The 253,444-nt window shown below is 32.6% G+C and overlaps 3 protein-coding genes, 2 long non-coding RNA genes and 1 pseudogene across 23 annotated transcripts; 4 read left to right on the forward strand and 2 right to left on the reverse strand.

Moving 5' to 3' along the window:
• Positions 1–1,437: 1,437 nt before the first annotated feature.
• LOC121121441 (uncharacterized) lies at positions 1,438–2,186 on the reverse strand (annotated as a pseudogene).
• A 122-nt stretch (positions 2,187–2,308) lies between these two features.
• LOC139905990 (uncharacterized) lies at positions 2,309–2,952 on the forward strand. The gene is made up of 2 exons (XR_011781179.1): positions 2,309–2,605; positions 2,666–2,952. It is a non-coding gene; the product is annotated as an uncharacterized lncRNA (long non-coding RNA).
• Positions 2,953–19,036: 16,084 nt separating this feature from the next.
• On the reverse strand, positions 19,037–22,420 carry LOC121121582 (solute carrier family 22 member 7). 5 transcript variants are annotated; one of them, XM_071889927.1, is made up of 4 exons: positions 22,313–22,420; positions 20,563–21,104; positions 20,080–20,506; positions 19,037–20,022 (listed from the first exon to the last, which is right to left on the reverse strand). In XM_071889927.1, the coding sequence occupies exons 2-4, from the start codon at positions 20,915–20,917 to the stop codon at positions 19,095–19,097; spliced, it is 1,710 nt and encodes a 569-aa protein (XP_071746028.1). In that variant the 5' UTR covers positions 20,918–21,104; positions 22,313–22,420; the 3' UTR covers positions 19,037–19,094. The 5 variants fall into 5 exon arrangements, with proteins under 5 accessions (XP_071746028.1, XP_040572480.1, XP_040572478.1 ...); XM_040716546.2 differs by having other exon boundaries at positions 20,563–22,105; positions 22,180–22,366; XM_040716544.2 differs by having other exon boundaries at positions 20,563–22,105; positions 22,157–22,365.
• Positions 22,421–38,547: 16,127 nt separating this feature from the next.
• On the forward strand, positions 38,548–212,063 carry LOC121121966 (tight junction protein ZO-3). 15 transcript variants are annotated; one of them, XM_040716962.2, is made up of 16 exons: positions 38,554–38,966; positions 85,183–85,290; positions 91,353–91,431; positions 120,795–121,032; positions 197,355–197,527; positions 198,067–198,743; positions 202,227–202,371; positions 202,686–203,110; positions 204,198–204,418; positions 204,497–204,667; positions 207,685–207,856; positions 207,917–208,127; positions 208,189–208,360; positions 209,143–209,817; positions 210,604–210,869; positions 211,120–212,063. In XM_040716962.2, the coding sequence occupies exons 1-16, from the start codon at positions 38,693–38,695 to the stop codon at positions 211,745–211,747; spliced, it is 4,635 nt and encodes a 1,544-aa protein (XP_040572896.1). In that variant the 5' UTR covers positions 38,554–38,692; the 3' UTR covers positions 211,748–212,063. The 15 variants fall into 15 exon arrangements, with proteins under 15 accessions (XP_071746227.1, XP_071746230.1, XP_071746241.1 ...); XM_071890127.1 differs by lacking the exon at positions 38,554–38,966 and adding an exon at positions 85,074–85,119; XM_071890126.1 differs by lacking the exon at positions 85,183–85,290 and having other exon boundaries at positions 38,548–38,966.
• Positions 212,064–213,912: 1,849 nt separating this feature from the next.
• On the forward strand, positions 213,913–216,188 carry LOC121121968 (DNA damage-binding protein 2). The gene is made up of 2 exons (XM_040716970.2): positions 213,913–214,300; positions 214,474–216,188. The coding sequence occupies exons 1-2, from the start codon at positions 214,111–214,113 to the stop codon at positions 215,745–215,747; spliced, it is 1,464 nt and encodes a 487-aa protein (XP_040572904.1). The 5' UTR covers positions 213,913–214,110; the 3' UTR covers positions 215,748–216,188.
• A 25,754-nt stretch (positions 216,189–241,942) lies between these two features.
• Positions 241,943–243,463, forward strand: LOC139905985 (uncharacterized). The gene is made up of 2 exons (XR_011781172.1): positions 241,943–242,374; positions 242,438–243,463. It is a non-coding gene; the product is annotated as an uncharacterized lncRNA (long non-coding RNA).
• The last annotated feature ends 9,981 nt before the right edge of the window (positions 243,464–253,444 follow it).

A 253,444-nucleotide genomic window follows, 5' to 3' on the forward strand; every position in this document is an offset into this window, starting at 1 on the left:
TCTTAAGTATGGTTTCATTCCGTTGGGTATTTTTTTGTTTTTCAAGGTATACATTTAAATCACAAATCAGTATCAAAGGGCGTGTGTATGTCTTCTGGCTAATAGTTATGGATTGAAAAAAGGAAAATACTTTTCATTAGGACCCTAGGTCTTTATAATTCCAAGTCGGCTGTGTATAACCTAATTTTATGCCAATCACTCTTATTGGAATATTGCTTATTGCTTTTAAAAGTTCCCAAAGACTTAGATACCATGATATTTTATTTTTATTTTCTCAAAAGAACCCTTCTTTATTCTTTTGTGCTTTTAAAGGAGTTTTCTTACTATCAGGGGACAACTCTGAATCAGGAGATGGTATTTTATAAGTAGAATCAGACCTTGTTCGAGTGGATGTGATGTAGTCAGTTATATTGACAATCTTCTTGGGGGTTCAGGGCTTCAAATTATTTACAGTTGGACATTCTCCTTGTTCTCAAATGCAATAATCTTTTCCTGAAATTTTTCACCCATTTGCTGGGTGTAAAACTTGGCTCTACTTTTGAACTGTTCCTTTCCTTCTCGCAACCGTTATCTTTACTATCTCGGGCAGTATTAACCAAAATATTACTTTCATTTTCATTTATTATATTTTTTAAAGTCTTTCCATTACATTCAGAAGCATATCTCTTAACAGATGCGTCAAAACTCTTAGTTTTGTCTTCAACTTTGATCGGCTCAATAGGTAAAGGTGTTGGGCTTTTTGACAAAACTTTTTTCTCTTTTTTCGATTAAAACATGGGTTCCCAAAACCAACCAGAGGAAAAAGGATAGTACTTATAATCCAGTGTCTCAGAATGTGTCACCAGAAGCTCTCTCTTATTGAGAAGTAGACTCAAAAGCTTTCTCCCATTAAAAGAAGGTTGGCAAGATTTAAAAAAAGATAGTGAAAGGTACTCATGAAACATGCGTAAAAAATATACAACATTAATACACTTGTAATCATCCTAAGAAACCTCTTCCACATCTTGGAGTAGCACCAGCTTCTATAGAAATTTGACAGAGTCTTCTAAAATTGGATCTACGACCGGTTCGCCTTGTATCTTGACAATTGTTGCCATGCTTTTAAAATACTTTAGACATAATTTTTTTTTGTAGGACATGACACATTTTTTTTTTAAAACAAATTTATATTGACAACAAAAAATATTGTTACTTTCAAATTTCGACAAAATAAACAAATACATTCACTTTTTGAACAAAAAAAAAAAAAAAAAAAAAAAGAAGTACGATGTTCCTTTTTAATGTTTGATTTTCAATTAGTAGATCTGGTCACCTTCACCATAAGTGGATCCTGTATTTGTGAATGCCTCTTATTATGAAGGATATTTCCCAAGCAGGATATAACCCTCTCCTATACACATTGGGAGATAATACAAGGTCAGAGTTAAAAAATTGATATCGTTTTCGGCAGTTTTTATTTCCTTTTTAACGGACATACCTATATACATATATATATATTTATATTAAGCTCAATCAAAACTAATAATGAGTAGAGAGTAGAAAAGTTTAAAAAACAACTTTGGAGTTTTGATTCCTTCTTGGTTTCAAGATGTTGGAAATACCGACACCACCACCATTGGGTCTTCTGAATCCGTTATTGCCAAATCCATTGTTGTTATTTCCAAATCCGTTGTTGTTTCCGAATCCATTATTGTTTCCGTTTGTTATTATTTCCAAATCCGTTGTTATTATTTCCGAATCCTCCTAAGAAACCTCCTCCACATCTTGGAGTAGCACAAGCTTCATAAGAAATTTGACGGAGTCTTCCAAAATTGTCTCTCCGGCCGGATCGTCTTGTATCTTGACAAGTGTGGCCTCGCTCAACATAACACCATTTTGCTCCGGTTCTATCCGCTCTGAATATTAAAAAAGGGTATTCTTAGATAAAAATCATCTTTCTAACCCAATCAAAGAAGATCAACTTACGAGTTGCAGTTTCCTTGTGTTATTCCATTACCATCTCTGAATATATAATTGGAGCATTGGCATCCACAATTAACTGCGAGGGAAGGTGCTTTGAGTGTAATGTCTTGAGCAGATCCAAAGACCACAAAAATGGAGAGAATTAAAATCTTGGAAATCATGTTTAGAGTATGAAGTGAGTTCGTCTGACTATGAATGCTTTCAAATGTGATTGATGCTTGAGTCTAAGAGTACTTTTCCTTTTATATCATCCATGCATTGAAACCAAAGAAATGGTTTGTCCCAGGTCATGAATAAACATGCGCGCGTTTGCATTAGATTTGGATTTTTTTCTTCTTCTTAGTAAGAAGGGAATCCCTTATAGATACAGTTGAGTATTATTTAGTATTCAAGTAGTTCTTAACTTAATAAAAGAACATTAACCACTTGTATAGCTATAGAAGAAAGAAAAATATTTGAAGCAGACTTTCAATTTCCAAGAAAATTCCACTTGAATAATAAAACAAATTTACAACATTTTTCTTTTCTCGATAAATCAAATGTTTTTCGAATTTTTGACAACCTATGTATTTATAAGTTATTGCATTTATAAATTATATTTATAATTATATATGGGACAGTTCTTCGTCAAATCTGTGTCAATGTGAGGAGATGCTTTATTCTTTTAAGAAACAAACTATTAATATTACTTCTTTTATCGTAGTTTTTCTTATGTTCTCTTCTGCTCATATTCTCCCGAAGATCCTGTGTCGGATGTGGATTAATGCGGAGATCATAATAATATTACCCTTTTTTTTGACTGGCACGTTTTTTCTCATAAATATCTGTTCAGTAGTGAGTTGTGAATAAAGTAAACATTACCAATTAGTTCATCCAAAATTATATTGGTATTTCAATTTGCGTCTTCCTCAGTGACTCTCTGATTTGTGATGTTATCCACTTGTTTGATTGTAACATTCATGTAATAAAAGCTGTTGAATACATGAAAAATTATTTGTCACTGTTTTTTTTTTTTCGTAATCATACTATTTAATGATCTTTCATAGAAAAAGTCAGAATTTTGTATGTATTCCAAATTTGACGAATAACTTTTTTTTCCAGGCTTATTCATTTCAATGTTAATAGAAATACAAGGTTAGACCATTATGTAATCGGACTTTCTACAATTTTCAATCTGATCTATTGTACCGACTGTTGGGTAAGACAGGCAGATTTTGACAAAACTACTATGACGTCAATATTAAAAGAGTGGTGGAAGTCAAACATCAGTCGTACACACGTTATGGTATAACCTCGTATTTCTATTAACCTTGCTTCCTTAAAGTTCTTGAGTATTTTTCTTCTTAAGCCCACTCTGCTTCGTCTCCTACTCTAAGAACTCTATTTCATTGATAAGTGTTCTTGATGCATATAACGCATAAATAAATCATCTCAATCACAAGAAGGATGTCAAATAACAAAAACTCTGCTTGTGTTCATGAAAAAAAAACTCGATAAATTATTAAACTATCTTCTTATCAATAAAATTTAACCTAATTTAAAATCCTTGTTTATTTTTAATATAGTTTTATTCTACAGAGACAACAAAACAAATCATCTTCATTTAAAATTACATATAAGGTTGATTGTTCTCATAAATAAATTATTTTTTAATATGAAAAAAAAATATATATGTATATATATCACCCCCCCCCCCCTGCAAAGTGAAAAAAAGCTTGAGTCTTCCATGAGTCTAGAATTCCGTCCTCCAACAAGGACTTACAATTATAACTCTGCAACAGGATTTGCACTCCGTCTTTTATGGGGACAAACGAATCAGTTTTTGAATATAATTGAATCTATTTAGTAAAGAATGGTGACAACTCAGAAGTTAAATATTAATAACAGCTGCTAAGGAAAAGAAAATTCATTCTTTAGATTACCAATTCTAAAAAATTAGGCCAGCTAACAAATTCCCCGGATTTACATCACTGGTAATGCGATCATGTTTACTTAAATACTTAATCAATGCATCTCCATATGACCTGATAAAACGTGTTGGCTGTGAACAGGGGTAAATTACCCAATTGGGGTAACTTAGAGAGAAATTGAGGTAATGGGAGTACACCTTCGTACTGTGTAATGAAATAAACAACAAGCCACTATAGGGGTGTCGCCAGGGGTAGGACTGGAGAGGCTGTTAAATAAAAGTTAAGAAATTTTGACTTTTTACTTCAAATTTTTTTGATCAAGAGAAAAAAATTAATATTTTGTCAATAGCTATGAAATATCTATAAATTTTTTGTCAAAAAATTTAGTATTTGAATTTTTATTTCCAAAAATTTAACTTTTTATCAAAAGCTGTGTATTTTTGATATTTTTTGCCAAATAAAATTCCAAAAACCAAGCCCTACCCTCTCAAAATTTAATCTTGCAGACGCCCTTGCATTAATTTTGGTAAATTAAAGAAATTGCCGGACCTTTTAAAAAGAACATTACAAAAGCATTTTGTAAAAATTTGGCAAAAAGGTCCAACACCTCTCTCCAAAGAAATATCTTTGCAACGTGCATGGATGCATCCTTTTAAAAAACACGCCTCCCTATTTATAAAAAGATTTGGAATCACTGCTCGAGATGTATTAGTTATTATAACATTTACCATACAAAAGAAATTAAGTTTTCAATTCCCTTCAAAAAAGAAAAAAATAACACATAATAAATTATATACATAAGTTTGTGTGATTTATGACATGATTTAAAGTGTTTTTTTAACAGAAAAATAAATGAAAATACAATCAGGGGGGAAATGTAATTTTAATATTAAATTCTCAGTGAATTTGTCAGAAAAGTTAATTTATATTTTATTTTTTTGTAAATTTCATACAAAATTACATTGTTCCCTTCATTTTAATATGGTATCCTCATTTTGGAAGGACCATTTTCGAAACATAGGACACTGTTAAATATATTTTTTTTGTCCCAAGCTTGAACCTGAGTTCTTCAAACGGATTCCCATATTGATCCAGACAATTTAACATTGTGTGAAGGAACTCTGAAATTGAATACAGATTCCAAATAAAAAACGATGGAGAAATAACAAATAGATTTAGACCTTCTGGTTCCTTAGACTATTTTGCCTTAAATCATTTCGTCATGATTTCATTTTCCCTCAAGGATATTTAGCTTTAATACATAAATAAATGATGTTTATAAGTCGTTATTGTTTATTGTTGGTTGAAATTCTTATTTCCTTGTAATTTTATAATCCAAATATGTAATATTTGGATTATAAAAATATTAAATGTATTGTTGGTTTGTTAATCTATGAGTCTTTTCTAGTACGTATGAATAATCCATAATTTCTAACGGAGAAATAAATGTTCAAATCGTTGTCCTGTTTCTCTATTTATTTATTTTTTCTTATTATACTAATTTTATTACTCACTTTGTCTCTGGTTCGAATTCATTACATAGTAGGATTTTGTTGGTCGTTGCATTGGAATTTTGGGTCATGATTAGCCATTTAATGGGTTTTATAGTTATACACATTACATAAAGAAACATCAATTTTAACCAAAAATAACAAAATTGACCTATAAATCTCATTTATTTATACATAAAGGTAAAATATCCTTGAGGAAAATGGCTTTTAGGCAATATGTATTTAAGCTAAACTACATAGTCCCTGTACAATATCGGCCCAAAAGATTAGAAACTAAAAAAGTAAAGGTGTATATATTGCTATATAATGCATTAAGTGTTGGTTTTCTGCAGGAATAAAGATATCATATTATGTTTTTTAGTCAAATCCATGAGTATTTTCTATTATGAACCTTCCATCATGTCTAATGATAATTCCAAACAGAGAAGGGATTAGCCATTCTTCTATTCGAATCGTTGCCGTGTGTCTTTATTTTAGTTTTTTTTATTATACTAATTATATTACGTATTGTATACATACTATCAAAATCTTAGTACATATTGTATTGTATGTAATGAGTTTAAACCAGAGACAAAATATGAAATACAATTAATTTTATATTAAAACCCTGGTGATAAGTAAGTGCGCGCTCCATGACTTGAGTATTCCTCTTACTCAAGTGATGACTCATCCCTTGATTTGTATAAAATATGTTGTGGTAATCCTGTCAATTTAAAAAAAAATGTTTGGGACCAGAGCTTATTTGTCATGACGTTTCATTAGATCGGCTGCGAGCAACTATGAGAGATAAGAAATAAACACAAATCCCACTCTGTATCTAGCATAGGGAGAAATATCTTTGTTGTCGATCCCCAATTCTACTCTGAGTCCAACGGGGACTTATACTCGTTATTACTCCCAAACAAATCCTCAGTGGCTCTCATTGGCATTCATAGAGTTGAATAGTTTGTAATGAAAAAAACTACCTTTAAAAGTTAGAAAAGAAAAAACGGTTGTTGCATGTTTGCTTTTTTCTTCTTTGTCTAATATTTAAACGGTCCTCGTGGTGTTCACTTCTTCCTCTGAAGTATGCATTATTGCCTATCTTTGATGTAAATTATTTAAAAATGCATAATAAAATTAATATATATGAACTCAAATATAATTAGAATATTTTCCCTCTACTGATGCTATATAAAACAACAGAAGGTTCTCCTCTTAATAGCAGTAGTTAGTGTTGGATTGGTCCGATACATTGGTCTTACAGTCTTACGGTCTTAGTTATATTTTTAACCTCCGTTCAACTTTGTTGAATGCAAATTAGGTTTTTCCCCCTATTTGTTTGTAATTTACCAGGATCACGGCCAAAGTTACTGATAGATTTTGATCAAACTTGGTATGAAGATTATATATGGTCACAGTAATAGGACATTGAACTTTGAGAGGTCAAGGTCAAAAGTCAAGCTAACACAAAATATAAAAAATTAATAGTCGACCATAAATATGAAACAAATTTAGATACATAACTAAATTTGATTTTAGTGGAAGTTTTGCACTCAACCAGAGTGGATGAAAGTTTGCATATTGTCCTAATTTATTTCTCTCCCCCCCTTCCCTACTAAAGAGACAATATGGCGTATCCAGAGGAGACTTAAAAGAATTTATTTAAATTACATATAAAAGGCTTCTTTAAGTCTCTTTACATAATATGTATACATCTGACAGAGTGCTTTTGATATGTATATCCTTCCTTGAAGTGAATTTGAATATAATTAATAGATTGAGGACAAACATCTGTTCACGTGTTTATAGTTGCGTTACCTTTTCCTCTATAAACATTAGACTGTCCCGTTTTCGGGCTAATATCCCCCCCCCACCTCCACATAGATCTTTATTTTTTCTGCTGGGGATGTTTCAAAAACTGATTTTGAACAATTTTAAGATCTCTCCAGTCCTCTTTGTGATAAAACAGGCAAATAGAAGAAATTTGACTTATCATTATCTTACTGGGTGGGCCATTGAAATCTGAACACTTACTAATTCAATAATTAATGAAGGTTGAATCATTAAAATTAATTTATATTTTGATATATTAAAGCATATCTAACTAATTACTAAACAAACCAAACCTAAGCTCCCTATCTTATATAAAAGTCAAGAAAATGACACTTGAAGGTGATTGACGAATTTTCATTCGTGCACTCCAAGCACTGGGACGTCTCAAGGACCTCTCCCTACAACTTCAGTAAGTCCAAAATGTTTGGAAGGGTCTGTCAAAAAGGCCAAACTGGACCTGTAGGAGTGAAAGAAAACAGCCCAGGTCAATCTCTCGAGTACATGAAGGCCCATGCAAGAGATCTCGGGGTTTCACACCAAAGTCTCCTGAGAGCTCTAAAAAAAAGTGGCTGAAAAGAGGCTTATGAGGGTGGATAATCTACTTTTGATACCAGCAATGAAATAAACCAATCTCCTTCGTTAGAACTCTTTTGAATGAGTCTTTTAAACTTTATTTGACACTTTTGGGCTCCCTACATCCCTAATGCCTACCGCGTTGACTGCACAAAAAATGTATTCTTGTGCAACCCCGCTTTCCGTCGTCATTTGAACTCCGTGAGTAAGTCTAATGACAGCCATATTGAGTAGAAAGTGTTCAAAAGTGGCCCCTACAGACAATTGTTGTTCAAATACCTCTGTTAGTTTTGAAAATAAATAAGTTATAGAGCTTTAAAGTTCTGTGTAAATACTTTGGCTCATCTCTGTAATTTCGAGTTATCCTGTTTTTTCAAAGATAATTAATTGTCCTTATTTTTGTTCAACAACTATCACTTCAATTGGAGTTAAAGTTTGTGGGTACATTATATAAAACTGCCCACAGGTCATACTTTCTATTTCCATCTCGAAATTGAAGATAACATCAGCTGATAGTTGAAAATCAATCCTTCCATGAGAGAAAGATAAAGTATGGCTGACCGGAAAACTTATACAATCAGAGGCGTTTGCAGATCTGTAGCCCCCCCCCTCAATCAAGGATTGTTACTTTTTACAAAAAAAATATCTGTCAGGAATGATAAAAAATTACGGGAAAATAGGAGATTTTTTTTTAGATGTCTTTTCTAAAAAAAAAAAAAAGAAAAAAATAACGAAGAAAATCCCAAAAATTCCAAAACCAATGCCCTGACAATGTACCGAATTGTGTTACTATACTTATCTCCTTAAGAAAATAGAAACACAGCCAATCTTGTAGCACTTTTTAGGCCTTTCATACGATTAAAAACAAGTTGCAGAAAATATTTATCTCATATTATCATATTTGAGATAGGAGAAGAGGCTTAAAAATTGCATTTCCTTAAAAAAAATATATTCCCTAGCAGAAAAGGTCTTTGTTCAGGGAAGCAAAAATATTAACCCAAAAAGAGAACATCCTAATATAATACACATTACTAATTAAAATCGAATTCTATTCATTGAAAGACTGAGATATGAATAATTTTAGAAACGAAAGACTATAGTGAATGGACCACAAAGAGCTAATTAATGATTATAATAGGTGCTGTGGATTCAAATTGGTATTTTTATATATCTTCCTTTATGTATAGAGTAGAAACAGATGTACAATGAACCACTGCCAAAATCATTTGATATAAATGTGAGAGAATTAATTAATTAATATCAAACATATTGATACATAATCTGTGGTCACTTGTACAACAAAGTGAGGAAAGACATCGTCATCTGTTGTTACTTTTGAATACGTTAGTCCCGGACAACCGGGGGAGGAGACATATTTCCTAGATATATGCAAAGAAAAAACTTTCTCCCGGTGCGTATGAAATAATACTAAATATTTCATTTGGTCATCCGTGTTACTTCTTCACTCAAGAGATTTGAATTATACGCACTGCCGATAGGTATATATATAAAAAAGCGGGGGGGAAACGTCACAACTATTTATGACGTCATTTTTTTGCTTAACAAGTGGGCGGCGCATATTTTCAATATTGCAGAATTACTCATAGCATGGAGTAATTTGTTTAATAAAATTATATCAATTGAGAGCAAAAGAGTCAACAATTCAAATGTCATAGGTTATAGTAAAAACAATATAACTCTGACTACTTTGCAACTGTCGAGTGTTAGAACTCTCATCAGTCTCCTTTACTAATTATTTTGTTGTCAGCTGTGGATTTTTCTACTTCTGTTTGCCTGGATCAGTTTGAATAATAAACAACTCTTGTTAAGGTGCTGTGAACAATTATATAATCTATAATAATTTTTAACGGTTACTTTTTGTGTCACCGAGGTAACCCTGTTGCTTGTCATTAAATATTTATTTTTGAAAGTTTAGTCTTTAAATAGATTCAAACAATATTAGACATATGAAGGCTTTTTGTTTTAAAATTTGGTGTGTCTGAGTCAATCCAACTCGAAGTAATTGAGCCCAAAACAAAAAGTGCTTCGTGAACAATTATTTTGCAGAGAGGAATGCCGATTACTATTTGGACGGGTTACAGAAATGAGGACATCGCTTGGAGGAGTGTGTAGAGTTATTAGGAGACCATATTGAAAAATACTATACAAAATTCAGAAAAAATGACAAGTAATTAGGTTGGAAACTTTTCAGACCAACCTTGTTCGTGTATTAGGGTCCATCAAACGCCCTAAGACTACTAAATTGTTAATGAATCTTCTTACTTATTCTCTCAAATATAGATGCAAACAATCAATGAAATTAGAGATGTTCCTGGGTGGCCACTGACCTCTTTTAACATATGGACTGAAAAATCCCGTACTTTACATATAAATTTTTCTTTAGCTCACCTCATTTTCAGTGTGTGCCAACCTTCGGAAGACAGTTGTCAAAATTTCCTGACAATCTGTTCTTCATTTCATGAGTTATTGTGCAAAGTGTAACTTTTGTTATTTCCAAAACAATAGACTTTAAAAAATCGTGTTTTAATTTTATACAGCTTCTTGATGGAACAAATACTGTTCAAGCTAAGTACACTCGCAAAAAGTGTCAAAAGGACATTGAAAACGCTTTACAGACGGGTATTATTGTTTTGATAATGCGTAAGGTACACGTTGAATAGTCCAAACTTATTTTTCAAACCAAGCACATCCCTATTTATTCTATTCTTATAGCAGCTATCACCCAAGCTTTCCTCTGCAAAGGAACAGGGGGAAAAGGCTCAAAATTAGTGTGTAATTATTCACCAATTTTTTCAACAATATACATAATGATAAATTAAACTGTCCAACAGTAAAAAGGATCCAAAAGCAGTATATGTCCAATTGAATAGAGTTTGATCCCCTGAATCCAAATATCACCTTATTTTTTGTGGAATGTTCATATCAACACGGTTCTGCAAGTCAGTTTTATCAGTCGTGGCCTTATCTCAAATTCACAACGATATAGAGTGTTTTTTTAAATTAAAGTTCATATTTTCAGCTATACAAAGAGATACTTTTCAACTTTTTGAATCTATTCGTCTTGAAGCTATGAGCCTCTGAATAAAAAGCACCTATTTCCCACTTTCAACAAGGATAACTAGAGTTAAAATTATGATGCAGACATTTTGAAAAAACTAAAACATATTAACATAATTTATCCCTATCTTCAACACCGAGGGCTTAAAACTGCATTGAACCTTAATAATAGCTAAAAATAACAAAATATGTATGGCCTTTTTCTGAAGGCTACGAGGCTATGAGAGAAAAAAATAAGGCCTTATTTGGAATCAAGGGATCAAATTGAACTAAGTTGAGCATATGATGTTCTTGTGATTTTGATGGAAAGTGTTAATATTCAATAATTTATGGGAATTATTAACAGCTTAAAATGAGTTAATTCTATCCCAAACAATCAATGTTGAAAAAACTTCCATAAAAGAGAAAAGAAGCAGAAACATCGAGAGCTGATAAAAAATACATTGTGTAGACTGATTATAAAGGCAGGGTATGGACCGATCCATAGAGTAATAAATATATAGAGGGGACATTTTGGGAAATATATAGATATCAATTTCAGTTGTTAGCAAACATGGATGTAAAAGTAGCAAACATACGGAGATGGAAAAGAGTTGGAAAAAAGAATAACTAGCAAATTAATCGGGGATGTTTTTCTTTCTTTTAGGATATTTTTTTGACCAATCATTTAATCAATTTAATTAGCTAAGCTGACGTAAATAACAATGAGTCGGGTACAGATTGAATAGTCCAAACCAAGTACATACATCCCTATTCAATCTTTTCTTAAAGCAGCTAAATTCTTCTACCCAAGCTTTATATTAGAGAAAAAAAATATCAAAAAGAAACAACATCTGTCCCACAATACCAAACTGCAATGAAAAATAACTTTTTATATCCATGACCCGATTCAACACTAAAGATGTGAACTGTGATCCCACTAAGTGGAATCTGTGCATTTAGTAATTCAATCTGCATCAACTATTGAGGAAGCTTCAGGCATCTCTGGAGGGGGAGGGGCTGGAGGAGTGGTAATAATTTTTAAAAAAATGAATTGAAAATAGGAAGATTTTTTTTTTTAAAGTCATTTTAACAAATGCTTTGGTGGAGCCAAAATTTCAAACTGATTGAAATGGTATAGTCCTGCACTTAGTTTAAATTTTAATAAATCCGGAATTTATTCGTCGATTGTCTTCCAACTTGGGGAAATATAAGTATTGTGGCTCAAGATTCCTAGTTTAAAGCTTTGAGTCAATTAAAAATAAAACAAACGAGAACGAGTGGAATGGATCAACAAAGGAGAGAAATTTTGAAACTACTGTCACCCAGCATTTTCCTCATGCCCAAATCCAAAGAGCTCGAGTGTAGCAGTACCACTGTTTATCCTGCGAGGGACTTATTTACCGCCCCTATTTTCTCAGGTGATGTAATCTAGACATCTAAAGTTTGCTCTCCCATTTTTGTGAAGAGAAAGGAGCAGTTTAATGCAGATGCTTATATTGAACTCCTGGATAATAAATTGCTACTTGGGATTAAAAAAATTTGAGGACAACTTTAATACCAAGGCCCGCCCGACATACAAGTTTCTGGACTTTTGTGACCTCAGCATGTGGCAGCCCACCTCTCCAAACACAAACCCCTTGGACTACTCTATCTAAGCACGCCTGGAGGAGAGGGTGTGTACTACTCCTCACAGGAGTGTCCAGCCTCTAGAGGCTTCCATCAAGAAGGAGTGGACCAAGCTCGAGTGTGACTATAAAGTCAAGGCCTCCAGGGGGTTTAGGCCTCTTATTGAGAGAATAATTAGAGCTGAGGACTCACATATTGTGCTGAACATTATTTTCAGATGATGTCGTAAAATAAATGTACTCGCACAACCTCTGGTTTAAATTTTACTCTTGAAAAACTGAAAATAAAAAAATATGTACTGCTAGATAAGATGAACCCTGTATATATAATCTTACAGGGGCCCCTGGCTTTTTAATCTTAAGGATCTTTCAAGAAATTGTCTCTAGAGAATATCATTTCTTTTTAAAGACTCCATGGCCATATATCCGACAATTATGTACAAACATAGCTTTAAATATTTGATATGCTTGAACACTAACTATATAACTATATAAGTATATATTTATATTGTATATACATTACATACTTCAAACATGACGTATTAGCGTGAGTACTAATCGGTGATTAATGTCCATATAAAATCGGCTCATTAACATACAATGAATGCCAAAAGCTATAAATCCAACATCAATTTTATCTACTACATAATTTATATACCTTTATAATATGTACTAAGGATGGCTTTCGGATGGTATTTATCAACTTTGGACTCGGATAGGACCGAGTATTTATCCGGGTAATTTAAATAGCCGTGAGTAATTTTGAGCTATATAGATAGGATTTAACTTGAGCATTTTTTATGGTACATGTAATTTTGTGTTGTTGGTAACTTGCATAGTGTTTTCTTTTCTTCTAAAACTGTTATCATTATTCTTTTATTCATGAAGAGAGGAAATCTAAGTAAAAAGTGTATTCATGAGAGTTTGTGCTCATGAATAACAGAGACTTAAAAAAAAAACCGAACATCAACATGTTAATACTGACAATTTGAAGAATGTTTTAATGTACATAGGTAGAACTGCTATTCTGTGATGATGTTTTATTATATCAGCTACAAGCAGAGCTGCTTATAACCAAAAAAGTAATTTTATCTTACCCCTAACTCAAGTAGGTTATTAAACCCCTTCACACAACTTCAAGTTACGCCTTCTTACATGCTACAAGAGCCTATACAACGTAAACTGAACTTTGGTTAACTATTTAAATTTACTTTCTCGCCGGACGTATTTTGGAGAAGGTTTAAAATTGAAGCCCAATGCCTACAATGCCATATTACTATTGTTAGATTATGCCTTATCTGGGGGGGATTAAATGTAGAAGACTAATATCTAATACTTAAAACCAATCTTTCCATTAATTTCATTATTAGCTCTTGGGAACTTTAAATCGAACAAAGCTTAGACGCTAATTAACCCTTGGGCACTTGATACTTCTGCCCCAATAACTAAATTGCACACTATTATTATTTAGCTCCCCCCCAAATAAAAAAAACAGGTGGTGACCAGGGGAAGATGGAGGGAACCAAGGATATAGGCAAGACTTATACCGATGTGGCTCTGCTATTTCACTCTGAGTACACCAATGAGCCCAAAATTTAAAATCCAACACAATTCCTCTGGATTACTCTTCATCTTTTATAAGCAGAAACAAATGTTCTATGAGATTTTGACTATAATTGAATGTAGTGGAAAAGGAAGTTCACTCCTCGGGGTTTAAATAATAATGACAAGAGCCTAGGAAAAGGAAATTCATTCTTCAGAGTACCAACTTTAAAAAAAAATGGTTGGGCTAAAACATACATAAAATTTACATCAGTAATAATGACTCTTGGACAGTTATTTATTTATTTTTTATCATTAGGTAAGTCATTGTTAGACTCTGATTAGATTTGAGGATCAGGATCTGTGTATTGCTACCACTTTCCTTGCTAGATATGGAGTGGGATTTGTGTTTATTCCCTTCCTCTCACGGCTCCTTGCAGCTGATATAATAAGACGTCATGACAGCTAAGCTGCTCTCCTCCTAAACACCATTTATATTTGTCAGAGTGATCACGTTCCTTTTCAGATTCTCTTTTTTTAAATATCATGGCAGTATTTGAATCTCTAATAATAATAATCCTTTCGAGTAACTATAAGGGTTTACTATATATAGTCTTAATTACAAAGATAATTCCAATATACAGAATAATGCATGAATGCGACTAAGTTATTACTGACTCATGCTGAGTCATTCATAGGCAATACAAAAGTGGAGGATATTTTTGAAGGACAATATCTAAAAAAAGTTGCGTGACTACGTTGGCATCAATATCATGGCATCATTTTCATAAAATAGCTCACCCAAACTTTTGGATTGGTTACAGAGACTCTGATGATGAATGAGAGTGTTGGAAGAAAGCGATTTATATTTACAGGGTGGGTTTAAAAGTTTGTACGACTTATGACACTACTGGCGCATCATGAGGTTAGTAGCATCTCTTGAAAGAACACACCCAGCAACTTTCAGTCGATCATTTGAATCGAGGAAGTGGAGAATAATTTTCAAAAAATGGACGAAAAATTATTTCTTGTGTTGATTAAACAGTTCTTTATGCAAGGCAAACCTCCTGAGGAGGCTAAAAAAAAAAGCTTGATAAACAAGCTTGATACTCCAGAAATCATTGATAAAATCCTTGATATCGGGTTGCATGAAAGAAGAGTGATGGGAGGTGATATTGGTAGTGCATTGGGCATCTCAAGTTGGAACCTATTTCCATTAATTTTGCAATCACAAATGTTGTGGTGTGAGCTAGTCCATTATCATGATGGAAAATGACTTTTGGTGAACCGATCGTGCGCATTTTTCTTACAGCTCGGTTTTCAAACTGTCCAATAACGAATAATACTATACACCTGTAATAGTTTGACCTTTTCCATATAGTCGATGAGGATTATTCCCTGCAAATCTAAAAGAAAGTTGCAATAATCTGTCCGGCTGGTTCCTCGATTTAACCGAATGATAAACAGAAATTAATAGACTGATTTGGCTGGATTAGGCGTGTGTTCTTCTAAGAGAAGCTGTTGACTAAACATAACATCGATACACGCCAGTAGTGTATATCTCGGACTTCTTAAACGACCCTCGCATATGTGACGTAATCAAAAGCATTCATTACTGAGTTGTTAAGACAGATGATGACGTCACAGAAAACACCCCAGAATAGTGATGGATATATGACAAATACCTGTGTAAAAATGGGAAACCAAGCATAGTTAAAGATCAGAATGTTTTTCTCAAAACTTTACCGTATGGTTATCACGCAGAGCCATTCTTATGATGTACTTATGTACAGTGATGATGGGGCATGGGGTCTATCCTCCCTATCGTTGAATATTTTATGAGGCAACAAATAAGAAACCCCTAGTTTAAAAAATGCAAGATACGGCATCTTAATAATAAAGGTCATTTAAGAATAATTGGAAATTTCCATTCTAGAAAAAGGTCCTTCAAGAAAAAAAAATGGAAACTTCTTTTAAAAGGTTATTTCAGAAAGAAATGGAAATTTATTTAGAAATAAAAATGGAAATTTCTTCAAACGAACAGGGCGTTATAAAAAATAATCGTAGGATGAGCCCTATTTTTTCTCCAAAACTTGCAAGGACCATTTGAAATATTTTAGTATGAGGTTTTGATAATAAGTTGGTTTTTGACATTTAAATAATAATATTGAATTATGTGGATGTAAGAAGACAACTTAGTCAATGTCATTTGGTCACATAAATCCCCAAATTACCCATATCTGACAGTTTTGCTCAACTCATTTTTCAAACTGATTTGAACTCTGCAAAATACATCTTTTGTTGATAGCCTTCTGAAAGTTTACGATTGAATCTTAGATATTTGTGTGCATTATCGATTTGTTTTGTTAACTGTTTGTTATCGTTCTGCGAATGACATTTGTTTTCAATCATTTATATAGTCATGGGACCTCATATACTTACATATGTAAAAAATATGATCAGCCGCGATGATAAAAAAAAAAAAAAATCAACTAAGTAACTCTGATAATTTGACAACTGTCTTGTAGGAGAGCAGCTTAGCTGTTATGATATTTCATTAGATTATCGGTGGGCATCTAGAAGATGAAAGAAATATATACCCACTTTGTATTTTACAAAGACATAGACAAGGTCGATTTCTTCATGATTGAGTTAGACCGACTTCTAGCACTTGTATTATTTCTGCTCGCTTCCTATTGTCACTAATATTACACTTGATTAAATATAAAATGGCTCCATGATGAATAGGCATTTTTTCCCCGGATATGTCTACCTCCGTAGGAAGATGGGAAAATCAGTGACGAAGATCTATACCGAATTCTCAAACACCAAGACAGAAGACTCCAGTACTCGACAGATTGCTTTAAACTGGACTAAAGCCATGTAGAATGGAAATATGACTATGGAGAAGAAGTTTCGTAACGGAGCCTCAACAATATAACCCGTGATCTGATGGACTCCAATCCTCGACTGAGTCGTCAACAAGCTGACACAGACGTTTATTGTTATGTATTTCATATTTCCTTTCATGTTTTTATCTTCTTGTATATTCGTTTATGTATTAAAGTACTATGCTTTACGTATTATAAATAGTCTCGTATTTTGTAAATATATTAGAGTATAGTTAAGAATGCACATGATCTTATAATAAGTGTAGTCTTATTCCTCCACGCCATTTCTTCTTCTCATTTGTCTCTCGGTCATCCTGGATCTCTCCTACTATAAATAAGATTGTGTCTCTCCCTCGTCAAGACACAACATTTATCTACTCCCAATAGTCTGGAATAGTTTGCCCGATTTTTAGTCGTATTCTAAATATGAATTTAAAAAATATATATATATGGAACGGCATAGCTCAAGGAACATACAAACGGGAGAATGTATTCTTTTGAACTCAATGTGCGTAGGTTCGCACCCAGGTCTTTCCTAAAGAAGAAAATATATATATTATGTATATGGACTTCAAAGAAGATTCCTATGTCAAATGGAGTAAATGTAATACTATAATGTTTGGCTATACTTAATCAGTGCAAATCCCTGACCAATTAAAGAAACATTTAAAAATATCATTCTACCTTTTTTTGTGTGTTGACGGGCAACATATATGGTGCGTCAACATTAAAAAAAATAATCAAAAAGACAAACCAGGAAATGAAGAAAATACAAAATTATTTGTTTATTTTATATATACAGCCCAATATTTCATATACTTATTTAAGAGAATTGTAAGATTTGTGTGATGAGCTAAAATACTCAAGAATTATACCTGTATTTTAGAATCTTAAATAAGGATCGACACAACACTAATTATGGTTAATTCAATTTCCATTTGTGGCATAACCAAAGGGCTAAGGAGAATAATTTGTTGGTAGAAATTGACGAATATTCGAAGAAGAGTACAAAAATAATCCACACTAAATTTCGAAAGTTTGCTTCCTTGTTGACGGTCCATATTTATCCATTTAATAAGAATATGCCTTTTTCTCACTGGAGGTCATCTTATGTACAGTACACAAGCACATACATGCGTTTGTTTAATGCTTGGACCATTGTTTAAGTGCAAATAGTACATAAATGATAATTTACATATATAATACATATTATATGAATACCCCCATTTGTTAGAGTAACGAAAATGAATATCACGTTAACCTTGGATCATTTTTATGTTAGCATCCCTGTAGGAAATCATTAGACTTTTCAATTATACGTGTGTATGTTCAGTTTTTTCAGTATTGTAAATAGAATACTTATTATATTATAATAAACGCTCAATATTCATTCATATGCGTATATGGTAGACTGCCCCCTTTTTGGGGAATATTTTTTCTTCGTTGAACAAAGACCTTTTCAGCTGGAGACAATCAATTTTTTTGGGTAGAATTAGAGGCCTCTTTGAGCATATTTAACGTGATACATGCCATTTTAATTTGATTAAAATTGATTTTTTGTTTCAAATTTGGGTATTTTAAAAAATAATTTATTTTTGAAAAAAAGTCACAAGGCTGTACTGTATATAGTGCTCTCAGATGTATATCATAAACATATTTTGATCTAAGAACATATTTTTGACAATAATATAAATTTGAGCGAACGATAGTTCAACTTGAATATTTTATATTCTCTCTAAAACTTATAATCTCCTTTAATGCAAGGGTGTGCAAGGATAAATACCAACATGGAATAATTATTTATTTTTTATTTTTTATGAAGCAGAACAGTTTTGAATTCATTTTAATTTCTTAACATCCCGGGAAACGCTGGGCAATTTTACTCTAGTATAGATTGAAATAGGATATATATTTGGGAAATTAAGCAAAATAAACACGTATGCTCCTTCTAAGAAAACAACCCATCATTCTCTATTTCTAATTTGAATTGAATCAATCGATCATCCTCCATACTTGAAGGCTTTTTTTTAGTTGATCAATCTATGTAGTAACGATCAGGAAAGAAAGAAAATAACGATTTACGCATGAAATTGACAGACTCCCCATGATTTTATCAGAATTAAATGAAAAAAAACCTCCTAAATAAATTATGATAATTAACTATATATTTATGTATGTAAATCGACTGCAATGCTTTAAGTCTGTTTATTTGACTTCTTTGGACCTCACTTTGGAGGTCAGTTCAAAGTGGGATGTCTGCTCCAGAGTTTCCGGAAGGGTTACTCCCTTTGTTTCAGGGATAAAAATGCAAGCAATGCTCGCAATAAAACAAAGTCCTCCCATAACAATATAAGGTGCGGATCCTCCCAAATAAACCACATGCGGCCCTGATAATCCCACAATAAGAGCAATGAGACATGTAAATCCAATCCCTGTAGTCCGCAAAGGTGTAGGAAATATCTCAGTGGATTGAACTTCGAAGACAATGTATCCTGCGCAAGAGTTGAGTTTTGCTAGAATACAAAGAACTGAGACGACGATACGTGGATCCTCCATTGTGTTTTGAACAGCAATGATCATAAGCATATTGATAACATTCACTGCTTGAAATCCTACATGGGTCCATCGTCTTCCAAAGAGCTCCAAGAATAATTGGCCCAGTAGATATCCAGGTCCTTCCACGATGGAGAGTGCAAAGAACATGAGGAATATATTCATTTGATTAAATTGAATGTTAATCATGATTTGGTAGTAGATATAGAAGTTTGCAATGGAGGCCAATGTGAGACAGAGTGTTTTAACGCGGAGTCCTGGAGTCAAAATAAGATTACAGTATTCCTTGATAAAATTATTGATTTGTTCTTTATTGTTCTCTGAAAATATTTTGAGTCTTTCTAGAAAAGCCTTTTCATCGAGAGGAGGAGAAATATTATTGCTACGTGCCATTTGAAGCATAATCCTTCCTGCTTCCTGATAGTCACCCTTCTTTGTAAGTAACCATCTTGGACTTTCTGGAATCCAATTCCAGAAACAATAAACCAAGACAAGAGGAAGAGGTGAGGTAATTGAGAGAATAAACCAATCGCCATTCAGGGTCCAGGCGTATAAGGGTAAAATACAAACTCCAAGAGTCCTAAATTTACAATTATTTAACATTTTTATAGTAATTTAAATATCTACATAATTTTACCAAGCTAGGGAAGTAGACGCGATGCCGTAGCTCCTAGTTTTAGGTGTTGAAATTTCCATAATTATGGCAAAAGGAAGCTGATACGCAGACGAATACGCTGCAGATGCAAGAGCTTTGAATGCCATGTAGACATATAAATGTTTTGCAGATAGAGTCTTGAGAACGGAGAATACGAGAACATTCGTCACAGAAATGAATGTCATTCTCTTTCTTCCAATGACATCCCCTAAATAATTATAGAGAGACGTTCCTACTATAGATCCAATGACTCCCGCAAGAAAAGCCAGAGGTATGTTTCCTTTCTTGGAACAAACCCAACCATATTCTGTTGGTATCGTTCTAACAAAGTCCGACTGATCATAACTCATTCCCAACTTACAGGGTTCGATTAAAAAACGCTCTGGACAAAGTCCATTTTCGAACCTTACTACAAAATGAGTAATGAGCAAGCATGCAGAAGGAAAAGTAAATCATTTGACTTACGTGAATGATTCCAAAATGTATCTACATCAAGAGTCAGTGGTACGGATATTTCACATGACTCAAATCCTCTACCGTCCTCTGTCTTTGTAAGGTAACACTCTTTCCAACGTAGTAGTTCAGAGGGACTCAGTCCCTCAGTGGAGGGATGTTTACACCAATGCTCAGGGGTGTTAAGGATGAAAATTTCATTCAGCCATGATAGTGGGAGCATCACGTAGTAAATGTTGAGTATGAAGAATAAAAATCTTTTTTGGTAGAATCCGAAGCCTCCAGTGTCTTGGAGGATGTCTTCAAAGGTCTCTTCTTTGGGAGAGGAGGACTCTTCCTCTTTTTTGGGAATGATGGAGTTGCTCATATTGAAGGATGACTCACAATAATAATTATGTTTAATGAGTGGAATAAATATACGCAGCAGAATATTCAACGACCAGAACGGAGGACTTTAGGCGTGATAATTGTCTCTTGAGCAAAATATACATTCATAATATGTCAAACTACATTTATAATATGTGCTTCCGTTCCTCACAAGAACAACTATCAAACTAGTTCAATAATAATTATTATTTAAATATCATATGCAGGATCGTATATCCTCTCTCTCTCTCTAAAAAATGAAGTGATCTACAACTGATTTGTTTCAGAGATAAAAATAACATCAAATTTGAATTATAATTGTAGGATATTGGTAGTTGCTTTTATTCTAACTTTATTTTGGACCAATGCGGTCTTTATATGCTAGGTAAAAATATCATTCCCTTCAAGTGACTTTGGCGTGCATTATTGTGTTTGGGAAAGACGGGTATAAGTTACATGAGATTGCTTAGATTAAGTGTCTTATAGGGGGTTACTAAATCAGTGTGATTTGAGACATTCTCTAATGTGTGACCTCATGGCAAACAATAATAATGAAAAATAAATAAATAATCCTCAAGTCCACAAAGTCACTTATCAACCTTTGCACAAGCAATAGGGTTTGTAAATTACATCCCCTTAGAGAGCGTGATACTTTTAGTAGCTGCAAGTTGCACAGGGCTTTTGGGGAAAGTTGGGAAGTTATAAATGTAAGTAGTTTTTTGTCAGTCCACATTTCTTCGGTCCTGTCCAGCCTTAGAACTGGTCCTATCAGTCGTTTGGACCGGTTCTTAAGACTGTCAGTCCTTTGGACTATCAGTACTAGAACTGATTAAAAAAAAAAGAAATGAAGGACATAACTTTATAAGTTTTAAGAGTGATATACAGGACTAAACGGGACAGAACCGAGACTGAACTGGACTAGAGTCTTCAGTCCTGAATAAGGGCTTACACAGCACAAAGTTGTAAGTCCATATTGTACTCGGAGTATAATTGAGGATCGACGTCGTAGTAATTACAGCCTTGAAAGACCTTGGACAATTTTCACATCCCTATAAGAGTATTCACATTTTGCTCTAACAGCACATACTTATTTAAAAATAATAAAAGCCTATTAAATGCAAAGATTAATGCTCTTAATAATTATTCGTCCTATTTAGAATAATTGTAACGTATCAGCCAGTAAGAAGCCCTATAGTAAAAAAAATCACTGGATTTACAATACTGATATATCTCTCTGTACCTCAAAGTTAGTATAGTTTTGACTTTTGGTCGTACCCTGTATTGTCTGGAGTTATTATGCGTCGAAGAACATACCAATTTTGCTTAAAAAATAAAGAGGACACTCCCCAACAAATATCTCCGTTTTCCCAGATCACAATCACACGTAGCTACTCACTCAATGAAAAAATAATTGTGTTGTGTGTAGTCTTGTAGTACTTAATACTAACTGAACTATACTCAATTATATACACGTGTACTACAAACTTTTGAGTCTCCGAGAAACATGTAATAACAGCATAAATAGACATATATAAATACATACATAACATATAATATATACGGAAGCTAATAAACAGCACATATTCCACAAGTTGATAAATTTTACCCTAACACGTGCTAGATTTTTGCCAACACATACAAGATGCGGGAACATAGCTTCCTTTTTTACAATGTGTCGCAATCAGACTTTAAAAGTAGTGGAGGGGCGATTAGGATTTCATTCTAGAGGCGAAATTCTGAAGTTTTCTTGAAAATACAATATGTTGGTATCATGTGTTGAAGTACTAAAGAATTTACATTTGTAATGCAAATTTTTAAATGCCAAAATAATTGTTTGACATAATATTTTATAAAATTACACTATTTGAAATTTAGTTTTGGGGTTGTTTTAGATGCGATTTATAAAAATCAGTTAATTGCTTCAATTTCAAATAACCAACAAATGGTTTTTCAATTCATTTTCATAATTTGGAAATTTGATAAAATTCGTTGGAAAATAATGTTTCATTTTCAAGTCCAATTTTTATTTATTACTGGTATTGAGCTATTTATTACTTTTCCATGTTATGAAAAAAAAAAACCTCCCCACCTCCCCCCACATTAAGAAATTATTGCATTTTACTACAAAATTTAACTTTTTGTCAATAACTATGTATTTTTGAAGATTTTATTGAATCATTTTATATTAGAAATTTAATTTAAAAAAATCAATTTTTTTTATTTTCTATGAAGAGCTATGGATTTTTGAAAAGCCTAGGGTTTTTGAATTATCTTTTCCAAAATATTTTACTTTTTGTGAATAACTGTGGATTATTCACATTTTTTGTAAATAGCTCTGGATTTTGAAGTTTTTAAAAAAAAAATTAAATATTTCTAATTTTTTGCGAACAACTGTGGATTTTTAAATTTTTTTTGTGAATAGCTTTGGATTTTTGAAAGTTTTCCAAAAAAAAAATATTTTTTTATAGCTAGTAATTGATTTTTCATTTTTTTTCACAAAAAAATTAAATTTTTTTTGAACAGCTGTAGATTTTTGAACTTTTTTCCAAGAAATTTAATATTTGACATTTAATTTTTGAAAATTTTTGTGAGTAGCTTTGCATTTTTGAAATTTTTCGAAAAAATTTCATTTTATAGGAATAGATGTAAATTTTTGATTTTTTTTTTCGAAAAATTTAATTTTTTGTTAACAGCTGTGGATTTTTGAAATTTTTTTCTACAAAATTTAATATTTGTCTTTTAGTTTTTAAATACTTCGTCCATAGTTATGGATTTGTAAAAAAACAATATATATATAATCCTGTAGAGGCCACTAAAATCCTTCTTTGCACTCTTAAAGATGAACAAATTTCATTAATGAAACATTTCACTTTTGTTGCATATAATATGTCATCCCTAATATGCCAATTATATTCGATTGATTAAAAGCATGAGTTTGTGACGTTTGTATCCAATAGAATATATATAAACGTCAATTATCTACAACATACATTAATTCATCACTTCCCTTCCATCGTCAAATAAACGTCCTACGTCAAGCCCAGAGATTTGTAACCAATTGTGTGTTTTCGTCATGAATGTTTAAATAGGGAATATATATAGAGTTTATATTAATGAATTGTTCAGTATACGTTACACAGGCGTGATATTTAAGTTTACACTTAAAGAAATGCTCACAACTTGAGATTTGATAAGATTTTGTACAAAAGCGAGGTTGGGTTATATTCTATATAGGTATATATAATAATTTAGGGATTTGTATTGAACAAATAATTTAGAAGTAAAGTCTACAACTTTTATTTCTAAATAAGATGTTACCTGATTAATTATTGTGTAAATTAATACCTTTAAAACTTATGTATAAGTTATACAGTATAACTCTGTGTCCCACGCATCATATTTAAGCTTATACTGAAGATTGTTTTTCAAACTTTATTAAAAACTAGTTTGTAAAGACTGTGAAAACAAAATTAAGTTATTTTTCAGCAAATTGCAACTATGTAAAATCGAAATTTTGTATTTATTATGTCTTCCCTTAACCTCGATGTTTGTGTATTATCTAATTTTGTTAAAGTACACCAAAATATATTTGAACCACACACTACTGAGTGATGTTTATATAATGATCATTAATGAATATAATTTATAAAAAAAAAGTTATTTTTATCGTAAAAGAACACTTATTAATTTACCTTATATGTATGACATAAATAGCATATGAACAATAACTATTTATGATTCTATCATTTTAAATTGAATTAGAATAAACAATCGTATACATCCTTTTTCTGCCAAATGTTTCATTTTGTTCCTTCAACAAAAATGTCGGTTGGCAAATTGTTCTTCGGTAAAATGTACATTCAGAGAATTGTCCTATAAACCATATTTTTAATATATAGTTGGTCCACAGAAAGTCCAATTAAATTCAATTTATAATTATATATAAGGTTGCAAGATATTATGTTTGAACTCTAGTTGAGTCGAAACTAGATAAAAAAAAAAAGTTTTGAATAAAATAACAGGTTTGGTAACCACAATGGAAGCCAAGAGAGAGGCTATAATCAAGGATCACCTGAAGGGAAAATCTCAGCCAGCCATCTGAGGAACCTGAAGAGCCTGGAGGTCAACCCCAAGCTCATCAAGAGAACCATTCAGAAGTACGAGGGGATTCAATTTATCAAGGACAGAGCCAGAAATCAGGGAGACCAAGGTAAGAATTGTCAAGGCAAGGATTGCAATAAATCCCTGGAGGAACCTCACCAAGATGGACAAGGATTTCAACATGGATGCAACAACAATGAGAGACCTTGGTATGTATCCTTAGAAATTGAAGAGGCAACAGCAGCTGTCAAGTAAGGTCAATGATAAAGACTTGAGAGAAGCAATGTCAAGGCTAAAAACTAAAGAGAGACAATGTCTTTCTTCAGAAGCTGTGGACTGGCATAGCTCCCAACAATGTGCTCGGCGATGAAAAGATTTTCATTAAGGAACAGGGGTTTAACCCCCAAAATGATAGGAATTCCGGCCAAAAAAGATGAGCTGGGTGATCATGGAGTCAACAGAGTGCATAAACCCCAATCTGTAATGGTTTGGGCAGCTGTGACTGAGAAAGGGAAGTTCCCTTTGGTGTTTGTGCTGGCTGGGATGAAGATCAGAACCAAGAAGTACATCAGCACCACCCTGGAGGAAGGTCTTGTTCTCTGGGTCCAACAGCACTTCCAGAATTAACCATAGCCCTTTCTACAGGATGGTGCCCCCTCCCACATATCTAGAGAGACACAGCGGGGGTGTGAGTACAATTTGAGTGGCTTCAAAGACAAGATACTCTGGCTCCCCTCCAGCCTCGACCTAAATTCCATGGTAAATGCCCATGTGGTCCATTCTTGAGAACAGAGCCTATGTGACTCCCAGCAAAAATTTGGACGACCTGAAGGCCAAAATGGTGGCTGTCTGGGACTCCATCCTCGTGGACATTGTGTGTGCTGCATCCAAGCCCTTTCCAGAGAAACTTCGGCCTGTAGTCTAGGTTAAGCGTGACCATTTCGAATGGAAGTTATGTCACATGTTTAATAATAACTGCTCTGAATTTTCGTTTTTAATTATGTTTGAGACTCTAAGTTATATTGAAATAACACATTCCATTCATTGGGTCTATTGTATCTGTGTTTGATGAATTGAAATTCAGCCCCTACAAGGAGCCAAACCGGTTAACAAAACAACGCATCAAAGTCATGTTTGGGACTAATTAAGTTTTAAGAAGGACATTAGTCTAGATCAGTGGGTGTCAAACATACATTAATTTAGGCCAGATATGGCCCACTTTGAGGTTTGGTACGGTTGAGAGATAAATATCCTACATAGCATTAATATAATCCCACTTGGAAAAACAATGATCAAACCTACAAAAACAGAGACAGATACAGACTTAAGACATAAAATAAAAGTTGTTTTGAATTACGTACGTAAGGCTCTGTTTCATTCTGATCAGACCAAATTCCTGAGCTATTGAGGGACTTTTTTTTTTTTTCAATAATACCTTGATTTTTTCATAAACAAGATCGATTTAACTTTTCTGAAAGTTTTTTTTAAAGGTATGGGTTGTCGATTTGAAAATGCACCAACAGAATTAAAAATCCAAAAACCGAATTATTGTTCTAGCAGAAAAAGTGAATTCGTATGTAATTACGAATTAAAGAAAGGGAATTAGGTAAATAAAGGAAGAAGAGAATTAGTGAGTTAATCTTAGTTTATATCTTTAATCTTCATTATGGTTGAAGAAGGAACATGGCAAGTTAGCAATGGCAACGGCAATAAATAAATCACAACTTGTATACAAGTAAGTTTTACAATAGAAATTTACCTATTATATACATATATATTATAGTTTATAATAAGTTGTTTTATTTTAGAATTTTAACATAAACAACCTAAATATTAAAACTAATCTTTTTAATTTATCATTAGCTATCTTTAAGAAAGTGTGTTCCCACTAGTTCCTTATTAAAATTAATAAATGAATTCATTGTAATTGTCTTTCAAATCTGTGATTTCGATATTGTCCGCTAGGGACTCGGTGTTTTAGTACTCGTAGACAACATGAAAGCAACCCTGTGGCGGAAGTAGTATTTGAGTCTTTTTAGCATCTGTTGGCAGCAATTGCATTATTAATTTTTTCTTTAGTCTTGCACCTTCATCATGGCAAAGACATCATTTACTAATAAAAAATGTCTTTGTCATCAGGCAAGTGTCTGTCAAAAAGACGGAAAGTGGGCTCAGAGTGTAGGATTTTTCTAGAAATAATGATATTTTCTATTACATATGTTTACATAGGTGAAAGGACAACCTGTGTGCTTGGTATGCAAGTAGCAAGTTTTGGTGTTTAAAGAATACAAATGAAAAAGATAACAGCATGCAGGGAGAACTGAGAAAAAAACCTTGCACTCAAAGCCATTCATTTTGTTTAAAGTGTTTTCCAGATGTTGAAAAAAAGTGTCTTGAAGTTCCAAATAGCTGCAATCAGATCTTCTGCAATATTGTTACTACCACTGGGATCAGTTATGCATAACGCACTTAAATAAAAATCAATATAATAATGATTATTAAAATTGATTTACTCTTTTTTGCACTCATTGATTATTAGTAGTATTAGTGAAAAAAGTAGACAATTATTATTAGTTTTATGTAATTTTGCAATTATTTTACTGGCCAACTTGAGATCAGATTAGGTTGTATTCGACCACCAAACCGAAATTAGTTTGACATTCCTGCTCTAGCGTGAGCAGACTTTTAAATGATTGAATGATGAAGAAATTTCTCAATCAATTATCATATTTAATATCCCCAGCCCACAGGTTGTACAGCTGAACAGAGTTCCTGTGCCAGAGGTTGATTAAATTTTTCATTTATTCTAATTCTTTCCTGAGCACCCAGAAACCCTTCTGTACATATATTCTGTATTTATATCCAATAATAAGCACCGGTCCTCATGTTATACTAGTGAAGTGCAGGACACCAAGGTAGTTTAAGCTCTACCTCCGTCTCGTTTCTAAGCACTAATGACCCCCTCTAATATGCTATGACACATCTCCAGCCCATGGGTTGTGAATCATCTACTTTGACGCAAGTACTTTGTTGTTGTTCGATTTTAAGGGATGGATTGTACACAACCGTATTTATTTTTTGGATATTAGAGGTGTTCTTTGATGCATCTGCTGAATAATTTAACTTACTTCGGGCCTAATTAGTTTGTCTGCACAACCTTTGGGCCAGGTGTATTATAGTATATTAAAAGGGGTCTATGGTGCTTAAAAATGCGGCAATGGTAGATTTTGAACGGTATCTTGTCCCAGAACTTCATGTAGAACCTGGGGGACGTGGTGTATTTTGCGACATTAGGAGGCTTCCTTGAGGCTCAAGGAAGCGCCAGTAGAAGAATTTAACCTCCTTCAGGGCACAGCAGCTCATCTACACAACCCGTGGATTAGGATGTATTATAGCATATTAGAAGGGGTCTTTAGTACTTAGAAACGCGTCGGTGGTAGATTTGAACTACATTTTTCAAATAATAGTAGTATATATTGTACATATACTACTGTCTTGTGTTTATAATATGATCATTAATGAATGTAAAAATATTTTACTGCAAAAGGACATTCATTACTTTACCTATAGGACATATATAGTATATCAACAATACCTATTAATCATACGATCCTTTCAAATTGAATTCATATCTGCAATCGTATATATTAATAAATATATTATCGTTTTTCGGCCAATTGTCCCAAATATACCTGTGGCGAAATGTCCGTTGGGCAAATTGTCCTTCGGCAAAAATGTTTTTGGCCAATTGCCCTTGAACCCTGCTGTAGATAGTGACAAAATTTAAATATAATTTTGATATTGATGGTTTCACCAGTTTTATCAACAGATGTGGGCTTGTCTATTCTGCAGACTTAATATATATAAAATAATACATGGAAATATTTAATGACGATTCGACATCATTGTCATTTATTTTCCTTTCATAAATCGTTAAATGTTTTCTCTCAACTTTTTATCTTTAGAACAAGTGAAGATCCAAACTGTTATTCAATCATTTTTGTGGAGAAAAATATTTTTTTCTAATTTTCTTTTAAAAATATCAACAGTAGTTTTAATATCACAATGGGAATTTTTATAAATAATAAAAATGATATGATTCGTTCTAGCCAAAAACGGTCAGGCAGTATCAACAGCATCTCAATTAATATAATTTCTAAACTGAGTTCTAATCCAAACAATTTATCGACCGTTTTGATTTTAAATTTAAATATTACAATATATTTTTATATTTTATACTTGTTATATTAATTAATAAAAATGATTTGTTGTAATTAATTTTGATTTATATTATATATATTCTTTTAAAATGGTTGAATATATATATAGTTGTTTTTTTAATGTTCCTTTAATACAAAGCACCGAGTAATTATAAGTAAACATATTAGTATTACAATTACTCCATCTAACCTAGAAATCTTTTGGTAAATCCATATACAGAAAGTATATTTCTTTCTCTAGGAATCACCGGGGCGCGTACGTACATATATTAAGTTCAAGAGAATAACTTCCGACCGTGCTGTCCATAGGCTATTGTGACTCCATCTAATTTTGGTTGAAACACATATTATATATATTCTTTTAAAATGGTTGGGTATATTTCCTCATTTTTACTATTTGTTAAACAATATACCAATGGAATAGTCTTATTGATACGAACAAGAGCATGGATTGTCAGGGACGTCCGCAGGGATTGGGCTGGAAGGGATGTTGCGCTCTCCATCCCCCCACCCAAAAAAAATGAAGGAATTTCTGTCTTGGACTAGGAAAATTTATCTCTCTGGAGGATTTTTTTTTTTTTTTTTGAGAAAACAGTGGAATTCCAAAAATACTCATATATATAATCCTGTAAACGCCTTTGATTGTATATAATTGTTTCCAGAAGGCGCAGAGCAAAAGTTCCATTGCAGAACCATATTTTATCTTCAATAGGGTAAATATTTCTTCTAGTAAATTTTTACACTTTAACCGTCAAATAGACTGAAAAATCATCACTACTAATTCATATTTTCTTCGGGTAAAATAGAATCACTAGCTCTTCCAACTGTTTTTGCTGAAGATTATTACCAGGGTAATTTAGCAGCCACGTTTATATGAAATTCATTGCTGCACTAGTTCAATAAAGTAGATGGCGCAAACAAAGAGTTGCTTGATATTGCCTTAATTGTCTTAGTGATTTTCTAAATTATCCGGAGGATGACAATGACTTTAGGTGAGGCTGATTGGATTGTTATTTGTACATGCTCCTTTTTTCTCAAATTTCCAAAAGATGGTATTCCAATTTTCTTTTTCAAGTAAATATGGATACCCATACTTCAAAAGTCATTTCCCGCCTTTTTGAGTCTTAATCATTTTCATGATGGTTTGAAGTAACAATACAATAAACATGGAACTATCAGTGGTATATCGTTCTCGAACGTAACGGTTCTATGAGCCAGCTCTTTGAAGTGAACGACAATTTGAAGCGAAAATAAGATCCGGCTCTTATTTTGGAGCCGAGTCGAAAGAGACGGTTCTCTAAAAAGAGCTGGAATTTCCATCACTAGAAACTATAGTTGTAATTGCAACTGAATCTATTAACAAACTAAAAATTTCATAAATTTTAATTCAAATATATGTATAGTTTAGCGAATAAGGGATTTTTTTGAGAGGTAAATATGTATACATTAATAGTTTGCAATTTCCTTATGCACTCAGATCTCTTTGTTTGTGCATTTCCTTTGTTCAATAACTTTTTGTTTGTTTCAAAATAACCACATAAAAATTGTCCATTCTACTTTTTGACCTTGTTCAATTTCTACATTCGACATTTTGTCAATTCTACGTTCTGGCTTTTATCAAGGCGTCTGCAGGATTTTTTTGTTGTTGTTGCGTTACCCACAAAAGAATTTTAGAATTTATTTGGAACAAAAAATTTCAATTACATTTTTTGGAAAAAAAATTAAAAATTATTATATTTTGTAAAAAAAATTCAAAAATCCATAGCTATTCTTTGTAAACGAAGAAGCAGGCTCACTCAGAGTAAAATCCAATTCAGCTGATATATTTCAATAAAAGTATTGTACCACATAACGATGACTAATTTTTCCTATTCCCACAAATTCAGCAACAACGTTCCCTATTGATGGTTGTCAAACAAATAATAGACAACGTTGCGGCCTTCAAACACAAAATATATGCTTTATAGAGCATGTACTTTCTAATACAGTTATTTTTTTTAAACGAAATACGCTATCTCTTATCTGAAAATTTGGACAAGAAAATTTCTGTGCAAGAATAGTGACGCCCAAAAACAGTGTCGTGGAGAATTTTCAATTGAGTGTAACATATGTTTTTATCCACATTTTTTTTTTGGGGGGGCTGCAGGCCCCCCTCGGCTGCAGCCCTTCCCTTACTCTCTTTTTCTTATCTTTTTTAATATGACGTGGTAGGGTACTGATGGGACCGGCCTCCTAGCTTCTCTGTAAATGAATATTAAAGAACTAATATATTAGGGGTACAGTTTTAAAATGGTGAAGAAGGGGGAATTGAAAGGTAATTTTTGTAAATCTTAGACAGCACAACACTCATCCAAATTTGGATTCGTTCCAGGCAACCATCATTAAAGCATCGTCAAGAGCTGTTATTCTGTTTACCGGCGTGTTGAAATCTTTTTTTCTTCTGATGGAGGACATATGGAATAATTAATACAGGTAATAAAGTATTTAAAACATTACAAATTGGTTTTGTGTCGTATTTTCTTGATTCTATAAAAACTACGTATTTCGTAATTTAGTCATTCGTCTGCAAGTTTTGGATCCCCACTCTAGAAGTAAGCAAGGATCATGTTTCTATTAAATAGGTATGCTACAAATTAAATTCAACATTTCACTTTTAAACCTGTTTTATTTAATAGATAATGGTACAAAAGACATTTTGATACTAAAATCATGTCTATAGCTTCAATATTGAGGAAGTTATGACCAATTTTAAATCCTTTTTATTCCCAATTCTTAATTTATAACCTATAACCAAAATCTGTAATCCAACGTGATATTTCAATAAAACAACATAGTGTTCATAAACATCAAGAGATTTGATTGAAATTTTGAGGAATTGCAGAGTACAGTATTGTGCAAAAGATGCTACTTTTAAATATCTGCAATTCAAGAAAAAAATCTTAATACTAAGACAAAATACTTTCATATTACGCAGAAACAAAAGTGGAAGGTCCTTATGTCGGGTTATGATTTATGTACTTCGCATAAACAGATTGTTTAAAAACTTTAAAAAATACTAGATAGACAAATGTGTTAACGTCCATTATACCTCAATTTGATCCATTTTACATTACTTTATGATTGTAAAGGCTATCTTAAGAATACTTATTTTCCGGCAAATGATGAGCCTAAACGATGCAAGATATCGTAAAAAAAAATAGACTGAATTAAACATTAAGAATTTTCTACATTAAATATAAATGAACATTATATTGATTTCTCCCATTTCAGTAATGAAAATCCAGCATTTCTATGGGGATCCCCAAAACCCTTCTAGACGTCTGCACACGCCTTCTGTAAGTTTTTTCGCAGCGTAAATCAGTATTTTGTAATATAACTACATTAAAGGAAAATAAATGTTACAAAATTGGTTATTTATGCGTCCAACATGCTCGACTTTCACTATGATGACGTCAGGGGCAAACACGCATAATATTCGATCACTTCTTGAGAGTCACATAATCTTTACTTCCTTTCAGTTCCCAGTTTCATACTTTGTAGATTGGTACGTAAAACATGTTTAAATAAAAAAAAAATTAATAGCTCCAGGAATAAACTGAACATTAAATATCGTTTTTTTTTTTTTTAATATTGTATAAAAAGGGTATTGGAAATGTCAAATAAAAATCTATTATATGTGTACATAACATGATATCCAATTAATATTTAAAAATACCTTTTTTCCCCTTTTTAATACGCAATTTCATTGGAAACTTCTTCTTATTTTTTTTCTTATTTTAATGTGAATATGTAATGTATGTTTTAAACATTTATAATGTCCATATTGGACGATGATTGTATTTGTAGGACGTTGAAGGTCACGTCTTCTTCTTGTTTTCATTCTCATTATTGTAAGGAAAAAAATATACCTTTTTTATTGAATAATAATTTGAAATATAAGCATGTGCTGTTGAACAGAGTGGTTCAGAATGAGAGTACCAGAGGAAATTAATTACTCACAAAATATGGTTAGGATGGGGTATGAGTAGAGTTGACATGTTTGTAATGAAAAAAGAGCGCGAGGAGAAGGTGGAAGCAAGGCATATGGTACTACTAAATTTAGACATCCTGCAGCCTGTTATATGATTTTGGGAGAGGCAATGGATTATTCCTATGAAGAGGAGAATCTTCTCAAGGTAAAATAGTATTAGTGCCTGAAAGATATTATAAGTACCCCCAGAACAAAGCTGTGTTTTTGACTCTATTTGTTTCTTAGTTTGTAAATGAATGACACATTAATCAATATTATAATTCTTACTTTAAATAACTTCTCTTTGATTTAAGAGACTTATATTAGCACTGATATGACCTTTTTTACCATTACATTAATAACATTAACATTCTTTTATTGTTATGGTCAATTTGAACTACTTCCAGTACACATTGCGACAGACCCAGAGGGTTAATAAGAATAATTTTTTGACAGAAATTGACAAATATTCGTGGAAGAATACTAATGTAATCCAAACTCAATTTTGAGAAAAATCATTTTAGGTGACTTTTGTATTGACGGGCCATATATATAATTTAATTAAACCTAAACTAGAATGGGCACTCGGTAGAGCGCACACCTCACCTTTTGGTAATTTTTCCTTAATGAAATATGATATCTTCTCTGAGTTAAAGTGAAAAAAGTGCGATACTGAGTTTAAGGCCTATTGCATTCATCCTACAATATGGATGATTACCTCTGCAACGAAGTTGGAGGATGTTATGTTCTTGCCTCTGTTTGTTTGTTTTATAGTCACCAGGATTACGGCAAAAGTTAAGAATCAATTTTGACCAAACTTGGTAGGAAGATTAAATATGGTCACAGTAAGAGGCCATAACATTTGGAAAGGTCCAGTTAACACCAAACGTAAAAATGTATACTCGACCATAACTTTGAAACAAATTGAAATACATACCTCAATTTTATTTTTGGCGGAAGTTTTGTGGTCTACCAAGTTCCAATTCTAGTTTGTTCGTTTGTTAATCTCCAGGATTATGCCGAAAGTTATAGATCGATTTTGATCAAACTGCTACGAGTAAGAGGCCATTTAATTTCGAGAGTTTAATATTACACAAAATTTACAAAAAGCGGAGTAGACCATCACTTTAGAAAAAATTTAGATGCATCACTCAATTTAATTTTAGGGAGAGGTTTTGCACTCTACCAAGTGTCCATTCAAGTTGTATTTAAACTCCTATTAATATATTTATTTTATTATGCATTTTTAAAACAATGTAAATAAAATAGAGGCAAGAATGTTTTCTTTCAACTCTAGATATAGTTAAAAAAATATGACACCCGCTATGATATTAAAAAACCTACCCAAAAATGAACATGGTAACCCTGACAATTTGAAGAATTTAGTTGTCATGGCGTTTTATTAGATCAGCTGTAATCTGCCCTTAGAGGAAGGCAATAAACACAAATCCCACACCGTATTTAGCAAGGGTATTTGCAGAAGATACGTCGTCAGATTCTTTTTAATAATTTTGATAAAATGTTTTTGGTTTTTAATAGATGCCAATTTTGACAAAGAGTTTGTTTTAGAAGAGACAAACAACTTTATGTTTAAATTTTGGAAGAATTTAAATTTTAAAGAATAGCCAATTTTTTTTTTTTTTTTTTTTGAATAAGTTTAAAGTTAAAATTGACGATTGATGTTGAAGCGTACGGATTTGCATTTTAAGGGTCCTGGGAATGGTCCTGTGTACATCACTTGTATAGGTAGAGAGCATGAATTGTACAGCTGCTCATCTCTGATCTTCCTCGTTAAACATTGTGTCACTTTTATGTATGATGGATGGCTCCTATCGCTCTTGGGAGTCGTACACATCTGGTTAACCAGTAAACGTTCTATTACAAAAAAAAACAGTTTACAATAAACATAATTGAAATTTTGTCATCTTTTCTGGTTCGACAATTTTATCTTTCTACCCCGTACAAAGTTTAGTTAATTTAGTTCCCCTATGTTCCGAAATGAAACACGTTAAAATTCCAGATTCAAAGTGTGTACTTTTCAATTACGCACCCTGTTAATTCAAGGTTATTAAGATAAGTTGAAGAGAGAGGCCAACAATGCTCTAAATCGTCGCATTCTTTTTCTGACTTGTGTAACGAAATCCCTATACACAATTATACTCTTAATTTAATGATATTAAACTTAATGGACCGCTAACTCTGGGGCACCCTGTAGATAACTTGAAAGCAGAGACTGCAGTTATGAATCCTCTTCATAGTAGTAAGTATGTATAGTGTATATACCTACTTAACATAATATATTATAAAGGATCTTCTTGAATTTATTGTAATTATATATAATTATCTTTTGTCAAATGTTGGTTGAAAAATATTTTCAAAAAAATATATACATACATAAATGTTCATGATCAATATCATTTGAAGAGTAACTTAACGGTTTTATGAATGGACCAAGGAAACGTGAGGATATATATTATGTATATTTTTTCTCATTTGTAATGGAACTCTAATACAGTAATACCTCGACATAGAAGGATAATTCGCTCGTAAAACGAGCACGTTTGTCAAATAACTCGCAAATCAACATTATTTATCCAAAAAAATAAGGTCGAAGCGGCTTTTGCATGTCATGGTTAACTCTCAAACAACTTGTATCTCAATTAATACTTGATGGTTGTAAATCGTAAGTATCTTTATTATAAATGAATATACACTTAAAATTAATATGGTCATCCTAGTAATTTGAAAACGTGTCATTTGATTAGCTGCGAGCAGTTCTACTTCGTATCTAAGACGGTGGAGGGGGAGGAAAAGAATTACTGCTTTAAAGAAGATATATCTACATTTAAATAAGCATTATTATCAGTGGCCTCCACAGGATTATAAATATTTTTTTTGGTGGAGAGGGTTGGTTAACAAAAATTTGAATTTTTTTTTGAAAAATTTGAATTTAAACATCCACATTTATTCATACATGATTCAATTTAAAAAAAATACATTTCATAAATATATAGTTATTGAGACAAAATTAATTTTTTTGGGAAATTTTTCTAAAAACTCAATAGTTATTCACAAAATTGAATTTTCTAGAATTTTTTTTCAAAAATCCACATTTATTCACAAATAATTAAATTTTTTTGAAAATAAATTTCAAAAACCCATAGTTATTCACACAAAATTAATTTTATTTGAAAAAATTTCCAAAAATCAATAGCTATTCTCAAATAATTACATTTTTAGAAAAAAAAATTGAAAAATTATATTAAATTTCAAATATTGAACTTTCTAGAAAAAAGTAGAAGTTCCTTAATGGGGGACTACAGCCCCTCCAGTCCACCTCCTGTGGACCCACCTCAAGAGTGCTGGGAAAATAGGATAATTATATATATTTATTTTATTATGGTTTTTTTAAGCAATTTACAGCAAAGTTGGGAAAGAAAGCTTAATTCAGAGGGAAAAGTTAAAACAACACGACAGCCTATTAAACAAAGAACAAAAAGAAGAAAGAGCACACTCAATGACTGTTTTTCCTTTTTGATCAATATAATTAGTTTTTTCTTTACACAAATCCCTTCTTTAGCAATGACATAGGCAGGAATTACTGCATTGTAAAGTCTCAGGTTTAAGTAATAAATCTACACATATTCCTTAGCACGTACACACAATTTTATACACTTTATTGCTAATATGTAGGGTTGTAAATCCTAAGCATTTTGACTAGTGTGTGAGTAAAAAATGCGTAGAATTTATAGTTCTAAAATTTGCTTGTAATTTTAGTCGTATAATAAAAAAACGTATATGGGGGGGGCAGAGGCACTTGTATCTCAAGACATTACTGTATTGGGATGGATTTAGATAGGGAGGTCCTGTGAATTTGAAAATCCTAAATGTAAAAACAGATTTCTAATTAGTAATTTTTAGTGTTAGATAGGTATAGTAGTATGCGTTCTGGCTATCATTGATTGATTTTTTCGTATTTAAATCCCTCAATCCTAGCTAGAAGTGTAGAAAATAAAAAGACAGTTATGGTCAATCATAATATTAACCTTGGGTACGACCACATATTGTACTAGTAGTAAAAAGGCCGCAAAAACTTCTCTAGATCAGAATATTTATTCTCTGACTGCCTAACTAAGTCAAGTGGCCAGGTAAAAATGATTGTCACCTCTACAGTTTTCCTTCTCTATTTTTTTATTTTTATTTTCTTCAATCCTAGCTAGGAATGAACAAAATAAAAAGGTAGCTAGGACCTTAGGACCAATTAATCGCTCCTTACAGGTTGTTATGTGTATTGTATCACGCAACCTTTCATTCAAAAAGAAACAGGGAAAAAGGCCCGAAATCATCTGGTAGTTAGCCAAATAAGCTAGTCATACCAATTGCTATTTACATCTTATATACTTGCAAATTATCCCTCTCATATTATTTCTTCTCCATTTTTAAAATAAATTGCATATAATTAAAATCTACAAAATATTTTATTTGATACTGTATTATAAATATTTATTTGTAATATTTTATTAAAAGAGTAGTTATGAAAAGTTATTATATTATTTCTATGAAGAAATAGCCAAAATTTATTCATAGAAATAATAAAATGGCCAATATATATATTATACGTATAAACGACGAGGGATCAACAATAAATTGTATTCCTGTTCTTTTGGAAATGGAGCATATTTATAGAATAACTTATATCTTTGTGTATATTTGAAAAATAATAAATTATGAAATAGCCATGACGTATCAAGGGAGAGAGGAATCGACAGGGATATTTTGTTGTCGGCGAGATAACGTCATGCTTAGAACGGATAATTATTGGTGAAAAATACCGGACTGAATTAGAAAAAAAAGACTGAAAGGGGAGAGGGAAACTGATTAGGGATGAAGTCATAGCCCATAGGACAGATCCAACAATACTCTTCAAGAATGAGATTATAATGATAAATAAGGCATTAGAAAAAAAAAAACACTCTCCAGATTACAAACTAGAAACAAAAGCTAGTACGGGTGTAGGTCAAATTTTATACAACTTTAATCCTTATTCATTGATTTTGAAAAGGTGGTTGCATATGACGTTATCCATGTCCTCCTTTAACATGTGACAATTGCATCAATATCATTCAAGGGGAGGAGGTAGAGGAGAAGTTTACTACTACTTACTACAACAACTATTTAATACCAATTCAATACTACTACTAGCTACTTACACAGGGTGGGAAGAAAAAGGAAGGAAGACAGAATGAAGGAAAGAAGAAGAATAAAAAGCAGACCCGCTCGAGTTAAGAAGTTTTTTCATTTATATTTCTTCTTGATTTGATTCGTTTAGTCGTATGCAGTGTTAAGATGTGTGTCGTTGTTGCAGTGATTCTCTTCTCGTCTCCTCAATCCTCCTTTTAACTGTTTTTATTTGTTGTGTTCGTATTTTTAATAAAGAATAGAAATCATGAGTTGGAGTGTATCGAATCTGCTGGAGCGTCATAAGGGCGCCCTCTCGCGGGATCCAAATTTCGTGATGGTTGTGAGTGAGTTGGTCTCCAAGGGGATAGTGAGCTACAGTGAAGAAGGACATATCCTCGCAGAACTGGATTTCGATCTCCGTGGAGAAATATTTACACGGATTTTTTCCCGTAAAGGATTCAATGCCTTTCGAGAACTTTGCTCCATCCTAGAGGAAAGGAGTCCTCACTTTTTAACGTCGCTTCTTCTGGACACCACAGGTCTGATTTTTATGTTCAATGTTAAGAAGTATTTATGATGTGGATATTCATTTAGGTATTTCCGTTGAAGAATGTTACTTTTATAAGTTCATTAAAACCGGGGTTGTAAACCCTAAGCATTTTTGGGGTGCAAGTGTTTTTGTTGTTAGCAACCTAAATAGTGTTTTATTTTTATTTTCTAAGGTTGTTCTTTCATTCTCGAGGAGAGAGCATCTAAGTATAAAGTGTAACCACGAGTGTATATGCTCATGAATGGTCCAGAGTAACACTGAGGAGTTAAGTGAAAGTCCAAGATGGACTCAGCGCCCTTGCTACAAGTCAATGAGTCCTTTTTAAATAGATTCATGATCCCAGTTCCGTGACCCTTTCCGTGTCCTTAAAAAAACTATTCCTTCTTTATTTTCAATTTGTTTCCTTGTTTCTTATTTTGTTCTAGCTAATCTAAAGAGCGTTTTAAACTGACTTTATAAATTGCATCATAATTGAAGAAGACGTAATTTTGAGGGCTCAAAGTTGATATTTTTATTCATTTATAAAATGCACGAATTTCCAAATAATCTTTATTATAATCCATCAAATGGTTTTATGTACAAAAAAATACTTAAGGACTGCATTGAATATTACTTTATACCGATAACAAACGCTGATATTTAAATTAAATCAAAGTAATATGTACTAATAATCCCTAAAAATGGCTAGATTTTTAACATCATTATTAGTTTTTTTGATTGATTAGGGACGAGAAAACTATCATTCTGATTACATTGTAATAATTAATTATTATCTACAATATGGAAACAAGATTGTATAACGATGTAATAACATAATTTTAGTACATTTTAGGGGTACATCTATAATAAAACTAGGCATTAGAGGGGATAAATTTTTATTAGAGGGTAATGGTTTAAGTTCTTTTATTTGTTGGTCCCATTTTGACAACCAATACTTCACTATTTTCCTTAATATTAATAAAAAATGTGATTAAACGGTGATAAAACTTAGTTGTTTAGGCCCCCGAAATGGCTCTCCTTGTAACTTATAACTACCCTATAGCTGAGATACAATATGATAAACTCAAAATTACTCGTCACGATATTATATCATCTGTGTTAGCTGATATATTTTCTCAATCAATCGCGCATTTTGTCGCCTCTAAGTCTATGTATTTATTTATCCATGGTTCTACTTTTCAATGATCTTATCATGATTTATCGTATGAAGAATTGCATTTATATTTTATGAACACATATTAAAATTTTATTTCATAATACAAAAGTTTCAATGAACTTGAAATGATCAATAAAGGACCTCATGCCGTTTCATCCTTGTTTTATGAGGAATCAAGTAGGCCAATGATCCTTAGTTCGGAACTCATTTATATATTTGATCATCAACTTGGCAAATTGAATGAGACGTCCCTGATTTGAAGAAAACATTCCAATATAAATATAGAAACTAATCTGTATTATTATATGTATAAGTCTTTACTCATTTTTCGAGTTGTATAAAATATGACATAAATCACGTGCCATAGTTTTTGTAGTTGCAGCCTGAGTATGATTGTTTATTTTCTAAATCTGTTATCATAATTACTTTGATTTTGAAGAGAGAACATATATATGTAATAAGTAATCACTAGTGAGTGAACGACAAATAGTAACACGGAGGCTTTGTTGAAGAGTTATAATTGTAAGTCTTTGTTGGACATGGGAGTAGATTTGAGGATCGACATCGAAATAGTTCCGCCTTTTATTCTTGTTGTTATATAAAGAGTGGGGTTATGTAGATTTTTACTTCCTATTACTGCTGCTCGCAGAGAATTTATTCAAACTTTGTGACAGTTCAGCTGATTTCCTCTAGAACATACTTCAAATTGTAAGGTTTACCACGTGCACTTACAGTTTTTTTATATTTTTACATACCAAAAATGCTTACGATTTACAGCTCTTAATAACGCAGCACTCTTGTTTTGCATTTAATAATCTCTCAAACCAAGACCCTTTCTCACCGTCTTTATAGTGCTCCTCTACTTATTACTATTTTGTTTTATGAGAGTCGAAAAACCACTGTCGATGCTGTTTTTTATTTTTTTAAATTAAAAGTTAATGATTTTCCGCAAACTAAAAAAGATTGCAGTAAAATGAAAAACATAAAAGACTCGTAATTATCTACAAAAATAACATTTCTATCTTAGAAAAAACGTATTATCACAAACCAAAGTCATTACTTTATAACCAGTGAGTGCATCTTCTATAATTTCTCAATTGAGAGTTTGTACTGACATCATAAATGAAGGAAACGCCATCTTGAGAGCTCATAATGATATTTTGAGCTACATAAGATAGACAAATTTACAATGAATCTTGATCAAACTCCATCAAATGGTTTAAAGAAGAAAAAACTAACCACTTGCATTTAATACTACTTAGTTGCAAGGATAAGAACTGATATTTGAATTAAATATGTACTCTAATTGACTAGATTTGTAAAATTAATTTTTTTAATCAATAAGGTACGGGAAGAGTAGGTTAATTAGATAAAAATATCAGAATTTTTTCGTTGTAAAAGTTGATTTATTGTCTACAATGCGGAAAAATTGTTGCATAACTATTTAATGGGCTATTTTTAACACATGTTATTAGGATCTGTTATATAATAAAACTAAGCATTCGAGGGATATATTTTTGATAGAGGATAAAGTTTTAAGTTATTTTATTTGTTGCTTCTATTTGGATATCCAATAGTTAACTATTTTCCTTAATATGAACGCAAAAAGGATTTTAATTCTTTTTAAACTTGGTTGTTTAAGCACCCAAAATGGCCACCATCAACAATACTGACGTTACATGAAAACGCTCTATAGCTTAAGAATGTATTTTTTGTTGTGAATGTTAAATGTTCATTCCATCACCTTCTGTGTAATGTAAAGGATCGTAAATACATATTTTTTTAGCTCCCTTAAGAATATCCGGTCAAAAAAATGTAAAGAAAATAAAAATATGTATACCTTCTAATGAAAAAAATACATTCATTCATATAATCAGTTTTTACGACCATTACCTGGAAGGAAAAATAGATTTTGTTAATCCGTTTGAAGAAAAAAAATAAAAATCATTTACTGCGTTTTTGGTTGAATGTCTTTCCTATAGTCTATACATACCGTATATTCCATAAAGAATCCTTAATATGATTTTCTCCCAAGCTGTTGTGTTTAAATATATCCTGGGCTTGAAGCTAAGATGACGTTACAAGTCAGTAATTCCTTGCCTAAAATGAGGTGTTAGGTTAATCTACAATTATAAAACGTTTTCGCTGACGTAATAAATTGTAACAGAATATAAGGCGACGCCATTTTAGCGACTCATAGCTGATATTTTTACTATAGGGTGGTAATTGAAGGCGTATAACGTTTGAAAGAGGATAAAGGTTTGAGTCCTTTTATTTTCTGTTCCTTTTTGACATCCAATGGTTCATTATTTCTCATTATATTAATTATAAAAGGGTCCTATAACACTTGGTTATTTAGGGCCACAAAATGGGCGTTCACTGTAGTGACGCTGGTTTTTCTCGATTTCTCTCCTAATTAGATCCATTTGTACATTATTTTTTGATTTGTTCCTAATATCATAGAGATATTATATCCATTTTCTGTTGTTGTTTATTCTTCTTTTGAAATGCTATCGCCTATCAACACCACGACTCGATTAAATGATTTGTTCAAATTGAAATAAACAAAGTTTCTTGTTGAGTCATTTATGTTGAACAAATATTGATTTGTATATTATGAACTAATACGTTCATACATATTCGTAAGGCAATAGAGCGTTGTCTTGTGATCACACACAATACATTAGAGTGGGTCGAAAATCAGAAATTGAGAAATCCATTATATCGAAATTTGTCATACAATAAAAGACATTTCCAAGCCAAATATGAGGACGATTGAACATATTTCTGGAAATTCAGTTGAATTTTATATGTATATTATTTGTGGATTTATTAAATATTTTTGTTCATTATCAATACCATCTATGATCAGAAATTTTATTCCTGGAGAAACGTAAGTGAATTTTTAACCTATTATAATAATCTACTGGTTCCAAGTTTCGTTTTTATTAAAACAAAAAAAAAATTATTTCCACAAATCTAATTTTGATATTTTCTGTCGAATATTGTGTTAATTATGTCTTAATGTAATGCATCAATCACAAATCACTTATATTTCAACTTTTTCTATTATTATTACTAATTATCATCAATACCTTAACAACAGTTACTCCTTATTCATCTTGTCATTACGATATAGTGAATGGTTAAGTTAATGATCCTCACAAAAGTAATTAATTAGCGGGGGGGTCCATTGAAATCTGAATGATTCAATAATTAATTCAGGTTGAAATTAATTCATATTCCGTTATATTAAACCATAAACAATTATTTACGGAATAAAACAAACTTGAACTCTCTAGCTTCCGTAAAAGTCGAGAAAATGACACTTGAACGTGATCGATGTATTTCCAATTTGTGCACTCCAAGTAGTTGGGTGTCTTCAGGGCCACCGTCTACGCAATTTGCATGTCAAAATCGTTGGAGAGGAGGAAGGGCTTTGTCATAAATGCCAAAATGGATCCGGAGGAGTTAAAGAAAACAGTCCATGATGCCTATGCAAGAGATCTCAGGGCTTCACAACAGATTGTCCAAAAAGCTATCCAAAATGTGGGTGGAAAGAGCATTGTGAGGGTGGAGAGACCACTTATGACACCAACAATTAAGGAAAAACTCCGTTACAAGACTCTTTTGAATGAGTCTTTTTATTTTTTTTAGACTTTTGGCCCCTTACAGCCCTGATGCCTACCCCGTCGACATGCACATTTTGTGTGCATGTCAAGGGGAATCACTCATCCAAACACCGAGTCCCTCAGTCATTGTAAACCAGCACTTGTACGGCATGATAGAGGACCCACTACGGGTGCCTTGACTTCCGCCATCATTGCTGTAAAGGGCGGCTACATTAATTATTAAGAGAGCTCAGACAGACATCCATTTATAGTATTTATTTTGTTGAAATCTGCTGTTAATTATTTATATCGTGTAGAAGTTTAAAGCTCTAAGTATTTAGATTTTAATGACCCACAAGGTAAAGATGGATTAAATTCCATGGAATGGTTTTATGATTATTAAAGATCTGAGACCTGCATTGAATATTACAAAAAGTTGATATAAATCCCTCATAACGACCCACCCTAATATACCTACATATAATAGGGGGTATTATCTACATAATATATATATATTTATATACATACATGTTTATTATTTAAATATCACACAGGTTGAAAACAATTAAAGGAAATACTAATGTAGGTACATATTGTTATTGGGGTTCGGTCTGAAAATCATGATTTTTAGTGGACCGATCCAACTCGGTCATTTAAAGAAGTTCAACGGGTCTTAAAGAAAAATTAGATCATACAAAAAAACAAAACAAAACCCAGTCTGGATAGGCCTCATTAACTCATTGAGCGTGAGGACTCACATAAATCATATTTGTACGACTCATAAATGAGGATAAGGAAGAAAATCGGTCTATAGATTGAGACCGAAAAAGTCGATCCACGATTTAAAAACGTTTAAACTTTGTTCTACGGTCTGAGATTACAGTGTTTGGATAGAAATATCGCTCCAAATCTTTATAATAAAAAAAGACCGAACCGAAAAAAAATCGATCTTGGACCAAGTCTCAACCCTAGTCCTAAATATGCTATATAGTTATTTAATATATGTACATTAAGAGTCTACCTAGTTGTAATAATTAGTATAAAGCATGGTGGTTAGATGGTATATAGATACTCCCTTTCTTTGCCTCATATGCTATTGATATTCATTACTTATTATGTATAACATATTCATAATTACCTTGACCGATTTATGGTTTATTATTACTATGTATGTATATATTTTGAAAGGCTTGCAAAATCCCAGATCCATGTATATAATTGTACTAATGATGACACATCTTAAATTGATTATTTTCTGATTTTATGTTTATTACTTTATAGGAGATAATAATTTATTATTCCATCTAAGCATACACAAGCTGTATACACCCACATCATGTTGTTGCGTATATTCATAAATTAGATTTCAGGCCCGCACAACTTTTTGAGAATTGACCATATTTTGATTTCAATAAAAGGACATGTGGCCCAATTAGTGTTTGTTTTAGGGTAGGGAAGGATCAAAATATATATCTAAATCAGTGGTTCCTAACCTTTTTGGAAATATGAAAACTTACTAATTGAATAATTATTTGAATAAATCAAATATGAATAAACAATTCTTCAAATTGTCAGGGTTACTGTTATTGTCATGTTGATCTTCGTTTCTTGTTTTGTTTTTTTCAACATGCCCAAAACACAGACGATTTTCATCACTAACCTTTTAATATAATGAGCATTATTGCCTCTTGAAATATTTTAATGGACCACAGAACCTATTAAATTAGGCCTCATGAAAAATGTATTCATAAAACAAAACCATTAAATACATATTTACTTCAAATTAAGGCCAAATTTAATTTTTCAAGGCCAATCTGACAGTCCTGTATGATACAGACATTTTAGAAATGTTTTTAGAATTTTTTTAACATTCAGCTTTGAAATATATGAACATAATTTATCCTTATCTTCAACGCCGAGGGAAAATAGACAAAAATAACAAAAAATGTTTGACCTTTTTCTGAAGGCCACGAGGCTATGAGAGAAAAAATAAGGCTATATTTGGAATTAGGGGATCAAATTCTATTAAATAGAGCATATTCTGTTTTTGTACCATTTTTGCTGTTGAACAGTGTAATTTTACAAGAAATCCTTTCTTTGGGAAATATTTTTCAATTTAACAAGTAGTGGTTTGCAATGGGGGCCACAGGTTGCACATCCCTGGTTTAGAGAATTTTCGGATCTCTAGAGATTACTATAAACTACTACTCCTTGCTCGACAATACGTTAAAATTTTCAATATCAGGGAGGAAGTATGAATGAATAAAAGTATTCATATTACCAACATATATAGTCATATTTCTATTGATGCTCACAGCAATTTAATCAATATTCACAATATTTGTGAGATCAAATCTAATGTTTTTTTTTGATTAGGACACATCACTCAATTTGCATGTTCTTTTTCACATAATCCATTCTTGTATATTTTCAATCAAATACAATAAGCGGAAGGGATGCCGCCTTTTTTGCATTTAACTGTTCATTAAATCGAGTTTATAACTTAATAAAAATATGTTGTATTCTCCTAGGTTGGGAGATCCCCTCAGTTTTATGTGTTCCTGCGTGGGCGTTGTTCAATTACTGTTATTTCCTACTTGATCATAAACTGCCTCTGGATAACAAGATAATGATTGTTAATTAAATTATATACTTGGTCATTTTGAAGGCCTCTCTGCTCTACATACTTATTGTATTATTGTACGTACCACAATCCCCTTTTTAATTGATATTTTTATGTTGTGTATAAATTGTATACGGAGTGTCCAAAAATATTCGGTACACTTTTGTAAATAGATGTAGCCCCTAACTGATTAAATCAATGGAAGAAATTCCTTTTCTTATGAGATTGCCTCATGCTTAGATTAAAATGTTTGTTTAGATTGATTTTCTTATTAGTAAGAAAATTAACTAGGGGTGAGTTTCGGCAAAAAAATCCTTCTGTGGATTTTGGATGGAGGCAAGGTAATGGATGTCTCTTGCACTACCGTCTAGAAGGCCCTTGGGATCTAACATGGTACTGGAGGTTATGCCAAACGTACAGGAGAGCCCAAGAACTTCGATCTGTCTTAAAGACCACGTTCCGAGGGATTCTGGTTAAATGACTTTTGGGCGCTGTCGAACTCGTAGCTGAACCCATGAACTATTTTGTGTGGACGCATTTGGAGTAGACGGCCTCTGCTATGTAATAACCAAATGCAGAGTCTTTAAAAACAACTTATGACCTCCACTGTCAATGCCGACAGCCTAAAGTCAGCCTACAAATCCTTCTCTCACCATGTTGAGGCCTCTGTTTATAAATCTTATTATCTACATGAGAACAACCGCGGTTTTTTGTGATTGAAATAGCGAATTTAGATTATTTTAGTAGGTAATGAGTGGGGATTAAGTCAAGTTATTTTATTTGTTTAACAATAGAGTTCATGACTAATTTATCAAATCTGGAAAATTCCATTTCATCTGTTTAAGCAAGGAAAAAATGAAAAATATGTGGATGATTTAAAAAAGGTGGGAAATAAAACAGTGTGAATAGTGGAATCTTTGAAAAATATATAGATGAGACCAGTGGCGTCGCTAGCTAATTTTTGGGGAGCTTGATGCCACTAAATGTCTCTGAAGCCCCCATCCATTTTTGTATTTTTTTATCATATCTTATATATATTTATGAGTTTTTTTGTGTTACCTCACATAGCATTCAGAACGGTACAACAAATCAGTCTGAAATTTAGCAAATAGATGTATAAAATGACAAAAAATGTTCTTATGATATTTCTTTGGAATCAAACCTCCTTTTCCTTCTCTCTTTCTATATATATCATTATACCTTCATTCTTTGTTTCTATTCCCCTCTATTCAGCCCTACAACGCGGGCACCCTCTGCAAGTATAGATAGATATATATATATAACAAACCTATTTATTATAAATAATTATATAACGGTTTTAATAATTTTGTATGGCTAATCCCCCTTCCCCAAATGAAGAAAGCTAGCCTCAATAAGACACTTATCCAAGGTTAATAAAAATACAAGGTTATACCATAGCGCATCTACGATTTATGTTTTTCTTCCACAACGCTGTTTTAGTGACGTCATAGTGTATGAGTGGTTGCGTATTTTGTCAAAATTTGTCTGTCTTGCCCAGCATTTAGTACGATACATGAAATTGAAAATTCTAACAATACTGACGTCATAGAATATGATTGGTTGCGTGTTTTCTAAATTTCAGTCTTGCCCAAGAGTATGTGCGATATATCAAATTGAAAATTTAGCGAGCCCGATTACATGATGGACACCCAGTATTACTCACCCTTAGGCCTAGGGGGGGGGGGCTTCATATTTTATTTTGTAATGTTTTATGGAGGATCAAATGAATGCTGTCGCTCTTTTCTTCCAGAGCTCATTCCTCAAATTCTTTGGCGCTGTTATATGCTTTTATTAATATCAAGTGTGGTTTTTGGCATCACCCGTACCTAATTGTTTTTGTAATTAAGTAATAATTATGACTTCTTATAAAAAGAACTCCTTTTTGTTATGAGTTGTACATAATTATAATAATATGATATTTGAAAATACCTTTTGACCCCAGGGGTTTACCACATATCTTCTTTTTATTTGCCCTGTTAGTAGGTGTTTAATATGTGTGTATGTCTACCTGTTAAATAGTAGTGATGGTTTTTGGCCTAAACCCCTACCCTCCTCATGCCATAAGCTTTTAAACACGAACATTATTAGTATTTATTGTTATATATGTATTTGACAATGAAAAAACACTTTGCTCTAACAATATATGGTGCTATCAAGGTACATAACTCCTTGACTAAGTAGATTAATTTACCTATGTTCATATTAGGGTGTTTCATTTCCTGGGAAATTTTTATATTACATAATCCCGTTATGAATAATAAATGGAGTGAAATGAATTCATTTTAACCCCGTCTTAACCATAAATATATTATGAATTTTATCATTATTACTATATGCGCGCGGATTGGTTTTTTATAATTCTCAAAAGCCATCCGACCCGTAAAAAAAAACTAAATTGGAAATGTTTTCATCAGTTAATTTGAGGTGAATTATATATTATTAAATGAAACTTTATAATTGAATAATTATATCTGATATTTCCTAGACAAAGACATATTAACGGAAATTTTCTGTTTGTGTAAAAGTCTGAAAAGTCCGGGAAAACAAGATCCTTTGTTCTTGAGGATATACCCTAATACGTAATGTTTTTCGGTCCTTCTTTTATGACTGAAGACTACAGTCCCGTTCAGTTCAGTCCTGCACATCAGTTATAAAAACTTATAAAGTTCGGTCCTTCTACTTTATATATTCTATTTTTGAATTCCAACGGTAGCAAGAAATACAACTTAATTAGCAAGTGATGAACGAGCTGATTTTTGGTGAAGCCGGGGGTTGCTTAATATTGAAATACAGAGCCCGATCTTAATACAGATTTTCTATTTTGAAACAATTTTAAATTTAAAAAACTGCAGATTCACCACTTTGTACGTTGACACGTTTAAATCTGTTAAACCAAGTTTGGCTGTAATTAAATAAAACTTATAGAATGAAATATTGAGGCAATAGGAAACTAAAGTATATATTTTATTCGCAAGGTGGCGTGACAGTATGCGCTTTGAGGGCTTAACATAAATAAATTAAAAAGAGTGTTGTTCCTTTTTAATACATTTTTATGAAGGCACCAAATACAATTTCTGACTTTAACAAATAATGAATATATTAAATAATATTACAGTTCGGGGAGATGCATTATTTTACCGCAAGACGGCGCTACTAGAGATCGTTTTGTGAATAAAAGTCAACAATGCTCATGCCTCATTAAATTTGGAATTTGCAGCAAAATTTCTGTGGGTGTAAAGCTCCCTAATAAACGGGGATCCTGGAATTTCTTGAAAGAACATAAAGCCCTTCTTTTATAATCCCTCATAAAGGGTATTTTATTGTTGTCTTTTTGTTATCTGCCTTTTAAAGGTAGTAGGTGTTAATGATATAAGAATTATCTCCCTTAAATACATAGATAGATATATGTATATTTAAATTCTATATAATTCCTATGTATGTACGTTCGAACAAAGAAAGGTAGCCTGCCAATGCCTACATAACTATGTGGTGACTATGGGACCCTATTAAAGAATATTTACATATGGATATTATGTATTAGTGTTAAGACTCTCTCCTAGATCGATTTTTTTTTTTCAGTTCGGTCCTATGCCTCTTTATTATTTGTTGTTGAACTAACTTCATGATATTTCGGTCCTGACTATAGACCAAAATTTAATCGTTTTCAAATCGTAGACCAATTTTTTAAATCTCAATATAAACCAATTTTTTTGATCTCAACTTATGGACAAATTTTTGACCCATTCCTTACAAATATGATTCATGCAATAATTTAACTTCATATGGCGTTATTCGTGGTCAATGGTCACAATTTTGAAATACAACTGACAGTCATAAATATATATATATAGAATCTGTCCTTACCTAATTTTTTCTGGTTTTCTTTAAATGATTTTGTCTATGGCGATATTTCGACCCAAACCCCCATCCCAGGACATAGACCAAAATTTAATTGTTTTCAAATCATGCACCATATTTAACTTCATGTGACGTTATTGAAGGTAGAAATTCACAATTAAAAAAACAAAAAAAAAAAACATGAGGGCATCAACGAGAGAGTTTTGTTTCTGGTTTGATTAAATGATTTTTTCTATTCTGATATTTCAGTCCAGACCGCGATCTCAGACCATAGACTGAAATCAAATAGTGTACCTATCTTTTTGGTCTCAATATATAGATGATTTTTTTTTTCAGTCTCAATCTATGGACCAAGTTCTCCCTTATCTTGATTCATGAGTTGTACAAATATCATTTATGTAGCATATTATACTTGATATGATGTTATTCTGTGTACCGATGTTCACAATTTTAATACAAAGATGGCGTCATCAACTAATTAATCCATAGAATTGGTCTATACCAAAAAAATTTCAGGTTTGGTAAAAGAGCTTTTTCCTGGTCCAATATTTTGGTCCAGACTGCAATCTCAGACCTAGACCGATGTAGAAATTTAGTCCTTTTCAAATCCTGGACCGTCTTTTTCGGTCTCAATATATGGACCAAGTTTCTCCCTTATCCTGATTTATGAGTGTTACAAATAGGATTTTAACTTCATATGACGTTATTATATGTACCGATATTCACAATTTGGAAACACAAATTACGGTTCGTTTCTGTGATGATTCTTAAAACGATTGGACCGATATTTCAATATATACAGTGCCTTTTTGGGATCTCAATCTATGGGTAGATTTTTCCCCCAATTCTGAGATACGAGTCTTTCAAATATGATTAAAGCAACACATTTAACTTTATATGGCATTGTTGTTGGTTAATGTTCATAATTTTAAAACACAGCTGACGTCATCAATAATTCATCTATTATCAATACCGAATTTTGATTTAGATTCATCCCTATCTAATCTTTCTTTAAGGCCTCTATAGGTCAAACTTTTTTGTAATCCACTAAAAATCATAGCTGTCTCAGACCGTTCTTGGATTTTCGGACCAAAAACTAACACGAATAAAAACTATGTACTTATGCATATATATACCTACGCAATGAGAAAATGTTAAGACCATTCTCACGCAATTTAATGTGGATCATTTTGAGGATTCCTTGGGAAATAAATTGCTATTATTGTTCATAATAACATATTGGTACATATATCTACGTTTAATGTCTTATGTATCATATACCTACTAGTACTATGTGTAATTTATATATTTCCAAGAATAACTTCATGTTAAATAGTATTCACATGTATGTATATAGGATTCATCATCCATAACAACATAGGATCGTTCAGGTAAATCTGAACCATCTTTAACTACATCCTGAACAATAATCAAAGCATTTAACTCGGTTATTTCAATTTTAAAGTGAGAGGTTGAGCCTTAGGTTTATGTTAGTTGCGCAACTTTTAATTCAAAACAAGCAGCCGTGATAAAGTCTCCAGGGCCATAGACACTAATCGGAGGATGAAATCATACCGCCTCTACAAAAATACATATCCTTACATACAAAATGAAGTCCCCCGGGGCTGCCCACGGAAGAAAATTACTAAACAATTTGAAGTCCCGCGGTAACCGAATTAACTTTTATTCGGATGATAAATCTCACAGCATCCAGAATGACAGATGGTTGCCAACAGAGACATCTAATGTCCCCCAAGGTCTTTAAAACCAAGCTCATTCTCTCCCCCTCCCCTACTATATCTTCTTTGTATAATAATAATAATCGTTGTTGGACGAACATTTATTGTTCTATCAAGGGTTGTATATTCTATACATTTTCTAGAGTGCGAGTTGTTGTTGTTTTTGCAACTTGAACAGTGTTTTTTATTTGCTAAGGCTGTACTCATTCTTCTTTCATACTTGAGGAGAGAATATCTAAATATAAAGTATCTACGAGTGTGTCTACTCATGAATGACGTAGAGTAATTAAGTAAAGTGCTATAACTGTTTGACTCATAGCAGAATTGAGGATCGAAAACGGAGTAATTCCTGCCTATATCATTGTTTGACAAGGAATTGTCAGAATTGCGTCAAAAAGTTTTACTGGATTAGCTTCTATCACTCATGAGACGAAGGAAGTTAACACAAATCCCACTTCGTATCTAGCAAGAACATAGACACTTATTACGCCCTCAGATATCCTCAGTGTTATTAACAATTATTTAGGCACTTTATACTTAAGTGTTCCCATTTCAAGAATTAAAGAAGAATTATAACAGCTTGCCAACTACAAAAAATATCACATGTGTTCTAGGTGATAGATGTATAAAGTAACGATTTTACCTTATTTTGCAGTGAACATTTTTGTCTCTTGGAGAATTTGCTGCATATCATAATTTCCACAGCTTCCAAAGTAGAAGACGGGATAATAGGTATAATATATAGAAGGAATAATCTTTATAAGGATAAATGAGTTAGGGATCCGGTAATTTGAGTCTAAATCGAAGGGACTCATTGATTAGCCTTATTCATAGATGCATCATCTTAGTCAAGGCTTGAAGAAATATACTAGAAACTCCATTAGTCGAAAGAAAAAGGAATGTCTCAATATTAAGACTAGAGGTAAAATAGCGGCAAATATGTCATGTGACAAAATATTGGAGAAGTGCAAATGTTCGCTGAAAAATTATTAAGATTCCTTACTTTTTACTTGGATGTGTTTACCACAAGAATAAAGTCTTCTGATGACTAAATACAAAAAGTCTCGCGCTCGGATAAGATTGTATTTTTTACAATTCTAGTTATATCTATAAACTATATTTGATTTTATGTAAAAATACCATAACCATGGGAAGAGCTTCCAATACCTTAGAAACATTTACATAGTACTATTATTATCATCATCTAAGGGAGATAAAATTATGTAGGGTATATACAGCTACTGTATTGAATTTCTCTCCCCCAAGCCCTTAAGGGTTGACATTTCCCATCTACGAAATGTAGGGTCGTACAATATTGACTTTCAATTAAAACTATTGAAAAATTCTTTGTGAATGAACGATTACTCTCTTAGTTAAACATTCTCGGGAATGATGAATTCTTCTTCTTCGTAGACTGCAACACCCTTCTGGAATACAAATATATATATATTAGTGTTGTGACTCAGTTCGAAAATTGGTCCGGTCTGAAGTCATTCATTTCTAGATGAATATTTTAGACTTTTGATTGTCTAATGTCAAAATGAGGGCTATACAACTTTGTTAAGCCAGGTAATTACCACAAAGCTAGAATCAAAGTGGCGTAATAAATATCAATATACCAGACCCTCTAGAAATAAATACATTGCGGTGAAAAGAGGCACTATTGATTGAACAAATATGTCTGCTGATTAAAAAAGTTATAATATGACGTCACATTTCTTTGTTTTCTTACATTAATAACCGCCGATTCCAATTGTACAAATTAACTAAATCCTCGTGAGCTTAATTTAAATGTAAGTATATGTAGTAACCTAGAAGATATTATTTATCTAATTAATTACTAATGCTAGTACTCAACATTGCCAAGAGTTATTAGGAGTCGAAAAACAGACAAAATTTGTTTTTTAGCCGTATGAAAGATAACTCCCCAAGAAATCCTCTCTATCAATATACGCAACCTCCATGAATTTACCCTTTTAACTGAATTAACAATATAAATTTTGTAAAGGGAGGGCAAAGTTGGACTGAGCATCCGAGAAAACAAAATAGGGACATCATCACTTTGTTGGAAAAAAGATTTCACAAAGACCAGGGATCTATTTAAGCTAACTAGCACGTTTTACCACTTTGTTTTAAAGCTTTAGGTTATCACATCTATCATGCGTCTACATGCAATTTATTTCAAAGAACTTGGCATATTATAATTTGCAAACATCAACAATTATCTCTTTCAAAATGCTTTAAAATGATTTTTGTGTAGGGAAGTGGAAAAGCTACTACGTTCGTGATTTTCGTGCTTCCAAAATTGAGTATATCATTGTATCTTATTTCGCATTTTTACTCCATTTGTCTTTTTTTTTTTAAATATCAAAATAATCAATTTAACACTTTTTAAAGAATTTTTATTCATATAAAATAGTTATTTATATTAAGTCACTCTATTTTGACTTGTATTGACAATTTTAAAGGATATAATTCTATCCCCCCCCCGTTAAAATTGTGAAATCTACATTTACAAATTCAAGGTCCCTTTGTAACCTTTTAACATTGATCAATATGCCTCAAACTTTATATTTCTTCATTTTTCATCTTAGGACGTCATCGAAGGTGTTCATTAGCATATGACAGGATTTGTCTTATGGGATTAATACAAATAGATCTTCATAGTTGAAGATAATACCATCCGTTAGTATGTTTTAAAAAAAAACCATAAATTAACGAGGCAACCCTAACAATTTGAAGAATGTTTGGGAGTAGAGTAACTTAGCTGTCATGACTTTTCATTAAATTAGATGTGAGCTGCTATGAGATGAAGTAAATAAACACAAACGCCACTCACCACTCCTTATGTAGTAAAGATATAGGTAGGAATTACTTCAGTGTCTATCCTCAATTCTACTCAGAATCCAACATGGACACTAACAACTCTGTCATTCATGAGCGAAAAAAATTGGGGTTACACTTAATAGTTTAATCGTAACATATATCATACTCATCATCCTTGAGCCTGTATCTTAAAGGGAACCACATCTGATTCACAGCCTTACTGTTGAATGCAAGCAGTCCTAACATAATCCCATAAAGATGGGTGTTTGGTGGTGGAGATATATCGGTGTTCCTCTGCTACATCCCCAAAAGTAACTACTTGATAATTCTGCCCGTTGGAGACAGGGACAACAGTAAAGGTCTTCTCATCCCAAAAGACTTTTCTCTACAATTCTGTCAACAGAGGCACCGGAATACACTGTAGAGACTTTCCTCCTGCCTTTTTTAGAGCCCTGAAAACCACTGATGGATACTTGTTCATCTTCCTTGCCATGTAAGCAACTAAGAAGTCGGCTTTTTCTTGAAGGCCAACTTAATGACGGACATGGAGGATTTCCTACCTGGAGAATGTTTGAGGTCCTCTCCGACCTTCAACATCATGGAGATATTGTAAATCGTCTTCTTTGAGGCCCCAGTCTACTCCCGGAGTAGACTTCTAGGACAGCGTGGAGGACCGCTACGATCTCAATCCTCTTCTCGTATTGTGTACTCATGGTGGCGACTAGTACAATGTTTTTCTTAGTAATGGACAGACATTATGTGTTCTACAACATTGTTCATAGGAAAATGGTAAAAAATGGACTCTTAACCTCTCAAAATTTGCTTAATAGAGATGAGTAAATAATAATGGTGGGATATAGCCACTCCATTATCGTATTATTTTATTCAATGTGGATTTTGTTCTCAGGTTTACAAAACGAATTAGATCAGTAAAAAAAAAAAAGTAAAGGACCGGTCCATAATTTTTTTTCCCAATTCTCAACACTAATACATCATCCCATCATTACCCCCAAATTTGTATTTGTTTAGAAAAATAAATAATGAAATAAAGACAGGCATGCAATTTTTAAACGATTCAATAGACTCACTGACCCCATTTTTTGTTTCCTATTCGTTGACAAATTATTATTATTATTGCTATTCTTATAGGAATTTTGTAAAACTATTTCAAATATAATATATACACTACATAATATGTATATATATAAATATCATGACATGAGTGGCCCAACTCATGTGTGGTTCCACATAATTGCCAAGTTAATTGCGTTGAATCAGCAGAGAAACAGAGCATCTTTAAATGAGTACGAGTGTGTTTTGAAATGTGGACTAATCATCTGCAATTATTATTAACTATCTCTTTTCATGGGTTGTCTCAAATGAGCGCTATGGGTATTAACTAGTGATGGGACGATTCCAAAAAATCTCGATCCCGATTCTTTAATATTCTAAATATTTTGAGAGAGCAGCCTAGCTCTCATGACGTTCTAATATATTAGCTACAAGCATCAGCTATGAGATGAAGGAAATAAACACTAGTGTCCTTTGCTTATCTGGCAAGGACATATGTGATCATACTACTTCGATTATCAATTCTTAAGGCGGTTTACCACATTTAGTCTGCGTGTACACGTATAAGTGTATATATAATATACAGGGTAGGGTAGCAAAACGTGGACTCGAGAGATAGATTTCGAAATAGATCAATAATTTTATATTTTCAATATTAGGCAAAAAATAATGTCAACAAAACATGTAGACAAGGTTTTTGCAAAACTTTATATATATATGTAGGAGTTCTGAACATTGTTGACTCCGACGTGATGTTATGCCTTATTAAAAATCTCATTCTGATGGTCAAGACCATGCAGACAATGCCCCTCAGATCGAACAAAAGTACGTAGCGGAAGAGGTCAGCAACTTAACTCTTGCCGTAGCAGAACTACGTCTTCCAAAATTCTCGGCTATATATATATATATATGGAAAATTGGTTTCGAAGAATTAAGCTGGATTTTTTGATGAGGAATATGAATGAAGATCAGACCAAATATTGTTTAATTTAGGGACATCAAAACCAACGTCGTCTTTCGATCCCCCATCTGAAAGACTTTCCTTTATTCACGTAGACATAATCGGTCCATTCTCACTAATTCAGGGACTGTGCTATGCCCTAACTAATATGGATCGTTTCACAAGGTGGCAAGAAGTGATACCTATTCCAGATATAACCTCCAAGACCATAGTCAATAATTTTTTGAGTGGTTGGATTTCGAGGTTTGGAGTTCCAGAAACCATTGCGTCTGACCGAGGAACACAGTTCACAAGTTCATTATGGATGGGTGTTTGTAGGAATCTTGGGATTGCAAGCAAGAACACAACCTCGTATCATCCGGAGTCCAACAGAATCACAGTACGTTTCCACATATCGTTTAAGACTGGGCTAGTAGCACGAATGATGGAAGAAAAATAGGACTGGATCTATGCACTATGTGTAGTTTTATGGGGATGGAGGAACTCAGTACCAATAGACCCGGGCTCTAAATATTCACTTATGCGTAATTACTCACAGACTGCTCAGGATCCATGGCCCTTAATTTCTTTAATGCGGCCACCTTTACTTCTGGCAACCTCGACGTCGAAATTTTCTTTAAAACAATGGAAGACACGTTCTTCCGAGACACTTTAATAAAGGAGCTATTAACGAAAAATAAAAAAAAATGGTTTCGTTAAAAAATAAACCGTAAAAGAGTCTCTTTCTCCAACTTTCTTGGGCCTGATTTAGGTAATAGAGAGGCACAATCGTTACTATAAATTGGACTTTGGATCAAGAACTGACAATGTCTTGATGGATAGACTTCCACCTGCATTTAGAGTTCCAAGTATCCTTCCAGAGTCTCTGTCTAAGATCTACAACTGGAGAATGATCTATTTGTTTATTAATCAATGTTTTTATGATGCTTTTTATTGTTTATTATTAACTAGACGATCTCTTACCTCACTTTGTCGTCTAGGGGGAGTAGTGTAGGTGTTCGACTTGTTTAGATGATATTAATTATTCATCATTGTACCTTGTATTTTTTTTTTTAGTTTTTTCCTTTTTATTTTCCTATAAAGGAATGATAATTTTTACTCAGTTAGAATAAAATATATTTAAACCTTAACATATATATAAATTATATTTGTTTTTATTTAAGTCGGACAATAAGTTTAGGAGAAAATCTATATAATAAAAAGTAGTGCTTATTCTTCGACCTCTAATTAACTAACAACACCATTTTTTTCTGTAATTCTTTTTGAGATGATTGAATTTTCGGTGTACTATATTTTTAGGGATACTTGCTAATTTTGGATCTCTTTGTGTCGTTATAAGTGTACAGTATTCCTATATCTTATATATAACGTATTATGTTTTCATGAATATAAATGTGTCTCAATTTTTTGTTAGAAAAAGTTTTTGACCTACTTAAATATATGTATATCCTTTTCTAAATACTTGTAGGCGGAGTAAACTCTTGCCTTTTTTCCTCTTGTGGTTTGAAAGTTAAATTTATATTCATAGCTTCAAAAGTTGAGCTATGATATATTTCTCAAGTGTAAACCTCTCCCTGGTTATACAGTGTGCGGCCATTGTTTAACTAGCGCAGGCAGGACGTTGTTTATTGTTAAAGCGTCTAGTAAGAAGTATTTGGCGTCTGTTAAATAGAATTGCATCGATCAACGAAGTGTCTACTCCACAATTGTGAAATAGGCTGAGTGCCCTATTTGCAATCACCGCCGTATGAGACAATGTTGAGATTCCAAAATTCTTAAACCTGGACATACTCTTTGTCATGAAGTCTGGGTGTGATTTTGACTCTGCTCTATGCCACACGGGAAGGAAAACGTTGATCTGGCTGTCGAATGTTTACTTTGATCGACTCAGTCTGTTTTTTTAAAGTTATTTTGTCAAAAAAAAGAAGCCCAAAAGCAATACCCCGCCCCAAAAAAGACCTGGAAATGCCACGGATGACGTCATTAGGAAATAATTTGCCCCTTACCCCCATTTGCAAATGCATTCCGGGCCCCTTGTCCTCAAATGGATATTGATTAACTTGTAAAAACATAGTTTTACCTAAAAAGAGGAAACAAACTGTTTGAAATAATAAAAAAATTCACACACAAAAATTCTCATTCACACACCCTAGATCAAAAACTGACTAGGGATGGTTTTTTTTGTAGAAATCAGGAAGAATAAAACTGTATTTTTTTTAATATCTACAAACATCCCATTCATAAAAATGATGCAAGTGAATAGATAAACATAGTGCAAGTAGACAATTTTAAACCTATCAGGATTTAACATGATAATAATTTTTTTCATTCTTATATTTATTTCCTCTTTCTTTTGAGTATCTTTAGTTTAGTATTTCGATGACAAATATGTAGTTTTCATTTGTAGCAAGAAATCTTGTCACTTGGTAATAATGATTTAATTAGTAGCAGAAGAATCGCAGTATAATCCAGATTCCTTTTTGAGCAAATTCATTCCAACAACTTCTTTGTTAACGGACCACATTTTTATATTATTTTACAACAACAAAAAAAAAAAACACCTCTTATGATTCCATTTTAAAATTAAATTAATGTGTCTTGAATTTTGTGTAGATCCATCATCCATAGATAAAATCATTTCAAAAGGGTAGAGAAATCCGTTGTAGCAGTACATACATTGATTAAAGTTCATTGCCCTTACATTAATATTTGATTAATTGATATTAAATGGTATTGTGTGCTGCTAGTGTGGAGATGCTTCATATCGAATTGAAAAAAAGGGGGGGGGGAGTGTTGATCAATTGGAATTGTTGTTAGTTGGATACAAAAGTTTTAAAGCAAAATTCATCTAAATATATATTTGCAGTGCGTCAGCAGAAAATAAAATTTCGAACAAATATCAAAGAAAATCACCTTAAATGTATTTTTATTTCATATATACATAGAACCCAATATTTTATTGGCATATTTGACTCAATTATAGGCTTATTATTCAAACTACTGGGTGGGATAAGATACACAAGAATCTAAGCTATTGTTGATACCCGTTGTTTGATTTAAGGCACGTATATTAGTCCTTATATGGCCTCTTTTAACCATAAAATATATCAATTAATTATTCTTTTATTGCTATGATCCATTTTGGTTACTTTTAGTAGTGGAATTTGTTACACACTCAAAGGGCTCATATGAATAATTTTGTGATAGAAATTGATGAATATTCCCCGAAGAATACAAACGACAGAACTAGCTTTAGTTTTAAATCTTTATTTGATTAAAGAGACTTAGTCTTGCCTCGATATGAACCCTTTAAACCAATTCATCTAACAATTACTATCTTATATTGGGATGATCCATTTTGGTTACTTTGAATTCTGTTTGTGACACACCCAAAGGGTTAATAAGAATCATTTTGTTGATAAAAATGCTCTTTCTTCGAAGAATACAAATGTAATCCACACTTAACTTTGAAAAAATGCTTCCTGATTGTTTTTGTCTTGTGTCGGTCCTTATTTTGGTCTAAAGACTTCCGGTCCAGTTAATTCCTGACATAAAATTCTAGACACATGGAATATTTATGTATGCAGCTTATCTTATTTTTCTTCTCTTTTTTTCTCTCTCTCTTCAAGGAATTGAGTAAAAAATGGGATTGACCCTTTTTTTTCAACCAACCAATCCATGTATATTTCCCTCACGTGGAAATAAAAAGTCTGCGTGAAAATTCCAGGTCTCTAGAATTCCTTGTGGTGATCAACGGTCCACTTATCCCGGTTTGTGTTCCTTTTTTATATCTTCCCCTAAGTGTTGCGGGACTTTTTAAGGCACAAAAATATGTCTATTTTTGTAGGACAAGTCGATTTTGATTCTACTTAAAATAAAAGGCAAATAAGGTCAAACAAAACCAAGATTAAAAAAAGGTAAAAAAACAAGAAACCAAATTTTTTTAAGGTATGATGCGTCAACATAAAAACGATCTTGAATAAAAGGGGGAAAAAAGAGAGCCCAATATTTCATAGACATATTTCAGCCAAGTTTAGGCTTATTATTTAAAATTTTGGGATCGGTTGAGAAACCCAATCCTTTTAAGTAAAGTTTAGAATATCTAAAATTCCATGGTTCTATATATCAGTCCTAAAAACTTATAAAGTTTGGTCATTAATGACGTCAATCAACTTAATTTCTTCTTTTTCTAATTAGTTCTAATACTCGACAGTACTAAAAACTGAAGATCTAAAGATTCCTAAGACTGGACTGGAGCGAATAAATAGCTCGACACTGCCCACATTAGTGAAATTGCCGAAAATCCTCCTATACAAAAAAATGTATAAAAATTAAAATATACATATAATGTGGAACATTTTTTGAGAGTGTTTAGATTCATTACAACACTTTGATTTTTTTACTGAATACTGTAACAAACACGTGGCTATATGCTCTTCTTCTTTCTTAAGTGTATTTTTAACAAGTGGATGAATACATTTCATGGCTGTTGTATTGTACATTCATAATTAAAAAACGTCTTGAATTACTTTTTTTATATTCAAGTTTTATCAAGTCCTGGGGCACTTACTGATGTCACTATGCTGAGTAGTTGAACACAATTAAATAAAATCTCTCCTAGTAGACAATGATTATAATAACCACAATATTTTTTTTTAATACTAGTATTTTTTGGTCTATAATGTTGAATCATCAACCAGTGTCAGCCCAATCAGCCACCAATAATAAAACTGGGATTGAGGCACTGTAACCAATTTGAAAAATATTTGATTATATGAGAAATTGTGTGTCCTATTGATAAAAACATGTTGTGTCCCAGTTGGTTTATACATGATATATTTATTATGTTTTTCTTTTTTTGTATGGTTGTTACTGTGTGAAGACATCCATTATCTTAATCGACTGTTAAAATCTACGTGTCCAACCTGAAAAAAAAAAAAAAAAATCTTTCAATTTCTAATCTCTTTCTATTTATTTATTCCCACAATCCCATCCAAGGTCCTACGTATGTAGGTTATAGTACACGAGGGTTTCTCATTTCCTGGGAACTATTTTTTTAACTTACGGGATCCCGGGAAATATGTGTATCCCGTTAGTAAATCATAAAAGCTGTGAAATTGAAGCATTTGTTTTTATATTTTAAGAAGACATAGTTAGTAAGTTATAAGCTATTTTCAATTACATTTATCAATAACAAGTTTGCATGAGTTGGTTCCTTTAAAGCCTGAAAGTCCTCCTTTATGAATTCCCTGTCCCGATCTAACATCCAACAAAAAAAACTTTAATAGTAAATCATTTTTGGTGGCGTGGTTGTATAATTGTGAATTACAGAGCCGGGTCTGCGGTCTAAATGTCAACTACATATGCCAATAAATCCGGGAAAATGAGTAAAGAACGTTTCCGAAAGAGAACCCTTAATACATATCTCATTCATTTAGGATAGATTATCTATATATATAATTAAATGAAACTTATTTTATTCAATAATTAAAATCTGGAATTTTTCGGAAAAATAATATTTCCAGGGTATTAGCTGTAAAACCCCAAGATATCCTAGGACAGATCCCTAATACCTATTTGTTAGTTATATTCGATATAACGGTACCATAAAGGTACCCGGGAAGGAGGTACTAGTTTGAAACGGTACTTCCAGATCCCCCAATATCCAAAGAACATATACTAGGTGTGTCAAAAAGTAAGGTGACTTATCAATTTTTTTTTTTTTATGTTAGTACACTCCCCACGAAAATATATTCATTGTTTCAGCTACATAATATGTTAAGTTTGTTTGTGAGAGGCATACTGCTTAGAAATATTTTGCGTGTCCAGCGATTTTTTGCTATTTATAAACACGAATCAAAGAATTTGCATTAAATTTCGTGTAAAAAATGGAATTACTTGCTCCAAAACACTTGAAATGTTAATAATGGCATACGGTGAAACTGTTCCGAGTAAAAAAAATAAAATACAATTGGTACAAACTCTTCCAAGATGGCCGAAAAGGTGTCAGTTTTGCTCACTTTTTTTTCGACAAGCGTGGTGTATTGCATCAGAAGGTCTTACCATATGGTCTTACGGTCAATAAAGAGTATTATTCTTAAGTTATGCACCGGCTGCAAGAATCAATGCGAAGAAGACGTTCAGAATTTTGGAGAAACAATTCATGGCTTTTGCATCACGATCCGTACCCTGCTCACTTATCTTTGCTTGTGATAGATTTTTTGGCCAAACAGAGTACCACAATCATGCATCAGCTACCATATTCACCGTCTTTGGCCCCATACGACTTTTTCTTGTTCCCAAAACTGAAGATACCTATGAGAGGACGGAGATTTACAACGATTGAGGAGATAAAGACTGCATATTTGGAAGTACTCAAGCCTATACCGAAAAGTGCTTATGATAAGTCCTTGGATGATTGGAAAAGCATTGGTACGTACTATTGTATTGTATCTGAGGGAGATTATTTTGAAGGGGACAGTATAATTATTGATGAATAAATGAATATATATTTTTTCCTAAAAATACAAAGTCATCCTACGTTTTGAACACATATATAGAACTTGAAGAGCATTGAGGGAAGTTAAGATGACTTAGTCAACAAAATATTTGTAAACTATTAAGGAGATATTTTAAAATATTTACTTTATATATATGATTTCTTCTTTTTTTCTGTTGATCTGTCATGTCATTCAGCTGACGCGTTGTTTTACTTTAAAAAAAAATCCTGGGATCATGGAAAAGAAGCCCTAGTAGGAATATAAGTAGAAAAAAGTCAATTATCTACAAATGAACCAACTGTACTTATTAAATAGTATGTACAATTTGCACATGAGAAAACTCTCTATTATTATTTTTGACATGACGTCTTGTACTGTACATCTATATTTATTTTGAAGAGATGATTTCTTTGTCTTGTTTTTTAATATTGTTTTTATGCGTTTCATGATTTTTTATTTCATTAATTGCCGTGTAATATATGTGCTGTATCAACACAAAATTAATCTTGAACAAAAATCAAGAAAATGTTTTACTTCCTAAATATGAAGCCGGGCTCACGTTTCAGAAGAATCATACCAGCTTGGTTGTGTGTTGACGGGCCACATATTATACACTAGCGTTGAGAATTGTTCACAACCCGCATTTTTTGTTGGTGAGCTTTATTTTGATAGAATAATTTCAATAAAAATGCTATGACTTGTATTTAATACTTTCTTGACCCCATACTTCTTTTTTTTTTAATATTTGAAAAAGTATATAAAACCACAAAAAAAAAAAAAATAGAGAGAGAGATTTACAAAAATGGAGCAAAGGCATGGAATCTCAAAGTGGGTTACCACATATTTCATGCATGTACATTATTGTATAGTCATGCTATAAAGAATTTTCCCAAATGAGTCATTTAAAAAAATATATATGCAATAAAATATAGGAGTAAAATAATGCCTCAACATATTTTGTTTAACATTTTAAAAATGTCAAACTACAAGTTTCATCAAAGATTAGTTTTATTCTACTTATAAATTTTAATCCTAACAATTATTTTCGATCAAAACAGCAAACTAATTATGTACTTTCTAAATACAATTTATGCAAATAATCGGCGCATGGTGTTCGTTTTTGGATGACATCAAAAGGGTTTTGTGATTTTTTTTATACAGTTTTGTGGGCTGAATCTGATTAAAACACTTTCATAAACATAGATCTCATAGTTGCCAAGATATTGAGGCCTAAACTTGTTTCAGATTTAAAATATCCACCCTAAACATAGTATATACACATAATTGTAAATCCTGTGTGTTTTTTAGCCGGCCCGTTAATTTGTAATTGGTAGTATAAAGAAGAAATTTTCTTTTCCTCAGCAGTTGTCATTATTATTTAATTCCTGAGTAGTAAACATCCTTTCCTAAATAGATTCATTTATATTCAAAACCCCGTTTGTTAACGTTCTTGTGTGGTCATAAAAGAGGGAGCGTAACCCTGAGGATTCCTTCTTGGACTCATAGAAGAATTGGAAATCGACATCGGAGTAATACTAACATCCTTCCTCTCTTGTCACAGCTTATCAAATGAAACGTCGTGTGCATTATTCTTTCTCTCCTCCAAAACATTCTTCTAATTGTCAGGTCTACCATCTTGATTTTCGGTTTCTTTTTTTTAACATGCCCATTCTACTCTGGTTTTTCATCCTTGTACATATAATAATGACCGAGGTTATGTGTCTATAGAAAAAAATTATGTATATCGATTAGACAAAGAAAAAAGGTTGATGCGTCTGTAAACATCTCCCTCCAAAAGAAGAATTCTCGCCTATCTTTGGTGTAAACTGATTTTAAGTATATAAAATAAAATAAATATAATATGAATTTAAGTATAATTGCAATATTTCCCCTTATTGATGTTATTTTAAATGTAGACGGTTCTCTAGTAAAAAGAATGTATTTTTCTGTTTCTTTTTTAATATGCGCATTCCACACTGGATTTTCACCTTTGTACATACCCATGGACAGCAAATTCCTTTTAAAAGTTTCAAGAATTGATAGAAAAAGGAGTAAATCTATCTTATAAATTATAGGTGTACCCTTCAAGTATATTCATGGAAATTTATCAATTCTTGCTATGTTTCTCATAAGTTATACGTGAGCATCTACTTAATTAGCTATTTTTGATGAATGGGTTATTTATACATAGTACATCCATAGGCACATAGTACCGGGTAGTGCAAAAGTTATGAGACAATGTTTACAACTCAATAACTATTCCGTGTACTTCAACGATTTGATTATTTTCCCCCTTCGACAGAGATGCCAGAGTATCTTCTTTTTGTTTCGTTAGAACAACGAAGGCGAAATATTCCAACATGGTTCCCCGCCGGAATGTCTCAAAAAGCAGCCAAATATGGGTCTAAAGCAACATTCAACCTTCTCAAGAAGGCTCTTGGAGAATACCCCAGAAGTGGTCGTCCAAGAAGTTTGACTACTGAAGCTGTAGTCAAAGCCTTTAAAGAAGAGTAGGATATCTCCATGACCAATTAAAAGAACACATTCTCATGTTCCACCGTGTCAAGGCGCATCTAAGAAGCTGAGGGTGTCTCTCTACTAGACATGAATGTATCTTCCCGGCTAGTGTTGTCTCGGTCCTTACTTAGGACTGACTCTTCCAGATCAGTATCCGTACGGTGTAGTCCTGCATATACCGTACTAAAAGTAATAAAGTTTAAGTCCTTGATGACGTTACTCAAATAAATAAGGACTCACACAATACTATTTCTGAGAGCATCAGTTGTGCAGTTCTAGTTTTTTTGCTTCTCCAATCACCATATGTGAATCCCCTGGATTATAGTATCTGCTGGTAAGTAGAGTACCAGGTCTGGATAAACCGATACCAAAATGTTGATATCTTAAAGGACTCTGTCAATCAGCAATTGGCTGCCATGTCAATAACATTAGCAGTAAATTCCGCCCTCGTGTGGAAGCTATTATTGCTCCCTATGGTGGTCCTATTCAGGATTAAATAATATTCTTTTGGATATTAAATCTATGCATACAAAATGATACATGATTGTTACATTTTTTCATTCAAGTATCAAAGTTTTTGTGGGACCCGTAATTTCTTTTTATAAATGATAATTGTGTCTTTTCTTTTACTGCATATTTTATATTTTGTTTGACTCCAGGGGATTTTTTATATCTATAATATAGAGATTGTAGGCATTTAGTAGAGTTTCTCTTTCATTATCCCGCTTTCCCGGGGGTTTACACAGACGCGAATTTCCTGGGAAATCACACATTTAGTTGTTTCATAACATAAGTTTCATTTAACTGTACATGATTCGTTTTATTAACTCAAGAATCACTCAGGGAATAAATTATCTCTAACGAGACACTAAAATATTCCATTCCAAAAAGTTCATTCCATTTTTTTTATTGAAGGTTAGTTATTCCAATTAATGTTGAATAGATTCAATGATTTTTTTTTCTAATTTGTACCCGTATGTCGGTGTAGACGCAATTTCTGACCGTAGACCGAAATTTAATCGATCTCAATATGTACAGCGATTTGTTTCTGTCTAAATCTAGAGACTGATTTTCTCCTTACTCGGATTTATGAGTTATTAACATGTGATTTATGCAATAAATTTTATTTTTTAAACGTTTTTAGTTATTTAACTTCAGCTGACGTCATTGTAGTTCCATGTTTACAATTCTGAAATGCAGATGACTTCATCAAAATACATCTAAAGAATCGCTCTACGCCGAATTTTAAATTAGACGGATCCAGGCCAAACTTCTGTAAAGGACCGAAAAAGTTCGTTTCACTAAAAATCACAACGGTTTCAGACCTGTTCCAGATTTTAAGAACGAAACCCAATACTAATTACCATGTCCGTTTAGGGTTTTACTCCGTGTAGCTCATTATTTATCGATTTCTTGGCGTTTATTTCATAACATAACTTTAATTTAATTATTATAATTATATATATGCATACCGAGATCACTTTCAGCCAGCGGCTAAGAATGGATATTTCATTAGTGTAAAGCTATTTTATCCCTTAAATTTTTTTTATAGTGGGTGGAGTTGGATTACGGAATTCTAAAAGGCTAAACCCGTTAGCTCTAAAAGAACCAACCCACTCGTATTAGTGATAATGATAAAACTGAGAATTGATAATATATTTCGGGCTAAGACTAGAGGTGGATTCGGTCTAGGCCCAAGCCCACTGTCTGAACTTAACTTTGCCAAGCCTATGGTCCGAACCTTACAGCCTAACATTTATTTATAATGTAAAATTTTGATGACGGGATTTTCAATTTGACACCATTTGAAAAATAAGTTGACGTTATGGATTATTTATAAGTGTCTCTCAAATATATTTTTTAGATCATATTTGTATGATTGATTTCGTACCGACATACGTTAAACACTTAATTTTTTTTCTTTTTAAACAAGCCTCCCCACCCAAAAAAAGAAGTTATAATAAACTATATTTATAATATCCAGCGGACGCCCCTGTTGTGTGATATTTGACTTCATCAATTAGCTATAACATTCTGATGTTTTGAATATATTTAGTTCTCATGAGTATACATATAAATATTAGAATACTTTTGTTGCATAGATTCTCATATTTTGTCCCAAAAATCCGTAACCTGGCCCAAAGTCCGATATTTTCTACCCCGATACACTTCTTGTTAAGACTATCTTAAAATATACAAAGAAATATTTAAATTTCAAAGTAGTTATTATTTACTACAGGAATCCTGTTGTTTCCCGGTATCCCAAAATGCATTAAATTGTCTCCTAAGGTATCTGGTTCAAAGACAATTTCCCAAGAAATAATAAACCCCAGTATTTATATAGTATAATTAAAGATATCTGAAAAACATCACACATTTTACTTGTTGGAAATGTTCTTTTTGTTTTGTTTTTATGTTAGGTATATCCCACAGACTTAATTACACTAAATGCATATTCATTGAGATAGAGAGAGAGAGTGGATGGATGTCAATGTGAGCATTGTTTCTTTTTATAAAAATAAATATATTTTTAGGTCTAAATATGTACTATACATATACCTTAAAAGTATATTATTTGTAATAAATAAATAATGTATACTAACACTAAGTACTCTAAAATGTTAAATTTCTGGCAAAATAACAATTATAAACTTGTGAATATTATGTTTATTTAGAAGTGATGTTGTTATTTTTCCTCTTTAAACATACATTTATACAAGCATGCTAACTTAAAGAAAATATGTGAACACAGAAACAAGAATCAAGAAAGATGAAAATTCCTATATATATCTTTTTTTTTACTTCATATGAGCTCCTACATGCATGCCAATATTTCATAGAGACATATTTGAGTCAATTATATGCATATTATTCAAATTTGTTGGATAAATTTAGATACAAAGGAATGTTCACTATTATTTAGAACCTTTATTTGATTTATAGACCTTATATTTGCCTCGATATGGCCCCTTTTAAATGCATATAATCTGTCAATTCTTATTCGTTTATTCTGACGATCAATTTTGACTACTTTATGTGCAATTTGCTTACCTCCAGGACTTATCGTCACACTCTAGGACACTTGGTTGAAAGCAGTTGATTACTATTCCAATAACTTCAAATTAATCAGGGAATATTTAAACAGCTTAATAAAAATAATTGTTAATAGAAATTAATGAATGTTTGTCGTAGAATACAAATGTCTTCCATACTAAATTTCATTAAAATATATTTATACTATTTTTTTCAAGGATATATGTGATACTTTAACATTAAAACAATCTTAAACAAAAATCCAGAAAAGGAGAAAACCCCAATTTATTAGTGGGTTTCACTTATATGTTATACGGGTAATTTGAAAAATTGGGTATTTCTATTAGAGCGGGTGTAACTGCAAAATGGCCGGGCAATCTATTAAATTTCTTATAGAATGATCATTTACATTGTCATGTAAAATGATGGTGGTAATTTAATTGTTAAACAATTCATTGCAAGTAATTTGATGATCGTGTGCATTTCCATTGAAATTTAATTGTATTCGGACGATGAAAAATACTGTATGATAACAAATTGTCACGTATGACCCCATTTTATTTTTCAAAATGTACCCTGGCCAACAGGTTGTGCAGCTGAACAAAGCGGACATCATCTCCTAGTATATATATAAAAAATAAACGTATTTATATAAGTAATTGTACAACGTTGTTTGATAATTTTTGTGGTTACCCCTCCCAATGATGAAAGCTAGCAACGCCTTGAGTATAATCGAACGAAAGTAATCAATTATACGTCGACATTTTGATAAAAATAATCCATATCGCTACTTCATTATATCAAGATCTTTGGTATAAATCCCCAGGAGTTGCATTTCTGGACAAGACTGATTTTAAGCTCCATAGTAAGGACGCATACAAACGAAATATATATTAAAGCCACATAACGACTTAATTTATGAATTTCAGGTTTAAAAAAAATATATTGTATATGATTCATATTTCATTGAATTAAGTTTGTTTTTTGAAACACATTTTTATTAACTTATGAATTTTCTTTTTTTAGGTAAGGTCATTTCTTCTCAATGTGTATTTATACTTCAAGTACAGGACCCGCGCAATTGACCCCTAAAAAAACTCCTCCTGGCTAAGGCTCTTTTCCTCCTCTTTCCGTGTCGTTCATAAGAAGATCTAGTGGTAGAGCTTAAGGGGGCAGGCCCTTGATCCTGAAGATTCATGAATATTTTGAAACTAGAAAAATAGACTAAGCCGAAAAATTATCACCAAAAAGTCTAATTTTTAGTTAGTTTTGAACAACGAAGTTACTTACAACCAGTGACGTCGTTAGACCCTTTTTTGGAGGGGGTTTGAGCCCCCAAAAAGTTTCTGTAGCCCCCTCCCGAATATATATATATATAATCATCAAATTGGTAGAGCGTATCAATCTGAAATTTAGCAAGTAGACGTATAAAATAACCAATCATGTTCCTATCATTGGTTTTGGTCCTCCAAGGTAATTAAGAAGGTGTTTTTGACAAAAATACATCATTTTTTCCCTTCTCTCTGTCTCTCCCCTTTTCTCTATCTACATCCCTCCCTCTATTCTTCTACCTTCATTCTTTGTTTCTATTCCTCTCTATTCGGCCCTGCAATGCGGGGCACCCTTTTTCTAGTAAAGTCTAAAAACAAGCTTCTGTGAATATAAATTGAAGTGCAACGAATTATGATGAGGTGAGGAAAATGATGATGGCCATAACGATTTGCTCCAACTTTCTAATTCCTTAATAGTTGTTTTTTTCCCATACTTTTTCATATCAATGTGCATTCATTTAATGTGTAGCAATTGTCGTTTATTTCATTTCTTATTTAACCAATCTCTCCCACCTTCCCAAGCATTCAAACTAATCTCCATGAAATAAATTGCAAATTTGTGAAAAAATCTTATTTAAGTATGTACTTGCAATTTGAATGCCTCATGTCTTGCAAAAAATATCTGAACATTCTTTCATCCTTTCATTTGTTTGCAATTTAGTAGGGATGTATGATAATCAAAATTTGAAGGAGATGTGCTAATTGAATGCAAAAACCGTCTTATAGAACAATGTATTTCGAAATTTAATTAGGTTTAATTAAAGAATAATGGTACAATATTCACTTGTTTAAAAGACTTTTTATAATAGTTAATATGAGACATGGTAAAGGGCGTTTTAAAATTTGGGACTTTTTTAACCCTGCGTTAGTTAGCTGTGATATTAAACACCCTGATATTTATAAAAATCCTTCTTTTTAAAACATACTGAAGGGTATATTTCACATAAGTTTATGCTAAGATATGTTTAAATAAAAGAAACTGAAAAATGACATGGTAACCTATGAAATTTGATGAATATTTGAACAGCTTAGCTGTCATGACGTTTTATTAAGTTAACTGTAAGCAGCAATAATGGTAAGGAAAGAAAAAAAAATCTCACTCTGTATAGAACAACCTAACTTAACTTTTTTTTTTTTCCACGGATCCCCCCAATATATTTATAACTAGGGATGGAAATTTGTATAAGAGCGTGAGGAGAAGACAGGATATAGAGCATATCATATTACTGAATTAATACCATCAGCTGTCTGTTATTTGATTTTGGGAGAAGAAAGTGAATTACTCCATTTGAAATAACTTTATTACAGGGAAAATATTCTAATTACATTTAAGTTTATATATATATTGATTTTATTAAGCATTTTTAAATCTGTTTACAGCAAAGATAGGCGAGAATTTTTATTTAAGAGGGTGATGTTAACACACCCACAACCTATTAAATAATGAACAATAAAGAAGAAAGAGCACACGCAACAAATATTCTTTTTTTTTTTTAATGTTTCTTTAATTGGTTGGATGGAGACAAATCCTTTATTTAGCATTGATATTGGCAGAAATTACTCCAATGTTAACCCTCAATTCTACCCAAAGGCGTCTTACAATTATAACGACCCAGTAAATTATAATCGTTATTCTCCTTCATGAATGAGTTCACGTACTAGTGATTTTCAAGAATGATATAATAATGACAAAATCAATTAAAACACTGTTCAGGTTTCCAACAAAAACAAAAATTGCTTAGGATTTTATATATTTTATTTTATTCTTCTTGTTCTCGAGTAATTAATGTGAGTGAATTATATATATATATGTATAAAAACAACGTATTCAACGATTCCAGATATAGTTCCTACACATCTCATTTATCTCATCGTTCTCTTCTACACCCTTTTGTTAATTGTTGTATCAACTATAAATAGAAATCGTAACTATGTAGAACATGCTTTACGGAATCATGCAAAAAAAAAAAAAAGATAAAATACAATAACAGATAGCATGACAAGAACTCAATTTGTATTACATACATACCCCCACATATATACTTTAAGTGTATAATAAACTATCATGATGCAATTCACCTTTAGCATGTTATTTACTAAGGTGAATTAAGAGTCTTCTACTCAAAATGTATGCCATTAATCCATAAAACATAGTCGGATTAACTATGTACGTAAATATGCGACTCAAAGTGCGGGCATAATTAACAAGTCTGCTCGTACGTCATATTGTCTCGGATTGCAATTAGTGTTGTGCCGATCCTTATTTATTCGATTCAATCCAGTCTTATAACAGGTACTATCGGTTTTTACTACAACATACAAATTTGCATTAAGATACGAGGCAGTCGAGATGAACGGAAGCATACTTGCCTATCTTTTGTGTATATTGTTTTTCAAAGCCATAATAAAATAAATATAAATGTTTAAATATAACTTTACAATATTATCCTGGTACTAATTTGTAAATGTAAAAGGTCCAGGAACAATTCATTTTCTCCAACCCAAAAGTCATAAACTAGTAATGTACCATATATTATACTACTGGGGATTGGAAGGACAAGAGCTTACCAGTAAAAAGTAACTGATGGCTCACTTTTTTACCATCTTTAATGTCATGAGTGATAATTTTGGGCTTGTAGGAAGACAGCGCCAGCCTCTTTGTGGACATTGAGACATTGACGTCCATCGCCATCTCAGATCTAGCTGATCTATAAAGGCTTTGACTACAGCTTGAGTAGTCAATTTTCTTGGACGAGCTTCTCCAATTTCTTCATCCATATTCAGGAGCTTTTTGACACTTTAGACGGTTGCATCTGAGCCATATTTGGCCGCATTAACTGATTTTGGAACATTTTGTTGTCAAGCAAGGATACAATCTTTCGCTTTTGCTGTTTTTGGCCATGGGAATAGACTCTAATTTTTTGAATTTAACGGTAACAAAAAGATGTTACGCCCTTTTGTCCGCTCAATCATTTGTGCATTTTATCGCCTAGATATAATTATGTTTGTATGGTCGATACCCCAGTACCGATGTATGACCGGGCTAAAGAACAACACTCATTCCTATATTATTCATAGCAGAATTAGCCTCTTGTCTTCTTTAAGTTCTTTTTTTTCAAAGAATGATTGGTGCCAAGGTGCGCTGGCTCTACGTTATTATTTTTGGTATCAATTAGTTTTTATGGTTCTGTTTCTCAGTATACACATATTTTACGATATTTTTGATGTTTTATTGGTTCGGCTTATTTTTTTGTAGGTCGTCGTAAAAGATAAATCTTTATTATTTGCACTATTTTGTTATGGGTAGGACCCATAAGATTAGGTATTTATAAATCAAGTTCGTTGTCTTACATAATTTATGTGAATATTTATTTTTTTATGAATTGTGAACATTAAGGTTTCTCATGTTTCGGGAGATTCCCTTTGAGCAGGATCCTGGAAAACATTAGTTGACATTACAGGATCCTGTGTTAAACCCATAAATATATTCTCAATTTTCATATTTCTCAATATCTATAATGATGGACGGATTGTATCTTTTAGAGCCCATATTTCAATAAACAATTGAAAGAGTAAGTTATGAAATATATAATTGTGAAATACAGAACGCCACAATTGGACTAAATTACTATAATAATCCCTGAAACTCTGTATATAAATATATAAGACATCTAAATTTTCTGATATTGTCCCGACAATACTCTTGTCAACCATAAAATATGTTACTTTATCAGTATCTTATGTTATCCATCTCCCATATTTTACCAATTAGGTGTAAGTAGATATTTTAGTGCATCCATTTATCCATCTGACCTATGAAATAGAAGTCGTTATAAATATGTGTTGTGTCAAGTTAAAAACAATCTCGGACAATAATCTAGGAACTAAAAAAATCTCAATTCATATATTTACTTCAAGTATAGGTACAGCCCAATATTTCATAGGCATGTTTAAGTCCATAATAAGCTCTCATTCAAATTACTGAGATGAGTTAAGATAGCCAGTTATTTAACTACAGCTTAGAGAACCTTCAATTGATTTAAAAGACTTATATTCTCATTTCAAATACATATAATCTGTCAATTTTACATTTTGTGACAATCAAATTTGGCTACTTAAAGTGCAATTTGCAAAAAGGATTAATAAGAATAATTTGTTTATAGAAATTGAGGATTTTTTTTGTCGAAGAATACAAATGTAATGCAGAGTCAATTACGAGAAAAATCATTTCAGCTTACTTTTGCGTTGACCGCATATATAATTATATGAAACTTAAACTAAATGGAGGTAATGTTTTTCCTACTGTTTTTTTATTATCAGTCACTAGGATTACGCCAAAAGATGCAGTTTGATTCTGATCAAAATTGGTACGCAAATTATGTATGGTCACAGTAAGGTACCATTAAATTTTGAGAGGTTGAGGTAAATCAAAACCTATAAAATGCATATTCAACCATAAGTTTGCAACAAATTGAGATACACCACTCAATTTCATTTTAGGTGGATGTTTTGCACTCTACTAAGTGCCCATTCCAGTATTGTATATATGGATTAAGTGCCTCAAAGTGATTATTTCAGCTCTATATCTCAATTTTTCCAACGGGCAGGGTTTTGGCATTGCGTTTTCGACATTTTATGTTATTTTGATCTGAGATTCTTTGCTATATGAGGCATCTTTATTAAACTCATGTATATAAAAAAACACAAATTTGAGCTCTATACCTCAATATGTTCCAAAGTGATGGTCAATTATGTATTGATAACGTATTGTGCTACTTAAACCTCAATCAACTTGTAACTTCTGCGGCAATCCTGGTGACTAACAAACAAAGTAACAATCAAGGAGACATAAAAATATTACCTCCGTTGTTCAACTTCGTTGGCGGAGGTAATTATGAAATAATTAAATGCTGACTTTCTCGGGAATTTTCCGTGGGTGTACAATCCCGGGAGAGATTTCTAATGCACATATTGATACAACACATGTGCAAAATATCATCAGAATTAGAAAGGAATTGTTGCATTTACCTCTCTTTTCTTTTAATTTTTTATAAGAAAGCATTTGTTGTGCCTCAAAGTCATTATAAAAATAAAAATAAACATACAATTTAATTTCTTGGCTTCCTATTAAGTATGTTGTCTGTGTTGTTTATTTTCATTCCTTCAAGGAATTCATGAGTTAATTTTCGATTTATTTTGAATGCGTCAGTTTTTTTTAGCTTTTTAGAAGAAAAAAAAGAGATTTTCTTTTTAATTCAGTTGTCACAGTTGATTCTTTATTTCCAACGTTTATAATTGATGATTTATCAATTCTTTTCAATGACCCGTTTTGACCCAAATTCCTTACTTTTTTTATAGATTATTTTTTCCTTTAGATAGATGCCGGTACTTGTCGTAGTAGAGCATAGGTAAGTTATTTAAGACAAAGTCATAAATCCATGAAAGAAGAGGGGTCAGTACTTTGTTTTATCTTCATGACATCTTTATTGCTACGTCATTTGATCGATGCAAGTTCTAGGATATTTTCCCGCAAACGTTTTCGTCGCCTCTCGGGCATTTTGCTGCACGATTTGTCTAACATTTTAATGTTTTTATATCATAGGTTCAAAGTAGACATGGGCTACAGAGGTTTACACTAATTTGTTTCCTACGTAGTCATGTATCCGTCGATGTTTACTTCAAAGATTTGATTTAAAACGCATGGATATATTTTTTAATAAAATATTATTATATATTATGACGGATATAATACATCAGGGCGTCCGCAGGAGGTGAGCTAGAGGGACTGTAGTCCTCCTTAAATTAAGACATTTTTGTTTTTATTAGAAAATTTAATATTTGAGTTGTTTTTTTTTTTCAAAATTTGTCATTTTTATGAATAACTATGGATTTTTCAAATGTTTTCCCCAAAAAATTAAAATTTGAAATCGAATTTTTGAAACTTTTTCCAATTTTTTTTTTTTAGGAGCTGTAGATTTTGGATTTTTTTCCAAAAATTAAAATTTTAAATTGAGTGCTTGAAATTTTTTCCAAAAAATTAAAATATTTAATTTAATTTTGGAAGTTTTTTCGCTAAAAAAAATATATATATATATATTATTCTTGCGGACACTGTATATAGTCATGAATAAACGATTATATTATAAATAACTTCCTATACGAATGTATTTTTGTTTTGATTTTTGCTGACATCAGTAAAAAAAATACTGATTTTAAATCTTTGTCAAAATAGAATTTTCTGCCTCAAGTATAGATTGATAGTAGATGTATGGGAATGTTTATATTAGTGTTGAAACTCAGTCCGAGACCGAATCTTATACCCAGGTTGGTCTTAAATGATATTTCGGTCCAGACTGCAATCTCAGACCATAGACCAAAAATTAATTGTTTCCAAATCGTTGACCGATTTCTATATATCTCAATCTCTTGATCGATTTATTTTGTAAGACGGATTTTTTCTTTGAAACCGGTCCAGACCGAACTTCTATATTGGAATAAATAAGTTCGGTCCACTAAAAATTATAACGATCTCAGACCGGTCGTAGATTTTCAGATCCAAAAACAAAACTAGTTCACATATATGTGGTGAACTATAACATAAATTTTTTTTTGAACAAAAATCAATAAATGTTATTCAAACAGCTGAATATTTCAGTCAATGATAAGCTTGTATTCAAATATGTGTGTTCAGTTTGTACATAGATGCTCCCGTATTAATTCATTAAATAATCATCACAGCAAGTTCTGAAAATGTATAAAAACCTGTTCAGATTCCCAACCATAAAAAACCACTCCCGCTTTCTAGGATATCTACATTAATAAAGCAAATTCTTTCTGCCTGTATTAATATATGAAAACGAATCACCGGGTGCACTGTATATAGTGTTCCCTGATGTACATGATAAATAACAATGTAGTCGTATTAATGGAATATTGTAGACGTGTGCCTCTATACAAAGAGTACTGCTTTTTTTAATGTTAATATTTGAATTAAATATAAACGGTCGTATGTTAAAATGAATATGGTTTGGTTATTATGTGAACGCTCTAATGACTGAAGTCCAAATCCAAATATATTATTATTTTTTCATTCTTGAGAAAAGAACATGCCATGGAACATGGATTGTTATAAGTATTGAGTAGAGTAACACTGAGGATTTCTTGGTGCGTTATCTTCTAGCAAAATTTGTATTTTACCTGACGACTAATTACTCCAGGCAATGCCGGGTACTACTGCTATAATTATGTATATATAGTTATACATAATTAAAAAAGGGATTTGTGTAACGAAAAAACTCAGCTTGCCAATTAGAAAAGGAAAAACGGTTGATGCGTGTGCTCTTTCTTTCTTTGTTCATTATTTAATAGGTCGTGGGTGTGTTAACATCTCCCTCTAAAAGAAGAATTCTCGTCTATCTTAGCTGTAAATTGATTTAAACATTTCTAATAAAATAAATATATATGAATATAATTATAATATTTTCGTTTGTGACTGGAGGATTCGCCTAGAACAGTTTCGCCTTGTACAGTTTTGTCTTGTGTCTTTTTTGTCTTGGATATTAAAAGAGGAAATGTAATTGAAATTTTTGCCGTTGTATTCACAATTCTCAAATCTTAATTATAATACGTAGGTTTCAAAGTATTTTGAAGGAATCAGAGAGTGCTACTGCTACGGCCCGTCCGGAAGAATAATTGACATTCATATTCAGTCAATTTTTTCAACAAAATGGCATGAAGAAATATTAATAGTCTGGAACTTAGCAGTCGTCAGGAGCCTGATATTATTATTATTTTTAGCCTTTTTCTGAGCCCAAATAAAATTTATTTATTACAATTAGCTATTCCCAAAAAGATACTTGTTACTATATAAATAGTAAAGAAGTGAAGGTGCATACACACACATGGCCAACCATTGTGAATAGAACGGTAAAAATTTCATTAACAAACTTTAAGAACTAAGAAGAAAAAGTATTCCCTCTACTATGATCCAAGGCAAAAAATCACAAGGCGAAAACGTTGCAAGGCAAGACAGTACAAGGCGGAAACGTCTCAATGTAAAAGTCCCACAAAACGAAAGTGTCTCAAGGGAATATGTAATAGACAAAAATGTTCCAGGCGAATCCTCCTAGAACCATTTTCCTTGTACTAATGCTATTTAAAATGTTCTTAATTCAGTCATAGCGGGTCTCCCGGTCTAGCCTTCCCACTGCACTCGTACACACATCCCATCTCTATACATAATAATATTCTTCTTGGATGGAAGTTCGAGATATGATGTGATAGATTTGATTTTTTTTAGGGCAATCTTTTGAGAAATGCACTAATAAATATGCACATTTCTACTGACTCATTCTTGCTTTTATTATTGACCACGATATCATGCTTCATGATGTTATGCTCGACTGTAGGGAAGTTGATTTTTTTTCTCCTTCCTTCCTTTCTCTCCCTTCTTACCTAACCTAATTTCAAATCGTTGTAATTTTTATGATGCGTAAAATTAGAATAGAAAGAAGAAATCAAGTTTTATACTTATTTTTTGTATGTTTATGATGTCTCGTATTGTAAGTTAGTTAGTTATGGGTCATGCATTTAGGTGTTCTTTGAAAAAAAAGAAAAGAAGGGGGTGACGGTCTCTGCATGAATTCGCCTTTATGGATATTATACATGAATAATACGTAGACACATTAAATGTACACTAATAAATATATGGAAATGGAATTTCTTCTTTGTGTTGCAATTGTTTCTTAGTGTGGCTCATAGATGGAGGGTTTGCCGTAGGGATGTACCGGGTAGTGAAATAGTCTTGCACCGTTCTTCATAATAAATATGAAAATCATGATCAAATGAACTCGGACACGGAAGACAGATTTATCTAATATATAGGTTTACAGGAATTTGGCAGCCATGACAGCCTTCAAACAAGGCAAGAAGGTCATCCATACATGCGAGATATACTTGCGGCTCATCTTCATCCACCCCTTATTCACTGATGACTTGAGGTTGGCAATGCTGCTATGGGGGAGTCTTTAGAGTCCAGTGGGTTGAGCTCTGGGGTGGCTAGAAATTAATTAAGAATACTCCTACAACGCTCCTCAGGGAATTGTGAATGTTTTTGAGTCAAGAATGGCCTTCCGTCAAAACACCTGCATAAGCTTTGACCACTTTTGACACGGTAGACCTGTCAAGGTACTACTTTTTTGTGAATTACGCCATGACCATGGCCTTTAAAAGAGTGTTTGACAGCTTTGGAGGTTTGTTGACAAATGTTACCACTTTGAGGCTAGACCCATCTTTCAGGTGCGTGGGGAAATCGGTTAATGATGTGGTTGATCCGAACTGCTTAATAATGTCCGAGGTGTTATGGCCTGCGCTGATCATTGTTGCAATCTCTAACGTATGTATTGATTTCCATTTTTGTCCAAAAGTGAGATATTTTACTTCATATTAATATGAATGAAGTCAAAGGAACTCGTATATAGCAAACATCAAAGAAAGTTTAATCGATATACAGAGTGCATCTCATAAATTGACAATAAAAGGAAATTACACTCTGACATACTGTAATTAATTAATGATAATTAAAGAAAATCTATTAATGTATATTTTAGATATATACATAAATAATTAAATTTTTGACATTCTGCTGCCCCACATTTCTCGAAACAAGACTGGAATATATGGCAGTCATTTATTATTTCTTCCAAATCAATTAAGACTAATTCCCATGAAATTGAGGCCTTCTGGGCTTCAAAATTTGAATGAGGTGTCCCAAAACACCTCCTCCCTACAACGCTCTAAAAATGATAATCCAGAAGATTTAATTCTGGTGATGAGTGAGGCCATTTCTACTTATCCCAGAATCTGTTGTTATTGTGTTTTTTTTTCAACAGTATCCTTGGGTGGCATTGGAAGTGCTGCGACAGGGGGTACAATTTTGTTGCCATACATGATTCCCTTTGTGAATCCAAGTTCTCACCCCATTGGTCATATGGAAACTGTTGGATCAAAATCTATCAATTCGGCGATAATTTCATCTAAATTATCCCTGATGTGGGCATTATTTCCCCAAAGGAGCACATTTTATATTTTTCTACCATAAATCACAATGGGTCTAATAAATCGTTAATTTCTAGACACTTTCGACCTCTTTCATCGACATAAAATCGATATCCCTGCGGAGTAAATCAAGGACTCCCTTGTCATATATTTAGAGCTAATGAAAAGTGTCGCGCCTCTATAGAAAGCTCTAGAAATGGGTTTTATGTGTGACAAACAGATAATCTATAATTAAGGCTTTAAATTTACTGTCACCATATACATATACGGGAACATTATTTGGTAGCTTGGCAGCCATTGGTAGCAATGAGAGCTTCAAAGTAGGGCAAAAAGGCTGTATATAATTGTGAGATGTAGCTGACGCAGATCTTCTTCCACTCCTTATTCATCAAAGACTGTAGGTCGGCAATGGAGCTTTGGTGGGCTCAACTTACCTCTAGATGCTCTGGTCCCACGGTTGAGGTTCGGGCTTTGCCTCTGGCGAAAAGTTAATTAAAAAGACGTACCTCCGTAATTGTTGATGCCTTGGAGTCAAAAATGGCCTCTCTTCAGACCTTTTTGACCTCCCCCAACTGCTTTGACTACCTTATAAATCGGTCTAAGGGCTTCTTTTTTTGCAAATTCAGCTATTGACTTGGCCAAGTTGTTCTCAAAAGAATGTTTGGCAGCTATGGGCCGTAGTTTGATTGGCTTTGTTTATACATAAAGATGTTCCTTTGCAGTAAATTTATCTTAAAATATGTTAAATGGCTTTGTTATTTAAAATACATACATATATAGCTTTGTACCCTTTCTATGTCTTCTTAAAAGACCTCCTTCCCAATTTATATACTACGTATACATAAAATATATGAACACTAATGTTCTTTTTTCTTTTTAGACACTCTGTGGTTTAATATATAAGTTACATCAAGAAATAAAGTATTTTGTTTTTTATGTATCGTCAAAAACAACAAAATAATATTTAACTTGAATGTTTTAAGACATGCAAGTTTTTTTGTTATGTTTTTAATTCGTATCTTATTCTAAAGAATTTTATGGTATTGTATAATAGGAATAACTAATCTATGTGTTTCATTCGTGGATTTTTACCACCTTTCAATTATGGATATAGTATTAATTTGCTCCATGAAGGCTAATGTATAGTGTTGTAAATCCTCAGCATTGTCAGTATGCTAAAAAAGATGGGAAATTAACATGGTAACTAGTGTTCAGGAGCAGTTGCTCCAACATTATCAGAATCAGCGGAACCTCATTTTGGTACTGCGGTAACTAGAAGAACAAAAAAAATTATTAAACACAATAATCTTTCATTGTTCATAGAAATATGTTATTTAAATACATATTTTTCAAATGTAGCAAAACAGAAACTGTTTTCTTCATACGTCTTTAGAAATTGCAATTGTATTAGAGGTAAGCGTTAATCAAATTTGCGAAAAATTTGAATTTGTGTTCCACTTACCTAGCCACAGTACTAAAATTAGGTTACGCTGATTCTGAAAAGGATTTTTAATTTCAGAGACAACTTTATCATTATAGTGTAGAGTCGGTCATAATTTATTCGGTCCAATTCAATCTTAGGACCGTTCCTATCGCTCCTTGGGATTTTTACAAGTAAATGTAAATGGTTTATGAAGACGAAAAATCTTTGCACATACCCTGCAAAAAATATCTCTGTTTTCATTATTAGACAGTATAATTCGTTCCTTAGGACTAACAAGGACTTATAACTTCCAAGAAACCCCTCATTGCTAATCTCCATTACATTACTGTATAATTGGATGTTTCTACCTCAAGAATTAAATAATTTTTGATAGCCGCTTTGAAAAATAAAAATTATGTTCAGATTGCCAAATAGAAAATCTGTTCCGGCTTTCTAAGTCATATTTTATATAGGTCTGAATATGGTTTAAAAAAGCGCGATTTTAATTGTAGTAGAAATCCCACTCATTATCTAGAAATGATATAGGAAGGAATTCTAGAACGTCGATCCTCAATTCTACTCCAAGTCCAACAAGGACTTCCACTTATAACTCTTCATTGTTACTTAACGTTTTTCATTAGTATACTCACACGTAATTATTCACTACTTGTATGTTATCTCCTCAAGAATCGATGAATAAAGATAAATGCATCAGAAAATAAAAAAATAAAATAAAACCTTGCTCATGTTGCCAACCTCAAGAAACAGTTTTTTTAATATAATATATTACTTTCAGCTATGAATCCTGCTAAGTACAAACATTACTCTATTATTATTACATCTATTATGAAAGGGAAAAGTTTGTTCCGCCTTGTTTTAGTTAGGGCTAAAGTTTGTTTTGAGAAGAAAAAAAAATCATAGGGATATCGTACACTTTCAATATACGACTCTAGGTTCTTGAACAATCTAAATGTGTTGTTCATTGCAGCCAATTTGACCTATATATATATTTTTTTTGTACCTAGAATGATGTCCTTGAAATACAACACTTGGGGAATTAAAGAGTGTGAAAAAAAACGGTTCTTACTTAAAGAAACAAGAGATTTTCTCGAACAAAAACTTTTTTTCCAACATTTTTTTGTACATGTACTAGTGATGTCATAAGTGTCATGTACGAACCGCTATGTTATACTAAGGAAAACATTTTACCCACTTTTCAAAATAAATTAAAGTACCAGTTCGTGAATTATGAATTTGTACTGACCAACCAAGAAGATTGAAGTGTCATCCTTCATCTTATGTGGTGCCGTCTTACTTCAAACAAGAAAGAACCAACTAAACAGCCTATTTTTAGAAGACAAATTATATAACATTTACCTTCTTAAAGGTAGGAAAAAAATAACTAATTACTCAACCCTTTAATGTTTTTGTTGCATATATGCAAGAACTTTTTTTTTTACATCTTAAACAACCCTGTTGGTATATGTGAGTAGGTATTAGTATAATTTTACATCAGCAAGCACGCTATGTAAGTAATTAGAAAGGGGGAAAAAATGTTTTATTGTACTTTTTTGAAACGTATTTCACTTGATAAAATTAGTTAGTACCCGAAAAATAAGAACAGAAATTAAAAGATTGATTGATGAAGATTTTTTTGCTGCCCTAAATGACCGCCTAACTCGCCAATAACAAGGATAACTAGCCTAATCAAGGAACCGGAAACTTTTAGAGAAAATTACACTCATCGACCTAGAACCACAAGTTGAAAATCTGTAACATCACTAATACGTACATATATAATATTCTACAAAGAAGAACAGAAAATTTATTTTAAAAGAATATCCCCCCTAAAAAAATGTTGGATATAATGTTACTAATCTCCTATCGATATATCGATATTGTGTTGTTGTTTTTGTTGGTTTCTAAGTAAGGCAGCTGTATATCAGTTGATCGACATTTAATGGAGTAGGATAAAAATAGGAAGATATTTATAAATACAAAGAGATGAATGTTCTATTTGGTTATGATGAATAAGTAAATCCACTTAACTAATAGCAATAACGGCTATGAACACATTGACTTTTGAACTATTAATAAAAATGTATTTAACTAGTGATGTGCTAGTTCGCTTTTTTAAGAGCTTTTGAATTATGTAAGTACAGGTTGAAAAGTCAGAACTCTGAGGATTTTTGTAGGCAGGACCACTCTGCTGATTTCTTCTAGTTTTCGGGCTCAGGCCTGTAATTCATTTCAGAATCCACATGCAAGCCCTCCCATCGAACGGACTTTTTTTGTAACATACCGTTTTCCTATCTGGAATATCAGAGCATTCTTCGAGTTAAATTCCAATGTGAATTCTGATTCCAGATTATATCTTGAAATCCTCCTTAAACTCTGCTGTTCTAAATTTATTATTATTATTTTGGAGAATCTTTTAAAATCCGGAGCTTTTTCCCCCATTGGAGAGAAGAAGGCCTGGGCTTGCAATAATTTTTGCGGAAATAGTATTTATTCATGGATCTAATAATGGTTGTAATCCATGTTCACTCAAAAGAAGCCCCTTCCCCCCAATAACAAAACCGCGAGTACGGCACTGTGTACATCACTGGTATTGTAGTGGAGGGTCTCCGTCGGTCTGGAAATCTTAAGACAAATATGATTTAGTTTGCCCCACTAACGAAGTTCGATCCGGATTAATTGTTGATGACGTTAGTTGTCTTTCAAAATGCTGAACATCGGCACAGGTTCGTTTTATATAGTGATGTAGCTTGTCTGTATTTTTAAGCTGGCCAGTTTGATTGGAATTGCAAATCTGAAGAGGGATTTTTCTTTTAATATTCATTATTATTTAACTCTTGAGTAATGAACTTCCTGTCCTACTACATTCAATTATATTCAAAACCTGCTTGAACATTCTTTTGGGGCCATAAAAGACAGATAATAATAACCTAGGGGATCTGTTGTGGAGTTATAATTGTAAATCTTTGTTGGACTTGAGGACCCAAATCGGAGTCATTCTGAGCAATGCCCTTGTTTATTTCCGTCTCCCCCCCCCCTTGTCACAGCTGATTGTAGTTGATCTAAAGAAACATTATGACGGTGCAACTATTCTTCAAATTGTGAGGGGCACAAGGTTGATTTTCGTTTTATTTTTTTTAACAAGCCCAAAATAGCGTTATTGGAAGAATCAAGTTAGACCAAGCCGTGGGTAAAAGTTCGGTCTTGGAACGAGTCTCATCCCTAGTATTTACATCAATTAGAGAATTCTTTATTCAACGTAATCATATCTGTACAAGTTTAATAAATGACAGGTGTTCTGTCCTTTTTATCTCTCTCTCTCTTTCCCACACACCTTCAGGGTATCATTCATTTCAGATATAGTTCTATGTGTACAATTGACAAATCTCTATATCCATGTAACTTGTGTATACTATCTTTATATTAATATTTGTAATCTTATATTATATGTATATTTTCAGTCCGTATGAGTTTACTCAATCGAAGTGATAACTACCGTACTTATGGGCAAATTAGGAAGTGTAACAGTAGCCTCGACTATGACCGTCAACGACGAGCTGCCTCTATTTGTAAGCATTCATGTACCTATTCATTCTTGTGTGTGTTTATGTTTGTGGTGTTTGTAGCCTTGTGTTTGTGGGGATCATTCCCTTTCTAAATAATGTCCTCCATTCTAATGCTCCTCATTTAGTTGATGTACCCTTTTGTTTTGTTTTGAAATCCTGTCACCTGATTCAACTCCCTACCAAAAAAAACTTAAATACTAAGTTAATTTTTGGTGGGGTAGTAAAATATAACGCGGGTAACACTAAATCCCCACATAACTAGATTCCATGCAACTCCCTTTATAAAAAAAAATGTATATTCCATTAGGGATTTTTTTTAAATATATGTTGTGAACTGCAATATGTTGGTTCTCTTATTAATCACAAACAGTAGTGCCTGATATTGCCTGGAGGGATGAGGCGTCCTCAAACGGACATATTTTGCTTTTAAATTTAAAATGATCCCAAGAAATCCTCCAGTGTTACTCAATGTGATCACACTCACATGTAGTAACTCAATACATAGAGGCTCTCTCCTCAAGAATGAAATGATCCTTAATAACAGTTTGAGTCAAAAAAAAGAAGATAGTATGGTGTGAATAGCCCGGAAGTAATTCAGTAACTACCAGCGCTACCAGGCTAAGCCTTCGTTCAAAATTTACTTCATGAATTATATATAACTAAATAAAACTTATAGAGGATGTAACAACGCAATCTGACGCTCAAGATTACCGTATCTTTCTGGGACATAGGATGACGAAAATGTGCAATATTACTGTGATCTGATATTAATCTGTGCAGGTACTCTGTTGATATGATTTTGGTGAACAAGGATATGAATATAAGCAATGTGGAGGTCTCAAAGATGACAGGGATCTACTGGAAAAGGGTTGCACAATTGATGAAGGCCCTGGAACAACTTAGAATTGGGTCCAGGAACACTGCTACGACTGTGTGTTCCAGGATATTTGATATCATAGCTTCCTGACCTGAATCTGACAGATAATTTTGTCTATAGGTACAGTGAGTCAAAGGTCATCAGAGATCCTCATACCAGCAAGAAATCCCTGATCGAGTTCATCGTCCTGAAATACAAGAGTTTAAATCGGATTCTAATTTCCTGGAACTGCGCATGGTTCAGGACCCAAATTGAGTTCGTTATTGAAGCCAATGGGGGTTACATTGAGTAAAATATATTTTCAATGATTGTATCCGGTGCGCAGTTTCTATTTTTTGAATGACTCTTATTAAATGATCCTTTCATGTTCATTTAAAATAGATAGATGAAAAAAAGAACCGTATTTAGTTTTTATATCCGGTATTATAAAATAATTAAATCTAGGATTTGCCCTAGGTATACAACACCTAAAAAATGGGATACCGAGAGAGAAGCCCTAGTATGTCGTCTCAAATATTCTTTAGTAGATCGATTTGATTTGAGTTATTATATGTAATGTCTTCTTATCTATCTTTCAAGCATTCTTGACATTCCATTTGTATCGTCTTGGGTTCTTGTTTTTGTACTTCTTATTATCTTAGTAAGAAGCTACTCAGTATTGTGTACTACCTAATTGTAAAGATTGCATGTCTGTGAAGCACATCCTAATATCTATTATTATGCGTCCTTTTATATAACAAAAAACCTGAAAAAAACATGTGTGCCTTTTGTTTTGTTTTTCAATATATAAATCTGTTGTGTTCTGTCTTCCTTTTTCTTGGAATTTGTCTACTATAATACCTATTATACGTCCGTATTTATACGAACTAGGAGAGTCGGAAGGTCTCATAAAACTTGATAGGGTGATCCATGTAAAATATATTTATATGTTGACCTTAAATAGGGGTGGACAGGGTGCAACGTCTATTTAACAACTTATATCACTTTTAGTTTTGGAAAATAAAAAAGCTACCTTCAAGTTGCAATTACAAAAAGATCTTAGTTGATGCTTGAAGGAATGTAAGAAACTCGATCAATAGAAAGAAACGAATGTTTCAACAGTAAAAACTAAAGGTGAAGTTAAAACTCTTTACGTAAAAGTATAACAATGCAACGATTTGTCATGTGGCGGCGAAATCTCCCGAGTGGATAAAATATATACTGCAAAATGGCCTAGAATTAATGTTTTGTCGTTCCTTATTTATTCGGTTCAGTTCAGGCTTAGGATTTTCATTACTAGAACCGATTAAACAACGAAGAAACTATCAAGAACCGAAGTTTATGTTTTTAGAGCTGATATGCAGTACTGAACTGGACCGGGACGAGACTGAACTGGACGGGACTGCAGTCTTCAGTCCTAAATAAGGACGGGCACAAAAAAGACCTTGAGAAAGGAAAAAGGACCTTGAACTAGTGCTGTGTTGGTCCTTATTTAAGACCGCGTTACAGTCCAGTCCTACTTTTCAGTCCTTAAAGAAGTTAAAATCGATCCTTCATGACGTCAATGGTTTTTTTTTTAACTTAAAAAACCATCGATATTTTTATATAACATTCCAAGGACAAGTCCGAATGATCGACAGTCTTTGGACCAATATATCAGTCCTAATTCTGTACTAGATTGAATAAATAATGATCGACATTACACTACATAGAATCAGTATTTGAACTGTCTTGTCATCTCTTTACCTACAACTCAATATATTATAATTAATCAACACGAAAACATGCCTTTGTTCCCACACAAAGTATAATGAATAATATAGGAACGTATATGTAAGAAAAATTGGATTGTTTGTCGGACTAAAATAACCACTAAAATAACGATCCTTTTTTTATAAATTCTTCATTGTTGTTGCTTCATGCTGCCAACAAATCATGCGCCCCATTCATGCAACAAATAAGGTAATTAATCTCTCTCTTTCCTCTTAAAATGGTACACTTTTACCTCACTACTTACATACAGGCATGTGCAATAGGGTGTACCAAGACATATTTAGAAATAAAAGAAATTTGATTTCTTTCCCATATTTGATCTCCGAATCAACTACACTGTAGCCATAGCTGCATTGAGACCAGCTTAATGTTAAAGTGCAGCCCACTACTCGTTCTTACTTTTTTAAATAAGTCTTTCTATCAAATTTTGCTGTGGATACTTTTTTTTTTTTTCAAAAACCAAACCTTTTTTTATATATATATTTACTGAAAAGCCAAAAATTAGATTTGGCCTTAATATGTATTTAATAGTTTTTTTTTTGTTTTTTTTTTGTAAAACCATTTTTCACGAAATAGGTTCGTTGGCCCATTAAAATATTTCAAATGGCAAATACAAAAACTACACAAATGCAAAAAAAAAATGAAAATAAACTACTTACCACCATGTTCATCACTGCGGAGGCCCTAGGCGCAAAGATGGGTTACCTCATATATTATTTGTGTAATCGTTATTTATTTCTAAGTTCTTTATATATTATAATCTTCAAACCTCAACAATTAATTATGCCAAAATAAAGAGGTTTTGTGATTTAAAATTTATGTTGTTTGGGTGCGAGAAAATGCCTTGTTAGTTATTTTTCATTCTTCAAAAATGTTTTTTTATCATAGTATTTTTATTCCATATATAGACATATTTTAAAATCACAGAACCTCTTCTTTTTGAAATGGATAGTTGTTGAGGTTTGAAGATTATCTATAATATGCAAAGTTTTGTTAAGCAAATTGTTCAGACGCATATCATGTGTCAATGCATCATAGATGTAGTAGCTCATCTTATTTGGTGGTGGGGGGGGAGCATCTAATTATGCCCAAATATTTGGGTCGTCTTGGATTCTTTTAGGTTGTACTTTTTTTTAAGTATAACCATTTCTTGATAGCCATGCAGATCCCCAGTTAAGAATAACTGCTCTACAACACGGATAACCCGTACTGACTTGAGCTTCAACAATGACGCGGGGTGTTTTTTTATTAGTTTTCTTATACTAAAAAGGCAAATTTGTATTAAGGAGTTAGGTGTGAAACGGAAGAAACAACCGTGACCTTCCTAAACAACGGTTCCTGTTTAGTAGAAATTCAACAAGATATTAGTAAAAAAGTCATTATTACATAGTAAAGAACTTACTTTATTTTTTGGGGACACTCTAAAGTATACTTAATTGGGTCATGGTTCATGAGTTTGGTTCTTGTTAAGATTCATTTGTGGATATCTTTATTACAGCATATTCTCACCTTACATAACATTAACATTATGATACTTGTTGAACAACATGTCTATATTAAAATATATATAATGTCCTGTTTGGTCTGTACTATGATGGCTAAATATTTATCCATATCAGGTTATATTTAACTATACTATGTAGTTATCCATTTTATCTATTATATGAATGTACAATATATAGAACATTTTTATTGAAGTCATAAATTGCGTTATAATTGAAGGAAACGCTATTTTGGGGCCTTATTGTCGATATTTTTGTTATAATTAAAAGGACATTTCAAAGTAGTATTTACTAAGGATCGCTAAAAATGGGAAGATTTATGCAATGATTATTATTATTTTGATCCATTAGGAACAAGAAAATCATTATAATTACTAATTAGGGTAAAATATCTTATTCTTTCCACTTTACAAGGTAATTTATTTTCTACAATATGGAAATAAGATTGTATAACGATGTAATAACATATTTTTATATTAGGTTGGGGAAAAAGTAATTTCGTATTTCTTTTTTTTTAATTAAGTATATCTTGTTCATTATTGGTAACATCGGATTATGCGATAAGGCGTTGTAGAGGTGTGAATGTATACGGTTTTTTTGACAGTATTCAGCCGTGAATTATCGTACGTCGAGTATGGAGGTCTCAAAGGAAGAAATTTGCCATATTTTACATTTTTTCTACTTGAAAGGGGAAAACGCGTCGAAAGCAACCAATAAAATTTGTAATGTTTACGGGCCTGATACTCTTTCGATTCGCGTTGCAGCACAGTGGTTCAAGAGATTTTTTTCCTTCTTTATTCTGCCCTCAACTGTGATCAACTCGACCGTTTGTAGCTGGCAATCGAACATAAGCGACCAGCGTTGCTGAATAGGAGACAACTATGCATGATCAAGACTACACCAGGGCGTCCACATTTTTGATGACGCGCTAGAACCTCTGGGAGCTCTGATGGGAAGTTCGACAGTCTGGATTGTCTGAGTTTCTTGCCAATAGGGACAAGGGGTTCTACGGGAAGGGCATGATGAAGTTGGAATCTATTTGGGAACAAGTTATCAAACAGAACGGGGCATACTTGGATTAAATTGGACGATGGTAACACTTCTTATAAAGAATTGAATTAAAGCGAAAAATACGAAATTACTTTGTCCCCCAATACCTAAAATAATAAACCTAGGCAATAGAGGGATAAAAACTTTATAGTCAGTCAGTCAGGTGTAAGTCCTTTTATTTCTTGTTTCGATTTTAATATCCAATTGTTCAATAGGCCAATTAGGAACGAGAAAAGTGTTATTAAGGAGAAAATAACTTATTTTTGTATTGAAATAGTTAATTTATTGCCTATACTATGAAAATATGATTGTATAACGATGAAATAACATATGTTTAATACATATTATGGTCTGATATATAATAAAGCAATGTGTCAAAGTAATATATTTTTAATAAACAATAAGGTTTAAGTCATTTTATTGACTGATCCCATTTTGACATCCAAAAACAAAGCAATAGTTCACTTTTTTCTTTTATGTTAATGAAAAAGGGTTATTATTCCAATAAAACTTGGATATTTAGGCCCTCAAAATGCCCAAAATCAATCATACTAACGTGACATGAAGACGAGGTTTGTACAAAATATACTCAATATGTTGATTTGAAATCAAATATAAAGTTTCCTCCAAATATGTTATTCATTTTTGTTCCCATGTTTTAATAAATATTGCTTCATTCGTGAAATATAATATGGATTTAACACACATCATTCAGTAGTTGTATAGAATGAAATATAGGTGGTGTCACAACCTTATTCCCTTATGTATATTATATATGTCATTAAATGTAGAAGAAATACCATATTCATTGATCATTGTATTATTAATTTTAATCTAATTTCTTCTTTAATCTGAATCCTCTTCTTTTTTTTATCTAATTTTAGATTCAACGCCCGAGTCTCAAAGTATTAGGAGCTGCCACAGTCGTGAGAGTTCTGTAGTGAGTCTCTCAAGGAAATATCGGTAGGAACTACTTCCTTTTTTTACTAATAGAGAGCGCTCTATGACAATAATTAAATTTGTAGACTGACATCTAACGGAAAATTTTATAAACTATGTTGTATTATCATTTATGAAATGTACTTAAATACAATTCACTTCTGGAGGGACTCTAATGTATTTTTGCTTATCTATATGGCTTTAATTTTATTTTTTAAAGACTATTTTAAGAACTAATTACTTTTCATACTTTTTTCTTTTTTTTTTTCTATCGACACAAAAAAATGATATATTTTTTTTTTTTTCAAACTTCATTTAATACATACATTACTCTTATCGCTACTATTATCAATATTGGGTAGTAACACGGTATTTTGTAGCAATATTACTTCTCTAGTTACCAAAAATATAACGATATTAATTTGCTTTAAAAAGTAATATAAATAAATAAGAAAATTACTTTGTAATTATTTAATATGTCGTTTTGTGTCGATTCTTATTTATTCGGTCCAGTTCAGTTTTAGAAATTTAATTTAATTTTTCAATTTTTTTTTTTTTTCAAAAAATTTAATATTTGAAATTTTATTTAATTTTTCAATTTTTTTTTTTTTCAAAAACTTAATTTCCCTAAAAAAATAACTCTGTTTTGCTGAAATGTTTCTAAAAATTTTTTTTTTTTTTTTTTTTTTTTTTTAATAGTAGTGAATTTTTGAAAAAAAATTAAAATATATATGTATAAATATTACACTGTGGACAACCCTGATAGCAAAATCATATTTTTTATCTACATATATCTTACTTTAGGACAAACCCCCTATTATCGATTAGATTCATCGTTCCTTTAGCTATCTATAGATAACTCCTTTTCGACATGCTTCCATTCATTTTGAAGAATTGAGCTCTTAATACTTTTTCTGTTGTACAAACTTACACGCCATCTGAATTGTAATAAATCAATTTTGATAGTTGTTGTCTGTACAAGTTCTTACAAATGAATTAAGTGAGTGGAAGCGTGTTTTTTTACTTCTTCAAGCATTAGTGAATGTCTTTATTTATGTTGATACATATGTAATACAGGTTTAATAATCTCTTTATTCTGAAAATGCATACATGATATCCATTGTCTATCCTTAATTCTTTGCAAAGATTATTTATGATAATCGTCTTTAGATTTGCATATGGAAGTTTCACTTATCTTTTTGTATACCGTTAATGGTTGTGTATGTTAATATAAAAAGTAAGAAAAATACGTATTATAAATAATACAGTTGGAGTGACTCATCATTAGGAATGGGCAAAGTGTAGAGAAAAATGACAACATTGAGTTTAGAAAAAGAAACACGAGGTTTTTATATAGGTGTTAACATCTTGCTCTGAATTAGGAATTCCCACCTATTTTCGTCGTTATTTTTTTTTCAAAATATGTAATAAAGTAATAATCTATATTACTAAACCAAAGTATATTTTAATGTATTTCTGTATGTATGTAAAACGTAAGTTTCTTTTGATCAAAGAATAACAATGGGCTCATATTAATGAAATCTGGCAGACGTTTTACATACCTTTAAGTTCCCTTTAACTATAAAAATCACTAGTTGCACATCCGCTATGTATTGTATAAAGTATTTTTCTCTAAGTTGCAATGTCTGTACAGGTTGTAACAGGTATAAACAGACTGCATAAGTTACAATTTGTACGTCCCATTGCACTTTATTTAATCAAATTTGTTATTTTAATTACCAACCATTCTATGATCATATTCACACCGGCATACTCAAAGCTTAGGCGTTCTCTCCTCTACAGCAAATTAATATTAATTTAATTAATGACGTCCTGAGCCAAGTAGTACCTTTAGTCTCTGGAGGGCTACCTGGCTGACCTTGAGCTACACTTGGTCATTGCTAAACCTAATACAAAGTAACATTCATTGTTTTAATTTTATAGAAGAGTCATTCCAAGTGAAATCAATCAAAAAGAGAACATTTTTCAGAGCACCACCTTCGATTTCTTTCAAATTTGTCATATATTTTAATATTAGTAAAAAACTCAAAAATCCAAAATTTTAGTCTTTTTTTCCACTCCAATTTGGGATTTAGAGGATTCTAAAGTTTTGTCCTAGACGCCATCTACCCTATTTTTAAATGGCTGTATTTTGAATGTTTTTGATGATATCAATCTACTTTAATAACCATTTAATAGATCATTGTTTTATCTTTTTGTTTTATTTATTTGTATAAGTAAACAAAATGAGTTTTTACACATATGGTCACGAGGTTAATATTTTGACCTAAAAAAAAAATGAAACATGTCCTTTTTCAATTTCATTCACATTTTTATATGTGAATTTGTAACCTATCATGAATCATTTACAATAAGTTCTTAGATATATATTCGATTCCATTTAATTACTACATATTAAAAACCAAGCGTATATATTACAAAAACTCGAGTATAATATTTAGTATAATTAGTTATCATTTTGAATTTTTTTCCTAAAAATTGGTATGATATGGAATTTCTAGTGGAGTGTGATATATTAACTATTATTCAATAATTATGAGTTTGAAAAATAACTATTTTGATTCTTAAAGGAATTATATTGACAGTTGTTTTTTTTTTGAAACTTTTTATTATGTCTTTATTTATGTTCAAAATTATATAAATTAACATTTTTTCATATACGAATGCTTAAATAGTGTGTTTTTAGTGATAGTTTATCGTTACCATTTTGTCACAAATACATAATCATTATATTTACATACTGTTTTCTTTAAATTTAAGAACTGTTACATTTTTGTTGATATATATATATATTTTTTTTTTCTTGGAACTATTGTTAATCTTGAATTGCATTGTTAGAATATCGCAAAATGAAAGAATCAAAATGTCTGGGATATATTTTTGAATTTTGAGCTTTTAACTAATATTAAAATATGTGCCAAATTTGAAAGAAAAAAAATTGAAGAGGGTGCTGTTTTTTTGGGTTTTTTTTCGTTCTTACACTTAAATACCGAAGAAGTTACGTAAAATATTTACCTAAATAAACATTTTAGTTTCAAACTAAAAGCTTCGGAGTAAGATTAAATGACAATCTTTCTAAAATATACACAAAAATGCTAACATAAAACCGGTAAAATTAATACTATCGGATGTAAAAAAATATGCGGTATTCACAATAAAACAAAGATAATTTATGAAAATACTAAAAACAAGTCACAAATTTAAATTTTAGATGGTCGTAAAATCTTTTTCAAAGCCTTTAAATGGTATTTTGATGTTGGCTGAAGTTCTTCTCCAGCCAAAGTCAACGAATTATCTTGCTGCTGTAGCAATAACAATTGCTCTAAGCTCCTGAGTATGCAACACATCATTATTTGTCACTCTGTTAGCTATTAAGGCTTTATAGTTTAGTAAATCAAAATCTTAAGCCTTGGTTTCTGATGACACTCCTCTGTTCCTTTTGGAAATCCCGAACAAAACCATACCTTTTGCAACGTTAGTATTAGCATGTTCTAATCCTTTAATATTTAACTGTTTTTGAGTGAGTGATTTGTCTTGGAATGACCCATAATGTACTTCTTCCCTTTTAATATGAACCATATTAATGAAGTCTATAATTCATTAATTGACTATTTTGTTATATCTAATATCAATACTGACTGTACTGATTAGTCTTTTTTACTCACTAGTTGGCAATTCAAATTGAATCAATGCTACTTTTTAAAGACTCTTTCACGACAAAGAGAAATATTTTTGCAAAATAATATATGTTTCATTCACTTCAGTTGAATTGACTCCACTCAATGAATACTCGAATTGTGACTCAGTGTCACACAATGCAATGCCCTAACTCCCTTAATTGAGTATTATTTTATTCTTTTAGCTTAAAGGAGGGATGAGGTTGAAGTTAGTAAAAAAATACCCGAGAGTAAATAGATATATTATTTATTAAGAGATAGAGTTATTAATCATAACTGTTGATATTTTAAATTATAAAATGTGTCAAATAATATTTATGATACAATGGGTTTTTTTCAAAATAGTCGATCATCCACCGTATATTGAATTATCCTTTCATTTTTTACAATTTGCTTTTCATTTTTGTACAATTTGATTATACAACAACATATATATATTTTTGGAGTAGACCTAGCATTTTTCAACGATTTTTTGGGGCAAAATGATCAAAAATGAGCACCCAAAATATCCAAATGAAGCAATTTGTATTATAATTATAGAATCATTTAAAGAAATTAGTGTTGTTTTTTAATTTATTATAATTTTGCAATATTATATTGACAAATCAATATTTTAGAAAGATTTTCTTACGTTATTTTTTGCCGTCGATCCGTATTGATAGTTTTAAACCTGCTTAAAGACGTCCACATTAATAGTAGTTGAAGGTGATTTGAAATTGGCGAGATCTTCTGGAGTCTTGTTAAATGGAGGCATCTCATTATAACAACCACTGATATTACGTCCAACATTTAGCAAAAATGGAAGATCAATTTGGGTCAAATGTATTTATCATTTGTAGCAAGATTCCATGGGGATTATTCAACAGTCAATTTTGCACCAAATATATCCTTTCTCTAATTGGTTGTTGACGGAATCTGACTCCCTAATATATCCGATCATGTAATCATAAACCTTATTTCAATGTATACATATTTTACCTCCAAAAAGAGAGCCTAATGAAGGAAGGTCTTGGGAGATGGATTTTTCCTCGAAAAAAAATCTTCAAAAGGTTGTGTAATCTACTGCAAAACCCAAACTTGTATATTTATTTGATATAACTTTAGAAAAAGCTGCCATTTTCATACCAAAAAGGGCTACATGAGAAGTTAAAAAAAGAAATAAATAAGAAGGTCAAAAGTAGCCGTTTTTGAGCGATTTCTTATAAATTTTAAGTTTAGTTAGTAATGAGCGTTGTCTCTAGATGCATTTAATGCTGTAGGAGGTGGGGAGGGGGGGGGGCACAGAATAAAGGTGTGTAGAAATGATACTGATAAATATAGGTTCTTGTAAATAATATGTGATCACCGTGGGACACTATTATATGTAGGTATTATGTACATAGATATCAAGATAATATAATGGCAGCCTTCTTATCTAAATATCTTTTAGTGTTGAGACTTGATCCCAGATCGATAATTTTTTCTCTCTGAATCTATGGACATATTTTCTACCTTATCTTGATTTATGAGTTGCTTTATGGAACACATTTAACTTCATATGCCGTTTTTGTAATTTGTTTGTCGATCTTCATCATTTTTAAACACAATTGAATCAAACATCAACAATTCCTCTATAGAATTTTAAATTATATCACATTTTTTGTAAGACCCATTCAGACATGATTTTTTTAGGACTAATCTGATGTCAGCACCTTTCTTGTATCACAAAACCTTCCATATGAAAATAAACAGAAACTAGATTTGGCACTCGGCAGCTAATTCTAATTCTAACTATCAACATTCAGAACATTCACTATGAGAATCGAAGCAGACTTATCGACAGTATTTTTGTGCGAGTATGCTGTATTTTCACCTATTCTTTCGTCAGCTATTGATTTGTCTAACTACTTTTACTCTCGCCCTATAAATGTTCTGAACGTTGATTGACTGAACTAAAATTAACCCTAGTGAAGCTGTAAACAGTTCTCAGCAATTTAATTAATAATAATTACATTGTTCGTTGGATGAATTGATTTTGGGACTTTTTTCTTTCTCTTTGTCTGTGCTCTCAAGCATATGCGGAGTTTCCAGGAGGGGTCTCTTGATCCTCAAGATTTATTATATAAAGATACATATTCCGAACTAGCAGCAATTTGGGCTTGTTAATAAAAAAGCAACCGATCATCAACATGTTAACTATGACAATTTGAAGAATGTTTCTGGGGAGAGCACCTGTCATGACGTTTCATTAGATCAGCTAAAGTCAGCTGTGAGGAGGGGAGATGGAAATAAAGTGGAACATAGGCAATAATTACTCGGATGTCGATCTTGAATTCTACTCTGAGTCCAATTATAACTCTGCAATAAATCCTCAGAGTTAGTCTATGTGTTTTATGAGCACACGCAAATGTTCAATCCGGTTTCGTATATATCAATGTATAGTTATTTGAGAACGTTCCGTACCGAATTTATTTCATATGTGTACATAATCAGGGCACTTACAGTTAAACTGGCAATGGGCTAAATGTGGAGAAAAATAACAGTTTACAAATTAGAAAATGAATAACTGTTGGTTCTATTGTTGGTTGGGGGGGATAGCCGCCCAAATCCACTTGGTAATTGTTAGGCAATTCTTTGCAACTATGGAATTATTATTCAATCAGTGTAGGAAATTGTTAACAGCTTAAAATTGACTAATTCTAACTCAACCAATTAACGTTTAGATCACTTTTTCGGAGAATAGAAGCCAACATAACGACAGATGACAAGAAATTAAACTGTATATTATTGTGTAAGCGAGGTAATGTCGTGATATGTATATATATATATATATACACAGAATCTCTCTTTGAGAACGTTCCAGATCGAACTTATTTCGTATGTTCACATATTCAGTGCCGTTGGAGTGGGGGAAATCGTCGAGAAAAATGACAATTTAGTATTTAGAAAAGGAAAAACTGTTGATTCTATTATTCTTATCTCGCTCTGAATGATGAATTCCCGCCTATTTTTGCGTAATAAAGTAATGATTTATCCTTTAATTATATTAAACTATTTTTCGTGTAGGAATGTCATTTTAAAGGATGAACTTTCTCCCCTTTATAGCAGTTATTTCGGTCCACCAAGAATCATATTTGTCTCAGAACCGATTTTCAGACCGAGGACCAGCACTAATATATTTGGTTGTTGTGTATATCTTCTGTGTTTTAGTGTCTAAAAATAAGAGCAGAATAATAATCCATTTTCACTTCTTTTTTTTTTTTTTTTTTTTTTTTTTTTTTTTTTTTTGTTATTATGATATTTTTGCAGCCTCAAGTGCAGTTTCTCTTCATGATTGTTTAGTTGCCTTTCTTACCCTACCTTCTCATTCTGTAGTACATATATATATATATATATGTACTACATCATGATGGATCAATAAAAAACTCTGTGGTCTGATTGGTAAAGTGAAGTAATTATGTAATTATGACGATAAAGAAAAGGAGCTCATCATCACATACATGCCATGATGTACCCACTAGGGTGGGTCGTTTTGAAGGGCTTCAAAGAACTTTTTCGCATACAAATAATTTGTATACAATATTAGTTCGAGGTGTTCTTTAATAAAAATATATACATTTAAAATCAATTTTTTGTCTTATATAGTCAAACTTGGTCTAACGGATACCTATTTTAAACGTGTCACTGCACAACGCCGCCACCTTCAGTTTACAATTTTTAGAATTGTTACTAAATAAAAACATGGTTAAAGAGCTCACCTGCACTAAGTATAATACACGTTTGACTGTAATTGATTCACTCAATCCTAAAGATTACTCAACTTCTTTCCATGAAGAGTAACTATTTATTATTTATTGATGATATTAATGAGTATAATGGGTTTCAGTAGTTCCCATTACATGATATGTGGCCCGTCAACACTAAGGCAAGTTAGAATGATTTTTCTCAAAATTGACATTGGAATACATTTGTATTCTTCTTGGATGAACTTTCCCCATCAACAAATTATTTTTATGAACCCATTGGGATTTGATACAAATCGACCTTAAAGTAGTCAGAATTAATCTGTACAATAACATTATGAGAAATTGATGGATTTTATGGTTGAAAGGGTTCATATTGGGGCTGATACAAACCTCTTAAATCAAATAAAATTTTTAAAATATGGTTAAATTTGTTGGGCATCTTAACACAAATTTGAATAGACAGGCCCTATAATTGGCTCAAATATGTCTATGAAATATGGGGCTGTATGTAATATATGTATGTGGATTGTCTCCTTTTTTTTTTTTTTTTTTTTTATGTTGACACACTTCAAATGAACTTTTGAAATATCTATTTTTTTTAAATACATAATTGATTTATATTTTGAGGATGATTCACTTACTCCCATTCACTCTATCGTAGAGACTACTATAATCCACTTATTTTTATGAAGAGTAACTATTTATTAGGTATGAACGTTGATTAATTATTATGATTGAACAAATGGGAAATATTATGATTTTTCGCGCACTCTTGATGCATAAACATGAAAATAACAGAATAATTGACCGAAAAGTGCAAAATGTGATAAGGCCATTTAGATTCGAGGTAGATTCTTTGTTGATATATATATATTTAATTCAATCTTCTTTATTGATAATGAAAATTAACTATTTCTAATACCTGCAAAGCCATGATGGAATATATAACCATCCATATATTTGTGCCTTAAATACGGTGGCTGCATAGGCATGTCTGAAACCATTATATTTATCCGTATGTCTATAAGAAACAACGATTTCCTAGTTCTTGTTAGTTTCATCGGTTTCCCCGGCTACCTTCCTTAACTAAACGTAGTTAAATTTCCATTGATTAGAGTTAATTTGTGTAATGTGAAACGTATTCCTGTATATAAGATTTTCCATTTACACTGCCCCCACAACATGTTGATGTGTGCAAGTATTTTGAAGGTTTTTCGTGGGATATTTAGGTGTGAAAAGTAGATGAAATACACTATTTAAATTTTACAAATTTAAATAGTGTATTTTAAGTCTATGTTGACTCTGCATCATGTTGTAAAATTCGCTTAAAAATTAACTTTTAAGCCTATCATCTATTTCTACAAAAAAAAAATATATATATTAACCCTTTGGGGGAGCCACAAATTGTACCTAAATGATTCAAAAGTTGAAACATAACATACATATTTTATTCTTTCGAATAATAATAAAAAAAAGAAAATATTTTTAAATCAATATTCTTTCTAGGTACATAGAACAAATTTCCCATCCCCTATTTCTCAAATTCATATTTTCGACGCACTCTAGATAGTGGAGTGTTGTACATATTTCCTTATACAACTTTTGTTTTGCCTTGCTTATTTTTTTGCATTATTGTTCGTTATTTTGTTTAACGTACATAAATATATAACTCTTTCAACAGTTGGTTTTCCAACAAATTTTGATAGAGGTAATTTATTTGTTTTGTCCAGGTTTTACGATAATGATTATTATTATAGGTAGTTGTTGTAAATAGTAATGGATGACTTCCTTCAGAGTAGAAGAAGAAGAAGAAGAAGTGCTGAAGAGTAGAAGTCCATCAATTACTACATTATGTGATTTGTCATGTCCGTTCAATTATTGATATCCGTACATACATACATTAGAATCATTTTTTATTTGTGTATATGGTGCGTACAAATTGTTCAAGTTGCAAAGAAAAATAAGTTAAAGTACACAAATGTCCCATCAACACAAAAACAAGCTGGAAGGATTTGCTTCAAAATTGAGCTTAAATTAGGCAAAATGTATGATTTTTATTTGAAAGACCATATTGGGGACAAAATAAGTCTCTTGAATCAAATAAAGCTTCTTAACTTTAGCTAAAACTCTTGAGTATCTTAATTCATCCACAAATTTGAAATATTAATTGACTTTAATATGCCTATGGAACTTTGAGTTTGGATTTTTGTCATTTTAAGGATTTGTTTTTATGTTAAAGCATTTTTCTCAAAATGGAGGGCCGATTATATTTGTATTTTTCATCGGGGAATTATTGTCAATATCTATCAACAGATTATTCTTATGTACCCTTTGGCTGTGTCGCAAATTGCACTGGAAGTAGACAAAATTGAACGTCACAATGGAAGAAATAAAAATTGATCAATTTCATGGTTGAAATGGGTCATATTAGAGGCAATATAGGTCAATAAAAATCAAATAAAGTTCCTACTAAAAAATAATTATTATATTTGTTAATGTATATTTCCTTCTAAACCCAGAGCTAAATTTTCTTGGGTATCCTAACTCGTCCCACAAATTTCAATACAATAGATCGAACTAAGAAAAAAAAATCAGTCTTGAACCGAATCTGTACACTAGTTTAAATGTCCATTACTCATAAATGCATGATAAATAAGTATATTCAACATATCAAAATAAAATAATAGTATAAATTTATAGTTTGTAATAAAATAGGGCGACTACCCATCCTCTTTTCCATGCTCAAGTCCTCTTTTTAAATCCATCCTATCCTAGGACTTTTTAAATATAGATCCAGTATATGTTGGCTGTTTTTTGTGAAAGACAAAAAACCAAAATATAATTTTTTAAAAAGAAGCAAATTCCAAAATCAATTAATTAAAGAAACAAAAAAAGGAGTCTTAAATTTATTCATTCATAATATCAATCCACTCCTCCCGGAAATCAACTTGTACAATCTCCTTATACAAGTTACAACTTGCACATCACATTTATACCCTTGTAATAATGTCAGATTCCTCTTAGTCAAATGGATGGTTCACAAGAATTGGATGATGAACGTATTTACTCATAGCGTCATCATATTTTCTTCTTTGAAAGACAGCGAAAAGTAGGAGGAGACCCTCATAACTGCGGCGTGAGGCAAGATATGTACATTGTTTTTAATGTGCCTTTTCCCTAAAAATGTTACTAATCCGTCAGATATTGTATATATACAATAAAACTTGAGTTTCATTTTGGATTATGAGGGAATTATTAAAATTAGTGGGAAGTTTCTTTGTCTTAGTCATGGAGTTACCTTTATTGTATCTAAGAACCTCCTTTCCTTCTCCTTAAAAAAACAGAAAAAAAGGTCCCAAAATCAGTTGTTATTTATCCAATTCTCCCTAACTATAATTGTTCGGAATTAGTATCAACTGAACAAGAGCTGATTCAAATTCAACCGTCAGAACACTGATTAGGAAAAATAAACATTGACAGCTGATAACACAGTACAGAATGTTTTTTTGTTATTAGTGAAGTTACGCCGATATGTCCCTCCAAAAAGATCATATTTTCCGAATAGGTTTCAGGAGAGACCATTTTTCACTCAAAAACATCAAAAATTATCTATGAAGCCTTGTATGAGTCTTCTTATTGACACTGGACTAAAGTATCTGTTGTTGGCAAGTGGAGTCACAAGCCTGTTCACCACAGCAACATTCCTCACCTCCACATGGCCACCCCTTAGAATTAACGACACTGGACTACAGTATATGTTAGCAAGTGGAGTCCAAAGCCAGCTGACTTGCCGACCTCAAGTCCTTTGCGAATAAGGAGTGGAAGAAGATGAGCTGCAGATAAATATCACATGTTTGTGTGGCCTTCCGGTCCTGATTGGAGGCTATCCTTACTGTCTATTTTGGCTAAGTCGACAAATAATGTTCCTATATATATATATTGAAAAAATATCTCTTGATGTCTACCAGGTCCGACTTCATTTGACTGCATTCATATACAAATAAAATGCAGATTGCAAGGTGGTGCAAGACTTATTGACTACCCAGTATGATGTAATTATTTGGCATTTTATTACCTTATAATTGACCAAGCTAACATTTCCATTGGACCCACTCTACTATTCCTTGTCCAAGGTCTGACTGTATCTGCAAATATTATCTTTGACTTAGCATGTAACATGTTATAAAACTTGGCAGTGAAATTAATAATCTACTCTTCAGTTCTTTTTTTCTCTCTCATTCCCTCAAAATATCCACTCACAAAAATAGAAAATTCTTCAATATTTAAGTATTTTTTGTGTTTAATTGTTCGTATACGTACAAATATATACTAAAAAAGAGGCCTCTTTTAATACCTATATGCTACTTGAAAGTGTGATTAATCCTCTATGTATGTACAGTGAGTTTCAAGCACAGTAACTTTATTTTTCTTTTTATAGGTATTTTATAAAGGTTGATACACTATTAAGAGTTCCCTTAACCTTAACGTCGTTAAATTTAGAGTAGTATGACTTGAGATTTCGTAATCCAGTAGGGTGGGGCTCCAGCCCACACTGCAAAGTATGTTCAATTAGTATTGTATTGACCCTTATGTAGGACTGAAGACTGCAGTCATGTCCGGCATATCAGTTCTAAAAACTGTTAAAGTTGTCCTTGATGATGTCCCTTAGCTTTATTCTAAAGGACTGGTCCCATGGACTTGTGTTGTGTAGTTCCTTATTTAGGACCGAACTCCAGTCCCAATTGATGGTTTTTAAAGAAGGTGAAATCGATGCATCATTACGTCATTGAGAGTGTTTTTCCTTTTTTGAAATGATTTGCTCAAATAACGAATAAATTATATAACAAATTAAAAATATAACATGTTCTTTTTATATTGCATTATAATGAATATTTTTTGCAAAATATGATGAATATTCTGAATATTCATCTCACATATCTTAGTTGAGGTGAATAAATCAAGGATATTTTTATCAAAAATTCCAAGGCCTAAGGCTGGACTGGACCGAATCATTAAGGACCGACAAAGCACTACCAAGGACTGGTAGGACCGTTCCTGAGATTAGACTGGACCGAATAAATGAGCACCGACACAACACTAAGTGCAAGTATGATGTAGTATTCTCTGTGGGTGTGGCAATATAGCTTCCAGACTGCTAATGCAAATGAAATGAAAGAATGGTGGAAATACAAATTGAAGCACTACTTTCCGGCCTCCTTTTTCACATGATCTTAACCCATTTGTCCTCAAAATGGAAGTCCATAGAATTAATTTTTTTTATCCACTTGAGATATAGTTCGGTCTTCTTATATGCACTTATAGTTCTTTGTGCTTTATTAGTATTTAAATACATTTTTCGTTAGTATTTCCTTGGAAAATTACATATATAATGATGTCATTGAGTCTTTTATTTAAAATTTTGAAAAAGTAAAGTAAAGTTTATGTTACAAGGCAATGATGTCAGAGAGTAATTTGAACTTTTACACAGAAATTAAATGGTCTCGTTATGTTTTAAATTTGAGATCCTTTCAGGTTTTGATTGGATAGAGGGCGCCCTTGTGACTATTCTTTATATCCAACAGTCCTTATACTTATATACATATATATATGAAGTGCCGAACACAACATCCCTAAATTTTCAGTGAGAACTGGAAATCTTTGCTGTCTAACCTTGTTGTAATTGGTGATGTAAATCGGTTATATTTTTAGGCTGGCCCTCTTTTTTGGAATTGGTCATCTGAAGAAGGAATTGTCTCTTTCTCAGCTGTTGTCATTATTATTTAACTCTTGAGTTTTGAACTTCCCTTCCTACTACATTTAATTATATACCAAACCTGATGGAACATTCGTGTGTGCTCACAAAGACGGAGACTAACCTTAATGTTGTGCTGTGGAGGGATAATTGTGCGCCCTTGCTGTACTCAGAATAGAAATGAGGATCGACATCGAAGTTATTTTTGCCAATGTACTTGTTTATTTCCTTCTCTCCCTCGCCACAGCTGATTGTAGGGGATTTAATTAAACGTCAAGACAGCAAAGCATCTCTTCCCCAAAACATTCTTCAAATTACCATGTTGATTTTATGTTTCTTTTGTAGCATGCCCAAAATACACACGATTTTCATCCCTAGTTATAGTAAACTTGCTACGATGTCAATCCTCAATTCTACTCCGAGTCCAACATCAAGAACTTATACGTATATGTTCAATGGAAGCATCAGACTCATCCAATGCCATAGATTTTACAACTATACCTATATACACAGCCATATAACAAATAAATGGCTTTGTGGTCTAATTATATAATTATAAAGGATACTTAAATGGGGAGGGTGAACTTCATTAACCCTTAACCCTTCACATCATTATAATGAAGATAACAATATATATATATAATTCATACAGTATCCTGGATTTGCGGTGATTTAAAGCATTTCATGAACAACATGTTTGTATCTTTTTAACATGCATGAACAACTATTAATAGAAACCCTTTTGGGCTAACTCTGAAGGAAGGGGGGAAAGATCATTCATAGTCATCAACAAAAACATATTATGGAAAACTAACCCGGATTGAGTCGACCTTTGAACCCAAATAAATAAGCATAAATTTGCTTATGCAAATATTACAACATTTCTTCGTCCATGCCTATTTTTTTAGTATTCAAACAACTCTACACTTATGTTCGAATCGTAGTACCGTTATAAAAAAATGAAAATAGAGAAAATCCAAATGTTTGAGAGTTACATAAGTAGAACAAATTAATAATATTAACTAGAATGGGCACTTTGTAGAATGCAAAACCCTAAAATCAAATTTTGTTATGTATCTGAATTTGTGATGAAACTATGGTCGAATATGCATTTTTTTACGTTTTGTGTTTCCTTCACCTCTCTTACCGTGACCATATAGAATCTTTATACCAAGTGTAATCAAAATCGATTTGTAATTTTTGCCGTAATCCTGGTGCCTAACAGAGGACAAACATGAACTCCGTTCAACTTTGATGGCGAACGTAGTAAGATCATTTCACCAGTATTGTAAGTGCTAATAGCAACTAATATTTACTTGGATGGTCCCTGAAGGAACCGAGCTTACAAGGAAAACACAAATAATCTGCTTTGTTGATATGAAACTTTGGCTAAACACTCAATTGAAGCTTCTTCAAGGACCTTTTTTTTCAGTGTAACTTAACACGGCACCCATCTTGCACGCCGCCTTCTCATCTCCAAATTTGCATACAATATGCTATGTACCACACTTTTATAAATTACTACAATGTCGGCTAGCTTGAGCACTTTACAGTGATCGATCCTTTGTGGATTTTCTTCAAAAAATATAAAGTTGTCCCCTAAATCAGTGATGATTGTCTTAACAGCTCGTAAAGCCTTGTTTAAACCCAGTTAGCCGCCAAAGTCGTAGTTTTAAACGAAGGAAGGGTTTCGCCCTATGTGTAATTATTTAAATGACATAAGAATAAAAAGAAAACTTGAATCATTTGATTATAATAGGTAAAAAATAGTTTCTTCATTCAAGTTTCTTCTGGTATCAAATTTTTTATCAATATTTCTAATAATAAACGGAAAAAAAAATTTATGAAAATGTTACAACTGTATTAGAGAATCTCTAAATTGCGTTCAATCATCTTGAAATCGGAATAGTCTTTCATGGTATTACAAATTTCCTAATACCCCCATTATCTACAGCGTGGAGCAAAATAACTTCCTTTATCCAAAAGGCCATAAAATAAGTTTTGCTAATAGAAAAAGTTTTAGTTTTTGTTACATAATGATAATACAAATTGAAAGTTGCGTTTAACATTGTTTTGAAAATCATTTCAGATAGTCCATTGTAAATAGACTGAATACACTGAACTTGAGCATTTTAATACGCAGTAAATTTTTCATTTTTTTTTTTTTTCTATTTAGGTAACATTTCATTGAGAGGTTTTATACGGATAATTATTCTATACAAAAATATACAAAATTCTATTAGCAACTCTTCTTATTTTATAGTTGGGGATAATTAGTTATTGAAGATTCCTCAAAACTCTTTAAAATGAAGTTTTTCACGTAATAAATCCAGTTCAAACTACTGGATTTGAGCAAACTGCACCAATTTAGAATTCTTGTATGATACCAAATCTGATAACACTCATTTTAACTCTCTCGCCTAATGAGTTTTAGAGTTATACGCGTTCTAAGAATTTCAAACTACGAAAATAATTGAAAAAAATCGTGTTTTTTTTTTGTTTATTAAAAATTGAAGCAATTTTCATAATAAAAACTAAGGAGCTGAATTGCAATCAGTTGATTTTTTTAAATTATTCTGTCAAACCATACATTGGTAATAAACGAATTACAACATTTCTCACTACTCCAACGCAAGATAGTTGATGCCTGTCTGTATTTTCAAGAAAACTTTATAATCCAGCCTCTAGAATCAAACCAATCCCATACTGATACTACTATTTCTGCATAGCGATTTCTATGCTAGATAATAAGAAAGTTCAGTGGCCACAACGTGAAATACTTAAATTTTGCTTCATTTACTAACAACATTGCGTTATTTCCCTGGATACCACTAAACTACAATTACTAGGGAAAGTAGAATCCCTAACCCTAGAACCTACTAATTCCCGTGTTGATGGCGACATTATATCTTTAGATATACAGAGGTTATACGTACGTAGTAAACTATATACGTGCAGTCAATACGTTTTCTCACTTCTAATGAGTCATTCAGGTTGATTTTTTTTTTTTACTTTTGTATTTTGTCATTATTTCCTAGCACTTTGTTACCGGAGGTGGTTTTAAATCAATATTTAATTAGTTAAAGAGATGCGTTCCTTAAAAGAAATGTACGTACCCTCTACATATTCTTGATGAACAGAATGATGCTGCATACCTACTAACAAAATGGACTGAGTATTCCTTTCTTTCTATCCATGCTGCTGACGTCATTTCATATGTCATTGTCTTTGGATTAAGGGCGATTACTATAAATCTCAGCTTCCATTTTTTTTCATTGTTATGTGTATGTATATGTTCTACGTCAACACAAAATCAATCTTAAACATAAATATGATAATTTTACAACTCATTTATTTACTAGCCTACAAACGCTTGGAGTTATGAGGTGTCGACAAACAGACAAACAAACTTTGGTTTGGTAACATAAGAATGACTCCCTTTTAATAAACATATATAGACTCAAAAATGTGAAGTCTTCACAGATAGACAAACATGAATATAGACTATTTCATAAACGATCTTATATGTTATAGACATATTTCGGTGAATTAATTCAGAGTTTTTACTCACATTTCTGAAATGAGATGGTATATTCAGGAATGTTGACTATAGAAACTAAAGTATTCACTTGATATGATTTACTTCCAATGTATGTATATCAACTCAAAAGCAAATTATAATGATTTTTCTAAAAGTTGAGTTCAATTTCTATGCACAAATTATTCTGATTAATCCTTTGAGTCTACCAAAAAATGGTGGTTAAAGTATTTAACTTTCATTATGACAATGAAAAAATAGGAAATTGATAGATCTTGTTTGAAAGGACATCTCGGGGCAAAATTAAGTCTTATATATCCAATGAAGATTTTAAACTATAGTTAACAGTCTTGTGTATTTCAACTCATCCCCGAATTGTGAATACGAACCTTATAATGACATTAATATATCGATAAAATATTGAATCGTATGTACAAATGATTTAAAAACATAAATTGTACAATTCTCTTTTCTTGATTGTTGGTTAAGATTGTTTTTGCATTAACAAACCCCATATATTCTTTAATTATTACCATGAATTTTTGCAATCTTTAATTACAATTTGCAGTGCCTTTAAAGGATAAATCAGAATAATTTATTAGTAGGAAAGGAAGATTATAATTAGTTATTAGTTGAAGAATACCCAAACCCTCTAGAAAGAAATACATAGCGGTGAAAAGAGTCTTGAATGATTGCGCCAAAAATATCAGCTGTAATATGACGTCATATTTCCTTGTTTTCTTACATTAATAACCGGTGATTCCAAAGAGATAAATTTATTTTTAGGGATGTAAAAATGTCTAAATCTTCATAAGCATACATTAGTTTTCTTTGTAATTATTTATCTCTATTTTGAAAATTCAAAGTTATTACCGAAGAAGGGCCAATTGAGTTGTTATTGTGATGTTAGTCAATCAACATCTTTCCTTTAGCTGATGTTGAAATTATAATACCCCAGGGATAAAATAATATAGAGTAATACCTTGAAAAACGAATTTTACTCGTTCCTTGTCGAAGTTCGTAAATCGAACCCATTTATCCAAAAAGTAATTTTATATTAAAAAATAATGCTTAAGTGTCTCGCGTTCCGTCGTCAAATTTTTACTAAAAGATAGGACATTGTCTCGGATTTGGTTTGGATATTTAGACGTAAATATTTGAGTAAATTTCGGGTACCCCAACCTTCGGACTCATATCCGAAGCCAAAATTAGACAGATAATCGTCTCGAATTTTATGAACATTTTACCCCAAGTTCGTACCTGAGTAATGTAGGATCAGAATTAAGGTTAGATTTTTACTGATTACCGATACCGACACAATGAATCACCTTTAACGAGTGACGCGTGTTTAGAGGGCAAAAGCCGGCCTTGGTGATGGTCTGGGAGGGAGTAACCTCCTGTGGGATTAAGATCCCTTGATCCTCATTCCCGAGGATGTGAACTTCAATCAACGTATCTATCTGGACATGTTACGGTCCCAAGTTCTTTCTTGGATCCAGGAACAGCACTGGGAGGGATCTTACTCTAACCAGTAGGACGGAGCACCTTCACATACTACAAAGTATCTGCAAGAGTATTTCCAAAAAAAAAAGTGTTTCGAGAAATAAATATTTGGGGTACTTTCTTGGTTGTTTAAGTTATCTTAAGACTTGTTGGCCACCCTGTAGATCTTTTTTTCTTTCTTTTAAATTAGGATAGTTTTTAAGAAGCGAAAAATCAACTTTTTTAAGATCCAGTATATCCCTTGGATACTTTTTAAGAAGCGAAAAATTTTGAGTACTTGATCTTTGATCTCGGGTCTTGTAACTTTTTGGATCCTGGTTCAAGACCCGTCCTATCTCTACTCTGGACCTGCTCGTATCGTATATTGTGGCACTCGTATCCCAAGGTATCTTTGTTTCTACTTTTTATAATGGCTGAAGTTCATTGTTGCAGACTGAATATTGTTATCTTTTGATAAAAAAAATAAATCATTCCAGCTATTTTTGATGGTGAAGGATCGCATATAAATATACTTTATCTAAAGGGTCCTTTTATTGTATTTATAATGTACAAATAGCGCAGATGTTCTCATTTCCTCTCTAAAATAATATTGATCGTTTTACATGTGCATCCTGTCTCTCTGACCCATAAGTTATCTTATTAGTCCTACTCACCAAACAGATGTCAGTAGGTTTGGATTACCTACAAACATTATTAATAGGGAGGGGAGAACTCTACAATAGGTAATCCTTCTAACAATTCGCACCTAAGGCAATTTCCTCTTTTATATGTTGGTACATACTTGTCAGTTTTGAAACTCGGTCCGAGACAAATTATTTTTTCGGTCTATCTTCAAGATATTCCATTCTAGAAGAATGTTTCGGTAGAACATCGGTCTAAGACTGTATTTTGAAATATAATTTCTCTCAAAATGTTTACTACTATTTAATGTAAGGTACATAGAGGCAAAGTACAGGGTGTAACTACGAAATCCGGTGATTCCAAATTCTGGCCTCTAAAATTATAATGGTCTTGGATGGATCCAGAATTTCTGGACAGAATTTCTGCTAGTACACTAGTATTTGCACATTGATATTTGTAGTAAGAGGAACCCCATTATTTTTCCAATTGATGGCTTTAGTAATGTGCATTTCACGTTCTATAAATGCAATTGAACTAAGCTAGATGGCGTTACAAAGATAAGATTTCGTACTAAAAAAACTTTACAGGCAGTTTTGTGATTTTTGGACTAATGTCTGTTTGAGCTGTCGTCAAAGATGGACAGCAGTAAAAAGAAATATACCCCACTCTTTAGAGTTTGACTTCGAATAAGGTTAAAATTTTAACCGGTTGGATGAAAATATGAATAGTGTTAATGGTTTTGATAGAGTAACAACCAATTTTGTTATTGTCGAATCTGTTGCAGAGTAAGTTTAATGTCAAAGATGCACTAAGCTCTGAAAAGGTAATTGTCGAAAATGTGGATAAAATAATGGTAATTGCCGAGTTCGACCGTCAGGTATGCACTGATTGCGAAGAAGACAAACATTAATGGGTAAAAAATCTATTAATAATAATGGATTTATGAGGACTACATCTGATATTAGGTAGATATCTCTTCTAATTAATCATCCTTCTCCCTTCATCAAAGTCAAATTGACAAACAAATGAGTGACTTTTTATTATAATTGGTTGGTCTTGAAGAAGAGAGAAAAAGTGTGGATAACTGGTTTGTTGTAAATATGAGTGAGAGAGAGAGAGAGAATGAAAACACTCTTAGGCTCCCATCATAGATGGATGTCAGTGTGAGACTTCTTCTATATATAAATTTATATGTAACTCCTCGTATTATTTTTTTAGATAGGAGGTAAGCGTGCGAGCCTGTTCGAGTGAGTGTGTGTATTTGTACATCCACAGATTTTTGTTTTCTTGGTTTATTTCGTGTTTAGCGCTCAAAGTTAATGGTTGTAGTACAGCCATTAAAAGTGTGGGAAGTGATTTAGTTCAAAATATATACATCAATAATTTTTACCATTTGTGAGTTGTTTGTTTGTGTCTGTGATATGATCCATTAAGGAGTTTGTGCAGTGACTGTGATATTTGTGATCATCTCCAAATATGGTTGGGGATGGTTTTCATCGTAGTTTGGAGAACATACTCTCCGTCGTTGAAGTGAGAGAGTCACCCTTAGCTAATGCACTTAGAGGATGTCGATCAGTGTAAGAATAATTCTTTTTTTTTAAGGAGATATGAAGCAAGCAAGGTAGAATGATTTTTATCAATATTGAGAGTTGATTACATTTGTATTCTTCCACGAAATATCGTCAATTTATATGAACAAATTATCTTTATGAACACTTTTGAGACCCCGCAAATTGCACTAATTAAAACAGCCAAAATATACCCCTCACAATTGATAGATTTTATTGGGGAAAGGGCCCATATTGGGGCATATATAAGTCTTTTTAATAAAAATAAAGGTTATTACTTATAGCTAAAATCATTGGGTCTCTTTACTCATCCCAGTAATTCGAACAATACGCCTCTAATTGACTAAATATATTGATAAACTATGGTGTTGTATGCATATACATACTGTGTACTAGCTGCAATTTCTTCGTCTTAAAATGCAATATTTAATTACAACGTTGCTCATTCTAATAATCAACTATACATTGATTCTATCATTTCATTTTGGTCTAATAAAATGACATGGTTATTATGTATTTATGAGTAAAATAACTGTTGGCATTTGAACTTTATTCAGTTCCACAGAGTACTTATATTGGGTAATTTGTATTAAAAGATTCTAAAAATGGCACGATTAATACATATATGGATCATCCATGGAATATTCAATCATTGGATTATCCTCTTCCAAGAAATACTGTAAATCCTTATCATTTAAAATAGGTTATTTCATTTTCTGACTGCAACTTGTTCAATTTGCTTAAACAAGTATCAACTTGAACACAACTAAATACGGGTGTCGTTTGAAAAGTCCGTTCAAAGTCCGGGAAATGGCACTACTGGGGAGTTTCGAGGTTATTTTTAGTTAGTAGCATCTCTTGGAAGAACACACACTAACTTTTAGTCAGATCCGTTTGTTTATTTCTGATTGGCATTCGTTTGAATCGAAGAAGTGGAATGATTTTCAAAAAATTGACAAAAAAGAATTTCGAGTGTTGATTAAACATTACTTTATGAAAAGCAAAACGCCTCAAGGCACTAATAAAAATGCTTGATAAACATTATGGGAACACTGCACCTTGTGTTAGAACAGTTAATAAGTGGTTTCAAAATTTTCGGAGTGGTCATTTGGACATAAGTGACGCTAAATGTTCTGGACGCACTGTTGAGGTTATTGCTCCAGAAATCATTGATACAATCTATGGTGATGGTGATGGATGACAGAAGAGTGGCGCATGAGATATCTAGTGCCGTGAGAATCTCGAATTAGAATCCTATTTCCATTAATTTTGCGACCACAACTGCTGAGGTTTGAGCTAATGTATTGGTGTGATGGAAAAGGATTTTTATGTAGGTCATCTGTGGGCTTTGTTCTTGTAGCTCGGTTTAATAATTGTAATAGTTTTACCCTTTTCCAGATAGTCGTTGAGGATTATCTTTCCAGCCAATTCCTGGATTCAAACGAATGCCAGGCAGAAAGAAATAGACGGATCTGGCTGAAAGTAGGTTTGTGTTCTTCTAAAAGATGCTACTAACTAAACATAACCTCGATATGTGCTAGTAATTCCATCTCTTGACTTCGCACAGACTTTTCAAAAGACCCCCTCGTACGTATCATTTTCTTGATTGTTGTTCAAGATTGTTTGATTGACCAATAATTATAACAGCGAATAAATGTGATTTATTCGCTGTTATATGATAAGACTAACATTCTCAAAAAGTGGGGAGGCCCAAGGCCCTACATGCTGTGTGGCCCATGTTTGTGTAGGCTCTAGTTTGAAACTATCATTTTTTTTTTGTAATATAATGATTGCCATTTTGTAAAATAATTACCTCAAAGAGTATGTTCATACGAACCAAGAGTTGGTTGAATGTGGGTTGTTGAATCCCTCTTTTTTCAAGCACGTCAGAGTCTTAATAAAATGAGATGAGAATTGTTATTTTGAGTTCATATATACCTACCTATTTGTATGTGTGTGTAGAATCCTCTCTTCCTTCAAGCTCAACCTCCTCCTCTTATCTTCCCAACATCTCCTTCTCATTAAGTTGCTATATTTTTTCGCTTATGAGGGAAAACACACAACAGAGAGTAGAGTTTCCGTTATCATCTTCGTCATCATGGGCTTCTTTCTAGTTGATTGCACATGGAATGATATTTTCAAATCATGTATACAAGGGGTTTAGTTGTATGGATGTTTCTACTTACTTCAACACTATGTACAATACATGGAGTTTTTGGAACAGGAAATGCGGAAAAGTACATGACAAATGAATCCTACCTGTTTTTGTATTTTGTATTCTCACCAAACAAATACATATTCATGTATTTTCATCTCGTTCATTGTGATATACAAATATTTATCTGTGAATTCGCAGGTGGATCACATTTGATAAACGTGCTAAAGCATAATTCATTATAACGACATCTCTCTTTTGGACTGCCTCAAACATTTGGGGCTACAACAGATGTTTACTTCTCTTGTAGAACCTATATCCAGAGTATTTATCACTGTATCAGATGTTCAACTAAGTCTTATTTGTTAGTTACAGTTGGAATTTGCAATTTCTTGCATTTTTGTATTCTCTTCCTTCACCAAGATCTTTAACAAATCAAATGTAAGAAAGAATTGCGCCCATTGATGAGGAATATTTCAATTTTTTTCATTTTCGTCAAAAAATTAAAATCTCTAGTTTCTAGATCTGAGTTCGGTCATTGATGTCTATCCATCCCTTAGCCGTTTTTGGACGTTAAAAAGGTATTGATCACCTCAGAAATGACATGGTTGTCGCAAAGTAAAGTCTCCACTTCAATTATTTTCTCTTTATGGTGTTAAATGACTTATTTTTGCTTAAAAAATGCATAGCATTCAGCAACTATATACATACTGTATTATCCAAAAATATGCAGAACTTTACAATCGGTTTTCGGTCATACTAACCTATTGAAATCAGTGCAAATACTTCCAATATATCCAAGATCTTGAAATGCCACTATTATGAGCAAATTGAATATACAATAGCGCAGGGGCGTTGTTGCTTTCACTATTAAGGGCAGGGGGGAGATTAGCTCCTAAAATTATCATCACTGTTATATAATTACTTATATGTATAAAGATATCTATTTTATATACATAATAGCAAGTGTACTCGCCTTACAGGGCTGAATAGAGGGGGATATAAACAAAAAATGAATGTAGAATAAAAGATATATATAGAGAAATATATATATATATTTGGTATAGAAAGAAAAAAAGGAGAAGGAGGTTGTATTTCGGTCAAAAACAGGCTTTTAATGACCTCTGAGTCCTAAACAATATCGATCATTTTAATCGTTTACCCGCTAAATTTCAGACTGATCTGTTCAACCATTTTGGAGTCCATGACGAAAACAGACTTATAAATATATTTCACTCAAGCTCCCCCAAAAAAGGACTAGTTACGCCAATGGAAACGCAAAAGCTTGCACAATTTATGCATTTCCTCCACGTACCACTAGATGGAGATGTGTATATCACAGTTTTGAGAACACTGTTTTCAAAGTTACTTTTTTTAATATCCATCTTTTCTATGCAATGGAATTTTTTAATAATAAGTAAATACATCATACTGACCCTCAAGTTGTACGTGATAAAATAAATTATGTTGTTCCAAGGAAGGAGCATCTTGGATTGATCGCCTATTATTTATATACATATATGTTTTGTGTAGGGGTACTTAACATACCAGAGCCAACGATTAGAAGGGTAGGATAATCCCTATTTTTCTACCTTGCTAAGTACTGGATACCTCTCTTATTGTGTAATTGAAAAATGACTTGCCCTTAAATTTTGAATGTATGTGAATAATCATATTTTGAGCCCCTAGTTTAATTTAATTGAGGCATTCTATTAAATTTGAGCGCATATCTGTATATAATACTATATATTAGGGATATACTCTTAGTTAGAAATACATGCTTAAGGCAGGGCCTGTTTGTCCTTTCAGTATAAAATGCATTTGATGCTAGTATAGTTAGCCTAAATTGAATTTATTGTGGTAAGTCTGACATGCTCTACCCAATAATCTCTGAAGGTGTTATCAATTATTACTAATATCTTAGTGATGAAAATAGTATGTGTTTTGAGCATGTTAAAAAAAGAAACCGAAAATCCCTATGGTAACCCTGACAATTTGAAAATATTTTGGAGGAGAGCAGCTAAGCTGTTATGACGTTTCATTAACTCTGCTACAATCAGCTGTGACAATGAAAGAGGGAAGAATGGAATAAAGAAGGACATTGGAAATAATTACATCTCTCGAGTCCAACAAGGACTTACAAATTATAACTCCGCAACGAATCCTCTAGGTTACTCTCCGTCTTTTAATTTTCTTAAAATATAGTTTGTTGGTACATATTTCTATTATATTTATTTTTCTATCTGTTTCTTAATCGGAGAAAAGGCCAAAAGTAACAAAAAAAAAAAAAAAAAGATTGAAGTCGAATAATTTCCTCATTTTTAATCATATTAAGAAAAATTGTAGTCTGTCGGAAAGTTCTGGCGTGTCATCAAAGTTATGTCCACGTGGTGGTGTCTTGATGATCTTTTCTTGTCTCCTATTCACCAATACTACTGACCGCTTCTATTCAATCGCCACCTTCAAACGGTCGGGTCACAATATAGGCATAATTAAGTGGGGGAAAAATAGCTCAAACCACTGTTGTGCAACACAAACCAAAAGAATATTAGTCCCGTATACATTACAAATATTATTTGTTGCTTTTGGCGCCTTTTTCCCTTTCAGCTAGTAAGCATGTAAAATATGTCTGATTTCTTCCTCTGAGATCTCCATACTCGACGCATGATAATTCACGACTCAACCTGCCAAGCAGCATACTGTCCAAAAAAGCGTTTGCAGTATACACTTCTCCTTTACATGCCTTATTGTATGATCCAATGTGACCAATAATGAACAAGATATAATTATTTAGTTTTTTTAAAGATGATTTTCATTTTTCTCGAGGTAAAACCAATTAGGAAGAGACCATCTCAATCCAAGGCCAAAAATTTGTTGACAATAATAATTGTTTTCATTGCGTATCTGTAAATAATGCTGTTATTTCAATTAGAGAGATGGATTATCTCTTTGATAGGTACATGCTCTAAGCCTTAAAAGTAAATATGTTATTTACAAGTCATACTTCTCTCTTGATCGAGTATTTCTTCCTTCTTTTAATCATAATTACGTAAATATTGTTAATTTTACTAACAATATTAGTATTTATTCGTCATCATAATCTTTTGTATGCCTCATTATATGCTATAACATCCATCAAATCCTTGTACCTCCTTTTCTTACATACATTCAAGTACATATGGATATATACAGGAGCGAACACTCCTTGAATGTGTATAGTATTAATATTAAGATGGAACTTCTAACTTCATTATTATTAGTGATATATCGAATACTTGTATTTGTGAATTAATTATCCACATTTTCAAGTCTATAAATTTTGATACTTGCTTCTAGTGTTGTACAAACCACTCTGTCTCAAATGCAATATTTCTTTAAATGACGCACCTTTGTTCTATTTGTTATTTTTCAATGTTTAACCGAAATAACTTATTGTAAACAATTGTCAAAAGAAATTGTATGTAAAAAATAAGTAAAGTCATCCCAAAAATAAAAGCGTCATAACCAAAAAAAAACATGGAGCAACACAGAGCTGTAATTCTGGAGTGATCTGCACCATCAGATATCTCTTAAGTGCTGGGCTGTCAACGTTCTAATATATAACAGGTAACCACGAGAGACAAACCAAAAGTATCCACTACTTTTTGATAAAGGCCAAAAGAATAGGTTAAGGCAGTTAAAGACACCATTAAAGGCAGAAAGGGGAAGGTGACTGTCTATGGCCTTGCTCGTGAGTTTTAAAGCAGACGGACCACCAAGCATAGCTTGGTGAAGTAAGACTTAAAACTTAAAAGCCTACAAGGGAACTCCTAGTCAGGATTTGAAGCCTTTGGATCGAGTTAACCGTGTGCTACGGTGCAAAATCTCACTCAACAACCTTGAAAAGTAAGACTCGTGGTCTCCCTAATGACCACAACTGTTATCCCTTGAACTTTGGTATTTTCGACCACCTAAAGGGGGAAATTTCGATAGTCTGATACACAACAAATGACCAACTGAAGGCCACCATCATTACTGCTTGAACCAACATAGAGCCAAGCTTTGTAAAGAACTACTGTGAAAAGTTCTGCACCAGGCTGAAACTGGTCATTAAAGTAAAAGGCGGATTTATTTATTGAAATATGAATAAGGATTATATTTATGAATTGAATATTCCAAATGTGATGATATTTTTTTGAAATATAATAATTTTCAACAAGAGGAGCCTGTATCATTCTTATTTAGGACCGCGGTCCAATCCAGCCCCACTTCACGGCTCACTTTTTGAAATAAACAAAGAGTCAGTCTACTTTACTTCCATCTGTTGTCATTAATTTTCATATGTTGACTCTTGTATGATTCAAAGCAGCTGACTTCACATATTACAAACTTAAAAAATATATTACATAGGATTTGTATTTTTAAATTAATTTATATCAGACAAGAGACTTCCTTTGTAATTCGTCTCATTTAATACTTATTTTGATAAAATAATTATCAATTCAATTTATTCAATTATATTTAATAACTATAATCTAAATATTAATTAAAAGTTGGCAACCAAAAAAAAATACTAAGGTATAATCTACCTAGAATATGTTTTTTTCATATTTCTCCTTTCCTGTTTGACAGTCGAGGTTGAGATTGGACAAATAGGCTAGCCTTGCTTGTTGGTCCTAAAAAGGAAAAATCGATCCCTCGTGTCGTCATTGAGTGTGTGTTTCTTCTTTAATTGTTCATTTAAATGATCTATAGAATAAATTATAAAATTATGTAAAATATAATGTTTATATTATATTGCATTATAATGAAAACAAGAATATTTTTGGGAAGATATATACAATGCTCGTAATACGAATATCATACATCAAATATCCAAAAAATGAAATTTGCGGATGTTGACATGTTTTTATCATTAGAAAATTATAAAGGTTTTTTTCCCCCCCTAAAAAAGTGAATTATCCACCTTAGTAATGTATCGAATATATAAAAAATAATGCGGATTTGTATGTGTGAATATCAAAATGTAGAAATTCGTTAATGGGAGTACAGTCAAACTTTGTGTAACAAGCACACTGTTTTAAGTGTGCAATTGGACTAAGTGATCATATCCAGTTTTCAAATATCGAATTAACGCGCATTTAGCAGTCATTTTTTCATTTTCCGTTGCCTGATCGCTTAAATAAAGGTTTATATTATTCCTAAAATATGGATAGTTTGGGGGTGCAAATATGAGTTCTGTTCGTTGCATTTCTAATATAATTCAACATAAAATATGTATTACTTAAGTATATAGCTGGTATTATCTATTATGGTTCATGAGTTCACATGGTTCATTTAAATATTGTAGGTACATGTATTAATACCTTAATGATACATGAGAGTGATAAGCGGTTAATTAGAGTCTGTTTAATAAAACAAAAACAAAACAAAAAACAGTTTCATTTCCATAGAATTAGTGTTGGGCTTCAGTCTGAAAATCCTAATCCGTTATGATTTTAAGTTGTCCAAACTAGTTGGGTTTTTTTTAAAAAGTTCGAGACTGGACATAGAAAAAATCGCTTTGGGTCAGTCTTGAAATAAAATTCGGTCAAAACCGATTCTATAGATAAATTGTTGAACACTGAAGGTATCTGAATACTTAGCATATAATCCTAAACATTATCCCTGCAGTTCAGAAAGAGACACAGCTTTACACCTTCTGTGAGAGTATCCAGTTTTAAAACCTTTTAACACAATTCTTGGAGAGCTGTACATTGAGACATTGTAGACTCAGTGACCAGAAAGGATTTTTTCACTTACGCTCCCAAAGGATATCATATCGCAGTGATCGTGGAAATTCAATTCTGTATCTACTCTATAAAGGCATTCAGCCCCAAGCTTGACGGGGTTGTGCTGAATATTCCATATGTTTTATTTTATTTTATTGTAACACACTGTAATATGTTTCCAGTATTTCAAAATGTTTGAAATAAATTATGCCTATAAAAAGAAAAATATTTGTTAATGACGTGCGTTTTGAAATTGTGGAGAAAATCGGTCCACGGTTTGAAAACGATTAAATTTTGTTTGAGATGAGATCTGGAAAAAATCGCTCAAGAATAGATAATAATATATCAGATTAAAATTATGCAAGTAGAACTTTTTGTGTATAAAGTATATATAAGATCAAGTATCTATTATTCAAGTGGGGGAAAAAATGACATCTAAGGGGTGTAAACAAGCTTTCATCATTTGGAGGAACGGCTTCACCTCAAAAATTATAAATACCATTATTTAATTACTTGTATAAATATATTTATTTTATATGACACATTGGTTGAAAAGTCCCAGGATTCACACATAGATGGCGCTTTTCTGATTATGTTTCTCCTCATTTTGAATTAGTACTAAGAGAGCTATCAAAATCTCAGGACAATTAACTTTAGTTATTTCCAAAACAATGGATCAAAAAAAAAAAAAAAAAAATTGGTGTTTAATTTTACACGACTTCTTCACAGGAAAAAATAGCGTTCAAGCTTGAAAAGTGTGACGGGGATTCTGCTCTGTAATGCAAACAAAAAAAGAAAATTATAATAATAATTTAAAAAAAAAAGCCAATTTAGAACGAAAGAAAACACATGTTTTTCTATGATACACACCGACTTTTCAGCCCATGTGTTATATATGTGGTAAAATTTTTGGTGGGGCTTAAGCGACTGTATATTTAGGGACGTCACCGATGACATCAACAGACTTCATTGTATGTATGTAGAATTCCATTTCTCAACACGTTAATATCTATCTACATATTTACTTATTAATTAGTCAAACAATTTGGTAATAATTTGAATTTGTTTAATTTCCAGCGATATGGATCTGAATCTTCCCTCACAATACTCTACTGCTGTCCGGAGTGCCTCGTCTACTCCTTACAGCTTCCTTCCACCACCTCCGACCATCAACTCTGAAGAAGAAGCATTAATCTCCGAGCATCATGCTCGAAGTGCACCTCTTCGTATGGACTCTTCAAGATCCGCCTCTACAAATCCATCATCCTACTATGGTGCTGGGGATGAACTGCTGGAGGAGCCGGTTGAGGAACAGGTAGGATTAATTGAATTTTTATTATTTTATCCTTTAATATCTAGCAATCTATTCCTCTAAAAATAACCTTCGAAACTTAAAGAGTTGATAAATTTTTTGTCATAGGTTTAAAAAGTCTTGAGAAGAAAACAGGACATAAAAATAGTTGTGAACATCTAATATATGCAACAAATGTAAAGTTCAGTTGACGTACTGTAATGTTCTTCCCTTTTTTGAATATACAAAATGTCCAGAACTTGAAGGTGGTTCTTTTAAAGATTCAAAAAATTGCCAAAAAAAGTGATTTTTTTTGGATTTTTTTAAACATTTATTTACTTCTCAAAATGGTAACCATAAGCTTTATACATTTTCAATTCGTTGTGACACTCCCTCGTACAGTTTGTTGTTCTAAGTCTCAGGTGATTTTTCCCCCAGGCTCTTTTAAGTTATTTTCTTACGTTGTTGGAACATTTTCATTGAGTTTCCTCTGGACTAAAACTCTCAAATTTTTGATTAGGAACAGATCAGGACTTAACCCAGAAATAACCCAAATTTCTTTAACACCATTCTTTCCCTTTTTTGAGTGGGGAGGTGGAGCTGAATCTTGCTGAAAAATTGCCTTTGATGAGTCAAATTACATTCTCATTGGGGGGGCATTGGGCCAGAGATAAGAATCATGTGCAGGTATGATATTGCCTGTTGGCTAATAATAGGCTAAACCTGAATACATAGTGGAAATTTCATCGTAGGAGTTGTTTCCTTATAACCTTTATTTCTTGCCATCCGTAGATGTCCTTGAAATAGCTCAAGTAAACTCTCATCACTAAAGAGGACACATTAACAGTCATAAACGGTCCAATTTGTATGTTTATGGTAGAATTGAAGTTGAGCTTTCCTTTGATCTCGGAAAATTTGGGATGCAGGCGATTTTTGTAGGGAAAAACATTCAAAGTTTATTTCAAGTAGGTGTGTACAGATGACTTGAATATTGGATGCCCATTTGCAGACAATCTCGTAGCAAGTTTCCTTGTGGATTGTCTTTGTCTGGTCAGAGATTTTGCTATCACCAGTTTGGCAACTTTGATATGAAAAAAAATACCAATTTTAATAGTCCGGATAGGTATTTATAAACTATATTCAAAGTCTATGTCATGCCAATAGCCTTAGGCCTTATTTCTAAGGAATGCTTCTTCACCATGTCTGATATTCAAGTTAAAACTCGTGATAATAGTTAACTTCTCAGCCCTTGTACAGTTGAGTCCGATACAATCATCAGAAATTATTGCATCATGAATTCTTTAAAATTGTCTAATATCTGCATCAGAAAAAAATCAATTTTCTCATTTCTTTTTATATATTTGAAAGTAATTTGTTATATGGCACCTTTGCACTTTTGGCATATAGTATATTTCAATTAATGAAGAAATGCATTCTAAACGACAAAACAAATTGTATACATTAAAAAAAAAGAATAAAATCAACATCACCAACAACGTAAAAATTAAGACATTGCCTTTACTCGAGTTAGTCTAAACTCATTGAGAGCTACTTTAGCTATTCTTGGTGAAGGGGTAACATTGTTGAAAGGCGCTCCAGATATAAGTGTTTGGAGTTTACATATAACCTTCGATGGCAAACGAATTTTTTCGTTGATTCCTTGGAAGCCATATAGAATATCTAGTGTATCAGGTTTTCATCCAATCTTCACTCACATTGTTCTTTTTGGTGCCTTCTGAAAGTCCCGAAATATGTGAGAAATTGTCTTCAATGAATAGCAATTCCCACAATCTGAACAAACGTCATTAAAATGCCTAGTATTGATGTGTTTATATTGCACATTTTTATCTTTAATTATGAAGAATCGAGGTCAATCTTCCGCCTCTTGATGATAAACTCTTCTCTCCTTCTGTAACTTAAAACCCCCTTTTGCTCGGAATAAGCTGTGCTATTAAATTAAATTATATCCTACCTATTCTAGGTGTTAATATAATTATATACATTCAGTTCAGGTGGGAGTATGTCTGTAGTTGTTCCAGTACTTCTTCCATCACATCTCCACTCCACAACCTCCCCTGCCTTTAGCTCAATATACCTTTTTTTTTTTAAACAAACATCTCACTTTATTATCAAGTATCCTTATGTGTAGAGTGTAATAAGAACGGTACAAGAGTAGTAGGTGTTGAAGTCCATCATGGGCACGATTTGGAGATGGCTCACAGGGGAGGACATTATTCAAAAACATAAGTTAAAGACTTCTTCTTCAAGTCGTCGCTCTAAGCGATCCTATCATGGGGGATCAAGTCGACGTAGTGTTCGTTCTTCTGCACGGAGTAGGGCTTCATCTCGACGAAAGCATCACAAGGTCGGTTAAATTAAAATAACTTATTTTCTTATTTGTTAGCAACGTCATCATCATCCATTCTTTTAATGGTTTCTTTCTAATGCATGCCCAATAGAATGTCCCGTTGTCGAGCTAATATTTTTCTCTCTCTGCTCAATGACCTATCCTGGGGGGAAACACTCCAAAAACTGACTTTGAGAAAGTTACAGGCCTCTCAGGTCATTTTTGGGGTGGTACAACTATTTAAGTTTGATTTTGTTTGTGTGTGTAAATTCCCCATTTTTAGGCCTTTCCTTTCCTTTATTAATGTTCCAAATATGATGATGCTGTGAGTAAAAAATTGTACTCGTATATATTTAGTATTCTCTTCTTCTGTTAAAAATATTTTCCATCTTCTTATTAATCATTAAGGCCTCTAAGATGTGCTCAATGATTTACAGTTTCCCTCTCAAAATGCTAGGAGTAGTTTATACTGTATTGGTATATGATATACAATTGGGAGCACCATATACAGTGGACTCTGTGACTCTTTATTACTGCTCCCTTATGTATATGATTGATAATTCTTGAGCATTTTAATTATATTCTAAGAGTTGAATAAAATATTAAGACTATAATATAAATTTATAAAATATAGAATTAATTTTGTTAGTGAGCGCTCTAGAGAATAATGTATAATCATATCATTCATTTTTCCCTCAAATTCTTATTTATTGAGGAGAACACACGTCATATGAATTTTTATATGTATAAAGTAGTTACGTGTGCGTGTCCACATGAAAAACGGAGAGTAAATGCCGGTTATCACATCTATCGTACGACGTTTAAGTGTGTATATATATAGGTATATACATATACAATAGATGCAGTAAACCTCATCAACACTAAGGATTTATTAGGGTGTTACCTTCTACATTTTTAGGTTAGTTTGTCTATTTGACGATGCCTAATAGCTCCAGACAATGCCTCTAGTCTTCTATTTAATTAAAGCAACGTGTCTCTTTTTGTTGACGCCTAACAACTCCCGTTAGTGTTATATAAAATAGGGACACCCCCAATCATTAAGTACACATTTGACCCAAAAAAACTAATTTGTTTTCCAAATTTAATTGCCCTGTGAGGTCTGTAACTTTCTTAAAGTCAGTTTTTAGATTCTCCCTATAAAAAAATGTCTTAATTCACCTAAAAACGGAGCAGTCTAATCATCATATAATTTTTTCTTAAGCATATGTAGGTATATTATGTAGATTAAACGTACATATGTTGTGTTTTTTGTTTGTTATTTTCATATTGAAGAAGGGTTACTTCATATTTGTATACGTTCATCAAATAGGATTGTGCATATGCCTCACTGATGATGATGATCCATTTATTAAGCATATTTCTTCATGAATTAAAATAACTGTGTATGATGTTTAAAACAAGTCCAACAATTATTATTATTGAGATGTTTACTTGGGCGCTTCGTACTTTTGCCTTAGGATATTTTTCATCTAGGACATTTTGTCATAATATATAAATAAATGATGTTTATATTTCGTTATTGTTTATTTTTGGTTACAATTTATGTTCCTTTTGAATTTTGAAATCAAAATACGTAATATATGTATGTTACTATAAAACGTATTAAATGGCTGTTTCTACCGAAAAAATGATGGAGTTATTTCCCCAAATTTTAATGCATACATACTATCAAAATCTGACTATGTAATGAGTTCTAACCAGAGACAAAGTATATATGTAATACAATTAGTACAATAAAAATGCAATAATGACTGTTATAGAAGAAGAGACAATCACTTCTCCGTTATTAACTAAGATTAGACTTGACGGATTATTCATTTTAGAAAATACTCATGGATTGACAAACAACCATAATATGATGCAAGAACATAATTCCATCCTCCTCATTCCAAAAGGCAACAAACATTTATAGTCCTAAATATTACATAAATATGTGCATTCGGGTACAAACACTTTTTCGACAAAAAATACTACAATTCATATGCGCTAACAGGGCTTTGCTTGGGTTAGTGGGAGAGTATTAGCTAAGAAATTCAATAGAAATATAAAGAACAGTATTCATTCTTCTATTTTTGTATAGCGAACAATTTTTGAGCTCATAAATTGCAGGTATCGGCCCTTATATCACTTTTGTATGGTACTGTTTTAACTGAATCTGGTACCACTATAGTTCACCTGGGTACCAAATAACACTAATATAGGCTATATTAGTAACACATGGGCTGAAAGATCCTAAGCTTCAAAAATAGATGGTGCTGTTTTTATATATCTTATTTTCAGTTAGTAGCAGCCTTCAAAGAACAGCTGTCAAAATTTCATGACAATTTGTTTTTTAGTGAGATTGTTATTGTACTAAGTGTGACGCCACTTTTGTTATTTACAGTCTGCTTGTACAAGTTAAAAATTCTACAAAATCGCAACTTGTACGCAATATGTATATTTATACCTTAGGCGTCAATTATATGACTTCCAGAGAAGGAGCGGGAGGGGGTCTAAGAAATTGACAAAATCTAACATGTTTGATGATGGAGGGGTTAAAATGAGAGAAGGTTGATCAAGAAATGGTGCACCACAATTGCTGGAGGATCCAAAGAAGCAATTATACATATAATAGGAGGAATCAGTAATTTGTGGTGAATACATAATGAAATAAGGAGAGGCTCGTTTAAAAAAGAAGATATGCAAAAACATGGAGAACCTGTTGCATTTGTAATCGATAATACTCCTTCTCGTTTGAAAGTGGAATATATTCTAACGGGGGATTTAGCTTGATGTAATATAATTATCATTGGGCCCCTATTGTCCTATGCTTAATCCAATTGAAAATATTTGGTCAATTATAAAGAGTCACATGAAAGAAGAACTTTCCAAAAAGCTATCAAATATTTTAAACTCCAAAATCTAACCATTCAAGAGAAAGGGCTAAGATACTTAGAACTACTTGTCTAAAAAGCAACACCCAAATGACTCCTCAAGAAACCTGTACAAGATGTATCGTTAGTATACAAAATAAGGTCAGCGCTGCTTTAAATCTTGAGGATATGACTTTTTAAAAGAATATACAAAACCATTTATTGTTATTATGTATATATATATAAATATCATAATCATTTTGTATATTCTAATACTAATAATATAAATATATTATATTCCAGAATATGTAATACCTTTAAAGTCCTAATTATATGCCTATTACTTTCAACCATATACATATTTGAGTATAGACAACATTTTTTGACTACCCTTAATTTAAGTTTGAATATTCCCATTTTGAATTGGACTATTCCGTTTTGAACTGGACTGTTGCTATTTTGAATTGGAAATTGTATAGTAGTAGCTAAATCTTTTGTGAATCAATATGAATAGACTTGTATTCCATTTATATATATATATATATAAACAAGGCCTTACTAATGAAGTAGGCTATTTATTTATTTATGTAGCGGAAGTATGCATTGCAGTTAAAAGGAAATTATAATTGAAAGACAATTGATTTTATTAGTTTATATTTCCTTATAAAAAGAATATTTGAGGGAGTCTCTACAACATACAGGATTTAATCACTTGAAAACTTTTCTTCAAGGCTTTATATTCTGAATGGAAATATTTAAAATAAAATATATGTATTAATGTAATACATATGTTGTGTACAAGTTACAAATAGGTTTTTAAATGAAGCATTTTGAGCATAAATGCATAAAATATGACCTGCAGGTATGTAAAAATAAAAAACTCGAAAATTAACGTAGTGTAATCCTGACAATTTGAATAATTTTTGGGTTCCGAACAAGGAAAAACTTTCCAGGGCATGTTTTATATACCTCTGACAATGCAATAATTTATTATTCTTTGAGTAATTGACATCTTAATGTTCTAATTTTTGATTGGACTAATAAAGATTAACAATTGTTGAACATTCCGTAGACATTTGACACTCCAAGTGTTAATAATTTCGTCACTCATAAATGAGTTATTTTAATTGATGAAAATGGAATGAAGGCATCAATGAATGGCTCCTGAATAAAATGAGCAACGTGGACGGGACAGCCACCTTCCCTTAAAGGCACGTAAACCACAATTTAATGTGACCTCTCTTGTTGTCCACGCTGGGCCAACGAGCATAATTTATTTAGTCCCAATATGACCCATTTCAAATCATAATCTTTTACGTTCTTTAAGTGCAATTTATGGCGTCTCCAAATGATTTATCAAAATAATTTACTGATAGATATGGTAGGTAATTAGATTCAAAATACAAATGATATCCAGGCTAACATTTGAGGGGGGAAATCAGCTGTGTTGACGGCTCATTAATACATTATATAATCATTGAATGCATTGTGATGACATTTTAAAATTGATGTTGAATGAATTTATGATCTCGAACTGAGGAAGAAGTGTTTATATTATTTGAGTAAGTCTTATTTTTAATTGGTTTCATATGATTTAGTATCTAATAAATCAGAAACGTGATTTATCATCATTTGTAATGTGAAAAAGAGCTATCACATTCTAAGAATTGCATTCCTAATTATTAGTAGATAGATATATGAGGCCCAATTGGTCGTTCCAGGGGGACTATAAATGTATGGCTTAACTGAGTTACCTATACGTAAAGAGTGAGAGTAATGAATATATCTGAGTGTCAACTTTAAAGCAATCTTGAACAACAATCAAGAGAATGAATCATTTCTATTTATCACGTTATTTTGCCCTGGGATAATGTGATGTCTTTGGTCTGGAGGCTTTATTTAACTTATGAAGGGTTATTTTGTTCCGATATGCCCTTTTAAATAATATAATTATCATATTTTTTCTTGACCTCAGTTTTTGTGACCATTAACTTCAATTTGTGACGCAGCTACAGGGTAAGGATTTTCAATCTTTATAAAAAATTAAGCTTCTTTCTTATGTTGTTTGGTGACATTTATGTCAAAAAGTCGGAAATGCAAAGGATTCATTGATGAATCAGCTGGAGTGTTTATTGAATGCATTTTTCTCTTCAGTCTAAGATGAGCATGGAAAGAGGCAACAGAATTAAAGTATCGGCACTCCTTCGTGGGGGATGAATTTGGCAGAGACTGCTTGCCAAGTGAGCGTATCCAGACCCACTATGTACGCAGTCTGGAGGAGGATGGTGGACAAAGACAGCATGGAGAAGTGTCTAGGATTTGGCGGGAAGAAAATTCTTGATCCAGAATTGACCAAGAACCTTTTGTAGGCAGACTCAAACAAGTCAATGAGAGCTTATACAAATGGACATCCTGAGCACAAAGTTAATCCCATGGGTGAAGCCAACATTTCCAGATGGGGCAGGGCACTGCACCCTTGGGGAAAGTTGTACAGAATTTTCTCAAGGATAACATGTACTTCTGGTCCAAGAATCTATGGTCCCATGCAGGCCAGAACTGAACCCATTGGACTTTACCTTCTGGCCACACATTTAGTCCAAAGCATAATAAATCCATCACTCCAATATTGACAACTTGAGGGCCTCTGTTGACAAATGATGGGGCACCATGACGTAATCTTCATAAAGAAGTGCTACCATTCTTTTAGGAGGAGACTAACGGGCGGAATCGAGGCTGAGGGAGGTCATATTGAGTAAAGTAGTTATTTAAATGTATAAATATAAAATTAAAAAAAAAAGTTTCATTAAATTTGGACCATTTTTTGTCTCAGAAAAAACTCTGGTTTAAGTTATTGCATTCAAGATTGAAATTTACTCCCCGGTAAAGACATACTATATTCTAGTTTTCAAACATTTTACATCGTGTACGACAAATAAAATATCAAGATCTTCAAGAACCACTATTAAAAACTTTTACAATTTGGGAAATTTTAACAGAATGCCAAATAAAAAATCATTTTAAGAATGTACTTTTTATTTTAGTCCTCTCTTCTCCACACATCTCTTGAGCCACGTACCACTTAAATCAATTCATGAAACACTGCTTGCGAACAATAACCTGGAGCCTTCATTTGATTTATGAAACTTTTTTTACCTCAAATATAGCCATTCAAGTTTAATGTATCACATTATTTAATATAATGGTAATGTCTGACGTCAGCACGGATCTTCAAGCATCGTGGAGCCTCCATTATTTTGCTAGGATATGATATTTTAAATATGATAAATTATCAGTTTTGTAACCTCGGTCTGGGACTTTTGTTGCCTTTTTATGTAATTGTTGATGCCTCTAAAGGATTAGTCTAACACTGGTCAACAAATTTGTGCCCCTAGATGGAGATGGTATGTTGCTGATTGTTATTACTTCGTATTTTCTCTGATTCAGAAAAAGAGACCTAAATAATTAAAATATTTTTTGAATCTAAAATTATGTATCTTCAAACTATATTGTATGCTTTTTCTGTTATTTAGATCTCTCAAGGGGAAAAAATAACATTTAATTATGTATATGATGTAAAAAAAAAAAACCAACTATGTAGGCCACAAAAAAAGAACCTAAAGAAGTTATTACGTAATCGGGTATGGTAGGGAGTCAGATTCCGACAACAGCTAATTAGAGGAAGGATACGTTTGGCGCAAAATTAACTGTTGAAACATTCCCATTGAATCTTGCAAGAAATGAGTCATACTTTAGTGCTAAACTTCCAAACCTGGATCTTCCATTTAGGCAAAAGGTTGAACGTACAATCAGTGGGGGTGATTTCATGTTTGCATCTTAATGAAGAGCAAAAAAAAATTGCCATTTTGTTGACTTGTATAATGAATTAATAGAAATGAATATTAAGTAATTAGTTATGTACTCATTTTGTATATCATGTCAAAAAATGGAAATCAATCATCGGTCATGAGAAACACAATGGTTTAATGAAGTAGATAGATTTAATGTTGAGCCTTAATTTGGGATTATTAAAAGAAAAGATTAACATCTAATAAAAGTTTTCTCTCTGTCCACTTCGTGGAATGCCGCTCACACATATAATAAAATACTTTTTGGGGTTTCTATTTGATAAAATTAATGTAGGTTGTAGATTAATAGCCATTATTTTTATTATGAATAGGAATACTATGTAGGGTAGACTAAGACGGGAAAGTTGATACAGTCCCTTTTTCGTGAACATCTCAAATGTATAACACAATTTAGGTCACTGTGGAAAAAAAAATCATAATTTCCGTCAACTTTTCTTCCATATATTGAATCAAAACTATTTTTGAGGGGTTTAAGTAGATGTTTTGCCCGCAAATATGATTTATGCAAGACATTAAACTTCATATGATATAGTTTTAGGTCAATGTTCATCATTTTGAAACACTATTGACGTTATCAACAATTCATAGTCACAATTGGTCATGTGATAATTTTAAATAAAACCGATCAAGACCGAATCAGACAGGTGTAGGGTTTTGAGAATGAACCAACACTTAGCCAGTGGTGCTATTCTTAAGCATTTTTTTAGCTCGTCCGTTTTTTTTTAAGTTTACAACCTCTGACTAGTGCATTTTCTTTTTCTAAGTTGTCATCATAATTATTATTTAACTTTTGAGGAATGAACTTCCTTTTCAACTACAAACAAACCCTCTATACGAAACTGGATTGAACATTTGCGTGTGCACATAAAATACAAAGAATAACCTTATGTATTTTTTGGGGGACTAAGAGTAGAATTGAAGATGGACTTTGGAGTAATTCTTTCATATGTCCTTGTTTATTTCCTTCTCTCCCTCATCACAGCTGACTGTAGTTAATCTAATGAAACGTCATGACAGCTAAGCGTCTCACTTCCAAAACATTCTTCAAGTTGTCATGATTACCATGTTGATTTTTTTTACATACCTAAAATACATACGATTAGCATATCTGTACATACTAGACATGGTCATATATTAAAATGTAGATGATGACGTCATCAACAATTTATCCATAGAATCCGTCTAGTACTAATTTTAAATGAGGCACATTTTTTGTAAGACCGATCCAAGCCTTACTTCATTCAAAGACCGAATGAGTTTGGCCCACTACTAATCATAACGGTCTTAGACCTGTAATCCCAATGTGACGACTCTAAATCAAACCAGCGAGGAGTGTTCCAAAAAGGTTTTAAATGTTCCCAGGCGCCCCTAGATCAGAACATGATGGAATATTTATAAATCATGATGATGAAAGGAGGAGTTGACTACCCCATATTATAAATATATTTTCAATTGTGGACAGATTATAAAAGTCCATTAATGTTATCATTTTGGATTATTATTTGAAATGTATTAAGACTCCATCTTGGCATTATTTTTTTTCTTCCTTTCTTATAAGTTATAATATATTCTACCTCTCTATAACTCATCTTCATTCATGAAGGTTCCTATACAATATAAAGTAAGATCAAAACTGGTTCTATGAATGTATTTACATCAGCTATATATCGATATATTTATAATAGTTGTAATTATATCATATAATAGTGTTGGGGTTCGCTTTGTAAATCTTAGAACGGTCTGAGACTGTTAAAATTTCAACTGATTCCGTCTATAAAAAAACCACCATTTTTTTATTATAGAAAATTAACAAAAGGGGTGAATAGAAGGGAATAGAAACAAAGAATGGAGGTTGAATAAAAGGGACAAAGAGAAGGATGTAGAAAAGAAGGGAAATAGAAGAGAGAAGGAAAATGAGGTTTTATTATGCCCAAAAACTGCCTCTTAATTTCTTTGAAGGCCCCAAAAATATTATTGGAACATGCTTGGTTATTTTATACGTCTATTTACTCAATTTTGACTGATTTGGATTCCATGATTGATAACACTAGATACTAATATATATACAGGGTCGTTCAGGTAAATCCGGACAATCTTTAACTACATCCTGAACAATAAGGAAAGCATTTAACTCGGTTATTTAAATTAGATTTAAGTTAGTTGCACAACTTTAAAATTCAAAACAAGTATTTACGATTAGATGAAGGCTGAGGTCAATGGTATTGAGTTCCCCTTTCAACAAGACTCCACCCTCTCTCAAAAGGCCCATAAATTTGTTTAAAGAAGAGAAAGGGTTATTTTGACAACCCCACTCTTGACCCTCTAACTCTCCCTATATGAAGCCCATGGATTACTTCTTTCAGGGAGAGTTAGAAAAGAAAGTCTCTGTCAATTCACACAACAGCATCGACTCCTTGAAAGCCTCCGTCATCAAGAACTGGAACAAAGTCTCCCGCGGATGTAGTCAAGGCCTGCCAATCCTTTAGGCCTTGTATCGAGCGAATGATTGGTGAAAATGGAAAATACATTCAAATATTTTTTTATTTTGTATTATAGAACTTGTAAATAAAATTTCAAACCTCTAATTTATTTCCTTATTGATCAAGATTCAGTTAAAGGTAGTCAGGATATACCTGAACGACCCATTACTAGCGGTAGTACTCTGCGTTTACCAGAGTAGTTAGGCGTCGTTTGAAAGACAAATTTTGCTTTAATTATATAAAAGATATGTCCAACAGAAATCCTCATTTTTAATTTCTATTTTTCATGAACACGCTCACTCCTAGCTACTCAATACATAAATCCATTCACATATGGTCTACGTCATTTTTTAAGAAAATGCATTTAAGGAAAACAAAGGTTCTATCTAATTTTGCAGCCATTCTTTCATGTTTTTATATTATGGATTCGAACTTTATCTTTAGTATTTACTATAGGTGGATTCGGTCTAGGCCCGAGCCTCTCCTAATTTCATGTTACCAATCCCGAAAAGCCCGTCGCTTGAACCGTCTAGCCCGATATTTATTGATAATGTAAAATAATTATCTTACAACTAATCGATGGCGTTTTCCTCAATTTGACACCGTATGAAAAATAAACTTACGATGACGTTATTGATTATTTGGAAGGCATGTTACACTTACAAAATGGAAGAGATTAATGTTTTGGCTATATAAACTCTCATTGACACAAAGCTTAAAGTCAGATTATTTAGGGAGGAAGAACTAAGTTCAGAATTGATCAAGCTATATGAAAATGAAGATTCGAGATTCAAAATTACAGATAAAGACTCTGTCTCAAATGCTTCATATAAATCCTCGAGTTTGTGGACTTCTTTTGACGGATAAATTAACTCCTAGGTGAGGATGCCAATTTCTTTATCCCTAAATTGATAACCAATGTTACTTTGAGATTCCAATACTGCCTAGAACTTCCAATCCTCTGCACTACGACGTGTGGACAATATTTCCTTTAATTTTTTGTCTTGCGGGGAAATATTTGTTAATACCAGCAACATCTGTCCCCTCAGAAAGGGTGTTCCATATTGCATAGTATTTTTATGATTGATTTCGTAGCGACGTACATTAAACGCCTAAAATGTATAACCAACTGACCTCCAACAATACAAATTGAAAAAATAGGCGTGTTTCTATGATCAAAAAGTCATTAACGCATTAAAATAAGTTGATGAATATGTAAAGCTTCCAAATTAATGCCTTTTTATTAGATAGATTCTGTTGTATTGAATTGATGAATTAGTTATTACATGCTGATATTTTAAATATATTTAGGTCTAATGAATAAAAATTGGAATGTATAGCTTTATTCTATTGATTCTCATATTTTGACCCGATTTAGCTTAAAGCCCGATATTCATTTCTTTCTATCTTCATTTCCTCAAGCCTCAACTAGCATCATAACTATGAATAAGGCTGTTCTAGATCAGTTTACTAGACGGATAGTATTCAAGGGACCAAATTAGTTTGGTCCCTTAAAAGTTATAACGGTCTCCAACCCAACTTTTTTTTTTCAGACCAACCCAACAATATTATTCCATTATTATTATTCATCTTCTTTGGGGTCCTTGCAAATTAAGTGTGAGTGTTTCTTCAAGTATGCACAAACATGAAGGATTTTGTTATTGTTGTAGAGTATGAAGTTTGCAAAAGCAATTTTTAAAATAATAATATACCTACATACATATTATTTTCTTTGTTGTGTTTCGTTACATCAGCTCAAAATGGCAAAAGAATTGATTTAATTCGTGTGTAGTTAACATAAATAGAATTGCAATACACCATTTCAAGGTCAGGTCCATCCTTTTGCGTTTGACATGGATATGAAGCCTTTTACACTTTGTACTGAGAAAGTATTGAGGCAGGGTTCTCAAGTCTCATGACACACATTATATTTCTAACGCATCGTCAATCCAAATGGTTTAAAATATTATATTTATTCTATATCCGAATGATTCTAACGGATGCCACCATTCCTCCCTTAAAGCCAATCTAAAATTTAGGGATACAAATACCGAATCAAACGCAAAAGCTGTCTCAATGAACAATATGGCGTCATCTCATATATCTACCAGTTACATCATCACAAATAACTATACTATAGTATTAATAAGACTTTAATTGTCCATGATGGAATTTGCAAAAAAGTAGCCTCTAGACCGGGTTACCGTCTCAAAGGTTCTCAAGGTTAGAGTTATGTCAGTCCTTATATATTCATTGGCACGATCCTATCAGTCTTTCGGACCGTCAGTACTAGAACTGATTAAAAAACGACGAAATAAAGTTGAGTGACGTCATCAAGGACTGCACTTTATATGTTTTAGGACATAGCATGCAGGACTGAACTGGACCTGACAGAGACTTTACTGGACGGGACTGCAGTATTAAGTAATGAATCACTTAACAATAATGAAACTGTATTGTTATATGAACCAGGGAGTGACGTGTTTTCATATATATCTAGATTATTTGTTTGCTTGCTAGATAGCTCTTTAGGTGAATCAATATTACTTTGTCACAACAACTAGCAATGATTTTTTTTTGCAAAAGAACATATGTGTCTCTCAATACAGTGCAAATTTACTCAACTCACTGAATACACAAATACTATCTCATGGCTACATAATGAAATGCCCTATTTGCTTTAATGGAACATCCTTTTAGATTGAAGGAAGCAAAAGTTGATGTTAACACTTAATAATCAGGAGTGCAACTTTTTTTATTAATGCAAAGTATAATTGATTGATTTAAACTCTTTGTCTACGATATCCTAGTTTAATTGACAGCAAAAGGGTACAAGAATTATTCATTACTGGGTAGTGTAAAATCACCGCAAATATATATAATGTATGTTGTATAATAAATATTATTTTAATGCCGGAATATGCTACTACATATTTTTTTGTTATTAACAGCGTATTATGATACTTTTTGTCGGCTTAGTGAGATAATCTTCTTACTTCTTACACAAAAAAGCAAACGAACGAATTAATTCATTTCTTTTTATAGTTTTTTATATTTAATATTCTGTTTGTATCTATGTAACAGTCTTTGTATTACACGAGTCAGCTTCTTGTCTTATTTATCAATACATAGTATGATGATATAGGAACGATACATAATAGTCAAATAAACGTAATAGCCATTCATGATGTTTTTATAAATCTAATAAATACAATGATCTATTTTGGTTTATTTTTTATACATAATAGGTTATACGGAACTTGAAGGAATTAATTATCACAAAACCTTTTATTTATAAACAAAATGTATTTTATCTATTTTCAAATATCATTTATTCTCTACGAAATATCAATGGTAATTCATATTATAGATTGCACGGAACTTATATAAAGTTGACTATCACAAAACCTTTTACTTATGAAGAAAATAAATTTGAATATGTTGGTTTAATTCAATTCCTGATGGCTTGTCACATATCTTCACTTCACTAACATAAGAAATTGCACAGTATTTTGTTGTCAGCTTGTCAATGTTTCTATTTCTTTCCTTCATGTCAGTTTTCTGAGAAGCCATAATTGGGTGAATTCGAATTCCTTCTTGTTGAGTTGTTAACAATTCATAACAATTACAGGTTGGTGAAGCAAACTGTTTTTGATAGTAAGATTTAGATCAAATTTATCAAAAGCAACATGTTCATACATAGTATCGAGAGTATTTTTTATTATAATTAATTTATAGTAAAAACAATGATTTCTCAAAATGACTCCTTTCTGAGGCCACTATGGCCTCCAGTCTGGGCCCAAAAGGTCTTGCACACCTTGATGACATAGTCATTGGACATATTAGCCACTCCTTTTCAACAGAGCTTTCAGGGAATCAACATTGCGGTGAGGGACTTTGCAGGTCTTGTTCTCCACAAATACTGATAGTCTGGTGGCGAGCAGTCTGGTGATGAGGGGCCCCAAGTTTGGAAGCCAGAAATCCTTGAGGTTTTCCTGTGTCAAGCTTGAGTTGTTATGCTTTTATGGCCAGATGATGTGTCTTGTTGCAAACAGTAATCCCCTTCTGGGTAATTGACATCTAATCAGGGCTTCACATATTCTGTTAATTTTTGTGGAGAATATCTGAAATCCGTAGCATTTTTGCCACCATTCTCGTTTTTGTTGATGTATCACAGCCAATAATACAGTATATGAAATGTGATATATTTTGAAAAAATTATTTCTAATAACCAAACACAGATTGTAATTAATAATGGTTTATGGAGCTTTATTGGCTTTTGAACGCTGTGCTATTGAATAATAATTCAATAGTTACACAAAATTTACATCATGTCTTGTTATCAGCTGTCTGTGTATCTATTATTTTCCCCTCTTATTAGTATTCTAAACGTTGATGTTTTGAATTGGAATTAGATCTTGTTACGCTATAAACAATTTCGAAGAGTTATTGAATAATAATTACATATTTGGGAAGAATGTGCCCAGACTTGACCAACTACCTACTGATTGTGGGCCCTTTTTTCTGTTGCTTTTTGTAGAGAAGGTTGCAAAATAGTACAGTCATGATCTTGGGTCCTTTTCTTTAAAAAGAGAAAAAAATCAAAAGGGCGAAAATGACATCATTCTTCAAACTATAAAGTAAATACTAGTAGAGAAAGGGGGAATAATTGAATTAGAAGTTATAATTAATTACATATTATTATCTGTCAAAACAACTTGAATATATTATGTAGGTTTGTGCTTATTTTTGTAAAATATATATTTTGTTGTGTATACATAAATGTTATTGCTTTAAAACTCTTCATTTTGTGCATTTACATATACAGGGGTTGCATGGGAATTTGTACACTTTTCAATTATAATTCCAATAAATTATATATTTCTATGACAAATTGCAAGAGCTACATCGTCTTCTTTTTTTTGAAAAATGTTCTTCACATACAATAAACAATGAAATCGCCTTTTGCGGTGTTGATGGCTTTTATACGGTGTCTTAAGTCTGCAAAACCATTGCAGATAGTCATATTCTCCCAGAACGATGGTTTTCAGTTAGTAGATGGTGCAGAACCTTGACTCTACGTGCGAGCAAAGGGCTTCAAGTCTGGGCTGTAAGTAGGCACATTAACTTGGGAGGGAAGTATAGCCTGTTGCTGTTTTCACAGAGTAACTTCTGAGATCTTCCTCTTCATTCTCACAGCTGGTAAGCCAGCCACTACTTGACGTGGAGGACTGTGTTCTTGAACACATTGAGCTGTTCAAAAATATCTAATCCGAAAGTATCTTTCTGAGCTCATATTTGCTGGACAAAGAGTGACGTAGGATGCAGGAAAAGAAGTATAAAATCAGCAATGACTGACACTATTTCAAGCTTTGAAATTGGGTTACACAACTTTGACTTATAGGGTTCTAATAGGGCATGAGCCTTGTTTACTAATATTAGTTTGTCGACAAATCAATAGAAAGTGGTTCCGCCTAGCAAAAATCATGGGCCTTTCGAAGGGTGGATGGTGCAGGTCTTTGATTTCACGTACGGGCAGATTGTAAAGTTAAGCACTTAAAAGTCAGGGGGAAGTCTAGCGCCTGTTGATGTTTTCACATTGGAACTTATGAGAGCTTCCTCTTCATTCTCATTACAAATAAACCACGACTTGACGAGTTGGACTGTATGATTGGTCAAAAATAGAGTTATTCCCAATCAGAGAATTGCAGAGATCTTGTTTCGAACGTCTTTTATTTTTTTGGACTCTTTACTTTTACCGTGAGACTGACTTGGCATGCTGAAAAATAAACACAACATTGAGTAGTTATAAGACTTAACAGGACAGCATGAGCATTGTTTACTTAGAGTTATATTAGTTTGTAAACAAAGTGACAGAAGTCTTGCGGGAAAACGATGACTACAACCCCATGAATAAATATATTATTTAATGCGCCTTTTTTTTAAATAACAACCTATAGATTGTCACCTAACTACCCTTTTCCATGCAGCACCCTGTATATATATTTACAAATACAATTAGTTTGTTCGTTTTTCCAGTTAGTTATGCTATGGTTGATAGATGCGCGTTAATGATAAGATAAAAAATGTGTAAGTAGGTATATACCCCATTTTATGCAATTGAGGTCATGAGGGGGGGGGGCGGGAATGAGAACAGCGGTTCTAAGATTATTTGACTCCATTTCTCTTTTTAAAACATGGCTTCTACCAAGAGCAAAGTATTCATTCTGAGATGGAATAGGCAGATGTTGATCTAATACTTGCTATCATCATCGTCATCATCGAAAAGAAAAAAAGTGGGGTGAACCCACATTCTTAGATATACTTTTTCAAACTCAATTTCTGCAGCGTCACACTGTATGTGTATCTCTAGGCAGGAGGATATACTATATATATGTACATACCTTATACAAACAAACAAATATCACCTCATTACATGCAACAACGGAAATAGAGTTTTTAGCACATACTATATACTATATATATACTACTATATACTATATATATACTATATAGCTATGTGCTATGTGTGAAATGCTTTATATTTCCTTATTAATTGTCTAGTCATTTCTTTTTCGCAAGTATTTTAATTAATTAAAATAATCACGATCTTTATTTGTACATATATTTAATAGTGAACTTCTTTTTATTTCTAAAGGAACAAGGGTTTCTTTTGCGTCTTGAACCAAGGTATACCCGAAAGGTATAGAGGAGGCAAATGGATTTGTATATATATTTACTTTATAATAAAACACAAACAAGGAGGATATTGAAATACAACAATTCAATAATACTCTATAAGATCGAATTTCAACACACACAAAACACACAGACTCACACAAAAATCTCTTGGCATTTAAGAGTCTAGACTTTATTTTGAATGCAAAGCCTATTATGCAATTTGTCTTTAAATGTGAGGATGAATATGTTGTATGTGTACTTTCTTCAATCATATTTATTCGGATAGTTTCTTGATCATTAATTATAATTATAATAATTCTAAGACTCATGACCCTTACGAGGATTTGCTTTTTGATGAGGAAACTTTGACAGAATGTATTTCTTTTTTTAAAGACAAGACAAATTTGTCAAAAAATGACAGTTCTTATTTTATCAAAAAATTGACAATTTGAAATTAATAATATATATATATATTTTTTTTTTTATTAAAAAAGATTCATTCTAATATTTATATTTCCATGCTATTTTTCTTGTTTGAAGCTCTTCCGTTTTTATAGATTGAACGGCTGATTCCGTACAAAATATGGAGTGAGTGATGTATAAATAACATAAAACAATATTCTATTGTTTTGGTTAAATCACTTTTAGCTTTAAAGAAATTCCATTACTTTTGCTCAGTGAAAGCACTCTATGAATAGTATCTAGTGTTGTATATGTCCTTATTTAGGACCGATGACCATTCCAATGTCTCCAATGTCGATCATTAATTCTACTTTTAGACCTACAAGGACTTACTTGTGTTAAGACACTGTCCAGCACCTATTTTTTTTTTTTTTTTTTTTTTTTCGGTTAGGTCTTAAGTGATTCTTTCTAGTCCGATTTGCACCGATTTTTCGGTCCAGAGAGCTGTCTCAGACCGTGGACCGATTTTTTCGGTCTCAATTTATGGGCAGATTTTTTTTTGGGTCTTATATTTAATGAGAGAGCAATTTTTTTTTTTTTCTGGATCAACTGTCATCCATTTTTTTTCAAAAAAAAATCTCAAAAGTAAACAATAAGTTCTAGATCCAATACTCTATACATATAAGAGACAATGGGATAAAGATTAATCCGAGCTATCTCTGTTTAAACTTCGTATAACGTCATCGTACTTGAATGAAAATATATATAAAATATATATTATAGGATAAATGTACCTTCCACATATAAATTAAGGTCTTCCTTTACTTCAACTTGAAGTACATAGTATTTAATTATGAAATTATGGCATTTGAGTAAATAATATGAAATAATTGTTATTTCTCTTATTATAATGAATTCGAACCGTTTGACATGTTCTATTTTAAAATATATTAAAATTGAATTAAATGTACTCATTTTACACTACTGAATGCAAAAATGCATTAGAAATGACTTCAATTGGGGGGAGAGACTAATTTTAAATCTTAAATTATATTTAGAAGATACATTTATGCTATAATATATGTATGAGGGAGAAACTTCTGCAAGGCAAAACTTCCCAGGCCGTAACATCCTAGAACCTGAAAAAACATGTAAATTCGGTCTAGTCCGATTTTTTTGGTACCGAAGTAGACCGAATTTTTCCTTTTGACCGATCAAGACCGATTTTTTATATGAGACCAGTCCAGACCGAGCTTTTTGTTGGAACAAAGTAATTCCGTCCAACAAAAATATAATGGTGATAGACCGGCCTAGGATTTCCAGACCAAACCCATAACACTAGGACTTACCCTTATAACTCCCTTACAAATCCCCAGGGAGTTATTCTCTTTCATTCATAATCGCACGCACCAGTGATGAAAATCGTGCGTATTTTGGGCATGTTTATAAAAGAAAACGAACATTAACTTGTTAACCCTGACATTTTGAAGAAATTTTTGGAGGAGCTCCCATGACGTTCCATTAGATTAGCTAAAAGCAGGTGTGACATTATTCTCCAAGTCCAACAAGGTCTTATATCTCCGCTACAAACCCTTAGCGTTACTTTTCATCTCTCATGCAATAGTGAATACTGTATAATTAAATATTTATTCCCTTCTCAAAAATGAAAGCATAATGATAACAGCTTTTGAAGAATAAAAATGTGTTGCAACTACAAAAATATTCTTGTGCTGTTCCATGCGTACATGGCTTGTTATTAAAGCACGTAAGTACTTATGTATATACAACGAGAGAGAGAGAGGGAGGGAAATGTCTCTGTTAGATACAGCGATAAGGATTTGTTTTTTGTTGAACATGATCTCTCCCTCGATGTACTGCATATTATTATTAGAAACAATTCTAAAGACTGGCAGGTGGTATTATTATTATTATTGTCATTAGTCGTTGTTTCAACAACATGACACTAGGTAGGTAGGTAGGTTGGCTGATAGGGAAGAGAAACAATGTTTAACCCAGTTGAACCTTGGTGTCTTTTTGTCTTACGTTATATTTTATGAACAAAGATATGACCCTTTAGCTTGGGATGGAAAGTTTTATCATTTATATATTATTCATTTGTTGCCATTACGGAAATTATATTGGGGACAGTTGCAACTGCCTCAACCATTAAAAAGGCTAAATCGATCAAATTTATATCCCAATTGTATTTTACCATGGAAATCATTGGTGTTGAAAATAATGAAATATGGTTTAAGCGGTCAGTCAAAGGGAGATTTCCTATTTACTAACAATTATACATTAGAAAACTGGATATGGGCACTACAGGGGTGGTGCCCTCTCTATTTAACAACCAACAATACTTGTTTTAAAGGAATTTTCTCCTGAACTAAATATTTGAGGTTTGGTCAAAACGAAACCTCAAATGAAAGCTGAATATAATAAAATATTATTATGCAATATAATGGCCTTTGGCATCAATAACGGCCTCAAATCGACCTCAGAAACATCAGCTCGGATGCTGTGTTGCTCAACTGCGCCCCACACAAAAAATAGGGTTGATGTCTGGTGAGTTTGAAGGCCAAAACTGTGTACATCAAAGTTAAAAAAATCTGACAGCCAAGTCAACGTTTTCATTGCAGAGTCAATATCTAGACCACCTCTAGACTCTTCCATTTCCTTTCTGACTCTCAAGAGAAAGGACTCTCCGGGGTTTAAGAAGTTTGCAATCTCAACATTGTTTCGTACGGTGCGGATCGCAACAAAGACACTCTACCCTTTCCACGATTAACTATTGTTTAAAACGGCGGCACCCTCTAAGTGCGCTGATCTGCTTAAACAGGTGTCCATTAAATCAGGTTTGACTGTATTATGTCAAAATAAGGAAGGATATTTGATGTGAGAATACCATTGTTTTAATTAGGGAAATATGTATATTTTATGTTGAGGCATAATTTAATCAAAATATTTTAACCACTTTCTCTCTGTCCACTACGTGGAATGACACTTACGCCCTCTACACATATATATGTATATAATAAAATACCTTTTCGGTTTTCTATTTGATTAAATTAATGTATGTAGTAGATTAATAGCAATTATTATTATTTATATGAATAATATGTAGGGTAGACGGTAAAGTTGACACAGTCTCTTTTGTGTGGATATCATAATTGTATAACACAATGTTTGTGTAAAAATCAATCATTTATATCAACTTTTCTTCGAGATATTGAATCAAAACTGTTTTTGAGGGGGGTTATAAGTAGTTTTTTTTTACCAGAGTAGTATTTTTGTAATTAAACACTCAGTGGTTTATTGTTTTTCCTACAACTCATATATTTGATTTATTCCTTATCTTACCATCAGTAGATCCAATTTTCTCTAAATACAAAACTTACATTATGACGAAGAATTTGAGATATATGACTGTAGAGTATAAAGGGAACATTTGCAACAATTTCTGCCATTTTCTTCGCATACTTTATTCTATATTCAAAATCGGATTAAACATTCGTGTGTGCTCTTACAAGACGGAGAATAGTCTTGAGGATTTGTGGCAGGTTTATAATTCTAAGTCCTCGTTGGACTTAGAGTAGAAATGAGGATCGGTATCGGATTAATTATTTCCTAAGCTTGCAGCTGATCTAATGAAGCATCATGACAGCTATGCTGTTCTCCTTCTAAACATTCTTAAAATATTCGGGGTTACCATGTTGATTTCCGGGTTTTTTAACATGCCCAAAATACACAGGATTTTCATCTCTAGTTATAAGGGTGATTCCTCTTTCTGCTGTGTTCATAGTTATCTAGTAAGGACTCCTCCTATGAATGTACGTATTTATATTTTTGTTGGGCTGGTGTAATCCATTTGTTAGGGGTTTTTATTTATGAAGATCGTGATGAACTTGTGATCTGTTGAGTATGAAGAATGAGGAAAAGTGTATACTTATATGTATTATATAATTAACCTCAGGGATACATACAATATGTACTTTTTTCCAAAAGTCATTTGAAAGAAAATTGAGTTACTATAAATCATGTATTGTAAAGGGACTGTTCAACGTCTGCACGGTGCTAGTATCGCTGCAAAACCTCATAGGATAATTATCATTGATAACGTTGGGAAATGTATAAAACCACACCTCAAAGCATTAGCATTTAAATACGATTTTATAACCATTATTTTTAATAATGAGGTTGATTTACCCTACTAGATGATAGCTGAAACATAAATATACCAGTTGTCTTTTTATTTCATGTTTCTAAGTGTAAAAAAAGTCGGAGCAACACCAAAAAACATCGTGTGTGCTATTTTCTCCTTACCGGTGTTAGTGCCGAGAAGGCACTAGAGATCGTTTACATCTCCATCCAGACAGCCTTGCAACGTCAAGAATCCCTCATTAGGGTAAGAAAAACCTAAGCTTCTGCTGCAACAATATGTCTGACTTCTGGCCTACTACCTCCAGCCCTAACTTTAACCCTCTGGACTTTTTTAATTTGGGGTGTCTTGGACAAAAATATCTGCCACACTTCTCATTCAAATTTGTATTCGCTCCGAGATGCCATCATGACAGCGTGGTACGCCATGGACACGGTCTTCATCGTCAAGAGCTGCCAATCTGGTAGGTGGCATGTCGAGGGTGTTATTGCTTGTGAAGGAGTACGCTTTGAAAAGTATTTAAATAATTCACAAATTGCCTATTAGTTGTCTCTTCTTGATTCCATAAAATCCCATTTTTGGTAATTGAGTCATACTACTGCAGGTTGCGTGTTCCCACTCTGTATATCCCAAGAAAATGATGCAAAGAAGTAAATTAATTTTTTATATAATTATAAATTGTTTACCATTTGAGACCCTTTGATGTTTTGATGGACATTCTTGAACATCAGACAGTCCCTTTATTCTCTCAAGTCACAAATGAACAAACGGCGGCAACGAAGTGGAGGATATGTAGCAAAAGAGTAGTGACTCGTATAGAACTCTACAAACTAATCATGAAAAAAAAAATCATATCCAAATATTCAGCCAACATTAGCTGCTCCACCCTGCAAAAAAAAAGAAGTGCAATTAAGATCTTTGGTGCGATGAGAGTCACTTTTTGCATATTTTTGTAGCTACAATTATGTTTTTCTCAAAATTGTATACTATATAAATTGTAGAAGGAACCTCAGTCGTATTCATTGTAAAACCCATTATCCAAGACCCCACAATTATAAAATATATACTACTATTAATAGGTTATAAGGAAATGATAGTGTCAATCAAGAATTGCTGATGGTCTTATAAATTAAATAAAACAGAGTGGCAAAGGGCAACTTGTAAGAGTTGTCACTTCTACACAATATACATATATGTACTGGGTGTCAAATAACTATTTCCCCATTATTAAAATAGATGTAGAAGGTTTTGTGGGGTTCATAGTGGGTATTTTTATTACATTAGTAGGACAAATTACCAATTAATTTAGAAAGTCAGCTTTTTCATATGGTTCTAAGAAATTTCAATAGACGTCACACCTGCATTTAATACTACTTGATGCCAATGATAAACACTGACGTTTGAATGAAATCAACGTACTAAAAATGGGTATATTTGTATTCTTTTGTTGTTGTTGATTGATTGTTGACTTAAGAAGTAGGATAATTAGAGAAAAATATATATTATATTGCCATTAAAAGAGTTTGTTCATTGACTAGAATATGGAAATAAGCTTCTATAACTATGTATACTACATTTACACATCTAAATATACAGTAAGAGTTTAGTTTAGTATTTTCTTTAATATGCATGAAATAGAGTTTATATTCTTATAAAACTTCATTGTATAGTTCCTCAAAATAGCCGACATCAGCAATGCTGATGTCAAATAAAAACGCTCTTTTACTCAAGATTGTGTATGCCAATTTTCACCATTTTACCATAGCAGAAGAGTAGACAAACAACAATTTATTCGAATATAATCTCCATCCAATAAGATCACGGAGAAGACGGGGAAGGTCAATGCTATAAAAGTTTCCCAACCTCCTTGGGGCACTCTCAAACAGACATCGCCAAATAAGTTTTTATGCAGCAAGGTAGTAATTTGATCGTGTGCTTTCTTGATCTTTTTGGGACAAGGTGGTCATGTGGCTAGCATTTTTGCCTGAACACAACTAACTGGTCTTTTTTCTTAGTGTGTGTTTATAATAGAGTCTGCTTTTTACATGGTACCGGAGGAATATCAATGTTCTGAGGATATTTGTAGTGTAGGTAAACAATGGACAAGGTCATGAACACCTTCAGGATCCACTTGAAGGATATTGTCGAGACTAGGTATGGCTACATTGAGTTTTAAATTGTAGGTATATGTATAAAGTTGAAACTAAGTTTACAAATTAGAAAAGGATAAATATAGAATATATGAATTTAAATATACAAGGCTGAAAGTTGTCCTGTTCAGCCTTTTTGTCGGTGAAGTTCTTTTGTAACCGTCGTTTTTGTGAAAATGGACAAATCAAGTATGTAGATGTTGGTACACTTTAAGCACAATAAATCCAAGATTTACCGCAGATTAATTACTGTATATGAAACTTGAATGCACTATTATACACACAAATAAGAATATAGTACAAAAAGTGGGTTGCAATGGGGGGAACCGCCTTCAAAAAAAGGGGAAACTATTTTTTCGGCTGGGAAAGTGACAATACTATTTGAAGGGGTTAAAGAGATGGAAACATAGAGCGCCAAGGAGACTACGCTGAAAAATTAATTCAGAAAAATGTTGTATCTTTGTAGGTCGGAAATTTTCAGGGCAACCTCGTATTTACAATATTTTAGTTGGACTAATGTTCTTTTAAATATAGAAGGTTCTCTTCTTTAGGGCATTAATTTATTTTCTCCTCCCGAAATCATATAACAGACAGCTGATATTAATAAAAGTCTTAATTCTTCTTCTCGCCCCCTCATACCCAAATTCATTCTCTAATTATAGGGAACAAACTTTCTGCAGTATATGAAATACATTTACTATTTGACTCTTGCTGCTAACCTATATACTTAGTTTTCTATCTAGATATTGATGAAGTGTCTGATTGGAGATATGAGGAAATAGTATTCTCATATCTAACACCCGCTACGTATAGAGAGTAATCCTTTCTATTGAAGAAAATAAAAAGATTCCAATAGACTGATAAGGAATTGGTTATTTGTTATATTTTTTGGCACTCTTCGGATTTCTTCACCTCTTTCATTATTATTGTTAATCCATAAAAAGTGAACCATATAACGTAGGTAAATGTAGAATGTAGAAAATAGTAAATACTTTCATCACTTGATTGAAGAGTTTGTGAGAGAGGGGCCACAGAAGATGGGGCACATACCTTTGTTACTTATAAATAAGTATAACATACATGTATTGAATGAGACGCAAGGTCTTCCTCCCTAATTGAACCTTTGCATGCAATTCCATCATATTTTACACACCACCGAACAAACAAACTATTTAAATACTAGTGTTGAGACTAAGACCGAATTATTTCTTCGGTTCGGGCTTAAGGTATTTATTGACAGAGCAGTTTGTGCCGATATTTCGGTCCTGACTGACCGTAGACGTAAAGTTAATCATAGCCAACCCGTGGCCCCTTGAGTTCAGTCTCAATATGCATATCGACCCATTTTCTCCCCATTACTGATTTATGAGTTTTGTATATGGTATATACAACATATTTAACTTCATATGACGTGACTCTTGGTCTGTGATGACTATTTTGAAACACAACTGACGTCATTGACAGTTTACCCATAGTAGGGATTCCCAACCTTTCTGCAGTGATGTACCAATTGTAAAAGTTTTTTTTAAAATCTCAAGTACCCCTTAGAGGGAATCCAAGGACCCCAAGGGGTGCGTGTACGTGATAATTCGGTCTAGACCGAATTATCAATGAGGCCTAGATAAAATGACTTTCTTTGTAAGTCTGATCCTCTGGCGATACCTTACTGACACAAGAATTTACGTTTATTTTGTTTCCTCTTAATTTTCCTTTAATTGGTCCGATAGAGTTGCACTGATTAAGTATAAGTAAACATTATGGTATTACATTTACTTCATCTTACCTCGGACTCTTCTAGAAAAAGCCATATATTTACATAATGTATATTTCCTACTCTAGGAACTACCGGGGCGTGAACCTACGGAAATTGAGTTCAAAAGAATAATTTCTCCCCAGCACGTTGATTTAAGTGTATTTGCAGTCACCTGTCGATGTTTCTGTTGCTTTTCCCTTAATCAATCCGTTGAACGTTGATTGGTTAAATTGGCTCTTGTTAAGCTCTGAACAATTCCCAACAATTATTCAATAATAATCTCATAGATGGAAGAATTGGCTAATTATTAACTGATTTTGGGCATTTTTTCTGTTTTTTTTCGTATAAAAAAGTTTACGTGATACAATAAAGATAACGACGTGATTCAGACTTAATTTTCTTTGGGATCCATGTAGACCGAATTTTTCTTTTAGACGGGTGTAAATTGAACATCTTTAAAGGACGAAATTAGGGGGTCCACTAAAAATCATAACACTCTCAGATCGGTCCAAGATTTTTAGACCGAAACCCAACCCTAATATTTAATTTAATTCAATTGTGTCTACTGCAAAAGAAAGAAAGGAAAAAAATATATAAATTGAAAAATAAAATCATCATCGGACGGGTTATATTTCCCCCCTCTTCTAATCAAGCATGGTTACCTTTGTACCTTTACATACATATATACTATATAAAAGTATATCTTAAACTCTACTTTCTTATTTAAAGATGAAAAATCTCTTATATACATATACTAGGGTGTAAATCTCATAAAATCCCGTTTCCCCGGGATTTTATGGCGTTTTAGACCTACGGGAAATCATGCATTTTATTCTTCTTCTAATGAGGCGGGAGTATTTCAGAATTACAGTGTGGGGATTTTAAATCAGGAACAAGCGTAGATCCCAATATCCGGGCAACTCTGAGATCTATATTTAGATATGTGTGTTCATCAGATCCAGCTGACCAAATTGTATATATATATCTATTAGATATCATCCGAATACGAACGGCGTATACCTCCGTGCCAGATGTAAACCCAAGCACGCAAAAAACTCCATAGATAGTTATGCTAGAGAGTTTAAATTTATATTAAAAGTGTCATGGTCGAATGTTACATTGGTGTATTTGTCCAAATCCGTTCATTGGGATCATACTTATTCCTGAAAAACCAAAAAAATTAAGTGTGGCCTCCTAGCTCACTGGATCTAAACCCCTTGGACTATTATGTGTGGTGGGTTTTGGAGAAAGAGCCCAATAAACGTGCAGATAGCTGTTGACTCCTTGCGGGCTTCCATTCTCGAGGTAGTGGCCAACATAAACAAGGAGTTCCTCATCAAGGCATGTGTCAGTTTCAGGCCCAGGTTGAAGCTGGATGTGGTTGGCTTGGGACTTTACTATAATGTACCCCGACATCTAAGAACAAACGATTCGTGAATTACTGAATGAGTTATAATTAGCCGTTGCATCACTGGCTTTTTTTTATTTTTACTGCGGATAGGGTTAAAGAGTTCAAAAAAGCAGGCCCCATTGACTTTGAACTAATCGACTTGAGCACTATTAGTGATAATGTTAAAAATGAAGATCATGAGAGTTGAGAATATATCGGTATTTTAGACTAGCTTTTAATGTTTTTTTTAATGTAAAAAAATAAATACTTTAAATTCATATCAATTGTTATTTACTAAAGGAATCCCGTTATTTCTCGAGAAATGAGAAACCCCACTACATGCTTACATATATAGGCATGTTCTATAAAGTTAGAATAATGAGAAAAGGTTCTAAAGTAGTACATAATATATTTGATGAATGACTTAGGAATGTTGTGACCCATGGTATGTGATGGAATTCCGTGCATTGCAGAAGCTTTACATACAATCCTTTTTTTTCCATTTCTTCTATTTGTAGTGTAGTGTAGTGTACATAGTCTTTTCAGATAATAGCAAAATGTGTATCCCCCCATAATATTCTTGTATCTGGAGATAAGGTTTTCATTACACTTGTAACAATAATGTTAACTTAATTCAGGACTGACTTCCTAATTAGTCTTTTTTTTATCGATTCGATCTTTTTTACTGTTCAAGAGTTCTAAGGACCGAAACATCGGTCCTACAGTCCTAGTAATCTCTCTCCTAGCTTGGGGAACCGAAAATCAACATGGTAACCCTGATAATTTGAATTTTGTTAAAGAGGATAGTAGTTTAGCTCTCATGACGTTTATATCAGATTAACTATAAACAGTTACAAACACAAATCCCACTCCATATCCAGCAAGTTCATATTCGATCCTTAATTATACTCTAACAATCATACTCCCCAATTAATCCTGCATTTTATTCTCCGTCATTCATAACCATACACTTCTCAAAGTCCTTGGTTTTTTGGGGTTACGTGGTTAATTCCAGGGCAAAAAGATTAGAATTTGTCATTGACATTTTTCTACGACTAATCATCGTCCTTTTCTATCAACAAATCATAAATCATTATTGATCCTTTTTGGAATACCCACAAATTGTACTCCTAAAGTAGTCAAAATGGATTTATTTTATAAATGAAAGGGGTCATATCAGGACAATACAAGTACCTAGTATGCAAGTATGTATTCATTGGGCCGTTTGTATATATATATGTCTTAAAAAAATATTAGTTGGGATTTTTGTTCAAGACTGTTTTTATGTTGCAGCGTAGGTAGTAGTTGTGTCATCCCTTCTCATTGACGATGGAGTAGGAGTTGAAGAGAAATTTGGTTGTATCATGAAACGTGAACATCTTCTTTGTATGATTCTATGAGTATTTTTGTGTGTGTTCCCTCTCCTCAAATAATGTGATCAATATCATCCTTACATCATAGGTCATATTTGCGGTTATACCTACTCGTACAACCATTTATAGGTATATACTTAAAGAGTCCTCCTCTTTTTATCTACGCCTCCCCCCTCCTTTAAAATGAATAGAAATTTCTTTGTGATCATCCTCAATAGGAAAGAATAAAATATGTAAGATATCATAATTAGTATGAAAGAACCCTGACCTTGAGAGGTCACACTATACCCACCTATGTATGTACTTACTATTTACATTGTACATATACTTTGGGTATCTATGGATGATAATATACCCTTCAAAATAGGTCAGGCAGAAGAAGTTTTACATATGTGATGGTAGGTACGTCAGCATAAAAACACAATCAAAAAAGGACAAAATCCACATTTATTACTTTACTTCTTAATACAGGGTTTAGACTTCAATATCTTGGCTTTCCTGAACTCTATGTTTACGAGAGTGTGCTCATCACATTCATCCCATAGAACTGAATTAGGAGAAATATACTATGCTTGAGATGTTTTCAGAATATGAATGCCATACAGTCATTATTATTTGCTTCTTGCCCGGGCGTGCCCATGTGTCCATAGACGCAAATAGCTCCATAAATAAAGATTCTAGACATCTTCAATTGATGTTAACAAGTCTGTAGTTTTGTTATAATTTTAAATTGGTGTGGGTTGTCCGTATATGATAATTGGAACCGGATTTATTCCGTAAAAAACAAAAAAAATATGATCAGTATGATTTGGAAATGTAGTTTCCTAGCTACGCGGATCTTAATCTCTTTGACTACTATATGGCATGCGTCTTGGAGAGAAATTCCAATAAATGTGCAAATAACACTATTGACACTTTGCATGCTTACATTGCCGAAGCAGTGGGCAACATAGACGAGGAGCTCCTCATGAAGGCTCAGGCCCAGGTTGGAGGCTGTGGTTGAAGCTGGAATACTTATATTTCAGTGATTTGTATGTAAATAGTCAAAAAATATATGCCATAAATATAAATGTATCATCCATTGAATATTACATGATCCTCATCCTAAGAAGTACTTGAAATCCTTATCATTTAAAATTAAAAATCTCATTTTTTGGTTGCAACTTGTACGCAAAATACCAATATTTCATTTGAGTGTATTATAGGCTTATTATTCAAGTTACTGGGATGATTGAAATTATTAAACAATTTTAGGTTCAACTATACATCATCTATAGTCAAATTTTATTTTTTTTATAAAGTACTTCTTTTTTCTTTTCTTTTTAAGTATGATTTGACCTCACTCCTACGAGATTTCATTCATTACTTGTACTGTTATTTCAAAGATCAAGTATATACAACTCAAAAATTACTTACTTTCAAACTGAATACATATAGATAGATTTTGTTTGATTAAAATAGAAGATATCTAAATATATTTATTAAATAACAGTGCTTAGTTTATACAATGTTTACCTTTAATTTTGAATAAGCATGTATCTTGTAATAACAAACAGGCTGGATGTGACTCACATTGAAAATGAGTATTTATGGATAACTATGGGTCAGGCAGAAGGTATATACACATATATATTTATAATGTATAGACCCATAATACCGCTTAATTATGATGGAGTCGATACAAATTGTTGCTCATAGTTACATATTTTCTTTATAAATAGAATTATTTTTGACTTACTGATTATCCATAGGTTAAGATCGTGCATTTCTATGCAAAGAGTAGTGATTAAACCTTAATTACTCTCTCTCGTTTTCATCTTTATTAAACTATTATTATTATATAATAAGGTATTTTTGATATGACGTTGGAGTGGTGAAGGGTCACACATTTAGATTTGCACGAGGGTTTCCCCTCTTAGGATTTCTCGGGGGGTTCAACCTAAAGTATATCATCCATTTAATTTTTATAAGGGCAACCTAATAATTTTATTCCTGTTATTTTTTACTACAAGGTATTATTACGCAACCAAGGGACAGCTGAAACAAAAATAAACAAGTTTTTTTTCATCCCATGTCTCTAAGTGTAAAAATGAAACGACTGTGGAATCTCTCCGCACTGGTACCAGTGCCATGAAGGCTGCAGAGACTGTTGGCATCTCCATCCGCACTGCCTACAAAATCAAGATGTCAATTATAGCCCAATACAGCCAAAACTCCTGCCTGCCTCCATGTAGCCCCCTTCAGTCGTTATCTCTCAAATTCTTGTACTTTGTCATTTAGAGACATCTTGTAGAAGAATGTCTGCCACACCTCTCATACAAATTTGTATCCGCTCCAAGGTGCAATAATTACATTGCAGTACGTCATGGAGACGGCATTCATCGTCAAGAGATGCCAATCTGCTTGCCGACGTGTCAAGGCTATCATCACTTGTGAGGGAAGACATGTTGAATAAAAAATATGGCTAAATATTGTATTTAAACGTATCACAAATTGGTTTTGAGTTTTTCTTCCTTGAATCCATAACAATCACGTTAAGTTTTGGGTCCCCACTCTGTGGTCATATTCTTTTAGCCCGTATGCATTTCACAATTATGGGTACAACCGCTCGCTCTGGTAAAATTTAGCTCGTTCATCACTTATTATTTATGTTTTTTATTGTGTATTGGATCTGGTTACGGAATTCATCAAAGCGGTGCCCATGGGCTCTTAAAAACCAACCTATGCAATATTAGTGCTTATGATACTAATTGAAAATACAGAGACTCTAAGAAAAGAGACGACAAACATATCATTAAAACAAAGACAAATTCCTTGGAAATGATGAACCCAAGTGGGTACATGTTCTTTTTTTGAAATTATCAAGACGTCACATTTCATCGTGTAGCGGAAAAGACGTTCAATTATTTTGTAATTTCTTGTGAATCCAAGTTAGTTTTTTTATGTATGTTTAAGAATATATATATTATATTATGTATATTAGTTTCTACTTGTCGAGTAGGTGGTCCAAGATAACATTTATTTTCCCTTTTGACATCATTAGTCTACGTACTACGTACTTTTTGAAAGCCAGATTCTGCTTTTTGTTCCCTCATGGATTACGTAATTTTTTTAAATGCCTCTTCTCAAGCATGGATAACAAGTCACAACGCTGAGTTAAATGAAAAAAAAAACAGACCTCTGTTTTAAATACATGGTTTAGCTATAAAACCCATAGGGTAGGGATGTAAATCTTTGGTATAATGGACAGAGTAATTCTGACAATTTGAAGAATGTTTTAGAGGGGAGATCTTAAGGATCATGACGTTTAATTAGATTAGTTACAATCAGCTGTGATGAGGGAAGAGGTGAAGAAGAAACAAATAAGGATATTGGTAAGAATAACTCCAATGTCGATCCTCAATTCTATTCGGAGTCCGAAAGGACTTACAATTATAACTTTTTAGGGTTACTCTCTGTTTTTTGTGAATGTTAAATTAGGTTTCGAATATAATTGAATGTATTAGGAAAGGGTGTTCACTATTCAGGAGATAAATAATAATGGCTGTGCAAAAGAAAATTCATTCTTCAATTACCAATTCCAAAAATAAAACCGGTCTAGCTAAAAAATACATCACAGGTTCCAAATCTTGTCGAACTCAGAGTGAATTGAGGATCGATATCGAAGTAATTCCTTTCCCACATCTATGCTGGATACAGTGTGGTATTTGTATTTAATTTATTCATCTCACTTTGAGGTAGTGTTTTGGGAAGTTCATATTTATTCGTTCCGATCCTTAAGGGTGTCATTCTAAGAAATGATTAAAAAAGAAGACATCAAGTTGAGTGAAGGACCGAATAGTTATAGGACTGCTATGAAGGACTAAACTGGATATGACTCTAGTCTTCAGTCCTAAATAAGGACTGAAACAACACTATTCGTTGGTAATATAATACAACATTATAAACTTACGTATGCCACTACCTCAAGGATTTTTTTGCCATGGAAATTCTCTTACTATTAATTCCATATCCAAATACTTTCCCATACTTTGTCTTTCTACAATAAAAGATCATTTTGTAGTTGTAAATGCCTAAAAACTATTTATGATGGACGGATGTGATATCTTCTTTGTATATCAGCAATTTAAACACATAATAATTGCAAAATGTGCGATTTTATCTGTCTACCATTGAGGTATACACTTACTGACCAACTCAGTTTCATTTATATCTGCAGTGTTCTGTATTGATGCACAAAATAAATAGGACATAACCGCATGTAAAAACAGAAGAAACCAAAAATTCACGTTATAATCCTCACAATTTGAAGAATATTTTGGAGGAGAGCAGCTTAGCTGTCTTTACGTTGTGTTAGATCAGCTGCACGCAGCCGTGAGAGGAAGGAAAAATGCAAAAATCCCACTCCGTATCTAACAAGGAAATATAGGCTGGAATTAATCTCATGTCGATCCTCAATTACACTTATAGCCCGCGAGAAAACGCTCATTATTACTCTTCGTCTTTCATGTGCATAGTCACTAGTTATTACTTTATACGTAGATATTCTGCCTTCAAAAATTACGGAATAATGATAGCATCTTTGGAAAAATAAAACACTCTGTTCAGATTACCCACTAGAAAAGAAACCCTCCCACTTTCTTGGGCATATTTTACACACCTCTAGTAATACCCTTACTTAAACCTGAGGGCGAAGGAGAAGGCAGGAGCGAGACATACTGAGTTAAGATCCATTTTGTTTGAATTTTGTTGAAAAATATTAATGTTATTAAGAGGGGAACCTTCAACATATAAAGGAATATTAGTCCTAAGAAAAAATTTGTAAAATAATATTTTAACATAGGTTTACATATTTAATTATGGATTTTAAATAATTAACATCAAAAGTAGGCTTGAAGTCATAATCCAAAGCTCGATAGTTATTCTCTTGAACTGTATGTGTGTACGTTCGCGCCCCGGTGCTTCCTAGAGAAAGAAATATACTCTATGTAAATGGATTTCACCAAAAGATTCCTAGGGTAGATGGAGTAATTTTAATACTATAATGTTTACTTATACTTAATCAGTGCAATTAAAGGAACAATTAAAAAAAAAAGCGATATCCTCACACCATGACGATCTATTGAAGAATGAACAAACAAGAATAAAAACCGTTTTTCCTTTTTTAATCTTGAAACTCTTATTTTTATCTACATTTTGCCCGGACTGACTCCTAAGTTTATGTAATCTGATACATTTGAGGTAAGTGCTCAGGATATTCTATATGTGTGATTCATCCTTTTGGGGAATCAATTATTATGGGTTGTCGTGCATATACCAACAAAAGAATTTTAATAATATGATGGTAGGGAGGATTTGCAAATATTATTTGCAAAAAAAGAAGAAGAAGAGCTTTGCAACATTTTGGCGCAAATAAGGAGGAAGGAAGTGTTGGTTGATCCTTCTTTTAATTTAATAGAAATAGTGTCTGTGCTATTTTTTATATGTAAAGTCATGCCACGCAGTCAAAGATATTCCATGAATGATGATGAGTCTTTTGTCATCTTTACTTTAGACATTATAAGAAATTGGTTATTTATATAACATAGCAATTATATTAGTGATGTGACTGTGTCTAAGAGTGACATATGAGTAATTTATGGGTAGATCTTAGAAGCTGTTTTCGGGTTAATATTTTTCCCTCCCTGCACAAAGACCTTTTCTGTTGGGGACAATAAAAAAAACGGACTTCCTAATTTTTGGCTTTGTACAAACCATCCTTTTAGTTTATAAAGTATGGTTATTTTCGGTTTTAATTCGCCATTTTTATTGTACAACTTGTAAGATAGTTGTTCAACCAAAGGGAACGAACATTATCTAGTGTTATGTTTGATAAAACAGGGAAACCACAAATCACAAAGCAACTTCTTAAATGATTAAAAACAAGGTGCTCAAAATTTGGCCTCAACCCTTTGCCAGTCATTTTTTTATTGTCCCTAAGATTGAGTCTTAAGACCGTTCCTATCAGTCCTCCAGACCATCAGTTCTAGAACTGACTTAAAAAACAAGAAATAAAGTTGAATAACATCATCAAGGACCGAACTTTATAAGTTTTAAGACTGCTTTGAGGAACTGAACTGTACCTCACCAAGACTGAAATGGATGGGATTGTAGTCTTTAGTCCTAAGTAAGGACTGACACAACACCAATAACAGTAGACTCAATAGTTCCTTGTATCTTAGGACATTCCCAAAAATATGAACTACTCTCACAGGAGAAAAAGCCATGTAGGAATAGCAAATTGCTTTGTTCGAAATATAAAATACTGGACACTTCTTACCTAAAACATCTTTCGACAGAGTTCAAATATAGGTTCTACAATGATTCAGCAATCATCTTGACATTACGGTTTTCGATTCCCCTTCTATTTGCAACCCTTTGAAAGACATCCCTTTCAAAAATGATTGTAATGTACCCTTTCAATCTTGAAATTTATAGAACGAACTTCTCTCTCCTCCTCAACAAGATCAAATAATAAGAACCGACAAACCACTAAATGTCTTTGTGCAGGGCGAGAAACAAAACCAAATATCCCATCCTTACTTATCAGTTATTACTAGGCTTATAAATCCTTAGTATTTTACAGTCTGCGAATATTTTATTGTTGACAACCTGAACAGTTTTTATTTTATTTTCCAAAGCTGTTATCATAATTCTTAATAATATCTTCATTCTTGAAGAGAAAACATCTAAGTATAAAGTGTAGCCACGAGTGTGTAGGCTCATGAAGGACGTAGACTAAACTGAGAATTATTTAGGGGGGAAATTAATATAAGTTAAAAAAATATGATAATTGATGATCTTTTCAATACAATTTGAAAGATACTTTTTATTTTCCTCGGCTGTTATCATTATTCTAATTACGATAAAAAGAGAGACAAATAAATATTCAAATGATAAAGAATAGAGGATTTGTTGGAAAGTTACAAGTGTAATTCCTTGTTGGACTCGGAATAGAATTGAGGATCCACATCGGAATAATTCCTGCCTATATCATTGCTTGACATCGAGTGGGAGATTTGTTTAATTTCTTCATCTCACACCTACTTACAGTTAATTTAATGAGACGTCATGACAGCTAAGCTGCTCTACTCCCAAACATTCTTCAAATTCTCAGGGTGACCACGTTCATTATCGGGATGTCTTATTATTTGAGTGTATGTTTATAAGTCCTTGATAGACTCGAAGTAGAATTGATGATATACGTTAGAGTAACTCCTTCCTATGTCCTTGCTAGATACAAAGTGAGACTTGTATCTATTTCCTTTCATTTTAAAGCTGCTTGTAGCTAATTTAGTGAAACGACAAGACAGCGAAACAGCTCTCCTCTCAAATATTCTTCTAATCGTGAATAGGGTTAGAATGTTCATTTTTCGCTTTGTTTTATTTACATACCGAAAGTGCTTACAATTTACATCCGCAATAAAACACATATGGGAAATGGAAGTTGAATCCCTTGTCTTTTTTTATATATACAATATCAGACCAAGACATTGAAATGTCTGTATATAATAATGTATAATAGAATCGATCAATCAAACCACCAATCAAAACATAATATAATTCTACGATTTATTACTAGAATTTGCAAGAGTTGACGTTCAAGAAATATATAAGTACATATCATAGATTTAGATTTTATTTTTTGATATTCAATTTTTGATTATGTTGTTGTCATTGCCATTTTTTTTTTTTTTGGGTGGGGTGGAGGTCGAGGATGCTTGAGAGAGGTATGTTTTCGAGAGTGTACGCATTGCCTACTATTATTCACTTTTAAGAAAGTTATACACATACATTAGAAGGATTAGTTCTTAAACTGTACTGTACTGGACCAAATATTTAAGAACCGACACAACATTAATCATAGGTAAAGTCAAATACTTCACAATATATTTAGGACTTGAGAGATATAATTGTAAATAATGGGTTTTTAATTTTAGAATATTAAATATTGGACTATTCCCATTTTGAACTGAATTATTCCATTTTGAATTTGACTGCTCCCATTTTGAACTGGACTTCCTCATTTTGAATTAATTGTGGTTTAGTCAACAAATTTTTACCTTGGAATTAAGATGGTCTGTTCCTGAATGTTTTTTACCTCGAGAAACATGAAAAGAACCTTTATAGACCAAAACCCATTACAGGCGATAAGTTAATTAATTGACCTATAAATATAACTATGAATTTAGCAATCTATATGCAACATTTATTAATTAAATAATGTGTATCTGTCGTCTGGAGGACTTAATAAGTACAAATTATTTACAAGGGTGCCGTATTACTCAAGAGTTTAACTCGAATCGAGGGTGTTATTCAATTCAAAATTATGGCTTCTAGGAAAAGGCGAATATCTTGTTAAGTAAAAGATCTACATAATAACTTTTAATTGGAAATGTTTCTTATCTTTGACAACAGCAATTTTTAACCATTTTCATTCATTTTGAACATTTATATTTCATTTTAAAATTACGTGGTTGAAAATTTAACCTCTTGTTATTTGGATAATCCTAATGATTTATAAGAAAATATTATTTCCATAAGAAATATCTTACTGCTAACAAACTTTAGGCAATCTCAATTAAAACTATTGCAAATTCAATGACGTAAATTAGAAGTGATTGTCAGAAGTATATTGGTAAAAGATAAGAGGGACCTATTCAAAGATATTATAATTATAAGGCCAGAGGGCAGAATATAATTAAAAGGAAGTATGTGAACCTGACAGTATCTCTAAATGTAAGAAGAGCATAGGAGGAGTTGATCTCTTGGATGCTGTAACAGCTGAATATGGGGGGAAGTATAAGATAAAGGAAAGGGGCGTGACCTATATTTAACTTGTCAGTAGTGATCTTGCTGTTAAAGCCTAGGGACTCATGAAATCAAGAACAAATGTGTTTCTGCGTTATTTTTAAATATATATGTCATATTTACAATAGACCCTAATCAAGCATGGAACACTGAGGCAAAGACTCAGTTAGAGAAAGTTTGAGAGGCGACAATGGTCTCCACCATATCAGGTTTTCTTCTCAGCAAAGACGTTGCGAAGGTCCAATGTGTAAGGGAAACAATTTTTATAATCGTTTAAAAATGGCTACTGTACGCCCTTCAGCATTAGTATCCATATATGATGTAAAATAAGAATTGGGCTATTGCTCCTTTTTCTGACCTTTGTTATTTCAAGATTGTTTTAATGTTAACTCAACACATTTTATCCATCATTTCTTTGAATGAAGGTGATAAAAGGAGTTATGTTTCTTTCTGTAGACGAGGTGCGAAGGAGGAGAATGAAGAGCCACTTCTTCATTATTTTTATTTATTTCTTCCTCTGATGAATGAAATGAGCAACAACACCTGAGTCCTTTTCTTAATAATTTATTAATGGTACTCAAAATGGAGAGGATTAATATCTATACATACAGACATAGTACAAAGGAGATTTTTTTTTATTTTTACCTTACTTGTCAACTCATTAATTCAAAAGGGATTTGACAGGAGCTAATAATGACAATTATTATTATTATTAATACCAAAATAAAATGTTTGGGAATTCAATTCATAGCACCTTATTTGGTATAACGTTTAAGTACATATCTATGTGAGCAATAAAGGAAATTTTACCTAAAGAAATAAATGGGTACATATGATTTTTTCTGTCTGTTTTACATAGTTTATAAATTAGAACAAGAGGTATAGCCGAATTCAGCTTTATTAGATCAAATTTATATATTTTTTTTAAAAACATTATATCTGTAGAGGTCTTATTGTTGAGTTTGTGCTTAATAACTTCGAACTGCATGACTACATGATCTAAGAAATAACAATGTAGCAACGAGCGTCTGTAGCTAAAGCTCAGCTCGACATATTAAGAAGAAAAAAAAAAAAGGAAGATCATCTATATTAATATAGGAAAGTTTGTCTCCCAACGCTTCATTTTTGAGTGTGGGTCTCATATCTTGGACTGCTTGATCTAAGGAATAATAGTATAGCAACGAGCGTGTGTAGCTAAAGCTCAGCGCGTCATATTTAAAATAAAAATAAAAGGGGAGTTCTTCTATTTTAATCGAGGAAAAGTTTGTTTGTTTTTCGGTCGACCCTTCATTTCTGAATGTGTGCTTAATATCTTAGAACAGTGTGATTACTTCGTCTAAGAAATAACAAAGTAGCATCGAGCGTGGAAAGTTAAAGCTTAGCTCGTTATATTAAAAATAAGAAAGAGAATACATATCAAATATTAATAAAGTAAAGTTTGTCTGTCTTTTCCTCTGTTTGTCGGAGTCTAATAACTCTGGTTTATGGCGGGTACTTCCTCGTAATTCAATAAATTAAATGTTAAATAACTATTAAAGAATCACATTTCAAATAGAAACATGTGTTTTTGAAACCGTGTCTTTTAGATGCCTCATATTTATTAGTAGGGTTATAAATGACCCTGAAAATTTTAAGAATGTTTGAGAGGAGAGCAGCGTAGCTGTCGTGACGTTTTATTACATTACCTTCGAGCAGCTTTAAAATGAAAGAAAAACACAGGTCCCACTCTGTATTCTGCAATTACATAGGCTAGAACTACTCCCCCCATGTTCACGCTGTCATGATGGAAGCAATTACAATTTGAATGAGAGGTGTAGACGCTTCAAATGACAAATTCCAGAGGGTTGACGTCACATGGAGGCAGGCCTGGAATCAAACATATTTGTACTGATTTAGATTTTGTTCTTCTTGGCTGTATAGTGCTGTAATGGACTTATTGATGATGTAGGCAGTCCGGATGGAAATTAAGGCCCTAAATTATGCAGCGAAGGAAAAAATTTAAATTGTTGAAGTTGAAAAAAAAAACTCTAAAAATCAAGATCCCCCAGATCAGTGGTCAGATCAGGTGGGGGGATGGGATTTAAAAATTATGGTCGTCCAATCTCGTAGGGTATATAAAGTTTCGGAAAAACAAAGATAGGGGGACGGGGTGGGGGTCAAAAATTGTAATTTTTCCACGGAACGTCATAAATATATTACCCCAATAGAGACATGGGATAAAAACAAAGCATGTTTGTTTCAGCTGTCGTTTGGTTACTTAATGAAACCTCGTTAATAAAAAATAAGAAAGATAAAATCGTAAATAAATACTAGCGCAAGACGAGTTGGGTTAGTGAAGTTTATTTTGGTTCTTTCTCCTTTTCAAAGTCTTGAACAGCATTGATTGTTTTAATTATAATTATTTCTTGTTAAGCTCTGAGTAATCCCATCCCCTCTTTTCTATTTCTTTTCCTACAAAAGGTTGCGTGATACAATCAATCTAACGACGTGAGATATGCTTACTTATTCCTTATTTACAGGAGTATTTATATACATATCATAGTATCCAACTCCAAACTAACTTCATAGAGAAGATTTGACCATTGACTGAACAGGAGGGGGCATTCTAAGCTATTTCGTTGTTATTTCCATGATTTCTTATTTTATTTTTTGTACTTCACCTCTTCTCTTATTACATATTCATCACGACGATGTTTGGTTGCTTGGCTCTAACGTAACAAGTATCTCTTTAGATACTTGTAAGATGGTATAAATCTTTCCTCTCGCTCTTTTTAGGTTTTTTTTTTTCATATAATATGTATTCAAAATATTATAGGATAAGGTTTATAATAATAATATATATATATACAATTACGATTCCCTTCCCTTGGTGTTTTCGACTTTTTTTCTTCTTCTATTTCTTCTTCTTACTCTAACCTGCATTCCACCTCTTGACGCGATGATGATGATACAGTTGATACATTCCCTTCATGCGCCCGCGCGCCCACCCCAAAAATACACTTCAATATAGAGTCAGTCATCATCATTTCACCGGAGTGTGCAGTGTGTTGAATATTGTGTGTTCCGTCTTGTCAAATTCATATTATTGTTAGTAGTTAGTGTCCATGGATGTGAACCCCTTTTGATCTCAGTTACCAAACAATAGTGACTACCCATGATGGAGAGACGTAGCCGTAGCTCCACTCGTGGTGGTGCTGGTGGAGACTCATCTCTCCGTCTCCTGTCCTCACGACTCGTAGAGAGTATTGGGAATCGACCAGGAGGGGATGCGAGGACACTTAGTCCTGAAAGGAGTAGTCGTGCTCCTGGAGTTGAAATCCCTCCACGAGCTGCCTCCTATAACCAATATCTCCATGGACCCCCTCCAAAGCCGCCCCCTAAGAGCAATAATCATTCCTGCAAGGTAGGTTATCATAAATCATCAGTAATAGCAGCAAGACTTGCCTTGGAGCAAGCTCTGTTATCCATTCCATTTATTGCTTATTATAATTATCACTTGAGGTATTTTGCTAGTTTTTTTTTGCAAGTTTAAATGAATATATTACGTGGCCCCTCGACACTAACACAATCTATAATTATTTTTTACATATGGGTAACATTTGTATTCAGTGATGAATCCATTTCTATAAAGCAAATGATTCTTAGTACCCTCTTTTGAAGGCAAAATTGGTAGATTGTATGGTTGAAAGGGGCATTATCCAGACTGATATGATTATTATCTTAAACTAAATAAAGGTTCTTAACCATTTTTATTAAATTCCTTGGGTATCTAACTTCATAGCAGTAATTTGATTATTAGTCCTATAAATGACTAAAAAAGGATATTGAAATATTAGCTTATATGTATATATGAAGTTGACTTGATTTTTGAGAACATATTGTTTGAATGTTTACGCACAACATATACCTACATATATTATATATATGTAAATACCCTCCTTCATAGAAAGTATGTTTTTTTAACGTAACGAATTCATTTGTTTGATCATTTTCTGTGATGGGATTATGACTGCTTGATAATAAATAATTTTTGATAATATATACAAAATGAAGGGGAAATCTCCAGTGATGTGTGCGTAGATGATCACACAAACAATCTTTGTATATTGTATTTCAATTTATGTTGGTACGTTTTGACTCCATAACTTAAAGGGAACATCTGGGCCGTCAATATGTAAGCAAGTTAGTATGGTTTTTTCCTCAAAATTGAGTGTGAAGTACACTTGTATCCTTTGACGAATTATCTTCACAAGAAATCGTTCTTGTTTGGGTGTGTCACAAATTGCACGGAAAGTAGGCGAAACTGAGCGTCACAGTGACAGAATTTGATTTTTTTTTAAAAGCCATATTGGGTCCAATATAAGTCTCTTGAATCAAATAAAGTTTCTAAGCTTTAGCTTCAATTCTTTAAATTTTCAACTCATCCCACAAATTTGAATAATAAGTCTATAATTGACTCAAAGATGCATATTAAATATTCTTATGTACGTATGAAGGAAAATATTGAAGTAAAAATAAATTTGGATTTACTCCTTTTCTTGATTAATGTTCAAGCTTGTTTTTATGTCCATACACCACATATTCAAAATGAACTAACATAACACCTTAATGAATATTAATATCCCTTTGAAAGACACGCAAATTCAACTTAAAGTAGGAAAGTTGATCGTCACAATACAAAAATGAATAACTGATAGATTTGATGGTTGAAAAGTGCCTTATCGGGACCATTATAAGTTTGTTAAATCAAATGATGGTTACTAACTATAGCTAAAATTCTCGGATATCTTAACTCATCCCAGTAAGTTGAATAGTATGCCTATAATTGTCTCACATATGAGACATGGGGCTGTATGTACCTACATATATATGAAATAAAGAACTATATTTGGATTTTCTCCGTTCTTTGATTTTTGTTCGAGATTGTTTTTATTATGACGCACCATAATATACTGTAGGAACCTACTGACTTCATAACTTTGACTCAAAAGGAAACATGTAAGAAAAATAAAGAATTTTCTCTTTTTTTTTTTTTTTTTTTTTGACTTTTCTCTTTCTCTTGTTTAAAGACGAAACGATAGTTTTCTGTTTATATACATACTACAATATACATATACGTATGTACGCTCAACCTTTTAATTACCTATTAAAATAATACCCAAGGGGAGAGGAGAAAGAGAGGCGGAGGATGGTTCTCCAAATAATAATAATAAAAATGATAAAAAGATTCCATTGTTAAGAGATCCAATGGTCATCTTTTATGAGCATGTTTCGTTAAGAAAAGTTCATTTTTGTCTGTAACTTCTTCATTGCCAAATGAAGAAGTTACATCTAGAGCCAAAAGAAACCGTTATTACCCGACTCCAAATTAAATTTCAAAATTTTATATTACTTGCAATAGTAGAGGCAATGCCTAGAATAATTCCCCGTCGACAAAACAGACAAATTTTCCTTTAATAATATAGGAGATAACTTCCCAAAAAATCCTCAGCTGTACTCTACATTTCTCATGTAGCTATTCATTATTTATATCAATTCATATGACGCGTTCTCTCTTCAAGAATGAAAAAATAAAAATAAAAGTTTGAGAAGAAGAATTTAATATGTGATGAGTACTTTAGTCTCTAGAGGGCTCACTTACCAAAACAGTGCTCTCTATAAATAAAAGCTAATTACATCTATCTAGCTTCGATTGACAGTTACTCATCATTTTGTACGTGCAGCTGTCGTTTGAGTGAGTTGATGTGAGGGTTGTTGTGAAAAAGAAATTAGATATTTTTTATTGTAATTCTACACACATCTCCCAGTAAAGTTAGAGAGGGGTCGGGTAACCAGGGATGGGAGCATGACTGGGTTAAGTAGGTAAAGTTAAAAGACTACTTTTGAAAAATTAAAATTAAAAATTCAGGAAAAATCCTTTTATACCCTGATCCCTGATTTATTAATATACATTTTTTTTCTTTGTACATATATATACATCAATGAGCATTATAAATAGTACACCCTCTGACTTTTTTTCATAAATACAGATAAACTTTGCTTATATATCATGTTGGTAAGCATGTTCACAATATATGTTGACAATATCTGCCATTTTCCATAGTTACTTTGTTTTTGTTGGACGAAAAGTTTATACTCTTTTGGTGTGTTCCATGATTTTCTTTTATTGACAAAATGCCAGGGAAAAAACCAATTTAGGACAAAGTTCATTATAGACTTTTGAAAGATTGTGTATTCTTCTAAAATAGTTATATACTACAAAATGCAAAATTCTGATGATTAAGCAATATTTCAAAAAAAAAAACATTTGAAAATAGGTCTCTAAATCGATTTTTTTATTGAAGCACAGCAAAATACGTCTTAGTTTTATATCTGCCAAAAAAAAAAAAACACCTGAAGATGGAAACATTGGTATTATGTGTACCCACATAATCAAAAATAAATTTGAGAATCGAATGAGAATTGAATTCGTAGTTTACTATTTTGAAAATAACGGTTACTTTTTGATCTGACTTTGTATATTAGTCTTCTTCTTTTTTTTAACATTAGATACAAGATTCTTTTTTTTTTTTTTTTTTTTAGAAGCGTTTTTGAATATAAAAAAGTGCAACTAATCATTGAATATCTCTTTTTTGGCCTCCACTTAGCATAGTGCAATTCCATTCTTCGTGGTGGAGTACCACCCATAAAAATCAAAAGTTGTACTAAAAACCCTCCAATAATTAGTAACTGTGCCTCTCGTATATTAAGCCTTTTTTTTTACATTTCTAAAACAGTGCACCCTATAGGAGGTACAATAGTATTTTATTTGTCATTTTTCTATTCATAAATACTACGTCTTTTAGAGGAAAACTATATTAAAACTTTTGTTAGACTCTCTAAATTAATTATTCATTATATTTTTCTTTATTTTCTAGGTAAGAATTCCATTTTTTCCATAAAATTGTGAGATTTACAACTTCAAAGGACCTTTGCAACTTAACAACTTTGGTAAATAGGGCTGTAATTTTAAATTTCTTCATATTTTACCAAAAGGCATATTTATGAACTTTTGTCCACAAAACATTTAAATAACCACAGTGGTAACTATTTGATCACTTCTCTATTTTGTTAGTTTCCCTACATATTAAGATTTTATATGGGGTTGATATAAAGAGATTGGTCTGGTCACTCCATGACTTTAATGTGCATCTTCTTGAGCCACTCCTTTCTTGTATTGGCTGGATGTTTTGTGTCATTGTCGTGGTTGAAGACTCACTATACGGCACATTTTAAAGGAAGTTGTTGCACAATATGTTCAGGGGTCCACCATCCTTCACTCGATGCGGTAAAGTCATCCTTTCCCCTTAGCAGATAAAAAACACCAAAGCATATTGTTTACAGCCCCATGCTTGACTGTGGTGTGAATGATGTTCTTGGTGGTTATACTCAGTCACTTTCTTCCACCAAAAGCTTTATTTTGCTCATTTTCAGCCTCTCACTATTAAAATAAATCCACCATTAAAACCGCTCTTTTTTTGTCAGTAGACAAACTTACAACATCGGCAAGGGATCAAATACTTTTTTTCCCCACTGTATATGCCAAATAGATATATATTATAGCAAAACCAATCAGTGGTCATAGCTATACATTTTAATACTAGTAAAATAATCATAAATAGCTTATAACACCCGTCAAAATATCACTGAAAAGAATAAAAAAAGATTTGCCAAATATATACACAACTATTTTTATAAAGAATAGCAATAATAAGATCTGATATATCATTTAGGTATACATTTGCAACGAAAAAAAAAATATATATAAAAAAGTAGCAAATAAGCAATTTATTAAAACAAGTTGTAGTCACGTAGTAATTTAATAGACGTAGGTTCATGGTATGCATTTTCTTCCGTTAGATGGCGTAGCCATTAAATGATAATTATCCTCTTTGGTATAACCATACATACATTATAAGGCGTTTACATGTGACGTCAGTCCGCCATTTTGTGCGACTAAATAAGCAAGTTTTTTAACAATTTTTCACTGATATTAAGGAATAGTGAACTAATGGGTTCTCAAATGGTACCAACAAATAAAAGGACTCCCCCCTTACTGTATGTCAAAAATATATCCCTCAAAAAGTCTTGTTTTGGTATAATATCAGGTCCTAAATTATATTTAAGATATGTTATTACATCAGTATAGAAAATCATATTTCCATAGGGAGTGTTTGATGCACAAAAATAGCCACTAGGGCGCTCATTCCTGTCAAAAACTGACAGGATCTTAAATTTTAAACACTAAAAGAATGTTGAATTCCTGTCATAATATTCAAATTACTCCGGGGTATCAGTTTCTTGTGATATACACTTTGTTTATAGCTGGGATTTTTAACTCCTTCAACGAAGTTGAACAGAAGTTATGTTTTTGCCTATGTTTGTTTGTTTGTTAGTCACCAGGATTATGGCAAAAGTTATAGATAGATTTTGATCAAATTCGGTACAAAGATTCAATAGGGTCACAGTAAGAATCATTATATTTTGAGAGGTGAAAGTCAGAGGTCAAGGTAACACAAAACGTAAAAAATGTATAATTGATCATAATTTTGCAACAAATTGAGACGCATAACTCAATTTGATTTTATGTGGAGGTTTTGTGCTCTACCGAGTGTCCATTCAAGCTCAAATCTCGTCATGTTTTCAGTCATAGTTATTGTTTAAAATCTTAATGATTTTTGCCACAATACTAGTATCGTGCATCAGCAGACAAGTCGTGTGGGACGTTATAAAGTCCCTATTATAATGGAAATTACATTGGCATTATCTTTGTTTTTTTTATTCCATTTCTTAGTGTTAATCATTTGCTCAATCTTCGTAATTGTAGCGTCAATTTCTATCCTATTTTTCCACTTGGAACATGCCAAAAAATATCTTCTTTTGCAGCAGCCGAATTAAGTGTCTTTAGAATAGTAATAGTGATTGTTGTATGAGTCCTTATATATTCGGTCCATTCCAGTCTTAGAAGCGATCCTATCTGTCCATGGGACCGAACCTTTTGGACTGTCAGTACTAGAACTGTTTTAAAAAAGGATAAGAAATAAAGTTGAGTGAAGGACCAAACTTTATAAGATTTAAGACCGAGACTGAATTGGATGTGACTGCAGTTTTCAGTCCTTAGTAAGGATTGACACAACACTGGTAACAGTAGATACAATAGTTTCTTATATTTTCGGACATTTTCACAAAAGATGGACCGTTCCTCAGAAGAAGAAGCCTTGCAGAAGTTGCACATTATTTTGCGAGAAATATACAATACTGGACACTTTCAGAGTTCTGAAAATGACTCTTTTTGACACCAGCAAGGATTAAAAAAACATCTCTTCCTTTGCAAGACTCTTTTGAATGAGTCTTTTGAACTCTTTTTTCACACTTTTGGCCCACATACAGCCCTGATGCCAACCCACTCGACTACATCTTTAGAGTGCATGTTGAGGGGAAGGCCTGCAGTTCTGTCATCCAAAGACACTCTCCCTCAAAACCATTGTCAGCCAACATTGGTACGTCATGACTGAGGACTACATCCGCAGCGTGCGCCAGGCCTTCTGCCGCCACCTGGACCCCATCATTGCCACTAAGGGTGGCTACATTAAAAATAAAAAGGGCTCAGACACACATAGTATTTCATTTACAGGGTGTCCACGATAAATTGGAACTACTTAAAACTTCATCCAGATCCATAATGTGGATATTCGGCGTTAAATCAGAATAAATTAAAAGGTTGCGTGAGCAATACACTATAACTTCCACTACAACTGTTTTGAAAACAAACAATAGTCATCATGGAACAACCAAGGAGAGACGCCATCCTCGAATTTGCTCGCGCGGGACACAAGCCCTCTGCTATCTACAAGCTTCTTAACTACTCCAAGACCACGGTGTACCGGGTCTTCAATGCCTGGGAGGTTGAGGGGAAGGTCTGCTGCAAGGCCCACAACATGAGAAGTGACCGAATCCGCACTCCTTGCTTCCTTGAAGGCCTCCAGAAGTCCGTCAAGGCTTCGCCGGGGGCTTCCTTGTCCAGGTTGGCCAAGAACCGTTGAGTGAGCAAGCAGCTGGTATCCAAGGCTGTGAATGAGGACCTTGGGTACACGTCATACTGAATGGCCAAACAACACATCCTCACGGCATCTATGAAGGCCACCAGGCTCGCCAACGGTAAGCGTCTTCTCAATGACCTGAAGAGCCATGGAGGAAGAATCATCTTCTTCTCTGACGAGAACAACTGGACTGTCTACAGAAGCTACAACGTCCAGAACGACAGGTGGCTTGCCAAGGAGAGAGAAGAGGTCCCTGCAGTCTTCGCCATGAATTTCCCGTGCTCCATTACGAGGGAGTGGAATGCTGTCGATTCCGCGGAAGTCATCAGGGCATACAAATCCTTTAGGGGCAGGATGGAGAAGATGGTGGCTGCTGAGGGAGGACATGTTGAATAAATTTATTGTTTAATATATTGTCTAACTTTTTCATATTAGCAAATGCACTCCAAATTCCATTTTTATCAAGCAGGTTGAATTTTAAGATAGTTCCAATTTATTGTGGACACCCTGTATAGAAATTATATTGTTGATTAATAAATTATATCTTGTTCAAGTTTAAAATTCAAAGCGTTCAGATTTTAATGGACCACTCGATATGGGTGTTGCAATGAGTCAATGATCATCTTGAATGAAGGGTCTTTGATTCCCCTTCTATTTATGAATCTTTTAAATATGACATTTTAAAAAATGATTGAAAATTATACCTTTTATCATTTTCTTCTTGAGATTCAAATACAGAACTTTTCTCTCCTTCAACAAGATCAAATATACTATTGTTGTTAGCATACTTAATGTAACTATGACTACAAATCTTTAATTGAATTTGTTTGACTGGGAGCAAAATGCTTAAAATATTGAAATGTAATTATGAATTCACAATATAGGAAAAGTTTATAAGGAGTTTGTTGTGAGTTTATTATTGGTATAATTTTGATAGGCCGGCCATTCGTTTTGGGTCATTGTGCTTTTTTTTTCTTCTCTTTTTTTGTGTGTGTATATATTTCCAATTCGATGTTGGTTGTGGTTTTTTTGTCTTCATCGAATACACTACCAAAAAAAAAAATATTAAAAAAATAGTCAAGAAAATGAATACCTCTCTTTCTTTACAAGATTCTTCCAACATCTTTTTACCTATATATATACAACATATACACAATGATTATAAATAAATTATTCAATAGCGTGTGTGTGTAGGCGGGATTTTCTTTCATTTGAGAGGTTATTTTTCTTCATTTATTTATTTACTTGGTTATGTTATTATGATGTGCCTACTAATAAATGTTTATGTTTAAAACAGCTACAAACAATTTAATCCAACTCGCAGTGTTTATGTATAATTATTAGGTATGATAATATTGTATACATTCAGGTGAGTGTAAAACCAAGCCACTTGAGCGAATGCCATACAAATATGGTAGTTTTGAGGGTTGTAGGCCTTCCTTGGACAAGTATCCCCTGTCGTTTGATCCCCTAGCAGTTCACTCCCCGAACCATTTACCCCCTGAACCATCCAACCACCAGTATTTTACTCCCTATTACTGTAAATAGCATCCATACGAACAAACATTCATTCTTTTAACAACCATACATTCATTCCTTTAACAGACGTACATTCAATCACATAAATAAACATACAGTCAATATATATCCAATAATAAAACTACCAAAAATGCAATCCTTTAACAACCATACAAACATTAATTTAACTTAATTAAGTAGAAATATTTATTGAATCTTATGTCATGCTTATGCGAAACAATTTGGATAAGTATTTATTTTAATTGAAAAATATTTTTATTTTAGTTTTAAAATTTTGATGATTTATATATAATTACTCTCCGATTTGAACTTGAAAGTTGCATTGCCCAACAGCCGTTCCAAAACAACAATAACATTCATTTTTTGATTTTGGCCCCCTATCATTCATTAACCGTACTTCTCAAAAATAATAATACAAAAGGATGGAGGTAAAGGTTAGATATGCTGATAGAGATCGCTCAAGGACTACTAGATAGACAGATTGAAGAAAGAGTTGAGTCAGCTGTTGATTGTAGTAGTCACTTTACTTCATTCTATAATATTACTTGTGACATCATACTAAGGAAACAATAGCAAACAAATCAATGAAGCATAGTTTGAATTGGAGGACTGCAGTCAACAGTTGTTTCAATTATATCTCAAGTCCATCTCTCTTGCAGTCCTTGGATCACTATTAGTATTAGCAATGGACTCCTTCCTCACTGATGTTGTTAAAACTTTTAAAATAGGGAGGAATAATTAATTCATACGAGATTTATACTTTGCTCTTACTAACATATACTTTTTATATACATATATATATATATTTATGTTCACTGCTATTTAGCTAATATTCACATTCCTAATAATTTAAAATACGAGCTGTACTCGTATACCTGTTGGTATGAAAAAATAACCAAATAAGCGACATAAAAGCCTGACGATTTGGATAATTGTTGGGTCAAAAGTAGCTTAGCTGTCTTAGCGTTTTATTAAATCAGCTAAGAGCAGTCAAAAAATGAGGGAAACAAATTCCACTCCGTATTTGTCAAAGGTATAGGCAGTAATTACTCCCAAGTTTATCTTGAATCGTACTGCGAGTCCAACAAGGACTTACATTTATAATTCCCACAAAAATCCTCAATGTTACTCTCCGTTTTTCCTGAGCACACTCACTCTATACTTAAATGTTCTCTCTTCAAGAATTAAACAATTATGATAACAGCTTTGGAAAATAAAAAAACACAAGTCTATTTGCACGCGTTAAGGTCATATTTTGTACAGCTCTAATAATTAGATTACAAAATGTGGAAATTTGCTCTTGAAATTCTGGTGTCGTACTGGGATGGCTCCGAGTAATACTCGTGCTCGGAATATCAATGTAAAAATACCAGCAATTTCATTTTAAGTATTTCGATCTTCATTTATTGCCGGCGGGTACTCTTGTGTTCTGGGCCGGGGATATATCTTATATTAAGCATTATTGACGATTACTTTTGTACACAAAGGATGGGTCAACGGAAACCCATATCTGGATATTTTTGAACTGATACAAAAATTTGATCTAGGTTGGCTCATAGTAGAAAAAACTGTCAATTGTATATATTTGGAAAGAGTAAACATTTCTACGATGACGTCATACGAAATTTTATTGGGAAATCAGAACTGTACTGTCCTTAATCATATCGACTCCAGCTTTCCATGTTGGTCTTTTTTGCCAGATTTTTTCCACTCTTACATCTTATTCAATATTGTTATCTAATGTCTTGTCGGTACCTATTTAGGACTGAAGACAGTACTCAGCTCACTCTTGGTCCGGTCTAGTGCAGTCCTGCTTATTAGTCTTATAAAGTTTGGTCCTTCACTCAACTATATTTCTTTTTTTCTTTTTTTTATCAGCTTTAATACTAATAATCCTATGGACCCAACCTATTACCAAATAAATAAGGACCGAAATAATAGCAGTTTTAGTTTTTATCGTTCAGCTTTGAGTATCGCTATTGTTATATAAAGAATACAGTTGAAATTATATGACGGTATTGCCTAATTATCTTAGTAATTCTGCCTTTTTTTTCATCCATTTCAGAAGGAAATGGTGAGAGCTATGATTAGAATTGCCAAGTGTGTCAAGTTCATGATTTTGAGTTAAATATCAGATTACACTGATTTGTTTTCGAACTGAGTCTCAACACTTTTTTTTTTTTTTTTTTTTTTTTTTTTTTGTAGTAGTTCAAATAATGTTTCGCCTGTTCATGCGCCCCCCCCAAACTTATCTCTGTTTTACTTAACCCTTCGTATTCTGTTTAAAATTATATATGTATTATTTATAATGTATGTATATAATCAAGAGTTTAAAAAAAAACGCCCCATGTATTTGGTGGGGGATATGTATAGGGGATAAGACGTGGGTGTATGCGGATAATTGTGTAGTGATGTGGAATATCTACATACATACTAGTGTTGTGACTAGGTTCGAGAACTGCATAATTTTGTCATTGCGTACTTGAGTGACTTTTTCTAGATCTTGGACTCATTTTCAAATCGTGAACCAATTTTTTTGGGGGTCTTAATCTATAGACCAATTTTCCACCTATTTTATATATAATTTATACAACATTTTTAACTTGATATGACATTATTGTATGCACATGTGCACCATTTTGAAACATAACTGACGCCATCAATAACACATTGGCTGAAAAGTCTCAGCCTTAACAAAAAAAAAAACTTTTATTTTTTTCGTACAAAATTGCCTTTTTAAAAATTATTGTTAATTCTTTGTTTTATGGAGAGAAATCCTCATCACTTTGCTAAGCTATTTCTCAGCTTGAAGGTTATTTTCTTAGATCAAGAAGTTGTATAAAATTAAAACAAGAAATTGTTTTTGGTCCATAGTTTTGAAAATAACCAAAGTTGCGTATCACTTAGAAAGAATCCCTCACAAACTAAAGAACAGATTGTCATAATTTTTTTACGGCTATCCATTGAAGGTAGAGGTACTAACTGATGATGAGGTAAATAAGGAAAATGAATAGCGCCATCTATGTGTGAAGCCAGGGCTTTTCAGCCGATTTGTTATTTCATTTATAAAATCGGTCTAGAATGAATTTTAAATGGGTCGGATTTTTTGTAACCCCGTTCCCACGGCATTATTTCACAAACACAAAAATTATACACTGCATTTTATTGTTAGTTATCAATTTTTTTGGTTTCTTTTTCCCCTAATCCATTTTCTAAACTTAAATAGTTTTAAGTTTGTATTCGTTCTTAGTTAACTATGAACAGTTTTCTATAATTAATGCATAATAATTCCATAGTTGGGAATAATTGGCCGACAATTCCCAGCCACCATCTGATTTTGGGCCTTCTTCAAATGTTATTTTCATATGAAAGGTTACGTGATACAATCAAGGTAAGAAGGTGATCCAGACTGATTTTTTATTTGCTACTTATCTAGAGCGAACTTCTTTAAAGGGCCGAATTAGTTCGGTACACCAAAAATCAGAGTGTTCTCAGACCGGTCTAGGATTTTCAGACTCCAACCCAACACTAATAGTACATACTAAGGATTCTTCATCTTTGTTTCTTCTTTTTTTCCTCTCCTCTCCTCTCTCTCTCTCTCTAAATCATCATCTATTGTTGTTTATAATATTTATGAAAACGTTTAGAAATATGCGATTAGAACGGAACAACAACAAGATTTTTTTGTATTTTCCTTTCGGCTTGTTTTCCCTGGTTCTAATGGTTTTTTCCTTCCAAAAAAAAAAAATGAAAATATTGCTCATGGAAGAGATCAAAGGTACATTTAAACATATTACATATAGGTAATTGAAATCTCTATTGATTCAATAGCTATACCCAGTCTACTTTCTACATAGAACTTTTTTTTTGACAAATGATTAAAGTTTCTCTCCATTTCTCTGTTGTAGTATACATACTAAGGTGTCTCATGTCCATGAAAATTATGTTTGAGCAGAATCACGGCGAAATATCATTAGTAAATAATAAACACAGCTAAATATAAATATATTTATTTTTACACTTAAACAAGAAATAATACCCTTTAAGCAAGTCTTTCACAAAAGCTTTAAAACCAAGTGGTGATATGAAGAACATGTGATCAATTTCTGAACAAAGTAGTGTTCTTAGCAACGTTATTTTTTGCCCGCTTGATAAAGTCTTGAATATTACTATATAATCTAACTACACAGCCTCCATGAATTCACCCTTTTAACTGAATGTACGATCTAAATTCTACGAAGGAAAAATAAAGTTGTATACGTCATAAGGGAATATGACAAAAAATGATATACTGACGTCATCTATGGGTTAATAAAAACCGAATTGGGGAAAATTAGATTTGACATATGGTACGTCGTTACCTTTATTGATCCTCGCAACCTTTCCTCCAAAAAGATATAGAAAAAAGCTCCGAAATTATCTAGTACTGGGCGAAAAAAGTCAACCCTCCCAACCGCTAATTATTTATATGACTCTTAGACTATCATTCTTTATTATTACTCCACAATTTATAAAATGAGTTACATATATATATATTTAATAATATTCAAATCCTACGTAGTATTTATTATCTACTATAATACAGGGACGGGCAACTTCCATGATCAAAAGGGCCAAAAAAAATTCAGCACTATCATTGGAGGGTAGCATGACCTTTATATATATATTATTATTGATATATTTGCGGGCAGCACTAAGTGAGGACGAGAACCGCCAGTTGCCCTTCCCTGCTATGATATAATATTGCTTAGTAATATTTTATTTAAAGTGTAGATATATATACGAATATCCATTATGTATCAAGTTAGACGAGGGAATCGATAGCTGACACATATCATATACATAATACATAAGGTATTTTGTTGTGAGGCTTGACGGATATATAAATAAAATACATACGCTAAGACATAAAAATCCCGACCATGTATCTCCTCTAGCTATCAGGAGCGTTTTTTACTTTGTTGTAAAGTTTTAATCCTACCCTTACTTCTCAATTTTCATGTTCCTGTTTTTTTTAAATTATGTAACCCGAGCCGGACCCATAACTAAAAGTAATTAAAGTCTAAGTAATAAACACACATTTTTGGTGGATATTATATTTTTAATGAAATGTATGTTATGATATAATTAAACACCGGATTTCCCGGGAAAGCGGAATACATTGAGAGAAACCCTAATAGTCGTATTGCTTCTTCTAACTAATTGAGTAGCAGCTCCCTTCTTTAATTCATCACCCACGCAAAAGCCATGGTCTCCTCATTTTCATATGATGTTAAATGTGTTTGTTCATCTATCATGTAGTATTCAAGGCCTTTCAGGCTTGTTAGGTAGTATCTCGGATATTGAGTATTTTTGGAGATACCGAGTGAGTGAGTGATTGATTCGTGGTTTCATCTTGTTAGTCATTTTTCCAATAATACATTTAATATGTGATAATCATTTGGCTTCTTACTGCGACTAGATACATTGTTTAAATTAGAACATGGTCGTGAGTAGTGGAAAAGGGACATTTTCCCTTCCAATATTTTAAAGAAGTTGTTGATTCGTAAATATTGGCTCCAGTTTATTTTGCCACATTCAATAATTTAGCTGCCTTTTTACCTCCGCAATGAAGCCTTATGTTTTTGCCTCTGTTTGTTAGTTATTCACTAAAATTACTGCTAAAGATACAAATTATTTTTCTATCAAACTTGGTAGGAAGATTATATATGGGTCTAGTAAGAGGCCCATTATTTGTGAATATTCCGACCGATATACCATTTTCCCCCCTGATTTTCTTCTTTTTCGCCTTTAATATGTGATTACTTTTTTTTGCAAAATAATATATGGTCTTTTTTTTTCTTTTTTTAATAATTTTTTTAATTACAATTTTAATAATAATTAAAAAAAAGTTAATGAGGGTTGTTTTTATCTATTGTTAAAAGGTCATTTCATATAAATACATTTATTTTATTTTTCAAAAGACCTTTGAAATTTTTTTAAAACCCCTGCTATAAAGTTTCCTATTGACATTTTTACGGCTCCAATACTCCGTGGTACCAGCTCTGTTTGTAGGTATCAAACCTTCTTATTCTAGTTTGAATCTTTTCACTTGGAGTCCCAGTCGAATCTGAAATCTCTTTTATTTATTAAATTATGGCAAGGCCGTCGTAAGGGGTGGGTCCACCCGCAGTAATAGAGAATTTGTTGTTATTACCATCCAAAAATGATTCCTTTTGTAGAGAAAATTTCAATAGCAAAACGGAGGGAAAAAACAATATTTAATAGTTCTATTTTCTAAAAAAAAGAGGTCATGGGTCTTTTCTAAATAAATTAAACTCCCTTCAAAATAAAATCATCCTGTGGGCACCCCTCTAAGGATAGTTAAGTACGACTTAATTCTACGAGTCAGACTAAATAAGATACAGAACTATTTACGTTTATTAATGTCATTCTTTTGGACTGGAAACACTACTTTTCTAGCGCGGATGTTGTTCATAATTCAGGGTCTTACTGTATGTGCAATACATATATACCTATTAAATATTACTTAAACACTTAATTAAAATAATTAAGATGTTGACATAATTAGTGAGTTATAGTTTTTTTTGTAGACTTGCTCACTTTCACTTCCTTTTGGAAATGGCAATAGATTTTGTTTTGTTTGAAGAAATATATACGAGCATAGTATACTGCAGTAGGTATATTATGTGTGTTAAATCATTTTTCATGCGATAATTGTCTCTCTATTTCCCCTGCATACCTCCAAAAGAGGTCATAAGATAGTCATGCTTTACGTACGTCTTCGTCTTAATTTCCTGTTCATATATATATATATACTATGGCACGATTTTTTTGTTCATTCTATTTTTTTCGTCTTTGTAAAACAAATTCCTTGATTTTAAATAAAGGTATTCTTTTTCATCAATAGATGTCGCTCTCTTTCCAAGTATGTATATTTGGGGGTTTGTTTTTCAACTTTTTCCAAATTTACATTACAGCTTGTTCGGAAAAGTTGGAATATGATAGGAAAATAACCTATGCAAAATTTCATTTTCTAATGTTCTAATCTTTAAGTTGCACATCTCGTTCAAAGTTTTGAAAGGAGACAAAAGTTCTTTATCTCGTTAATAAAGATTAAAATACGGCATTGATCATTATTTGACATAAATAAATGATGATAAACATTGTCCTAACCTATAAAAAATATTAATTAAGTTTGGAATAAAAAGAGATATGATCTTTTCTATCTAAAAATGTATAATAAAAGATGCGTGCAGGCTATACGCGGATCATCAAAATTTCCTAACTTTTTTTATTACATAGGTCAATTTTAGCAAAATTATTTTATATTGAATATAAAAATGTCTTTAAGGTATCTATATTTAGTATCTACTTAGTCACAACTTTTCCGCACTTGCCATTATCGAAATTCGAAAAAAGTTGAAACACAAACCGTGCTAATAATGGATATGCCTATTGTCCAGTGCTTCCCTCTATGGATACTCTTCTTCTTTTGTCCACAAGGTTTCCATTCATTTTTGTAAATTTATTACTCATAAATAGAGGTATATAAAACATGTTTCTAGTTGGCAAACTCAATCGGTTTTTATATTTTCATAAGCTGGTCTCATTATTATTTAATTATGAACGACAGTACAATAAGTAATAACTAGTGTTAGCCCCATGAAAGACAGAGAGAAGAATGAGGGCTTGCTCGGTACTTCAAAGTTATAACTGTAAGTATTTGTTGGACTCAGAGTAGAATTGAGGGTCGACGTCGGAGTAATTATTGCCTTATATAGACCGTACATGGCTTATTGTAGTTCACCTTTATTAATCCTTTCGTTCACTTTTTTGAATTCGTTTAATCGTTCATCGTTGTTTATTTTTTGTTCAAATTGATGTTCTCTTTGAATTTTTGAATCAAAATATGTTATGTGTACTACTATAAAAAGTTTTAGAAGGTTTTGTATTTTTGGACTAATGATGGAAATATACTCTTTCATCGTACATATTAGGCTTGTTAGTCAATCCATGAATCTTTTCTACCATGGATAATCCATATTGTGTAATGATAATTAATAACAAGTAGTGATTAGCACTTATTGCGTTCGAATCGTTGTGTTTTTTTAATTATACTATTAATTTTGTTAACTTTTTTGTCTCGGGTTCCAACTCATTACATACTAAAAATTTTAACGGTATGAATTTATTATAAAGTTGTACATTATTCAATCATTATTTATTTATATTTTAAGACTGAATATCCATGAGGAAAAATGGTTTTAAGGCGAAATGTCATGAGGCAAAATAGTTTAATGCAAAATAATCCAATGCCGAATTTACGGTAGAGAATCATGAGCAGTACTCCCCAATACCACAAATGAAGTCATGATTACTCATGTAATCGTATGTGAGAAAATATATGTATCCAGAGAAATCGAAGTACTTTATGAAAATATTAATAAGCAATTGGATTATAGAAGAAATTGAATAGGGATCTATGATAATTTATATAAATAAAAAATAAACGATTTAAAAAGTTTATTTTTTGTCATTCATCGGTCACTTTTTTGAATTCGTTTATTGTTCATGATCGATAAATGATTTACACTTTTGAACAATTATTAATAAGCCTGTGCCAGACTAATTAGCGAGTTTTTACATCACTTTTAAAGTAATGTAAAGCTAAGAGGTTGCGTGAGTAATATATTAACTCATATGTTCCGTTGGGTACTTTTTATTTATGTATTTATATATGAACTATTTCTTTAAATATGCATATAATATTATTTTGTATAACGTGCATGCAAGTCTATTCAAACAATAAATTCATTGAAAAATAAATAGTAAATACGTAGAATGAAACATTCTTCGCTCTGAATAAATGCCCTTTGGCTGACATAAGAATTTATTTGTTCCTATTTTGTATGGTACATCCATTCCATTTATTCAAAGCATTTAAATTAAATAAATTATATGTAGCATGATTGTTAGGATGAGGCAAATTCTTAAATTTAGACTGAACACGCTTTGTCTTTTTTAAACTGTTGTGTATGGATCTAACTGATGTGCCCATATTCAAGCCAATTTCTTAAATAAAAATTGGAAACATTTTCAATGCGTCCCCTAAAAATTATATAATACCAGACTAGGTAGGCGGGTGTTGCTAGTGACATAAAGCAATTAAAATTAATTTAATTCCTTTATAGGATTCTTTATTTATTATTAACTTTAATTTTAACTAAATGGACAGTTTTCAATAATATTTTTAATTATGATATTTTTTTAATAAACACTTTTACGACTAGTATAAAGGAATACATTTTAATAAAAATGAAACTATTAAATATCAAAATTGTGGACAGTTGAGCAAGTCAATCGCTGTACTGCTGGCTCAACTTATGGCCAAAAACCCTTTATCTTATTGTCATTTTTTCCTTCTTTAAATATTATAATCTCCTTAAAAACTAAGTGTACAGACATACATACCAAAGTGCCGTGAGAATAATATTTAGAATTTTATGTTCTTTATTTTTTGTTTCATTTGAAGTAGCCTTTTGCTAGTAAAAATATTAGTTTTATAGAAAAGGGCTATTTTGAGGCTGCGGTGGCCTTGAAGCCCAAAAAAAAAATGGTTACAGAACTGTTTCTGGAGCCTTAAAAAACTATATGAAAAAGTTTGAGCAAAATCCATTAATTGGTTTTCCCGTGAATCCTGGAGACACACAGACATTTGCATTTCATATATAGATTATTATTATGAAATAAAAAAGACGGTGTTGGACTACTTTTGTACACCTTTGAACGGGAAACGGGCACCCAAAACGGAAACGTCTGGTCGCTTTACCATATCCAATGCTATAATCCAATGTACGTGCACACGTAAGTTTGGATCTCATCCTCGTCGCCAGTGTTGTTACTTACTTAAGTAAAGTTAAAATAGTTAAGGAAGATTCTATGCTCGTTGCCCAAAATGTAAGGAAAGGGAATCGACAATATGGAATAAATAACGAGAACGATAGCCCCAAAATTTATCAAAACCATTTTAAAATTACTTATACCAATAGGTTTATTTTATAAATAAACTAGCAGAGGGTGCCTGCGATTCAGAGCTGAATAGAGGGGACTAAAAACAAAGAATGAAGGTAAAATAAAGAATAAAGAAGGAGAAGAGAATCGGGAAGAGAAAGAGAAAATTAAAGCTCTCTGACATAAGGATTCACTCAATATAGTCTCTGTTGGCCTCTATAACAGGGATTCAATAATTGGGATTCTGAACCGCGTGCAGGCCCTGGTAACTGGATTCCGATCTAAATTATTGCATTCTATCATCAGGGACTTCTTGGTTGTGTGAGGAACTATGCTGCTGACCTTTGACTCGATGTAGCTCTATGAAAAATAATCAATTGTATTCAGTTGAGGCTAACGCATGCATAACCCTTATGCACGTTATATCTTTTTCGTTTTATTTATTGATAAATATGAATTACTTTACAATGATTATTTTAATTAATAGTTGGGAGGAGGAGTAAAGGAGGTGAATTCAAGTGGAGCTATTAATGTAGGTTTGTAGAGGCAATTAATAATATAATGGGAGTCTATTAATTAATGCTCAATCATATTTATTCAAATGTATTCAAAAAAATAATAATGTAAACGCCACTCTCAAATAAGGGTTGGTACATATTTTATATAAAAAAAAATCCTTTGATCGTTTGTAGGAGTATTTTTGGCAAATAAATTTGTTAGTTTTGAGCAAAACTTTGGTTTTTTGTTCATATTACATAAGTAATTATCCATATTTGAAAAATACTCTTGAGTAAATATTCAATACCTATCTTTTGTTCTCGAGGAATTTTACCGGGTTTTTCCTGTGGGTCTAACAAAGCGATAAATTCCCAAAAACCCAGGATGCTGACGGATAAATTCTATTAGGTACGTTATTTAGTCGATTTGGTGCACCTGAATTGTTTAGCGTAGTGTTATAGCACGGTCATATTTTCCCCCGGTCTCTCACTATGAACCAATTTCCTCTTCTATTGACTTATACTATCAAATTATTTCAAATTATTCACAAATGAAACACTTCAAACCTCATAATATAACGTCAATATACTCTTGTTCACAATTGTCGAATCACAAATAATGTGTTTCGACAATTCATCCTTACTACAATTGATAGGAGTGAAGAAAATAAACGGATAGCTAGCACTGATAATGGTTAAAAGACCGGATCGATTAGATTAATAAGAGTGAAAAGGGAGAATAAGGAATAGAAATGTGGTTATACATTTACCTACATATCGTCATTCATTCACACACCCTTGATCAAAAAAGTACAAGGATTTGATTTTTGTAAAGTGTGAAGAGAATAAGAGCTGTTTAACGTCTGATACGACTTGTGTGCAGAGGCATGACGCTAGTATCATGTTATTACCCCTATAGGATTTTAGACGATAATTATAATTAAAGACATTTATAAAGTGAAAAATCCCAGCTGAAAAAATATCAAATAATTAAGACTTTTGAAAAAAAAATCAAAAATATATACCTGTTTACAAAATAATTTCAAAAATTAATCTTAAAATAAATTTCTACCCCTATTTGTACGTTAAAATTTTTCATCCTGACAAAAAAATCTATCAAAAAGCAAACATTTCCTTTATTTGTGGGAAGGAGATAAACTAACCTACCGTTTGCAGACGCTCCTCAGCTCAGTAGACAGTTTTAAACCTATCAGAATGCAAAGTGATATTTTTTACTCTCATTGATAGGTTTGTCCTCTTTTTAGTATCTACAAACGTACATCGATATCTAATCAGCAAAAGGTGATCCCTATGCCTTGATTGTTAGGGTTGAGATCCTAATAAACAAATACATATATAATTCTGCAAAGTGGACGCCTTCTGTTTCTTTTTTTCTTTTTTCATAATCACGATTTTTTGCTTATTGTTATTACTATCGTAATTAACGTAACATGAATGAGAAGAGTTCTCTTCCTTAATTGATATGTCGTGTTTGATGTAATTTGTTACAGTTATGACTAAATGAATCCATCATGACTGTCCTGGTTGGTGCTTTAATTAGAGTAAATCTATGAACCAATTTATAATCATGTCATGTTCGAGATATTGAGCCATGATATACATACATATGTATGGAACCACAGTCCAAGAAGGGCTACATATTCTGCGTATATAATTACACAAACAGGTTGTAACCAGGTATGCATTTTTTTTAAGAAGACAATAATGTATATATATTCAAATTTTCACCCGCCCCTTCTTGGAATATCCATGAAATACTATAGCCCTCAAATAATGACGCAGGACTTATATTCCCACATGAGGGGAATGTAAAAGGATAATCTTTACTCAATTCCTTCAGGTGGGGAAATGGAGAAAAACAAGCTAAGCTGCATGCGTGATTATTCTATATGTCTACGTGTACCATCGTATCACGCAATCTTTCTTTTGAAAATAATCATGAAAAAAGACACAACTTCAGTTGGTAGTTTGGCAATTCTTCCCAAGTACAAAAAAAAAAAAAAATTCAATAATTGATTGGAATTGTTCACAGATTCAAAGCAGAAACATCGACAGTTGATAACAAAATACAAACTGTCAACGAAATTAAGCCATGTTGTACTATAATAGTGTGATAACGAAGACCACGTACCCAAGATTTATACACGTTTTTTTTGTCTGTTATTACTATCTACACAACCCCCATGAATTTACCCTTGTAACTGAATTAACCAGCTGAATATAATAGTAATTAAATATATTTATTTCTCAATTTGGGGGAGGGGGGTACAGTTCCTCCAGCCACCCCCTTTGCAGATACCCCTATATTTATATACCTTTGAAAACAACATGATAGCCCGACCCTTGTTTGGTGTTCCAAAAAAGAGAGGAAGTTCCTATGGGCTTATCTTTGAAGGATTCATGAAATTTTTTGATTGACCCCTAAAATACCGGGTTGATCGTATCTAGTGGCACACATTTTATTATTTTCAATCTAGAATAACATTGATGGAAAATCACGGAGGAGGCCAATAAGACATTTTATCTCTGAACAGAGAAAAGGAGATTCTAAATCTTCAGAACAAAAAATCCAGCCGAAACCATGGCTTTGGGCGTTGTGGATTCTGCCATCCCATTTTTGAGGAGAGGAAGGAGCGGTTTAAAGCAGATGCTTATATCCAACTTCTAGATAAGAAAGTTCTGCCTTGGGCCAAATAAAAGTTTTGAGACAACTATGTTTTCACAAAAAATGGAGCTCATTGTCATCCCACCCCTAAGACCCAGGCCTTCTTGAGAGACAACTTTGCATACTTTATGGATCTCAACCTGTGGACGCCCTTGACTATAGATGCGAAACCTTGGACTACTCTATTTAGACACTTCTGGAGGCGAGAGTGTGAGTTACTCCTCACAGGAGTGTCCAGTCTCTAGAGGCTTCTACCAAGAAGGAGTGGACTAAACTCGAGTCTGACTACCTAGTCATGGTCTGCAAGGGATTTAAGCCTCCTATTGAGGTAATTATTAGAGCTGAGGGCTCACATATTTAGTAATAGTTGTACAAAGTACTATTTTGAGATTATTTTCATAAATAAATGTTCTCACAAAACCTCTCGTTTAAATGTTAATATTGAAAAAATAAATGAAAAGTATACCACGTGATAAGATCAATACTGTATAATAGTTGTTGTTTTTTTAATAGGAAGTTTTGTTAGAGCAAAATTTATATATGTAGTATAATATGTGAACGCAGATTTGAAATTTTTTAAAATCCGTAGAGGATGCGAATGTCTAGTTTTCCCAAAATGCTAATTTATATGATCACATAAATGTACTTATATATTCTAACTATAAGTCCGAAAATCCTTGACGGGTTGAACCAATAATAATTGAGTGGACTGAACTAATTCGATCCTTGAAATAAATTTAGTGTAGATCGGCCTCAAAGAAAAACTCGTCTAGATAGGTCCCAAAGAAAATATCTTTTTGGATTTGTTTCAATTAAGTTCAGTCTAGAGGGATTCTATGTATCAATTTTTAATGATATCAACTCTATTTCAAAGTTATGAACATTGACCTACAATAACGTTATGTGAAGTTAAATGACTTGAGTAAATTATAGTTGTACAACTCATCAGTCAGGATCTGTTGAGACCGAAAATAATTTATCCAAAATTTGAAAACAATTAAATTTCTAGTTTTGGTCTGAAATCGCGGTCTGTACCGAAATTTACGTCCAAATGGGTGCATAAAAAAATCACATGGAACCGAAATGAAAAAAACTTCGATCTTGGGCCGAGTCTCAGCACTATGTTTTTAAATATACAGGGAGCGGGGATCAAATTGTTGCCTACTTTAAACCTTGATAACTTGAAGACGACATTATCAAATAAAAAACCGGTTACCAAATAGGAAAGCTATTCTCGTCAGCTGACGATACGTAGTTCAGTTAGCATCATATGAGGAGATAAAGAGCTATAAGTGGAACGAGGAGCTTTCGAGGTCCTCCGTAGTCATGGCATTGGTAAATAATGGAGGTCCAATTCAACAATTGCTTCAACCTTAGGAGTGAATTTACGGACTGTTCAGCGTATCCGTAAGAAGCTAGAGGACACCTGAGATGTTGATGCCACCATAAAGAGGGCACCCAAGGAGGAGGGCGCCGACAGGAAGGTCAGGGACACCGATTTGTCGACAAGATGAAGAAGATGGTTGAGGATGACCCTACCAGGTCCATGAAGGCCATGGTGAGGGATCTGGGCTGCCATGAGAAAACAACAAGGGACTGTGTATCTGAGGATTTAAGGCGCACGAGCTACAAAATGCAGGTGGCCCAGATCTTGACCCAGAAGGCAAAGGACAACAGGCTGATAAAGTCAACAAAATTGCTCAACAAGCTCAAGCACCCAAAGCAGACCTGAATGCTGTGGTTTTTCTCTGATGAAAAGAATTTCTGTCAAGATCAGAAGGTCAACAAGCAGAACAACAGGTGGATAGCCACCTGCACTAGCCATGAGAGGAAGGTAATGAAGACCAAGTTGCCTGCAATGGTCATGGTGTTCAGGGTGGTCAGCATTGAAGGTCATGTTATGCCTCCCCGCATGTTTGAAACGGGTCTAAAGGTCAGTACAGAGGTCTACCTGGATTTTTTGGAGAAGGTGGTTCTGCCCTGGAGCCATGGAGTGGCCGGAGACAGCCCCTGGGTGTGGCAACAGGACTCAGCACCCTGCCATGTGTCCAAAATCTCAATGCAGTGGTTAACTGAGAACTGTTATAACGTCGTAACCAAGGATTTGTGGCCTCCTAACTCTCCCGACCTTAATCCTTTGGACTATTTTGTCTGGGGCTATGTCGAGAGACATCCCCATAGCACCAAGGCCAGCCTGATGGACTCCATCAAGGAGGTATTCGGCAACATGGGCAATGAGATGGTCAGAAGAGCCTGCGGGCGGTTCAGAGCCGTATTGATGCCAACGGTGATTATATCAAATGAATGGCTACTCTATACATATATGCTCGTCATAGTTTTGATTTTCAATGAAAAAGTTAAAAAATGTATATTTTGTGTTGTTTTTTGTAGAAAAATATTTTGGCGACAATTTGATCCCCGCTCCCTGTATATTATCAACTTCAAAATAAAGGATTAGTTGTTCTAGAACGAAAATAATTCATTGTGGATTTGATAGCTAGTCACCTATTAATGAAGAAGTGAACTTGTTCGTGTTGGGTACTAAGAAATACATGTATGTTTGACGCAAATGAGTGTTTTATTGAATGGCTCTTTACAAATTGAACGTTAATTGTTTCCCCGAATCTAATGAACACACTTTTTTTATAAACATACATAGTTGCCAAGATAAGATATTGAGATCTAAACTTGTTCCGTATTTAAAATCCCTACTCTTTAAATAAGTTGTGTGCATGTTACAAAGTCTGTAGAATTTGTATAACTAATTGGTCAAGTTGCAATTTCTTCGTCTTTAAATGCATTATGTAATTACAAACTTGTAAATTAAAGTTATTCCCCTCATTGTTTGACTGCAATATGGTTAATTTGATTATACAAGTTTCATCATAAGGTATCATAGAACTGGAAATAAACATCTTCTCTTTGGGGTTTCCCCCCCCCCTCTCACTTCTTCCTAAGGGTTTAATGTACTAGTTAGTTACTATTACACTATCAAGTTAAATATTGCAATTAATTTTATTTAATTGAAATTTTCTACCGAACCAGGATCTTTGTAAATATATAAGTGAAATTCCTATCTCTAGATTTTACGTGGTTTTTTTAAGGTCTCGTTAAAAATCTTTTTACAAAAAATAAAATATATAAATATATTAAAATACTCGTGTGTATATCTTTTTTTTGTAGAATGAAAGCGCCCATTCTGCATAGATTTAGGTAAACCATTAAGCAGATGAAATAAGTAATTTCTTCTCCTCTCTGACATTTTTCTTGACGTTCTAGAAAATGTGGGTTTATTTCTTTTTCCTCCATTTAGATAATTTTATATATACTACAATGCACATTAGAGTGGGTCGAAAATCAGAATTTGAGAAATCAGAAATTGTACTTTTAAACCAATTAACGGAAAGAAGACCATATTATCAATATTTGTACAAATTAATGACACTTGTTTTTGTGAGTGCTGAATAACACTCTATAATTAACTACGCAAGCATCCTTGAATTCACCCTTTTAACTGAATATACAAGGTAAATTCTGCAGTAGGTAGAAAAAGATGCTTAAGGGATAATGACAATAAAATGATATAGTAACGTCATATCATAAAAAGCCACATCTTTTGTGGAAAAAAAATATATCCGTACGATCAGGAATCTACTCAAGAAAACAGGTGCGTTTTGCCAATTCGTTTTAAAGCTTTAATTAGGGAGTCGTGGCGTCACTAGCCAATTGGAGGGGGGTGGTCCCCTCTAAAAGTTTTTGAAGCTCCCTCTCAATTTTTCTAAACATATCTTAAATATATTGTCTGTTTTTGGGGTTATCATACATGGAATCCAAAATGGTCGAACAGATCAGTCTGAAATTTAGCAAGTAGATTAATAAAATAACCAAGCATGTTACTATAATACATTTTTGACCTTCCGAAGTCATTAAGCGGCTGTTTTTGACCAAAATATTTCTCTTATCTCTCTTCTCCCTCTGTATCATTCTACATCCCTCTCTCGCTATCTCTTTTCTTCTACCTTCATTCTTTGTTTCTATTCCTCTCTATTCAGCCCTGCAGGCACCCTTCATTATTACATACATATATAACAATATATATATTTATATGAGTAATAAAATCATGGTGTTGATAATTTTTTGGGCTAAGCCCCCCCCAATTATGAAAGCTAGCAACGTCCCTGTAGGGGAGTATTTGGAAATTTGTAATAGCATGAAAGACTATTCCTTACCAAATTGCAGCACGATTGAACGTATTTTGGAGGTTCCCCCATTCAGTTGAAACTCTATTTATACATATTTTACATTTTGTTTTTTTCTTTATAACCAATTATGGTATGACATTTTGATTCCTGACCCTAAACTTGACTGGTGTTTGTAACCTGTAATAATCATCTAATGGTTCAAGTTTTGTTAATGTTAAAAAAAATAATAATTAGGATCTCAAAAAATATATTTTGTATTATCTATCAAATGTTGTATTATTTTTATCTTTATGCATCAAGAGTGGGAAATTATAAATTTCAATTTGTTCTTCTATAAATATTATAATTAATAATCATCAACACCTAATAGATTGTTATTCCTCATAGCCATAAATAGAGTAATTTTGTATTTACAATAGAATGAAGAAGGGTGAGTGAATCATCCTCACAAAAGAAATTAATTGTTTATACAAAAAAATAGACATTTTATTCTAGGTATATGTTTTGGAACTTTTGAAACCCAGTCCCTCCAGCTCAAATTATTTGTATACCAAACCACAACTTTTCCCGATACCTATTTTTCATAATTCGAAAAAGTTGATCAAACCTCACGCAAAACTATTTATACGAATACATTGGACATAATTGAGGTTCTAGGTTATTCTGCTACATACATTTTCGCCTTTTGGAAATTTTGCTGCATGACATAGTCGCCACCTTTTTAGCTTTCTATATTATACTTATAGGTTCGAACTTAATTTTGTGTCTTTCATGTTGAAGTATTCACATCTTTCTGTCGATAGTATTTCTTACATTTCTTCAAAGCTCAATTAATATCATGACTAAGGTGCCACAAGTCAATGAGTCCTTTCGAAATAGACTTATGATCCAGGATCCGTGACTCCTTCCTCTTTATAATGTTATAATATCTTTAATATCTGCCACGTATTGTTAGCTGATGCAAGGCGCTAATATCCTGGTATAATCTCATTGGATTTTAACCGATAGTTATGACAGACAATCATGACATTCTAGAGACCTGGAATAAGCACACAGAGTGGTTATTCCCACATGAGAGGATTATCAAGGGGAGAGTGGGATTGGCTGGAAAAAAAATGAACAGAAGTGTCATTCATTTTTTTACTCCATGGTCTCAAGAGTGGAAATAAAGACAAACAAGTTAGTCTACATGCATGATTATTCCATGTGTCTAGAATTATATGCAGAAAATATAATGATGAAATGTGAAAAATCCATGATCAAAGCAAAGTTTAAATCATAAGGAAATGATGCAACAAAGTTATTTGAATTTTTCAAAAGGAATTCCAACTTCTTCTTCGACTGTTTACAATATAAGTTCCTTTTAGGTTTTGATTGAATAGAGGACGTCCTAGGAGTCATTTGTAGGTTTGCATCAGTCCTGATTTAGGACTCATGGACACGTCCTAAGGCTGGACTGGACTGAATAAATAAACAATAGTCATTCTTATATATAAAAAAGTCCTCATAGCATAGGTGGCGAATATGTAATGCTTAAAAATATACAATATAACAGGAAAATCACTGGTCACGATTATTGAGATGTACATTTATGTAAATAGATGGTAATCTTTTCCTCACTATGAGAACAAAGAAGAAAAGACTGCATTAATTTCTTTTGCATTTGACTACGACCATAAATGAACTAAAATACGCGTAGATCTGGTTTGACTTTCTATGTACGAGTTGTATTATATGATATTTCTTTGATATCTTTTAAAGGACTATGAATTGCCCCCCTTGACTTGATAGGTCATGCAAGGGTGGTTGTTCTTAATGGAATTCAATCCATGAATTAATATATTTGACTCTACACCATTCATTCAATTGGGAAACGTTTTTTTATCATGACAAATCACAATCATAGTATATCCAAAAAAAAAAAAACAGTGCTAGAGTATACCAGTGAATTTCGCTACCTCTCGAGCCGGCTTTAGGTTCGAAGAACCAGATTGGCGTGAGATTGTCATGTCAGCAAGCGAAATGACTCAAGTCCTGCTTCCTTTTTGTTACTAAATTGACTACCATTAGATCGGTGGCTGACAAATCTTAAGTAACAAATAATTTTAGAGTCTAATGAAGGGCTATTAAATTAGGTGATGGGAAATATTTCTCATTAATCCTTTGGCTGTGTCATAAATTGCACTTGAAAGTAACAAAAAAATGGATAGATTTCTTATGAAAACCCATATTGGGCCTAATATAAGTCTCTTAAATCAAATAAAAGTTATAAACTATAAATAAAGTCATTGTGTATTCCACCAATTTTATTGCAAATATACTGCTAATTTACGGAATTGGGAACCAAAACTTGCAAGTAGGATTCAATGACGATTTTGGATTATGCTACCAAACAACGGCTGAAACAAAACTAAACATTTTTGTTTAAATCCCATCTCTCTAACTGTAAACATTTTGGAGCAACAACAAAGGCTGTACCGAGAAGGCTGCAAAGACCGTTGGCATCTCCATCAGGGCCGTCTACAACATTATTAAGTCCATTAAGGTTCCATACAGTCAAGAAGGCCCAAAACTTCTGCAACAACTTTATCCCTGGCTTCTGACATGCCTTCATGTGGACCTCCTCCAGCCTTGATCCAGCGGGTTACGCCCTGTATCTTGTAGAAGAAAGTCTGCTCCACGTCTCATCTAAAATTTGGGTTTGCTCCGAGGTACCATTAGCCTATGGACATGGCCATTGTTTGCCAGCGTCTCAAGGCTGAAAAAGAAGGATATATTGTAAAAAAATATATAGATAAATAATTAAACATATCACAAATTGGTTTTGAGTTGTTTTTTCTTGATTCACAAAAATCAAGTTTTTCGTAGTTAAGTCAAGCTTGTGCAAGTTTTGAGTCCCCACTCTGTATTGAGAGAAACTTGCAATCCATCGCATGACTGAGTGTACTATTTGTCCCTTAAATTGAAAATGACCACTTCTAAATAGGTACATATAAGGTTATTTAAAATACTTTCTACCCTAGTGTCTCACAATCTCAGGAATTACTGTACATACTATACTCCTTGCTGATGTTGGTATAAGAGAGCTTCCTTCAAGCTTGACTGATCACGTGAATCATTCAAGCAAGTAGGTAGATATCTTGTACCTACATAATCGATAAGCAAATTATTGTTCTCTCATTTTCTAACCTTTATGATCAGTCGAGAATAACCTGCTTCGTACATGCTGTCAGTGGTTTTAATCTCTCTAAGGCCTTACTGTATGTGGGTGCAGGAGTATTTACGCATCATGGCCAAGGGCTAAACCCTTTACTTCTTATTTTTGATCTTTTTTGTCTCAAGATTCTAGTATTTAGCTTTAACGATAGTATTTCGGTCTTATCATCCCTGATGAATTGTGTTTGTTGCCTACAGATTTAGTTACTTAGGGCGTAGGGGGTGGGCTACACCCCAAAATTAAAGAAATTGTACTTAAAAAAAATTACGCGAAATTGAATTTTTGAATTTTTTTTTAGTTTTTTATGAATTTTGAATTATTTTTTTCCAAAAAATTTAATTTTTGAAATCTCATTTTACATATTACTATTTTTTTACAAAAAAAAAAAAAATTCCCTAAAGATCTGTAGTATTTAGCTTTAACGATAGTATTTCGGTCTTATCATCCCTCATGAATTGTGTGTCTTGCCTCCACACTTATGTAGTTACGTCCTATTGCTATGCCTTATAGGCACTGTACACCGTCATGGTTCATGACTGAGTAAGACCTATTCAGTATATACAATAGGAAAGGAGTGGTGACTTGGACTCATTTACTTTAGGTAAAGAAACGGATTTTCTTACACTTTGATTCCTTTTTATTATTATAGTCTTCCTGCAATGTGTGGCGATGGGGGTCGTGACTGAGTGATACTACATAACATCATACTCGTTGTAGTAACGATGGAGTAGTCAGTAGTAGTGGTCATCATCCTATAACCTGTTTTATGGTAATGGACTGGTAGTAAGTAGAGCCAGGAAAGATAAAAATGAACTCGAAAGAAGTGTAGGAAAGAGCACTCTTTTTGCGTGAGTGAATACGTGCCTGCGCGTTTTTTTCCACCCTCCCAACGCGCGATTAACCGATATTCAAAGCTTCTTCTTTTTATTATAATTCTGAAGATTATTTCCTTTAAGCCAATTCAGTTAAGGTTATTGGTTCCTTCAATCACATATCATCATCATTAAATGATCATAGCAAGTAGTTTTAGTGTCTATGAGAAGCTTCGTCGTGTTGTGTCATCGTCATATCCAAGTCTTCAATGACGGACTTGAACTGTTGTTCTCGTGCCAGTAGTCGTGGTGGTGGTGGAGGAGGAAGAAATAGTTTTAATAGTGGTACTAAAAGGGAGGATTTAAGTGGACTCCAATCCGGGTTCATCAGGGATACAATGAAGTTGGGTGAAGCGGAGTTACAGGTTTGAAAACACTCTTTATAACTATTTATCGTTCATAAAAAAAGAATACATTTTGCACATTGAACAGAAGGTGTTATTTGACACCCTCCTTTGGGGTGGTGTGAATCACCTTCCCCCTCTTATTAATAGTGCATAGACCTTCTTATTGATGAACGTGCATTCAAAATGTCACTTATTTAAAACTCGTTCAAACATCTTATTTTCTACTCATTACTATAAATTTAATTTATAAGTTGCGACTTGCTATCGACATCTGACTATGTTCTATTATTCATCTCTACAATGACATCAAAACAAATATTTAAAATGACTTATGTAAATAAGGAGAGTCACTCTTTAAATCTCATTTCATTAATTATAATATATAAGGAAGATAAACACATCATCCTTCAAATTCCGGATTATATGTCTTCTTCCTGAACCTTAGGGCGACAGTTTGATGTCCATAAATGTATTCATATACCTACACTACGGTTATAAAAATTCTTTAATGGTGTATTCTACCTCTATGTCAGGGAGAACGGGACAGGAGAGGATCCAAAAGCGCTCCTCTCAACTTTCTCCTTCTCTTGGACACAATATTATTTATATCCTTTTTATCAAATATCTTATATGCTACATAATGAACTGACCGTATATGCTTTACTTCGTTTCATTCATCAATAACTAAGGAATAGTTGACTCCATGCCTCATCTATGGAAATTATTTGTGAGCCATCATGATTATTAGGGATATATCGCCCCTTTTGGTCATATCCTACAATTTAAGGTCGCGTCCAAATAGGACGCTGTCCCATGCAGTGTTATTTCAGGCCTTATTTATTCGGTACAGACCAATCATAGATCACGTCCTTTTGACTGTCAAATCAAGAAATGATTAAAAAAGAATAAATATAGTTGCGTGACGTCATCAAGGACCGAACTGGATAAGTTTTAGGACTCCACTGTAGTGGACTGAGACAGAACTAGACGGGACTACAGTTTTTAGTCTTAAATTAAGGCTGACTTAATATTAGACCTATTAAACAAGCTTCGCTAGATGATGGCAAGATAAATCAATCTTTTATCAATCTAACAAGTCCCATTCAAACATTAATTAGGCCTAAATGAAGAGTAATAGCAAAATATTGACGTTTTTTAAAGATATCTAAAGTTTTAATCAAATAATTAGATGATAAACTGAAATACTTTGCTATAATGTTAGTGAAAATAATGCCTTGTGGAGAGCACTTGTAAATTTGGGGCTTCTTACAAAGACTATGACGAGACGTGATGGGACGGATTTGAAGTCCCATGTTAAGGATTGATGAGTGTAGGCATGGAATTATAGTCGTGTGGAGTTATGACGCATGCATCTTTTTCCCCTTTCTTTATTCCCCTCATGTGGGACTACAAATTCTGCCTGATTATTCAAAGTCTCTAGAAATACATGGCCCAAGTAATTTAGGAGTGGTGATCAGCTGTACCGGATCGTATTTTATATTATGGTAACGTCATAGTAACACAGTCTTACTTAATTCTAAAAAAGTAAGGGCGAAAATTGAGTGGCTGTGGTGCTCAATTGATCGTGTAGGGGTTCTCTTCTTTTTTTTTTTTTTTTTTTTGTTATAAGTTGGAGAAATTGAACTTTCCCGACTCTAAAAAGTTTTCCTCCCACGAACATTTCCGCCGCTGGGGATTTTGCATCCAGGAGATTTTGCCGTATGACATTTTACTCATATAGTTTGGAGAAGAAGAATAAAATAAAGTACTGATAAAATAGTTAATGAATAATAATGAAAAAGCTGACAGTTTTCTGTAGTTGCATAACCTCCAATCACGTAGCTTTTTGTAGTAGTCAACCCACATGAACTTTGTACAATTATAAAGCTATATTATTTGTCGTAGTTGTAATTTGATATAGACATGACGTGTTATTTTAAGCAACGCTCTTCCTTCCATACTGGATAATATTTGAAATCCCCAAAAATGATGGATCGACTGAATATGTACAATTCAAAACCAAAGAAGAACAAGGCTGACAATGAAATTCATTAATCAAAACTTTTTTCTTTTTCTCCTAGTTATATAGTTAATAAGATCGAGATACAAGAGTAAAGTTCGAACTGATAATATAAACACATAAACAGGAGGCAAATATGTCATGCGATAAGATTAACTGATACAAAATTACCAGCGGCAAAATTACTTAGATCCTTTTCCTTCAGGAATCTTCTCAATAAGATAAATTTTAACCATATGAACTGTTATTTTTTTTTTTTTTTTTTTCAACCTTTATAGGAGTGATGCAAATTGTATGAGTATTATTTTGCGTAGCATTAAACAATATTTTACCCTTTGTGCCATGTAGATACATATGTACTACTACCTTTTTGGTGCAGGTAACGGTTTCTGTATATCTTTTTCTTCTCTAATTATAATATATACAAGGAGAGAATGTTACCGAATAGGATTATTATGTTATATTTTGACTATAAAATCAATTTTTACCGTCATGTATTTATATATAATTTTTTGAATGCAGTAAATAACGCTTCTCGAATTATGTGTCTTTTTGTCTATTGTGAAATTAGATGAACGACGTTTCTCAAAAACCACAAAATTGGTTTTGATCGAGAGTAGAGTAGAGGGGGGAGGGGTTGTGGTTAATTTATTGTTGGTGGTGGTGGTGATAGATCGATAAATGCCTCTTACTCTCATGCAGAATGAAAGTCATACATCGTAGGTAGAGGTGGTGGAAATCCATGGTATTCACATAACTTTATAAATAGGTATGAAATACATATGTATAATAAATAGTTCTCTGCTGGAACAAAGAAATGCTCTTCAATTGAGAGTAAGGATATGATATGGCTACAGTGGACTGCGAGCCCTCATTAATGGGGGCTCTAATGTAGAAAAAAAATAAAAGTTTTCAACCTTACTTCTTCTCATCATTTCAACTCCTTTTGCAATAGGTTGTTGATTGCTATCTTGTATCACGTCAAGTCTTCTTGTTGAGAAATTATTTTTTTTACTCGTCTTGATTATGTCATAATGACATTAGATAATACTTCCTATTGTGTGTGCGTATTAATCTGTTGATTAACAGATTTTGCAAGTTCCTTGAATATTATAAGCATATTTCGTATGTTTAAAAAAAGAAACGTAGTAATCCTAAGAATATGAATAATGTTTGAAGAGAGCAGATTAGCTGCGGAGGCGTCTGCAAGGGGTGGGCTGGTGGGGATGTACCTCCTCCAGCCAAAAAAAAAGAATTTTTGCTTTTTATTTGAGAATAGCTATGAAGTTTTGAAATTTTTTTCCACAAAATTTATTATTTGAAATTTAATTTTTGGATTCTTTTTTTCCAAAAAATTCCAAAAACCAAACCCTCCATAAAAAAAAAAATATATATATATAATCCTGTGGAAGCCCCTGAGCTGTCATGAAGTTTCATTTAATTAGCTGCAAATAACAATCATATGAGGGAATTACACACATATCTCACTCCTTATCAAGCAAGGGCATAGTCAGGAATGATCCCAATGTCGATCTTCCATTCTACTCTAATTATAACTCCCTCCCCAACTAATCCTTACTGCTACATCTCGTCTTTCATGAGTACTCGTGAATGCACTTAATACTTAGATGTCCTCTCCTCAAGAAAGAAAAAAATAATCATAACTCCTTTAGAAAACATTAAATACTGTTTGGGTTGCCAACAACAATAAAAACTGGACGCCAAAAAATGCTTAGGATTTTATGGCCTACGTGTACAACATATGGTAGATGTATTCCATCCACTAATCATTACTTAATACTTATATGTATGATCTCTCCTCATGTTGTAGAAATAATGTATATTTTTGTCAAAAATATGACTTTGTAATGTCGACTTGAACAAGTTATTTTATTATGGAAGAGAAAACAAATCAGTATAAAGTAATTACTATTGCGTTAAAGACGAAAAGAGTAACACTGATGATTTGTTGCGGAGTTATATGTGTAAGTCCTTGTATGACTTGGAGTAAAATGGGTTATGGACATCCCTGTAATTCCAGAGTATATCATTGGTAGATACGGAGTGGGATTTGGGGTTAAACACTTCCTCTAATAGCTGCTTACATCTGATGTAATGAAACATCATGAGGATAACTAATATGGTATCCTTCAAATCATTTTTCAAATTGTCAGTTTGACCACACGTTCATTTTTGTTTTCTTAGTTTTAACATATGCGTAGGTCATATTTTGTACAATTATAATGGAAAAAAAAACACTTTAGATTTGCATAAAAAACAAACTTCCACGCTATAAAAGCTTGGGATTGTCAACCCTAATTTGAAGTACCCATAATTTTTTGACTTTTTCTTTTGTTACTGAAATCTTTGATTAATAAGTTTACTTCCTTCCTAGTTAAAGGAGTATTATCAATGGAATTAATTACTTTACTCATTGCACCAAAGCATTATTATTTTATAATGAATGCCCCTAATTATATTTCATTATAATTGTTACTATTAACTATCATAAATTAACTGTTGTTTAAACCTCTTATTTATTTATTTAGGGAGGAGAACGGATCGTTTGGGAATATCATCAAGTGATTTTATCTCGAGTTCCTGGTTACGGATTTGGTATAGCCGTGAGTGGAGGCCGAGATAATCCTCATTTTACAAATGGGGATGCAAGCATTGCTATTTCTGATGTTCTAAAATCCGGTCCAGCGGAAGGGAAACTCTTGTAAGTTATTTTTGCGCTTAGCTTTTGTTTTTTCTATTTATATATTTTTGCAAATAATAAAGAAAATACCTTATGGAATGTCATGGAACATTCTTTTAAGTTTTCATATTTGTGGTGCGTCACATAAAAGCAGTAACAAACAAAAATCATGATAAGGAGAAAATCCTTCTTCTTTTTTTTTTACCATATATATATACATCCCAATATTTCATTGGGATATTTGACTCAATTATAGGCTTATTGTTCAAATTACTGAGATGAATTGAGATACCCAATAATTTTAGCTATAGTTGATAACCTTTATTTGATTTAAGATACTTAAATTGGCCCCGAAATGGCCCATTTTTCAAATTTAATCCATCAATTTATTATTATCCTTTTATTGTGACGATCAATTTTTGGTTTCTTTAAGTACAATTTGCAACATACCCAAAGGAGGGTTAACAAGAATAACTTGTGACTCCATCACCACTTATTTTTGTTTGCATTTGTAGTTAACTTATTGGGTTATTGACGGATACTTTTTTTTATGATTGCAGGATAAATGACCGTGTGATTAGTGCAAATAATATTTCCTTGGAAAATGTGGACTATGCTACTGCTGTTCAAGTTCTCCGTGACTCGGGTCAAACGGTCCACCTAGTCGTCAAACGCCGTGTCGTTTTACCTCCCAATACAAGTTCCAACGAATCCCATAGTCTTCGAGTTTCCTTGAGTCGTCGAGGAAAGAAGGAGGACTTTGGTGTGATTCTGGGTTGTCGAATTTACGTCAAGGAAATCATTTCTGGATCCTCTGCAGACAAGGACGGAACTCTCAAAGAGGGTGACTTTGTCCATAAAATTAATTCAACTCCTCTTGATGGGCTGAGCTTGAAAGAAGCAAGGAAACTTGTGGAGTCCACTAAAGACAAATTAGACTTGATCCTCAAGAGAGGAGACCCTTTTACCTCAACCCAAAAGAAAAACATTGCAAATCTTACGAATGGTGGATACTCTGTCAAAGGAGATTTCTACAATAATACAAATCATCAAATTCCGGAGGCAGAGCCTCCCAAAAATAGCTACCCCGCCCAGAATTTATATGTTCAGCCTCCATCTCGTAGTACAGTATATCAGCAGCATGATGAAAAAAATAATCTTCTGAGAGCTAGTCAAGAGACTCATCATTTCAGTAACGGCTCGGGCCTTCCACCCCGACCTCCTCCTACAGACGATGGTAAGACATCCTTTTATTAAGGGCCTTCTCTATTCATTAATAAATTAATATACATACATATAATATATGTGGTTCGTCAATATTAAAGCAATATTAAGCAAAAATCAAGTAAAATAACAAATCCCCAATTATTTTTTTCATATACCGAGCCAACCATTATTATTTACTCATCTCTATTATACAAATTTTGAGAGGTTAAGAGTCAATTTTTTACAGTTTTCTTAGGAACAATGTTGTAGAACACATAATGTGCTGTCGATTGCTAAGAAAAACATTGCCCTAGTCACCACCATGGTTACACAATACGAGAAGAGGATTGAGATAGCAGTTCTCCTCTTCTTTAAAATGTATCTATGCATGCAGACATTGTTATCGTCTTCTTGGAGGCCCAGTTTATTCCCCCATGGCCTTCTAGTACAATTTCGCTCAGAAAAGCACTGCAACCATGTACTAGGCAGACTTGTTTTTACTAGCCATGTGCTAACGTGTCTGTTGAGCCTTGATTATAACTAGATGTATTATTTTAATAAATTTACCGAATAAGTTAAGATATTTAAGAATTGGAGCTATAATTGTGACCCTTTAAGTTACTTATATTGGCCCCGATATATCAACCATAAAATCGATCAATTGAGAGTACAAATATAAAACACTCCATTTTAAAGAAAAAACATTCTTGCTTACTTTTGTGCTGACGGGCCACATGTGTTTGCGACTAACGCTTTTACAAAATTGACAGCCTACATCCTTATTTTCCCTCATTTAGAGTCTACAGATAGTTCTAACCTCGTGTATTCTTCTTCATCTCCTCTCATACATGAAACCCCAGTGTCTTCAGTTTATTATAATACACGAACTCGTAATATTAATCACATTAGTACTAGGAATGATAGTAATGCTCATTACTATCATTTTAAAAGACCAGGTAAATTGCGAATATCATTATTTTGGGATGCACAGGTAGTATGAGTTAGAGTCATATCATATAATATCGCACTGGGTGGAAGCGAAAAGAACAGCTACGTGTTGTCATTTATCAATAATATATGTATATCATCATTAATCAATTGATTTATTGTTTTCATTTATTTATATTCTTGCATGCCCTGAGTAGTATTAGTTGTCTACGTGATGAGTTAAACATTTATAGAGCGTTTTCACTGACGACATATATTGCCCATAATTGTGAGTGGCTCATAGTTGATATTTTTAATACATTGAATGGAATAAATTAAAAAATAATCTGCATGAAACTTCACCAATTGACTTTATGAATAAGAAAAATACTGAATAACTGCATTGAATACTTCTTGATACCAATGATAAACTGGAATTTTTGAACATAATCAAAGTATCTGATGCCTTCCATTCTAATAGTTAATTTATTGTCTACAATAGGGGTAATACGATTGTATAACTAACATGTTTTTAATACTTATTAGGATCTGATATAGAAGGTGTGTTCAAAAAGTAAGGTGACTTTGTATTTTTTTAAGAAAAAATATTTATTTATTCATCGATATATATGTTGTCCCCTTCAAAGTAATTCCCCTAAGATACAATACACTTGTACCAACGCTTTCTACAATCCTCGAAGCACTTTTTGGTATAGCCTTGAGCTCATCCATCGATGCAAATCTCTTTCCTCTACTAGGTCTCTTCAGTTTCGGGAATAAGAAAAAGTCATATGGGGCCAAATCTGTTGAATATGGTGACTAAGGCATGATTGTGGTATTGCTTTTTTTTGCCCAAAAAGGCTTCTATTCTTTTGGAAAGAATTACGCAGTTCTCCAGACAAACTTCACTGACACTTGCACAAAATGTTCGAAAATAATTTATGCCATGAGCGAACTTATATGTCAATATCCTCAGTAATTTCTCTGATAGTGATTCGACGGTTTTCAAAACAATTTTCTTCACTGTCTCAACGTTTTCATCTGTTGTTGACGTGCTTGGGCATCCAGAGCGAGGCTCGTCATTGGCATCTTCCTAGCCGTCTTGGAAGAATTTTTTTACCAGTTGTAAACATTTTTTTTTAACTCTGAACAGTTTCAAAGTTTGCCATTGTCAACATTTCAAGTGCTTTGGAGCACTTAATTTTATTTTTTACACAAACTTTAATGCAAATTCTTTTATCCATGTTTTTCATTATCAAAAAATCCCCAAATAAGAAAAATCCTTCTAACAATTGTGCCTCTCACAAACAAACTAAACATATTATATAGATGAAACAGTACATATTTGTTCGTGGCGAGTGTACTAACATACAAAATAAAAAAATTGAGCATACCAAATGTACAAGGTGAGGACTAAAACATTAAAATCCTATTCGAGGCCGTCTATTCTCAATTCTAAAAGGCTTACAATTTTGGGCTTTGCACCATTCGAAAGAGCCGACAAAAAGCTACAATTTGATGTTTGTTTTGTTTTTGTGCGATCAAAAATGTCCAAGCAAAAAGGATGTTCGATCTCCTCCGCACACAAGACAAGATATCTTCACAGTGGACGCTGTTCTGAGCAGGAAAAATGATTGCTTCTTGGCTGAATCAAGAGCTCAGGTCGAGGGAACCTTCAAGATCAAACATTCAGTTCAGCTCATGGTCCTCGGTGCCGTAGGGTCCGACGGCAGCAAGATGTCTCCCTACTTCTATAAGGTCAATAAGATAGTCAACACGGACGTCTACTACAAGGTCCTCAGGTACCATGCCTTGCCATGGTTGCAGAACATATTCTCCAGGGACAAGTATGTATTGATCCCAGACGGTGCCCCCGGCACACACGTCCAAGAAGGTGCAACATTTCTGCAGGAAGAACATGTTTCCCTTCTTGCCAGCAGACTTTTGGTCTTTGTCCTCACCCGACATGAACCCCCTGAACTTCGCTGTTTGGTGTGTCTTAGAGGGTACCCGAATATTGATGCCCTCAGGGCTGTAATCACGGGTGAGTGGAACAACTTGTCCTTGGACTTCATCAAGGGCAGCTGTGCTTCCATATAGAAGCCATCATTAAGAATGGAGGGGGACATATTTAATAAAAAGTTTAGCAAATTGTTGAATTACCAACTTTTGCTTAAAAAAAAAAAAGTTAGTCATCGGTCTGTATTTTATCCGTGAAATTTGAAAAATCATCTTACATTTTAAACATACCTCGTATAATAAAACTAAGCAATAGAGGGACATTGTACTTTTAAGAGAGAAAAAGGTCTAAGTCCATTTAAATTGTTATTCCATTTCGATTACGAAGTACACAGCAATAATTCCCTATTTTCCTTAATATGAATTTTTATTTTATTCTTAAAAAACTGGGTTGTTTTGGTCCCCAAAACGGGCCATATCAACAATACGGACGTCACTTGGAAACGTTCTATTAGATAGAGCGTAATTAACATACTCAATCTTCACGCTACAATAATTACATATATGATATTATTAATTCCATTTCTTTTATTAAATAAATAAATCCCTCTAACTTTTTTATCTTTAGCCGTTGAGTATGGGACAACTCTTCATCGACGCAATGAAGAGGATAAAACGGCTCTTTCCGAGCGGCCCTCGAACACCAATATCAATAATAATAATAATCCTAATGCGACGAATAACAACAACACCGGCACCAATGCCAATAATCTGTAAGTACCTAACTCTGAGCTGTTACAAGGGCGTCCGCAGGGTTCGTTCATATATATTTTTTTTTTTTTTGGGGGAAAGCTTTGATTTTGAATTTTTCTTTTTGAAAAAAATTTCAAATTCGTAGCTGTTCCCTAAAAATTTCAAACCCATAGCTATTCACAAAAAAATTACATTTTTTGAATTATAAATTTTTTTGGGGGAAAAAATCAAAATTTCTTAATCGGGGGAGGGATATAACCCCTTCCGCCCACCCTGCGGTCATCCATGCGTTATTTGAACCTGGACTTAACACTTTTTCTGTATAATTTTCCAGCCCATATCCTCGCTACATCAGTTTCCAAAAGGCTGGAAGTGTTGGTATTCGTTTAACAGGGGGTAACGATGTAGGGATCTTTGTAACTGCTGTACAACCCGGCTCCCCTGCCTCTCAGAAGGGCCTTCAACCTGGTGATAAAATCCTTAAAGTCAACGACATGGATATGAAGGGAGTGACCCGTGAAGAGGCTGTTTTGTTCCTACTTTCTCTCCAAGATACGATTGACCTCATAGCACAGTATCGAAAGGAAGAATACGATTCCATTGTGAGTCTTCAACGAGGAGACTCCTTTTACATCAAAGCGCATTTCAGCTATGAAATCCCCGAGAAGAATGAAATGTCTTTTCGAAAGTCGGATGTTTTTCATGTGGTTGATACTCTGCATAATGGTGTGGTTGGAGCATGGCAAGTTTTTAAAATGGGTAGGTTCCTTGATTTTTTTATTTTTTTTCAAATAAGATAATAAATTTGCTTTAGGGGGGTGATGGTATCATGATTATGATACTCCTATGTCGTTTGTCGGCTCTTTGTTTGTTTTTTGAGTTCATAATTACATGTCCTTGAGATATGAAAGTTTATGTTTCTTTATTTGCTAACTAATTATAATGAGTTTTAAGTCTATGAACTACTATTGAGATTCGGTCATAGACTGATATTTTTCCGGTTCGATCTTAAGTGATTTTTTCGAAACCGATTTGGACTGATTTTCTATTCCCCTGATTTATGAGTTGTACAAATTTTGAACACATTTAACTTCATATGACGTTACGTTACAGGGACGTCCGCGGATATATGTATATATATTTTAGTTTTATTATATAGTTTTTTGATATATATGTTTTTAAATCCATAAATTAAATTTTTTTGATAAAAATTATTGCAAAATCTATCCTGCACTATTCACAAAAAATTAAATTTTAGCAAAAAAAAAATCAAAATCCCCCTAAAGCCCACCCACCTGCGTACGCTTCTGTTATCGTAGGTCGATGATCACAAACGTCATCAATACTTCATCTATAGAGGCATTCTAAACTAATGTTGTATTATTCCATTAGTCCTAGGACAGATTTACTAATAAGTCCTTTTTGTACTTTTTTTTTATCTGTCGCATATTTTTTATAATTCAGTGGTCATAAAGACCGATTACTCAGTCCTACAGACCTTGCTTATTTTTTATTTTCTTCACTCCTAGCTAGAATTGAAGAATATAAAAACGAAGAAAAGTTTGAATGAAAGGCAGAGCGTATTATACGATCTAACTACACACGTCCTGTGATGTAGTTTGCAAACTTCGTCAATCCAGTAGTTACATAAAAGATCGATACGAACTGACAAGTTTTATTAGGGCCGGACTGATATGACTAGAGTTTTTTTGTACCAATCCAACAATAGTATAAACAAATTTTTTTTGGAACCGAACTTCTACAATGATCTGCAAATAAAAAAAAATACATTTGGATTTTCAAACTAAAACCCAACAATAATCTATATTTCGTTATTTCCCCCTAGATCCATTTATGTCTGGACTGAGCCGCTCCTCCTCATCAGATCAACAAGTTATAAAGGGCGTCATACCCAACAAGGGGCGTGCTGAAGAAATAGCAACGCAGCAGTTTAACGCTGCCAAAAAGGAGCAAAATCAATCAGAGCAAGCTAAAGGCAATGGTGGAGGTTCATTTTTCCGGAGGAAGAGAGAGAAATCCCATCGAAGGAGTAAATCCCTTGGAAAGGTAAGAACACAAGCCTTATGCATTTACATTCATACTATTTTAATCATTCATCAAATTGATTCACACAAAAATGATTAGCGAATTAAGGATACTCTTTGGAGCACTCGAGAGTCTCCTGCTGCTCCCTTGGAGGTGCCTAATGTGTATCCGGTTATGAGGTATAGCAGGGGATTCTCTGCTGATCGTATTCTGCAGAGAAAAAGTCGGAAATGCTTATCGGATATCAATGTTCTGAGCCGCATAATTACAGTAATAATCGTGTTCATAAAAAAAGTGTGTGCGAGAGAGATTGATATTTTTTGGAAAAAAATTATGGTTGCTTTTTCGTGTGTGTGTGGTTTTTATTATTATATACATTTTAAGTCAAGATGGAATCAGGCCCGTGACTAAGTCCTACACCCCTTCCCTTCCGCCTGATTTAAGACTTGTTAAAAGTTTGATAATTTGTCGAAAAGAAAAAGTTTTTGGTTGTTATAATTTTTATATGAACAATTTTATGCATTCAAGCTTACATTATTTTTAAAAGTTATCGTTTTATATATAAAAACAAACGACTGTTAAATTTTCCAAGCGCTTTTTTTTAAATAAAAAAGGATTATTCTGTCAAATTTTGTCTCTTCCAAAAAATTTTAACTCTATAAGTTTTTTGTTTTTTTTTTCTTGAAAAATTATTTGTCAAAGTTGACATTTTTAAAAGAAACAAAAACATTCACTACTTTACCTCTCTAATACAAAAAAAGAGGTTATAATATTGTCGATACTCATAAAAAATTTCAAAAATCCATAGCTATTCACAAAAAATTAAGTTTCAAAGATTTTATGTTCTGCTTTGCTCCAAAATTTTCCCTAATAAGGAAAAAAAATTCTAGTAAAAAAATTCCTGCGTGATACGATAAAGGTAATAATATATATTGTCAAAGATTTGTATAAGAACTCACCTCCTATAAGAAAAATCCTAGTCACGGTCCTGGATGGAATAGAATTGAAAAATGGCGTACATGTTATTTTTTTAGAATAATCCCTATAAATTTGTTCATTTAATTACATTTATAAAAGCAGATTTGAGTCTGGATTAGTATATCTAAGTATTTGAGCATCATCTCCCCTCCACCCCCCCCCCTCTTTCATGCTACAATATATATTTAAGCATATGTATTATATAAAGATGAAAGAGTATGATAAGGTCACAGAGCTGCCTAGATGGAACAAATAAAAAAAGAATTATATATATTTATATGTATGTATAATCTCCATTTCTAGTCCTATCAAAGATTTTCTCTTTTTATTTTATTTTGATATGTTAATGTACATACATGTTCAAGTCAACTGCTCCCGCATGTTTGATACTTGTGTGTGGGGTTTTTTAAAAGTACTAATTCTACAAGAAAAGATAGCGTTTTGTTTATATTGTGGAGATATTACTAACATTCAAAGTATGTATCTAAGTAGCTTGCTTTATCCCTTCTCCCTAAAGGGGGTTCATGTGTTAAATATTGAGGTCAGGGTATCATTCAAAGCCTTTAATTTTAATAATCTTATGAAATGATTTTTTTAGAGCCCTGATAAGCATCTTTTGGCATGGATTTTAATTTGGTTTTCTTTTTTTAAAGAGACGGTTTCTTTTTTATGTATATTTTAACTAACTGAATACGTGTTCTTCAGGTATTATGAAGTATAATATATTATTATATATATATTTTTGGAAAATTCATAATAGATTCTCTTCACTTACGTCATAAATTGCAGCATAATTGAGGGGGTGTGGTCATTCTTGGTAGTTTTAATATATAAAATGTACAAATTTTCAAATAACATTCATGGAATTTCATCAAATGGCCTTAAGAATTAAAAAAGACTTCACAACTCTATTGGCATGCTACTGTATGCCAATGATCAGGGCGTCCCTAGGGGGTTCTCAAACCCCCAATTTCTTAATCGTATGTATATGTTGTGTACAAGTTGCAACTTGTATAAGCAAATTGTACAGGTTTCAATTTCTTCGTCTTAAAAAAACATTATTTAATTACAAACTTCGTCATTCTAATAACCAACTATCATTTTATTTTGATCTATTCAAATTACACGGCTATTATGTATTCATGAGTGATTTAACTGCAGACAGTAGAACTGAGTGTGCCACAGAGTAATTATATTTTTCTAATTCGTATTAAAATAGTCAAAAGGACATCATTAATACATCCACCATCCATGGAATATTCAATTATAGCATCATCCTCTTCCCAAGTAGTGTAAATCCTTCTTTTAAAAATAGTCATCTCATTTTTGGGCTGTACACAACATATGTAATAAAACAATGTATATAAGCAAGTTTACTACGGAATTAATCATTTTTGGGCTAAGTTCCCTTATATGATGGAAGCTATCAAAGCTCTTGCTAATGATAAACAGTGATATTTGAATATAATCAAATTAATATCTACTAAAAATTCATAAAAATTGGCGAGATTTGTTCAATTATTATTATTATTTTTGTCATTGACAAGCAAAGTAGAATAATTAGATATCATATCATATTCCTTCCATTGTAATTGTAAAAGTATTGCTGCTTAGATTCGAATACGGAAATACAATTTAATTTTCAATACATATTAGGGTATGATATATTATAAAACTATGCCATGGACTGAAAGGTTTGAGTCCTTTTATTTATTGGTTTCATTTTAATATCCAATCAATTTACTATTTGCATTAATATTAAGGAATATTAACCTTATTCTCTAAGAAAAATATATCCTCTATTGCCTAGTTTTATTATATATCTGACACTGAAATGTGTTATTATATCGTTATACAATCTCATTTGCATATTATAGATAAAAATTAACTATGACAATGGAAAGAATAAGATATTTTTTCGACCCTAATCGATCAAAAAATGTAGACAATTCAAAGAGATTTTTAATATCTATTACTTTGATGTAGTTTAAATATCTCTGTTTATCATTGGTATTAGGTAGTATTCAATGCAGGTTATAAGTCTTTTTCTATTCTTAAAGCCATGTGATGGAGTTTCATAAATATTTATTTGAAATTTGTCAATTGTATGTATTAAAAATATCAACTTCGAACCAACATAATTAATTATGATGCAAGTCATAAAAGTCAGAGGAAACGCTTTATACATCTATAAAATCATAATTAACAAAGACTTCATTCTGATGGATGCCTTATTTTTTTTTCTCCCAACTAATGATATCCATTTAAATGATATCCAATAACATGTATGTCTACTTCTAACCACATAGGACCATTGGGAAGATCTGGTTTGGTCTGAAAGCATGTCCAAGTTCCCTGCTTATGAAAGAGTGTCCCTAAGACATCCTGGTTTCCCTAGACCTGTTGTTATATTTGGACCTGTGGCGGATCTCGCTCGTGAGAGACTTTTACGTGACTATCCTTCCAAATTTGCATGTCCTCGTAAGTAGATAAAATATATATGTTGCAATGAATGTGAAATTGAATATATTTTATTTGCAGAAGATTCCTCCGATGATGTTTCTAAGAACAAGTCTGGAATTGTTCGGCTTAGTGGAATTCGAGAAATAATGGATCGAAGGAAACATGCCTTATTAGATGTGACACCTAATGCCGTTGATAAGCTGAATTATGCACAGTTCTACCCCATTGTAATATTTGTTCGAGCCGACTCTAAACAAACCATCAAAGACTGTCGAACAGGAGTTCCAAAGTAAGGGACTTGCTTGACTTTTTTTTTCTTCTTGACATAGATATTAATTTCTCTCATCTAGGAAAGCACACCTGTCTTCAAAGAAATTATTTGAGCAATGCCAAAAATTGGAGAAACTTTGGGGGCATGTCTTTACTGGAACGTTGAATCTCTCAAATGATAATTGGTACACTAAACTGACGGATTTAATTGATAAACAGCAGACAGCGCCGATCTGGATGTCAGAAACAAAGGTAATTTTATACAAAAATCTTCACATAATTATACATAATGACTTATAATGAGAAAGAAATATATGAATATACTTATTTTGCAATCTTTTAAAAAGCCCTTAGAGTTCTGCTCTGATTTGTTTTTAATCCCATTGGGACTACCGCCTGTGGATCAATTGAATCTAAAGACAAATACTCTTCATCGTAGTTCTTACTATCCCGTTCCACCTCCCCGACCTTATCCTTTAAAGTCCAAAGAGTCTTATTATGATTTCATTACTAATCGATTGGAAGGTTTTAACAATGATTCATATGTTTATTCTGTTTTATCCAAGTCCCATCCAGCCGCTTTAAAAAATAATATTGGCTCATCTCCTCCATCTCCAACTCCAAAGATAAATATCACACTTTCACCCGAGTATGAATCTAAGGAGTCTGAGAGATACTTATAGTAGGATTGTCTTGTATAATTAATTATAACTATTTTATATAACAATATATTTTGTTGATTGTTTCTAAACAAAATGTCAAAAAAAAAAAACCTAAAAAAAAAAATACCGTCCATGGTAATTGTATTTTAATCCAATGCATAATTATTTATGAAGTCATTAATTATTATTATAATTGTCTTGTTAGTAATATCCGTGTTGTTATTTTCCTTTTTTGTGCCTCAAGGATACACTCAAAGGGAGAAATCAACTCTAAAAATTGTCGAGTAACATACTATTGATCCTTTTTAATTACATTTGTTTTTCTATGTTTCATGTTCCGTCGTTGTGTTCGTTTCTTGTTATCCATCATAGCCTGATGAATCATTCTCTGACGATTTCCTGTTTCCCATGACCTCCCGTTTATCCTACACATCCTCTCCAGAATCGGATGGAGAATTCTGTGGTGACCCAGAAACTCCTAAAGTGAATCGAGCTGTTCCTGAAGTACCTCATGATGGTGAAGATGGTCGCCTTACGCGGAGTAATTCTGACTCGAATCTTGTGAGTAGTAGTAGTAACAAAGAATCGTCGGACCATCATCCTCTTATGGGGCCCATCAATAGCGCTAATAGCAACAGCAATGCCTCAGCGAATACTAATACTAATGGAGGAATACCTAATTACAACGCTCCCATCAACTGTGCTGTTGATTCGCCAGTCAAGAGTGGTAACGGCAATATAAAGCAGCAACATGAGATGAATTCCAATACTGCTACCAAACGAGATCTCTATGGAGGATTCCGTAGGAGTCAAGTCAACGAGTCTATTGACGATCTTCCTTTACCTCCTCATCCAAATCATTCATCCTCCTCTACCTCTTCATCATCCCCACAAAATCCTTCCAACGCCAATGTTAAACATGGTATGAGTAACATGGGTGGCCCGGAATTACCTCCCAAGATTGACAGGCTTAAAAAGCCCAGTCGAAGGACAACCGAAGATAGTTCCTCTCTTGATAGAAATGCTCATGTTAGAGATATGAAAATGGTAATTAAAACATAGAAAGGGCTTTCAAAAAAGAGGGGGAAAAAACATAGATATTTTTGTGAATAGCTATGGATTTTTGTTAAGAATTTAGTTTTTTTCAGAATTGAATTTCGAACATTCAAATATATACAAATATATATTTTTTTTTTGAAAGATCCATGGCTATTCATAGAAAATAAATTTTTATGAAAAAAAATTCAAAGATCCAAAGCTGTTCTGCGGTTTTTTTGTTTTTTTTTCCAAAAAATTTAAAAGATCCATAGCTATTCACAGAAAATATTAAATTTTTAGGAAAAACATTTCAAACATTCAAATCCAAATATTAAATTTGTTGGAAAAAATGTGAAAAACCCATGATTATTCACAGAAAATATATTTTTAGGAAAAAAATTTCAAAGATCCATAGCTGTTCTCTGAAATTTTTCTTTTTTTTCCAAAAAATTAAAAATACCTATTCACAGAAAAGAGGAAAAAATTTCTAGCATTAAATTTTAAGCAAAAACATTTCTAACATTCAAATCCAAGTATTAAATTTTAAGGATTTTTTTTTTTCGAAAATCGATGTTTATTTACAGAAAATTAATTTTTTGGGGAAAAAAAATCAATTATTAACTTTTTGGAAACAAATTTCTAATCCTAAATTTTTTCCTCTGCTGTATAATTTTCTCAAATGACGAAAAAGTATTATAGTAAAAAGCAAAAAAAAATTAAAGATACGCCCCTGCATATATATAATTAATATTAAATAAAATATATAATACAAATGCTTTCATTCCCTTTTTTCAGTCTGCATATGATCATAATGGAGGAACGATCTACGATACCTACAAGTCACTCGATAATGAAATGATGACTCAAAAAAGCACTAGTAGTCTACAAATTCCTCATGAATCCTCCAGACATACACGAGCCGTATCACAGGATCCCAATGCCACATACCGACGTCAATACAGCAATGGCTACGACGTTGCCCCCAAGTACAATGGAAATAGTCAGCAACAGCCTCCTCTATCCTCCTCCAATAAGTCAAACGGCTACGACTCTAAATATAGGTAAGAAATAAATCATTCATAACATAGGAGCATCCGCAGGATTGTTTATATTTATTTCTTTGCTTTTTGAACTTTTTTTTTTCAAATATTAAATTTTTTTGAGGAAAATTTCCCAAATCCATAGCTATTCACAGAGTATTAAATTTAGAAAAAAATGAAGCATTAAATTTTCTAGTAAAAAGCAAAAATTCCTCCTTCGGTGCCTCCGTAAAATGATGGTGAATAATTATTTATCTCTATTATATTATAGATACGCAGATTACAAGCCTGTTCCTCCCCCTAAAACTGCTTCCTATAAGCCAATCCCTCCGCCAAAGCCTAAGAGCTACCCAAGGACACAGTCCCAGCCTCCAAGCATCGAAGGAAATTATATGAACTCTGGTCCATACTCCAACAACTATACAAATAATAGACAGTCTACTGGCTATGATGATGGAGACTCTAATAATACAGGGTTTGACTCTGGTCATGGATCCTCTTTGGATCGAGACTATTACGGAACGACGGCTACGAATGGAAACGGTGTTAATACGAATAATAACCACATAAATAGTGGCGGTCTTAGTAGTAGTAATAATAATAATAATAACGCCAATGCCAACAATGCGAATAACAACGGCAGCATGGGCATGATGAATGGACTGAGCCGTCAACATCAGTACTACTACAACATTCCGAATAGTAGTGGCAACACAAATGGTAACAACTCAGGATCCTCACCCAAACGGAATGGAGGTGATGGTCTGGACTTGTCAAACAGGGAATATCGTGGCTCTGCCTTTGAACTCTACAAGAAACCCCTGTCCTCTTGCCCGCCACCACCATCCACTTCACAAGCTGCTAATTACTTCAATGGTCATACGACTATTGGACGGTAGCAGATTACTCCAAATAACATTAGCATAAGCGCATTCAAATCATCATCCATACAGTTGAACTTTATCTCCTCTTTCAGAGGTATCAATTATACCTCTGTGAGTAACCATACTATTATTCTACCTAATTAATTAGTTATTATTATTATTACTACAACAAGAACATCATAATTTAGCCCTTGTTACCACGTGTCTGTATATATACTTATATATAAGCTACGTCTTGATTTTTTATTATAAATACAATTAAAAGAATGGTTCCGATATATTTTATATACTATATATAATAATAGACGAAATAAATTAATTATTATTATTAGACGTAGTCCATTAATTATAAATAATGAAGCATTATCTTCAATTATCTAATAAACTCGATGATTAACCGTCCCTATTTCCAATTTACACCATCTTAACGCACTCTTAAACAGTATATTCATATTGAATGTCCATAACATCACAAAATGAATTCAAAAGGACTACTCATTTATTTCAATTCGTGGCAAATAACTAAATATTTTTTGATTTTATAAAATCGGTACAATATGCCTATGAAAATTTATATCCCTATTCATTAGTAAAAACTGTGTGTCAGGGGGAACCCATCAGCCTGAAATTTGGCTAGTGAATACTTAACTGCGTCCTCAAGAATCTAGACTAGTCTTTCTTCAATAAGCCTAAAATTATCTTTTTTTAAACAAATATTTTATCAAATGAAGAATGAAAGAGGAGATAATTATAGATCTAATTTACATCTTTGTAAATCCGAATAACCTCAGGGGGAGGCTGTTACCAAAAAAATATTACATATACTCAGAAAGTCATCAATTTCGAGCAACTTTTGTTCCTATAAATATTTGATTTGGGGTATTACTATAAGTAACTAAAGTACCCTTTAGATGTAACCTTAATGAATTTGCCCTTTAAATTGAATTCCCAAGATGAATTCTGAAAAGGAAAGGATAAATCCTTCGTTCTCGAAGTTTGTAAATTCAAACTTCAATATGTGAAATACAGAACCTAAAAAACAAATAACCTATTTTGGCATTTTTTTAAACCTATTGTTCCGACTCAATACTAATAACATTACTTATAGATTGTATAACAATAAGTTCCCTGAACCATGAGAATAGTGTTGTGTCAGTCCTTATTTATTGGGCCACTCCTGTAGTCTTAGGATCGGTACTAACGACTATTGGTTCTTCGGACTATGAGTATTAGAACGGATTAAAATCATGTCGTTACACCTGAGACATCTGAAATGCCACATCTCAAAGTCATAGTATTTCCAAAAAACATATTAAGAATTATAGTCCAAATACATAGCTTTAATCCAGATATGGAATAATATCAGGGGCGTCCGCTGTAGTCCCCCCCCTGCAGCTCTGAATATCCTGTAGGTGTATACCTCCTAGAAATCACAGGATCCTGAAAGAGAAAACATTAATTTATGTATAGTTCCATTTTGTATATCCCCTCAATTTTCTCATTTCATCTTAATGCATTATCATAACATGTAAAAGCAGATTAAAACATGATAAGTATTGTAGTTTGTATTTAGAATGACAATTAACTTGGCATTTGGACTCTTTTCTTCTCATTGTTCCACATACTTCAAAAAATAATATAAAATTGGACGAATATAACAACATCAAATAGCGACAACTAAATGTTAAGGTCGTTTAATTCGCAATGAAGGGATATTGAATAAGGCAGGGATCGAATGGAAAAGGTTATCAGTTCTAGAATAATATATGAAACGCATTCATTTGTAGTTGATATTCAAACATCCACGAGTGAATGAACAAAGTCAATTACTCTACTAATTTTTTGCGAGAAGAGTTTGTTTTAATAATCTCTTCAAAATCTTGCAATTCCCTTTGTAGAAAAATAACTCTCTCCTACAAAGGGTGGGGAGAGAATTAATTGAGATTAAATATTTGGTAAAAGAAGAAGTGGAAGCATTTCCTAGGACCAATTACTCAAAAATGTCATCTCCAAAAAATAAGATATGTTAATCAAAGTGCAAAGATATAAGATATTATAAAAATGTCTTGGAAGAAAGGTTGAGTGAATAATAATTTAAAAATGTTACGTTTTTTATTTTTTACAAAGAGTACGTGCTGCCATCTCACGTTCACGGAGGATCTTATTTCATAAAAACAAATGTTATGTAATTTATGTGACGTAACCAATTTTGTAGGGATGTTTACATGACAACAGTTTTTACTCATTAGTTATAAATAAGATATACACATGTAAACTAAATACAAATCCTTTTCTATCACTAAGAATTTGAGGTGCATTGCATTATTAAAATTATTCCGGGAAATACTCTCTTCACCAACTGAGCAATTATCAATCGAATGACCCGACGAACGATTCTGAAGCGAGTCAATTACTCGAAGAATAAAAATGAAGAAGATGACGAGGACTTTGTTCCGACCAAAGTTGTTCGAAGGAGTCTGAGTAATTCACAATTGAAGGGGGATACGGACATCGAACCTGGATTTAGAAGCAAACTAGCATCCATTCTTAAAGATACAACATCAAATAGTATGTTTTTTTTTGTTTTTTTAAATAAAAATATATCTATCAATAAATTGTTAAATGATCATATTATTAATTATCAATGACTCGTACTGCTCTTGGTATTTATTAATAACTAAACCTATGATTACTTGCTATCAAATCAATAACTATATTAATCATTAATTTATCTTTCATAGATCGGATGAAAGAGAGTCGTAACATACTCACAACCATCAACAAAGCAAACAATGGCATTCTTCATCATCGTGTCTCAGAGTCACTTGAAGAAAAAGCCCGTTCAAAGATCGTAGAGAGTCTAAAGAGCTATGCTGTATACAAGTCTTCGAGTCCCTTTGAAAAGAGAATTACGGCCATCACATGGCATCCCACTCAAACATCCCTCTTTGCAGTTGGAAACAAATGGGGAAGCATTCTCCTTTGGAACTACGAGAATGACAAAGATTTTAATGCTTATGTGGATGGAATTGGCCCTGGGGGATCCATTCAAAACATTAAATTTCATCCTACTCGCAATAACTTGGTCTATACCTGCTCAATTGATGGTACAATGGCCCTCAAGAACCTCACTGAAAAGGAGGATCATAATATCAAATTGTTTCAATCCACTGATTCCTACGAACGATGGTACACAGCCTTTGATGTTTCATTTCCAAACAAACTTCTCGTATGTGGAAACAATAAAGGGACCATGACTCTCATGACGAGTGAGGGAGAGGATACCGTTTGGGAAAAGAAGCTTCATAAGGGTAAAATACACGATATTCGATTTAGTCCTCGTGAACCTTGGCTCATGGTATCAACATCCATCGATAAATCCCTTAAAATATGGGATATACGAAATGTCAAGGAAAAAGAACCTCTGGTTCAGATACTTCACAACAAACCCGTTAATTCTGCTGTATTTAGCTGCGTTGATGGTACGAGAATACTCACAACGGATCAACATTCTGAATTAAGGGTGTACACGGGTCCTCAATGGACCTGCCAAAATATCATTCCTCATCCACATAGACAGTTCCAGCATCTTACTCCCATGATTGCTACATGGCATCCACTTGTAGATTTAATCGTTGTTGGACGATATCCAGACCCTAAATTTGAGGATTATGTAGAAGGTGAGGCTCGTTCAATTGATTTGATTGATCCAGACAAGGGCTCAATAGAATTCCAAATGTCTATTCCTACGGATAATCGCATTGCTAGCCTTAATCAATTTAATCCAACGGGAGAAGCCCTTTTATCGGGAGTGGCAGGCACCGTGAACGTTTGGAAAAGTTCCTTCAAAAGACAAATGGATGAGAATATCCTTGAAAAGTATGAGGAATTTACATGTTCAGCAAATGAAATAAAGATTGAGAAGTGGCCTGACTTTGGCTCATCCAAGTATGGAGGAGGAACTAAAAAAACCAAATCGAAAAAGACGGCGGGAACTAAAAAAACTAAAGACTGAATATATTTTTTATTAAAATAAGTATTTTGAACTGAACAAATTTTTTACATTTATATATGAATGTTTTATTTAAATTATGGTGCATTTGACTATTTAAATATTTTATGATATTGTATTGATATATATTCTATACTCTTCAATTTAATTGGGAGATATAATGAATCCCCACTGATAATTAATAAGATAATTAATTCCAAATATTCCATTAGACATGTGAAATTTATCAAGGAATAGTCAATGATATAGTAGTCATTGAATGAGTCTAAAGAAATTGAACGGAACATTTTCAAACTTCACGGAGCCTATTATTGACAACTTTTAATATTATTGAATGGTCATTCAATTAATCGGATAATTTAGTAAGTTACAACATTAAACTTCTAAATACTCTTTATAAATCATGATGAGTGGGCAGTTCAAAAATAAAGTATTGCGAATCAATTTCTCTTGTATTATTCTTACGTGTCACATCGTTAAAATATACTATTAACTACTGCCCACATGACTTTGTGCGCATCCTAAGTAGGATTTACCAAGTGTTCATCGTCAATAACCCATTATGTTCAACCTTGAATTTATATGAAAAGTAATGGATGGATTAGAAATAGACGTAATAGTCAGGCAACCAGACAATTTAACAATAAAAATATTTATAGTTTTAAAAAATATCACCTTTCGATATTTTAAAAAAAGAAACCCAAAAATAATGTGGTCACCCTTACAATTTGAAGACAGTCTTGGAAAAGAAGAGCTTACCTGTCATACCGTTTCATTAGAATAGCTGAGCACAGCTATTAAAAGAAGGAAATACACGCTAGCCCCACTCCTACGCATATAGTATGTCCATTCTAAATTATACTGTGAGTCCAATAAGGGCTTACACTTATAGCTCCGCAACAAATCTTCATTGGTACTCTTCATCTTTCATGCACTATTGATTACTTTATACTTTGATGTTCTCTCCCCAAGAATACAGTTTGTAACTACAAAAATTATCGTGCTTGTCTAATATCATATTTGTATAACTATATTAATATTGCACTTATTCTAGAAAAGTGGGTGGGCAATGACTTATGGTTTCGGCGCCACCGATCGATTTGCAATCATGTCCGGTTTTAGGAAGACACATAAATTTTTAAAAAAACCATGTAGTTGATGTTTATCATGGCAAGAAGTGTGCTGTTCTCAACCAGAAAATGCAGATTTTACTATGTTAGTTTCTCAATTGTAACATCTGTTAGACATTGGGGTCTAATATAAAGAGTCAAGATATATTGATCTTTAGTAGAGGTTGACTTAGACTCGAGACTTGTCACTCGTCTTGAGTCCATATTTTTAAAACTTGTAACTACATTTGATCTTACAATTAAAGACTTGTCTTGGACACGATAACAAAGGCTCACAAAAGGATTCGAAGGCTATTTTTATTGAGCCTGAGAAAAACAATTTAAAAAAGTGATCCTATAATATAATAATAGACTTCAAATGACCACATAAGAAATCAGAAGGCTCAATAAAAAAGTCAAGGAATTACAGAATAAAGACTTTTTCCTACTTCTGCTATGTACTCCATGAGTTGTAGAAAAAAAAAAACCTCAATCAACATTAGTGATCAGTCTGTTTTAATATAAGGGCTAACCTGGACTGAAAGCGATGCGTCTACCAAGCTTGGGACCCAATGATAATATAAATATTTTTTAGTTTTTGCACTTATTAGGGTTTACAAATCTTCTTTGTGGCCTATCATTAGACTAATGTGGCCCTGGGTGTCGAGTAGATTAAGAATAAATCAGTGTTTTACAGAGATTAGGACTTGGCGAACTCTTACATTTAAAATTTGGCTATTTCTGGAGTCCCTCTTACCCCTATGTAGAACCAACACTGTGTACAAAAAACATGAAATAATTACATTAGGGATTTGATCGATAAGATTTGCATCTTTGTCTTATAAGCCACTTATGAGTGAAATAAATCCTCACTGGTTTATATACAACATTTTATGCATACTGTATTTAAAATGTCATCAATCTAACTCTGTTAAATACATATGTACTTGACTTTTAAATTAATATGAAGAAAAGGCGTAACAAATTTGACACCATTTTTCATTTTATGGAAATGATATAAAAGAAAATAGTATTCATATTATGTAAAATAGGTACACGTTTCAACTCAAGAGTTCGTAGCAAATCCTTTAGAATTACAAATTAGAATTTGTAAATAATTATTAACCATACTTAAAGTTAAGAGTTGACTTTGGTTGATGTCAAAATATGTTACTATCCGACATAATCAAAGAATTATTTTTGAATCAAATATTTTACAAATTAATTATATCCAAGAAATCATTTGTCACATATTCCAATGATATATCACTTAAAAATTAAAACTAAATATTTATTAGTAGCTTTTCATTGACAAGACTTTTAAAAGCCTCTGGAATCTGACTATGCAAGAGGGGTTTCATAGTAGAGGGCTATCAAAAAAGTGGGAAAATAGAAACTTGTGAGGGGAAAGGAAGACCACGTTTAAGACCAACAATGAAGTAAACCCATCTCCTCTGTTGCAAGACTAATTTGAATGAGTCTTTTGAACTCTTTTTTTTAAAATACTTTTGGCTCTCCTACAGTCCAGATGCTAACCCCCTCGACTACATCTTTTCGGGTGCATGGGAAAGGCCTCCACTATCCGTCATTCAAACTCTGAGCCCCTCAAAGCCACTGTCAGCCAGCACTGGGATGCCATACAAGAGGACTATATCTGCAGCGGATCCCAGGCGTTCTGCCACCACCTGAGGGCCATAATTCCCGTTAAGGCCAGCTACATTAATGTTGAGCTGAGTGTTCAGACACACATTTATTTATAGTATTAATTTTGTTAAAATTCTAGTGTTAATTAATCAATTATATCTTTTGCAGTTTAAATTTCAAAGTGTTCATATTTTAATGGACACCTCGGTATATATCGAAGAATAACTTGTTATAAAGTTTGATATTTGGAAAATAGGAATCAACTCAAAATCTCATTCACTATTTTTATTTTTTTTATCTGTGTGTCAGATAAATGATTAATAAACTGTTCCAATGCGGCACTAACAGTCTCCTTTGGGAATGTAATATGTGTTTTTGAAGCAGAATTAGATATGACATGTTAGATGTCTATTATATATTTATGGAATGAGTTACATGGGTTATAGTGATGTGTGACTTGTCTTTTAAACCACGGGTTGGATTCTGCATTTTTCAATTATTTCTCTGTTAATTCTTCACTTACTATTTAGGCGGTTTTTTGCTCTAAAAACCACGCAAGTAGCTAAGTGAACAACGTGCTCGGGAAGAAATGATCAGTGATACATAAAAAAGGTCTATCACTATATAAAAATAAATACAACCAAAAAAGAATGTGGTAACAGGGGCCTCCTTTAAACATATACCTATGGTATATGTTTAAGGAGGGATACTTGGTTTTTAGATTATTTTTGAAAAAATTAGAAAAATTAAATTTCTGGAAAAAAATTTCAAAAATTAAATTTTAGAAAAAAAAAATTCAAAAATATCCAGTTGTTCACAAAAATAAATTCTTGGGGAAAGAGGAGCTTTTCTGTCATGACGTTTCATTTAATTAAAAGTGAGCCGCTATGAGACGGAGGAAATAAACATCTACACCACTCCATATCCATCAAGGACATAGGTTGGAATCACACCAATGTAAATCCTTAATTCTACTCCAAGTCCAACAAGGATTTACACGGTATATAGTCGGTACAAATATTTCGTCTCCAACTCCACCAAAAAAGCACCAGGGCAACTCCATCAAATGAACCATAACAAAAAGAAACAAAACAAAAAAAAAACCGTTTACCATCAGCGAAAATGATAAAAACGGAGATTACAATAATTGAGAATATATTATGGATATTTAAGACTAGCTTAAAATGTATTATTTCTTCTTAAATGTGTAAAAAGAAAGGGTTATATGTCTTAGTATTTATTATTTACTAACGGGATCCCAAGATGTAATGGGATCCTGGAAACAGAGACAATTCCCCGGGAAATGAAAAGTCCTAATACATAACATATCAGGTAGCTACGTGTATTTTAAATATATTTTACATAATCTATCCATAAAACTTTAAAATAAACGACAAAGCAACTATACATTACCAAAGTCTCATAATTACTTTTTTTAAGTAAAAAAAAAAAAAAAAAACACAGAGACTGAGTTCCATCTGCTTTTATGAGAAATAAAAGCCCCTGGGTAGAGAATTTATTACGTTATATGGAGGGGGAGAGGGGAATTAATATTCCTTCAAGGTGTGGAAAGCCTTAGATTCCGGGGTGGGGGTGATTTAACCCTTTCTCCCACCCTGAATTGAATTTAAAAACACCCGTAATGAATAGAATCACTTTTTTTTTTTTTTTTGGTATTTAAATTCCAACGATTTTTAAAGAGACAAATGTTGGTTTTTTTTTTGTTATTCTCCTTCCTACAAAACATGTCCTGAATATGTACGATCAAATTAAAACCATAGAATGTTTTAACGAGAACCTTGTATAATTAAAATTCTGAGTCATCCTCTTTTTATTTTAATTTCTTTTTTGTTAAATTTGTAACTGCATTTCAAATTATGCTCTTGTATATATATATATATAGTATATATTTTGAAGGACTGCACTCACTGAAGGATATAAAAATACAATACGTGATACTAATATTTTGTAGATAGCTAGGTAGCCTTTTGAATGAATGCATATGAGACTACTTTTCGTCAAATTTAATGCTTATTTTTATTTCTAAAATTACTCTCGTAGAATATATATTATCTATTCGTTCTCAGCGTGGAAACGAGCTCTTCTCTGGGTGGATGTTGTAGTTGATCCATATGAAAAGAGGAGCTTAACAGACCCTGGAGAAACTTTGTTATGCACGGCAGTACGTGGAATATGTATTTACCTACAAAAGGTTCATATAAAACCTATGAAATTGATGAAATAATAAAAAACCAAATTTTTTAAACAGTGGAGAAAATACGTATTTAATCCCTTGTCAATTATGAATAGGGATGTGAAAATTGTCAGGACTGAATAATATCAAATCAAGAAAATAATAAATGATAGCTAGAACGTAAAATAATAAGTTCCAGCCAAACACCTTCTACTTTAAACTCTAACTCCCTTGAAAGAACTTAAGCTAAACAGTAGAATGGGTGTAGTTAGTAACTGCGTCATTTCAGCTGTTGTAGTTACCATAAAAGACCAAAAAGGACCGGTCCTAGGGCTGACAAATTTTATTAGGATTAGGCTGATAGGATTGCAGTGTTTTTAGGGGTTTTTTTACACCGATCCTACACTACCTGACAGAGATCACTATAAAAACCATAGTGCTCCTTGCAAGCTAATACATTTGAATTTTCAAAATAAGGAGAAATTATTTATAAGAACACTAATATCTTGCAAATAACCAGCAAATAATTTTTAAAAAATATGCTCACGAGGATTTTGGCTTTTTTCACATTCCTTTATATCAACTGAGATATTGCCGATGTACATGCAGGACTGTGGAATCCATCTAAATTAAATGCAAGTCCTGAGTCCTTCTATCTGTTTCATGTTATTCATAAAAGTATATTAAGGCCCCCGTCATGATGGTGTTGAATTGTCCTTTTTTATTTACGCAGCTTTGTTTTGTGTGTACTGTGGGATCTTTTGAATGCAATCCTTTTCTTAAAAGCAAACTGGGATACGTAAAATACTTGGTTCTTATTTTTTCTTATATAGTATTTGTACATATATGGATAGTATCGAAACGAATATGGTTAGTTTTGAAGACAATTTTCAAAACCAAGTGAGTGACTTGCCAGATTCCGTACTTACTCTTGGAGCTCAAGTTACTAAAAGTATATTAGACTGTCCGTTTTTGAGTTAATATCATACCCTGCACAAAGCTATATGTAAGAAACTAAATTTCGGAAATTTTTAGGCCTCTTAAGCGTGGCGTGGTATAGGGCATTTTAATTTGAAAGAGAAAAAGATTTTATGCCAATATTCACCCTTTTTTGGGCTCATGTGATGTCCCAAATATGATACTATGATTCAAAAATTGTACACATGGCATAAAAATCAAATTGCTTCTACATAGTGTTGCCTGTGGGAAAAAATTAAATTCTAAATTTCACAGAGAAAGGAAGTCAGTCTAGAAAGAAAGTGGGAGAATCCCAAGTTTTGACGAGTTACGACTAAATATTCGAGTTTTTGTTATCTTTTTTCGTTTACTTTATATAACTTGAGTACCATTTGACGAGTTTTGGTCGTGGAGCATAACTAAATATCACTAATAGTTCGTGGGTTGTTTTGATAGAGTCTGGAGGTCAAGCTTTTTGAAATTCCGTAATCAAATCCGACCTGCAAAAACAAAATTAAAATAGTAAGTGACGTGGGATTTGTGAACGATTTCTCAATTACTCACAAAATTACTCATTTTGCCTGGCTTCTTTGTGGAAATTACTCATTTGTCTAAATTAGTATGAAATATATAGAACAATTTCAGATTCTAGTTTGATTATCAACAGCTTTTGAAGATATTTTTTCGATGGAAAATCCACCTCCCAAAAACCTTCTCCATTAGACTTACTTTTTAGACGTAAAACTATGTATGATGAATGATTAGAGTTTTGTGAGTTATATGATTGGATATGTGGGGGAGCCAAATTCTGATAACAGCCAAATAGAGGAGAGGAAATTTGAATATTCCCCCTTGAATCTTGTAATAAAGAAGAAATACTTTTGCACGAAATTGATATTCCATTTATGAAAAAGGTTGGACGTAACATCAGGGGTGGTGATGATGAGATACCTCCATCTAACAAGACTCCTCAAGATTTCGCCAACTTAAAATTTCCTTAAACTACTAATGTTAACGTCTTTTAGTATGTTTAAAACTACCAATGCTGATGGAAGGGAAAAATTAACTGAAGAAAATCTATCTCAATCTTGATTTGTTCATATAATTTAGCAAAAATTATGAATAAATTTAAATTAAAACAAAACTAATTACTAAAATTTATCCTTGTAAAACTGATTTTATACATGCAAAATACAAATTGGTTCATTTTGATATTTTAAGATGCTCATTTTTCAAAATTTTAGCAATCATTTTGGTCAAAAATATCCTAAGTAGTCTAGTGAGGAACAAGTTAACTTTTGGTGGGTGATACATATTTAATAAAATAAAACTTATATATAATAAAGTACTTAAATGTTAAAGGTGTAAAACCTCGAAAAAACCGAGTAAAATGGATCTAACAGAGACATACTCAGAACATTACTTTAAAACTTATCAAATATAAATCACTTGGAACAATATAATCTGAGTGGATCCTTTAGAGGATAATTTAAAAAGGATTTGGCTCACATCATAGAAATCTTCTTTGTTTAATTAGCAGAAACATTCTTTGTATCCTGTTCAATTCAATAAGGAAAATCCTTCTCAATGTTTTTTCATATAGGAAGTTGTCAAAAAACATGTGCACTTATTTCTTCATAAGATGGCATTGAAGTCCTTTCAAATATTTATTTTTAGCATCATTAAAATCAAAATGGAGGTAAACAACAAAATCATGATAATTTATATATTTTATTTTATGTTATTAGGAGGATGAGAAAGAGGCTATCTTCCAACGGAGATCCACGCAATTCCAAAAACGAGTTTTTTTTTTTCGTTCAAAATTGTTTTTTTTTTATTTGCTTTATGAGTGGAGTCCCCATAACACTTTTTAAGTCATTGCTTAGCTTGAACGGTATTTTTCCCCATCAAAGTTAACATTTTGACAAAATATAAATATATTTTTTTTTTGAAAATAATTCCTGTCTTTTACACAAAATTATTTATAAATATTTTTTTTTTTTTTTTTTTTTTTTTGGGGGGTTGTATCCCAGTTGTATTCACAAATTCATTCTAAACTTCCATTCAAACCAAAAATAAACGTCGTCCGACCTGATTATCAAAGATTCTATACCGCCAAACATTCCTATTCCAAACGATAACTAATTATTGTACAATTATTATTTTTTTTTTTTTACCTCAGTGATTTAATTTTAATATAGGTAGGCTAGGATTTAATTGATAACATAATCAGAGCTTGGAGTTCCTAATATGTCCTCACACCTAAGTGTACCAGTGACTCCGGAACTTTGAGACCAAGAAAGAATTGTCCCCAATTTTTTAGTCCAAGATAAATATTTTTATAATAAAATTATGGGGATACGAAACTAGAACGTGACTATTACCACAAAAAAAAAAAAAAAAAAAATCATAATAAAAGATAGCCAATTAAAAAGATTTTATTTATATTTAGCTTGTTGATGTTAACATTCTAAACTAAAACGATCTATCATGAACTATAATTATATAATAGGTAAATGTATAATATAAAATTTCCTTCTATAAACGGTTTTTGTGGTTTTCTGTCCATTTGATGTAAATATAATCAAATCTGTACTCCCTTTTGACACTCTTGAAAATGAAACATATAATTGACCAGGTGAAAATACTGATTTTGGTAAATATGAAGCAATTTTTTCAAATATTTGTGGTTGTGATTTATTTATTGTCGTTACCATTGCTAACTAGCCATGTTCCTTCTTCAATCATAATGAAGATTGAAGATACATATTAAGATTATTTGCTAATCTTACGCTGTACTACTCATAGACATAATTCCTTTTTTTTTATTCGTATGTAATATACATTCTCCCTTTTTGAATTAGTTCAATAATTATTTTTTTTGTGCATTTTCGAATCTACAACGCTACCTTAAAAAAACTTTGAGACACGGTTAATCTATCTTGTTTTATGAAAAAAATCAAATTATTTGCAAAAAATCAAACATGCCTCCAGAGCTCAGGATTTTGCTCTGATCAGAATTAAACATAGCCTTATATACGTAACTAAAAATTCTGAACAACTGATATTCCGTGTCTAAAGTCTATATCTGTCTCCGTTTTTGAAATAATGCGTTTTTATTATTGTTTTTCCAAGCGGAACACACACAAACACAAATAAATTACTTTAATTATAAAGGGTACAAAGATTAACTCGCTAATCGTCTTCCTAATTCCCTTTTTAATTCGTATTTATTATATTAAAGGTCTCCATTTTTTGTTTTTTTGGATTTTTAAAATTTTTGGTGCATGTACGAATCGACAACCCATACCTTAAAAAAACTTTGAGAGACGGGGAAGATTTTTTTAACGAAAAAAAATCAAGTGATTAGCGAAAAACAAATTCGCCTCCAGAGCCCTAAAATCTGGTTTGACCAGAATAAAACATGACCTTAGGTACGTAACTCAGAATTCTGAACAACTTCTATTTTTGTCTAAGGCCTGTATCTGTCTCTGTTTGTGAAATAAATAGCCTGGTTATGGTGACGGGGAGACATGTAGTATTATTGTAGATAATTATTTATGTAGAGAAAAAAATCCTCAATGACGTCAAGCAAGATCGATTTGACCTTCTTTAAGGTACGATAAGTCGGACTGGACTAGACTGCAATCATAAGGACCGGTGCAATACTATTCATGTCCCTGCCCTCATCCCAAAGGAAATACTAATGAGGTCCCTGATGATCTCCCTCCCTGCAAATTCACATCGGTCCTTCTGCGGAGTACATTCACAATTACGTCTCATTAAACCGCACCTTCATCAGGGACACTGGAATTTATTTGCAAGTAGTGGTGAAATAAAAAATGATGACGTCATGAGGGGCATCTATAGAATTTGCCTTGGACTGTGTCTAGGATTTTTCCTTGACTTGTTTTTTGACGATTTTGACAGAAGATTTTTTTTCTATAAATGTCGAATGTGACAAAAAGCTTTTTTGACGATACATACTTTTACATGAGGATAATTTTTTTGCACAAGTGGAGGGCAATTGACCCTATGTTTCCGGACTACTGCTTCAAACTTAAATCGGGCTTGAGCTAAAATACTCAAGACTCGACTTAGGTTCGTAAAATATGACTTTTGAACAGTTCTATCTGTCTAAGATAGAAAGTCACTCTGTCAATGTTAGGTATAGGACAATTTCTCAAGAATACTAACTACTAACCAAACAATAATGTTTGTTTTCTCTTCTACTTAACATAGGTATAGACAAGTTGTCTTTCTATCTACTTGTTTGTTTTAAATACGTATACAGTATGTATTTAACTTACAATGTACGTTAGAGTGGGTTGGAAATTAGAAATTGAGAAATCGTTTAGGGGGGAAGGGTAGTGGGTAATTTGTGATACCATGAAATACTATTCAAATGGAATTAACTCGACAACACAAAAATACCCTCTATATTTTGTTGTCAGCTGTTGGTTCCCTCGTCTCATTTCATGAGGTGTCATGGCTATTTTATAATTTATCCTTTTGACAAATAACCAGAGTAATAAGTTTTAAAAAAGGATAGGAATACCCAAAGTTAATACAAATACAAGGTTAGATCATCACGTAATCGGGCTTTGCTAGAATTTTTCATTTGATGTATCGTACAGACTGCCTGGCAAGAAGGATAGATTTTGACAAAACACGTAACCAATAATATTCTATGACGTCACTATCAAAAAGCGTGGTGGAAGTCAAACATCAGTCGAACACGCGTTTTTGTATAACTAATTGTACATGTTGCAATTTCTTCGTCTTTAAATACATTACGTAATTACAAACTTGATCATTCTAATTAACAACTATACATTCATACTATCATTTTATTTGGATCAGTTTAAAATTACATGGTTATTATGTATTTATGAGTAATGTACCTTGTTATTTGACTTTATAACGCACCACAGAGTACTTTTATTTTAATAATTTGTATTCAAAATTCAGCAATTACACAATTAACACATTGATCATCGATGGAATTATTGTATTACCCTCATCCCAAGTACTCTAAATCCTTCTTATAAAAGGCTCCATCTTTGGTTTTGTAACTTGTACAATTTGCTTTTAACTGGCCGGAAAGATTATGGATTCGCAATAATTAATCCTCATCGACTATTTGGAAAAGGATAAAACTCTTACAAGTGAATATTATTCATCGTTATTGGACCGTTTGAAAACTGAGCTCCAAGATAAATGCCGGCGATGTGCTAACAAAAAAGTCCTCTTCCATCACGACAATGCACCAGCTCACACTTTAACAGTTGTAGTCGCAAAATTAATGGAATAGGGTTCCAACTCGAGATATCTACGGCATAAGCAATATGATATTGATATTGTATTACATAATGACGTACCTCCAATCTTCCGTCATCCATAACCATATAATGGATTTTATTAAGGATTTCTGGAGTAGTAAGCTCAACAGGGGGTCCAGTACTTTAGGCTCACTTGTGCCAATTTGGTTTTTCAAACTACTTATAAACTGTTTTAATCGAAGGTGCAGAGGCCCCATAATGTTTATCAAGCTTCTTTTTGTCTCCTGAGGAGTTTTGCCTTTCATAATGTAATGTTTAATATACACACAAAATTCTTTTTTGTCCATTTTTTGAAAATAACTCTACTTCTTCGATTCAAACGAATGCTAAACAGAATGAAATTGACCGATCAGGCTGAAAGTTGGTCTGTGGCCTTCTAAGAGAAGCTACTAACTAAAAATAACCTGTAAACGTCCCAGTAGTGTCATCTTCCGGACTTTGCACGGACTATTTAAACGACCCTCGTATTATACTACAGTATCGAATAATATAAAAGGATTCGAATATTATGAAATGTATAGGAATACAATATTTCTTCTTTTACTAATCAGTTCTAGTACTGAAAATCCGAAACCCTGACGGTCTTAAGTTCCGTACTAAGATGGACCAAATAAGTAATGACTTAAACAAGACTAATTGGGGAAGCTCGGATCGAAACCCATTCCCTCGAGCTCATATTTGTAACAAATAATTTCTATACCAATACACAACTTTTCCGAACGGATACCCCCGTATTCAAAATTTGATCAAAACCCCCAAAATGACCCACCCTATTGTTTTCAACCATTAATGAGGAGGTAAATATTTGTAGATTCACTCCACATGTACATAGTACAATGTACTGTGGGCTTACATTTCCTGAGAAATTTTCGTTGAGCAAAATCCTGATAAGTTTGTTTTTTAATTTCGGGATTCTGTTTGTAAATAATAAATACTTTCAAATTGTTTCTGTATATTTATACATATATATTTTTTTTCACAGAAGAAATAATATATTTTAATCTTTACTTAACCATATATTACTGATTGTCTTTTTTAAATTAGTAAGTGTTGAAAATCTGAACACTTTGAATTTAAAACTTCAACAAGATATAATTTATTAATTAACACTCGAATGATATCAAAATTAATATTATAAATAGATGTGGGTCTGTGCTCTCTTAATCATTAATGTAATCACCCTCAGCGGCAATTATGTCTTCCAGGCGGGGGAAGTCCTGACACCCGCTGCAGATATAGTCCTCTGTCATGGCGTAAAAGGACTGGCTGACTGTGGCTTTGAGGGCCACTAAGTTTGGATGATGGACACTGCAGGTTTTTCCCTTCCTATGAATTCAAAATGTACAGTTGACATCAGGGCTATAGGGGGCCAAAAATGTCAAAGAGTAGTTCAAAAAAACTCAAAAAACTCATTCAAATGAGTTTGTTTTTTTTTTTTTTAAGGGGAGGGGTTCTTTCATTACTGTTGTCAAAGTGGCTCTGGAGCTTCTTAATGCCCTTTCCGTCTATTTTTTTTATAACTCTCTGGACAATCTGGGGTGATATCCAGGATCTCTTACCAATCCCCTCATGGACTTGAGGAGATTTTCATGGGTTGTTTTCTTTAACTCTTCCGGAACAAGTTTGGCTTTCTTGACAGAGTCCTTCTTCCTCTCTTCAACGTTTTGGACTTGCCGATTGCGTAGATGGTGTTCCTGGAGACGCCCAACTCCTTGGATTACGCGAATGGAAATTTTTCGATCACGTTCAAGTCTCATTTTCTCGACTTTTAGGACAGCTAGAGAGCACAGGTTTGTTTTGTTTTGTAACTAATTCGTTATGCTTTAATATATCGAAATATGAATTAATCAGCCAGACTCAATTACTAATTGAACTAGTAAGTGTTCAGATTTCAATGGACCACCCGGCATATCTGTACCATTTTTTTCAAATGGTTCCGTATCCGTAGACTCACATCATGTTTTGGTTCCGTATGGATACAAAGGTACGGGGATGCACTTTTTATACGGAACTGCACAGCTCTGCGTTATGTATTAAACAATTCTTCTTTATATGGTTTATTAATCGCATGAGGGCTATACAATATTATGTATATTGTATATGAGAGCAAGCGGGGGTTTCTAAAGCCAAGCTATCAACGTGGTAGCTTGAACGACCTAAGCCAATAATTATACATTTACTCCCAAATACTATAAAAGGTTGCACCCTCCTTGACCCGAATGCTTCCAAAGTCACTGATTCCATCATCTAATTAGCATAAGTAGGAAGACTTAAAGACGATGATTGAATGCCCCAATAATGAAGCCAAATCTTCCTAGTTTTGGGAATGTTCAAATATGAGTTTGAAAGCTTGGGTCTGAAAAACCCCGGCTTGTCTTCATAACTACTTAAGACCGAACTGGAAATTAGATTTCATGTTCGTCGACTCCTTGAGGGATTCCTAACAGGATACTCCTTAATTAATTATTGTCATAGAGGTAAAAGATGTCATCTGTCCCTTCAAGAAAACGAAGGAACAAAAGTATGTATTTCCTTACACGGAATCCCTTCAAAGCTCACGTTTCTCGACAAAAAGAGCTATAATTTACATAATATAAGTATAACTAAGTAACACATATACAACAAGCATGGACTAAATACAACAGTAGTTAAATGACCTTGATATAAGGATCGAGTGAAAGAAGCATTGCTTATTCATCTGCAGAAGTTATTAACACTATGATTATGGTGTATCAAAGTTACACACATCAACCCTCAAGGACAGGATCAAAAAGTAAAGGTTTCTCATGGATGCACAACTGCTTATAGATAGATAGATATATAATTATTTACGTACACTTTTACCGACACATCCAATGACATGAATATCAAAAAGAATCCAGGCTGGTAAGTAAGAACGTGGACACTTCATATCTATTATTTAGAGACACCATTCCCGGGAAATTGTCTTTAAGCAGGATACTGGAAAATATTTTTTAAATATAAGTAAATAATATCTATATTAATTAAGCAAAGTTTGTCGTTTTGACTGCCTGTATGAAAAACATATATGGTGCCCACCTAATGTATATCATGAACATAGTTGGATCAAAGAAATAAGAATGTAGTCGTATTAGTTAACTATTTCAGGCATGTGCGTATAGCATCGAGCGTGTATATAGGATGCACTGGATATAGTGATCCCTGATATATATCAAATACATATTTTGATATAAGAAATAACAATGTAGCCAAGTTAATAGAAATACGAGGTTATATCATAACACTTTAACTTCCACCACAATTTTTAATAGTCACATCAAAGAGTATGCCAAGTATAAACCAAGAGTAGCTATATATATACATGACTTTCTTGACTATTACTGTAAGACACTATGACATCAAAATCTCTCTGTCTTGCCCAGCAGTTGGTACAGTACATCAAATTGAAAATTTTGGCAAGCCTGATTACATGAGGGCACAGCCTTGTATTTCTATTAACCTTTCAATGTAGTAGTATTAGTTAACTATTGGAGGGGTGGGCATATAGTATCGAGCGTGTATACAGTGATCCCTGATGGATACCATATACATATTTTTGAAATGAAAAAGAACAATGTAGTCGTATTAATAATATATTCCAGCCATGTGTATGTACACAAAGAGGACTACTTTCGTTATTCCTCTCTGATGCATTTTTAGTTTATTTTAAGATTTGAATAAAATATACCAACTGGTATGTAAAATGAATTAACTCTCGATGGCATATTGCACACTAGATTTTTTTTCCTGTTAGTGAGCACTGAAGAGGCTAAAGTACTCATCAGTCATCCCATGATATTAGTTTTTTCTTCTTCGCAAACTTTATTTATTATTCTTGACGTCACAAGACATATTCATTAATTTATGTATTGAGTAGTAACGAGTAAGCGTGCTCATGAAAGACAGAAATTAAAAATTAGGATTTCTTTTAGATTTATCTTCAATATTATTAAATCAAAATTTGTGTTTTAGCCTACACCTAATAACTTTGGACAATGGAAGAGTGCGTTCGCTAGCCCGCTTATAGTTTAGGAAGAATGCATTTAAAGCTAGTTTGTTGTTGTCAATTCTCGTTTTTTCAACTTGTCATTATAACTAATCCTTTGGGGTGTGAATATTCAGGTGAGCATAAATTAAAAAGAAGTATAGTTTGGTAAAATACGACCACTCTGATTAATTAATTTGTCCTCTCTACTTTGAAAATTTTAACGTATCACTGTAACTATAGTTTATAGGATTTATGTTAGAAGATGAGTCGTCTGTCAAAGATACTACATTTTTTACTAAGGATAGTACTCGCCATTATGTCAGAAGTTATTGGGCGTCCACAAACAGACACACATTTCTCAGTGTTACTCTCTATCTTTGATGAACACACTTCCATGATGTGCTCACTCAATGCTTGGATATTCTCCCCTCAAGAAAGAAAGAAAGAATAATGATAACAGCTTGAGAAAAAAAATAAAAGATTGTTCAGGTTGCCAACAACAAAAAACTTGAACGCTAAAAAATGCTTAGAATTTACAACACTAAATATAAATACTCATCATTTCTTTTTTAATAATACCATTAAAAAATGATTTCTTCCCCAACAATTAAACAAACAGAAAGGCATATAGATAGACAGAAAAACTTTCCTTTAAATAAATATATAATACATTATCTCATGCTTGCTTTTTACGCTCACCTCAAATTAACTAATATTCACCATCCCTACCAAAATGAATAGGTTTTTTTTAGAGTCCACGAACTGCGCTTTTTAAGCTTCTAAACCTGATTCCACCTGCATGAAAAATAATTAAATAGTAAACGATAGATAAGCTCATTTTTGGTAAATTAAATATAATTAAATATTACTTATGATATTAACTAATTAATTGTGGTATTTCTCAAAATATCATGTTGATGTAAAACCCTTAGAAACCCCGGGAAAACAGGATCCCGAAAGAGAAACCCTAGTTCATAGTATTATTATTTAATAAATAGAAATAACTAATAAAAATATATGTCTGATTTATGAAATAAAGTTAATTCCTTCTAAATATATATATATATATATAATAAATTAAGGACGACTCTCCCAAATAAAACGCATTCCAGAAAGGGTTTCGTCATCTTCATTCTTATTTGATGTCTAGACTTTTGAAGCATTGTTTTTCCTTCACGATATATTTACAATGGAGACTACAAACAATACATATTTATCCCACACGACGTTACTCCAATTGCATACAAATTTACATCGTACTCTATTGTCAGATGTCAATCCTGTAAATCCAACATCATAATTACTCTCTCGTAGAAGTACTCGTCCCTATTACCAAAAAACTCGAACAAATAATTTTCACAGGCCTCTATGGAAGGCAAATTTTTACTCCCAAGAGTGTTGGTCATAGGCAGGAACAGAAGTTATTAACTTGGTGCCGGACCGATACTGTAGGGTGGATTCATAAGAACTTCTGGCGCGTTGTCAAAGGTGTGTGTGGCCTGGCGGTGTCTCGATGATGCTTTATCTCCTATTCACGAAAGCTGGCCAATTCTGTTTGATTGCCAGCTTCAAACGGTCGAGTTGTTCACAGTAATTGAGCGAGAAAAAAATTGTTTCAACCACTGTTTTGCAACACGAACCCAAAGAGTTCCGTATACATCTCAAATTTTCTTGGACGCTTTTGACCCGTTTTTCCCTTTTGGTAGTAAAAATGTAAAATTTTCTTCCTTTGAGACATCTATACTTGATGCATGATTATTCACGACTGAATCGGCCAAGCGCAATAGTGGCCAAAAAAGTTTTAGTATGCTGTCACACCGTTACACCACCTTATCGTATGATCTAATGCGACCAATAATTAGCATGTTATATTTTTTTTTTCCAGAACAAAATATCTTCATATCAGCTATTGATTATTCTATATTGCGTTCCTAGTATTAAGTGACTAATAGTCCGCATCTTTATTATATTTATAGCGGATAAAGACATGATATTTTCACCCACTATCGATAACTAACTTATAAAATATAAAATGGGTTATCTCCACCTTTTTAATTAATTTAGAAGTATTATTATTTCTAACAAAAATTTGCACAATTTTATTAATAACAACTTTTATTCACTAGTTGTGGATAATAAGTCAACTAAATAATTAGTTATTGGCCAGTTTGTAAAGGTCTTAAAAATGTTGTATTTTTAAAAAATAAATACGGTTGCAATTACTTGATTTGAACAAACTGTACTCATATAAAATTTTTGAGTGGTATCAGATCTGATAACATCTATTTCAATTCTTTAGCATCATTATCTGTGAAGTTATTTTCACTCAAATAATTTTGCAAATTTCAGTTTTTGTTCATCAAAAACGTAATCAATTAACTGATTTTCATGAATCGCACAAATAAAAACTCGAGAGTCAAATTGCAATTAGATTAATTGTATAAAAGATATTCTGTTAAACCATTTTTTGTCCATATATATATTTCAATAGCAAATGCAAATTCTTGATTACTCGGACTCTTAATAGCAACTGACTGTATGCCCAAGAAAACTTTAAAATCTTGCCTCTATAATGAAACTACGGCGTATGGTTTTTTATTCAAGATTGTTTTCATGTTGACGCACCATGTATTTGGTCAAACTAGCTTAAAACTTATTATTTCGTCTTAAAATATATATTATTTCTTATTACCTGTATGTCCTACCTTCACCTTGACCTCTTAAAATTTAATGGTCTCTTACTGTGACCATATATAATCTTCGTACCAAGTTTGATCAAAATCGATTTGTAACTGTCACTGCAATCCTGGTGACCAACAAACAAATTGGGGGGGGGCTTCCATCAACTTTGTTGCAAAAGTAATTAGAAATGGATATATTTTATGGTTGAAAGGGGCCCTATCGGACCCAATATAAGTCTCTAAATTAGTATTTTAACTCATCCTACAAATTGGAATAATATGCCTCTAAATTACTCAAATATGTCTGTGAAATATTGGGCTGTATGTATGATGTACCTATATATAAAGAAAAAAAATGGATTTGGATTATTTTCCTTTTCTTGAATTTGGTTCAAAATTGTTTTTATGTTGATAGACTAAGTTAAAATTCATTATTTCTTCTTTTAATATAAAAAGAAATACTTACATTTCACAGTATTTATTATTTATTAAGAGTATTCCGTCATTTTATCATATGTGTATTTCCCGGGATTCAACACAAAGAGAATTTCCCGGGGAATGAGAAGCCCTAGTATAAATATAAATACCCATAACATGATGGTAATTTAAGAGAAGATAAGAAACTTTTATCTATGTTTAAGGCTGAATTGCATTTTTGCAGGATATATGTACCTATCCATTTCTATAATATTAAGTATCAATTAAAAGAAGGAGGTGACACTTTGATGACATTGAAGGCAGTATAAAAAAAAAAGTCCCAACTCCAACCACACGTTTATCAAATGCTAAAAATAAATGAAGAATTAATGAAATCAGGTTTTTTTAAGGTAGAGTAGATGGATAGATATTAAACGTAAACAAGTCACACTATAGGTAAGTTAATGTACACATCCATCAATCAAGGTGGGGAGGGTATGCAGAATATTAAGAATTGATTGTCTCAAGGAAATGTTTATAATATAAGAATACTGCTCTTGAAAGAGAAAAGCTTTTCTTATTTACATACTTACTTTGGAAATCAAATGCAATTGAGACCTACAATACAAAAGCAAGCAAGGCCGATTTTTTATATATATTTTTATTTTTTTAGAAAAATTCTTATTTAAATAAATTTGGTAGATATTTCAATTAATTGCGTTACAGTAGAGTTTCCCCCCTTTTTATTAATGAAGGGGGCCATGGATATCCCTCTCGTTGGGAATCTACAGCTATCATAGAACTCAACCTAGTGTTCATATTTTTATTAATAAAAAAAAGGACATTCAAGGCCAATTAGTTTCGGTTTTAGGGAAAAGGGTGCATATTTTAAATTTAAGTCTTAATTTGGATTTTTGTTTTTAATCTTGGATTTTGTTAATAATTAATTAAAAAAATTTTTTGACCTTGCTATATTTTTAAATCAACTTTTATCTGATATTTTCTATTTTTTATAGGAAATCCGTATTGTATCGGGCGGTATATTGAAATCTGAAGATTTACTAATTCAATAAATAATTAAGGTTGAGTTTGAAAATTAATTCAGATTTCGATGTATTAAAGCATTAGGAATTAGTTACAAAAAACAAACAAATCTGAGATATCTACCTTAGGTACAATTCATGAAACTGACACTGGAACAAGCTTGACGAATTTTCATTCGTGCTCTTCAAGCAGTTGGGCGTCTCTAAGACCACTGTCTACACTGTTAAGAAGTCCAAAACGTTGGAAAAAAAGGCCAAACTGAACCCAGAGGAGTGAAAGAAAACAGCCCAGGCCAAAACCCTCAATTCCATGAGGGCCCATGCAAGAGATCTCGTAGTTTCATATCAAACTGTCCAGAGAGCTATAAAAAGTGGATTAAAAGACCACCTTGTTGGGGTAGTAAGGCCACTTTTGACAAGTTGAAAGTAAATATAATATTGTATATCCCTCATACGATCAATAAACCATATTAAGAAGAATTGTTTAATGCATATGCAGAGCTGTGCATTTCCGTATCAAAAGTGCATCTTCGTACCTCCGTATGGTACCCTACAGAACCAAAATAGGATCTACGGCAAGAGATATCGGGATTCCACACCAGTCTGTCCAGAGAGCTATCAAAAAAATAAGGTGGAAAGAACCTTGTGAAGGTGTAAACCAACTTTTGATAACAGCAATGAATGACACCCATCTCCTCCGTTGTAAATCTCATTTGAATGAGCTTTTTGAGTTCTTTTTAACTCTTTTTGACACTTTTGGCCCCCTACAGCCAACGATGTCATCCCCCTCCACGACACCTTTTTTTGGCTGCATATGGAGGGGAAGGCCTGCAGTGTCTGTCATCTAAACATCGATGCCCTCAAAACCAATGCCCGCCAGCACTGTGAGACTTTAACAGAAGACTACATCCACATATCTTGTTGAAGTTTCAATTCAGACTGTTCAGATTTTAATGGACAACTGATATATTAAACTATGATAATATGGTTCTTGAAAGAGAAAAACTTTTTTTATCTACATAATTACTTTGTAAATGCAATGCAATGGGGGCCCGTCAACACAAAAGGTATGTTAGGGCGATTTATCTCATCTAAAATAACTATATGATGTCTTTCATAGAACATTGTGTAATTACATCATCCTATAAACACTAATTAAATTTAAATTTAATAAAATGCATGTCCTTTGACCTCTTTTTAAAAAATGCCATTCTTTTTAAACATACTTGTATCTATTTCTCGATGACCAATTTTAAGAATAAAAAGGTAAAAAAAAAATTCCTTTTTTTTGCAATTTTTAGTACCATGTTCCTTGTGACGTCAATCTTCAATTATTAAATAATTTGATTTAAGATACTTATATTGGTTGGCCTCTTTTTAATATAATCGTTTATTCCATCATGGCACGTTATTCCCTTCTACGTGGCTTAAGACTGACATTTTAGACTGAATCCTCCTTCCGTCATAAGCTAAGGGGGGCAGATGGATGTCAAAATGGGATTTGATATAAATTCCATATCAATGTTTATCGAAAGCATCAAGTAGTATTCATTGCAGGTTTTAAGTCTTTTTTTATTCTTTAAGGCGTTTGATGGAGTTTAATCATGATTTATTGGAAATTTGTCATTTTATTTAGAAAAATATCAACTTTGAGTTTCTAATAATATATTAACAATGATCAAAATAAGGCTCACAACCAGGGATTTCCATCTTTTTTCATAAAATATTAAATAATACATGGTCACCTGGTCTTTTTAGAAACGGTAAATCCTTTTTATGGTCTTTTTAAATAAATATTGTGCTATTTTATTGATTGAATGATATTTTTTAGACAAAAAGTTTATTGGTTTTATGTCCCCTGTTTGCCTTCAGTAATATCATAAGATTTTCAAGTGTATATGTATGTATATCAAAAAACTTCCTCTGTAAAGATTGACATGAAATCATGCGATGACAGAGCCTTCATTCAACCTATATTTATTTATTATAGTGGGTCACATATAAACATTGTGTGGGCAACACTTGTTCCAATCCCTGTTCTAAACTATAGATAACATTCATATCCGGTATCTCTCTCCATACCAGAAATTTGAATACAATGTCCAAAATTTAACCAAATAATATGTCTATGAAATATTGGGCCATGTTGACAAATTGGAGATCCAAAATTTGCAGTAGCAAGGCTACATCGAGTCAACAAAAGACAATTCAAAACTGATTTGTGATATGATTAGCTACTATATTTAACTATATTTTATTTGCTCTATTTCAGGAGTAAGAACAGTCTCGATACGGCGGCTAACAGATTGGCAGCTTCTAACTATGAAGGCCGTTTTCATGCCGTACCCTGCTGCCATGATGTCAGCTTGGAGCGAATCAAGATTTGGATGAGAGGTGCATCGGACATTTTTCTCCATGATTCCCAAAACTGCAAAGTCCAGGGGATTGAGGTCAGGGCGAGAGGGTTGCCTTTTTTTGTTTTTACTCCGATATCTTTACACATAGAGACATAGTAATAAAACAAAACTTGTTTATTTTTGTTTCAGTTGACGTTTGGTTGCGTAATAAAACCTCGCAAGCAAAATTTAATGGGGATAAAATTGTAATTAAATGCTACTACAAGTTCTGGGTCCCAACTCTGTATCTATGTATAAAGCAGAGAAGATGACTTTAGTTGTACTAAAGTATAACTAAATTGGGACTTCAGATTCGATTGGAATCGAAGTTAACAGCTATATATTCGAATTGGGCTCTGATTCGTTAAAAACGACTCCAAAACACTTTTGTATAAAGTTAATAAAGAAATTGTTAATATATTATATTTTCCAAGACTTTTGTTCAATACTTCCTTTGTTTCTCTTGACTCACAAATATGTAGGTACAAAAATGTCTTCATAACTTGAGCAGTAAGGTAATATTGCTCATATATGTAGAGTGGTTACATGAGTTTCCCCCAAAAGATTGTACCCATATTTAAATGAGTTCCATCACCCCCTTTAGATATATATACGTGCGTACCTATTGATTGCATATTTTCATAACTACATATTTGGGCTCATTTCATTCACCTATTAAGGTCAAAATCCATTACTATTTTGCAAATAAACATATACCTACATTTGATATACTTTGAATCAAAAATGGGAATCGTGGGATGGTCTAAACAAAGTTTATATAAGGGATTCTTATCCTTCTCCTTGAATTGAGATAAAAACTCAATTTATATGTAGTAATCATTGATATACGTATGAGTCATGCTCTTTGTTATATTTGATTCCAATGACATACCAAGGTATATGGGTATGTACAAAGTACCTAAATGTTTATCTAGGTACGCTTGTGTACAGTAGTATACAAACTTCAGGATGGGTTGTTTTGAGTGCGTATGATTAATGTCTTCAAAGTTTGATTTTTTTTAAATTGGTCAGATGAATTTGCATTGATTAAGGTTAAGTAAGCATAATAATATTACATGTACTACATCTGACCTAGGAATTTTCTTTGAAGATTGAGGTCAAGAGAATAATTTTTCCAGAGCGGCTACATCGTTCCATTGAATTATGAAAAGTTGTTGCATTACTATAAAAATAATCTAATAATATGTACCTATATATAAAACAAACCACCTATTGATATGTGTAAGTATTATGGTATGTATAATTTTTTGGCTTAGTCCCCCCCCCCCTTATTTTAAAAGCAAAGAACGCCCCTGGTTATTACTATTAAAATATAACTATTAATTAATATTAGAATTATTTTTTATAATAACATTCGACAAGTCGTTCCCTTTATTGAATCTTGCAACCTTTTCCCCCAAAAGAAACACATAAGGTCCCGATCAGTTGGTAGTAGGGCAATTCTTCCAACTGTGGTTACTACTCAATACTAGTTCATAATTCTTCACAGCCTCATACAAACTAATTTGTATACAACCCATCAATTTTAATAACACGGATTAGTTGGAGAGAAGAAGAAAGTTCGGCAACCAAAAATATTTGTGTTTGTGAGCACGGCCTTAACTCACTAACACAAAAAAAATAATGTGTATTGATCTGTCAGCTGTCCATGTTTTTGTTTCTTTCTTTAAAAAAGTTTTTTGGTAATAGGGCCAAGGACTTCTACGGAAAGGGAATTATGATGTTGGATTCTAGTTGGCAAAAAGTTATGAAATAGAATGGGGAATATTTGGCTTAAATCAAATGATTGTGACACTTCTTATAAAGAATAGAAAAATACAAAATTATTTTTTCTCTAACCTATTATTATTCAATACAATAAGTTTTTAAGATAAAAAAAAATCCTTCAGATCATTTTATCATCTGTTAATGTTCGGTTACCGAAAGCCGGTACAGTTTTCGTATCTTTTATGGTAATACAAGTTTACTTGTACTGTATCCGGGTACTTTGCATCCGGCCAAGACCCGTCTGATCTCTACCTAGGCTTGCTATTTTGGTAATTCGTCTTTATCCTGTTTGATGAGGGAAATTCCTTGCTTGCTTTTGCATTTTAATCTGTTAATTATTATGATATTCAAAATGGGAAATATTATTGTTTTGCTCTTGATGGATAAAGAGGAAAAAATCGCAATCTTTGACAGAAAATTTAAAAAAAATACTATTAGATCATTATTATAGATACAAATACCTGTCAAGTTTGGGCTCATGAATCAAATTTATGACCCTAATTGGCAATAATAATAGAAAATATATATACAACATTCACAAAATATCTAAAAAGAAAGTTTCAACGGAATAGGACATATTGTATCCACAAGATGACGTGACAGTTTGTAGCTTATTGGATGCTAAACATATATATTAGTTGAATCTGCAAAACCAAAATTGACCATAATTGGCTGTTAGAGTATCAGGACCATAAACACTATTCTCATTTTCAGCCGCCTGACTTGTGTTTTGCACTTGTTCGAAGAAAAACTGTCAAATATAGCGTTTTTCTCTTTGCGGGTATTCATCTTTACCGACCCCTCAAACAATACTGAGTCAAACAATCACAAAACCGTCTTAGAAGTTTGTATATGGCAAGATCTTATCTTTTGAATGCTATACAGCGTAAACTGATCACACTTATACAACATAAGACACACATTACTAATGTAAGTAGCATATCTTTATTTTATGATGTAGGGAGTTTTATTATTTTGCCACAAGACGGCGCTACTTTATGTTGCTTTGTTTACAAACTAATATAAGAAAACAACGTTCATTCCCTATTAAGGTACCTCCAAAATACGTTTAATCGTCTTGAAATTTGGCATGGAAAGGTATTTTATTGTATTAAAAATTTCTCAAATCATGAATATCTCAAATTCTGATTTTAGACCCACTCTACTCCATGTATTATTGGACTAGTTCAACTCAATCCTCTATGCCCTGTAGATATCTTCATTCTTCCAAGGCGCCATGTACAACTTCAAGTCTATTGTTATTATCATCAGTTTTGTAAATTGCAATTAGATACTTAAGTGATTTGTATAAATGTGTGATGAATTGAGTCGTTTCTCTACCATCCAGTCAATTGACTATTTTATGGGTCGTAAAAATGTTTAACAGATTTTAAACATAAGGTTAAAAACACGCGCACATAAATAGAATGAATTACTTATACCTAAGTTATATTTAATGGGGAGAGTGGGATGGATCTCTCCATTTATGAAAGTAAGTAACTAATTTATCAAGGATGGATCATGGAAAAAGTATTATTTACATATAATTGACACAATTTCAGACGCGTCTCAATTACGTTAATACTAGTGTGGGGGGTAAGTCCGAAAATCCTGGAATGGTCTGAGACAATGATTATTTTTAGTCGAGCGAACTAATTCTGTCTTTGAAAGGAATTCGGTTTGGATTGGTCTCAAAAAATAGTTGAATAGATATCGTTTCCTAAGGAAAAATTCCGTCTGTATAAGTCTATTTTAAAATTCAGTCTAGACTAGAGTTGGATCGGCTTAGAAAATATGTGGCTTCAGGCTAAGTCGAGCTACGAGGTGTCGGATTTTGAGCCACTACATAATAATCTATACAATAAAGCTAATTCAATATATACTCATCACTGTCGTTACTGTTTAAAAGATCTTTTAAGGTAGGTTGAATCGATTTTTCCAAAGATATCTAGAGAATAAGGGTTCTCGAGATCAATTTTACTCTTATTTAAAAAGGAAAATACCGTTTTATCGTTTTATGTCCTCATAATTGTTCTTCATTTCTGGAAGAGAGTTATAAATGTTATCATCCATATTTGTAAGTGTATCATTTACAAATAATAAATAAAGTCATTGTCAGCTTATTTTTCATAAGGTGTCAAATAGAGGTGATGTCATCGATTGTTGTAAAGGAATTACTTTTACATTAGAAATGTATATCGGGCTAGTAGGCTGGGCCACAGGCTTTTTGGGGTTGAAAAAAATGAGGTTCGAACGGGGGTCTTTGAGGCTCGGATCTAGACAGAATCCACCTCTAGTCTAGACCAATTCTATAGCTAGATTTTTGAAGACGTCAGTTGTGCTTCAAAATAGTAAACATCAAGCTCAAATAACGTCATATGAAGTTAAATGTATTCATGTTTGTACAACTCATAAATCATGTTAGAGGAGAAAATTGGTCCGTAGATTGAGAGCGAAAAAATCTGTCTACAATTATAAAATGATTAAATTTTGTTTCATGGTTTGATTGATATGTCGTGTAGAAAACGCTAGAAAAAATCACTTAAGACTGCACTGAAAAAAATATATTTGCTTTTAGACTAATTATAACGTGTTTAACTATTCCTTCATTGCAGACTTGGAGATTGAGCTTAAATTGTGCGCCAATGCTTTTGGCATTGCTCTCAATATATATATAACCAAGTCCCGGAAGGAAATTTATTTGACTTCGAGAACACGGATTTTTTTTATCACTAGGGATTATAAGAATATCAACAATCTCTCTATAACTAACTATGAAACTTATATGCCTTTATAAGGGGAATTTTGTTAAAGCAAGTCTGTGAGTAGAGGGAGAAAATTGTCAAAAAGACAACGTTTTTTGTTAAAAAATTCAGTCCGGGTCAATATCGATGTTTTTTTTCTCAGAAATTGAATTTTTTTTAAATTTGTTCTGTTCTAAAAATGGTCATTTATAATTGAAAATATCCTAGTGAAGTTAAAAATACGTCACAAGGGAAAGGAAAAAGTTTTTTTTAGATGGTTGACGTTTAGTTTTAAAAGAAAAACAAGTGAGCAGCTGAACAGAATAAGGATTTTACTATTATAACATATATTACTTTTTTCAATTGCAGGTCTAAATGAAGATGATTATATCGAGATACCATTCTAATTTTTTGCATAGTCATGGTGTATTTCTAAAAAAAAAAGATCATTTGTCAAATTTGCTAGTATAATTTTTTTGTAAAATTGTCAAACAACATTAAAACATAATCTAAGTAACAACAATGCTTTCAAGAGAAGGTACAATTTTATACGTCACGAGGAAAAATAATAAAAGCAACGGAACTTGTGGTACCTCAAAGGTGGTATTTGGCAAAGAAAACTAAATTTAAAGAAAAATTGTTGACGTTGTCGTCGTTCTGCTTAAAAAAACGAATGAGCGATCAAAAATAAATTAACAAGTGAGCAGCTGACTGGAACTTTTTCCATACAGAAGGGATGAAGGACTCTAAGTCAGTTACTTTTTAAATGAGGTTGAATACCATTTAATCCCATCTTTTACTCCTTATCTTGAATCTAATACGAATTTGGCGACAGTTATATGCACTTATTGAAGGTGTGTTTACTGTTATTGACATGTACGCACACTTAATGGATTTTATAGGTTACTCTGTTACTCAACTTTTTTTTGACAATCCTTCAACATATCGATTCAATTCCTTGGTTGTTGCTCTTCAAAAAAGTCTTTAAAACATGTTCAGAATGTTTTTTAAAAGCATTAGTTCTTTATGATTGTCTTAGTATAACTAAAATATACACATATGGGATCAAAAGTCAGCTTTTCCCCCTGTGAAACTTCGTTAAATACTCAATTGAAGCTTGTCGTATTTGTTTGAGTCTGATTTTTAATATATGTTGGGCTGAGGCCTTTCAAATAAAAGTATTGTAACATATAACAATGAACAATTTTCTCCATTTTCTCTAACTATCTATCAAGGTTCACTATTGAGGCTACCAAACAAATATTAAAGAACGTGACACCTTTAAACATGAAACATATACTGTATACCGAGTGCTCCATTAAAATCTGAACACTTTAAATTTTAAACTTCAATATGATATAATCTATTAATTAAATAAAATTAATACTATAAATAGATGTGTGTCTAAAGCTCTTTTATTCATTAATGTAGTCGTCCTCGTTGGCAATGATGGTTTTTGGGTGGCGACGGAAATCTTGGCACCCACTGCGGATGTAGTCCTCTGTCATGGCGTCCCAGTGCTGGCTGATAGTGTCTTAGATGCCTCAGTGTTTGGTTGAGGGACACTGCAGGTCTTCCCTTCGACATAAACCAAATAGTTGTAGTCAAAGGATGAAATCAGGGCTGTTAAGGGGACCAAAAGTGTCAAAAAAGAGTTCAAAAGAGTTGAGAGTATTAGTCTGGCCTTTTTTCTAAAACTCCTACGGGTATAGTTTGGCCTTTTTGACAGAGCCCTTCATATTCTCCAACGTTTCGGACTTGCTGACGGCGTAGCCTGTGGTCTTGGAGACGCCCAAATGCTTGGAGTGCGCAAATGGAAATTCGTTGATAATGTACAAGTGTCATTTTCTCGACTTGTACGTAAATTAGATAGCTCAGTTTTTTTTTTTTTTTTTTTTTTTTTTTTTTTTTTTTTGTAAACAATTGTTTATGCTTTAATATATCGGAATATGAATTAATTTCAATCACTCAACCCTTATTAATGATTGAATTAGTCAGTGTTCAGATTTCAATGGACAATCCAGTAGATTGTTAACTTTCTAATACATTAATTTACAAAAAAACAAAAAAATCCCAAGACACTCATGGGCAGGATGTAAAAAGAGGAAATGTCCAGGAAAGTGAGAACAAATGGTTACTCAAGATATATTTATGATTTTTATTCTTTTTTAAATACGGTTATTGCCCACTTCACTTTCAAAACGGTACGCAGAGACTCTTTATGGACTTCAGCTTGAGAGTTATAGTCTGTTAGAAAAATCTGGAAAATGAGCATTCATTATCATTGATAGTTGCATATCTACAATACCAAAGTTTCATTTCGTTTTGAACAAAAATATTTTATTTAGGTATATAAGTTTTAAATTTTGAGGTTATGTTGAATAAAACCCCCATCATTAACCATCAAATCGGAGAGTCGTTGGTAAAGTTGAATTCAGGTAGAACGGAGAGTTTCCTCAGAAATTTCATACTAGGCATTGATCAGTGTAGCCTTAAGAGCATTCACGAACTTGTGGGGGATCTTAGAAGCATTCTTCTCAAGGATGGATTATAAAGCCGATTCATAAATTTTTGTAAAAAAGAAAAAGGTCGATTTTTATAAATATGATGAATGGTACAAATATATAAATGACAGGATAATGATTATTTAAAAGTTAGAGGGGATGTAACACCATCTACAAATTTTTTGAATAAAAAGACGGAATTTAAAAAGTGGAATGACCTTTTCCAATTGTAGGTCTAAATGAAGGTGATTCTATTGAGATCCCACTCTAATTTTTTGCACTTCTATAGAATATAAGTAGGTCAAAATTCTGTAAATTTTAAAACATGGCTACATCATTTTTTTTTATTTTGCAAGAATGTTTTCATAAATTTTTTTTGTTAATAGTCCATTTTTTTTTATAAAATATGAATTGAAGCTCGTATTCTAGGAAGTACTTAAGTAGAAATTAAAATCGTTCTATTTTAAATTGAGTTATGGCTTACTCAAGTTCAAATTTTGAGGGACTTCCAAACGGGCCCTCACGTCTTCAAAAGTCTAAAATTTTAAAGAACGTATTTCTTTGATGGGATAGATATCCTCACCAAATTTTATCAAAATTATATATAACCTTCTTACAATGTTTCATCAAAATTGATCTGTTATATTTTAAAGTAAAGCTGTTTTGTGGTACATTGACCTTTGACCTTAACCTCTTAAAATTTAATGTACTCTTACTGTTAACGCATATAACCTTCCTACAAAGTTTAAGAAAACCCAGCTTTAACTTTTTTTGTAATCTTGCTGACAAAAAAAAAAAAAAAAACGGCGAAAAGATATCCTCTGTATATGTTTTGAAAATATGTTGTATAATTATTTTTTTATTAACTCCTAACGTAGGAGGAAAAGATAATACAGGTTCTTGCTAAAACCATATTTAACCCGTCAAATTAGTTCCTTTTTATGGATTTGTAAAGCATATTTCTTTGGGCTCTAATTCCTGGGTATTTCCCTTTTATTATAACGTGAAGGATTGAATTTAGCAGGAAATCCCCTTCAAATTTGATCACTCATTTTTTGGTAGATATATTAGCTAATAATCCTGTTTCTAAAGAATATTCATACTTAAATTCTTGGAATGTGAAAAGTGTCTACCTTATGTAAGCCTCAATGGTTCACGTTGAGTCACTCCAAGTTCTCAGTTGTATGTACAGTGTTGTAAATCCTAAGCATTTTAAGCGTTCGATTTTTGTTGCTTTTTGCAACTTAAACAGTGTTTTATGTTTTTCCAAAGCTGTTATCATTATCATAGGTGTATAAAATATGTTATTATTATTTAATTCTTGGAGACAGAATAATAATAGTAATACAAATAACTAGTGGTTGTATTCATGACAGACGGAGAGTAACGACGGGAGTTTACTACTCAGGAGTTGTAAGCGTACCTGGATGATTTACAATGTATCCAGTCATGGATACATTGTAAATCGTCTTTCTCGAGGCCCCAGTTTGCTCCCGGATGACCTTCTGGTACAATCCCGCGAAGAGACGCGCTGCTAGGACAATGTTTTTCTTAGCAATCGACAACCAATTATATGTTATACAACACTGTTCACAGGAAAATTGTCAAAAAATAACTCTTAACCTCTTAAAATTTGCATAATAGGGATAAGTTAATAATAATTGTTTGATTCGGTGTATCATTTAGATTCTACTTTGGCGTAATTCCACCCTATATATCCTTACTTCCTGAGGGTTGCTTGCAGCTGATTTAATACATCGTCATGACAGCTGAGCTGCTCGCCTCCTAATCCTTCTTCAAATTGTTAGGATCAACTCTTCCATTTTCAGTTTCTTTCAGTTTGAAAATACCGCCAAAACATACTTTAAACACGACTTAAAATGGTCTTTCATTTCCGAGGAGAGAATATCTGAGTATAAACTGTTATCACGAATATGTGTGTCCTCATGATGGACAGACAGCAACACTCAAGTTTTGTTGAGGAAGTTATTAGTACGGTTGTAAGTAAAAAATAGAAAATTAACATGATAATCCTGATCATTTCAAGAATGTTTGGGAGTAGAGCGGCTTAGCAGTGATAAAATTTCATTAAAATTAACTGCAAGCAGTTGTGAGGTGAAGAAAAAAAATATCTCACTCCGTATCTAGTTATAATATAGTTAGGAAATACAAGGGCTATAACTTATACCTCCTCAACATTGTTACTCTCTGTGCTTTCATGAGCACATGTCTTATATATTCTCTCCATAAGAATTTAATAATGATTATAACTTCTTGTGCAAATAATAAACACCATACAGGTTCTCAACAACAGCAGCAACAAAATCGGCATGTTCAAAGTGCTTAAGATTTACAACCCTAGCTTATAAGTGCAAGTCTTTGTTGGGCTCAAAGTAGAATTCAGGATCGAAACCGTAGTAATTCATGCCTATAACCTTACAGATACGGTGTCAGATTTGTATTTATTTCATTCATCACACAGCTGCTTGTAGCTAATCCAATAAAAAGTCATGACAGCTAAGCTGCTCTCCTCCCAAACATTTTTGTACTTGTCCAGTTTATTTTAAATTGGGTATTTATTAAAATTTAATACAACAATATAAAGATTAAAATATTAATAAAATACATCAAGAGGGATTGTGATAAAATTAATCATAAATAAACGTTATATATTTATAAATTGACCCCCTAAATCAAAGCCCCACCCTTCAATATTAATAACTTATGATTTGTACAGACTATATGTAGACTACAGTAGTAACATTTTTAAATGCCAAGGTATAGGGATTTATGAAACTTTGCTGCTTTTAGCAGAGGTTAATGAAATTTTCCAGACTTAAGCCTTGACTCTTGTATTGTAAACATATCATGGATAGTTAAAATTTCTTTGGAAAGAGCCTCAGTATCAAGACCAAAAGGGCTATCAAAAGGTCCAAAGAACACCTTCTATCTTGAAAAAATACAAATAATGTCCACAGTAGAAGTCGAGTTATACGTAGAAGATGCTTTCCACAAGATTCCTTCGGAAGAGATATGTCAAACAGAAGAGAATTAGATAAATCTGTTTCCATCACATAGTATATTCAAAGATTGTATTATTAGAAATGACAGAACCCATTATTTTTCTGGATTACAGGATAAACAATAATAATCTTCCTGTATATATTAGGTCGAACATTACCTAACTGAACTAGTCCTCCTCCAAGTCGATTCTTTGGCCTTTCAGAGCCTGAATATAACTTCGATGAAATAACAAATGTAGACAGCCTTCTTCTCCTTCAATCACCCAATTCGCCGATTTTGGTAATACGGTAGCTAAATAAAGCACTGAATGGATCACATTTACGTTGTCGACACGTGTTTGCAAGTTCAATCTCCTCTATTCAGCTATCCTAAGGTTTATAAACCTTTCTTAATAGTTTTTATTTGAAACAGAGTCTCCAAGTCTTTCCCATTCCATTCCAAGTACCCTAATTATATCCTTAACCAACATCCCTGAATTTCTGAATACTTCTCAGAAGTCCACTCCCCCAATGGGAGGCTATTTGTTTTCTTTTTATTTAATTCCAAACCTGAGATTTTCTTGTAATTTGCAAAGAATGAAAGTAAAATTTCAATCCTTTTCTTCAACTACGATTCCGAACTCCCTTCCATATGAATAGTTACATCATTGGCATATATATCTAAAAGATGTTTTTTTTTTCCTTCCAAAATTAACTCGAAATCCAGAGCAAATGCCTCAATTGTAGCAATAAAGAGAAGGGAACCACCGTGCATCCCTATTTTCAGCTCCTTTTAAGAAGAAGTGGAGCAACTTCAAGACCAGCCAAGGTGATTGTAGAGGTCCAATTTAATAACAGTGCCCTCATTGGGTTAAAAAACGAGTGGACAGTAATTTTTTGACAGAATGAAGGATTTTTCGATGATAAACGCCTAACTGAAATCAATTGCAATAATACCACCAAACATATTATTCGAACTCAATGATTCTATCGAACATTGAATGTTGCATGATACATCTGAAATCTTCCTGTTTCCTGTTGAAACTTCGAGTTTCAAAAGGCTGTAGAATTCAATTTCAATTATTTTATGATCTGAACTAGGTTCTGGACAATAATTGGCAGTCTTAATTTTTGAAAAAATGAAGTTTAGACGAGGAAATAATCAATTCTTGAAGAATATAGTCCCTTCCTCGAGGAAACTGTTTCCTTTGAAGATGTGATCTTCAACACATCTACTAAGTTAAGTTTCCCAATAAGTTTATTTAGAATGGGCTTATTTTGGTAGAATTAATTCTCCTTGTCTAGATTCCCTTTCAATTTGCCAACAAGTGTTAAAGGAATGCCAATATTTATTTGATTATTAATAATTAACTAAAAATAAAAATTAACGGTTCATTGTTAGGGCCGTAAGCATTTATAACCGAGAAACAGAAATCCAAATATTAGATACCAAAATTTTGTGCCGATCACTACCTGTGAAACTTTCTTTGCAACATCAAATTAATTCAATTTTTTTAGTACTAATGTTAAAACAGCTCTTTTCTTATCTGAGCCGGTAAAATAACTTCCAAAATTTCTTGACAGACACTTAGAGCAGGAAAAGTTACACGTTGTTGTGAAAGTGGTTTTCAGATACTGTAAACATATCACATCGGGATTCATTGATATTAAACGATTTATGAGGGCCTGACGAGACTTACTTTCCTTACCACATCGAACATTTAATGAAATCAACTTACTAAGGGCCATATTTTTCTTAATATCATACATTATACTGTTAATATAAAAGTAAATGATTTTCAACTGAATTGCACCACTAAAAAAAAATTTTTTTTGTTAAAAAGTGTTCAATTTTGAAGGAATATTAATAACGTTTTTCAAGCCTTAATGTTGTTATTTCCTTTCAAAAAAATTAACCGATACAAAAAGATATCTCTTCCCTGCAGATTGGTATCTTTTTCGACTAAAATAAAAAAATCTGTGTATTTATATGGGGTTTCAGCAATCTGTCCGATACTCTCACATCGATTTTTTGGGGGATCAGGTTCATCAAACTGCTCCAACACCGTTGGAATTGATCTCATCCTTATAAATGTAATTTTTAGAACTCTCGACCTCTAATTGTACATCCGATAAAACCTCAAATACTTGAACTCCATTACTACTCTGCTTTGTTGTCGCTAAACTTTTCTCTCCGCAATCATAATCCACCTCTGCATTTGAAGGTGTTTCCTTCTGGACATTTTTATTCAACTTGATTGTCCTTTTTTATGTATGTCAAGTATCTTGATTTTAATTTAATTTCTGCGTGTTTAGTGATTTTAATTACTTTATGGCTTACATATAGTGATTATAAGTCTACTAAGTGTGTTTTTATCAAAAGGGTTGGATCATCCGTGATATCTTTAACCTCTTTTTCTGTCAGAATCTATTCTTGAGGATTCTGATTATCATAGTGACTTCATTTTGTTTCGTTTTTATCACCATATTTTTTTATCTCTTTTGTGTTCTTCCCCCTGCTAACCCTGGTAAGAGTGTGTGTTGCTCTTCCTTCGTTTCAGATCTCTTCTTTGAAGGAAGACGCTGCTGATTGTCCCCCAGATGATTTTGTTAAGAAATCGTATACTTATGTCACTGCAAAAAGTGGTAATGTTAAATTTAATGAGAGTATAATTATGAATTGGAACTTTAAATAGGAAATTTTTGATATTCTTATTGAGGACCAGAATGGAAAGGTTTTTCGTTAAGATAGATTAAAACATATTGATGTATATAACTTAACTTTATTCTTTGGATTTAAAGAACGCGAGCTTGCAGTCACTAATCTAAGATTTGATGTTGAACAGGCTTGTTTTTATTAAATTTCCCCTATTGATGTGAGACAGTATAGCAGACTTAAAAGAAAGTGGAAAAAATGCTGTTGGTAAATGCTGCTGTAGTCCAAGAAAGGTGTCTTTAAAACTGAAAGGCCCTTATAAATTATCCGTTAATTGGGAAAAGAACTTACGTATTACTTTAGTTATTACGTTTAAGTGTGTTGAAGAAATTAAAATTGTGGATTGGTTAAAACTATTTGGAGAAATAGTTAACCCCTATCCGAAGAAGTATGCCGAGGATAAGAGAGCTAAGGAATTATTTCCTCAGTACAAGAGTATTTGGAGGGATAGCGATTATATAGTGGAAATGGTGGCTCATATTATACCATTTTGAGGAGCTGTCCTCCAAAACATTCTTCAAATAGTCGAGGTATTTTTACAGAGCAATAAGGTTCACGACTTACAACTCAATTCGTATCATTTAATTAATAAGGACTTTGATGATAAGCAGACTTAGGATTTGTGAGCGACCGCTCAATGGCTCAAAAAATTGCTCACTTTGACGCTTTTGGGAAAAACGGATTTTTTGTGAGAAAATTGCAAATTTTTCTATATTGGTATGAAATGGATAGATAAAATTTGGAATCTAGTTAGGTAAGACAACAGCTTCTGATGATTCTTTGAGGATATTTGTGGAGGGAAAATCCACCAGCAAAAACTCTCGGATCGGAAATGTGAGAGAGCCAGATTCCGACAACAGTCAATTAGAGGAAGGATAAATTTGGCATACAACTGACTGTTGAATATCCACCTTAAATCTTGCAACAAAGGAGAAATGCTTTTCCACCAAATTGAGAAATTCTGATTTTCTATTTTTGCAAGCAAATTCGACATTTATTCAGTGGTACTGATGAGGAGATACCTCCATCTAACAAGACTCCTGAACATCTTGTCAATTTCAAGTTTTCTCCCAATACTAATTGAGACATTGAACGGTATTTTAATTTGTTTAAAACTAATGATTCAGAGCAAAAATTAACGGACGAAAATCTTTTTAAATTTTGATTTATCGATTTAATATTGTCAAATTTGTAAATAAATTATTATAAATATAAAATAACACTAATCACTCTAAATCATCCTAATCAAGCAGTATTTTTCTTTCAATATATAAATTTATCAATTTATATATTGAGCAATCATAATTTAAGCATTCTTTTTTTCTTATTTTCGCATCTAATGTAAAATACTTAGACCATATTGATTAAATTAAACGCCATAAAAGCTAAGCTACTCTCCTCAAAAACATTCTTATAATTGGTTTTATTTTTTAACTTAACAAAAATGCTTACGATTTACATTCCTAGATACTTAGGAGTGAAGATGTTTTAAAAAGGTTAGGGATAGGATCTCCTTGGTAACTAATGCCATTGAATTTTTGATAAATATTTATAAATAGGTAGTTAGCTTGGAACATCTCTTCAGCTTGAAGAAACACAATCCTTTTGTCTTGAGACGTTTTATTCTTGTTTTTTTATTTATTATTATTATTATTATAAAGTCCCCCCTTCCAAATATTTTATCAAACAGCCAAAAAGGCATTAGGAGAGGAGATCTTTTTAATATGAAATTGCAGATTAACAAGAAGAACGTCTTAGAATTCATGTAGGATGGAAGAAGCGTTGTCTGTAACGGTTGAAGACCCTTAAATAAGAGGGACTATAGGGGCTCCGCAGGGTGGACTTAAGGGCTATACCCCCCACACCACCAAATTAAGGAATTTTTGCTTTTCTGCAGAAAATTTTCTATGAAAAAATTTTCTATAAAAAATTTAATTTTTATTCATTAGCCATTAATTTTTTTTTTCAACAAAATTTTCTGTGAGTAGCTACGAATTTTATCTCCAAAAACTTTAATCTCCAATTTTTTTTGCAAAAAAATTAATAATTGAAATTTAATTTTGGAATTTTTTTCCCAAAAATTTAATTTTGGAAATTGAAAAAAAAATAATAATTTGTAGTTAAAAGCTGTGGATCTTTGAATTTTTTTCCAAAAAATTTAACTTTTTTGAGAATGGCTATAGATTTTGCAATTTTTTTACCAAAAAAATTTAATTTATGAATTTTTCTCCAAAAAAAATCCATAAACATGCCCCTACTCAAAAAAAAAAAAATATCTATAATCCTGCGGACGCCCTGGGACTGATACTTTCCATCACACACACGTTATGCTCTTAGTTTATAATCAGAAAGTAGATGCGATTTCGTAGAAGGGATTAGACTTAGTTTTTTTGGATTTGTTATTGTCTTGTGGATATATAAGTATGTACATAAATTGCTAGTCTATTAATAAATATTGTTGTTGTTCGTGGGTAAGCGAGCGGCCCCAGTCAAATAAGTATGTAAATGACGGGCCTACGGGCTGGCCTTGAATTATTTCAAAAATATTTGTCCGTATTTGCTCTGATGATTATTTCTCTACTATATACGTATGTTAAAGGAAGAAGCACATTCATTTCACAATATATAAAGAAGTATTTATATATGTGACCCGTCAACACAAATGCAAGCTAGAAAATTATTTTTTCAAAAGTAACGGGGGATTACATTAGTATTCGTCAGCAATGAATGATTTTCCATTTCTTTAAAAAAAAAAAAGTATTTAACCCTTTGGAAGAGTCGCAAATTACACTTAAAGAAGTCAAAGTTAGATTAACTTTTTTTAAAGGGGCCATATTGGAGCCAATATAAGTATCTTTAATCAAATAAAGGTTCTTATAGCTATAGCTAAAAATCAATGGTATCTACACTGATCCCAGTAGTTTGAATAATAAGCCAATAATTGACTTAAGCTATAAATGATTTTTCTCACATGTAACTATGGATTACATATGTTGTATTCTTCAGCGACGAATTATCCCCAATTGGTAGCAAGAAGATACTTTTTAACAGCCCTTTGAAGGTTTTGCCGATTAAATTTACAGTAGTCAGAATAGATAACTTCTATTTTTTTTTAAAGGACAAATTTTGGTCAATATTATCTTTTTAATCAAAT

This window comes from Lepeophtheirus salmonis, chromosome 7, assembly GCF_016086655.4.
Source record: "Lepeophtheirus salmonis chromosome 7, UVic_Lsal_1.4, whole genome shotgun sequence".
NCBI classification, from domain to species: Eukaryota; Metazoa; Arthropoda; class Copepoda; order Siphonostomatoida; family Caligidae; genus Lepeophtheirus; species Lepeophtheirus salmonis.

Bases quoted from the DNA above. Each gene is read 5' to 3' on its own strand.
- LOC121121582 (XM_071889927.1), bottom strand. From the start codon at position 20,917: ATGAGCAACTCCATCATTCCCAAAAAAGAGGAAGAGTCCTCCTCTCCC. The intron at 20,507-20,562 runs GTAAGTCAAATG...CTCATTTTGTAG, and splicing joins TACATTTTGGAATCATTCAC to TAAGGTTCGAAAATGGACTT. The intron at 20,023-20,079 runs GTAAAATTATGT...TTGTAAATTTAG, and splicing joins GCGTCTACTTCCCTAGCTTG to GACTCTTGGAGTTTGTATTT.
- LOC121121968 (XM_040716970.2), top strand. From the start codon at position 214,111: ATGACCCGACGAACGATTCTGAAGCGAGTCAATTACTCGAAGAATAAA. The intron at 214,301-214,473 runs GTATGTTTTTTT...TATCTTTCATAG, and splicing joins TAAAGATACAACATCAAATA to ATCGGATGAAAGAGAGTCGT.
- LOC121121966 (XM_040716962.2), top strand. From the start codon at position 38,693: ATGAGTTGGAGTGTATCGAATCTGCTGGAGCGTCATAAGGGCGCCCTC. The intron at 85,291-91,352 runs GTAAGCATTCAT...ATCTAATTTTAG, and splicing joins ACGACGAGCTGCCTCTATTT to ATTCAACGCCCGAGTCTCAA. The intron at 209,818-210,603 runs GTAATTAAAACA...CCCTTTTTTCAG, and splicing joins ATGTTAGAGATATGAAAATG to TCTGCATATGATCATAATGG.